At 43.2% G+C, this 288,358-nt stretch overlaps 6 protein-coding genes and 1 long non-coding RNA gene across 10 annotated transcripts; 4 read left to right on the top strand and 3 right to left on the bottom strand.

Annotated features, from left to right (window-relative positions):
• Window positions 1–1,763: 1,763 nt before the first annotated feature.
• On the bottom strand, window positions 1,764–69,015 carry UROC1 (urocanate hydratase 1). 3 transcript variants are annotated; one of them, XM_043551491.1, is made up of 21 exons: window positions 68,998–69,015; window positions 68,043–68,170; window positions 59,860–59,990; window positions 53,998–54,091; window positions 52,104–52,163; window positions 48,741–48,869; window positions 47,968–48,029; window positions 46,482–46,548; window positions 44,302–44,445; window positions 38,829–38,917; window positions 38,033–38,095; window positions 37,287–37,466; window positions 34,683–34,780; window positions 31,913–31,985; window positions 29,789–29,910; window positions 19,513–19,583; window positions 18,442–18,540; window positions 15,336–15,435; window positions 12,103–12,184; window positions 4,417–4,516; window positions 1,764–2,014 (listed from the first exon to the last, which is right to left on the bottom strand). In XM_043551491.1, the coding sequence occupies exons 2-21, from the start codon at window positions 68,166–68,168 to the stop codon at window positions 1,874–1,876; spliced, it is 2,031 nt and encodes a 676-aa protein (XP_043407426.1). In that variant the 5' UTR covers window positions 68,169–68,170; window positions 68,998–69,015; the 3' UTR covers window positions 1,764–1,873. The 3 variants fall into 3 exon arrangements, with proteins under 3 accessions (XP_043407426.1, XP_043407428.1, XP_043407427.1); XM_043551493.1 differs by lacking the exon at window positions 68,998–69,015 and adding an exon at window positions 68,293–68,312; XM_043551492.1 differs by lacking the exon at window positions 68,998–69,015 and adding an exon at window positions 68,274–68,295.
• A 2,473-nt stretch (window positions 69,016–71,488) lies between these two features.
• LOC102939649 (netrin-4) lies at window positions 71,489–138,421 on the top strand. The gene is made up of 10 exons (XM_007059957.4): window positions 71,489–72,824; window positions 81,850–82,391; window positions 95,581–95,844; window positions 109,232–109,358; window positions 111,442–111,630; window positions 120,687–120,900; window positions 121,793–121,926; window positions 123,546–123,614; window positions 125,623–125,793; window positions 131,214–138,421. Exons 1-10 carry the CDS (start codon window positions 72,758–72,760, stop codon window positions 131,348–131,350), a joined length of 1,914 nt encoding a protein of 637 aa, XP_007060019.1. The 5' UTR covers window positions 71,489–72,757; the 3' UTR covers window positions 131,351–138,421.
• Window positions 138,422–148,597: 10,176 nt separating this feature from the next.
• Window positions 148,598–167,827, bottom strand: CHCHD4 (coiled-coil-helix-coiled-coil-helix domain containing 4). The gene is made up of 3 exons (XM_007059956.4): window positions 167,688–167,827; window positions 161,676–161,774; window positions 148,598–149,781 (listed from the first exon to the last, which is right to left on the bottom strand). Exons 1-3 carry the CDS (start codon window positions 167,707–167,709, stop codon window positions 149,489–149,491), a joined length of 414 nt encoding a protein of 137 aa, XP_007060018.1. The 5' UTR covers window positions 167,710–167,827; the 3' UTR covers window positions 148,598–149,488.
• Window positions 167,828–168,171: 344 nt separating this feature from the next.
• On the top strand, window positions 168,172–185,981 carry TMEM43 (transmembrane protein 43). Its single transcript, XM_007059955.4, has 12 exons — window positions 168,172–168,431; window positions 169,387–169,536; window positions 171,283–171,417; window positions 172,362–172,456; window positions 175,399–175,448; window positions 176,849–176,918; window positions 178,994–179,064; window positions 179,282–179,403; window positions 180,296–180,370; window positions 180,463–180,564; window positions 182,362–182,479; window positions 183,685–185,981. The coding sequence occupies exons 1-12, from the start codon at window positions 168,420–168,422 to the stop codon at window positions 183,885–183,887; spliced, it is 1,203 nt and encodes a 400-aa protein (XP_007060017.2). The 5' UTR covers window positions 168,172–168,419; the 3' UTR covers window positions 183,888–185,981.
• A 582-nt stretch (window positions 185,982–186,563) lies between these two features.
• On the bottom strand, window positions 186,564–208,273 carry XPC (XPC complex subunit, DNA damage recognition and repair factor). 2 transcript variants are annotated; one of them, XM_037904812.2, is made up of 16 exons: window positions 207,377–208,273; window positions 203,910–204,102; window positions 202,744–202,862; window positions 201,034–201,157; window positions 200,003–200,087; window positions 198,342–198,499; window positions 197,977–198,094; window positions 196,203–196,292; window positions 194,464–195,363; window positions 193,772–193,932; window positions 193,555–193,636; window positions 192,882–193,016; window positions 192,028–192,197; window positions 191,538–191,631; window positions 190,510–190,599; window positions 186,564–189,005 (listed from the first exon to the last, which is right to left on the bottom strand). In XM_037904812.2, the coding sequence occupies exons 1-16, from the start codon at window positions 207,489–207,491 to the stop codon at window positions 188,793–188,795; spliced, it is 2,847 nt and encodes a 948-aa protein (XP_037760740.1). In that variant the 5' UTR covers window positions 207,492–208,273; the 3' UTR covers window positions 186,564–188,792. The 2 variants fall into 2 exon arrangements, with proteins under 2 accessions (XP_037760740.1, XP_027678248.2); XM_027822447.3 differs by lacking the exon at window positions 196,203–196,292 and having other exon boundaries at window positions 207,377–207,748.
• Window positions 208,274–208,373: 100 nt separating this feature from the next.
• Window positions 208,374–213,969, top strand: LSM3 (LSM3 homolog, U6 small nuclear RNA and mRNA degradation associated). The gene is made up of 4 exons (XM_007059954.4): window positions 208,374–208,717; window positions 211,221–211,331; window positions 213,096–213,191; window positions 213,548–213,969. Exons 1-4 carry the CDS (start codon window positions 208,697–208,699, stop codon window positions 213,626–213,628), a joined length of 309 nt encoding a protein of 102 aa, XP_007060016.1. The 5' UTR covers window positions 208,374–208,696; the 3' UTR covers window positions 213,629–213,969.
• A 14,615-nt stretch (window positions 213,970–228,584) lies between these two features.
• Window positions 228,585–265,088, top strand: LOC122466709. The gene is made up of 5 exons (XR_006292438.1): window positions 228,585–230,969; window positions 247,200–247,202; window positions 261,940–262,068; window positions 264,180–264,275; window positions 264,531–265,088. It is a non-coding gene; the product is annotated as an uncharacterized LOC122466709 (long non-coding RNA).
• Window positions 265,089–288,358: the final 23,270 nt, after the last annotated feature.

Genomic DNA, 288,358 nt, shown 5'->3' with positions numbered 1-288,358 from the left:
CTGGGGCTGGTAATATCTAACAGTAAAAATAATTGGGAAATACCATGTACTAATACAATACTATACTCTGAGCAGTTCACCTGTGCGTGTGAAGTGTGTGTGTGTATTACAGCTGGTCTAAAAATAGGAGGGGGGGATATGCATGTTTTCCCCATTTTTTCATTGAATTAGAAAATTTGTCACAATACCCCTCCCCCAGCAAAAAAAAAAGTTGGCCAGCACTAAAAACACTGTGGATTCAGGAACTATTATTTAAAATCTTGGCCTTAACTGTTAAACATATTGGTCTTGATCCCGATATGACTTTAATCAGGCCTTTGTGGTTAAACCATATTAAAAGCAAGATAGTAATAGGTTTCATCTCTTACCAAAAGCTATTGCTAGGACACAGTTTCACAAAATATCTCTTATGCTTTTAGCAAAATGGCTGCCATCTACACAAGGATCAGAAATGCCAGCTGCAATTATGGATATGTCAATTTACTCTCAGTACAAAGTCATTCTTCCCTTTGAATTTTCAGTCTGTGAGGCTGAAGGGAATGGACAGGAATTGCTTTGGAACAACATACCATGTGTTTGGTACATTCAGATTGTAGGCGATGACACTTGCAAACAAAGGTCTAAGGATTTGGGTGCAGAGTAGCAACAGGAATGACAAAGGCTGACAATATGTCTTCAACATGGAGAAATGAAGCTACATAACAGTAGAGGACACAATTTAAATATAAAAATTAACCAATTAGTAGCTGCAGATATTTTATGCCAGGACAAAAGCAGGGTTAGTCAGATTCTTTTCCCCTCACTGTGAGCCAAAGAAGGGCAGTATCCATGTTTCTGCAAGGTGTACACCTTCCCCCTGCCTTGCAGCTCCTGGACAATCATACAGAGTATGTAGATAGTGCGCTTCCTTTCCAAAGCATTGTGAAAACATTCATTCATTCTCAAATGTCCTAGGAGGTGAGTGTTTTTATCCCCATTTTACATGTGGAGAAATTGAGGCACAGAATACCATATCCAGCCTTGCCATAAAGAGACACAAGTCCAGCCAAAGCCAATGGGAGATGAACTTGCTTATAACGGCAGAATTTACCTCACAAAGATGTGAAGTGATTTGCCTAAGGCAGTGGAATGAGACAGTGGCAGAACAAGGTAGAACTGAGAACTCCTGATCCCTAACTCCATACTCAACCCACTAGACCAGTGATACTCAGACTGAGGCTCCTGAGCCGCAAGTGGCACTTTAATGTGTCTCCTGCAACTCTTTGCAGCACAATATTAAAACACTGCGTGACTTAATTATTAACCAATCTAAGTTATTAACCAATCAGGATGCCTTTACTATGTTATTAACCAATTGTAATTGATAAAACAACAACACTTGGTCAGTCATTTTGCTGTGACAATAATATATACATATACAAATAGCCAATGAAACAATGAATTCACACGACTGGCTCTTTAGGGCAATGTTGATCACTCATTTGGCTACTGAACCACTGAGGTCTGTGTATCCCTGCACTAGACTAAAGGACCTCTCAGATTTCTGAACAGTCAGACAGGAATGGATATTTTTTATGTAGCTTAATTTGTTAGGCCCCGATTCCAATACCCTTATTCACACTGAATAGTATCTTCCTCCAGGAGTAGTCTTAATGAAGACAATGGAAAAACTCCCAATTATTTCAATGGAGTTTAGATCAGATTCTAAATGTAGGGAGCTTCCGCAGTACCCTGCTAATGATGAAGGAAAAGAACTGCTCACATGGGAGAGACACTTGCAATGCATTTATTATCTTATCAGAGAGTGAGGTTGGGTAACAAGAAATCAACTTCAAAGTGTGTCTGAAAGGAGGACGATGAATTCAGAATGCAATTAAAGATGCAGGGCTTGCTCCAAAATGCTTTCGTCTACCACCTTGTGTGGGAGAGTCACCTTTAATTTACCAGTCTCCTCCATCGCTTGGCAGATTGTTTCATAGGCATTGCTGTTGCCCGACCAACAGCGTCTAGCTACCTGTCAGATCACAAACATGGTGAAAGTAAATAAATGTAAAAATGCAACTGTATCTCCCCACATCTCACCTCTCCCCATACACACGCACACAATTTAATTATAACAAATCTACCAAACTCATGGTAGTTCCCGGTTTCTTTACCAATGTAAGAAATCATTTGCTCTTTCACCCTAAGCATTTTTTTTTTAAAAAGTTTTTGGATGGTCTTGATGCATTTTAGTCCAGTTAAAAATTAGGGGCTGATAGCCCTGGCTAGAGCAAGGCACACTGTAAAAAGAAAGATGCTTTGCAAATGTCCCTCACAAGGAAAAATTAATGCATCTCAATCCAGATCTGCAAAACTAGCTGCTGTTTCAGACCGAAGTCTGTCTTAACCAATCACTGATTTTATCATGGGACAAAGAGTTACATGGAAGGACGCTGAGATCACTGCACGTATTTTCAAATTGAACCCGAGGTAAGATTTGAAACCAAGGGGCCAAACTCTCTTCTAGCTCCTCTAAAGTAAATGGAGTAGTAGCCATTTACACCAGCAGAATTCAGCCCATAGTCTCTAGAACTGGAAGGCTCAGAATGTCTATGGCAAAGTTATGCCCAAACCACGGACCAGATCAAACCCCTCCTAAAACTTTACAAGAAATGCTAAGATTCAGATTCAGATTTATTTGTAAAATAGGTCTGAAGAAGGACAGATCCAAACCTCCTTGAACTTTGGAGAAGGTCAGACATAGATCTGAACTTGCTGGTTTAGCCTCATCACGAGTGTATTGGTGCTATATAACTATTCTCAAGTATTAATTTATTATATCATGTATCCATTATGTCATTTAACACAAACATCATGGCCAAATCCTGAGCTCCTTACTCAGTCTTTACACAGGCACAATCCAAGGTGCAATGGGCCTAGAAATATTATTTTGTTATGCATTACAAATCAGTGTTTGAAGTATTTGGTCAGACTCAAAGCTGTTAAAATAGGCAAATGCTTCAGATCCCAGTTCAGCAAAGTACTTAAGCACGTGATCAATTTAGAACTAATACATTTTGAGGATTATAAAAATAAAAGAACTACTAGTCAATGTCCCCTGCATATAAAGGATTATTCCTGGCAGTGTATTTTCTAGTGTACTGTCCAATTTCTTTCCATTTTTGGATGTAGGAATATAGGCAATATTCTAAGATTGTCTTTTTTAAACAGTGCACTGAGAAGTTGTACTATTGCATGCAATAAATCACATTGCAAGTAAATCTTCTACCAGACTCTTGTTTTATAGGCTGTCTCTGATAAATTATGCTTGTTAAGCAGCGGCCTCCATTACTCAAATCTAGAGATTAATTTAATCTTCTTCCTTCTTCCTCAATGATTTATCTATTCTATCAGATCTCGTACAGGGAGTGCATGTGGATTGTTCCTCCTACTGTTTTTTGTACCACGTTCTCTGGAGAGAACCCGTTTTCAGATCTAATGCAAGGAAGGAAACCGTCTTCACCAAATTCTTTTGAGAAATAAAACAAAAACAGACCACACCAGAATTGGCAAGCAATCACCTCAGTTGGTCTGAGACACATCAAGTAATTATGAATAGGCAAAGTCTTCCTAAAACGCAACAAATTTTGTCCTTTATAATTTTGCTGTATGTGATTATGCCACTGTGGGGAGTTGTCTACCGAAATTGAACCCAGGACCTCTGGATCTAAAAAGCATGAGCTACTCCTGCTTGATCTAAATTACCACCTCTAGTAGCCCAAGCATGAGAATAGAGTCATAAACCCATATTGGTCTAGGTACTAACGGAGGACAAACACTCTGTGTTAGTATGTGTTACACTCTCCCTCAGGCCAAGGAAACTCAACCCAAGCTCATAGTCCATTGCAGTTCAAATAAATAAACTGATTTGTGTTTGCACATAACTAGCACTTAGTACTAAACTCTGGACTGAGGGACACGTGGCATGTACCCAGGAATAAAAGTGGCCACAGGTGCCTAATGTAAAGGTATCTTGAGGTTGCTCCTTTTCCCACTGACAATATTGGAAAAACTCTCATTGATACAAATTGGAGATAAACAGGCCTTTTATGCATTGGGAATTCAGGGGGGGTTGAGGGTGCTCTGGACCTCCCAGGATACGGTCCCAAAGCCCTACATTTATTGGGTCTCTTTTTTAGGGTCTGACCCCAAAGCCCACTGAAGTTGACTAAAGTTGATAGAAAGACTCCCGCTGACTTCAATGGGGTTTGGATCAGGCCCACAAATTGTACATATCAGAGAATAGTTAGCAGAGTTAGTTACTCTGCCTATTTCATGGTACAGCTTGCATATTCCTGGGACACCAAGCATTTTTTATGTTTTGAAGAAGAAAAGCAATATTTCAAGTCAAAACAGAAGGCAGATTTTGCTTACTCCATTGGAAACATCCCAGCTGAGCATCATCTTAGCTTGTTTCTCAGCCTCTGCTGATCCATCCAGAACAAGGCCAAATCCTCCATTTATCACTTCGCCCCTTTAAAATACAAGTATTTACATTAAAAAAAATTTTTTTTTTAAAATGATACAAACCAATCCTATAAGGTATCCCTCCAATCAGATGCACCAGGGGAAAGAGAAAATCTAAATTAGGCCTGGATAGTATTGCTGAAATTGGATACAGGACGCCATCAGTGAGTCTTTGTACTTAAAAGATGGAAAGCTAGCAGTACAAGAATCCAAAGTCCTAGTGTAGAAAAGGGTAGGAAGCCCATTCTGTACTTTCCCACACTATCAGCCAGCAAACCCATTCCTGACCCAAGTGGCAGTGCCAGAAGCTAAGCCTGCTGTAAGTCTCCTGAGAACAGTATGTTCCACATAGAACTAGCTTTATTTAAAAAAACAAAACAAATACAGAAATGCCAGCATTCCTGATGATTAAAGAGCTAAAGTCACAGGGCTTCTTAAAGGTTAAGCCTTTCACGTTTGCTACATTCAGGTCTAGCATTCAGATAGTATGGTGATGGGGGTTCTGTTGGTATCTAGATGAGGGATCTCAAACACGTGGCCCCCGGGGTTAATTCCTGCAGCCCGCCAGACTCCCCTCCCCACAGCACGTCACATCCCTCTGCCTACCTGCAGGCGCTTCCCACCACCAAACAGCTGTTTGGCGGCACTTAGCACTTTCCAGGAGGGAGGGGGGAGGAGGTGGAGAAGAGGTGGGGTGGGGCGGGGCCTCATGGAAGGGGTGGAGTGGGGGCGGGGCTAGGGGCAGCACGGGCGGGGGCGGGGGTCAGTGATGCGGCCCTTGGGCCAATGTACTTGTCCTCATGTGGCCCTTGTGGTGATTCAAGTTTGAGATCCCTGATCTAGACAGACAGACCAACCGACCTATTCATACTCCCATAATCAGAGTGTCACAGCTAAATACAAGGTGGAACAGTTTGTTTAGCATAAGGCGTTAAAATATATTTCAAGGGTCCATTCAAGGTGAAGTGGCCTGTGAACACCTGTCCAGTCATATGGAGGAAAGGACTGAATAAAGGCACTGGATTTATGGCCTCCTACAATAATCGATAACTAAGGCAGCAACTTTGTCATGGAGGTCATGAAAGTCACAGATTCCGGGACTTTCCAGGACCTCCATGACTTCTGCACTGGTCGGTGCAGCTGGCCAGGGGGCCACCTGAGCAGCTCGGGCAACTCCTGGGCCAGCTGCACCAGCCGCTGCTGGGGCAGTCTCAGGCCAGCCCCACCCCCAGCAGCAGCAGGAGTTTGGGTGCATGTGGGAGTGGGCTCAGGGCTGAGGGTTGAGGTGTGGGAGGGGGTGAGGGCTCTGGTCAGTGCTTACCTTGGGGGACTCCCCAGAAGCAGCAACATGTCCCTCCCTCAGCTCCTAGCTCTGTGCGCTGCCTCCACCCGCAGGCACCACCCCCACAGCTCCCATTGGCCATGGTTCCCAGCCAATGGGAGCTGCGGAGCTGGCGCTTGGGGCAGGGGCAGGGTACGGAGCTAAGAGAGGGACACGTCGATGCTTCTGGGGAGCTACAAGGAGCTGGGGAGGGAGCCTGCCAGCCCGCCCCCCCCCCCCCGAGCAACCGCAGCACCCCCGGATCGCCCACCCCAAGCACCCACAGCACCCCCTGGGCTGCCCCCCCACGAGCATCCGTGGCACCCCTGGGCTGCTCCCTCCCCAAGATTTAGTCAGGGGTATACAGTACAAGTCATGGACAGGTTATGGGCCATGAATTTTTGTTTACTGCCCATGACCTGTTCATGGCTTTTACTAAAAATACCCATGACTAAAACGTAGCCTTATGTATAACCCCACAGCTGCTTCCTTCACTCTCCCCCTTTTCTCTCTGGTCTTTTCCTCCCTATGACTGGAGGGGTGTTAACAGGCCACTTCACCTTGAATGGTCCCTTGAAATGTGTGTTAACTACTTATGCTAAATGACAGGTTTCAGAGCAGCAGCCGTGTTAGTCTGTATTCGCAAAAAGAAAAGGAGTACTAGTGGCACCTTAGAGACTAACCAATTTATTTGAGCATAAGCTTTCGTGAGCTACAGCTCACTTCATCTTCCACCTTACATTTAGCTGTGACACTCTGAGAACGTTTCCCAGACCAGAAGAAGAGCTCTGTGTAAGCTTGAAAGCTTCTCTCTCACCAACAGAAGTTGGTCCAATAAAAGACATTACCTCACCCACCTTGTCTTTGGTCCACTGAGTGTGACTGATAACCTAGCCAAAATTCCAAATTCTGCTCTCAAGTACACCCATGTAAACCCAGTGTAACTCCTGTTAATTTCTATGCAGTTACTCCAGTATAAATGAGATCAGGACCTGGTTTAATATCTCAGATCATCCCACTACTAATATAGAACAGTAAGAAAATTAGATCTCTAGTTTTTTTGTTCTGTTTTGTTTTGTAAAATAGTCTCTTTGGCAAAACACTTGCAGAAATGTTTTTTAATGGCAAAAGATCTCCTCTGAGCCCAACATCTCAAAGACGATTCTTTGAAGCGTGGAGGTTAAGCGCTAGATTCCTGATCTCAATAATATTCAAGTAAATCCAAAGCAACTTCACTGATTTCAATGGAATTACACCAATGTACATCCAGAATAGCCGGTTAGAATCTGGCCTACCATCTAAAAAGACACCCATAAATTAAACCCCAAACAAGTCATGTTTGTTAGGATGGCTTTGCCAACAAAACCTCTCACTTTTAAAGGAGAGTACTCTGCCTTCATTAGCATTGGGTAATATTTTCAAGTAATTAAAGAAACATGTGGCATTTTGACCTAAGCTACCTCCTATAATTTCCAGATGCCTCCTCGTAAGGTGATCAAAGAAAACCAGGCCCCTCTCACAATCAAGATGTCACACTGTCAACTGTGTAGTTCAATGTTTAAATTACCTCTGCTTTTTTGTCACTACAGTTACACAGACCTCATGCTAATATATATTCTAGTGCAAATGAACAGGCCTCGAGAAATCAATGACATTCAGTTGCTATAATTATGGCCAAGCCTGAGTTATTCTGTACCCACATCAACAGTGCATGTGATGCAGATCCAGCTAAATAAATACAAATCCTGTTTTTTGCTTGTGTTACAAGGTTATAACTTAGTGAATCAAAATGGAAGAAAAACATTTCTTGAGCCGTATAAGGAAGAAGCATCAGATTTGTCAACAATGCTGGTGAAAACAAAACATCTACTGCGAAGGCTGGCTGCCAAATAAACTGTGATCCTCTTTTCTGAATTCTCTAAACAGCAACATTCCAATGTCAAGTTGATTTCTTCCTAACATACGTATATACATACACTCCTTTATCAGTTATCAGGGAAATGAAAGAGGAAAAATAAATCACACAGATGAAAAGCCTACATCGACTGAGATCAAGGAGATGAGGTGGCTAATTTTCACCATGCACAAGGAGATTTGTGTATTGCAGGGCCAGCTGACTTCTCATGTCCCCAGCAGTCTTTACAATGCAACACAGGTTCTCAGTTGCTGAAGTGCAACATTGCTGGATGAAAATGGAGGACCAAAGAGCATCTGGCTCTGTAGGGCAAGGAAATCAAATATATTTGTAATGGCTGGGGACTGTATCTTTTTTTAGGAAAAACTTCCTATTATCCCTCCCTTTCTCCCAAGAAGCAAATGCAAGGAGGATGCAGCTCCAACTAGACTGGGTGGTATACAGGTAAACAGAACAGAACCACTGCAGTGCTAAGGCTTTTAGAAAGCTCTCCGACTGCAGCATCTAATAACATGACATTGTTACGACATCTGAGTCTCAGCATAGTGGCTTATTAAGGCTTGTGCAAGGACAGGCCCAATTTTCAACTCCAACGTTCTTTGTGGAAGCCAAACCCTTTCATCACAGAGGGCCAAGTCTACCCCCATGAGTAAAGTGAGCAACAATGAGCCCGTCAGGTACTGTACCAAATACCCAACCCCAAATCATCCATGGCAGTTGGTAGGCTGGGTTACCAGTACCTGCCTTTCCATGAATATTTGGATTCCAGTAAACTTCCATTTGCTAATTTTCTGATTCATTTTGCAAGCACCCCCTTTGTATTACATTCTGACACACATTCTACTCACTGGTGTAAATCCACTTAAGTCAGTGGAGTTACTCCAAATTTACATTAGTGTAACTGAGATCCCAATCTGGCCCATGCGCTCTTCAAGCAAAAGAAGTAGGACTAGATTCCCAAAATGGGGTCCACCATGGGTTATACAGGGGTCTGTCCCTTGAGCCAGGGTCAGGACTGTGTTCTGGCACTTTTGCTGCATGGAGGGTGCCATTTTGTTCTCAAAATGGCATCCTCCAAACAGCGTGAGAGGTCGCACTGGTGGAGGTATTCCCAGGCTGGCAGGGGCATTCCAATAGTACCATTCAGGACCACACGCTCCCTGTGAGGGTTTTTTAGAAATACTTTTTTTGCCACAGATGTCAAGACTCATCATGTCACTTCTACAAGACAGGAAAGTAATACCCCCATTTAGGAGAAACAGAAATACAGATAAAATGAAGTGTAAAGGCCAACATGAAACTGACGTATAAAAAACGAAAGGGGTCCAGGGCGTTTAGACAGGTGCCAAAGGGGTCATTTGCAGAAAAAAAAATTGGGAACTACTGGACTAGATAGTCTTTTCTATCACTTGAAGTTTGAACAGTCACAATCAATGCATAGAATAAACAATTCCTAAAGACAAATACAAATACATTCATGGACATAGTGATCTTTCGGCAGATTTTCCAGCAGCTGACTAAAAAGGCTAAATTCAGCACAGAAATGACTCATTATGAATTATTCACTCAGGATCTAGTTGTTTTCCATCTCTACAGCCTACGGTTGAGATCATCAGAGCAGTTTTGAGGATTTAGAGACATATCCTCCATTATAATTAACGGACATTATGGATGAAATCCTGGCCCCACTGAAGTCAATGGCAAAACTCTAATTGACTTCAACAGGGCCACGATTTCACCCTGTGTGTCTGACTTTCTCAAGACTATGGCCCCGATTCTGATCTCACTCAGGTGTAAGTCAGTAATAACTCCATTGAAATCACTAGAGTTAGAATAATACAGACAGAATGATCTGACCAACCAGAATGGGAGATTGCTTTAGCTCTAATTAACAAGGCCACATAATAGTCAGTGCCTCTGTGGATAACATCTGTTGCAAGCTCTTTAATTCTGGTTCTCTGTACAGTTGTTCTGTAACATGTTGGAAGGAGAGTGGGTTCTTTACAGCATTTAACAGCAAAAGCTGTGCCCCTCTCAGCAACATGCTGTTCCACTGGACAATAGCCTAGAGACACTGCAACCAGCCGAAGCACCAGTAACTTCATGCCCCTCACACTACATTTTTAGCTGTAGTTTCCAGACTTGCTAGCATATGTTAGACTTGCAGTTTTGGTGACCAGCATTCCCCATGACAATAGACTTTCCTGCTCTTAAAGTCATGGGCCTGGCTGAGATTTCATCGAAACTAGCAGCCTACTGCAGTGGCCTCGGGGGGAAAGGGACATCTAGTGAAATGTCAGACACTGTCCTACAGAGCTTGGGAAAAATAAATGACAGCAAAGCAGTATTATCATTTTTCTTTCACAGATTTGAAATCCTTGATCAGACACCCCTATGCTACAGGCAACCACCTTAAACTTGCGAACTAGAGGGTCAATCAGAAAACGCTGTCACATTTAACGCCCTACAGCTCCTCACCTGACTCACCCAAGCAATACCATGGGACTGCTTGGGTGGGTAAGGCAAGCCAAACTTAATGGTATGAGTGATGATGTAATTTTATTTGTTTTATTAATAATCAGTAATAAACCCAGTAGATTTATGTAACAACTGTACACCCAGAATACTCAAGTGCACAAGTCTTGAATAAGTCGTTTGCAGATGGCCCCAGTTGGCCCTAAATACCGCCCTCTACCTGTGTTTGCTGGAAGCTCATGCCATGAACATGGAGATTCATGGAAAGAGGACAGTTTTTTTGCTATATTTTGAAGAAAACTATTCTTAAACACTTTTAAAAGCTAAATTTTCTGCTTCTTATAAATGAGCCAAAGGATGCCTAAAGAAACAGCCAAGGCTTAAATTCTGCTTGAAGCTACACCAGTGTGAACCTGACATTGCAGTTGGTGGAGTGATTCCAGATTTACACTGGTGTAACTGAAAACAGAATGCAGCCCTCAACAATAATAGAAAAGCTGTAACAAATTGCTATATCATACCGTAACAATCTGTCTCTCTACTGCAACATTTACAGAGCACCCATCATCACAGTACATAGAGTCCCATCCAGCAAAGCACTTAAGCACGTGCTTAACTTTAAGCGCTTGAGTAATCCCATTGAAGTCATTGGGATTTCTCATATGTTAAAGTGCTTTGCTGGATCAAGGCCTAGGTTAAAGAGCCATGATTTAGTTTAGTATATTTTTTTCTGGCATTGTTTAACATGAGAAGGCACAAAGCTCTAACAACACACTCACGTGTGCACAGGTAGGGGGAAGTACTTTTTTCCAGATTGTAAGTGGTGATCATCCTATGCCCTGAAACAGGAAGCCTGATCGTCATTAGTTTGTTCTTCCAACTTCTCTGTCTTTTATTAACGGAAATCTGCTAGAAATGAGTCATCTGAACCATCCTTGAGTAGTTTGAACAATCATACAAAACAAAGCAAAAACGCACTTAATATTTTATTAGCCATGCTTCCACCTAGCTAGGCATTTCTATCCATGGTGCTTAGATTACATGATGAAAGTCATCTTAGGCAGCTACTATATTCTCATCTGAGATAAGTGCCAGTCCAGAGTAAGTTGTTAGTGGAGTTACTGTGGATTTACACTGGTGTAACCAAGATCAGAATGTGACCTCTGAGAATTCTCTTGAAAATATACATCCCCATCTCTCTCTATGGCAATCATCTTGTTCTGCTTCTCACTTTAGAAATCCCTGCAGGTTCAGCGTGTAATGCGACAAGGGGGCTGTTGTTCAAACCAGTCCTTGCATTGCTGCTGCCTTTTATCCTGCCAGGCCTGAGCAAGGGAAGAGGAGCGAAGAACTGAATGAAGAAGGACGGAAAAAAGTTTGCTGGCACCTGAGCTGTTTTGTATCAATAACCCTTTGTTGCACTTTAGCACATGGGCATGTTATATTGGGGTCCTAAGGTCACAGATTTAAATGCAGCTTAAGGGGAAACCTAAACACAATCCATCCACTAACACTCTGGCTCTTCATGTGTGAAGACAATGTTGGAAGTGGGGTCTGTTCAAAAAGACTAAGCCAGTCTGTCCTTGTTTGGCAAATTAAGTTTCCCAAATAGTGCTATGGCCAATGTCTAAAACACTTTTTCTTGACATATGGACATTAATTAAAAAAGCGTCATATAACACCACTCTTCGACCTATAATATACACTTTGAGCTTCCCTTCCCTAAACCTCCATTTTTCCCATGAACATGGCCTTTTGCTGCCGCAGTAGCAAATGTTGACTCTTCTCTCTCTTTCTCACACATGCATGCGCGCGCGCACACACACACATGTCAACTGGATGGAACTGCTCTTCCCTTCAAACAAAATCAAGTTCTCCTTACCAGCCAACTCCACCACCATTGTGTAAGGCAACCCAAGTGGCTCCTCTAACTGCATCTCCTACAAAATTCTGTACACCCATATCTAGGAAGAAAGGAAATGAGTTATTGCAGCACCAGAATGCTTCATTTATTTCATGTAATGCTTGTTGTTACTTCATTGCTTTTTCTCACTCTTGGGGAGGGCAAAGGGAAGAGACTATTTTTTCCATCCTCTTTCTTTCCACACAGGAGGAAACACATGTCGGTATCACAGAATGCTCTGTTCGCTCAGGATTGTAGTGCTCTTTATACACTGATAACATGGAGATCTAAAATGAGAGGTCTATGCAAGAGGAACTGTAGAAAACTAGAAAATAAGTAAATAAGGGTATGTCGGCATTTCAATCGCTACAGCAGCACAGCCAACGGGAGGGGTTCTCCTGTTGGCATAGGTAATCCACCTCCCCAAGAGGCAGTAGCTAGGTTGACGGTATAATTCTCCTGTTGACCTAGAGCTGTCTATACTGGAGATTAGGTCTGCTTAACTATGTTGCTTAGGGGTGTGGATTTTTCACACCCCTCAAAGACATAGCTAGGCTGATGTAAGTTTCCAGTTCTAAAACTTCACTGGAATAGATAAGACTTTGCAGAGATGTGGCACTTTTCATAGTAGAAACATTATTTAATTATAACCCTCAGTTATAAGTCAGAATTGGGTGGGTATTGTCATTTCCATTCACCAACAGAGAAACTGAGGCATGGAAGTTAAGGCCCCAATTTTTAAAAAAAGTGTAATAATTCTGGATGCCTCAGTTATGGGGTCTCACCTGGGCACCTTTCAGCACGGGCATCCAAAATTAGTCGATGCTTTTGAAACCCTAGACACAAAGTGGAAGAGCCAAGGACAAGAAATCAGGAGTTGCCGATTACCAAGCCCGTGCTCAGACCACAGCTCCCTGTTATGCGCAGAGAACAAGCTAAAAGGCCTGTGCATCAATGAAGACTGAGATTTTCCATGGGACTTAAGTAGTGTGAAGGCTTTGCCCCGCACCTCTGTACAAGAGTGAGTTTAACCCTTAATGATTCGAAGTTGCAGAAGTTACCTAGAATATTTCTTTCTTTAAAAATCACACTTAAAAAAGCAAAAAAATAAATTAGAGGCCTGATTTTCAGGGCACGGCTTCCTCTGAAGTGCACATAAACACACTATATACACTAGCCCATGCAATAGCGGGCACTAACACTTGCAAATCCAATTCTAAAATTTCAGCTTTGCATGTACATTTTAGTACATCAAGGTACACACAGAAGTGTGCATATGTGGAAGAAATTGCGCACACCAGAAGATGACGGGCTAGATCCCAGTGAAAACAAGACCCTAGGATTTTTGATTCAGGAACAACAGAGCAAGTGCTTTGATTTTATGAGTTCAAAATCAACCCAAAGAAACAAACACACACACCCCTAGAATCACATTTGCAATGGTGTATGTACTACACATTCAGTGTAAGAACTAGCTAATGTATCCACTGATCCATATTAAAACCCTGTCCAAAAGCTTTCATTATGGCATCATCTTGTCTGGCATAATGTCACTTTAATAACCCAGTTAACATAATTATTACTTTGTCAGATGGCACTGGGGACAAGAGGGATAAGAGTGTACACTCAACATGTAAAAACTTCCATTCCCTCCTCAGGCAAACAGCTGAGCAGAGTCAAGATTAGGAGGGAAGCATGGCAAGCAGATTAATGATGCAATAATTTGCAAGCCCTCTGCTTTGGAAAAGGTCACTAATTGAGTGAACGACAGCACGGAAAGACACTTTCTTCAACAGAATCTGCCTGGGCTGAGGTGACCCTGATTGTCAGGCTGCAGTGCTTAATGCAAAACCAAAACAGATCGGCCAAAGTTACAGAAAATCCCTATGTTCAGTAATGAGAGGACTTCAGATGGGCCAGTTCAGATAAACTACCAGATATTGCAGTGTTGAGGGGGGAAAAAAGAGAAATGAAGAGACCTAAAATATTCCCCCACTCTCTCTGAGAGCTCGTCCTTAGGAGCTTGGAGAGCTAGGGACTGATCTACAGATCACTGAAAACTATAGAAAGATTCCCATTGATTCCAATGGGCTTTGGAGGAGATCTTTCAAGAGAACAATTTTATTAAGCAAATTTCACTCTTAAAAAAATGAGTCTCCATTACAAACTGGAATCCTCAGCTAGCCAACAAATTAGTCAAATTTTGCAACTCTGGAAACCTGCTAAGAATACTTTGTCCTTATAGCTTTGTAGCACCTTGCATCCAAGGACCTCCAAGCACTTCACCATCAGCAATTCAAGACACCTTGCAACACCCCGAGGCACACAAATTATTATTATTATTATTCCCATTTTATGGTTGGAAAATTGAGGCAGAGAGAGAGATTTACGCCAACATTTTTGAAAGTGTGCACTGATTTGAGTGCCTCCATTTTTGGATGCCAAATCTGAAATACTTTGGGCTTGTTTTTCAGAAGTGCTGAGCACCTTCATTTTCCCTTGGTGCTCAGCACTCTACAAATCAGGTTCTAGGGCTCCCAAAATTACAGGCCCCTTTTGAAAAAAGGAACCTGAATGACTTAGCCAAGGTCATTCTGCAGCTTGGTGGCAAAGCTTGGAATCTAATCCAGAACTCCTGATTCTCACTGCTGTGTATCAACCATCGGCCCATTTTCCCCGATGACAAGGGCTGTCTCATAGAATCTGAACTGTATTTTCTCGTTAATGCACTGAGTAAAATGAACAGGGCTGTGTCAGTATCAATTCTGTACACAACATTTTTGTACACACAGGGTCTGATTCTGATCTTGCTTATACTGTACCAGGTTAATACTGCTGTAACTCCATGGAGAGTTCCTTTGATTTACACAGGTGCAAGATCAAAATCAGGTATAATGTTCCACCAGCTGGGGCAGATTCTACTCTTTAATTACACCAGTGTAAATCTAGAATAATGCCAGTGACTTTTGTAGCATTAGTCTAGATCTGCATTGGTGTTACCAAGGGCCCTTCTACTTTAACTAGTTCCATGCTAATTTCTGAAACATAATTATATCCCATAAAGCCGCCATGTCAAGACAACAGGAAATCCGATTAATTGGGATCGAAGGGTTAAACAAAACCCATTTAAATTGTTCTATAAAAACTAATTTCTTGTTTTAAGCCATTTCTTTTGTTTGCCTAGACAGACTTGTCTCAGCTGCTCTGCTGACCTGCACAAAAGGCTGATCCATCATAAATGTCTGAGGTCTCTCTGTAAGGACTGTCGGTGCCACTCACATCATGGTGATCTCGACTCAGGACAACCGGTGCCTGCAAGAAACCAAGGATAAGGAAGTGGAATCCTACAGACTGTCAACTCTGTCATTCACAGACTGTTTTTTGCAGATTTCACTCTCCACCTTATTGATTTACCATCTCATTTCATATCTCATCTAAAAAGAACTCGTCACTCCCTACCCTAATCCTCTTAATTTGCTTCGCCCTCTGTCACTAATTTTTTATTATAACTGGTAAATAAATGCTGACTTTTTGTGTGTGAAATCTGGTGGAGAAAATCACCATCATTTCACACCCATAGATGAAGGGACCTTTTTTTTATTTGAGAGCTCTGCGTAAAAATTATATTTTCACACTAAAAAAAAAAGCAAAATGTGGCAAGTAATTGATCTGAATTGACTGCTATCTGAAATTTTAAAGACTTTGTGGTATTGACTAATCCTCATGCGAAATAGAACAACAAAAAACAGGGCAAAGTCATATTTCTTTATGAATTTGCAACATTTTTGAAAATGTGAAATTAAGTATCATATCTGAGGCTATGAGAGATTACATAGATACTTTTAAAAAGCTCCACATTTCATTTTATAATTTAATTCTAACTTTATCATTTAGTACAATTATATTTGTAACTCTACAGCATTTAAGGAAACTGTTTGTTTTTATGAAAGATGCTATCCAAAATGAGAGACCAGTCCCGTGAACCTTACTCACAGAGAATTCTTTATTCATAGAATATTATTGACTGCTGTGGTACTGCCTGTGTGATCAAAGCTTTGTGAGATCAGGCCTTTAGCTTATCTTGTATTGTTTTCATTGATTCTTAACCACAAATTGCAACACATATGTGTAACTTAAACATCACTATAGATTGTGAGCTCTTTGGGGTGTTTGTACAGCACCTCGCACAATAGGGTCTGGGTCCATGTCGGGGTTCCTAAGTGCTACTGCAATATAAATAATAGAGCTGGGTAGAAACTGGAATTCCCATTCCACAGTAAATTCCAAAACAATTAAAGTTGTTGAGAGGTAGAACAAGAAATGAAATTTGGAAATTTCTCTTAGAACAAGAATTCCAAAATTTCATTGAGAAAAAATGAGATTTCATTCTGACCTTTTGGAAATGTTTCTGAGGCTTCCTGAGCTGCCCACAGCTCTGGCAGCCCACCAGATGGGGAGCCCAGCAGCTCAGAGGACTTGAAAACCCTGGGCACCCCGGCTCTGCCTGACAAGCTGCCTTGGACCCAGTAGCATGGAGGCCCCAGGAGCCTGGGCTGCTGAGGAGCAGGGAGCCTGGGCAGGCTGGCAGGAAACCAGACAGGATTCTGCTGGAAATCTGCCTGGTTTCCAACGGAAATTTGTCGAAATAGACACATTCCCCTGGAACGTTTCAATGTTGTCAAATGGGCATTTTCCAGTGGAAACTGTTCTACCAGAAAATTTCCAATCAGTGCTAATAAATAATAAACTAAAAATAAGGGAACACTGAAAACTAACAGCTTCCTACAGCTCAGATAAATCTTTCTTGGCCGGCGGATATCTAGCCCATTTGATCGGGCCTGATTCTCCTCTCACTTATGCCAGTTTTACACCACTGTAACTCCATGGACTTGGCACGATCTGGAATCAGTTTGCTCACTCTGCTCTGTTCTGCCAGTGAATTATGAAGTAACTTCAAGGGCATCTCTATGGCCAGCTTATGAGAATGGCTGAGAAGGGGAATGGAGATTCTGAAAAGATGAAAAAGATACAGAACAAAATCCAAAAGGCATGGAAGTCTGCCCTTGACATTCATAGCTCCGAGGGCTTGGTTTGTCTGGCCAAGTTTAGTTTTTAAGACTAGCTTGCAATGACATTCATTTTGAATCCTGACAAGATGAACGGTATTTGAAATATGTTAAACATTTTCTGAGTAACAAAAACCAGATATTGCTCCAATGACATTCATTGTAAGCATTACATGAATTTGCTTCTTTAAAAATGATGATAATTGAGCTCTGACACTGGAAAGACGGAGACGCGTGATTTAACATCTTCGGGCCTGACTCCAAGTGCACTTAAACAAGTGTGAATCTGGAGCAACTCCAATGGAGTTACACTGTTATAAAACCTGTCTGAGAGGAGAATTGGGCCCTTAGATTTTGTGAGCAACAAAAATAGTAAAGATGGGTTTGAATCTCTGGATCTGACCGGCTGTCTGATTTGGGGGGTTGGAGATCAGACTGGGCTCAGAACCCTCTCTAAAACAAACACACATGCTGATTATGTTATTCTGTTGAACAGAAAAACATGCATGCCAGGCCCCATTATACTAAAATACAGGGAGCAAAATGCCACTACCGCATGCATCACTTAAACATCTTTCATGAGAATAAAAGCAAGAATTCAATTCTGTTCACCAGAGGTTTGTATACCACATAGTTTTGCTGTAGTGTAAAAGCCTTTATTATGCATGTACCAACCGAACCCAACCATGAGCCCCAGATTCTTTGCAATAATAAGTGTGTATTATCTACAGCAGTGCTAAGGATCTAGGTCCCACAGTGCTACGTTGCTGTACAATCATATACAAAGCCCCAGAGACCTTAGAAAATCCCAATATGTACAAATTCCTGCACACGTACTACATTTCAACAGGGTAGATTCTGCCTCCATTACTCACACTGACAAGTATCTTACTCCTGCAGTAAGGTACCTGCCAGCGTGCACAAAGCTGGCAGTATCAAACACTGTGTTAGTTTCTCTTAATTTTTCACTAGCATATGAAGTGTGAGTGAATGTCGACTGTATGATGCCCATACACAACACCAGGCAGATTTCTGACCTGGGGATTAAATGTGGTATCTATGAAGACATTCTCTCGGTCAGACTCTCCTCTCACTGAATATGTTCCAGTGTAACAGGGAGGAGAATTTGGTTCTACATTTTCTAATATACCTTTTTATTACCATTGGTTGAACCATTCTACTTCTCCCATCCCACCCTGATCTCAGATACTAAACACAATTACCACGCTGCATTGAGTGGGAAAAGCCATACCTTAATCCTTTTCTCAGCAATGGCTCGATTAATAGCCACCGCAATAGACACACGACCCTTCCGATCAGAGTACAAGATTCTAGCTTGGGAGCCAACTACCTGGAAAATGAAAATGCCAGAGTGATAACGTTCTGTCTGCAACTGGCTTATCTCCAGGCCCCAGCGGCAGACTCTGCCCCCTCCGCTGGAGAAAGCATGGAGTATTAATTTGGAAATAATCAGCTTCCAGAAATAAGAAATTAACCCCCTCCCACCCCATTGAACTGAGTTTTATCTACACTCGCACAATGAGACTTATTTTTCTAATTAGCTACTACAGTCCAGTAAATCCCACTTTTTAAATCAACCTCATTGTCAGGCCCACAATCCCCTATCAACAATCCCCTTATCAACAGCTGAGAAGCAGAGATTGGAACCGGTGGTGGTGGCAGTGGGCTGGAAGGGCAGAGAAATCTGGAGACAAAGAACATTGAACATCTGTCTCACATAGCTATGCTCCCATCCATCCCTTACTTTGTGGTCTTTAGTCTGACTTCCAGCTGGGGGATGGCATGCTTGAATCCTGAAGTGCCCAGTGTTAACTGGCTGTGGTGCTTAACTGTGCTTTAAAAAGAGAGAGTCCGTCTAATACACAATGCCATAGGAGGAAATAGCCCTTTCCCCCCTTCTCCTGTAAAAAGCGTTACAGGACTAGAACAGCAGTCCTGAGGGGGAGAACCCAGGACAGGACAGCTCCTTCAAGGTCAGATTTCAGCAGTGGAGCTCAGGGGAAGCTAGTTATGAATAAAGTGTATTGTGAGCCTATGTTGCCTTGTTGAAAAATAGAGGTGGACTCGAGCCACAAAAGTTGGCTCTAGACCCAGTTTTTGAATATCTCCAAGCTGAGAGGGTGAGGTGTTAGTTTGGTTCATTATGAAGATGGGGCCATTCACAACGTGTGGATCTGGAGCTAGGATCAGATTTCAAACACCCCTGGGTGGAAAGGGCAGTGTTTGGAGTCAGAGTTTTCACGAGGGCCCTCTTTCCTGCTTTTTGGTATGGCCGCATGCGAGAAAGCGGCTGTGCATTTACCAAGCTGTGCCTCCCGGCTTGCCGAATCCAGTGGATATTGTCGTGGTATTGCTGCTTCACAGATGCACTGACTGCAAGAGAAACCAAGAAACCAAAAGGTTTAGAAAAATAAAGGCAACATGCTCTAAATGCTACGGAATTCATAAAACTTCTCCAGGGTTCAAACCATACCCTCAAGATAGGCGCAACAGAGGAATATAGGAACGGCCATACTGCATCAGACCAGCAGCCCATCTAGTGGCCAGCTCCAGTTACTTTAGAAGAAGGTACAAGAAATCCTGCAGCAGGCAAGTGTAGGACGATTGAAGCGCTCTTCCAAATCCATAACGGATTGATTTAACCCAGACACAAGAGGTTTCCAATACTTTTGTTCACATTAACTATAACAGCTCTGGATATTCTTGTTGTGCCTATAAATGTCCCATCTCTCTTTGAATCTTGCTAAATTATTGGCCTGAGCAACATCCAGTGGCAGTTAGTTCCAAAGTCTAATTCCACACTGGGTGAAAAAGTATTTCCTTCTAGTAATTTGAACTTCCAGCAATGGAACTTCAAAGGGAGTTGCTTATGTGCATCTGAAAGCATAATCTGGTACAATGGTTGTAATCACTGGGCCAAATTCTCTCATTTACAGCTACGTAACTCCATTTAAGTCACTGGGTCAAACTGAGCAGCAACAGAAATGGAAGGGTGAGTTACATGTGGAGTGTAAGGTCAGAAAATGAGTGTAAGTGGCAAAGAAGTGTAGCATGTATCAGTCTGGCATGGGTGGGGGGTGTTATAATACAAATCTAACATGTTGATGAGACTGAAGGTAACTGTAGCAGGTAAGTGACTAACAAGATAGAGGGAAGGTGTAAAATAAAGTAGGGGCTGCTTTATTTTGCACCTTCCTTTTAGGTGTTTTTGCTGTTCTACCTTTCCTTCTGCCCCTTGGTGAGTACAGTACAATAATTTGCACACCCACTGAATGCCAAATCAGTACATGTTACACTATACAGCTCACACCCATTTCCTCACCAACTTACAATGAGCATGTAACTTATACCAATATTTCCCTCAACACTGAATTTGGCCCAGAGACTCTCATGAGGTCTGAAACTGACTCCAGAGGGGGCTTCATGGGGGTAAGTGAGGAGTACTGAGACTATTGTCTTTTCACAAGGCGTACATTCAGGCAAATATGAACAGCCAAACTAGAAACTGAGGAAAGAGCCCGATATTGAAGATCAGGTTTAATATATTGCTGAAGAGAAATGTAAAATATGTTAATTTCTGCATAGGAAAGATACATTACAGCAGGCCTGCACTAGCAGTGAGATAGACGCGAGATTGTTTTAATGATTCTGTAAGGAAGTTTCAGTGCTTTATGGGTTGGTTATGAGTGCCTCTAAATTATGCAGCAGGGATTAATATGTCAGCTCTTATAATCAGAAGGAGTAAAGGCTGAAACATCTGCTTGCACCATCCTTTCCTAGAAGACTTGCACTGAACTTTAAAACTGTTACGGAAACATCCTGTAGAATTTAATAGATATGACAACCTTAGGGTACTATTAAAGTTTTACAAGGGTTTATAAAAATTGTTCTACAGAATTTAATAGAGAATGAGATCCTTTCGATAGTTTTAAAACAATATCCTATAGAGTATAATTATCTATTCAATCCAAGGGTTCACACAAACCTATAGAAAGGACCTCACTCTCTACTGAATTCTATAGGTCTTTTCCTTAAGAGGAGCTAGTTGAGAAAACTGCTGTCATTCAGCTAAGACTATGGGGACATACGACAACTAAATAAATCTGACCCTTCTACAGAGCCCGACACATTATCAGGCTCTCTTTTCTAAACGTTGGTGTGTTCCGTGTTGAATTTCCTGTTAGTTCTGTGGGGGTGGGGGATAGCGTCCTTTCATTAAATCTGACCTGCTGGGATTGAAAGTATTGACGCTCCTTCTTGAGCTGCTGTGGCTCAACCTTGGACTAACTCCATGCCTCTCTCATTTGTTAAACTGTTGCCGTCTCTCTCAAGAATATGTTCCTAAATCAGACAGGCTACTGTGTTGCTTCTGGTATTTCACAGATACTGGTCTTTATTTAGGCTTTAAAGCACATTCTGATCTTACAAAAATAATCCTCATCAGCAAGGAAGTTGATTCTTTGTTTGTTTGTTTTAATTTATTTTTTGCTGTCCAACCCTGTCAAACTCTGACTAGGGTGGTGAGCAAATTCCTCATTTAAATTAGTTATTACTATCTCACTGCCATTTGGGCCTTGATCCAGAGAAGTCAAGTTTCCCAGCAAGTGCCACAAGTGTTTTACAGGTCAAGCGTGGAAATATACACAATAATATGCAAAGTCCCTAGAGGGTTTAAACCATTCTCCTCCCTTTTATTACCATTGGTTGAACTGTTCTACTTCTCCCATCCCACCCTGATCTCAGATACTAAACACAATTACCACGCTGCATGGAAATATACACAGTAATGTACCATTCTCCTCCTCTGTTGTGGGTTCACAGATTTTAAACAGAATATGCATGTCACAAGTGTTTTACAGGTCAAGCGTGGAAATATACACAATAATACACAGTAACACGCATCACTAAAATTGGAGAGGAGTCCAGACTGAAAGTCCTGATCTGAATTTGAAATTCCCCAAAATACAGGATGTTGGGCTCCCGTCTTTTGGTTCAACCTTTTACATTCTGTAAAATTCAAATTTGGGTTTAGCTTTTGAATACCACTGATGTTAGGGGATGGCCAGATGCAGGATTTTGGTTTAGGCCATGTATATATTTACAATGGCTAAACAGCAAATAGAATAGTCAAGACCATGGGAGGTCAAACTGGAATCCATGAAAGGCTGTGTTTATTAAGTGCGTTTTCCATCCAAGTTCAGTTTTAAATTCTCTCTGAATTCCTCTCTCCATTGTGCTGCCAAGCACAACAGAAAATCCAATAACAGAGTTGCCCCCAAGTCTGCTCCCATCTGCTGGGTTTTAAAGTACCATTTTTATATCAATGTAAAAATACAAATAGCATTCCAATACCTTTACTGCCTGTAAGAGGTGCTTTCTCATATCCTTTCCATGAATTTCTCTGTATATATATATATATATATATATATATATATATATATATATATATATATACACACACACACACACACACACCACTCATACGCATGTACTTACACAATATTCAATTAATTTTGTATATACACAGTGTGAAACATTCAAATGTCATGTGTTGGCTCATTCTGGGATGGAAAAAAATGACTGGAGAATGAATCACATGCCAGATAAGTTGTTGTGTATTTATGCTGCCCTGGTACACAATACAGCACCACGGTTGCCAACTTTCACGCAGTAAATAAGTATCCCGACTTTCACAATAAGCCAAAAATCAAGCCAATCCCTAAGAACCCCAACACTCTATGTGACTAGATCCTCCCGGCGTGCAGTCTGGGACCGTGGTGGGCCCGCTGTGCACCCTGACTCTCTCCCCCCTTGCCCCTACTTGCCGGGAGCAGATTAAAAAAAAGAAGCAACAAGCTACAAGCCAAAAACTAGTCAACAAGCAACTCATAAGCTCATTAAGCCAAAAACAAGCCCAATTTCTACATTTTTTTCATGGGTTTGGTACGTCTGTCCCCCGCTGCCCGGTGATCCAGGGTCCCCCCGCCACCTGCAGCGGCTCGGAGCTCTGGGGTCCCCCTGCCGCCCACAACAGCTCAGAGCTCTGGGGTAGCCCCACCCGTGGCAGAGGGACCCTACAGCTCCCGCTGCTGCGGGCTGAAGTCACGGAGGTCACTGGAAGTCCCAGATTCCATGATTTCCACGCCCTCCGTGAAAAAATCGGGGCCTTATTCATCAGTGGTTAGGTTACTAGCCTGAGACGTGTGTTCAAGTCCCTGCTCTGCCACAGACTTACCTTGGACAAGCCATTTAGCCCTGGGCTACACTACGAGTTTAGGTCGAATTTAGCAGCGTTAGGTCGATTTAACCCTGCACCCTTCCACACAACCAAACCTGTTTTGTCAACTTAAAGGGCTCTTAAAATCGATTTCTGTACTCCTCCCCGGTGAGGGGTTTAGCGCTAAAATCAACCTCGCTGGGTCGAATTTGGGGTAGTTTGGACGCAATTCGACAGTATTGGCTTCCGGGAGCTATCTCAGAGTGCTCCATTGTGACCGCTCTGGACAGCGCTCTCAACTCAGATGCACTGGCCAGGTAGACAGGAAAAGCCTCGAGAACTTTTGAATTTCATTTCCTGTTTGGCCAGTGTAGCAAGCTGATCAGCACAGGTGACCATGCAGAGCTCATCAGCAGAGGTGACCATGGAGTCCCAGAATCGCAAAAGAACTCCAGCATGGGCCGAACGGGAGGTACAGGATCTGATCGCTGTATGGGGAGAAGAATCCATGCAGGCAGAACTCCATTCCAAAAGACGAAATGCCAATATATATGCCAAAATCTCCAAGGGCATGATGGACAGAGGTTACAACAGGGACACACAGCAGTGCTGCCTGAAAATTAAGGAGCTCAGGCAAGCCTATCAAAAAACAAAGGAGGCAAAGGGTCACTCCAGGTCAGAGCCCCATACATGCCACTTCTATGATGAGCTGCATGCAATTCTAGGGGCGGGCCCTACCACTACCCCACCACTGTCCGTGGACACCTGCAAGGGGGGAGTCTCACGCAACACGGAGGAGGATTTTGTGGATGAGGAAGATGAGGAGAAGGAGGAGGAGGTTGAGGATAGCGCACAGCAGGCAAGCGGAGAATCCCTTCTCCCCAGCAGCCAGGAACTGTTCATCACCCTGGAGCCAATACCCTCCCAACCCTCCCAAGGCGGGCTTCTGGACCACGAAGCTGGAGAAGGCACCTCTGGTGAGTGTACCTTTGTAAATATAATACAGGGTTTAAAAGCAAGTGTGTTTAATGATTAATTTGCCCTGAAGACTTGGGATGCATTCGCGGCCAGTACAGCTATTGGAAAAGTCTGTTAACGTGTCTGGGGATGGAGCGTAAATCCTCCAGGGACATCTCCATGAAGCTTTCCTGGAGCTAAAAGCCTTTGCAGAAGGTTTCTGGGGAGGGCAGCCTTATTCCGTCCTCCATGGTAGGACACTTTACCAGGCCAAGCCAGTAGCAAGTAGTCTGGAATCATTGCAGAACAAAGCATTGCAGTGAATGGGCCCAGCTTTGGTGGCATTCAAGTGACATCCGTTCTTTATCCCTTTGTGTTAGCCTCAGGAGAGTGATATAATTCATGGTCACCTGGTTGAAATACGGGAAATTTGCTTAAGCGGACATTCAGAGGTGCCCATTCCTGCTGGGCTGTTTGCCTTTGGCTGAAAAGAAATCATCCCCACTGTTAGCCACGTGGTGCGGGGAGGCCCGTTCATGCTGAGCTGTTCACGTTTGGCTGACAGGGATCTTCCCTGATACTAGCCACGCAGAGTGTGTGTGTGTGTGTGTGAAGCGATCATCCCAGAGAATTGGGGTGGGGGTTGTGCTGAACATTCACCCTAAAACTGCAGCCCCTCCTTTTAAATGGCCAACCCAACGGGCTTTGCTTGGTATGGGAAAGGAGGACGATGCTGTTTGAAACCATTCCCACGTGTTATGAAGGTTGAAGAAGCCGAAACCCTTTGCCTTACCATGGCTGCCTGCAAGCCAAATTCTGTTGCCCAGCTGAGCATGTGTGATGTCTCACACCAAACCAGCAGGCACTCAATATAAGAGGCAAAATGCAACCTTGTACAAAAGCACATGTGCTATGTAATGTGAATTGCTTGAATCAGTGTGAAATAGTCTTCCCTTTGTTCTCTAAAATGTATCTTTTTAAATACTACTCTCCCTTTTTTTCCTCCTGCAGCTTCAAATATTTCTACGCTCCCCCTATCATCTCCGTCCCAGAGGCTAGCGCAGATTAGAAGGTGAAAAAACCGCACTCGTGATGACATGTTCTCAGAGCTCATGCAGTCCTCCAGCACTGAAAGAGCTCAGCAGAATGTGTGGAGGCAAACAATGGCAGAGTCCAGGAAAGCGTTAAATGAACGCGATGAGAGGAGGGAGGAGCACGCTGAGAGGAGGCAGGATGCAATGCTGAGGCTAATGGGGGAGCAAACTGACATGCTCAGGCGTCTGGTGGGGCTGCATGAAAGGCAGCAGGAGCACAGACTGTCGCTGTAGCCCCTGTATAACTGCCTGCCCTCCTCCCCAAGTTCCATATCCTTCTCACCCAGATGCCCAAGAACGCAGGGGGGTGGAGGGAGGCTAAGGGCACCCAGCCACTCCACCCCAGAGGATTGCCCAAGCAACAGAAGGCTGGCATTCAATAAGTTTTTAACTATAGTGTGGCCTTGTCCTTCCCTCCTCCCCTCATCCACCACCCCATCCGGTGCTTCCCTCCTCACCCACCCCTCCCAGGCTACCTTGCGAGTTTTCCCCCTATTTGTGTGGTGAAAGAATGCATGATTTTGAAACAATAATGACTTTATTGCCTCTGAAAGTGGTGATTGAAGGTGGGAGGTTGGTTGGCTGGCTTACAGGGAAGCAGAGTCAACGAAGGGGGAGGGTTTTCATCAAGGAGAAACAAACAGAACTGTCACACTGTAACCTGGCCAGTCATGAAACTGGTTTTCAAAGCTTCTTTGATGCTTTGCTGTGCTCTTCTAATTGCCCTGGTGTCTGGCTGCGCGTAATCGGCCACCAGGTAATTTGCCTCAACCTCCCACCCCGCCATAAGTGTCTCCCCCTTACTCTCACAGATATTGTGGAGCACACAACAAGCAGCAATTACAATTGGAATATTAGTTGTGCTGAGACCTAACTGAGTCAGTAAACTGCGCCAGCGAGCTTTTAAACGTCCAAATGCACATTCTACCACCATTCTGCACTTGCTCAGCCTATAGTTGAACTGCTCCTTATTACTGTCCAGGATGCCTGCGTATGGCTTCATGAGCCATGATATTAAGGGGTAGGCTGGGTCCCCAAGGATAAGTATAGACATTTCAACATCCCCAACGGTAATTTTCTGGTCTGGGAAGTAAGTTCCTTCCTGCAGCTGTTCAAACAGACCAGAGTTTCTGAAGATGTGAGCGTCATGCACCTTTCCCGGCCATCCCACACTGATGTCGATGAAATGTCCCTTGTGATCCATCAGTGCTTGCAGCACCATTGAAAAGTACCCCTTGCATTTTACGTACTGGCTGCGAAGGTGGGCCAGTCCCAGGATAGGGATATGCGTTCTGTCTATCGCCCCACCACAGTTAGGGAACCCCATTGCAGCAAAGCCATCCACTATGACCTGCACATTTCCCAGAGTCACTACCCTTGATAGCAGCAGCTCAGTGATTGCGTTGGCTACTTGGATCACAGCAGCTCCGACAATAGATTTACCCACTCCAAATTGATTCCTGACTGACTGGTAGCTGTCTGGTGTTGCAAGCTTCCAGAGGGCTATCGTCACTCGCTTCTCAACTGTGAGGGCTGCTCTCATCTTGGTATTCTTGCACTTCAGGGCAGGGGAAAGCAAGTCAAAGTTCCATGAAAGTGCCCTTATGCATGCAAAAGCTTCGCAGCCACTGGGAATCATCCCAGACCTGCAACACTATGTGGTCCCACCAGTCTGTGCTTGTTTCCCGGGCCCAGAATCGGCGTTCCACAGCAGGAACCTGCCCCATTACCACCATGATGTCCAAATTGCCGGGGCCCGTGCTTTGAGAGAAGTCTGTGTCCATGTCCTCATCACTATCGTGATCGCGCTGTTGTCGCCTCCTCGCCTGCTTTTGCAGGTTCTGCACATGCTGCAGGATAATGCGCGAGGTGTTTGCAATGCTCACAACAGCAGCGGTGAGCTGAGTGGGCTCCATGCTTGCCGTGGTATGGCGTCTGCAGGAGAGCAGGGTTGCAGCGGAAGCAGCGGATGACGACGGATGCCAGGAGAATAGATATTTATACAGAACAACGAGAGGACCTGCGAGGTGGATTCATGGCACCATGAGAGCAGAGTTGCAGCGGAAGCAGTGGATGACGATGGTTAGCAGTCCTACTGCACCGTCTGCTGACAGCAGCACCCAGGACACAACAGCAGTGGTGACGGTGAGCTGAGCTGAGCGGGCTCAATGCTTACTGTGGTATGGGGTCTGCGCGGAAAAAAGGCGCAAAACGATTGTCTGCCGTTGCTTTCACAGAGGGAGGGGCGACTGACGACATGTACCCAAAACCACGCACAGCAATGTTTTTGGCCCATCAGGCATTGGGAGCTTAACCCAGAATTCCGATGGGCGGCGGAGACTGCGGGAACTGTGGGATAGCTACCCACAGTGCACCACTCTGTAAGTCGATGCAAGCCATGGTAGTGAGGACGCACACCTCCGACTTAATGGGTTAGTGGAGACATGCGCAATCGACTGTATAAAATCGATTTCTAAAAATTGACCTCTATAAAATCAACCTAATTTCGTAGTGTAGAAATTAGTCTCTCTGTAGTTCAGTTCCTCATCTGTAAATAGGGAACAATAGTACTGCCCCATGTCTCGGGTGTTGTAAGGGTAAACTCATTCATAGATTGTGATGTGCTCAGATACTACAGTGCGGAGGGACCAAATAAGTACCATAGATAGATAGACTGATTGTATAAAAGTGAGAGTAGAATCAGGCCCGATATTTTCAAAAATAGCTGCCAATTGTACAGGCATGTATGGGAGAATGATGGGAAAAAATTATTTGCCATCAAAACTGCAACCACAGATAAGGTAGTGAGGATTCAAAATGGGTGGAAGGGCAGGTGCAGATATTTGAGGCCACATTTAATTCTCAGCACAAAGTGGCACCCACAAAACTGGAGATCAGCTGGAGGCCCAGACAGAAATTAAACTACTGGCTTAAATGCATTTTTTGTTTTTCTGCAATAAACACATCCCAGTGAGGACTTATCTTGACCATTTTCTTTAGTGCATTTAATGCTCATGAAAGGTGCCAGGTGGACAGCTTTAGACAACAATGTTTTGAGCATTTATCCTAATAACAAGTATGGTATAGCTAGCAGATGTACAGGGCTCCCTAAAACTGTCCCACCTGGGGGCCTCACATACAACCTGGTGGAACCACCCAGGGGTAAAGCAGTACATCAGCATCCCTGGCCTCTATTTCAGTTCATAAAACCCCAAAGGTGCCCATCCCCTAAAGCTGTGGATGCCATGACACAAATGACATCACACAATATCATTCAGGGTCCATGCAAGGAACTACCCTTCAGCACAAAGCAATAGCACTCCCCTACTTCAGTCCAGTTCACAAATGCCTCAAAGCCACTCCTGCAGGAGAACACAGGAGCCTTGCGGCAAGCCCAGAAGATTAACATATCTGGGGATAGGCAGAGCAAGGAGGGAAGTGAATTCTAGAGTCGAAGGGCCCTCATAGTGAGTGCCCTGCCAGCAGCTCCCTCTCAGTTTAATTGAGGGAACTGCCTCCAGCTTGAGCACCTTTGATGGCTTTAACTGCATCATCACATATGCTGGGTGAGAGGTAGTATTTTAAGCCGACTATTCTCAAGCTATTTCCGGCTTTAAGATCATCCTCCTGAATTCTACAGACAGCCAGTGCAGCTCCCAGAGCACTGGTGTCATGTACTCTTGACATGAAAGTCTACTTAATAAGCAGGCTACTTCATTCTACCCCAGCTTTAGCCTCCAGTTCTCAAGGCCTAGCCCCAGGTCGAGTGTATTACTGGGCTATTGGCTAGAGCACTAGACACAGGAGACCTGCATCTTATTTCTGGCTCTGCCACTGGCCTGCTGGGTGACCATTAGCAAGCCACGTCACCGCACTGTGCCTCAGTTTCCCCATCTGTAAAATGGGGATAATACTACTGACCTCCTTTGTGAAGCATTTTGAGCTCTACTGATCAAAAACTCTAAATAAGAACTAGGTATTACTACTATTATTATTAGCTGAGTCTCAAGCTGACAAAGGCATGGATAGATGCAGCAAAATCCATACCATGTACAGATGGGAAATAGTGCTCTTAGTCACAGCTGCAGTTTACGCATCTAATAGCAGCCCTGGGCTCCATAAACCCCCTAAATAGTGCTTGTAAGTCATAAATATTGGCTGCACTCCTTGCTGACTTTAATACCTATGTGGAGCAGACAAGAGCTTGGTTTTTCAGGTCTCGTTTGAAAGACACACTAAACTCCTTTGATTGCACCCCATTCTTCAAGAAATTTGCACCTTTTATGATAGAAAAAGAGTTGACATCCTACCTCCCTGATGTATAGCATCTTCAAGCACTGACGTGGCGATTAAGTCAGTGGTAGCCAAATCCTGTGGGTCACCTGACGTACAAACCCAGCGGAATGGTCCAAATCCCAGGGAAAAAATGTCTCTGGGAAGAGAACATGTTTCATTAAGAGATAGTTGAAATTCCTGTCTGATTTATCCTGGCAGTTAGCAATGCTTTTCTTTCATTAACTGAAGATGGAAGAATTCTAAATATTTCAAACAAACTAATCTAAACAGAAAGCACTTGGGATCATTATTCCAGAATTTAAACAATGCTGTCTCACCAAGACATCAGCGGGTGTGGGGAAAATTGCAACCACACTTGCAGTGCTCACAGCCTTTGATAGAAAACTCAAGGCTGTTAATCAAACAAGGGTGTTCCCCAGTTGACTGCAGGTCCTTTCATAAAATAAGATGTTGGAGGCCCGGTTCTCTCCTTCCTTACACCAGGGTAGCTGATTTACACCAGTGCAAGAGGAGCACCCAGCTCCTCGTTTTAATGTCCACAGATGAACCTGTAATCATTTACAGAGTGAGGGCTTGATTGAGCCTCTCTTTTGCACCCTTGTCTAGTCATTTACAGCTATGGAAAGTGAATGCAAAGTGGGTGTAAATGTACCCATCCACAGAAGAGAGTGGACAAGTCTGAGCTGGTAGCATTCTACCTTACACTGCACTTACCGGGCCAGAGAATCTGGCCCTTTCTGCTCCCATTGTGCTGAGGCTGGCCCCTCATCCGGTATTAAACCGGACAGTCCTGCTTTTCTAGGGTTTGTCCCCTATCCAGAACTCAGACAAAACTGGATGTGGTTTTACCAGATGGGGATGCCCTTTTGAAGCGTGTGCTGCTTAGTCCCCGCTGGCTTGACCTGGCAAGTGAGTGGAGGGGGAGTGGTGTGCTCTTAAAAATGGCTCCCCCTGAGTGGTGTGACCTCACACGCACCATGCGTCTCAGGTCATGCTGCACAGGGGCAGAGTGGTGCGTTCTTAAACATGGCTCCCCCTCAGTGGTGTGACCTCGCATGCAACATGCATCCAAGGTCATATCACTAGTGGTGGAGTGGCACGCCCTTAAAAATGGCAACCTCCATGCACTGTGCATCTGTGGTCACACCAGTGGGGGCGAAGCAGCACACTCTTAAAAATGGTACTGGACAAAACCACATCCAGTTTTGTCTGAGTACTGGATAGGGGACAAACCCTAGAAAAGCAGGACTGATATGATACCGGACGAGGGGCCAGCCTGAGCACAATGGGAGCAGAAAGGGCCAGATTCTCTGGCCTGGTAAGTGCAATGTAAGGTAGAATGCTACCGGATCAGACTTCTCCACTCTCTTCTGTGGATGGGTACAGAAAGGGCCAGATTTGGATGTGTGGCCAAGGTCACGCCAGTGGGGAAAGGTTTATGCCAGCAAGAGCAGGCTCATGCCGTTCCCGGAAGTACTGATATGTCTAGTATTCTGGGAATGCATGAATGGCCACCCTAATTGTGCCACTAATCCAAAAGGAGTCAGTCTCGCCCCAGGGTAGTGAGAGGTGGCAAATCTATGTATACAGCCACAAACCAACAGGGCACCACTGCAATGCCAACTCTGCTTTCTGCATATATATAAATGTCTTCCAGAATTACTGAGCTGTTAAGGGTCAAGTCCTGCTTGCCTTAGTGCATATGAGATGTCCCCGTAGGCCTGATTCTGATATTACACTGATGTTTATCAGGAATAACCACAGTGAAGTCAACAGTGTCCACAGGCCAGACTCTTGGCCTTGTTCCAATTGTTTTACATACACACATTCTTCTTAGCCATGCTGGGCACTGCTCCCGTGCAAATGAGCACGTGGCCCACACAAGGGTAATACTAGTGCAAGTGACATAGAACCAAGACATGATAGGATGTCTTAGATAATTCATTGCTGAAGCCCCCTTCCCATCACCATCATTTTACTCTGCAATGGGACTAGGCAGGATTTGGCCCTGTAAGTGGGGTCTCCGAGTTAACATATATTTTGGATATTCTCATAAAAAGCAGTCCAGTTTGTAGTTCTACTTCTCCAGTAAATGGAAATAGCTCATTGCCCCAAGTTATCTATTCCTTCCAACATACCCCATAATGTGCTGAACATAGGAAGGGTATCGGAATTCTGTTTTATTGGCTCCTCTTTTCTCGACATCAGCACCTGCAAAAGGATTTTAAATGCAGATTAGTTGATGAGAAGAACAGCTACAAACTTGGGCCCGATTGTACCCTGAGTTCACGCCCGACTGCATCCCTGCCTGCTCAGCTCTTCCCCTGCCACACCGAAAAAGGGGGTCAGACCTCTGCTTGATGGCACTTTCCTTCTCCGGGATCCCTCTCACAGGTGCTGTGTGAAAGGAGGGGTGGGGACTGGGTGGATATGGGGAGGTCAGTGGGCAGCAGAGGATCTTCTTTTAAGGGAATGATGGAGGCAGCTGTGGTTAGGGCAGTCCTCCATTGGAGCTGCTCTGCCAGAGAGCTGGATGGGTAGAGGGAACAGGATCCCAGAATCAGCTTTCAGAAAAAAAGGCTTCTGTATGGAAGGCCATGGCCTCTTGTATATACCAGGGGTTGTGGAAAGTCACACAGCTCATACCATGGGGATGAGCAACCCCCTCCCTAAATTGAAAAAGGCAGGAAAAATCTATAGGAAGACCTCTGTGATTTCTTCCCTCTTCCTCCTTTCTATGGGATTTCCCACAAGGGGAGCAATACAGGCTGCTATAAATTAAACCAGCGCAGAGAAGCAAACTGACACACAGCCGGCCCACCTCGGCATCTCCCCGGCTTAGAAACGCTATACTCTCCTGGGCCTTAACATTTCAGGCTCCAAGAGAAATTCTCTTAAAATCACTCACCATTTCTTCTATTTGTTTTAAATGTTCTTGTTAGAAGAAAGAAAACAGGGAATAAATGAGTGGCAACGGCAGCTGAATGCAACCAAACAAATTAATGATATTCAAGAGGTCCTATATTTTGCAGAAGCCACCTCCCAAGACATCCTCAAAGCCGACCCTACTGCTTTCTTTTCCTTATTTTTTTTAAATGGCTCATTTTTTATTTTCATTTTCTAGTTTTAAAATGTCAGCTTGTAAAAGAAAAGAAAAGAAAATACCCTTGCCAAATCCTGCAGCACCAACAGGGCAGGCTTAAAAAGTGACCCGAAGCCCTTGGGGTGAGATTTTGTGCTGCGCCACAAAACGCATAGCCCATGGGGAAAGAGGGAAGGCACTTTTGTGCCCTTCCAATTCTAGGCTGCTCCATGGGCAGAACCTGCCCCAGCCAGGCTTGTATCTCAGGAAGGCAGGTGCAAAGGTGGGCTAGCCATGTGCCCACCACCAGCTCTGTAACACAGAGCAGCTTAGAATGTTTGTCCCACACTTAGCCCTGCCTCCTAAACCGGGGGACCTCATAGATCAGCATGTGGCTGGTCAGTACAGTGCCTGAACCAGAGAAATTTTTCCTGGCTGGCCAAGGGACTTTTACAACCATTGTACATTGTGAAGGGGCCATAGTTGAAGAGGGAATCCCTCCCCAAACATTTTAAGGGGTCAAAACATGTTCCTTGTTCATATATTTTATGAACAACCACTCTGCCTGGAGATGTCTTGGCAGCTTTTTCATTTTGATGCTTTAACGATGCAATGGAGTAAAAATAGAAATCCTGAAGCTGCCTCCTTAGACATTTTCTGTTACAAAATGATTAAGGGTGAAAATCACTAGTGCTTTCAATGTTGATGCCCTACCAGTCACAGAACCTAGCCTGAAGATCAGGTTTGGTGAAGGAAATATATTGGGCCAGATGCTCAGCGGGTGTAATCTGGCATAGCTCCACTGACTTCAATGGAGCCAGACTGATTTACACCAGTTAAGGATCTGGAGCAATATATTCTACCCCTAACAAAGGCAGATGTCTGCTACATTTTCTTTGTACTTTCATTTTGTCTGATCTGCATCCTGACAAGCCGCAAGGGTCTGTTTGCAATGCTAAGAAGGCTTTAGAAGATTCCCTTGTAAATCTCTGGTGGGCTTGAGTTTAAGGGCAGCGGGGCCATCTGGAACTGTAACATTTGCCACCCCCTCCTGTCCAGGATAGAGAGGGACATTAAATAAAAAATAAGCATTGTGAGGAGCGGGACAGAGAGGGGAATTATAATCCTAGGCCCTGGTCCTGAAAATGCCTCCACACAGGCAGACCCCTGCACCTGTGGGGCTCTGCATAGGAATCCACTCACACCGAGGCAGCTGCAGGATTAGGGCCTTATTTTGCAAATTTCAGACTGGGATGCTGTTACCTTGTGTAGAATGGAGGTATGAGTGTCCAGACTGGAGCCCACAGTTCAACTGCCGGCACAAGTTGTGCCCACAGAATGGAGGTTTGTCTTTAGAAAGCTTGGCCACTGGAGTCCATCATCTGTGCCCAACATTGGGTGCAAAGTTGTGGATGTGCCATTAGAGGACACTTCAGAAATGTGTATTTTATTTTTCTCCTTTGAGGAAAGACAGACTTTGCTTCCCATCGAACCCCCACCCCCCAAAAAAGTCAGTGCTGTTACTTTAAGAACAACGGGCCAGCTTTTCAGTGGTGCTGAGCACCTGTTTCTCCCACTGACTTCACTTGGAGCTGTGGGGGCTCAGCACCTCTGAAAATCAGAAACAAACACTACGGAACAAAGCCCAATACCACTAGTCTTCATGAGAAAAAGAATGGCACCGATTTAACGTCCAGGCAGGACTGACTCCTACTGATACACTCCATTTGGAAGACCTGCTCTAACAAAGGTAATGAACTATACGTTACCTGCCAGAAAGGAGAGAAGTGCCCTGGTTACATCTAGGAAAGCCAGCACCTACTCACCGGCTCTCTGAGCTTCCAAGAGAAAAGCATTGCCATAGTCCCAAAACACCATGCCCTTATCAGAGAGCCTGTTTATAGCAGCCACTTGTCTCCTCAGACTGAAAATAAAAAGGCAGAAAGTTAGCTCTGAGATTCATTCACTTATATAAAAGGTTAATGTCACAAACACCCTAGCATTGCTGCCCTGGGCTGTGAAAACGTGGGGAGAGTTAGATAGATGACTTTGACAGACTCAAGATCAATCCATGTTCTAAGCCCACCAGACACCAAATAAAAATACTTTCCACTTCCGTAGCACCTGTTATCCCAAGCTCTCCAAATGCTTTACAAATATTAAGTGAACCTCACAACACCACTGTGAGGTAGGGTAAGTAACACACAGGAGTCACCTATTCCAGCTCAGAAATGCAGCCAGCTCTGGGTTGGAACACAACAGCTGTTTAACAGCACACAGCAATACTGCCCATCAGCTCAGAAGAGGCAGTGAAGAACAGTATCTTAACTAGCTGAAACTACAGAGATGAATTCAGAGAAGCAGAATGTGGTTATTGTACCTGAACAGGAATTTGGCTAACACAGCCCGGTTATCACCCATCCATTATGAAAACTGCCATTGGATCTTTAATGACCACAAGTGATCAGGAGCTTGGTTTTATGGGTTATCCAGAAGAGACCTCCTGTATCAGCACCATACCTGCTAGCAAGAAGCTGCAACACAGGCTAAGTACTGAGCCAGGGTGAAGAGTGCCACCTGCTAAATTAACAACAGTATTTCCCAAAGGTCTGCCACCCAGTTAAAAAGCCAACACCGCTCCTGAGATCTAACAGAAAAAATTGCAGAAGGTGGTACTGCCAGAGACTGCCTCCTAGCACAGAGCTGGCAGTTTCCAGTGATAAGGTAAACCTACCAAAGGCCAAGTAACTTCAGATCATTATATAATGTGAGCAACTCCCATCACTGTCTCCTCCCTCCTCCCTATTTCTGGAACAGAGATCTAAAAACTTCAGGCAGCAAGAGAATTTCACAGCCACTGCTAATCTTTGTAACCTCATTCTTTAATTCCTAGTGCCGGTGGTTATGGTCTGAAACCCCCCAGCAACTGGCAAAGGCTCAAAAGCAATACAGCTGGGGCTCTTAAATTTGTAATGGTCTCAAAAATAAAGTCCACTTCCAGCAAAGTCATTTGCTAACTTGGTTTTAGATCAAAAATCAGGAAGTTAATGAAACTGCTTCAGCCCTCTCTGACCCCTTCTTTGGAGATTTTTGCAATTCTCTGCTTCTTTTCCTTTTGCTAGCCCTTAAAAGCACGCACAAGGTCTGGGCTATTTTGAACTGGCTGCAGTTTCCACCTGTTTCTTGGACTACAATAGAATCACAAAAAACAGAAATTAAAAAGATCCCAGTAGATTATTTAGTCCATCCCTTGGCCAATACAGGGGCCTAATTTTCCTCTTGCTTTCACTGGTATAAATCATGAGTGAAGGCAATGGAATTAAATTGCTAATTAAGAAGAGAATCAGGCCCTAGGCCTATTCTCGAGAGTACCCTTTTCACTGCTTGTTTTCACAGCTCCCAGTTCTAATCTCACTTGCAATGGTGTAAATCAGAAATCAACAGAATTACACCAAAGCATAACCAATGAGATCAGGGTCCCTAAATTATTCTGCATCTTACGAAAAGGTCCTGCTGGAAATTAGCTTTGCTGTTACACACAGCATCGCCCTCAGAACAGCATCTAAAATGAAGACCTGGGAGACTGAAATCATCATTTTAGGCCCCTGGGCCAAAGCCAAACAGATGACAAACACAAATTCTAGCCTCTGATGGTAAAAACCTCTTCAGCAGGAGTGTTTCCAAGAGGAAGGAGAACAGCAGGAGTGAAGAGTAATAGCACTCAGAGCCAAAGAACCTCTGTAACTGCAAGCACCTGCTGGGTTTTAGTGAAGAACAGTAGCACTGTTCCCTGCTCCTACCCAATTAGTGAAGCTACTAGCAACCTGGAAATGATACAAAATAAGGATGTTGTTTATTTTCTGCTCTCTACGTTTAATAACAACTAACTCACATGCTAGGTACCTTACATAGGCTACAAAGCCCAATATATGGTTGAAATAGATCCAAGCAGATATTTTCAGACTTTAATTCTTATACAAGAGGGAATGACCCTGCAATGGCAGGTAGAGGGACTAAGCAATCTGATAGACCGTTTCCCTCTCTAGAATCTGTGGGGTCGATTCTATGTCAGTTACATCTGTGTGAAAGCAGTCACGCCACAGGAGCTAAAAGAGTTACACCAGTGTAACTTCAATGGCATTACTCCAGATTTACACTGAGAGAACCTAGAGCAGAATCTGACCGACTGATTCTATGAGTCTTATTGTGGGGAAGATAAGAATCTGGTCACTGGAGAAGCAAAATAAACACTGAGCCTAGAAATGTTGAGCAACCAAACCTGCATAATCAAGGCTGGAAGTTTTTCTAACAGATCTGCTCTAGGAATTATTTTGGGGACGTTCTATGGTCTGTGTTACGCAGGAGGTCAGACGAGATGATCACAATGGCCCTTTCTAGCCTTGGAATCTATGAATCAGGTAATTGTTTACCTTTCTTGCACCAGGGTACGGAACCTCCCTGGATTAGTAGACATGAGCTGGTTTGCCTCCTCAAAGCTGAGCTGCACGGGGTAGTATCCTCCACTGAACGGATTGTGACAGGAGGTTTGGTCGGATCCAAGATCAACTAGCTGTTCTCCTGTTGTATCAAGTTCATAGACAAGCCTCTCCCTATGGAGAGGAAAGATAATATATAGACTGCTTGTCTGGTGGCTGCCATTACCGGCATCACCTCGTAGTTATATTTCTTGTGAGCATCAGCAGCACCAATTAGGAGTCCTCAGAAATATCCCTAGAGATTTTTTTATAATATTACAAGGATATCCTGGATTGGCAATGTCTGTTGGTGGATGCCTGATAGAAGTATAAATAATGCTTGTCATTGATTTCAGTGGGCTTTGGATCAAGCCACTAAAGCAGCAAATTTCTATTCTCAATATTCTGATGACCAAGGGGTTGTCTTTCATTAAGACACCATTCTCCAGTTTCTGACTACCAATGAATTATCTTATTAAGACCCCACTTTGGTTTCCAAAGCCAAAGTTATCCATTTGTGCCTAAAAGGGGTACTTTGGTCGGCAAAATGTAATTCCCCCATTTGGAATTTGGACACCAGATTTACCTCCGAGAGTCAAGATGTAGCTTCAATGGTTGGTTTGAAGGACAATTCCCTTTGTCTACAAGCTTGGACATTGTTCCAGGCTAACTAACAAGGAAAAGTGCCATCTGGTACTTACCAAAGATCTACCACATTCCCATGGTAGCCCAAACTAAGGGTAATTTTATTCTCTCTTGCATCTCTATAATAGAGCAAAAATAGAAATGGTTGAAGAAAATTCATCATCTGGATAGTTGCAGTTTACAAACTACACATAAACAACCAAAGCAGTCACTCAAAAGAGCAGAGAAAAGCCTATGTGGGTTCAAACAGCAAGACAGGAGTGATGAGCACTATCAGCCTAAACTGACAAGAGGATCCTTATGCTGCGTGGGATTCCTTGAGTAGACTGGGAGTTCTAGGTGCATAAGCAATACAAGATTAGGCACTGTACCAGGAACTGGACAATGCACTGAAGAGTCAGTGTTCTTATTCAGACAGACTTTCTGTCTGAAAGAGTTTCAGAGCAAACAGAGCTCAGACTGTGCTGTTAATAGTGAACAGGTTACGGTGCCGGACAAGCCAAATACCATTCCTTTCACTTAAAAACCTCAACAATATTCTTTAAATCCACATCCTCAATATGGAGATTTTATACTTTCACCTAGCTCATCCTTTTCAAACCAGAGTGATTCTGTAAGGGGGCTATGGAGTAATAATAACAAGACAGGGAATTCATGAGTTGAATTTCTAATACATGGGCCTGATTCTCTTCTCATTTACCTCATTTAATAGCAGAGGTGATATGAGGATAGAGATCCTGTAATCCCTCCCCTGCACACCCATGTGGGGGATTGCAAGGGCTGCTGTGGTTACTTCAGCCCTTGAGCAGGATTTAGCACATAGGGACAAACACAGCACTTCATGAGCCATACCTAAGCCGAGCAATGCAGTGGTCCAGGCTATCAGTGATTTCCATCAGCCAACCTTGCCTGTAACGTTTCAAAAGTGCAGCTTCATCAACCTGGGACAAATTGCATAATTATTTCAGGACTGTCATCTCACCTACCGAAGAACTTCTCCAATCCATCTTTAACTTTAAAACGATCCTGGATGAAACACTAACAAATGTACATAAGACCACACTCCTGCATTGGCTTCAAGGTGATGGGCTGGGTGAGCTAATCGTTGTTTTTTATTTCTAGCTTCTAATATTCCATCAGTTCTGGTTTCTGTTGTTTCAAACCAGGAATGGAACAAGAGCTGAATATTTTCTCCAACCACCTCCCAACTCCAACCTTTGTGGTTTTAATAAAATGGGAGCCAGATCACTGCTTAATTTGTAATGAAAGAGGTGCTGGGGCTCAAGCAAATTTTTTACTTTCATAAACAACATGGCAAGCCCAGAGGTGCCAGGGATATGAACTGCCAAGCCCAGAGGTGCCAGGGCTCAGCCCTGGCAAGCCCCAGCACAAATTAAGCACTGAGCCAGATCCAAACCAACCTGGCTTTAGAAAAACAAAATCCTAATGAGAGCTGGTTAGGAAACATTTTTCCCCCCCAAAAAAATTTAACAACAATTTTTTTATTTCTCTTGGAATTGTTCATGTTTTAACTGAAAAACTGAAAACAAAAAGTGTTTCCGCTTTCAGACTTTCAATGACCTCCCCCACAATTTTACAATAACCCATTTAAACTGCCATGCATTCCCACAGCCCACCCCCTGCATTTTCTTTCCATCATTTCCAGCCACCAAACCATTGATATGTAAACAAAAAATGTTATATATTTGGGGCTTGATCTAATGCCCATCAAAGTTGATGGAAAGCCTCCTCTTGCCAAGTTATTTCGGTGTGTGAAATGTTCCTTCAATTCCCATGTCACTGATTAGGCATATCATTAAAAAACCCTGGTTTGGGGCAACACCAGGGGAGCAGCAGACTAAGAAGTCAGTTACACAGAGGAGACTGCTTCTCTTGGTATGCTGTTTTAGTACCAGGCAAAACATCCGTGATGGAAAAAAGAATGCAGAATGGTACATGACAAATAAATGGGTTCTGATACTACAGTTCAAAAAGTCTGAGTGCAGCGCTGATTGGACTATCTAAATCCTCTGTGTTATAGTATCCTATATACTGTATTTCTGACCTACCTTGATAGGGTCTTGGATCTCATTTCATAGACCTCACCAACACACCCAAAGAAATTAACTTCCTTTTCATCAGATTCTAGAAAATCTTTTATGCTCTTTGATCAGCGAGTCAACAGTTTTTAAAATGACATCAACCACATGGGTTCACATAACACCTGGAGTAACTCCATGGGATTAGTGGAGTTACACTAGGGATTCTCTTCAACCCTATACCCCTGCATAATAGCTTAAACAGGCCCCAGCAGGTAGTTTATGCCCCAAAGTGAAGATATGAAAAAACCCCCGCTTTTGTTTTGATTCCAACATACCTATGCAGGGTTTGCAACCCAAACATTACAGCATTTTGCTAACATAATAATAGTTGTCAGGGAACCTGACCTTAAAAAATGAGAAAGAGGGCCAAGGGATTTGGAGGGCAGGAGGGGCATCAGGGCTGGGGCAGGGGGCTGGGGCACGGAAGGGGGTCAGGGTGCAGGCTCCCAGCAGCACTTACCTCAAGCAGCTCCCAGAAGCAGCGGCATGTCCCCCCTTCAACTCCTATGCAGAGGTGCAGTCAGACAGCTCTGCGCACTGCCCTGTCTGCAGGCGCCGCCACTGCAGCTCCGATTGGCTGTGGTTTTTGGCCAATGGGAGCTGCGGGGACGGCACTTGGGGCAGAGACAGCGTGCGGAGCCTCCTGGCTGCTCCTATGCATATGAGCTGGAGAGGGGACATGCCACTGCTTCCAGGAGCCATGCCGAGCTACGTGCCGTCAACTGGACTTTTAACGGCCCAGTCAGCTGTGCTGATCAGAGCTGCCAGGGTCCCTTTTTGACCCGGCATTCCCTGGCAACCCTACCCAGCACTCACCCCACAGTGGCAGCTCCTGCAGCTCCTATGCTGTGGGGCTGGCTGGGCTTGGCTTTCTGCTCTGAGCATTACAATCTTCGGGGTTGCAATGCCACTCAGCTTTGGCCCCAGCCCCTGACTAGACCAAATTTGTGTGAGTGGAGTTGTGACCTGGCTCATGGGGTTGCAGGCCACTCACTCAGATTTGGCCTATCTGGACTCCTGTCATCGTGACAGCTGGGCCAAACTTGAGTGGCACTGGGATCCCAGAGGTTGCATTGCCTGGAGCAGGGAGGTGAGCCCAGCCAGCCCCATGGGACAGGAGCTGCCATGTGACCCTCTGAAACATTGTGGTGACCTAATTTGGGGTCCTGACCCACAGGTTGAGAAACCCTGCCATAGTTCAATATGTTTCTTGCCTTTAAACATCTATAACTCCTTCTATTAATGTCAAAAACCACCTATCCACCCTCCCACCAAGCCAATGCCTCATTGGGCTGGCACAGGTAAGGCACACCAGTTTCATAGCCAATGGTACAAAAAGGAGTGAATCAGGAACCTATTTTGCAACTGGGTGAACTGGAGGTGCCCTTTCAGTGTCAGATCAAATGAGACTCGAACCCATGACCTTCTACTGATGTGCTTATAGCTATCTATACTATTCATGTCTGTAACATACTTATAACCTCGATTCATCATTTATTAACTCTTCTGAAATAGTTTATAAATGTAACTTTACTATAAAGTGTGAAATGTGACTGATATTTCCCTCCAAGTAAGAAGGACAGGATGAGGTTCTTTAGAGTTGAAAAGTTCATTAAAAAATTAAAAGGGAAATAAACTGATCTTTCAGCTCCATTCAGTGGAGCAGAATTGTATTTATATTCTTTAGAAAAAGAATAAATGATTATATAATGAAACAGCCCCATTATTCCTAGTCTATGCCTGATCTCTGTTTATTACATTTTGGAGTATAGAAAATTATTCTGATCAATTCTGGTTAGAAACCAAAGAAAACTTTAGAAGAACAGACTCATTATAAGGAGCATCAGAACTTAAAAACAACTGAAAAATGCAGGCACTAAGAGACTTTATTGTTTTTCTTTATTTATATTTCAAATCTGGGTGGATTTTATTTTGGTCTTATGGATACTTACATTTATCAACATTAGAATTCTAGTGTTTGGCTTTTAGATGTGTTGCTTATCCATCATTTTATAAACCTAATGGGCTCATAACATCCAGTGTGCTGATTGCTAATGCATTAGTGGTCTTTAACTTACAGATAAAAGGTAGCTAATATTAGCAAAATATCATTAAAAATTGATCTTACTCTAGGTGGGAATAAGAGAAGAGGTTGTGTTGCTACTTGCCCTCATTTTTTTAAAAAAACTGTCAGACAACTTTCCTCTAGGCCAGCGGTTCTCAACTCTGGTCCACTGCTTGTTCAGGGAAAGCCCCTGGCGCACTGGGCTGGTTTGTTTACCTGCCGCGTCTGCAGATTCGGCTGATCGCAGCTCCCATTGGCCTCGGTTCACCGCTCCAGACCAGTGGGGGCTGCGGGAAGGGCGGCCAGCACGTCCCTCGGCCCACGCCGCTTTCTACAGCTCCCATTGGCCTGGAGTGGCGAACCGCGGACAGTGGGAGCCGCGATCGGCCGAACCTGCGGACGTGGCAGGTAAACAAACCAGCCTGGCATGCCAGGGGCTTTCCCTGAACAAGCGGTGGACCGAAGTTGAGAACTACTGCTCTAGGGGATCAAATAGATGAGCCATTGTGGCAATCTTTGCACAGGCAATGCTCCCATTGGGCCAAATGATAAATTCCACCTCCCCCAGGCTGAGGCTGCACATCAGTGGTGTGCTGTGGTGGAAGAGGAAAAGGCACTCTGGCAATGCCCCAGACAAAGTACTTGCCTCTAAGAGTCCTTTATAAATTGGTATAATTTAGAACAGCTCTGAGGCTGCTCTAAATTATGCTGGGGGCAGAGGGGTGGGGGGAGGAGGGGAACGAGCCCCTGGCTGCCCACTCCCTACAGCATTTGGGAAGGTGCACCCGGGGACTGAGACAATGGACTTCAGTGCAGGTTCAGGATGTTCAAAGTCCAACTGCAGAAGCACAGAATGAAGCAGCCCCAAGTTTTGTGTACCAAAATGGAACATTTGAAAGAGAAATTGTATTGACCTTTCATATCTGGTCACTATAATGAGATCAGGACTTGCTGGGATAAAGGCTTGAGACATGTGCTGCCCCAGTGGTCTTTAGCTGATCAATAAATGCCCTGTGATGGGCCTTGTTGCTTAAGGGTGGGATTTTCAAAAGCACTTGGTATTAATTTAAATCTGCTCCCATTGAAGTCAATGGTAAAACTCCCAGTGACCTCGATGGGAGCAGAGTAAGGCCAACGCTGAGCACTTTTGAAAATCCCACTAAAATAACTAGTACATTCCAAGATTTTGATGTGAAACGCCCATGTGAAGTTAAGCACATGGACCAATGGTGAGTTATTGACATGGGATCCTCTTTTTGCTGCTGGTGGTTAATCTCTTACTCTTAATGCAGACAGGATTCATTTAAGATTTGAACTTGATAACAATGGATAACATAGCTACAGAAAATGTTATTTTCATTTTTGCCTTATTCTGAGTTGAATTAAAGGGACATCTTTGTGTTCACTGAAAGTGATAGGTAGGGGACAGGTGACAGCAAGGAGCTATTGCTCCATTGGACCACAGGGAATAGTCCACAGAACTGTGGTAAGAGATCTGGGAAGGGTCCGTACATTTGGGGAGAGTCTACCATTAGGCTCTCTTATAACTCTTGATGAGGCTGCCAGATGCATTAACACTATTATACTCACCCCTGTTTTAATACCTTGGGCCAGACTGAGTCCTGGCATAAAAGGGCATAATTCCCACTCAAGTTCATTGAAGTTAGGCCTACTTATACTAGGGCCGAATTTATCCCCAACATTCAAAACTGGCTCACTTAGAGAATGATTGTTTATTACTTAAATAGCACTAGGCATGTACCTGGCACTTTGCAAAAGGCAAGGTCCATACTCTGAGGAGCTTATAATCAAATACAGTGAACTGAAAACAAACTATAGAGGGTGGAGGACTTTAGGGAAGGGAGAGGAGCTTATAATAAGCAATGGGAAGGGTACACAGCTGTTGGGGGAGAATATTTTTTTTAATGAGGATCACATAAATTGCATGTTTGACACAATTCTTGCCAGTTACACATTGGTGGGGTAAAGAGTTTTATAACTGAGCAGGCGTAGATGCTACCAGAATGGAGTTTAGCACAGGAAGGCAAACTGAAAGGAATGAGGAACGAGCCCCAAGAGAGTAGAGAGATCTGAGACAGTGTATAAAGGAACCCTGCAAAGGGAATACAGAATGAAAACAAATAGGTGTTGGTCTTACCTCAGCAATGATCCCCACACATCCAGCAATGACTGCGGCTTTAGCTTGAGCACCACTCATCCCTCCAAGACCAGAGGTGACAAACACCCTCCCAGCCAGGTCCTCCTTGCCTAAGTAGCGACGACCTGCATTCAGCACTGTTAGCTAACACGCAGTGCAGAACAAAGCAATCATTGGTAACCCCTTTCTCTAAAATCCTGAAAATTTAAAGATATTTAACATGTTTGTATCTCTATTGTACTTTTGCATTGATTAGGTATTTGTTAAGCCTACATTTGTTTACAGGTAGAATTGGTTAAGATACTCTAAGACACTGGTGTTTTTAGGAGGGTCAAGTGCTCTTCCCAGCCTTTTGCAAAAATGTAACGCTTGAAACACAACGGAACTGGTTTAAGGGATCATTTACATTCAATATCGGGAGAAGCTATTTGAATGGTTAAAGAATAGAACAAGCTGCTAAGCAAGGTTGTAGACTCATCATGCCTGATCCTGAACATATTCAAGAGACATCCAAATCTCATGGATGGTTTAGGGATGCCAGAATCAATCCCGCCATGAGGCCAGGGAATGGAATACATATTATTTAAAGGTTCCTTTCAATCCAAAGGAATCTGTGGATATACTCATGGGTTACAGAATCTGTGCACACAAATCTTTAGACAGGATTTTGAGACACTATGCAGGAAGAATTTGGCAGACAACAAAATACTGTATTTCAATACTAAATAAAATGAGGGATCAAGAACAAGTTACATTCAATGTACTAGGCAGTGGTGAGCTGGAACCGGTTGTTAAATTTAGAAGCCCTTTTACAACTGGTTGTCCCGCAAGGGACAACCGGTTCTAAAAGGGCTCCTAAATTTAACAACTGGCCAAAAGTGGTGCCTTAGGTTCCACCTCTCTGGGTGCTCCGGGGCTGGAGCACCGACGGGGAAAATTTGGTGGGTGCAGAGCACCCGCCAGCAGCTCCTCGCCCCAGCTCACCTCCGCTCTGCCTCCGCCTCCTCCTCCTCCCCTGAACGCGCCGCCCCGCTCTGCTTCTCCGCCCCCTCCAGTTTCCCCACGAATCAGCTGTTCGCGCGGGAAGCCTGGGAGGGCTGAGAAGCAGGCGGCGGCTTCGTGCTCAGGCCCAAGGAGGCGGAGGCGGAGGCGGAGGCGGACGGGAGGTGAGCTGGGGCTGGGGGGGGAGTGTAAGGATGGCCGTCCGCTCCGCAGCAGGTAACCCGGGGGGCGCTCAGGGGAACTGCTTCCCGCCCCAGCTCACCTCCGCCTCCACCTCCCTGGGCCTGAGCGCGAAGCCGCCGCTTGCTTCTCAGCCCTCCCAGGCTTCCCGCACGAACAGCTGATTCGCAGGAAACCGGGGTGGGGTGGGGCAGAGAAACAGAGCGGGGTGGTGCGTTCAGGGGAGGAGGCGGAGGCGGAGACGGAGCAGAGGTGAGCTGGGGCCGGGCGTGGGGCAGGGAGCTGCTGGCGGGTGCTCTGCACCCACAAAATTTTCCCTGTGGGTGCTCCAGCCCCAGAGCACCCAGGGAGTCGGTGCCTAAGGTGCCACTTTTGATGTGATCGGTGGGGGGGAGAGGCTGCTCCCTCTGCTCCCCCTCAGCTACGCTCCCCGGCCCCTAGGAGCCAGAGGGACCTGCCGGATACTTCCTGGGAGCTGCCCCAGGTAAGCACCTCTGGGACTCTCCACCTCGCCCCCCGGCAGCTCCCTCTGGTTCTTAGGGGCAGGGCGCGGTGGTCACCCACTACAGTGGCCCACGAGACCCTCCTGCCCGGTTCTGGGGGCAGTCAGGGGACAGGGGAAGGGGGTGGATGGGGCAGGGGTCCCGGGGGGCGGAGGCGGCCCACGACCCCCTCGTGGGGTGAGGAGGGAACCGGTTGTTAAGATTTTGGCAGCTCATCACTGGTACTAGGTACTAGGACAATGCATGTTCAGCCAGTTCACCTGTTGTAACTAGAGATGAGCCCAGATTAAAACCCTGGATCCAGACACTCTCAAATTATGGCTCTGGATCATGATTCCATCTCTGATTTGAAGAGTTTGGGAGGAGCTAAAGTTCTGTTAATGAGGTGGCAAAACTCATTTCCTTTAGTAGTCAGGAGCATCCTGATACAACAGTCAACTCAGCACCTACCACCTGTCTCGCAGACAATGTATAGACCCTCCCCAAATCTCTTACCACAGTTCCATGAACAATTCCCTGTGGTCCAATGTAGCAATAGCTCCCTGCTGTCATCTGTCCATACCTATCAGTTCAAGTGAACACAATGATGTCCATTTTATTCAATTCAGAATAAGGTTAAAATGAAAACAATATTGTCTGTGGCTATGTTCTCTGTTGTTAGAAAACCTGATATTATCAAGTTTACAATCTAGCTGAATCCTGTCTGCATTATGAGTACGTGATTATCCACCACCATCAAAAAGAGGAAACCATGGCAATATCTCACCATTCTTCCATGTGCTGAACTTCAATGGCAGTGTCACCTCAGAAGCCCAAAGCTGGTTATTTATTGTAAGAAGGTCAAATATGGGTATAAAAGGAGCTTTGGGAGTGCACAGCTGCAGCACAGACAAGTAAAATGGAAACATGGCTTTATGTGGCTAAGCACTCTGGCTGTGACTCCCAATGTGGATGAAGTGATGTAGACACTGGATCCCCATTGAAAGTCAGTGAAAACAGAGGATAAATTTTTCAAAAGCACCTAGGTGATTTAGGAGACGTCTACACTGCAAAAAAAAAAACCCTCACTGCGGTGAGTGTCAGAGCCCAGATCAACTGACTTGGGCTGCTGGGCTTGTGTTATGGAGCTACAAGAGAGCAGTGTAGACATTCCCACTTGGGCTGGAGCCGACTCTCTGACACCAGGTCGGGGAGAGGGTCTCAGAGGCAGTGCTCCAATCCGAGCAGGAACGTCTACATGGCTATGTCTAGCCTTGCAACACAAGCCCTGCAATCCTAAGTCAGTTGACTTGGGCTTTGAGACTCGCTGCAGAGAGTTGTTTTGGTTTTGGTTTTGCAGTGTACATGTGACTTGACTTTCAGTGGAACTTAGTACTTAAATCACTTAGGTACTTTTGAAAATTTTACCCTAGATTCCTAACTCGCCTAGGTTCCTCTGAGAATGCTAACCTCCATATTCATGCTCCATATTAACCCCTTTCATATGTGCTCCTTATTTATGTGCACCTACTTCCCCATGACTTTCACAGCACTGTGACTGTTAATTCTCACCATGACATGCAAACTCTTGTATAATTGAGTGAACAATCCCCCTGCTCCATAAACTGGATGAGCAATGAAAAAATAAAATGCAATCAAATTATTTATTCCCAAAATATCAAAAATATCATGTCTTGGTCATGACTGAGGCTTTAGACCTTGATTCAGCTGAGTCCTTATACATGTGTTTAACCTTAAGTTCCAATGGGACTTAAGTATGTGCTTAAATTGTTTGCTGAGCACAGATGGGATCACTCATGCTTAAAATTAAGCATGTGTTTAAGTGCTGTGCTGAATCAGGAGCTTACTTTAGTGATGGAACACAGTTAAAGTCCATCTATATTAGAAATTTTAATCAAAAGGTAACTGGTCGCTGACTCAGGTTTAGTTAATATAAGACTGCAAACCTTTGAAACAGGAGTAATAATGAAGCATATCTTACATTGTAACTCCCATTGCAAACATTTTCTCATATTCATCTCTGGAGGAATAGTTGGGAATAACCTAAAAAGACAAAAATAAAGCTTTGGAACATAGCAATGGTTCTATTCCACAGGCCAAATTCTGCTAGACTTACTCATGCCAGTAGTAAATCAATGAACAACAATGGGACTAATCCCAAGGGTAAGGAAGGGGGCTTTGGCTCCATATGTTCTAATATTATGGAAAAAGTGACTCATCAGTCATGCAGCTTACCTGCTTTCAAATCTTACAGAGGTAATTACCTGTCCACGTGAATAACAGATGAAGAAATGGGTTTCAGAGTGGTAGCCGTATTAGTCTGTATCAGCAAAAACAACGAGGAGTCCTTGTGGCACCTTAGAGACTAACAAATTTATTTGGGCATAAGCTTTCATGGGCTAAAACCCACTTCATCGGATGCACGGAGTGGAACATACAGTAGGGAGATATGAAGAGATGAGGACTGAATGGCTTAGAAGACTGACAATGGAACACAGAAACCACCTCTAGGTCACTCATTCAAATCTGCCCTAGGCTAACTCTGACAGAAAAACATGGCCATCTGATGAAGGCAGAATTCTGCCCTTAATTATCCCAATGTAACCCCACTGACGTAGAGAGGGTTGCACTGGAATAAATGAGGCAGAATTTGGACTTACGCGTTTTCTTTTATTCATGTAATGATAATCTAATAAGGAATAAGTTTAAAAACAGCCTAAGATGAGGTGAACAGAATGAGATGATAATACCCACCATGCCATTGGTGATGATTAATCGAGGTGCATACCGATGGCTGGGGAAGAGGCCCAAAGGATGTCCACTGTACATCACTAAAGTTTGCTCTTCTGTCATCTCAGACAAATAGTGCATCACCAACCAGAACTGAAAATTAAAGCAAAGGAAAACTAGTGAATCTGTTTCAATCTTGCAATGATCTGTCTTCCAAGAGCTCTTAAGTTTCTAGTATAATAACAGCTGTGTGGCTAACATAGATTATTTATATATAGAAAATCAACCAGAACTCTTGCTACATTCTTGCTTTTAATAAGGTCTATTAGAAGGACATTGCTCAACAGCAAACACATAAATTACTAGTGAGAACATTCTGAATGAGCTCCAGAAAGAACAGCAAAAAAATCAGTATTTTTCTCCAGTACAAAACTCAGAAATGACTTGCTAGCACTTAATGGATCATTTTTTGAATTGTCCTGATTTTAACCTGAAATCAGCCATTTGGTTCTGGCACTTTTCTGAAAATCTTCCCAAGACCAAATGCTAAAAATTTCTCTTTAAAATAACAGCTACGAAAACACACACAAACCTCATTAATCTCAAGATTGCAAGGTCTCCTACGGCTTCTCGCCTTTGAAATAAATCTGGATTACAATTGGCACTAGAAGGTGAAAGAAGTTTTCATCCTAAACAACAATCAACTCTTTTCATCATGTTGATAAAAGAAAATACAGTCCTTGATACAGATTCAGATATATAAAAAAAAAATTCCCAACATCGTCTGCAAAATTACTCTGGAAGTACACTAGAGAACAAAATTTGTCCCTTAGTCTATAAACTGGCTGCAGAGTTAACACAAGTCCATTATTTTCCCACAGAACGTTCATATTATTTCAAGTGAATTTTCAAAATGTGATTATGGACTGAAAACACACAAAATAGTCACATTTTGCTGTATTTTATGTACAACCACCATCTTTCTGGCTGATTAGCAAGCAGCAATGACTGTCTCTAAAGCAAGACCCATCCTGGCCTTCTTGGCGGAAAAGAATAGCTCAGGTCACAATTTTAAGTCTTGAGGCTGGGGGGGCTAAAGTGAGGGAAATTTGGAACCAGAAATGGATTTTTCTTTAGTAATCTACTTGGAAGAAAGCAAGGGGCTGTGCAGATGATGTCAGCACTTTCAGGATAAAATTTGCAATGGCAAAAAAAAAAAAAAAAAGCACTCTGATTTCATGACATGAACACAGAGAACAAAGTGTCCCCATTACAACCCAATCATTCATCCGATTGCTACTCTAAGTAACCAGGAACAAAAAAGCATTGTTTGTTCTGCAGTGAAACTCCTGCAGTTCACAGCTCTATCTAATTTGGACAAGACAGCTGGAAATAGAGAAAGGACAGAGTGTTATCAAATTTTGTGTTGCTTGCACCTTATAGTCTCACATTTGCCCTGAGGCATACCAGCCTCTGAGACATATGCATGCATCTAATTTAACTGGAGGTGCTGTTCACACTAAAACAGGAACAGGGTCTCACAAGTAATTTATAATGAATTTACCCTCAAAAAGCCCCTGGTGGGGGTAAGGACTACAATCCACATTTTATCAGCTCGGAAATTGAGGCACAAGTGACTTGCCCAAGGTCACACATGGAGTTTGTTACAGAACTGGGAATAAAACCCAGGTTTCTCATCTCCCAGACCTGTGCCATAACCACAAGATCATTCACATTCCCCTACCTGTAAATTAATGACAGGTTTCAGAGTAGCAGCCATGTTAGTCTGTATCCATAAAAAGAAAAGGAGTACTTGTGGCACCTTAGAGACTAACAAATTTGAAGTGAGCTGTAGCTCACAAAAGCTTATGCTCTAATAAATTTGTTAGTCTCTAAGGTGCCACAAGTACTCCTGTAAGTTAATGTGTTTTTTGAAAAACAAACAAGGGACCAAAGTCAGAGATACATCTGACCCAATGCATTTCTGTCTTAAGGGTATTTTTGTTTGTGAGAGGTACAGGAAGCCTTAGAATAACATGCACCATCTTCAGGTGAGGTCTGGGAGGACTTTAGAACTAGAATTCCAACTAGATCTTCCAGTCTGCAGGTGGAGGTGCATGCCTGATGCTACATCCTTTCCAGGGGATGCAGCATATTCCTGTCTGCACACCTGTCCAGCTCTACCAGCAGCAAGAAAGCCCCACCTCCTCCTTTCACTTCTCTGCCCCCCTTTGTAGTACCCTTGTGCCTCAGAGGATTCATGGAGGGGGCAGTTTCTGTGCTCACAGCAATTGCATTTGTGCCCTGCTGTCCATAGGGGCACATGAGAGCTGCTCATTGAATGTTCTTCCACTTCCTCCCTGTTGAGCAACTGTACCCAATCTGGTTCTGAATTGCCCTTGTATAAGATGTAACCGAGTACCCATGTTATTGATGTCAGTGATTTCCTTGAAATGTTTTTTCATGTGCAAATTTCAGTGTTTGCAAAGTGTTTGTGTTAGACAACTACACTGTACTGCATGCCATTACTGGGAAGAATGGGGACAACATATAGTATGCAGAGGCTTGTTCTATGAGTAGAATAATACCTAATGCTTCTGAAATCTTCTCATCTAGTTGGGAAAGCAAACTCCCACAGACAATGACCTGAGCAGAGTATCTGTACATTAGTGGAGAATTGACATTATGTCTCAGGATTATTGAGCTTTTGGGCAATGTGCGTGTCTTCCTCTGTGTTTTGCAAACCTGGCCTTGACCCTAGGTCTCAGATTTGGACTTTAGGATCCATTATACATTCCAGCCCCAGAATTTAGACTCAAGCCTTGACCACACCTCTTTATCAAAGGAGACATAATTCAATGTTACCAAAACTGAAGCTAAACTGGACAAAGAAATGGTCAGCTAGTAATTATGAAATGTCTTCAGCTGTTCTTTGATATTGTTGGAAACAGACTCAAGATTGTGCTTTTTAAGTCATTATTAGTAAGTTGCATGTTATGCAAACTAGTGTGAAATTAGTAGAAACAAACAAATATTCCTTATTACATATTAAGATTCAATTTGCCTCTAAAATTATGTGAACAAACCAGAGCCGCATGCAAATGTACGATAGAAAGAAAAGAAATTATCTTAAAATACTCAATTGTCGTCACAACATTCCTATTTGGCAGCATGTCCTCTCCTCACTAAATAAAGCTCTGTACATCTCTACAGTTCGTAACTCAGGATTCATCTACTCAGACAGGATGTTTTGGAATATTACGAGACAATGACTGCCAAGAATTTATCACAAACTCTGCCTAAGCAGAATGGAGTTCCGATGGGTGAAATATGAATCTGATCTACTTTTTCACAAGCTCTCTGGTTGCAAATGTATCAATGTCATACCTGAGCCCAACTGCTGAAGACTTGTCCGTTTCCTCCGTAAGTTACAAGCTCCTGGGGAAACTAAAAAAGGCACATTTTCATTATATTAAAACTAGTGCTTTCCTGCAACATTTCTGCATGATTCCTTTAACAATCCCAGAGATTAATTTAATATTAAATTCAACTCGTTATATTTTTTGCATCAACATTCTCTTGACTTTTGAAACCAGAAAGTATCATAGTAAAAGTGACAATTTAAGCAAATCAGTGGATTGTAATCTCTCCTGTAGAATAAGGGCTATTAATTATTGCAAAAATGTGGTTACCTATATGCCAAATTACAAAAATTAATCCTTGGCTGCTATTCTTTTAACTAGGCAGGCAATGCAAAAAGCTTCCTTAAAGTCAGTGTGAGCGATCTTGCTTCTGAGATGCATGCTGCACTTTCAAAGATGCAGAAAGGGTTAACATCTACTTTTTGATATATATTGAGGACATAAGATATTGAGTGTTTAACCCTACTCTCATTAAAGTCAATGACTTCAATGGGAGCAGGATTGAGCCCTGATTAATTTGTTGTGCCTGGCAGCCCCAATCAGAGTCTGGCCCCGCTGCGCTAGTCGCTCTGTAAATATATAGTGAGAGATGGTCCTTTCCCCAAGGAGCTTCCAGTCTAAATAGACAAGGCACAACAAGTGTGTGTAGCAATGAATCGAAAAGAACAAGGAAAGGAAGACAAGTGAAATCAAAAACATTATTGCTTTACGTGGAAGTGGGCGTGGCAGCTGCAGGAGCACCCATCCAATAGCAGTATGGCTGCAGGAGGAACCATACCGCTAGGTGGAATGAGAGCCAGCCCTGCCACTCAAAGGGTGGCCATCTATGTGTATGGCTCCTGCCCACATTGATTGGAATGGCGGGGGTGGGGTGTCTCTTGCCTGCAGATTCCCCGTATCCATGGGGAAAGGAAGCATCACCCTCCAAGTTCCACAGCCCCCCAGCTCCCCACAAGAGGGGAGCTATAACCTCCATGAGATCATCTTACTGTGCTTTCTTGACTCATTGGCTTCCACTGTGGGCTTCTTTGAGGGAGGAGACAATACTTTTACCATATTTACTGACATACAGAGGCCTGTTAATTTGAACAACCAAAATCCCTTCCCCTCCCCACAGCCAAACTGAACACCTTGGGTCTCCAGATGCCAGCCAGTACTCCAGACTCCCATGACATCAGAGCCTAATTAATAAAAACGGTCAAATAGTTAAAGGGACTCCAGTAATCACCATCTCAACCTCAGAGTGATCCAACAGGAGTTGAAAACTCTGAGGAATATTGTGGTCGGTGATAAGGTCTTTATAAAAATCATAGCTTTACCATCTAAAAACCCTGCATGCCTCTTGCATGCATAATTCCCATTGAAGTCATTAGGATTACAGCATATGGGACTGGCAGGCCTAAGCCCTACACAGATCCCTATCCTGAGAAACACAGTGCGCTTTCGGGCCCAACTGAAGCCAAAGGGAGTGGCTGGCCCTCAGTCCCCCCAGGAGATGCTCAGGAACCCTTGGAGGATCAGTCCCACAGAAAGTATCATTTTGGCATGCCACGCTGTACATACACTCTCTTGCAGACACTGAAAATGGCCTGTTTAACTAACACACATAGAAGCCAGCTCTACAGATGTTATGGAGGAAATTCACCCTTGTGTAGAGGACCAGCACAAGATCTATGCAGCACTACTTCACTCCCATTTAATCCTTATACTGAGGGTTTAAATGGGAATAAGTGGTGCATAAACCTTGCACAGGTCCTAAAATACTCCATTTATATGCGAGCATATCTGGAGGGAATTACTTATAGATTTGCTCCTGTTCTGTGAATAATTTCTATCCCTTTATTTCCATGTTACATTACCTGGGCCACGGAGGGATCCAGATTATTCATGATCATGTGCATTATTGCAGCAGCTGATTTGGTTTTGCAAGGATATTCCTCTATGGGGTAAGCTCTGAAACAAACACACACAGACATTAGGGAGGATTTTGCTTAAGCACATGTAAAGAGAAGGAAAAAAACTGCAGTGAAATATTTAACTGCCACCAAACTTCCTGGAGTTGCAGATATTGATTAATAAGGAAAGAAAAAATAAAACAAAACACAGCCCATGCCTGAAAAGACTTCTGTAAATTGAGTTAACATATTTGAGATTGATCAGAGCTAATCCAAGAATATTTGCAAATAGTTTTATTCAGCACTTTTCTACCATTAATTGTTGAATCAATTAATCACAAGTGGGATCTAACTTGATTGACATAAGCAAGTTCATATTACTCCTGAGAGCCCTGAAGAACCAGCACAAAGACAGCTGGATATTTCTGGTGCCCCATCACCTGAATTGTTTACTCCGCCAATTACAGGGCCACTCAGTTATATCTGTGCAACTCCGCACAAGACAATGGGGCTTGAAAGGTTTCACTGGTGGCACAGTTTGGCCTGCACCCCCTCTATTATTTCTGCTCATGCTTGAGAAGAAAAGACTCCAGCTTCATTCTCCATTCCTAGGTTGAGTTTGCAAGGCTGGCAGCTAGGGGAAAAAACACCCACATTTTCTTTTGATCCAGAAATCATTGAGGCATAATGTACATAGAATCCCACACTGGTATTTCTACAGAGCCACTTTTCAGAGCAAGGTCATTCTTCAAGGCTAACTACTGTAATTGTCTAATTGCTACCCTATGCGCTCCTTCCCACCAATTTGTTCTAAGACATCTAAATGTCTCCTCAGAGTGTAAGCTTTCCCGGGCAAGGACTGTTTTTTCTTATATGCTTGTACAGGGCACAGTACAACAGGTCTGGGGCCTCTAGGGGCTAACCCAAATCAAATAATATTAGAAAATGTAACCATTATAAAAAGGTTTCACTGTTTTACTTCCTCCTGTTCCACAAGCAGAAAAGTTGTTACGGCCATTGGAAGGTCATTCTGGCAGGAAAGATAACGTGACATGTTTTACATGTCTAAACCATCTTTCTTCTATTTGCACACAGACCCTTGATGGCTGGGCTTTTGCTTCATATAGAAAGATGTTTAATCTGGAAAGGTTCGGATGAAACCTGCCAGTTACATTGATCAGACGTTGGCTGACCAACTTCTGACCCAAGATTGAAAATGTGTATTGTGTAGATTTAGCAGCTGTTCTCATCCCTTGGGTGTATTTCCTTTTGTTTACCTGTATTCTGCAGGATAAAGAGGAAAATGTCTTGTAGTCACAGCCAAACTAGAAGGAAAGTCATTTTTAAAAAATGCACGGGGTTTCGTTTGTTTGTGGGAATAACATAGCAAGTACTGGGTAACTTTAAAATAATTTATTACAACATAAGATTACTGGATACATATATCAAAGTTGTATACACTTTGCACTGAGATAGAGGTGATATCACAGATGTGGTCAATTACCCAGACATCTGTTATGGAAATAATTCAGCAAGGCACAGATTATTTAACAAGTTCTTGGAATGCATTGGAGACAACTTTTCACTGCAGAAGGTGGAGAAAGCGACTAGGGGAGAATCTGTTCGGGACTGGATTCTGACAAATAGCAAGGAACAGGTTAGGTGGAAGGCAGCTTGGGTGAAAGTGATCATGAAATGATAGAGTTCAGGATTCTAAGAAATGGTAGGAGGGAAAACAGCAGAATAAAGACAATGGACTTTAAGAAGGCAGACTTTAGCAAACTGGGAGAATTGGTAGGTATGATCCCATGGGAAGCAAGTCTACAGAAAAAAGGAGTTCAGGAGAATTATCAGTTTTTTAAAGAGACATTATTAAGGGGACAAGAGCAAACTATTCCAATTTGTAGGAAAGATCGGAAGTATGGTAAGAGGCCACGCTGACTTAACCAGGTGATCTTCAATGATCTGAAACTCAAAAGAGTCATATAAAAAGTGGAAACTAGGTCAATACTGAAGAGTGAATAAAAGAACAATACAAGCATGTAGGGAGAAAAATAGAAAGGCCAAGGGACAAAACAAGATTAAACTAGTTAGGGACATAAAGGGTAACAAGAAAAGATTTTACCAAGACATTAGAAGCAAGAGGAAGACCAAGGACAAGGTAGTCCCATTACTCTATGAGGAGGGAAAGACAATAACAGAAAATGCAGCAATGGCCGTAGCGTTAAATGCCTTCTTTGTTTCAGTTTTCGCCAAAAAGATTAGCAGTGTGAATGGGATAGGATCTGTGTCTAAAATAGGGAAACAACAAGTTAAGAATTACTTAGACAAGTTAGATGTCTGACAAAATACATGCTAGAATATTTAAGGAAGTGGCTGAAGAGATCTCTGAGCCATTTGCCATTATCTTTGAGAACTCATGGAGGATGGGAAAGATCCCAGAGGGCTGGAAAAGGGCAAATATAGTGCCTACCTATAAAAATGGGAATAAGGACAAGCCAGGACATTATAGACCAGTCATCTTAACTTCAATATCCAAAAAGAGAATGGAGCAAATAATCAAACAATCAATTTGTAAGCACCTAGAGCAGTGGTTCTCAACCCTGGTCCACTGCTTGTTCAGGGAAAGTCCCTGGCGCTCCAGGCCGGTTTGTTTACCTGCCACGTCCACAAGTTCAGCTGATCGCAGCTCCCACTGGCCGCGGTTCGCCGCTCCAGGCCAATGGGGGCTGCGGGAAGAGCGGCCAGCACGTCCCTTGGCCCACGCCACTTTCTGCAGCCCCCATTGGCCTGGAGCAGTGAACCGTGGCCAGTGGGAGCCACGATTGGCCGAACCTGTGGACGCGGCAGGTAAACAAACTGGCCCGGTGCGCCAGGGGCTTTCCCTGAACAAGCGGTGGACCAGAGTTGAGAACCACTGACCTAGAGGATAATAAGGTGATAAGTAACAGTCAACATATATTTGTCAGGAACAAATCATACTAAACCAATGAAATATGCTTCTTTGACAGGGTAACAAGCTTTGAGGATAAGGGCGGAAGCAGTAGATGTGATATATCTTGTCTTTAGTAAGATTTTTGGTACTGTAAGCAACCTAGGGAAATATAGTCTAGATGAACCTACTATAAGGTGGGTACACAACTGGTTGGAAAACCATACTCAGAGAGTAGTTACCAATGGTTCACAGTCAAGCTGGAAGGGCATATCAAGTGGGGTCCCTTAGGGATCTGTTCTGGGTCTGGTTCTATTCAATATCTTCAACAGTGTTTTGGACAATGGCATAGAGAGTACACTTATAAAGTCTGCAACAATACCAAGCTGGGAGAGATTGTAAGTACTTTGGAGGACAGGAATAGAATTCAAATGATCTGGACAAACTGGGGAAATGGTCTGAAGTAAACAGGATGAAATTCAATAAAGACAAATGCAAAGTATTCCACGTAGGGAGGAACAATCAACTGCATAAATACCAAATGGAAAGTGACTGCCTAGGAAGGAGGACTGCAGAAAGGATCCAGGATTATAATGGATCACAAACTAAATATGAGTCAACAGTGTAACACTGTTTTCAGAAAAAGCGAACATCATGCTGGGATGTATTAGCAGGAGTGTTGTAAGCAAGACACAAGAAGTAATTCTTCCACTCTGCTCAGCACTAATAAGGCCTGAACTAGAGTGCTGTGTCCAGTTCTGGGCAGCACACTTCAGGAAAGATGTGAACAAATTGGAGAAAGTCCAGAAGAGAGCAACAAAAACGATTAAAGGTCTAGAAAACGTGACCTATGAGGAAAAAATTGAAAAAAAAATGGGTTTGTTTAGTCTGGAGAAGAGAAGACTGAGGGGGGACATGAAGTATGTAAAAGGTTGTTATAAATAGGAAAGTGATAAATTGTTCTCCTTATCCACTGAGGACAGGACAAGAAGCAATGGGCTTAAATTGCGGCAAGGGAGATTTAGGTTAGGCATTAGGAAAAATTTCCTAACTGTCATGGTAGTTAAGCACTGGAACAAATTACTTAGGGAGGTTGTGGAATCTCTGTTATTAGAGGTTTTTAAGAACAGTTTACACAAACACCTGTCAGGGATGGTCTAGATAACACTTAGTCCTGCCTCAGTGCAGGGGACTGGTTTCATAAGCAACCATACAATCCCTAGTCTTTGATATCTGCTAACACAAAGAATGTTGCTATGTGAACAAGGATATTAATGAAACAGAAGCACGCTGAACCACATTCCATAGGAAACACAAATAAACAAACGAAAACAAAGTGTGCCAGGTGGAAAAGAACAGACTTTTTATTTTTGAGATTCAAAGAAACTGTTATAAAAATGGAAAATGAAAAATAAACACACTATAAAAAGTATCTGATGCAATCAAAGAATTATTGACATTAGAGATGGAAATGATCTGGTGGGCCATCTAATCCAATCCCAGTCAGGGCAAGTTCGTCCCCAGCTTTTTAGTGTTCAGTGCTTTGTGCTGCCTAGAGTCCAATCCTGCAGTCCTATTCAGACAAAACTCCCGTTGTCTTTAGCGTGCAGTTTGTCTTCGTTTAGGTCTGCAGAATTTGTCCCCAGTCTCATGCTGAGAGCTTGGAGACACAGTTGTCTGCACAAATCTGAGTGCTTTATAATTACTTGTTTTATTTATTTAGATTTCTGTTAAGATATTAAACATGACCTTGTCTGACACAAATTAGAACACAATTAATCAGACTAGAAACAACAGCTAACCCACCAGCAGGCCCTCAACAAAACTGCTCCGCTCCACAAACCTTTGCCCCTCTCTGAAAGCTTGAGTAAATGTATTGCCCCTTACAGCACTCTCCAAATGTTAACAGGTCTAGTATATTTCAGATCAGGCTCAGGCAGCAGGTTCCAAAACTGAAGGCCCCTCATGGAGAATGCTCTACCTCTTTTAAATCAAGGGGGATCCAGCTCTGAAGCCTCTCCTATGTGGCATGAGGAGAGAGCCTGTCTCTCAAATAGGTGGATCCAAAGCCACTCAGGGCATTTGACCTCTCCCTCTGATTCACCAGTTGTTGGCTTCAACATTCCAGCAGTCTCTGGATTGAAATCTACAGTCTATCAATAATAACCGAGGAGTTTTGCCAGCCAACCGAATTCAGCTTCAGCACAAGCTGCAGTGCATATAAGACTTATTCAGAGCTCGTACAGTTGGGACTCTACTTCGGATGCTTGTGAAACACTACAAGGACCTCTGAATGTGGCCATGTGTCAGACGTCAGTGGTGCATAGGCCTTGTGCAGTCTCTGCACAGAGATGAATTTCACCCCAAGTGTTTTACAACCATTCCAGGAGCTTGAACTGACGATGTAAGAGCCCAAAGTAAATGTCTCCAGAGTAGACCTGCTTTTAAATAAGGAGCACAGTATAATGAGAGATAGAGAGGGAGGGCCTAGTTCGTGGCCACCCACAAGGGTGCCCAATATTTCCCTGGTTGGACAGTGGAATGCTCACTAATGCCAAGGGGAATTTCGTGGAGCTAGAGAGCAATATAGAGCCCGGAGTATGAAGAACCTCGGTTATGCAGCTTATGGGGTAGCATTCCAAAACTATGACTGAGGCTCAATATGAACAAAGCTACTGATTTCTAATTACATACAAGGCACAATATTTATTCGTTTGATTGATTCAGGTCATTAATATGTCTTGACACTGTTTCGAGATGGGCGTAAGCAGGGCCTCACTGGGGCATAGGCTTTGGGCTAGCCCTAGGCACAGAAGTGAATTTCATATCTAGAGTACAACAAGCATGGCAGTGGCAACTGATTGCAATTCTGAAAAGTGCCCTCCCAGCCTTACCTCATCTCAATTTCTGGACAGAATCGGTACATGTATATGTGGCCATAGAGCTTGAGCTCTTCTGCAAATTCCAGCGCCAGCTCTTTGTGGACTTCGGGTGGGAAATAACGCAAAGCATTTTGCAAAGCCAGCTGTCAAAGAAAAGGGCAAGGGTAAAATGAAGTTGACGAGGTGGGTGGTTATCATAACAACATGAGCTTTTATGAGATATGATGGGAAACCTGCCCAGATCATAAGAGTATTCAAGGTTACTGCCCTTAAAAGAATAAGGACCCAAGAAGTGAGAAAGCTGAGCATTTCCGATGATATTTCTTCATCCTAATCCTTGCACAAACAGAAAAATACTCTGGATCAGATTCTCTGCTACACCCAGTCTCCATCAACCACAGCAGTAGAGGGAGAGGAGGACAGCAAAGGAGCCAGCTGAAGATAACCGGGCAGTAGGGTTCTGGCCACTCCTTTCCTGTCCCCAGCATCCCACTACACTCGGCCAGGAAGGCAGTCGTATAGGAAACAGCTCTGCTATCTCTAAACAAGTTGAGGGCTCCCAGAGGCCAGGGGAAGCCTTAACTGTGGGGATACAGCCAGTTTATGGCCCCTTTGCACCTCCGGAGTGGCACAAAGAGACTAGATTGGGCTAGACAATCTGAGCCTCTAAGATGTTTATTAAACAAACCCAACAACAGGGAGTAGAACAAGCTTCAGCTCAACTCGAAGGCAGCAACCATGTCTTCAGACTTTTGGTAAAGTTTCATACATATGGTGCTACGCACAGATGTTCAATAAATAACCATAACACTATGATGTGCAGTATTCCATTCGCAGTCTGGTGCAATTTCTGGTCTTTTTTTTATCTTTTCAATGTGCATATGTAATTCCCATTAATTTTAACGCAAGTATGGTATGTAAATTAAGTAAAGATTAGCCATAAATACTTGTGTACCTAGTTATTTCTAAAGATGTTTGCCCATCATTTCTAACCCTTTACAGAAGAAAATGTTCACATTTTCTTTATCTTTGTTCTTTGCTTCTGTAAGTCAAGTTATGATGGTGGAATTTTTAGGAACAATCCCACAGAGGGAGTAAAAATCCAGTAGACATGAGGCAGTTTCAATTTGTTATGCGCAAAATTATGTGCAGAAGCCTTGCTCAAAATAGGACTTTAATGGGATTTAAGTGATGCATAGGTCTTGTTCTGGCTCTCTGCATAAAGATAAATTTCACTCAGAGTATACTCATAGCAGGATACCTACACTTGATAGTGGATTCTTGTAGGATCTCTCCCATTAAAAGTAACCACTAGATGTTTGTGAAATCCTCATAATGAAATGTAAATTCAAGGTTTTTCACACTCCTTACAAACTGGAAAATGTACTAATTTTCACAGAAAGCCTCGCTAAGGTATGCATATTATTTAGGCAAAACCAGGACCAATTTCAATTAAAAATGGACCAGTTTTTGAACAAAAATGTGAAAAAATAAGACTATTTTTCAGGAAAGGAAAACATATAAAATGTGTAAAACATGCAGCATTTTGAAATTACTGGAAAATTAATTGTTGGAATGAATAAAGCCATTTCGTCCAACATTTGAATAAACCTAAATGTACGTGAGTGAGAGAAATCATACAAAATTTTATATATTTTATGTGAAATTTTAAACTTCAGAATAATCACAGGTGGGTGGCATTTTAGGCAAATCACACATATACTCTTCTTGATACTTATCAGATATTTATTACTGTTCCATCAGTGAGAAAATCAAATTATGAATTGCTAAGGTTATTTAAAGTTATATTTTGGTGGAGTTATTTTATTTTACAGTTGTTCAGCACATCTAGCCTGAAACAACAGGAATTGCAGGAAGTGGCTTTGGACATAAGTAGTATCCTTTCCTGTAAATCAGTACTGAACCAATCTCCATTGTTGTGCTAGGGGGCGCTGTGCTGCCAAAGGAGCTATTGTTCAGAAATGACAACAATGAGGTCCTGGGCTCTGGTGGTCATTGAAGATCGCATGGCACGTTCCATAAGAGTAGGGTTTTCTCCCCTGTGTCGGGGCAAATTCACATTACATGCTGCTTGCCTAAGAGTCTTCCTGCCTAAGTTCCAGTTGGATAAGTATTCTCATCACTTTTCGTCCCAAGCTATTGCAGAGTGTGTTGCTATGCATTATTATGCATTTGCTACAATTTTCTACAGTGGTGGGTGTATTTTCATATTAAACTGATTCTTGCACATGGAATCAAACTCTGGAAGCTGTGCTAAGGCACTGTATTCCCTCTGCCTGCAGAGATGTTGCCCATAGTTTGCAAAGCACATTGGTATCCTTTGAGATGAAAGATGATATGCATATGCTATTATCTTTATGTAACATTTTGTTAAATCATGTAGCCAATATGTATTCCACATTCTGGTCTATTAGAGCCATAATGAGGCCAAAGATTTTACAACCTTTAAAAGGCTAATTGCACACAAAGGTCACGAAAAAGATTTTCCACTTGCATTATAAATGGCAGCACTATCCAAGCTGCTTTCCGCTAAAGATAGTCTCAAACCATATTTAACTTAATAGCTTCATTTGGGTGATTTGTAGGGAGTGGAGATATAGTTTGCTTTAAGATCTGATGAGATCACAACATCTCACCATGGGGGAGACTCTTGTTTTGGAGTGGGGAGAATACAGCACATATACCCTGCACTTGCAGCACCCTCTAGTGGCTGCATGAGGGAGTCATGGATGCAGATAATTTATAGAGAATGCGAACTGGAGTAGTGCAATATGGGAATAATGGCGCTTAGAACAGAGAACGGTGAAAACCCACAGACTCAACCTAATTATTCTCAGCATAGTAATTGTTCTGGGGAGCCAAGACACTTTGGCAAAAGCCCTTAAAAGCCATACAAAACCCAAGCCTTGGCCCAGTCGCAAATCTAGTTGACTTCAATGGGCCATGGTTTGCTCTTTATGGTTTAGAGTTCTCCAGCTAGCTCACCACTTGAGCCTGCAAGCCTTCCACACACAAAACTCCCTCAGGCTTCAGTGAGAACTAGCATCCACAAGGGCTGCCAGAAAAGACAAGATGATGACTATGTAAGAAAATGTTCCTGGCATAGGTATGCTTGCTTTTGAGCACATAGGGTCAGATCCTCTTTGAGGTCAACAGAGCTATGACCATTTACACCAGCTAAGAATGTGGCCAATAAAATCCAGAGGCTGGAATTTGCCATTTTATCGACAGTAAGAAAAGAGAAAAAAATTCCATTCACTGGATGTAGAAAATGCAAATTATTTTTTCAAATTTAACTACCCCTCCAGCACCGAGATAAGCAGTTGTTTTTCAAGAGCATGTTACTAGCTAACACAAAAATCCCAGCTATAATTAATATATGGTATGGTTGGGTGTTTTTGTTAGTTGACATATCAGCTGCAATCAGCCATAACTACAACGATTTAGCTCTGGAGAATTTCAAATAAGAGGATAAATTATGCCACACACACTCTTAAAAATAAAATACAATTATCTGGGATAAAATTCTATGTGTGTGTGTGTGTGGCCGGGGGGGAAACGTGTAACAGGAAAAGGGAAAATATTGCAACATTTGGAATTATGGCTGTGTTCTATGTTGACTATCAAGTGCTGGAGGAACGAAAATGTTATTTTTCTAACCTGGCTAGAGTTATTCAATAAATATCCTGCATTATTTGTAGTCTAATAGGATTGCTAGGGATATTTTTACCTAATCTACAAATACAGCTTGGCAAATTCAAACAGTTTACTAGGTAAGTAAATACTAGAGCTGGGCAAATGCTTTGTTCTGTGTATTCATAGAATCTCAGGGTTGGAAGGGACCTCAGGAGGTCATCTAGTCCAACCCCCTGCTCAAAGCAGGACCAATCCCCAATTTCTGCCCCAGATCCCTAAATAACCCCCTTAAGGATTGAACTCACAACCCTGGGTTTAGCAGGCCAATGCTCAAACCACTGAGCTATCCCTCCGGTGTGAAAACATTTTTGTGACTATCTGCTTGGCTTTTTTTGGCTGACTTTATGCCCTATTTGTGTTCCCTTTCCAAAAGCATCCAAGTGATTGAGTTTTGTAATACAAACATTCATGCAAATGAATTCCAAAGTTGCATGTGCTTGTATTTGCAGAAACCAAAGTGAATTCTCAGATGAAAGTATCGACACCAAAAGCGCTTGTATGTGTGTCCAATCAGGGAAGATAAGCAATACCATGTGGCTTATGTGACCAATCACAACTAAGCAGCATATCTTGAATTCTGTATGTTCCTGCCCTCTACATCACTTAAATCCCACTATGTCATCAAAATATGGAGCCTTGTGCTGGACCTTAGCACATGAGTGAATTTCATCTATAATAAATGCATTTCTGGAAATCAAAATTTCCCTGTGATTATTCTGCAAGCAGAGAAAGAGATGAAGAGGATGATTTTCAGAGATGCTTGGTACTTACGACTCCTATTGACTTCATCTCATGCTGCAAGTGCTCAACACCTGTGAAAATCAGACTTTGACCTCACTGAAAGTGTACATGAAAGTCAATAGGACTTACGCTCCTAAGTCACTTAGACTTTTTTTGAAAACCCCACCTTGAACTAATTATTTGTTGAGAGTATTTCAAGCTGGTCACCTAAGTACAATATAAGAACTTGACAAATGGTTTCCTTCTTAGACATGCATGGTGGATCATGACTAATATTTTGCTCTCATTTTGAAGCACTCCACTAGCAGGTTGTTTTTCTTGCCTTACAACCTCCTTGGGAGGTAGGTCACTATCACATTTTACTGATGGGAAACTGAAGCCCAGAGAAGTGACACCCAAAGTCACATTGATTTCTTGGATCCTTGTTCTGTTCTTTAACAATGAGATTAACTTTTTTTCCCCTCCCATTTATCTTCTTGGATTTGGTGTTTATTAGGCATTTATAGAGGGATTATTCTCTGAAAAGTGATTGTAAAAATGAGATTGTGGGTTTCATGTGTTATTCTCTCTCAATAGCATCCAATACAGATGACCTCAGTTTAGAAGTAAAAGTGGATCTTTCTGATTGGCCATTGTTGTTAACTCCACATGGGCTCTGAAAGTCCAGCTGTGTTCTTTATGGCTAAGATTTTCAAAAGCAGAAGCCTAGAGTTAGACTCCTCCTTCCATATGTGGATTTCTAACTCAGTGGCCTGATTTTCAGAAATGCTAATCAACCAGAAGTTCCCACTGAGGTCAAATGTCCTCCCACTTCTCCACAAAGGTCAAAGGGAGCTGCTGGGAGGCTCAGCAATTTCGCAAAAGAGGCCACTTCAAGCTCCTATTTTTGAAATTCTTGACCCATGCCTATTACATTATAACTACTAGCAAAGATACTCCAATCAAAGCTTCCTGTTTGCAGAATGTTTAGCTTGACAGATGGAAGCTGAAGAGCAGAAAGTTTGAGCTTTCTGAGACGGGGAGGGAAAGACAGAGGATAAGGCTGTTTCAAGCGCTCGGCCATGAAAGTGGAAGCAAGTGAGCTCAGGAAACTTATAAACAAAATAGGTCCTCAGAAATGGTTTGGTTTATTGAAGGAGATTAAATATTGTAGGGTAGGGAGAATTGTATATCTCGTCAGCAAGCCCCAAGGCACATGGCTTTTTCTAAATCTCACTTAAAGGCTTTATATTATTACCAGAAACAGAGGCACACGAAAACAAACATTGCAATGGCTTAGAATTATTATTGCAAATACAGAAAAACTTAGCCCGAAGGGATATAAACATCCTCAGCAAGTGTAAGTCAGCATAGCTCCATTGACTCCATACCAGCTGAGTCGCTGGACTACTTTTTTCCTTTGCTCATTAGCTATTTTTATTAGAAAATAAATGTATCATTGCACACAAAGAAAAATCTCCAGATAGTCCCAGCATTACACATCACTGATAAAGGCTGAAATCCTGTCTCAAGGTTTTGAAACCACCTTGTAGAAAGACTATATTTGTTAAGCATGGAAGGGATTTGGGCTTTCAGGTATCAAATAAATACCAGCTGAGACTCTAAACCTGTTAGGAGTTTAAAGGTGGAGGATTAAAAGCCAAATAAATCAGAAAGGAAGCTTTTAAATCTTTAACAGGCCAATAAAAGATTCACAACCAGCCTGACCTTTTATTAACTATCAGAGGGGTAGCCGTGTTAGTCTGGATCTACAAAAGTGGCAAAGAGTCCTGTGGCACCTTATAGACTAACAGACGTATTGGAGCATAAGGTTTCGTGGGTGAATATCCACTTCGCCGGATGCATGTCGTGGAAATTTCCAGAGGCAGGTATAAATATGCAAGCAAGAATCAGGCTAGGGATAACGAGGTTAGTTCAATCGCTAGAAGAGGGCCTCATCCTCCCTGATTGAACTAACCTCGTTATCCCTAGCCTGACTCTTGCTTGCATATTTATCCCTGCCTCTGGAAATTTCCACAACATGCATCTGACGAAGTGGGTATTCACCCACAAAAGCTTATGCTCCAATACGTCTGTTAGTCTATAAGGTGCCACAGGACTCTTTGCCTCTTTTATTAACTGTTATTGATAAGGAGGAGAGAGAATAGGGTAGGATGCTGGAAACCAGATTGGGACTAAACCAATTTCCACGAGGGTTTGTTCCCAGAAAATACTTGACCTGAGGAAATAATGTGGAGCCCATGATCCATATTATCCTCCTTGTGAGGTTATGGCAGGCAGAAAACTGTACTAGTTTCCATTCATAGAGTTCCTGCCTCATAGGAGAACAAGGGTGAGGATCTCTCCATGATGGGAGGTGGTGGGGAGGGGTTGGCCTGCTAAAAGGTGAATATCTGTCCATAGAGATCTCGGAACATCTATGGAGACCATATGCTTCTTCACAGCAGCTCCACTGATCTCCCCTCCTCCTGGCAGCATGGCTCCTTCAAGAGCCACGGAGCCATTAATTCCCCCACCTACATCCCATGGCTGTGCTGTAATAGCCAAGGAGAGCATTCCTCAGTAACTAATGTTGCTCAAAGCAGCATTAATTCCTAATTGGATCTCTCATGGCTGTTCTCTTCTTGTTCCAAATACCTCTGGTGTCTCAATCCTTAGAAGTGGGGCTTCCATAGAGTCCCAAGGACCTAGGGAGAGATCTGAGATCTGTGTCTCCCCAGATACACACCTCCACCCTAGCTGGTTTTTAACTATTTTGGTTCCTCCTTGCTTGTGGAAATGGACAGAAAGAATCTGACCTCAAGTGCGAATTCACCACTCACATAAGCAGGTTGTAACACCAAAGAAGTCTATGGAGTTGTGCCTACTTTCACCAGTTGTGAATGTGTCCCTGTGTGTCTAGCATGGGGGGGGGGGAGAGTACAATGTTATATTATTATTGCTATTATTATCTGACGAAAGGTGGCCTTTCAGACCATTAAGGAACCCACTTGCTGCCCTTGAACACGCAAAACTCCTGTTGACTTTTGTTTTAATGTAACCTTTTAACTGTTAAAATTTTAAAAATCTCTAATAAGGATTGAGCCTAACGATTACCTAACAGTGCAAGCTACCTAGTCAAACAAACAAAAAAAAGAGATAGAATTGCACAACCAAGAACAAATCATTAACCCAAACCTGAGAAGTCTGTGCCTCAGCAGAGAACACCAAGACGTTTCTGATTAGGCTTTTAAATATATTTCTCCCTGTAACATCTTAAAATGCAAAACCAAAATGGAATGCATGTGGATGGTTAGTAAACAGGTGTTGAGCTTCCATACTTTGTGTTGATCAGTTTTGTGGGCTAAGCCTTGGACACATACACGAGGGATTTTTTTTTTAAAGGGGATGCTCATAAAATGTCCGGTGAAAAGTGCTAGATTGACAGCTACAGAGCCTAAAGTCCCGTTTACCCCCAGAAAGCACCAAAAAGTGCTGTGCAAGCTTCTCCCACACTGCCCCACTGACGTGTCTCAAGCTTTTCTTTGGGGAGACGCAATGAGGTGAAAGCAGACAAGTCCCCACGGCGTTGTCCGTTAGCTGACAGCTCCGTGATATTAAAGCCACAAGGAAACTTATTTAGTGGCCTTGTACTTTGGCCGCCAAACCCCGCGGAGCATTTGAGGCAGAAGCCCTGCTGCTTTGGATGGCTGGTATCTGGTGGGAAGGGAGGCTTGGTCTCGCAAACCCCATGTTACCTTTTCTTCCTGAGCGGTGAGGTTGGGGGTTCTCACAGGCGCATGAGGTACTCCTTTCTTTCGCCCTCTGTTTTCTGGCAGGGGATGTAGTGGAAGTCCCCCACAAATGTCCTCCAGGCTAGACATGTCTGCTGGGGAAATAGGAGATGAAGAAAAGGCTGGTTCAAGGGGAATGAGAAGTGGAGAGGGAGGTGTGTAAGCACCTGGGATGTGCAGTAGCTATGAGATCACCTCAGAGAGAACAGCCTACCCTGTGGCTTTTGCAAACATGTCTCCCAAGTTCTGAGGACAGACACCCCAGGCGACACACCTACTCACACTGTGAAGTCCCATTGGTTCTTCCCTCCTTCCCTGAATAATGAATCATTTACCATTTTGCTGTTTATTCTCTGAATTTTTTTTTTTTTGGCAGCTGCTCTGCTAACATTTTGAGATACCTTTGGTCCAGTCCTATATTCTTTGCACACACCAAAGTCACATTGCCTTCCATGCAAAGTAAGGCTGCTGGACTTCAAAAGGAGATTTGTCTGAGTAGCAATTCCATGATTTGTGCCTTGACCTGTCTATAATCTCATAACTGAATATTGGGAGCTTTCTCTTTCGTACCTCTGGATAGTACTGTACCTCACTCCTGACCAGTTTCTCTTTCTGTTAACAGCTGTTATCCATAATAGCAATAAGGATGCCACCCCACATAGGTTCCTGTTATTATATGTTCCTGAATTTTAACAGATTTAAACAGAAAATATATCAGTCTATTCAATATTGCTACTGATTTTGCTGTGCTACATAATAACAGCAGGGAGAAAATAAGGTTTCTCTTCTACCTGGCTTTTATACACCATGATCAACAACAACCAGAGTGGCTAAGGCTCTTCCCACTCAAACATCACAAACAAACAAATATGCTTCCTGTGACTTTCCTCTTAACACAAAACATGAACTTTAATCTCACCTTTGAACCTTTGTTTAAATTGTGCAGCAGCTTTTTGGCCCTTGTTGCATTCGCAGAGCCACAGCCTGTGTCTGTGCTGACATCCACTGGGAGAATTGCCTGAGTAAGGACTCCAGGATTGAGCCCATAATCTGGAAAAAAAAGAGAGAGAAAAAAAATATTAAAAGAATGAACAGGTGTGAAATGGGAACATCTCAGACGTAAGGTTCATTGTTCTATGAGGTGTAAAAGGGTGAAATCAGTAGGGTTCTTAAGAAATTAAATAATGTTTTATAGAAATTATTCTGAAAACCTATAGCATTTAAAAGAGAATGATGCCCTCTCTTACAGGTTTCCTTGAACAATCCTATAGAATCCTACAACCGGGATATTATTGTCTATTAAATTTGACAGAAGGGTTGAAAAATGTATAGAAAGGTTATTATTTTTTGCTATTAAATTCTACTGGACTTTTCCATAAGTGCAGCAATAAACAAAATGGCAGGTGAAATTTAATGCTGATAAATGCAAAGTAATGCACATTGGGAGGCATAATCCCAACCATACATATAAAATGATTGGGTCTAAATTAGTTGTTACCACTCAAGAAAGAGATCTTGGAGTCATTGTGGATAGTTCTCTGAAAACATCCACTCAATGTGCAGCAGCAGCCAAAAAAGCAAACACAATGTTGGGAATCATTAAGACAGGGATAGATAATAGGACAGAAAATATCATATTGCCTCTATATAAATCCATGATACACCCATATCTTGAATACTGTGTGCAGATGTGATCGCCCCATCTCAAAAAATATATATTGCAATTGGAAAAGGTTCAGAAAAGGGCAACAAAAATTATTAGGGGTATGGAACGGCTTCCATATGAGGAGAGATTAATAAGGCTGGGACTTTTCAGCTTGGAAAAGAGATGGCTAAGGGGAGATCTGATTGAGGTCTATAAAATCATGACTGTTGTAGAGAAAATAGTAAAGGAAGTGTTGTTTACTACTTCTCATAACACAAGAACTAGGGTTCACCAAATGAAATTAACAGGCAGCAGGTTTAAAACAAATAAAAGGAAGTATTTCTTCACACAACGCACAGTCAACCTGTGGAACTCCTTGCCAGAGGATGTTGTGAAGGTCAAGACCATAACAAGGTTCATAAAAGAATTAGATAAATTCATGGAGGACAGGTCCATCAATGGCTATTAGCCAGGGTGGGCAGGAATGGTGTCCCTAGCCTCTGTTTTCCAGAAGCTGGGAATGAGTGACAGGAGATGGATCACTTGATGATTGCCTGTTCTATTCATTCCCTCTGGAGCACCTGGCACTGGCCACTGTTGGAAAACAGGATACTGGGCTAGATGGACCTTTGGTCTGACCCAGTAGGGCCATTCCTATGTTCTTATGTTAAACACTGATAACAGTGCATTGTGAAGAAAGGCTTTCCATTAACGTTATATGGAGCTGGATCCCGTGAGGTGTTGCACATCCTCGGCTCCCACTGAACCCTGCTGGTCTGAGCCCAAGGACAGTATTCACATGGTTTATAATAGGTGGCTGGAGTATTTTGCATAATTATTATGCAACATTCTAGCAGTTTTAAAAGAAGAGGGGAAAATACACAAAAATATACAAATAACCTTCTCTCCCCCCCCCCCCCCCATTACTCCCTTCCCTAGGTTTCCCACTGTAACAAACATTCTTTATTTCTGATTTTAAGATCTGATCCTGCAAACACTCAGGCAGGTGAGTTGCCTTTCTCCTGTTTAGATTCCCATTGGGCCTGCTTCTGTCTGAGGAGTGCAGTTTAACTCAGGAATAACTCCCCAGAAGCCCAGGGAGTGACACCGGCACAAGGTAGGTTTAAGAAAGACAAGAGTCAGGCCCGCACTAGTCACCTGAAAAAAAGTCAGACAGGGCTGTGTTTTCAAGATTGGGCCCTTAAGCAATGAGTTCTGTGCTCTGAACAACTTACACCCTCTGCCAGCCCCCATGAAGACAAACGAGCTCTAAAGCTGGGACCAGGCACTGCTTGTGTGGCTCTGTTGTCTGCTTGCAAGCTCAGGGCCGTAGACTGTATGTTCTTTGGGGCAGGGACTGTCTCATTTTGTGCCTTGTACAAAGCAGGGCTCACACACCTAACACATCTTGCCTGGCAGGTTGGCCTAGCAGATCAGTTGCAATTGGTTTTGAAATCCCTTCCTACCCTCTGAGCTCATTGCTCCCTCCTTGCTTTGGATGCTATTTGCTCCCCGCTCTCTCTGTCTGGTTAGTAACCTGCAGCAGGCAGGTGTCGTTTGCCCGGCTGCCTGATAGAGGGCGCTGCAGAGGCGACAGCCGAGCAGCTGGTGGGAGGAGCCCCCGGTCTCACATGCTGGGTATTTAATTTAAAGGCACAGGAGCAAAGTTGGGGCGCGCCTGAGTTGAAAGTGACAAGCCTGCTCTAACCTCTCCCCCCACCCAGCCTGGCTCCTGGAGGAGGCAGAGGCGGCTGGCAAACAAATAAGACGTGCATCTGAAGCAAGGATCGGCCACAAGCCCAGCCGAGGGTGTGTGGAAACGACACCCCCCCCCCCCACCCGCCGCCTCTAAAAAACGTATAAAGAACAGGAAGAAGATCACATGTTATAATAATCCCCTTTGCAGCCAGACAGGACCGGAGGGCAGAGCTGGCCAGTTAGGACGGAGAGATGTGCTAGCTGCTGAAGGGAGGCAGAGAGAAAACTTGAAGATTACTAAATAGCACTACGAGGGGGCGAAACCCCTGTCCAGATAGGAAAAGGGAGGCTTTCTCGCCCCCTTTTTTCTGGAAGGCATATGGGAGGGAGGAATAGTTCCTCCAACCCCCTCCTCTCACACCCGAACCCCCAGCTCCCCTAAACCAAATGCTCCCCCTAAACCCCCTCCCCACCAAGAACCTAATCTGTCATAATTTCCAGGAACAAATCAAGTCCCAGGAGGCAGAGAAGAACAGCAAAAGGGGGCAATCGATTCTGTGTGCATTGACACCAGTGGTGACTTCATTATTACCCTTTGACGACCAGTCTGTGAAGCTAGCCCCTTGGTGGAGAAGTGAGAGCAGGGACAGCAAGAGAGAGAGAGAGAGAGAGAGAGGAATAATTGTCCGATCATCTCTCAGAAAGAAAAGCAAACTTGGTTCTTCCTATGACCCTCTGCCTCAGGGAGCAAAAGGGAAGAGCGCACTGTCTAGGACAAAATTCATAACAAAGCAAGGGTGCATAGCCCCTAATTGCACCCCCATTAGCAGCGGGGGGGGGGGGCGTAGGGAGGGGATAAGGGGGGCGGAGGACCCAAGAAGCAAGGACCGCAAATGAAAGTGAAAGATTAAAAGAGCAAGTAAAATAACTGCATATTATCAGATCTGACCGGAGACCTGAGCTTTGCTTTGCTTCCTCAGTGATGGTTTGTCTCAGGGCTCTGTCAGAGATGTGAATTTCACCTACTTTCTGGATGCAAAGGGGTAACATCTATCCATTCATTTATTTATTTGGAAGCAATGTGGGTCACACATATAGAAGCCATCTGAGACCTGGAAAGCTGTCTGGATTCTAAATAAAACAAGAAGAATGAGACACCAGCCAGGACCCCTGCCCTGAGAGGAAGGTGAAGAAAGAAAGAAAGAAAGAAAGAAAGAAAGAAAGAAAGAAAGAAAGAAAGAAAGAAAGAAAGAAAGAAAATATGCAGACACCAAACCTGTAGATTTATGAAATTCTTTTTGCTCCACTAAGGACAGATATTTTCCCCCTTACAGACATGCAGCATAAAGGCATCATGCTGATTGTGTTCTTGGAATACATTGTTTCTGGTCACGGTGAGGCAGGTAAGCAAAAATCAGTCAGTATTGTCAGCCATGGGACAGTTAAACGTAACTTTAAAAAAAATAAAAAGAGCAGGGGATGGAAGAAGGGAAAGTAGATATTTAAAGTCTCTTAGTAAGGGTCTTTCTTTCTTTCTTTCTTTCTTTCTTTCTTCAAGGAATCTGGGCCAACCAATATACATATTTTTCCTTCCTCCTATATACCCCATTCTCCTTTCCTATGAATTAAAATAGGATGTGCAATTTATCAGCTCATTTTATTACAAGAAAATCACATATTGTCTTTATTTATTGAAAGAAAGAAAGAAAGAAAGAAAGAAAGAAAGAAAGAAAGAAAGAAAGAAAGAAAGAATTGGGTGGATGGGTGGGGAAGAATTGAGATATTCCAATAATTTATTTTGATAGGGGATACTATCTTCTTAGATAGGACAAGAGTCAGACGCCAGTTTCTTTGGATGGCACTGCTGAAAAGATCTGAACTATGTTACGGTTAGTTTTATTACAAAAATAATTAAAAGACAGAGCCATTCTATCTAGGAAATATTATTCGTACTGTATAAGGTAGACCATTCACTCAAGTTTCTTCTTACTTTGATCAGGATTTGATGGGCAAGGTTAAATTAAAATGGTTAATGTTTGAAAGTCAGTAGGACTAGGACCAATGCATAGCAGCTGGACATTTTTCATATTTGATTAAACTGCACTGGTATTTACATAGGATTCTAAAAATATCTCGATTATGATAAAGAATGGCTCCCCAGAGGGCATGGAAACTGGACATTGGAGTGGAAGAACAGCTTTTCCTGACATGGTTTAATACATCTTTAAGGTTGAAAGAATAATAAAAAACAGGTTGAACTATGACGAACTAAGGTGATCAGATCAGAAAAATATGAAAACAGTATTGATAAAACAGGAGAGGAGCCAGTGGGTTGGTTCATGTGTCTTTTTCATCAGGGAATTGACTTAGGATCTCTCTTTCTCTCTTTAGAGAAGGCTACAGACTGGTTTAAATTTCACTTGCGTGTCCAGAGTATTGCGCTGATAACATCATTTTCCACACAGCGTCTTGAAGGATAATTACATTTTCTGCTTTCTGCCTCTCTCTGTTAAAATCAGATGCAGACAAGATTGCTTCAGCACAGGTTATTCCTTGACTAGACTATATTCTATGACATGATTAGACATTAGATTTCCATAACTGCAAATTTTTTTTAAGGCAAAAAGAACTGAAATCACAGTAACCAGAGAAATATTCTCCTACATCATACAGAGGTTTATCTTCAATCAGATCAGAGTCTGGCTATCCCAGCATTATAGGGAAAGGTTATAGGGAAGTGCATAGTATCTCCCATCATGTATTTACACCTCCGGCCCCTTAGTCTCTCATCCGAGGCAACAGCTAGTTTCCCTGCTTGAGACTATCCCAGCAGCACACAAGTGGGGATGTGTACAGAAATGTCATTTGTCGAGCTATTGGTACTATCTGGGGAACACATAGTTAAAAATGAATTTAGGGGAAAATCTATCGTAAATGCAGCTGAAATTTGCCTTGTGTAAGATTTGCAAAGCCAGAGTGAATTTTTAATGAGCTGCAGCATGAAGCAGATTGCTCAGAAAGTCTGGAATGGTTTGTTTTTTTCTGTATTGTCTTACAGACACACAGAGCATAAGGGTGTGGGACCTAGCGGTTAAAGACAAAACAGGTCTAGTGCTGCTCTGAAGGTTGAAGATTGGGCAATCTAGCTGAAGAGTCATGACATTTTAAAGGACTCACATGCTGTTTATTCAGATAGTTGGCCAAAATACTGTACAATAAACTCCCCTCCCTGCCTTGGGAGTTGGTCCTTCCTGGCCAGAATTGAAGCACCCTGATGGAGGATGGTATGTATGTGGGATGCATGCCCTCTGCCAGTGCACAGTCCCTTAGACCATTAAAGGTAACATAGTGAGGGTGAAATTGAGGGTGTCAGCGATTTTGAAACTCATGCTCTCTCTTGCCTTAGTTCAGTTAGACTCAGGGCCTTATTCCCTTTGCCATTGCCGAGCTCTGAAAAGTGTCCTGAGTGGGGGGTCAGCTTGAAAGGCTGACAGCAGTTCACGCTCTTACGGTCTGATCTGCCAGCATTCTGCCCTCCCTCCAGAGAGTGGGCGGTTCTTCATGGCTGTGTTCCTAATGGCAGCTCTCCAAAAGGGGGCGTGGGTTGGCCAAAAATGGCCATTTGTAGCACAAAGCTTAAAATCAGATGTGTGTTCTTTTTGAAACAAAATTGACCTTGGATAATTACCTGTCAGACTTTCACTAAGTAATGCCAAGTAGCACAGATTTTTGCTTATTCTGCTTTTGCCAATGGGCACTAGTGGGCTAACTTAGCAGAGTGGCTTGGCTTCCTTGGGATCTGTGAGTCCCCAACACCTCTGAAAATCAGGCCAGCCGTGCTCAATATAATTGAGACTGTAGGAGGGATTTAGACAAGCAGAATGGAATTGGTCGAGCTGGGATTTGGCCAGGACATTGGGTCTAAGACTCTTATACTCTGTCATATTCTGTGTGATCTTTAATCTCCTGCTGGTGTGGCACAACCCTCATGTGGAATGGGACTACCCATAGGAGTGGAGACAGTCTAGTCACCACGGCTCATTCAATCTTTGGCCTCTTAGGTAGCAAAGGGGGACTGTTAGTGCCAGTTGTGAGAGAGGTTTTTGTGACGTGAATATCTAGCCACTGGTAAATGGACTGAGACCCACCGAACTCATTTCACAGGGGCCATTGACCAGCCAACAAATGCTAAAATGTTTTGGCTGCTATCAAAGTCTATAGCTCATTACTAAACCCTAGAGACATCAGTCTCCCGACCACAGCTAGCTTTAAAAATGCATACTTACAATTTTTAGCTGTTCAGAAGACAGGTAAACAGAGTAAAACAAGTGAAATCTGCACACACACACCCCCAGTGTGAAACTGGCTTATCGTAAACGCAGCTGTAGTGAATCCACCAACACTAGAGATAGGCTAGGGACAACCGCAGATTTTTAGGGTGTCCAAAATATGGATCAGAACTTTGTGATTTGAACAACTGAAGACATTTAAAACACTGTTTCGTGGTCCTCTATGTTGACAAGAAATAAAGGACCTGATCCAAATCCCACTGGAGTCAATGGGCATCTTTTTATTCCCTGCAATGGGCTTTAGATCAGCCCCCAAATGAGTGGCCTGGTGCCATTTCTTCTGTTTAGGCCTCTAGAGAGGGTGAAAAATGCACTTTTTAATATTTAATATGGCTTCAGTTAACATTTGTCAGGCTCTGATGCCTAATGGGGATTTGAAGTTAGCCACTGCTGCCTGAACAGTTGTCCAGTACGTCCTTTCAGCCATGTGAGCCATCTCCAATTGAATGGCTCAATAATCATCAGAGACTGTCATTTGCCAGCCGCCCTCCACAAAGCTGCTGCCTCACTGCACAGCATTTAGGGAAGCAACAAATAAATAAATAAATACACGACCTCATTTATTGGGCCAAGCCATCCAACGCGGGAGCCAGAGTTAATCAGCCTCAGTAATAGGCAGCACCCGTGCGCTGGTCTGATGGTTTAGCCTCTTATAAATTATTCAGTGAGCCCCTCCTGGCATTCGGGGGAGGTTGCTGGCTTCCTGGCTGCTGTTTCCCTTCTTCAGCAGTGCCCTCACCGTTCTGACTCCACATTTCAGGTCATAGCCATGAAACAATTGAGCGATCTGTTATCAGGAGGCCGAGCAAGCTCCTGCAGATTGATTTCTTTAAATGCAAGGCTCCCAATCGACTGCAGAACGTTTCCCCTCTCTCTCCTTCCCTCAAACACCCCTTCGCTAATTTGCAGTTTGTGCTCTCCTTTTTCCTAATGACACAGCACTTCAGACAGGAACTGCATATTGCTGTTGCTGCATTAGCAGGCAGAACAGATAAACTTCCATGTCATTGCTGATCAGAAGGGCAACTGCGTTCTTTCTCACTTTCCATATGCCATTAAATACAGTTAGAACATTCAGTAGCAGACTGATAGCCCACCAACAGGAACTAAAAGAAACAGCAGTTTCCTGTCCTTACTTTCTCCCATTCTTGGCTCCATGATTTCTTCCATGCTGTTTCTTATACTTAGAATTCCCGCATTCCCTTTCCTTGGGTACCAAATGATTTGTGTCTTCCTTCAAATCTTTGCTGCTGTATACTCTGTGAAGGCTTTCCACGATGATCCACCAAAGAGAGACAGTTGTCCACACAACTTTATAGATTGACCTTCCTCTAGCCATATGGTATATTACATGTCTCAATGGCATTTTTAACTCAAGGCCTGATCCTGAGAAGCACTAAAGGCTCTTAAATCTAGTTATGGCCAATACAAACTGAAGGCTTTCAGCATGAAGTAGGTAGGACCAGTCCAACGTCAGCTCTTTGGAACCAGAGGCAATGTCTTCTGCTCTGGTTTGTACAGCACTGACCACATTGAGGTGATAATATCTGATCCATTTTAAACACAGAAACTTAATACAGGAACAACCGTATTTTCCATTTCTACAATGCCTTTCACCCAAGGGTCTCAGAGCTCATTAATGAAACCTCACAGGACAGAGACCAGACATTAACAAGCTAGGCTAGGTAAAATAAGGAAATTCAGATACCAAAATGCCATGAAAAGATATCCTCAGAGCACTGCAGTCTGAGAGCCTTAAAATTCTACCTCATCTGCCAGAAGCGAGGTGTTTTTTTAAAAAAGGAACTCAGTGTTATTCAATGGAACTCACCCTGCAGAGCAGATGGAATTGTAAGGCTTCAGGACTGCAGCAACAAGGCCGAAACCAGGAAGCGCTAGACACCTTGTCCAGGTGTCTGACCTCAGAAGATCTCTAAGCCCTTTCCCAGAAAAAGAGAAGTTCAGATAAACTACAGACAAACTTTCAGATTAAGCTTCTGAACCTTCTGACGTTCTCCCATAACCATGCAATGCGTAGATGCAGTTCAAAGTGACAACTGATAACCTGAGAGCAAATATATCAAAACTGTGGCAGGCCAGTCAGAGCAGTTGTTGGCCAACCAAGGACTCTACTCACCAATGGGGTTATACTGTACTAATGGGGAAAAAAGTGTGTGTTGCAAACTTCAAAATGTATACAAAATTGTGGTCTGCGCAAAGTAAGCCAATTAAAATAAAAATTGTGGTGGAAACCTAATATTGCAGGATCTTCAATTTCCGCAATATCGCAAATTAAGTAGGACCTTACTTACAGGATGAGTCAGTGCAGCTGAGTTGCTGCAGCATGCCTGAATGATGAGTCCCTGCTGGCTCTGTTCGAGGGGTGAGTCATGGGACCAATTGAGGTTCCGGGGGTGTGCCCAGGGTGAGTCATGGGAACTGAGAGAGCAGCTCTGGTCTGGCTGCGGGTCTGATTCACAGGCAGTGCTCTGGCCAGTAATCCTTGGCCCCAGGAACTTGTAAGCTGTATTCAGGGAGTAACAAGCACAGCCTGAGCCAGAGACCCCCAGCCAAGTAGCACTAGGCAGAGCTAGTCACCCAGTCAGGAGCTAGCAGCCTGGCTGAAGCACCTCCAGCTGATGGCAGGAAGTAGCCAGATCACCCTCCCAACACAGGGCAAGCAGCAGCCAGCACCAGGGGTTAGCAACCCAACCACAGTACTATACCCAATTTGGGACAAGGAGCAGAGAGGGCCAGAGCCTGAGGGCACCACCAGCGTTATCTGGACACCAACCCAGCGAGATACCATAGCCAGTCAGGATTGTAGTCCTAATGTTCTTAAAACTCATCCCATGCTGGAGCCTTCTCATGCTTAAATTTTGATCATCCGGACATTTGCTGTCATTCATGTAAATAAAATAATTCATAAAGTATGCAACGTAGGTTACATAATTTCAAAAAACCTCCAGATTTCTGGACCTCCAACCTTAAAAGGCACGACATCTAAAAATGAAAATTGATACCAAAATGAAATGGGCCATGATCACTCTCTCTGTTCTGCGAAGAGAGGCAAGTGCAGGGCAGGGCATAAAGGACAGATTACAAGGGGAATGTACTGTGTAGAAACCCTAGATACAGAGATATTGATAAATCAATACAAGTCTTCCCCTTAAGCCTCTCTTGATTTGGGGTGTTGAACAGGAAAATGTTCATTTCCCTTAGTCTGCAATATTGTGCTGTGGTAGAAAATCCATCAGGAGAGCTAGGCAAAATGTTTTGGATGAATAGGTTATTCACTGGAAAATGCAGTTTTGACTGAGAAAAAAGAAAAGAAAATTAGAAAAGTCAAAATGATTTGTTTCAACATTTTCAAAACAAAACCTTTTGACTTTTTGTTGTGAAACGGTGTTTTATTTAGAAATTTAGCTAGATTTAGCTACCCCTTCCCCCCGCCCCCCAAAAAAGGGTTAAAAAAATCTGGAAATGAAACATTTTGTTTGCTCTGAAACATTTTTTTCAGTCTTTCATTTCAGCAAGAAAAACTGAAATATTTCTAGCTCTACCTATCAGCACGTACTGACTTGTACTTAGCTGGACTACTGGCCTCATTTGGCATCACACAGAACTGCTACTTAGGTTCACAAAAGATGAGATGCAATCAGAAAAGGGGTCGGAACAAAATGGTTATTGAGCCCATATTGCACAGTACACTTGGCTCAGACACTAAGCGAGGTTAGTGTGTTCATCAGGGTAAACTGAATGTCTTGAAATCGCTTCAAAGGCTGACAAGTACTACGGATTTTGAAGAATGCATGATATTAAGGGAAAATCTTGGGAAAAAGATCTGCATTTTGGACTCCAAGAGATTATGGTTTGTGCCTGATTTCTGGTTCTCATTACAGTACATTTACAGTATTAGTCTGTAGAACTATTATTATCAGCAGGCCTTGGAGCTCCATTGATACACATATTTTTTAAAATCTTCTTAATTTTTCAGTTAATTTACTGCGTCTTTAAGATGCCAGATTGATAGTTTGGTCCCTCCGACTCCTACATTTTAGCCTGTGGTACACAAATACGGGACAAAGGTGCAAAGGGCAAGATCATTACAGGCCCTTGCTCAACAATGCAGTGTTGGAGGCCTGTGCAAGAAGGCTCCGACAATCAGGGCTCCAGCAGGCTTGAGGGACTGCTTGTTCCTGTTTCTCCACCCTGCAAGGAGAAGGTTGCTGGGGCACGGCTGGCCTTTGGCTCTGCCCCCTCTTTGCACTAGTCTGCATAGTACGGCCAGCACTTTGTGGGGGGCATGGAAACGTATTACACATGTTCACAAGGCAGCCCCAAAGACATAGGTGCTGGAACTGAGGGTGCGCAGTCTTGAAGTGGTTTCCATTCTATACAGAGTTTACAGTTTGGGTCAATGGCTCTCAGCACCCCCACTATAAAAATTGTTCCAGCACCCCTGCCTAAAGACTTTGCACCTGCCTGTACGTCTGAGACACAATCTGTGTCCAGAGCTTCTCTTGGACCAGTGGAGATCCTCACCACTCACTCCTGAGATCTGCAGCATAAATGCCACCATCTACCTCAAAATGAAGGACAGAAGAGAAACAAGGAACAAAGCCACATGAGCTGGGCTCATTTTTTTCTCCATAAATTGGACTTTATGGTTCAATGCTTATGATTTCCATATTTTTATAGGGCTAAATCCTCACATCTTTTCCCAGGCCTAACTTTAAAGGGTATTTTGCCTGAGTAAGGACAGAATAAAAAATGAATAGGGATTTCAGGATTTGGCCTATAATTTGCTAAATCTTGAATTAACAGTTGATCTTTGAACTTCTCCTAGACTACTAAGCATTTAAGGCCATTCCAAGTTTCTCTGAAATGGTTATTTCCTGTAGGACTTGTACAGAGTCCTAGGATTTGACTTGTGACCCCCTCTCAGATTAGATTTATGACCTTGTAAGGTCAGACTTTAACTCCTTCTGGACCATTAAGAAATGAAGATTGTGTCGTATGTCATTAAAAAGATGATTCTCCTTAGACTGATAATAAGGTCTTGGGAGAGACCTATAACTTCAATGTCACAAGGTATTAATGATTTCCATATAGGAACTAGAGAGATGAACAAATGTAAATATTAGGATTTTTTTAGTTTTTTTTAAAATTTTCTTAGTTTCTAAAGAAATAAGTATATAAATAGTAGAACTTTTGTAAAGAAAAAAAAATGTATAATCAGTAGAACTTGGTTTCTAAACATTTTGCCCAGCATTTGCAAACCTGGTTGCCTGAACTTCATCACTTGACAATATATTTAGGTACTTAAATGAGGGAACTGATACTTCAGAGCTGCTAAAACCCCACAGTTCCAGGTGATGTTAATGCTCAACACATCTGAAAATCAGGCCACTTAGGTGGAGCCGAAATATGGATGTAGGTACCTAACCTTAGGCACCCATATGTGAAAATACTGGCCTTAATTTTGGGGGCAGGAACCATCTTTCTGTTATATGTTTGTACAAAGCCCAGCACAATGGGGCTTCAATCCCTGATTGGAGCCTGTAGGCACTTTTGCAAAACAAATAATATAGAATACATGGAGTATACCTGTTCTGTAGGTGCATAGCTTCACTAGGGTACAATAAAAGTCAGATAACACAAAAGTGAGATGACATTAAAGAGATATATAGATGTGTAATACTGGACAAGACTCATTTTCAGAAGAGATCAAGGCCAGATTTTTAAGTGCTCAGTGTTGACAATTGGGGCCAGGTTTTCAGAAGAGTTCAGTTCCCAGTTAGGCACCTAAAATAAGGCTAGATTCACCCAGAAACTAACACTGTGACAATTAGGTCAAATTTTCTGAAGAGACCAGCACCCACCACGCGGAGTTCTTTCAAAAAATCTGTCCTCAGTTGTAGTGCTGAATGTTCTGACAATTCTTTAGTGGTATAGATGGACAAGTGTCTCCATGATGGTTTAGACTGTCAGAATTTTGTATCTCTTTCCCTATATTTAATAATGAGAGCGGCCTGAGAAATTCTGTTTAGTTTTGTTTCTTACTACTGTATTTCAGATCCAGTAAAGCTACGAACCTTCCGCTGTGATGGCCACTCCTGCAATCCTCCTGTAGGGAATCTAGCAACAGGCAGGACTCCAGTGTCTCTTACCACATGTGGGCAGAACAGCACAGAACTTTACTGCTTCTATCCAGACCAGAACCTCCTTCACTGGGCCTCCGAAGGCTGTGGGCAGCCCCGATGCACTAAATGCAATGCCAATCAGCCTGATAACTCCCACCTTCCCTCTGATATGACAGATAATTTCTTCCTAAACCCTGGCTCCTGGTGGCAGTCTGCACAAGGGGTACACAGGGAAGAAATCAGGCTGGACTTGGAAACAGCATTCTACCTGACTCATGTCATAGTTGTGTTCAAGTCACCTCGCCCAGCTGCTATGGTATTGGAGAGGTCTCAGGACAATGGACAGACCTGGAGGCCCTACAGATATTTTTCTGTCAACTGTACAGCAACGTTTGGGCTTCAAGATGATCTTATTGAAGAGGGCTCTCTGTGCACTTCCAGGTATTCAGATGCGGTGCCTTGCACGCGAGGTGAGGTAAGTGATAACTGACATTTGGACCATATTTAGAGGGTCAGTTAAAAACTGGCTAAAATTCAGGGACAACGTGTTGAAAGGGACACTGTCCAAATCAGTAAATAAAGGTAGGCAAAACATTTAGGTTTTACATTAAGAAAATAAAAGAAGAGGTGAAGGGAAAACAAAGAGGAAGTTTCAGTAAAAGAAAGGGAATACAAATGCTTTCATGGGTTTTTTTAGGTCAGTCAAATCGTCTTAAATGTAAACAGTCACTTTCAGTGTTGCCACATACAATATTTTGCTAATGCCTGAGGATTAGGAAGTGAAACTGTTTAAAAACAGGAAGTGAAACTGACCCGCCTAGTTTCATTGTCCAAGTTGAGTGAAGTTAGGGGAAAAATGGGAATCTAGCATAAATATTGAACAGTAAATTAGATTTGTAAAACTCGTTCTGTGTTAATCCTCTAAGGTGCCATTAGATAGAAAAGGAGATTATTTTAAAGAAATATATGTTTATACTGATAATGTCTCTTTAAAGAGGAGTTATTAATTATTTACTAATAAAATAGCTACTTCATATACAGGTATAGCACTTTTTGTCCATAGATCTCAAAGCACTTCAGGTGGCAAGGCGGGTAAGTATCATTATTCACATTTTACAGATGGGGAGCTAAGGCACAGAGAAGAGAAGTGACTTTCCTAAGATCACACAGCAGGTTGATGAGTAAGCCGTGCTTAGAATCTAAGTCTCTTGACTCCAACCAAGTCCAATGCCTTCTCCATTAGACTATATTGCCTTTCTTATGTTATGTGAACAAATCAGAAGAAAAAGAGAACAGTTATACAAGAATGGCCAGACATCTCCTGGGTTCACTTGGCTATAATCAGAGATATTCATATTTGAATAAGTGCCTCCGAGAGCCTTACTACTACATCTTCTCCAAGATCCTTTAATGAGGTCACAGTCCTATTTATGGCATCACAATACGTAGTCACAGAAGTGATCATGCTGTCACGGGTTTGGCATTGGGACTTCACTGCAAAATAAGCGAGGATGTGCGAGGTGATGCCCTGGTTTGCTTAAAATGAAATTATAGGAATTCCAGTGGTGCTTATAACTTCACAACAGCCTGAAGGGTTAAGGAATTATTATCCTTATTTTCAGGCTGGGAAGCTGAGGCATAGAGGGGTGAAGGGTGAAATTCATCCCTGTGCATTGGCAGCATACGACCTATGTATATGGATGGTGCATGTATAGGAAATGTGTGGCAGCTGATCTGACTCCCAGACCATCCTGTTGTTTGAGTTGTAGCTCTGCTAATTAGTGAATATGATTTTTTTAAAACATGAAATAAGGAGAGTGGAGTTGCATTTAAGACAACTGTACTTGTATGTTTTCCGTTTCGTTATTTCTTTTGCACCCATCAACATACTCTCTGAACACCTAATACCATTTTGCATTGTTATAGCACCTTCTGATCAAGGCTCTTAGTACTTTATAAAATCTAAAGCATCACACCTCAGAACACACATAAATGGCATTATCGCCATTTTACAGATGGAGAAACTGAGGCGTGGAAAGGCGAAGTGATTTGCCCATGATCGCACAGGAGGCTTCTTGTAAAGTTAGGAGTAGAATCCAGGTGTCCTGAGTCACAGGCCTTAATCACAAACAATACTTCCTTCCCCTGCCTCTGTAACAAAAGCCCCTGTCTCTGTAACACTTTGGTTTGTGCTCACATTTTTATTTAACCTTGGAGAATATCATTAAGGCCACGTGTTGCTGCTAAATTAAATCGGAGACGTGAAGGGCAGAAAATCAAACAGTAAAAGCTTCATCCAACACAAGCCTCTGCAATGACAAATCTCAGTTGGTGTAGCAAAAAAGGTTCCATGTATCATCTAGCCAATATATATATGTGCTGGAAATGTAGATTATTATTATTAATAATATATTTACATCGACCTTACAACCTTGAAGATCCCAAATAGTTCTACAAGCTGATGAATGAACTAAAAAACAGACAGGGTCACTTCACCCACCACTGAAGTCCAGCCACCTCTGCAATGAAATGTTGCAGGTGTAGAGCAGCGCAGAGCAACACGATCCAACATCCTCCCAGAGAACGAGAAGAAGATTACTGATGTGCAGCAATGCAGTTCATAATCTTACATTTATATAGCACCCATAATCCCAAAGGATCCTGAAGTTATGGACAGACTTTATGAGGGCCACTTAATTCACCATCATCACTGCAATGTGGGTATATCTGGGGTACAAAGGCATTAGCCATTCTGAGCCAGGACCATGACACACCAGACTTTTATTCGAATGAAACAGATGGAGGGAGGAAGGGAGGTGGAATGTAGTTACCGAAAGTGATCAGAACCATTGAGCTAACAGACTTACTCTCACAAAAAGTGCCATGGGATTTTTAATCACATGTGGTCAGTTTTTACATCTTAGTCGAAAGACATCACCTATATCTGCACAGTGCCCCTGGGACACTGATTCAATACTAAAAAGAAAAGGAGGACTTGTGGCACCATAGAGACTAACAAATTTATTTGAGCATAAGCATTCGTTGTTAGTCTCTAAGGTGCCACAAGTGCTCCTTTTCTTTTTGCGGATACAGACTAACACGGCTGCTACTCTGAAACCTGATTCAATACTGACTCAGAAGGAAGAGTGCCACCTAAGGAATCCCCAATGCTATTTCCTGCTGCATTTCTGTTTTCTTTGGAGTTCCCCCATCCAGTTGCTGAAGAGCCTTCCCCAGGAAAGGGGGTGTAGGGCATGAGAGCTGGTGAACTCAGAGCACAAGCTGGTAACTTCTGAGAAATTATCTAACTTGTTCCCAACTGAAGTTACCAATTAATGTTAAGATGATTAAGATGCTAGTGTTACCCCTTTTGACCTGAGCTGATAGCCAATATTCAAGGTCTTGCAGGTTGTTTTTGTTAGGAGGAGAAATTGATAATAACGTCAGGGATTTCTTTGATGCAAACCTGCTTATTTACAAAGAATGTAAACAAAGTTCTGTTTCCCTGAACACAGTAAGAATCAAACAAGAGGAGACTATTTCCTTGCTCATTATTCCAAGCCTCTTTTTCCAGCCAGCACTGTATCCCAAAAGCTCTCTTTTACCTTTTTCTTGATCACATTGCAAATTCTTCTCTAGCTATTCTTGGCTTTCTGCTGCCTTCTCTGTCTATGTCTGTGATGTTTCTGGCTGCATCTGCTCACATATAAACACAGGCCTCCACCAAAGCAGTATTCTGCCATCTGTGTTCGCATTCAACCCCCAGTGAAACCTCTCCATCCACATAGCTCTGCTCCTGACCAGCCTTGAATGTGGCATATGTTTTGGGCAGTGGCTCCTATTGGCTTCAGCTATTTTACTCCAAAAGGAGCTTAGTTGCTTCTTACATTTAGCCTGAATGAAAGATGGCTGTTATGCCCACCAGCTTCACCCAAACCCCAGCATAAAACTATGGAATAACATTTTTTAGAAGATTTGTTCACCTCCAGTAAAACATCTGTCTACAGTAATGCTTCTGTGTGGCATTATGCATCAGTAGATGGAACTTTTTACTACTTGTCTATATGTCTACATTTCTAATGCACCACTCACTATTGTATGTAGGTACCAACACTAATATTATCGTTAGGGACAGATAATTTAAATGAAGATGTGGCCAAGGCAAAAGGTTAAATTAATTCAACATTGCAGTCAGACTTTGGTGTGCTCAGAAGCCTGGGAGTTCAGATCCCATCTGGTGGAGATAAGGATGGGGATGCTTGAACCTGCATATTGACAGCATGCGCATTCAAGGATGTGGGACATTGGGAGCACATTTTTAAATAAACTAGAGCATCCGGAAATGAAAACAAATGTTCTTCTCTGTAGAAGAATATGTTTGTGTAAAAGGAAAACATTAACATGCAGGGTCTGTATCACAGTGTCCCACTTACAGCCTCAGGAGCTGATGATCAGAAATAAGACCTTACGCTATTGGGTCTGAAGAGTATAAGTGAGTTTTAAATCAAAGGCCCATCCATTTATGTGCGTGTCTGTGTGACAGATGACACCAATGAAGTGTGATATAATAAGCTCATTACTGGAATTCACTGGGGGGGAGAGGAATTGTGTATGCCTGAATAAGGTAACTGGTTCCTAGGCAACATGTGAAATGTGCCTTGCTTGGAAGACCTGTACACTCTTCATTGTCTAAACAATTGTGACCCCTTTGGATATGGAAGTACCCCGTGCTGCCTGTTTGTCAAAGATGTCACTTTTAAGCTAACAGATTTTTAATTATTCCTATTTTAAAAAACACAGTGAGGGTCAAATTCAGACCTGGTGTAAGGGGGTGCAGCTCTCTGCTTCACAAGCACCAATTTGCTCAAACATGGGGCAGAGCCATCACCATGGAGGCCCCAGGTCTCTGCCCCCTCTCTGACTGCCATGGAGCAACACTGCTAGAAACTCTCTGGGTAGCTGCTAGCCCAGAGAAGGCTCTTCATCACACTGGGGGAACCCTCTCAAAAGTCAGTGCTCCTTCATAGGGACCAATGCGGGGGACAGGGTTATGTGTGCATAGCATACCTGGACATACAGATCCCTGACCCACAGAGGGTCCTGTTCTGAGTCCAGAAAGAGGAGGACAGTGCTGCAAAGGGGTGGGAAGAGGGATATCCATGCACAATATTTGCTCAGTCCTTTCTCAGGCAAAACTCTTATTGACTACAATGATAATTTTTCCTGATTAGGGACAGAGAGGTCAGGGCTGCAAGATTTAGACCCATTGCTTATTCCTCCCACTTGACACCATACTCTACTTGTGGCATCACAACGATTAGAGAACTGACAATGTTAAGGCCTCCGCAAAGGGATAAGCAGCAGGACCAGGTGATCTCTTAAGCAGGGCCGGCCTTAGGGAATATGGCACCCTGGGCGAACTTGCATTTTGGTGCCCCTTTAAGCAGGGGAAACTATTTTCAGGCAAATGCCCTTAAATAAAAGATGGAAGAGCCCTCTCTTTACCTGCAATATGTGGATACGTTAATAATTTACAAGGTTTTCAATGAGGCATCAGCAGCTATTTAAGGGTCTGATTCAACAAAGCATTGAAGTCAATGACAAATGGGATTGCTCATCTTTCTGCAAGATCAAGCCCCCTAATAGCTGAGGTGCAAGGGACAGAGTTGAATGCTCTAGTGAAATGTCCAGGAGATCTGCAGCAGGCATAGCAAACAGAGCTCAGCGTGATCCATGGGTTCTTCCAACTTCCAGCTGGAAAGGATTTGATGAGGGATTAGTCACTCTTGAAGGCAAGTGCCCGAATGTTATGACTAGGGCTGTCTGTTCAGCGTTTAGTTTAACTTGAGCTGTAGAGGAGAGAAAATGCAGAGGCATATTGGCGGGAAGTAGTTAACACCAGCAGAATAAACAAGGGGATAACACTGCCAGGCCTCACTTCTCTGGAGGACAAGCTTAAAGAGACACAGCGGATTGTGTCTGAAGGTGACTTGACCCTAGAAGAAACAAATGGGGCTGAGAGAGGACAGGTCTGGGGGCCTGCCTCCCTGTTATATGAACTGCAGAGAGCCAGGGGCAACCCATTCTGACCAGGTTTATAATGAGCCATGTCAGGGATATTTGTTTGGCACCTTGAAAACCAGCCAGAAAAACACACTGTTTTTCTAGCATTATTTCTGCGAGTCCTGGCATGCCGGGCAGCAGATACCAAATAGATTTCTCATCCTCACGCTGTTATGTAAAAGCTTGGAGAAGCTCCCACTTCTTTTTTCAAGTCTCAATTGAGAAAAATCTCTTTGTATGAGAAGTTATTAGCCTGGTGGATAATTTACATGGTTTTTGTTTTTAACTCCATGCAGAAGATAATTTATTAATTGCTCCGTGGTTTTCTATATATTACTATGATCACCAAGACAGTGGCAGCTTAGATTTCTGTTAGATCTCTGTTCTGCAGGTTGGTTCTTTGGAAATCTTTCAGACAAGCTTTGCATAGGAAAGGTAGAGAAGAAATGGCATTGGTGATGGGCAGTGGTGCCTTTCCCATCAGAATCCAGCCTAGGTCATCCATTCAGGGAGTTGATTGGCATTTCAGTACTGTCCATCTCTAACCTTCATAGAATCATAGAAGATTAGGGTTGGAAGAGACCTCAGGAGGTCATCTAGTCCAACCTCCTGCTCAAAGCAGGACCAACCCAACTAAATCATCTCAACCAGGGCTTTGTCAAGCCAGGCCTTAAAAACCTCTAAGGATGGAGATTCCACCACCTCCCTTGGTAACCCATTCCAGTGCTTCACCACTCTCCTAGTGAAATAGTTTTTCCTTCATCACACAGGATCCTTTCCCATTGTCTTCTGACCTCTAAGCAATGAATCATTCCTCTAAGACTATGCATTACTCTACCACCAACAAGCAACAGCAACCATCAGCAGCAGAAAGCTGCTCTGACATACTGTTTGGATTGCCCTGCATAGGTATGATCCTTAGACTCCTGGCAAATTGCTATTGTGGCCCAAAATTTGGATACTCCTTCCATAGTGCTTTATAATTCTTACCAAATGGAATGTAACACTTTGTAGAATGGGGATAGTAGCTTGTGGTACTCAAAAATATTCTTGTGAAGTGAATTTAGGAGAAATGTTTTGGATATTCTGAATCCAAAATGGAGCCACCATACTGATGACAAGGCTAGATGTTGAATGGAAGATTTGCTCACTGAGATAGCCCAAAGCAAATGCAAGTTGAAGAGGTATCAGCCCCCTCACTGTGTTGGAAAGCATAGAATTAACCCAAGATGTCACTTTGTAGCTGGGTTTAACTGGATCATAGGTGCAAAACAAAAATTAAATGCATAGATATTTCTTTAATAAACTGCCATATTCTGTTTTTTAATTGCTCCATAGTTTTACTGTCCATAGTGGGAGGATGGAAATGCCGTGGATTTGGAGCAAACCTGTTCTGCGAATCAATGAGACGCTCAAATGGCTAAAAAGAAAACTGGAATTTCTTTGTGTTTCTAATGATGTGTTTTTCTAATGATGTTCTGAAACAGGACAAAGATCACTCTTGCATTGCAGGATGGAATAATGCATTTAGCACTGTAGTTCCATTAAATTGATCATATAACATCTGTTAAAGGGTAGGAAAATTTGAGAGGTGAAAATGCTTACTACACCCTTAAGAACTAAATCAACTTGCAAGCAACCTACTACTGAAGAACATTTTGAATTGATGGAAGTTTTTATTATGGCTTCTTTCTGATGGGCATGCTTTGAGTGCAGGGACATTATTGTCCTCATTAAGCCAACGTGATCAGCATATCTTAGCGATGATTTGCAATATCCATTTTTTGTTCTGCACAAGGATCTTCTTTTGTAGGAGGGCATGCATAGGAACTTCCCTGCATGCGTGACTCATATTCCTTGACCTGAGGCTATGAGGGAAGCTTTTGTTGTGTCCACATCTTTTCTGACTACTGCAGGCTGGGAGATCATGTTAAAAAAACAGAATTAGCGGCCTCAAGAGTGGAGAAGCAAAACGTGGATTCAGTGAATGGCAAGAAATCAAGAATCTGAGACATTGTCTCTGGAATGAAGATGACCCTCTTGACTGGAGATAAAATATCATCCACTATGATGCTGTGGTAGCTGGTGAACAGAAAAACACATCCCCTAAAGATGGCTGTCTTGATTAGTTTTGAACTGGATTCTGCTAACTTCCTGGCTGTTAGGATGGTCAGGGCAGACCAGGATAATTAGGGTGACCAGACAGCAAGTGTGAAAAATCGGGACGGGGATGGGGGAGTAATAAGCACCTATATAAGACAAAGCCCCAAATATCAGGACTGTCCCTATAAAATTAGGACATCTGGTCACCCTAAGGATAATATCCATCTTTATGAATCATGGCTGAATGACTGATGAAAATTAGAAGTGTGAGCGGGAGGGGGAACTAAGGTGACGAATGAGCACTCGATAGCAGATCTGCACTTAAGCACGAAAATCCTTACTAAGCTTTCAGCTACAATTTCAGTTTCTGGTAATAAGGGTAACTCAAGACTTACGATCTATTTCCATAAGATGTTGAGAGCCTCTAAGGAGATGCTGAGAGCCCGCAACTCCAATCAAATTCAGTGGAAAATGGGAGTTGCTCAGCATTTATCAGGGTGGGATCTGTAATGAAAATTGAGAAGACTCTGTCCTTTAGGTATGCATAGACAACTCTCACTAAACCTACACACTAATGTTGGGGAAAGGTACTCAAAACTTTAGGGCAGAAAGCGTGATAGCAGAAAGACTCAGATACCACAGTGATGGATTTAAATGGAATAGAATATCCTTATGATGAATGTCACATACTGGGAAGCCATCTTTGAATCAAGAGTTGGCATCAGAATAATAGGAACGACACAATTGTTTATTACATTCTCCTGACCTTTTTCCAGGAACATAGTCGGGATGCCAAACTTGCAACTGACCCAGGGAAAGCTAATAAACAAATCAATTTTTCCGTAAGGTAAACAAAATGTAAAAGTCAAATGTCTATTTGTATGCCAAGAATCTGCCTCGCACAATTCAGAATGCACAACCCAGCCCTGTAAACTAATGATAAGGTCAGATCTCAGAGCATCAGATAATTGATAGAGAGCTTTCAGTGTAGACTGTCTCTTTCCATGGCCCATGGCATTATAAGTTTATTAAGCTATAGATCCACTTCTAATCTAGTGATCTTTCAAACCACCAGCACAGACATTATTTAGATGGCCACCTTTTAAAAAATATTGATAATAGTTAAAATTAATATTTTTCACTTTATCTTCCATCTGGGAATCTCAAAGCACTTTACATACATTAATGAATCAATCCCCTCACCTCCTGTAAAGGAGCGAAGTGTTCTTATCCCCATTTTACCAATGGACAAACTGAGGCACGCAGTGATTGAGGTCATTGATGTCACTGGGAAAGTTCCCATGGATTTAAACAGGAGCAGGCTCTAAGCGACTTGCCTAAGGCCATGCAGGATGTCTACGGCAGGGCTTTGAATAAAACCCAAAAGTCTGAGGAGATCTCTTTAGCCACAAGAACACCTTGCCTCTTTTTTTGTACTTCCTCATACAATATAAAATGAGTAACTAATTGAAATGACTTTAGTGTCTTCCTAAGTCACAAAAAAAATCTATATACAGCACACAAGTGATATATACAATCATTGGATATATTTGGCTTCTAACTAGGGCTTCATTCCTTCCGATGGAATGAAAACAAACAAATAACATTTTATCATCTCTTTTTTTAGCAAAAACATTTTTAGTAGATGGTTGTATTTATTAATAAATTATTCCTGGAAACATATATCAGATGGGATGTCAGATCCCACCTGATAAATACCGGTATTTTAAATTATGCCTACTGGCCTTCACCGTAACATATATAAAAAACAATTGATCAACTAATGACAAAACAATAATAAAATGTAAGCAGGGTCAGAAAAAATAATAATAGCCAACAAAGAAACAGTAACTACACAATCATTCATGTCTAGCAGATTTTGTCTTCAGTGTTTCAAGGACCAGGGTTCTCCTCCAGGGAGTGTGATGGATTGAAGAATCTGAAACTCAGGCTCTGTGTACACCAGAGAAATTTGCACTGGTGTAGCTAAACGGAATCAAACGCTAAAGGTGTGCTCCACCAGTGCAAAATGGGGCATGCATTCAGGTGACTCACTCCAGACACCTGTGCAAACCCTTAATGACGCACTGCACCAGTGTAAAGCAAGATTTGCTCTTCTTTGACATACTGCAGAGTTAAGTCACACCAGTTCAAACTCCACTTTGGATCAGTGCAACATGTCTACGTTAGCTACTCCGGTGCAAATTTCCCTAGTGTGGACAGACCTTCAGTTTCTGTGATTCTTGTAATAGTCAAGGCTAGCAAGGAGCCAGTGATTGCTGAGCCCAGGAAGAACATATACATGAGTTCACTTTTGTTATGTCACTGGAATTAGGTTTTAATGTTGTAAAAATCTTTCTTTGGGAGAGACTGGGATAAACAACTCTAATCTCACCATTGAACTTATTCTAAAAAAGCAGAAGTACATCATGAATAAATCAGGTAAGCAAATTCTTGTGTCTCAGATGGAACGGAATATTGCTGTTCCATAAATGGAGGCCATGATCCCTATGGGACTTCCAAAGCTATTAACATCTCTGCTGATGGGTAGATACTCAGAGCTCTAAAAGGATTTGGAAATGTCAAAGCAACTCCCCTGAAGAGATGCAAAGCCTGAAATGAAAATATTTGCAAAACAATCAATTCACAAGGAGCCCGAGTATTTTCTGAGCTGGCAGGTTAAGAAAGGAAATGCAAAACACCTTCATGACAGCAGGCAGAGCAGTAGTGAGAGCTTAGCACCCTGTAGCCGTTCTTTCAGCCTAAAGAACTCATTGCTACATAGAATACCTATTAATATCTGGAGAGGATGGGCAATTAACTGGATACCCAAATCACTAATCACTACCTGAAAAATGTGGCTTACACTAATATATACGAGGTTTCTAATATTACACTATACAGGGCAAAATGTATTGCTAGCATATGCCAATGCACTTCTATTTCCCTCAGATTTAAATATGATTCAGGATATGTAATTATAGTAAAAATACTTCTTTGAACCTTCTATAGCACTTTTCTATTGAAAATCCTAAATCTTTGCACATACATTAATGAATTAAATCTCACAATCTAGCCCAGGGATTGGCAACCTTTGGCACACAGCCCATCAGGGAAAGCCGTTCCAGGAGCTGCGATCGGCCAAACCTGTGGACACTGCAGGTAGACAAACCGTCCCGGCCTGCCAGCGGCTTTCCCTGATGGGCCATGTGCCAAAGGTTGCCAATCCCTGATCTAGCCTGTGACGTAGATCAGTATTATGATCCTCCATTTTACAGATAGGGAATCTGAGGTACAGAGAGGTTAACTTATTTGCCTATGGTTATACAGGAGGGCTGTGGTAGAGCTGGGACTAGAACCCAGATCTCCCAGCTCTTACCCCATGCCAGTCACCATTCCTCAGCTGACATGTCGCAGTGCAATATGCCACTAAAATATTTTTTTTCTCAAACTTGTGGTCTCTCAAGTGTCCTAGTGGCTTGGTAGTACATATGAAGAATGGAGCTTGTACAGGGATGACGAGAACACAGATTAAACAGACTGATCAACTTTTTTGGGCCTCAGCTCCCTTGTGCCAGTATAAGAGACCTTCAGAGGGTTGTTTCAGGGCTTAATATGTTATTATTTATAACTTGCTTTGAGACACTTAATGTTGGAAGGCTCTAGAGAAGTGTCAGGTATTAGGTTTGCACATGGTATAATTAAGAACTAGGAGTGACTACACCAATCTATTCCCACATGGCTCTATCAGTCCAAAAATGTTGATCTTTGGATCGATCAGACTGGGTCATTTGCCCATGACTCCATTGATAAGCAAATGAAGGATCCTGTTCTAAAGAGATTTGGTCATTGACCTATGGTTCCATTGATCAGGGGAATGTTGGGCCCATGGACTAAACAGAATGGACCATTTGCTTATGGTTCCATTGATCAGGGGGAATGTGCACATCTGGGCAGAAAGGACTAGGCTATTTTATCATGGCTCCATTGATCAGGGGAATGTAAGCACCTGGGTTGCACAGGCTGGGCAATCTGCCCATATCTCCATTGAACAAGGGAATGTGGACATCTCTGGTCTGAACAGACAGGGTCATTTGCAACTTTGTGGATGGCTCTGCAGAATAAAAGAAGAGAATAAAAAAAAGGGAAAATTATAAAATAGAAAATGCTGTGGAAAGGCATGAAATGTGCTGTTGACACTGTGGCATAACTCTGTCAGGTGTCGGTCTGCTACTGAGTCAGGCAGCTGACTCTGTTATTTTAAGGGGGTTTATCTCCCATGTGCCATCGACACCCAACAGAGTTATCTGTTAGGCACAAACCACCAGTTCTTTTCTGGCCCCTGCAAACAAAAAGGAACAGAAGAAATATTTTACACACAGCAGGTATTTAAACTTGTCTGTCCACAAAAAAAGAAAATCCAGAGAGAGAGGGAGAGAGAAAGAGGGAGAGGGAATCCCTATGGAAACAAAGCTTTCACTCCACTAATACGGTTAGTCAGACAGAGACTGTCACTACTCATAAAGCAGGGCCAAAGAACCCTGAGGGCAAGTACCTCTGCTATGATGGCAAAACTCAGCCAGAGGAGAAAATAGCTCTCAAATCAGAGACAGCACATCGAAAAGGGAATCTAAGCCTGGGAACTAATGCGACCAGCTCTCTAGTTCACTGTCACCCCTCTATCTCCACCACTCACCATCACAATATAAAAAAAAAAAGACCTTGAAGAGAGGAAGAGTCAAAGTGAAATCCAAGCTAAAACAGGACATATTCCTGCAGCCTTTGTTAAACACAAAATCAGAGCCTTGATACCAAGAAAAAAACTATTACTCCGTTGGGATTCTGTAATATGAATAGCCTTTCTCAGCAACATGGAAACTCCAAACAAACAATAACCTTGCCTCTTATGTCCAGCTGCAATAGGATGCCTTTATTTGTGGATTTTAACTGTTTGAATACTGCAGATTCTCTCTCTCTCTCTAGCCCCTCCTAATTAATAATTTGGCTCAGCCTTTAAAATGATCTGCTTATCCTAATGTTTAACAGTGGTGTGACAGGCTGTGTTTGCTGGTTGTTAGTTTCGGGGACTGACTCATGACTCCTGGATTCTATTTTCAGCTTTATCACAGACCAGTTGTGTGGCTTTGAGCAGATTACCTCACCTCCCTGTGCCTCAGTTTATACTGCTCTAGAATGGTGAGACTATCTACCTCACAGAGGTATTGGGAGGCTGAAGGTATTTTCTTAAAATGCTTTGAAATGCTCAGGGGAAAGTGGTGTAGAAAAGTGGACAGTGTTGCATTTACAACCCTGGTATTCCTCTGAGTTGTCACAATCCGTCACTACCTGGTGCCTCATACATGTCAACCATGACTAAGGCTGTGAGAAGCCTCCCAAATGGCAACTATTATTCTTTCCTGAGCATCCCGTTTGTCTGGACTGCACATATACAGGGGTGCTGCATCTCCTCAGGGATGTGTTTTCTGTTTGCCTCCTAGGTGATCTATCGTGCCTTAACTCCAACCAACAAGATTGAAGACCCATATGGTCCTGAGGCCCAAGACCTCCTGAAACTCACCAACCTGCGCCTCCTTTTGTTAAAAAGGCAGGAGTGTCCCTGCCAAGGCTTGGGATTGCTGGAGAAACCCCAGAGGTTTGCCCACTATGCTATCTATGATCTGATTGTCCGGGGAAGTTGCTTCTGTAATGGGCATGCAGAAGAATGCCAGCTTGCCAATCGGACAGGGAACAGAGAGAATGTGGTGAGTTCTTGAAATTCACTAGTTTACTTCAATTTGTATTTGTTTGTGCTTCCTGAGACAAACAGAGGCTTCTCTATAAGACCCTGTCCATCTTCCCCATAACAGTTTAAAATAGGGTACCACTGATAATCCACATCAATGAAACCTAAACCTGCTTCTTAGTATGGAAGGGGCTATATAACACTAAAAGCTGTTCCAAACATGATCTGTGTTAGAGATAGGCCTGAACCAAAACCCTGGATCTGAACATACCCACACTTTGTGGAGAGGTTTGACATCTGAACTGGGATCCAGATCCAAATATAGTGGCTGATATACCTCTTCTCGTATCTCAGCAGGGAGATAAACCAAAACCTTGGACCCAAACATTGCCCGTGAAATTCTGGAATTTCAAAATCTGTTCTAAAAAAGGAGTACTTGTGGCACCTTAGAGACTAACAAATTTATTTGAGCGTAGCTCACAAAAGCTCATGCTCAAATAAATTTGTTAGTCTCTAAGGTGCCACAAGTACTCCTTTTCTTTTTGCGGATACAGACTAACCATGGCTGCTACTCTAAAATCTGTTCTAGTTATCTGTCTTAAATCACATAAGGAAATCTCTCTTTAAACAATGCAAAGAATCTCATTGACCGCAAGCTAGGACATTAAAAGTATTGCTTGAAATTCCATTTTTACTTTGCACTGTATTAGAGTGCAAATGACAGCGGAGATCCCCACCACTGGAGACCCTTGAATTTGCAAGGCACAAGTAGTTGTGTTATGGTTATGACTTCAGCTTTTGCCTCTGAACTTCCTGGGTTTTGTTGGTTCAGCCAGATGCTAAGCATTATTGGTGGGAGAAGAAGATTGTGTGAGTGGTTTAATTATAGAGTCCTACAGCCAAATTCATAATTGTGGAATACTTCAATTATTTTCAATGAAAATTTTGCTTGATTAGGCACTGCAGAGTTTGACTCTAGATACCAGGGCCAGAAGAAAGAGGCATGATTGGTCTTGTTGTTCCTTCTCTTGAATCACAGCAGATTAGTCAATGTTCTACTGGTTTTTTTGAAAGGTCTTAGCTTGACCCATGCAATCTAATCTTTGTCTTGATATACAATGGACTTCTGTACAAATAATTTGTTACTCATTTGTGACTCTAACAGAAAATATTCTCGATAAAAGGGAACATAAAAAGGGTAAAAAGAAGAAAAGAAAAAGAAAACGAACGTTTTACCAGTGCAGTTATTTATGTGCATGTATGTTTTCGGGGCACAATTGTGGGACTAGTGGTTCAAAATGTGGCCGAGAACATATTTGCTTGTAATAAACTCCAATCACTTTTTAATTTTAATATCTACCTGGCTGTTCTTTTAGGCACTTGCACCAACAATTTGCTCTAGTGCTGACACTACGTCCCAAGTTTCAATCTGGAGGGATTTCTTCTCCTTTTGCGCACCCATGTGCACTCAAGTGTATAAACTATTGGGCTTGATTATCAGAGGGGCTGAGCATTTAAATCTCCAACTGAAGTCAATGGGATCTGTGGGTGTTTAGTGACTGAAAAATCAGGCAGGACATCCCTTTTATTTTCTGGATAACGGACTAGAGAGGAAGTGAAAGTCTCAACAGAAACGCAGGTGGTCTCGAGCCCAGCCTCGTCTCTACCTCTGGAGAAAAGCCAGGTTTGCAAGGAGCTTGGGAATTATTTTTTGTGACACATTTGGATCAGCTTGTGATAAGATTCATAACCAAACTTAAAAAAAAAAAAAAAGACAGAATGAGTGCAAATTTACCAAGTTTCTGGTAAGATTTTTTTGTTACTTACTTAACCTTCTTGTAGCACAAGGTTCAGAATGTAAAGGTGATTCTCTTTCCCCCTCCACTGAGCTTAAAACAGGTTAGGATAAAAAGGATCTGTCATACATACCACAAGTTCACTCTTGAATGCTGCTAAGCCTCAATTCGCTTCAAAGGTTCCGTGCGCCCTTTACCTGACACCACCTTAGTTCACAGTAGCCCTTTACATTTTATGAGGAGACCAGATACAAACTCCTAACCTTTTCACTGCTATTATACATGCCAGGTACAGGTAGCTGGATGCACCTCCAGTCCAAATAGAGCAATTACGATACCGTGTGCTATAGTTTTCAGTAGAATGTTAATTGGCTGAACAGTGAAGAGATTAATAATTAATGTAATCTTCAACAGTCACTTTGGAATAAAATTCGAGGCCTTGATCTAGGAAAGCCCATATTTACACTGTGGTATGTGCTTTAGTGCTTTCCTGAATAAGGATGTGTTCTTGAATCAAAGCCTTAAAGCTGGGCAGGGTGTTCGAATGCTGCTATTCAGACTTCACTACCAATAATGCCCCCATTACTGTCTAAATACTGATTCCGCTGTACATATTGTATGGAGTAACCATAATAACAGTCATGGGAGAATTATGTTAACCAAATATAGTGTGTTATCCAAGGACATCAAAAAAGATACATTCCAGGCCAAGAATTCAAGCCATTTAACCAGGAGCAGCAACACAAGTCAACAGCTCTGTGGTTTTCCATAAGGCTTTCTGTCTCTATAATGGGATCTGAAAATAAAAGCAGCCATACATACTTTATTCGTGATGCACTCTGACATTATAGACGCAAGAAATCCATTCCACAAATAATTTCATGTCCATATAGGTATATGGTGCTTGTGTTATTCTGGTTTTTTTCTTCTGGAATGGATATTCCTAGGTGTCTTTTAAGTTTTCTATTTTTAGAGTTAGATATTGTACAATTAATAAAGATCATATGAATTTCACAATATTTAAAAGATTTTTTCTGAATCATTACTAGCCATGGTATAAATCTAGCATCTTATGTATGCTAGCATTGGGTGATGTTATCCACCCACTGTAAATGTGGACCCATTTAAGATATAACTGTAGAAAAAACACTGTTTAAAGAACAAATTCTCTACTGCAAACTGTTTAATATACAAATGGTGAAATAGAATAGATGAGTTACTCATTAAATGAATACAGCTGGTAGAAGAATAAACACTACCCGTCAAAAGGGAAAACACAATATTGTGCAGGCTGTTGGCACAGTCATTGTAAACTATGACTGGATGTCTCTTTTTTTATTTTTTCCATTAGTCTCAATGGAACAGGGGTTTTGTGCCATCAAATGACTTCATGGGGCAGAAGGTGAAATAGTTTTGATGAAATAGATTTCATGACTGACTCATACCCCAGGAGACAACAAGAAGTATGTATCTTAGTACTTACACTGAGAGACAAGGGTGAGTGGTTTGCCTGGGTAGGATTCAATGAGAACTGAGGATGGGCTTCAGGATCCCTGTACCAATTTCCCTGAAGGTGCAGTGCCCATCGTGTGGCGGAAGATGTTTTATTGAACATATTAATAAAGAAAATCAATGGGCATCTTGAGATTTAAGATTGTTAAGCCTTTTTAAATCTTTTGATTATTTAATATATGGTACTTATAGGAAATGCAGAGCATACGAGCATTTTAAATAAACTATTCCTCTCAATGCTGGGTTTTGCTTTTTATGGATTATTTCACTGGAAGCATCTGATATTTCCTAGGTTAAATTTAGCATAATCTCTTTAACTACGCTCATATTTCTCTGTACATAGTTCCTGTAAATTCCTTCCTTAGTCAAATAGGTGGGACACAAGACTAGGCGAAAAGCCTGGATCCAGCTCTTTTGCGCATTCTTCCATTTCAGTGCAGAAAGTAAAAAGGAGAAGAAGTGATGGCCAAGAAATCTATGGGCAAACATCCCAAATTTGGCGGTTTTTTGCAGCAGCAATTACCCTTTTTCTTGTTTTCCCTTTCTCCTCTCTTACCCCCAAGTCATTTGGCAGATGCTGCAAAGATATGAAACATGATTTATGCATCATCTTGTAGTATCCTTAGGTTTACACTCAAAGGGCAGAATTCTTCTCTCGGTTCTGCATGGGCTACAACATTTGGTTCTCCCTACATTATGGTGACATGACAGCGAGTGTGAAAAATCAGGACAGAGGGTGGGAGGTAATATGCACCTATATAAGACAAAGCCCCAAATATCGGGACTGTCCCTATAAAACTGGGACATCTGGTCACCCTACCCTACATGAGTGGATCTTTCATGGATGTCAGTGAAGGAGAACTACTGATTGAAGCTGGGTGATGCCATGAAAGTTACAGAGAAGCATTTTTGTTGTAAGTGCAGGACATTGGCATCAGTTTAGAAAGGAATGAATGCCCTGACCAGGCACATCTGTGTGCCTCCTTGCCAGAGGATGTTGTGAAGGCCAAGACTATAACAGGGTTCAAAAAAGAATTAGATAAGTTCTTGGAGGATAGGTCCATCAATGGCTATTAGCCAAGATGGACCTGGATGGTGTCCCTAGCCTCTGTTTGCCAGAAGCTGGGAATGGGAGACGGAGGATGGATTACATGATCATTACCTGTTCTGTTCATTCTCTCTCTCATTGGCCACTGCCAGAAGACAGGATACTGGGCTAGATGGACCTTTCTTATGTTTTCTGTGTTTTTTTCATTGCTGGACATAGTGGAAAGTAGCCCTCCCCCCTCTCTCGCCAAATACTGTTTCTGTAGGAGGTGCAAAGATAGCTGTTGTGATGTGCTGAGAGCCTTGCTGTAGGACACTGTAGGGCACAAGGAACAGTGGTCACGTTTAGGTTGCAGTTAGCTAACAGATGGTAGCTAAGACCAACCTTTCCCCTAGCGTACATCTAGAACATACAAAGGAGCTTAGAGTGCAGACAGAGAGCGCAGACAGTGAATGGCTTCTACACAAGCTTCCAGTCCATTTGCCAAATATTTCCCAGTTCTTTTTTTAGTGCAAATGAAACAATAATAAAGATGGGACAAAGGAAGGTCATTGTGTATCCAAAAAAATGATTTATAAAACACAGTGCAGAACCACTGGCTGTTGACAAGTGTTGGGGGTGTTTTATTTGTTTTTGGTGCCCTCATTGTCAGGAAATTCACATGAATTGCCTCAGACATCAGTTCCTCTTCTTTATTATCTTGTGTACAGAGGGGAATTGTACTTTTTTCTGGGCCTGATCCTACACAATTTCAGCCAAAGGAAATTTTCCCATTGATTTAAATGGGAAAAGGATCTGGCCCTATCTGCAGTTTCTTGTTTGGGGTAAGAAGGAGTTGAAACAAGGGTTACATACGGTAAAACTTGTTTTTCTACAGCACTTTGCTTGGTGACTTGGCTGTCATCCCCCTTACAAATATTATCTCCTGACAAAATACCTTGTGCTGTTCCACTGATAATCTTCCAACTAAGTTTCCACAGTCTCTGATGGATCCAAGTTGTGCCAGACTATGTGACTTCCAAGACTCAGTGCTGCCAGGAGCTGCTCTCTGTTGAAGACGGCAAGTCAAAGAGCAGTTTTTGCTAGGGGAAAAATTAGCCTCAGTTAGGTGACTATCATCAGAAATGTTAATGTATTGTAGTCTACCTCAGAATGAGTTCTAGGGTCTCCCTACTGTTTTGCCTGAATAACGACTGAATTAGGACTCCAGGGTCTGGTGCACCCCATTTGAAAGAACAGGAAGAGATAACACAGACTATGTAACAATAAGTAGTTTGTTTAAGTTTCATGGACCACACGTAAAGAACATTATATCCCTGGCATGTTTGCTAGCCATGTTAGATACAATGTTTTTCCAGGACTCCCTGCTGGAGCGTTGGATGAAGAAAGATGGCTAAGTTTCAGATATTGTCTGAGAGAGAAGCTGCCATAGCTAGCATCACAGATAGGTTCACTTGGATTTTCTTAGGAGCAGCTGTGGTGGAGCAGAGGGCTCCATGCAGTATGGTGCCCTGTGAGCCACAGATGAGAACCGACTTCAAAACTGCGGCTTTGAGGGTATGTTTACACTGCAGTTAAACACCCATGGCTGGCCTGTGTCAGCTGACTCGGGTTCGCAGGGCCCAAATCCAAATGTCTACACCACAGTTAAATAGCACAGTAATCCCAGCCCCGTGAGCCTGAATCAGCTGACACAGGCCAGCAGTGGGTGTTTAATTGCAATGTAGATATACCCTGAGTGACAGTCAAGTTCCCCAAAATGATCTAATCTAAGGCCAGAGATGAATGTTCAGGCCCATCTAAAAGGCCAAATCCAGAATTTCTTAGGCAAAACTCCCACTGAAGTCAATGGATATATTGCCTAAGTAGTGACTGAATAAAATCTGAGTAAGGGCTTCTGGACTTGGCTCAAGTTGCTGTTATCTCATGTAGACTGTGAGGAACATTCCTACGTTAAGCTAAATCTCTGTTGTTGCCTGGCACTAGAAACAGGGCCCAAACCAAAATGCAGCATCACTAAACTTTGGAATTGTTTGAGATTCGGACCAGAATGTTCTAAACAGTCTCGCCTTTATTATGGGAAAACCTAAACCCCTGATTCAAATACCCTCCAACTTTGGGACTGACACCATCCCAGTCTGGAAAATGCATTTGTCCTGGTATGAATTTCTTGTGGACTATTCCCTGCTAGTACATCTAGCAGCACTAAACGGGTCAGGTTTTTTTCTTTTTTTCTTTCAGATAGAGGACGTAGCAGATATTAAACTGATAAAGGCCATGGTAGGCAGATCTCTCAGTTTCAGAGGTTCATTTCAGAAGTTCATTTCAGTTAAAATAAGGACCCAGTAGTTTGAGTTCCTCTGCAAAGTATTTCTGAAGTTTCTGAGTTCCTTGAGTCTCCAAAACTGAGCTCAAAGTCTCAAAGAGCAGGCACCCTCAGAGGATTTCTGCTACTTCCTACTCCCAGATGGGCTAGAATACCTTGAGAAAAGCCTACCCAGTGGTATTTTGACACTTTAACTTCCAGCTACAATTGCAGGGGCACTTAAAAATGAAAAGTAATGAATAAAGTAGTTAATCAAACTTTTTAGAATCACCAGTGTTTGGGTTTGCGTTTTGGGTGAGGGTTCAGGTCAGATTGATTCACAGCGCCCTCATTTTTGGAACGTACCCACTCTACTGTTGAGCGCTGAATGAAATTCGGCTGTTGGCCCCGTTCCTCCTTACAAAGAAGGCTAATTTGCTGAGCCCATACTGATATTATTGACTGTACCCTGTAAATATACTGTAATGCATGGCATCTTTCTGTGTCCACTGCCCTTTGCTGGTTAGAATCAGAACTTCTCAACCTAGGGTCATGAATCCTGTAGCTAACATCTAATGGAGATTTGAGCAGGGGGTTGGACTAGATGACCTCCTGAGGTCCCTTCCAACCCTGATAGTCTATGATTCTATGATTCTCCGTTGGCTGAAATAAGGATCTGTGCTTTTGAAGCAAGAGGATCTGAGTTCCGTCCATGCTGTCAGTGTGAAGTTTTGAGTGGCTGTGGTGTACAGCGTAGCAACAAACATGATAAAGCCCTTGGTGACCAGGTTATCATACAATGAGCATGTAGTCTAGGATTATAAATTCAAGTAAAATATACTTTCCCACATCCCTCTGCCAAGAACCACATGTAGTGCTGTATTACTCTTATTAATGTCTTGGAAATCTCTTTTATTAATGATTAAGGCTCTGAATCAGGAAACTTACCTATTCAGGAAGGCTGTTTAAGTGCTTTCCTAAATCAAGGCCTGAAAGAGCATTCTCTGTTACTTACTTACACACACACACCCCCCACAAACACACCCCCACACACACGCCAGGGAGCAGCCTCTCTCTCTCTCTCTCTCTCTCTCTCTCACACACACACACACACACACACACCATCTTTGTAGGAAGCAACACTTCTACTCCACTTCTTTGACTTTAAACTATTTTGTGTGATGGGGTTACAAACTAACTCCCTATCTGAGACTGTATTAACTTTTAAACACAGCCTTTTATTAAATGTAATGGTTAAGAATGAAATGTAAGCCATTCAAAAGTACGGTAGTTTATTGCTTAACTGGTTAATTACTGGTAGGTTGGGGCTTTTTTGGTTATTTTAATCACTTAATTGCTGCTTTCATCTTCTGTGAAAGAACCACACTACTCCTGCCAGTAGAGACCTTTGATTGGAAGCACTTGTAAATACACTTAGGGCTGGTAAAATGGTTTAATGTTCCTTATATTGCCTTCAGGGGGTTGTTTTTCTTTTTAAAGATGGGGGAGGGGAAGAAATAATCAGCTCTGTTTAAAACTATCAAAGACCATTTGAGACCAACATCTCTCCAAAGAGTCAAGTACAGCAAATTTCAGAGGGTGTTTGTTTGGTTTCCATTCGATACAAGCTGTCCAAAATTAGACTTGATTCAAGCCACACTGATACTCTAGCAAATCCCAGGGTCATGGCAGTTGTTTTGTACAGGTGAATATCCACAGTAACAATGTAAGTATACCAGCTGCTGAGCTCCCTGCACTCTGCTACATGAGCCTCACACGCCAACTAAAAATAACAATATCACCCAGAATGTACTTTACTGTTTATCAGTATCAGTAGTTAATATTAACTGAGTACTGTAAAATGAGATAAAGGAAGGAATTTATAGCCACAAACATTGGTTTGACCACTGCAAATCCCAAGTAATTCCATTACAGTCAGTGGAGTTGCATCAGATTTACACACTAGTATAAGTGACAGGAGAATTTGGCCCACTGGTGTGAACAGATGGTGTTCAAGTTTCTCCATTACACAGCCATGGCAGTGCTCCCTGGTGCTAACCTGTTATGTCTGCGCTGGGAATCCAAAGATCTCTGATAATGTACTTTAGGTATGACAAAAAACACTTCTCTTCTCTCTTGAAACCCAGTTCCGGGTCTCTCCCCAGCAGAGCTGGCCACTCCTGCTAACGTGTTTTGTGCTTTTGTGATGTGGACCAAAAGAATCTAGGATGTGACCACCAAACTCATTTTCACCATTTGATCTGAGAAGATTTGAACTGTGGCAAAAGTTCAGGTTAATGCATTGACCCAGTAATATACTGAGCCTCCTCTCTCTTCCTCACTTGAAATAGCCAGTCTCCATTCAATGGGGCAATCACTGGAACCAGGTGACCTACTGCATCTCAGAACTACTGTAATTGTAATGTCCTATGTTCCTCAGGCTTTATGTCAACATAGCAGCTATTATTTGCATGCTATTTGATAGGCACTGACAATATGCTCATCGCTATACAAGACAGAAGAGGGCAGCCCTGCCCAAAGACACAGAAAAGTCAAGCCTGCACTGAGACAGAAAATGTTAAGAAACCAGATTGAGATGTTGGCTGGGGTGGAGTCATGCATGAACTTGAAGGTGCAGACAAGAAGTTGATGCTTGATGGATTAGGCAACAGAGAAACACAGGTAGCTCTCAAATATCCCCCAGCAGGCCTGACTTGCAGACACAGGAGATTGGGTACCAGACAAAGGCCAGATTGGCGACTTGAAACCCTCAAAGGCCCAGCTCACTCTATGACATCCCTTTGTTGTAATGTATAAATTTTGTCTCTTTGTGAGATCACGCATAGCATTCCCTACATTATGCCTTTGTCACTGTTCAGAAAGTGACTTGGTCTGGCCAGCCTGTGGATTCACCTAACTCATACAAGCCACCTTACTGACTTTCTTCATTGTTGTTCTCTAGTGAATTTGGGGAATGCTGATTCATTAGCAGTCTGGGAGACTGAAGCCCTCTGTTTATCCACAGAACAGGTGCCACACTGCCAACTTCCTAGCTCACCTTCCCCTGCCAGGATCTCTCAATCCTGTTTTACAGAAGCTCTTTGGGATGTATGGACATTCTCCTTGGAGGATGCCTACAAGGGTAACAGTCATGATGACAGGGGTAATACAGACATGAACTTAGACCAACCTACTCATATCACATAGACCAACAACACATGATGTGAATGGGTAATAGCCTTCAGTCACTCCTAACCTTGTCAGGATTTGAACTGGTGACCTAAATGCGGAAAGCACTGCAATTCATCACTAATTCCCTCTGCCATTTGGTCCCCTAGGGCTTTGCATGCTTGAAAAAGTTGAAATAGTTTTTTCATTTGACCACACAAAATGATTGAACAGATTCATGAATTTCCCTCAAAGGCTCAAATATTGATGATATTATCAGAAATCACAGACATCTGATATAGCCAAAAATCCCTTTGTGGAACCAGAGAGCATGCATGCACCTCTCAATTTGGGGAGGTCATAAGGACAACGGGGATTAGTTTGAGGCAGAACGGGCAGGTGAATGTTTCACTGTTTCTCATGAGACCCCAACAACTACCCACAAATGGTGCCCTTCCTAAAAGCCTGTAAATGACTTGCTGCTGACATGGTTGCAAACTGCTATGTCCAAAACTGTTCTGGCGACACTACAAAGTGAATACACAGCCCGAAGACAAACATTTTCTCTGAATCAGCAACAGTTGCTCAGTTCTGGATGGCTTCCAAACTTAACCTTCATTCAGTAGCAAAATAATGAAATACACTGACAGCAGCCAAGGAGCAGCAGCAAAAACAACAACAACAATTACTAAAAAGATAAAAGAGCCCAACCAGACAGAGGGAAAATCAAAAGAGTGAGGTATGATGTAGAACTGAATGGAAATACTATGCATATTCTGCTTTACATAAGGGTTCCAGCCACTTAGAATTCTCTCTTTTCAAGTGTGGTTTGCATGCTCTTTATTAATCATTTTATGTCTGTTAACATCAGATATGAATGGTTAGGGTTCAGGAATTAAAGAATCAGAGAAATTAAAGATGGAAAAGACCTATTTGATAAATCTCTCTCTCTCAACTGCTCATGACAATGATATGTGCGGTGATACTTGATATTGGGCAGTCAAAGTATGAAAGAGTCTCTAATGATCACTTGGGGTCCTTCAGTCAAGACTCTGTGTCTTTCTCATAGATATGCTATGATTCAACTGTAAGTTACTGGGCTCAGTTCAGGAATCACGGGATGTAATTTTGTGACCTTTGTCATGCAGGAGGTCAAACTAAATGATCATAATAGACCCTTTTGTAATCAGATTTAGGGGTTTGACATGGTTGACCGTCTTGCATCCTGGTCTGGAGAGACACCACATAATGCGCTCAATATCGCATCTCCCTGAGGATTACTGGTGTTGAGTTCTGAGAGAGAAATGCATACCCTGAAGTCTGTGTTCATTCTTCCGTGAGGAGGCAGCCAACCGCTCTGTGAGGCGGTCAGTCTGCCAGCTGGCTGTAGAGGAGCAGTGGCATCAGCTGCAGCCTGTCCCCTCTGCTAGCTACATGAAATATCTGGTCTGAGAGGATTAGAAACTGGAGGAATAGGGAGCAAATTGCTGCAGGGAGCTGGGGTTGGAATAGGAGAGAATGCTAAGGTAACTATTATTTTTAACATTCTTCTCATCATCTCAAATTACCTACAATGATGAGGGTGGGGAATGGAGGAGACTAGAAGTTCAAATATAAAATCTGACTTTCAGGAAAGGCTATGGAAAATCATAACTCACATTAGCAGTGAGATTAAAGGATAAAATTAGATTCACGCTCCAGTCAAAAATGAAATCTCAGTCTTCACTTTTTGTGTCACGTGCACTGGGCCAGAGTTGTGACCATGTGGCTATAGGGCTTAGTCACCAGTGTGCAAGAAGGGAGGGGAATCTTAAGTTCTTGACTTCTTGACATTACCTGCCCTGCTGTTAAGACCATTTCCCGTGATGTACATGTCAATGATGGATAGCCACTAGCCTGACAGGTGGAAAAGCAGAATTGTCACTTGTGAGTTTACCGTTTCCATCTCCTGCCTCCTAGGCCAAATATCAGGCACTTCCTGAAGGAGATTCGTTCTTCTGAAAGTAATTCTCTTCCTTCCTTTGCAAGACCCTGCAAGCAGAGAACTTGGATCTCCCTTTTTAAAAGACCCTCTTGTGTCACAAAAGTTCTCAAGAAACTAGATTTGTAGAGTCCTGTGTGCTCAGGTGTTACCAGTTCTTGGATGCACTCAGACACTGTGCATTAAACAACCACCGCTAATGGGAGCCAGGGAGCTTCTTGTCTTCTTTGCCTGCTTATCTGGTATTCCACTGTACTACTGTCCTGTTAAATAGTGGAGGGCAAAGTCTTCCCTCTATGCATTTGCCACAATCTGATTCTGTACTGTGAGATTACTTGGAACACTTACACTAGCATCTCTTATTCTGAGGGAAGCTCTTCTCTTCTGCTCACTGCTCCCGAAGTGAATATATGGTTTTGCTATTCACATGTTAGCCTTGTAATGACTTTGCTAACTGGGTACCCAGAAGGAGAGCTTTGTTGCCATCTGTCACAGGTTCGCTTGAACTAGCAGAGCAACTTGCAAAGCAGAGCTCCCTTTAATTTTACAGCACTCAACTGATATCCAACTCAGGGCTTTAAATTCAACCCTTTAAAACAAAACAATATTTTCCTGGCTACACTAAAAGATGCAGTCAAAGTTAGGCCCCTGACCAAGCTGGGCATTTGGATTAAGACAATGGAGAACCTTCCTTCCCCACATTCCCATCCCAACTTCACCCAGAATTCCCTTACCTAGAGGAAGCAGCCAGTCCTTTTTACCTTGCCTGCTTGGCTCTGATTGGCTTCTGCCTGCTTCCACCCCTTCTAGCTGCTGCTGGACCAATTATTGTTGGTTCCACCAGCAGCTGATCCTGGGTGGCCTCTCTAGGAGCTCTTGGAGGTCTAAACTCACTGGTCTTTTCACCCAAAAGGTGGGCAGGGTGTGCCAAGGCAGCAGGACTTCAATCATTCACTGGTTCAATCAAAATAAGCAGTCAGAGTTAGGCCTCTGACCAGGCTGTGCTTTTGGATTAAGACAGGGGAGATCCTTCCTCCCCTGTCCCTGCTTCATGCAGGACTGCCCTCCTGGAGGAAGCATCACACCCTTTTTTACCTTACCTCCTACACCCTGAGCAGTGTGACCTAGTGGCTAGTGCACTGCACTGGGATCCAGGAGACCTGGGTTCTGTTCTTGGTTCTGCTGGTGGTCTTGGGCAAGTCACCAACCTACTATGTGCCTCGGTTTCCCCATTGGTAAAATGAGGATAATAATACTGACTGACCTCCTTTGTAAAGCACTTGGAGATCTATGGTGAAAAGCTCCATATAAGAGCCAGGTATTATTATTCCAGCAGGGGGCATCAAATGCCTGGCACACCTCATCACCCATTCAGAATCTGACCCCAGAGTTACGGGAGGGCAGAGAATGAACCCACATTATTAGAGACTTCATGAGGCAATAAAGTTGCATGTATAGAAATTCTAGATGGACGGTGTTGGCGTTGTGAGAGTGCTGGGGAACTGTGCAGGAGAAATCCTCCTCGCTCAGAGGCTGTGCTGTGCTCTGTCCTGTTAATTCTTTCAGCTGCTTGAATGTATTCTCCTTCCCTGACAGGTCCATGGGACATGTGTGTGCAGACACAACACAGCAGGGAACCACTGTGAGAGGTGTGCACCATTATACAATGACCAGCCTTGGAAGCCAGGAGATGGAAAAACTGGGGCACCAAATGAATGCAAAAGTAAGTGGCGGGGGGCCTTAATGTGTCAGGGCAATAAATCACCGTCCAAGTAGGCAAGGCTCTATAATAGACAATTCACCCAGTTTGGATTTATGGTGCTCTTGCAGCAGATGGGGAATGAATTGCTAGGTAACTGCTAGAAAATCCTTTCAATCAATGTATTTTTTTAATGTGGCTGGTCTATTTGATCTATTGCAATATAGAACATACAAGGCAGAACTCTGCTCTTCAAAGAGAAACATTCCCTCATTCATTTCACCATTCCCAAGCATGAGTCTCTACAGAGCTGCAGTAGGCTAAGAAAGCTTAAGGGAATAAGTTTAATGGGGGGACAAGAAATGTTCAGTGATCTCTGTCCTTGGCATGTGCATGGGAACAAGGTTTCAGGAATGTTTTGATTTGAGTTGGTTCCAAGTCTATATTTAATATGAGATATAATTACATTATGTATTTATTAATAACTAGAAATGGATTTCAACCAACCTCCAGCCCCTCCCCTTCCCCAGCCCAAACAAACTAGGGCATTTGTGTGGTGAGAATCAGAATCCAAACTTGGATCTGGATCTAAATTTGTTTATACAGTGGTCTGAAACAACACCCCAGTTCTGAGCACTCCGAGACTTAGGGAGGTTTGATGTCTATATGGTGGACTCATCCAAAACCCTGGATCCAAACACCCCAGAACCTTGGAGTGAAGTCCAATTCTGGATCAAATCTGTCCATCTCTATTTTTTCCTATTCTAGCACTAAAGGTGTGCATACTTTACAAAACACAAAGTATAGCATTGCTGCCCCAAACAGTTTACAGTCTAAACTGGATGGGAAAAAAGCCAACAGTGTTTTAATGTGGGAGATTCTAACTGGAGCAGAACAGACAGAGTCGTAGCTGATCAATCTCGGAAAATAAAGTGGACTTTCAAGTTTATTAATGAGGGCTACAGGTTTACTATAACATATATTAATTTTAGTACAATCAGCTTGCATGCTTCAAGCTAGAATTGCAGGACATTGAAACAATCCTGAAAAGTCTTTATCTTTTTATTATATTTGCGTTGCAAAAGCAAAATTATGAGTGGCTAGAGCTGGTTGGAACACAGGGGAGGTTCTGCGGAAAATTTTGACAATATGGCGAAAAATCAAAATCTGAAATCTTTCAGTCAAAAACTGAAATATTTTGGCCAAAAAACAAAATGTTTCAACCAAATATTGAAATATTCTTATTCCAAAATGCTGTCACAGTGCCTCATGTGAGCTGTCGTTCAGTTGTCTCATGTTCCCTTTCTTCTCTACAGGAGGGCTGCCTGGTTGGACTGCCTCTCCATGGTGCCTCATGGTTTCCCCTCTTGTTGAGGAGAAGTGGTGTATCCTGGGAGTCGTACGGCTATGGTGCATCATGGAAGATGAAGTCCAGCTGAGGAACCCAGCCACAGAGAATGGGGAGATGAGCCAACTGAACTACAAATTTCATAAGGCACTGCGGCAGCATATCTGAATCTGAATTCTGGGCGTTGGGCCAAAATATTTCTGTTTTCAGGCATTTGGTTTTTTGACAAAAACAGACACTTTAAAAATAATTTAGTTGAAAACCCAATTTTCTGTCCAAAACCAGTTTTGACAGGAATTTTTCAACTCGCCATAGTAGTGATAGATCTGTTATGGCCCAAAGGGCTCAGTTCTACAGGTGGAAATAAACAGGACAACACGAAAAGAAGAGATGGTCCAAGACGCATAGTTTAGATCTAGATTTGGATCTTAGCTTTCCCAAAGTTAGGCAGTGTTCAGACGTGGGGTTTTGGTCCAGGCCCACCTGTAATTAAATTTAGATACTTAGATAAGGTATACAGTTCGTGACAATTGGCTTTTTCACCTGACTGTCAGTCTTTCTTGGGATTTACTAGGAGTTTCATTCTGCTTTGACATTTCTGTTTTTAATGTAAACCCAGGAAGGCAGGCAAAAGAAAAATGTTTGGCATAAATTAATTTGGTCCTAAGTTCATTTCAATTAAACTGTCACATAAGTGATACTGTAGGCTCTGTGCTTTATAAACATGAGTGAGAAATGCATTTCCCTGCTCCCTAACAGAGTGCCGCTGTCACAACCATGCTGATAGCTGTCACTTCAACCTGAGTGTTTGGCTGGCATCTGGGAAACACAGCGGTGGAGTATGTGACAACTGCAAACACAACACGGAGGGACATCGATGTCAAAGGTGCAAACCAGGATTTTACAGAGATAGGGGAAAACCTATGTCTTCCCCAGAGGTCTGCAAACGTAAGTCCAATATACTACAGTACAAATGAATGGTGAAAGTTGTTTAGGTCTACACGTTACAGAGTGAGCTAAGACTTGCAGCCCATTAAAAGTATCTACAGGTATCTGTGGAAATACATCATAAATACATTATCCTTTCCTCCGACCCTTGTTTGCGAGCTCTGGTTTCCTGGTCAAGGACACTTTCCTCCTGACCCTGGCACCAAAGTCTGATTTCGGTGTGGGATCGTGGAATGGTCTGATATAAAAAAAAAAAAAATTATTATCTGAAGCCATTCTATTTTTAGGGAAAGTTTTATTCTGGTTGCGTTTGCATTTAAAATGCTCCTATGCTAGCGAGGCACACATTTTATTTAGTTGGGTTTATCTGTATCTCACCCAAAAGGGGCCTACAGCGTCCATGGGTGTATGTTCTAACTGCTGTGAGGCTCCAAGGAGCCACAGGTTGATTTTGCATTCTCTCCACAGACAAACATGAATAATATTGGCTGCAGGGGATGGGTAGGGAGTTTGAGCCTCTGAGCTCCCTCCCACATCTGACACCTTTGATCCCACCTAGTATTCCCCAGGAAGGTTTCTGTTTGTAACAATCCGTCATTTCATTCATCTCTCCCTCCCCTTGGATACTTCCCTTTCTCTGCCTCTGGATGAAGCTTGTTCTCTCCCCTATGCAATCATGATTCCTCCCCCAGCCCTGTCCACACAGTCGTCAACACAGAAGAACTGCCTCCTTTGTCACCTATGTTCGTTCCCATTGTCAGCCATTGCGTCTGAAGTTCTCCTGCTCTTTTGGCAGCCCTGATCAAGGTTTCTCTAGACACTTGGGTTACACATGCGCTTCTTGCTGGGACCAGCTGGCCTGCGATAGCGCTTGATCGTTCCGGGCACAACATGCCCTATGTTTCTGATCCTTTGTATTCACCTTTCATTGGATCTTAGAGCCAGCTCTGTCTCCCCCCAGTTCTTTCTTTTTGATTTCTTAACCTTGTGACAAAGCTCATTGATCAGGGGAGGAGGCAGGGCTTCCTTGGCTGTCTTCCCAATTGTGTTTGATGATGCCCAGATTTCTAGGGATTTTTCTGCTGGTTTGTTTCTGCTCTGAGAGGACTTGCCGTATGCAAAGATTTGTAATGAGAATAAATTCTTGTTCCAGTAGATTAGATTTCAAGTCTTATGGCACCTGAAAGAATCAATGTACAAGCTCTTTTATTTGACAGCAAGGTGACAGTGTAGTAACCAGCACTGTGTGTAATATGAGATAATCATTAAGGCTAGGAACATTAAAGAGTAGCAGAGAAGAGAAAACATTATTTAAAAATACAGCCTATCTGTGAGGAAACCCTAGAACAGGCTGCCTGGGTGAAATCAGACCCTGAGCCTACCTACAACTCTTTTGTCCGGTCTGGGTACCACCTTCTCAGCACATCTTGCCAATGTTCTGCAAAATGAACAGGAAAACATTTCGGAAGGATGCAGTCACACAAGCAGAAATATACCCTGTTCAAACAGAGCTAGTCCTGTGGTGGCAGCATTTTAAGTAATAGCGTTTTTCCCAGCAAGATGGTTAATGCCAATAGAAGGCTCCCTGCAACTGTTCCCATCATGTATAACTTCTGCATTAAGACTCCAATTCTGCATAGCACTTATGCACATATGCATGACTTTAAGCATGTGGGACTGAAGTCAAAGGGACCACTCACACACTTAAAGTCACACACAGTGCTTAACTGTTTGCTGGCTCCTGACCTAAGGAACAGGTAGGCACTTTCCTCTCTAGAGAACCCCCCTAGTTTTCATGGCTGATTTGTGAACTGTGGTTGTATTTGTGTGGAGCAGGGAGAAACATTCAGTCTTCAGAGCCTGTTCAGAGAGACATATTTTCACTGGGTATTAGTCTATGCCCTTTTCTATCTTATTTAAAGGTGAAGGGGAGAATTCCTACAAAGACATTCAGTTGGTTACCTAAATGGGCAGCTTTTTGAAGTTAAGAGCTAAGCTCCACAAATTTCCCAGTGAGGGGTGTGGGTCGGTGCGGGTGTAAAATGCTGCATCTACACAGGTAATTTTCAGGAAATCTCCCACTCTTCTGCTATCACTGTTTAGCTCGACCAGTGACACCACCTATAAAGGCACTAATGGAGATAGAGCCCCCATACTCCGCCGATGCAACAGTTGTGGGGAGGAGAAGCATTGCACTGGGTGGAGCAACGGTAGGTTTGGTGGGGGGAAAGATTCATCCCACGGGGTCCCCCCTGATGCAAGTGCATTTACGGAAGCTTGGCACAGGGTTGAAGATTTATCCCATAGTGAACTTTAACCCATGGAGGTGCATTTCTCTCACACCTCAGCCTGCTGATCACGACCTGAAGAACTACCAAGTCTGGGTGAATAGCTTTGTGAAGGATTGGGCATGCCACCTCCTACACATCCACTCACGTTGGCTGAGAAAACCCTCCAAATAGTACCAGAGTCACAACATTAAATAACTAAATGTTTTCGGGAAATGATGAAGAGAGCCATAATGAATTGGTCACGGCAGACTGCACGGATGCTTTTGGGGTGAGCAACGTGGTTCTTGGCTTCACATTGGTGTGGAAGGGAGAAGAAATACAGGGGATTAAAACTCACCCAGTATTTACAGTAGACACTGAACTGGGAACTAACAGATGATGAAAAAGATGAATGAAACGCTGTGTTAAGCCTTTTGAGAAATCATGCTTTAAGAGAGTGCTCTTCCATCCAGAGCAAAGTCTCGGTTAAGCTACGACAGCCCCCAAAAAGTTAGCAGGACTCTGCTAAGGCCCAGAAGGAATCTTTAGGCATTAGTCATAATAATCGGCAGCATTCTTTCTTAATCACTGCTAGGGGGGGAAAGGGGTTGTATAACAACTGGCTGCACTGGTGCTATCCAGATCCCCCTTCCCTGACTTCTCCATTTACAAGACTGAAAAGACATTTGCTTTAAAAAAAAAAAATCCCAGCTGAGATTTAACATGTAAATATGATTCTGCCATTCCTTTTCATCTGGAGAGATCGCCTGTCTCTGACCTCTTTGCTTCTGCTGTTCCTGGCAGCTGGGGATGAATGGGAGCCAGGTCATGCACAGAGCCTTGTTTTGACACTGCTTAGATTAAAAAAAAAAAAGCAAGAAAGAAAAGGACATGAAAAGAGACACAGAGCCCAGCACACACCTGCTTGTTATTGCGGGTGACAACACAGGATTAAACAGTTTGGATATAGGCTTGTATGGGAGCTTTGAGTCAGAAGCCTCGTGAAGCCGAATCGTTTCCTAGCCAGTGGTCAGAAAAGCTGCTGTATCCTTGGCTCTTTCCTGTGGCTTATTTGGAGGCTTAAAGGATACTTCTGAACTGACACCATCTTTTGTATTCACCCTTTGCTTATCCAAGGGGGGAAAAAAAGCAAGTATGTAGGACCGTCAGGCCAAAGTCTTCAGGGAAATGGGCTTTTTACTCTAGCAATCAGCTTGAAAATTAAAATGTGTACATGCACACACACCCTATCAATAAACCTGTCCCTTCCCTTCCCTTCTTTCCCCTCTAGACAGATCTGTGAACCTTCCAGTTGTAATATTTGGGATTAATCACATCTTTGTTAGAGTCAATATCTCAGTCGGCCACACAGATGGTGATCACACCCGCACAGACTGTAGTGTATCCAATTTCCTTGATTTACGGGACATTGTTGAGTGGTTTTGGCCCCACATTTGACCTGCTTTAAAAATTGTTCGAATTTGGTTGGGATTATATTCCAGATTCCAAAGATTTTGTTTTGAAATTTGGAAAAGATTGAATCTGCTGTTAACTGTGTTTTGCACCGTAGTTTTGACAGAAATGAAAGGTTAGTTATCTCTGTCAGCATGTCTACACTGCAACCAGAAACCTGCAGCTGGCCCGTGCCAGCTGACTCAGGCTCACAGGGCTCAGGCTAAGGGGCTGTTTAACTGTGGTGTAGATGATCCAGCTCAGGCTGCAGCTCAAGCCCTGGGACCCTCCCACCTTGCAGAGTCTTAGAGCCCGGGTTCAAGCTTAAGCATCTAGCACTGCAATTAAGCATTCCCTTATAGCCCACGCTCCACGAACCCAAGTCAGCTGGCATGGGCCAACCATGGGTTTTTAATAGCAGTGTCGACATACCCTGAGAGTCTCTTACGTATGAATTCATTGGAGTACTACATGCCTGCTATATTCATGTTGGTTGGAACCACATTGTTGCAACTAATATTATAGTTTACATCTGTATCTAATTAAGATACAGCTGGAGACATCTGTGCTGAGAGCAGACAAATATTTATCTGCTTTATGACTGCTTTCATTCCTTGGTTCCCTCTCTGTCAACAGCATCCTGGCAAAAATCTTATAACTGCAGCTGCCAATAAAAATCCAAGTGGACATGTGGGATACTTCAGTGACCAACAACAGCCACCTCTAAGATACAACCATGTAATATTTTGTAGTGTAAATATTTTGCTGCTGTAAAGGGGAGAACCCAAATAAACAGGGCCCTACCAAATTCATGGTCCATTTTGGTCAATTTCATGGTCATAGGATTTTAAAAATCAGAAAGTTCATGGTTTCAGCTATTTAAATCTCAGATTTCACAGTGTTGTAATTGCAGGGAGATTTTGACCCAAAAAGGAGTTATGGGGGGGGGGTCACAAGGTTATTGTGGGGAGGGGGGGTTGCTGTACCGATACCCCTACTTCTGTGCTGCTGCTGGCCGGGAGCCCAGCTCTGAAGGCAGAACCATCGCCAGCAGCAGCGCAGAAGTAAGGAGGGCACGGTACGGTATTGCCACCCTTACTTCTGTGCTGCTGCCTGCAGAGTTGGGCCCTCAGGCAGCATCCGCCACTCTCCAGCCACCCAGCTCTGAAGGCAGTGGTGCAGAAGTAAGGGTGGTGTGGCATGGCCTTGCCACCCTTTAGTTCTGCGCTGCTGCTGGCACAGTGCTACCTTCAGAGCTGGATGCCTGGCCAACAGCTGCTGCTCTTCGGTCACCCAGCTCTGAAAGCGCAGAAGTAAGGGTGGCAATACCGTGACCCCCCCCCCTAAAATAACCTAGAAACCTCCCTGCAACTCCCTTTTGGGTCAGGATCCCCAATTTGAGAAACGGTCTCCCTTGTCAAATCTGTATAGCATAGGGTTAAAGCATAGAAAAGACCAGATTACACGGTCTGTGATGCGTTTTTCAAGGCTGTGTATTTGGTAGGGCCCTGCAAATAAACTAGCCAGCTCTGTGCCAGAATTGTCTGTCCACTGTCCCTAACATCCTTTGACAAAAAGGAGGTAAACCATCCATTGTCATGTTGGTTTGTGTTTCATTAGAAAGAGGTGGATGGAGAGAAAACTCAGGTTTGCCAAAGGGAAAAGAGCAAAAATCAGCAGAGAAAGACATTTTAGTTACAAACACTGGGAAATACAAAAAACTCAGTTTGTAAGAACTTACTTATGACTCTTTAATTGTGAGGTTTATCATCAAACCTGTTATGTTATTTGACAGATAAAACCTGGTCATCAACAGCTGCCCTTCAGCATGTGACATTCAGATTCATATTTTGGGAGTTACCTTAGCCTCAAAATTGTGAGTTTGGTCATAATACTCTAGAAGCCAGACAATGCACACACCCGAGTTGATACGCTAAATAAACACAGACTGAGGGAAGCATTTGTGAGCCACTTGTGTAACTCATCTGAAAGTGTCATGCATTTATTTGTTCAGTTTTGCTTTATGACCCGTCAAGAGCTGCCAAAGCTTCTAACTGGAAGCAATGCCTGCTTTTCATTTTTGGACCATCAACTTTCCTTAGTTATATCCCTGAACTAAATACATGCAGTTTTTTCTCTACCTCCCTCCTTGGCCTCTGCTATAAATCACAGCTCACTGGAGCACTTTCCCTTTGGCTGGGATGGTGAAATTCACATTCTCCACCTATCTGACATCCTGTCCTCAGCTAAAGTAAGCTAGCATAGCTTCACTGGAGTGACACTGATTTACACCAGCTGAGGATCTGGCTCCAGATACGGAAACTTGGAAAGACAAGAGAGAGACCGAACAATCTGTAAAGAACAGAGATAGATCCAAACTAAAACTCCTGATCCAAATACCAGTGAACTTTGGGAAAGCTGGATCCTAATGACATAATAGGGGAAATCAAGAACAAGGATTCAGACAAACTCAGACTGTGGCAAAGTTTGGATTTTTTTTTGTCTCAGATCTATCTCTAATGAGGAAAGCACCCATTTCCCATGTCCAAAGACCAAGGACAACATTTTCAAAAATGTCAACTAATATTAGATACCTCCATTTTTGGAGTGGTGTTCAGCACTTCTGAAAATCTGGGCCACAGTGTCTCAAGCTGAGCACCAAAAATCAGAAGCAACTTTTGAAACAGTGGTGCAAATGTGCCCTGTGATGTTACACCTGATTTTCAAATCCTGGTGAACAACAACCCTCAGATTGCTCTCAGGCTCAAGACTCCTGGGGGTGGGATAGCTCAGTGGTTTGAGCATTGGCCTGCTAAAACTAGGGTCGTAAGCTCAATCCTTGAGGGGGCCATTTAGGGATCTGGGGCAAAAATTGGGGATTGGTCCTACTTTGAGCAGGGGGTTGGACTAGATGACCTCCTGAGGTCCCTTCCAACCCTGATATTCTATGATTCTGTGATTACTTCTGTGTGACGGCAGCAGTAGAGCCTGATGCTACCGTGCCACTAGCCAACAAGCTCATCGTGTGGAATACATTGCTCATTATAGTATGCTTATTTTCTGTCTTTAGGCTATTGTGCTAAAGTTCCCTTGAAAACAACTGAATAGGATCCTTCTGCGGCACAGTATAATAATATTATTAAAAATATTGGCGTGAAGAACACAGCTAGGACAGGGTGAAAATATAATATCTAATGGAAGATCACAAGAAAAATGCCCATTACACAAACTGCTGGGCACTGCTTTTTCTCTTATTAGTATTCCCAAAAGAGATTTTTCCTTTCTAAAGAACAAACATGATGATGCGCATGAAAGTAAATCCATCATCACTGCCATTATCCTTCTTCATAGAGCTCCCTTCTTGGACAGGGATGTGTGGAACCAGTGTGTTCATTTGGTCTCTTATCTGTGAGCTCAGGAAGAAAAGTTGTTTGATCAGCAGTAGTGATAGGCAAACTTCAAAAGCACTGGAGTAAAGATAATCATCCAAAAGGCTGGCCCCTAAGCCAAACATCTTGGGTGTCCAACATCTGACTGGAAATCCCTGCTAGGGCAGGTCTTATCCCCAAGATTTTTGTTTCTTCCTTCTTGCAGGTGGATGAAATTGTGACATCTTGGCACTTCAGGCTTTGGTGCCAGCAGAAATCAAGAGGTATCACAATGTTCAAAAATGAGAGGGAGCTAAAATATGAGCTGGACCTGAGTTTGGGGTGAAGATTCAGCTCACGTCTCCATTTGTCCAAACCTATTCAAACATCAGATGTCAGTGGGCCAGATCCTCTCTTGTGATCCAGCCTGGTAGAGCTGCCCTGACAGCACAAAGGGGCTGGCCGTCTGCCAGATCTCCCCAGTTGAGAGTTCCCCTGGTGGAGAGGTGTCCCAGCTAATGCACAGTCAGCTCTGGCCTCACCCACTCCCCAAAGCCCCTGGCATGGAGACTTTGTTAGGGGCATGGCCAGAACACCACTGAGCTCCAAACTGTCTTAGCTGGCGTAGTAGCCCCTGGAGGCCATAGCCAGCTGCTCTACTTTACAGCAGCCTCCAGACTATTCTGATGTATGCCAGGGCTGGTGTTGAAATGGCACCAGAATCAGAGAGCCGCACCTGGCTCTTCTGTCCCCTCTCTCGCTGCACTCAGCAGTTAATGGTCATAACTGAAGTATACACAATGGGTTTGGAGATCTCTCTCTCTCCCCCTCCCTCTTGTAACGTATCCGTTGATGTGTGCATGCAAACTTCAAGTTCACATTGGGAAGAGAACCTACGGCCCTACAGCTCTCACTAAAGCAGAATCATGGACTCCTCAAATCTGGAGCTGGAAAAGGCCTATCCGGTTGTCTGGTCTGTCTCCCTTGGCCAGTGCAGAATTGCTTTTCATGTTGTACTTTTACTAGTGTTTTGTCCAGTTTAGTTTAAAATATACCTAGCAGTAGGAATTCCAACACTAGCCTGGGGAGCCTGTTTATTCTGATCTTCAGCCTAAATTATTTCCTCCTTGTTTTTATCTCCTTGCTTGGCACATCCTCTCACATATCACACTAGCAAATCCTCTCTCTCTTGTGAAAATTCTCCCTCTCGCTCTCTAAATGTTTGGGCACTATTATACGGCCGCCCACTGTTGTAAACATATCCCTCACGCTGCAATCAAGTGCCCTTAGCGCTAAACAGCCTGGCTTCTGACCCTTATGGTGCAAGTGTGCAGCACAGCGGGCACCTGAGAGGTCTTTGTGCGTACACAGAAGACTATGACTGATTTATATTATTTTATTGTATAGACCCACACTGGGCAAATCCTTCCCACCCACAGCCTACAGCCACATACCATCCAAAAGGCAAGTTCACAGATGGGCATAATGGGAAGCCCACTCTGGCGACGTATGCACCTTGGGGCCCCAGACATGGTAGCACAGTCAGGTGTTTTACAGATTCACTTGCCTGCCCCTCCCACCTCCTTGCAGAGTGAATCCACACCAGTAACACAGGCTACTGCATATCTGCATAACACTCTTTATTCGAGATTGGTGTAGGGGGATGGATTTGGGCCACAGGAAATGGTGCTGGCACATGAATCGGTCTCAGGTGAGCATTTAGCAGTTCGGGTTTTATTTTGAATCCATTGTTATGCTGAATGAGACAACACCCCACCAATACTTAAAAATTACATTTCCATTTTGAACCAAGGCTGCCTGAGAATACAATGCTTCTCAGTGCTGATGTAAGAAGACTGGCTTTGGGGAATGAGTGGGACCCATGGAGGTTATCAGCCTTGCAGAAACATCACCTAAACTGCTGACTCTTGGGATATCATCTCAATCACTTCTTATGTCTTGTTAGCTTGCTCCTGTCAACCTATGGGATCGGCCAATGCAACCTTCAGCAGAAGCTGGCGGTGCCACCCAAAGACGGGGTTCTGTTACTGCAAGCCAGGCGTGGCAGGCCCGAACTGTGACAGATGCCTTATGGGATACTGGGGCCTTGGAGAAAATGGCTGTCATCCTTGTGACTGTGCCAGAGACTGCGACCCCCACACTGGAAACTGTTTCAATGGGTAAACAAGGCCCCTTTTATGGGGAGATAATCCTTTGGCTCACTTTTGGGCCTTTAATATGAAACTCAGATTAACACTTGGAATCCTGCACAGATGGCATACATTCAAGGAAGTGGGGGGAGGTAATAGAGGAAACAAGACAGTTCTCTGCATCCACCTGAATTTGAATGGATTGCAGCACTGGGTCATTCAGATGCCATTTGACTGCTTCCATGTAAGTACATCCATAATACTCTTTAAAGGCAGTTCTGAAGCAAAGGTCTTTTCTAGTTATGATAGGTAACTCCATGACCCTGCTGGTGTCCGTGAAACTACTGTTTGCTTTAGAAAAAGTAAATGAAAGCATCTGAAGAGCTTGCTGTGCTCTGTGGCCTAGGTGAAACAAGTTGGAGAGTCTCACTCCAATTCCTAGTGTGCAAATATTCTCATCACATAAAACACAGACACACATGTGACTAATTGGTGACAGATTCAGCAAAGGCCAAGCCTGAATGGCCCACAGAGACTGAAGTACTCTTCCATCCATAGTGGTAGTCCTTTTAGATCACTGATGGTGTGAGGAAGCCTGCACAGATGCTACCAGAGCTCGTCATTTTCAACAGATAACTGCAGGAACTCAGTCCCAAGGACCATTAGTGAAGTGTTTCACAGTGTGAGTCAGTGAAGTTGAAGTATAAGCCCAGATACTGTAGTCTCTCTATAGGGCAGTGAGCTACGGTTTTGCTCTTATTTGCATTCAAGACTAGATGTGTGATTAAGTTTGCTCATCATGGCCTCTGAGGCCATGTTCCTTTCTGGCCCTGAATGCTGCTGGCATGTGGTAGTAGCTTCCTCCCTGCTAAACATCAGAAATCCTAACATGAGATTTTTCTTCTATGTCTGTCTCCTCCAGTTATGAAAATGAGCCATTTTTCAACATCCCCATGGGTGGGCGAATCCCTGACCTCCTACAAATGCCAGCCAATGAAAGCGATGAGTGGAAATGGAATGATCATGAGCAGGGATTTTCTGCATTGAGACATCCAGGTATGATTTAGCATTATAAAATCCATCGCTCAGTGTTTATTAAATAAATAAATAATTCTTATAGAGTGCTAGAAATAGGCACGGCTTTTGAACAAATGCATATATTTATTTTATTTATGATTTGTTTCTTCACATTTCTAAAATGAAGGTGTCCATCTAGTGTTCTGGGTGTCTATCCCATAAATTAAAAATCACAACATAAACAAAGGACTGCCTATAAAATATAAGTCTTCCCTCCTCTTTAACTACTTGAGTGAAGAGAGTAAAAAGATAGCTAAGATAAGTTCTCTGTCCCAGAGAGTTTACAGTCTAACACAAGACAATACACAGGACAGCAGCTCAGGAGAGGGTGAAGGAAGGGAAGAACGAGGCTGCTGCATCAGCCTGTGCTTCCCAGAGTCCACTGCTGTGCAGCCCTACGGCACCCTTCAGAAACTTAAAGCCACAATATAGCTGGCCCACATATAGCTGTCCAGTCTGATCCTTTGCATCTTTGTAGAACTATTCCCTGCACCATTTCCTCTCATATCCTATCAAAACTGCTTCTGCATATTGGAGATGTAAAAGTATGATGGTGGCATCCTAAGTTATTCAAATGTGGAGGCAAATGTGAGCATCCCATGAATGGGTCTGAGACTTCTTTGCCCCCAGCTCTGATTATTTGTCAGGACACTCCAGGATGAGTTCAAGGAGAGATCTGAACTGTGCTGGTTATCTGTATTTTCCAGTGCAGGTTGAACTATCCAACTTTGGCTTTGCGGTCAAGAAATGAAAAAGTCATAATTTAAATCAAATCTCAGTGAAAAATACGCTTCCCATTTGTATTATTCATTGATTTACATAGCGCCCTTTGGAAGCTTTCAATTGCTTTGTAGAACTACAGATGCTATATGTAGAAGGATCATTTGATCCATGGCTGAAATGCAGCCACCTGTGGGATGGAATGTAGGTGCTTTTAAGAACACCTTATGGCCACACTAAGCAACAATTCAAGACAGGCAGTAAAGAAGTATATTGTATTCAGCTAAAGTAAGAGGGAAATTAGTCCAACAGAATATAGTGGAACCTTTAATGCCTAAAAGTGGTCAAGACCTCAGTTTTACATAGCATATGACAGACAGCACCAGTTAGTTCATCGCTGGTTCTATACTGACTCAGAGGAAAACGTGCCTCCTGTTGAATCCCCAACATGTCCTGAAGCACCAGGGATTTTCCTTAGAGGACTTCCATCTAAGTACTGACAAAGCTTAATATTGCTTATCATATGACATCTAACAAGAGCATTATTTATATTACATTATTCACACCTGGATCTGATTCTGATTTATCTTTTGTTAGCATCGGTTTATGTGTAATGGACCCGATGCAGACCGCTTTTTGCTTCACAATGCGGACCAGATTTCAGAACCATTTTTGTATTGTTTAACAAGAACCAGCTTTGCAAATAACTGAGCTCACTCTGAAATCTTCTTTAACCATCTGTGTTTATTCAGATAATTGGAGCAACTTTTATACATAGATGTGTGTGTGTGTATATGAATGAACATCATTTGCTTTGCTTTTCTCTTTCATGTTCTGGCCCTTCTTCAACCCCTTGTGGTCTCCGGTTCCTACACTAGAAAAGTGTGTGTGCAAAGAGAAAGAGCTCGGAAGTGTCACTGATTTCTGCCAGATGAAATACGCATATGGTAAGTGACTGATGTGCCTTCATGGTATGATCATTCCAGTGTTTTCTTAGCTGGTACCTGTGAAATCATAGATCGGTTTCCTTCCTTCTTTTTTGTCTAGTGATATCTCCCAGTCCTGGGAAGAGCTGATCAGAGGACAGCATACTTCCTGTAATGATGATTTCTTCAATGCCAAACAAATCAACATGGCCTTCATGAACTCAGGCACATCTTACACCTATATGTGTATGTGCTGTAGACCAGCAGACCATGTCAGGACTCCTTTTTTCCTCTGGTGCTCCTCTTCTGTCTACACAGCACCTCCCTCCCATTTAGCAATAGAGGAAGGGCAGGGTGGTCAGGATCCCCTGACACCTGCCTGCTACTCCCATCACCCTGAGGTTCAGAACCCATTCTATAGGTCTTGCAGTAGGATTGCCACCCTTTTGCAGTTTGCCCTGCAGGATAAACTTGCTGTGTCTGTTTCTCAACACCGTATTTATCACCCTGGCAAATAACCAATTATGTCCTGTCATCACTCTGTGAAGGGTCATGGCCACCAAAAGACACCACATTTTGACTCAACATAATCACATCGTGATCAAACAAAGCCTATTTGTGGGATTAGCCTGTTGAAAGTTGGATGATCTTGCAAAATCAGGAGGAGTGGCAACCCTGTTAGGTCACAAATCAAAGTAGCTTTTTCCAGCTTATCATTATCATCTTAGAATTCGAGTCATGTGGCATTCCTGCACTCCAGTAGGAAATTTCCTGCCCTACAGGGTGAATTCCATTGCTTAACACTGAATTATTGTACAGCGGGCAGGAGGAATTTTAAAGGTTCAGGATTGTAGCTATGTAAATCTATTGCAAGCCTTCCAATGTCCAAACAAAAATCTGCCCAGGCTCTGAGTCAGTTTGCTTAAGATCATACTGTTGGCTGCTGGACTTTCTTTGTTTTTTATGGCATTCCTATTATCACGGGTTCCACTCACCACAGTGGCGCCTTCTGCTGGCCACCCTGGGGATTAGCTCTGCCAGTTGGTGCGCCCTCTTCCGGAGGTACCTCTCCTGTCATCGTCTCTGCCTGCAGATCTGCATCACTCCAGGAACCAGAGAGTCCTCTTCATGACTCAGCCCTTCGACTGGGTCACCATCAGTGTTTCCCCCTTCTGGGATGTATCAAAGTTCAATATTTAGGCCACTTCCCCAGTGGCTGATGGGGGGAAACCCAGGCCCTCCCACTACTCCTGGTCCTGACCCAGGGACCCTGAAGATAGCAACCTCCTGCTGTGACTCTTTAACTTCTCCCAATGCTGCTACATTTCCCTAGGCCACTTCCTCACAGCCCCAACACCTTCTTCGCCCTCACCTCAGGGCATTCAGTCCCAGCAGCCAGCCAGGAGCTCCCTCTTGCTCCCCCGGTCCCTGCCAGCAGCTGCTCTGTCCAAGGTGCTACAGTTCCCTCAGCCTGCTAGGGACACAGTCCTCACTCCTTGAGCTCCCAGCAGCCATTAACCTATTCTACCTTGCAGATCCTCTTATATGGCCTTGTTGGGCCTGGATTGGTTGTTCCCTGAAGCTTTTCTCTGATTAGGCTGCTTGGAGGACTCACCTCCATTGCTCCACTCTGGGGCAGGGCATGCTAGGACCATGAAGCCTCCACTAACCCCTTCCACTCCTGTGTGGGGTGGACACCCCATCACACTATACATACCCTAGAGGTTTCCTATGACTTTTGAGCTGTTGGCAGAAACCCATTGGAGATGAGCTGATAAAATTGGGAAGGGATTACTTAACTGTCTAAATTGAAAAAATCCAGCATTCCTTCCCCAGATTCATTTAAATGGGTGCTGTGATTGAACCAGAATGCTCATGTGCCCCTGACCAAGAGCCAGTACCCTGACATGACTGTTTGTGCCTCATCCAACAGTCCCTAACATTCTACCCTCTAGCCATATAAGGAAAATACCACTGCTTACTTTGAAATGAATTATTGGTTTGTGCCCATGTGTGTATTTTCTGGCAGTGATAAAGGCAAGAATCCTATCGGCTCATGACAAAGGAACCCATGCGGAAGTTGTAGTGAAGGTAAAGAAGGTCCTGAAATCAGGCAAAGTGAAAATTGCCCGGAGTAACAGAAGTATCTATCCGGAGTCCTGGACCAACAGGGGATGTACATGTCCCATTCTCAATCCTGGTAAGTATTAAATGCTTATGGCATGGATTCTGTGGGGAAAAGACTATGTCAGTTGTTAAGGTATTAATGTTCCCAATTCTTATTTCACTTTCACTAGTGTAAATCAGCTATTGAAGCTAATGAAATTGTATTGGTATGGCACCTATGTGAGAACAACACTAGTTGATCATACTGCTGGAATAATCCATTGAGGAAAAGCTGGTCCGGTTAACATAAAGCGAATGAACAGATTAGCAGGGTAAACCTGGTACTCTTATTGGAGTATTAAAGAGAGAAACATAACTGAGAAATCCTTTATTCAAATAGTTAGGGCTGAACTATGCCTCCCTGTGGTGGGTTTGCTACAGGGGAGTGGGCACAGAGACCCATTCTCCCTTCACTGCCCAAGCATCTGCACAGTGACCAGGCATAATCTGTTTCCCAGAGCTGGGGAGTGCAGGGCTGGGGGGCAGTTAGTCCTGCCAGCAGCTCTAGCAGGTTCAAACTGGTTCAGTGATGCCTTTCTGAGTTTGAAGACAGCCTGAAACAACAGCTGTGAGGTGTGAACTGCCCCAGGCATCTTAATGTATTGTTACTTCGAAACTTAAAGCTCACAATTTGCAGCATGTGGGAAACTCAAAATATGGGGCTAACATACAATAAATGAATTTAATGCCACAATAAATGAGACAGGGGCTTCGGTGCTGATTGGATTATTCATCTTTAGATTTAATTCAGTAAAAACATCCCTTTTAAACATTTATCTGTAGCCACCGCAGAATTCCCACAAGAGTGCCATAGAATCTAGGGCAAAACTGCCGTTGCATCCATGCCTTGCATCATATACAGTATGCATAGAGAAAAGGAAATGCAATCTCAATGTTAACCATAATGCAATCCTAGAATGTAAATAAATCCAGATCTCACATTTCAGTTCATTACTACATTAGATTTACGCTTCTGAATATACAGGTTTGAAAGAAAAAGAGAGAGAGTTAGAGAGGGAGGCATTGTCTAGTGGTTTACACACAGACTTTTGGTCCAGGAATTCCTTGAATCCCATCTCACGATGACTCCCTCTGTGGGCACGAGAAACCCTCTGCCACAATTGCTTCATGTGTTAAGTGGAGCTAATGTTTATCAGAACTTATCTACTTCACAGGGGACTTGGAGGATTAATTAGTTAGGGCTCAACTGGGAGCCTTGCTGTGCACCTGCACAGGGGAGGGGCTTGTATGAACTAGTGACAACACCAGAACGAGCAGCTATTCCCCCTCCCTCTCAGGTAGGCAGGGAGGGAGTAGAGCCACCCCATACCTCTGAATACCACACCCAAGATGGCACAGAAGGGGAAGTAACCTGTGCCAGCAAAAGGGCTGGTACGTATTACTTCCCTGCAGGACAAGGGGGAAATAGGAACCAAATGATGTCTTGGAGGCACAGGAGCAGCACTGCACAGCTTAATCTTTCCAATGCCCCTAGAAATTGAAAAGCACATCGGCGCTGATTTTTATTTTTCCCAGTGGGTGCGCTACCCCTACTCTGCCCAGAGGCCCTGCCCCCACTCCGCCCCTTCCCCCAAGACCCGGCCCTTGCTGCCTCTTCCCGCCCCTGAGCGCCCCCGGAGTCAGTGCCTATGCCAGAGAGGTGCTAAGCAATATTATTAGTAGCTGAATGGATGGATTTTTCAGCAGAGCCCTCACTACTGCCTTCTTTCCCATCAAGCAATTTAGTGGACTGGAGACAGAAATATTTGTATTGCCCCAGCTGAAATCCCATGTGGATAATTATGGGGAGATGAGCTAGAGAGCCCACGTAAGTGCCTTTAACTGTCCTAATTGGAGTCTGGAAATGTCTTTTGGACCCTGCTTTCTTTTTTTCATCCAAGTAGGCAGCAAAGGGCTTGATCCCAAGAGGTGATGAGCACCCACAGCTCCCACTCACTTCAGCAAAGGCTGCAGGTGCTCAGCACCATTTAGGATCAGGCCCTGAATGAGACAGGTAACTTGGTTTTCTTTTGGATGAGCTAAACAGTGTCTCCAAGGATCATGTTTCACTACTGTGCCTTACACCATGGAGAGTGGGGACTTATCCACATTCTAAAACAAAAACTTGTTAGATAAGTTACTCTACATTTTTTCCTCTGAACAGATTAAACACACTTTCATGCTGAGTGAAAGAATTCCTTGTATTTGGTCTGAAATCCAAGGCTTACCCTGAGCTCTAAGGCAAATTCTCATCTGAAATCAGACACATACAAAAGAGCCAATTGTTCTGGGATTGGCTGAGTCCAATCAAATCCAGTGTGAATTCTTCCAATCAGTCCAAAATGATTTGTGCCCTCTCAAAAATGATTTGGGTCTTCCATTATCTGTACCACCAGGTGAGGAATTGGGTTTGAATTTGCAGGGATGCACTATATGGTCTCTGAGAGCTGTACTTCAGCAATGTAACTCAGACTTGGTCAAATACATTTTACTGACTGTGGTGCAAATGGTTAAGGTATTCTCTTACACTTCCTGTCCTAAACTCTTTTATGGTATAGCTGTGGACCGTTAAACAGCTGCCGGGCTCCCTGCCCAGCAGTGGGAGCTGTAGGTCAGGGTTGGTGAAGTACGTGTTTAATATAGGGTTAGACTGTGTTTGACCCTTCACAGAAGCTCAAGGAGGGGAGAGGGCATAAGGAGTCCAGCCCCCTTGTTTCTCTTTAGCTGTTAGGAGTATGGGGCCCATGAAACACTATTGTACAGTTCTGATGCTAGCCAGTGTACCTGCAGTGGTGCACCTGCACACTAGCCAGTTCTTCACAATACAATAAGTTTATAAACTAGATTCTCATCACAAAATTATGCACTCGATTCACAAGTGGTGTAAATGAGCATAATTCTATTGACTTCAGGTTTCTATGCCGATTTCTACCCACTGAGAATTTCACTGTACATGCTCACTCATGTTGAGATTCCCTGCTTTTATTCGGCTCATGATTTTTACACACCCCTTTTCCCTTACTCCTGCATGCATATTAGCTTTTCATTCCCATCACTTTACTTCCAGCAAGGAGGGAGCGGGGTGGCGGTGGGAGGGGTAAAACGTAAGCAGCAGCCACCAATGCCAGTCCAAACTGCCACTGTCGTCAGCAGAGCTTTCTGCTGTGCAGGGTGATCTGGCTTCCTGCCCAACCGTCTCTGCAGCATTGTGTTGTATGTTCTTCCCTGGCTGATGACAGGAAGTCCATATTTAATCTCACAGCCTTTAGAGTTTAATCATAAAACTTTACTTATGAAGCTACCAATGGATTTGCTGTATGGATACTAAAGAAAGACCTTCTGCTTTCCACATTAGTAACTCCCAGCAGAATAAACTATTGAGCTGCCCTCTGCTTTGCACATGAATGAGCATTTCTTAAAAAAAAGCATAGGAAACCTAAGGATTTTTAAAGGCTGAAGTAGTATAATTTGGGGATAAATACTGCCCTCTCTCTCCCCTTCCAGGGCTGTGGAGTGCTCTGTCTGCAGTGAAATTGGTGTGCTTTCACTGTGCAAGGGGTTGCACAGCAGGATTTGGGGGAAGGGAGGAGTGAGCCAAGGCCAGTGACCCCATCACTATCAGCCTCAGTCCTTCTTAGGGAGTGGGGTTGCAACAGCAGCCTCTACTGAAATTGCAGGGCTGCTGAGTAGGGAACATAGGGAATGTATAATCCCTCAGAATCCCCTTTCACCACTACACATACTTGGGGGTATCAGGGGATTCGGCCCTGTGTTTTTAATAAACTTTATAGTATAATAGTGGGGTTTGTCCGCTTGAGTAATAAATCATTAGCAGTATCTGTGTCTTGCTAATGACCTGATCACAGTTGGGTGTCTCACCTCTGTGGTTATGCCTCTAATCCTATGGGGATGTGGTGGTTACATTTCCTGGAGTTGCCTGAGCTGCTGTTAAAGATCCTTATTGTGTCAGGAGAATGTGCATTGTTGTACGAGAAGAATACCGAGCTGGCAGTTGTCATGTCAAACAGCCATTTCAGCTAATCTGTGTGGCGCACACAGATTAATCTAGCCCTTTAGACTGCTCACCATCCAATCGGAACACTGCCTCGGCTCAGGCACTTTAATAATTGTGTTTATTTTGTTCCTCACCAGAAAACACTGACTGACAATGCGGTCTTTCTGTTGCTGCAGATTTCAGCTATGATGGGGGAGGGAAGGCAAGATCTGTACCTTCCCCCTCCCCCCTTGCCTATCATCCAGAAATTTTGTTCCACACATTGAACCCGAAGTAATAAAACTTTGGATATTAACAGGTTGGATATAAAAAGGCTGCCAATCCCCCCCCGCCCTCTCCCGCGGATGGATGTCCAAGCTTCATTTCAATTAAAAATCAAGTAATCACATACACATGACATAAATACACAAGCAACCAGATACCATACAACAGCCATATGCAATAAGGCACAAACAAGAAAGAAAAACACAGACACAGCAGACAAACGGATACACAATAACAGACGCACACACACCAGGCGTATGGATAGGAACACACACACGTTGCTGAAAATAAGACAGTGTAAATTGCGAGCCAAAATCTAGCCATCCTTTTCAGTTGGTGAATGTTTCTTTGTTGTGTTTTAATGACTAGGGAATTTTCACCTTCCACTTGTGTTTTGTGCTTTTAAACCAACAAAATCAAGATAACTTCAGAGGGACACAGCTCCCTCCATAACCTGCTCCAAGGTGCTTTAGCTGTTACAAGGGCCTCTGAACAGTAAGGGAATTTTACATATCATACCGGATACAATACACAACAAAAAAACACCTCTGTGTTTAATGCAAAACATCGTGATTTTCAGTGGTGCCTCAGTCTGGCCTTTCCTTGAAGGTGTACAATTTTGTACGAACTAGCACATTTTCTGTACACTAGCAGTTGCGTGTGCAGATGATAATCTAACAGGGATGCTTTACAATTCTCACATTCAAAACCAGCCCACACCTGGCAAGACCTGATTCTGCTGTCACTTGTACCTGTGCAAACAAGGAGTAGTTGCACTGAAACCTATGGAGTTAAATTGGTGTAAAAACCAAATCAAACCCCAAACGCCACAACAACAAAAAACCAGTGACAGGGAGATCAGAATCAAACCCAATCGCTTGCTGGTGCAGATGTTAAGATTTTGAAAGGTCTTAAACCCCTTGGAACAAATAAGGTTTGTGTGTGAAGGTTCTAATATGTGCACACGCACGTTAGAATGTATTGCTGGTGTACAGAGGAATTAGTGCAAAGAAAGTGTATGCACATAAAACTGTATGCGCACAACCTGGAATACTCATTTTAAAAAAAAAAGGTTGAAGCTAGCTAAGGTGCAAGATCCTGATTCCCCGGGGAGTGGAGATATTAAGTATGTACTCCTCTGTTTTATTTATTTAAGTAATTATTTTTTTAACCAGGAACAGATTACCTGATAGCAGGCCAGGAGGACTCAAGGACCAGCAAACTCCTCGTGAATATGAACAGTCTGGTGAAACCCTGGAAGGCATATTTGGGAAAACAAGTAGCAGACATTCTTCGAACTGGGTGCAAATAATTTCTTCTTCAGAAGTTAAAGTCATAAACTTTATATTTTAATAACACTGTGGTGAAAGGTGTAGCTAGTTCATATATTACCATGCAACACCTTCCTAGCTAAGGGGACAAAAGTGGACTTACCCTCCTTTCCCTCATTATGTGTTTAAACCAGGAATCCTTGGACATAACTTTTCTTCCATAATTACACACTGTCTTATATGAAATTAACCAACACATCACATATAGGTTACAAATCACAGTTCTTAGCTTGAAGCCATTTTCACAGCTCCCAGAGATTCACTCTCAGGGGAGAAGCAGAAGCTATGGTTTATGTGTTTCCACTCTTCAGGAATGAATCTGGTATCGATACTTATAAACCGCTTGCATAGTGCAGTCATTACTCCGGTGTCATTTCTTTATTTAAGTGGCCATTAATGGGCAAAAAAATTTCAGCTTTGCACGTGGCAAAATATTAAACAGTCAGCATGTCAAATGACACTTGATTTGTTTGAAAAGAGCTGAGTTATTTTATTTTACCAAGCAAACTGCAGTTAGATCAATATAAGACACGTTGCTTTCTCGAGTGAAAATATCACATTGCTGCACAGAGACTAATGCTGGAACTTTATCTGGTGAGGGCCTCTACAGATGGGAGTTGTCAAAGTCAATGCCTAATGTGAAAGCACTTCTGGTTCAGTGTGGAATCCTGACGCCGCACTCATCTATTCTATCAAAGGTCTCCTCGTTCTTTGCTATTTGTACTGTCACACAACAGGTTTCAGAATGACTGCTGCTAAAAAGCCTTGTGCCAGTACAGTAGTGTCAAGCTGCAGCTCCAGACCCATAGGAGAAGGTGATGGAAGCTGGCCCAGATCTGAGTTTGTGAAGCTACAGTAGATAGAGGTGTGAAGGGGCAGCAGGCTGTGCCAATTTGAGGATTAAGCAAGGTGTTGATGTCTCATAGGGCAGCTACCTTGTTATTTTGATCAATGCCCTTGAGGCCATGCTCATTATTTAATTGTCGCTACCGTTTTCACTCTGCTGTTACTCTTGCCCCCTTTGTGTGTTGTACTGTAATAGTCAAGTGATGTTACCTTTCAGTTGTGCTTGAAGTTTGTTTAGCGTGAGAAGCAGGGGTGGTAGCATCTCCACTCTAAGTAAAGTCCTGCTGTTCTGCAGAAGGAGTCCCCAGTAGATTTATTTTAGTCTGTTCCACAGTTAGTAAGAAGCCAGTCCGTGGAAATGTGAGTTCCTCAGAGTACAGTGGGGAGGGGGAAGGGAACGATCTCCTCCCGGTCTCTGCCCAAGTGACAGGAAACTCATGACCAAACTGAGAGGGTAAAGGAGTATGTTCCTTTGATAAGTGAAGCATCAATCAGAACTCTGTTCAAAGATATCCTTTTTTTTGTTTGTTCATATATGCAGCTTTTGCACATCTTTGTCTATGCTTACAGGAAGAGGAGATGGGGTTTGATCTGCATGCCACTCAGTCACTGTGACATGAAGGAATCTAGGACAGCCCAATAGCCATGAAAAGAAAGTGGTGGGTCTGGGTTATGAAGTATCTGATGAGAAAGAGATAAATTATCGGCATGTTCAACTAATGCAGTTGGGTGACAAGTATCTGAAGACCAGGGATCCTGGAATGCCAGATCTACTTTTTTATGACCATTGTTTGCTACCCCTGCTTTTATGTAGGGCCTGATGCACATCAGAACAGCAAAAGGACACATTTCAGATCATTTGTAAAGAGAAGACCAGCAGAAATTTCTTGGAATATTCTTCCAGCTTAGGTGAAATTCTGGATGGGCATCACCTTGAAGTGACGCAATGTGTGTTTACATAAACAACCTTTCCCTCCTCCCTTCACCCAGCCCCCTCAATCTATGGATGCATTATATATTGTCTCAGGCCAACATGACATCATCCTATGTTTGGCTGTGAATTCAAAGGAGGTTCAGTCAGTTAGCTAGCTGGACTGATGAAATATTCCTAAACCCATTATTGCTCCTACAATGGCCCTGTTAAAAGCAACTTTCCATTTTGTGCCTGCAGTTTTGTAAATGCAAGTGCAATCAATATCACTTAGATGTCAAACTGTTTGGTTGCAAATAACATTGATGATACCTTCAAATTTGCAGGCACAAAATGGGGAGCTGAATAGAAGCTCCTTTCAAAATCAGGTCTATACAGTATATTGCCTCACGCACAAGTGGATCTAACTGCCCTTGGATAATGTCACTTAACTATAGGCTTGTTCCAGTTTTAAAGCTATCCTGTGGGAAAGGAAGCTCCACATAGTTATTTCAGTAGTTAGTTGTTTTAGATTTCTGTGCTTTTAAGTAAATATACATAGTACCTTGGGGGATTCCTTTATTTGTATTTAGTTCAATTTTCAAAGGAGCCCAGGCCACTCAGTTCCCATAGAAATGAAGTGGGACATCGGAGCCTAATTTCCTTAGGCACCTTTGCAGATCCCATCCTAGAAGTATGTCCTGTTCACATTGAAACTAGCACAGAACTTGTCATCTCCACTTCATAGTTAACTAGACGTATTCATGGGACATATTATGATATGGATAGAGGTTCCCATCTGATCGTATACATTGACCCCACTCCCTCCCCAAAATTTGTTTTCTCCTAAGGAGCACAAATGCTGTGTTTTCTTTTTCCTGTCATGGCAGGAGGAAAAAAGTCACTATTATCCATTTGTTGCTACCTAAAGCAGTAACCAAGAATTTGGCATCTCTGATTAGACATTTAATTAATGTAATAAAACACTATGCACCACTAAAGTGGCTTTATTTAAAATGTCAGCCCATTAAGTTAGAGTAGCAATCAAGTGATATTGTTTTCATTCCTGTGTCCAGAAACAGACTGACTACAAGGATTAGCTAGTCATCTTCTTTTAAAGACCATTAAAAATAATGATGTGTTTAGATGACTTTACAGTCCATTCTCAAAGGGCCTATTAGGAAGAGTTTCAATAAAGTAAAGCCTAGGGTGAGAGAATGTGTTTGAGAGCATTTAACAAATGCATTTATATTTACCACTGTGTGTGCTTCTTATCTGCTGAAGGTCATATTCTGTTCTCATTTACCCATGTGCTATCCCATTGAGCTAAATGGCATTGCAGAGGGTGTAAATCACAGGACTAGAAGGTTCTCCCTCCACAGCTATTTTAATTTCCAGGGGTGAAACTTACCCTTTTTGTGGGAACCTGAGAAGGGAACCCCTTGCAGTGACCGTTTCAGGTTATGGACTGGGATAGTGACCAGTGCCTTTGTTCTTTTCAGCATGCAGGCTGCTGAATCCACATAGTCCGGTCAAGCCCTTCCTCTGATCTGCCACCAATACACTCCTCCATGCCAGTTTATTTGGCATCAGTAGGAGCCCACTATGCAGCATCCACTCAGTCTGCCTGCCTACTCCATGTAGGGCTACTGCAGGAAGTGGGGAATCACCAGCTCAGAGGGCCTTGTACTAGCCTTTCAAGGGGATATGAATTCCACGCTTACAGAGCTTCTATGTGCCTAATCTTATATGTAAGGGAGGAGGTTATGTGTAGCTTTGTAATGGGGTTCACTCACCGTTAGGGTGCCTCCTCCTGGCTATTCAGGTGATTAGCTCCATCCACATCTGATGCCCTATTGTTTGCTCTCACCGTGGCCCCTCCCACCCTCTGGGACTCAGCATGCTCCCTCTCCATAACTTGGCCCTTGGACCAGGTCACTATACATGTTTCCCCTTCCAGAATACCAAAGTCTCTCCAAATCAACTGTCCAGTTGCCTTCCCAAGCCATCCTCTAATTCAAGACTATGCCACTTTCCTCAGTGGAGGGGTATGGGACCCAAGCCTGCCCATTACTCCAGATTCCAGCATAGGGACTCTGTTCAGCAACCATGGTCCACTGACCCCCAGACCTCAATGCTATTTCCCTGCTCTTCTTCCTATTTTTCTCCCCTAGCTCTACCCCGCCACCTCAGGTTACCAGTAGAGCTCCCTCTGCTATTCCACCCTTTTCAGTTTCTTGCCAATTTATATTCCAAACACACTTTCCTCCTCCCAGGGAGTGACTGTAGACTACTTCTCCTACAACCCCTTCTGTTTTCAGCTTGCTGGTTTTGTATGAGACCAGCCTACACCTGCTCAGCTGAAATTCATCTTCTATTAGGGCTTGCCTGGCCAGCCTAATTCTCTGCCAGGCGCAGTTTTTACTGGGTTAATTAGCCCCTTCCCAGCTATCTTAACCCTCCCAGGTGATGTGTGGAATGAATACTTCATCACAAGCTTATACATAAAGCTTTGCAATGTACCTTAACGCCAACTTTCAACTGGGTGATTCCCTACCATATTCATCCATTTGTGCCAGACTGTGGTGGCTTTGTGGTATATGCAAATGCCCACTGCAAACCAGAGTGGGCATGGCCCCACTAAGTCGCAGGACCTCCTGGTCAACCTCCTCCTGGCCCTGGCTAAAGTGGCCATCTATAAAACCAGGGTGAGGAGGTTGGCCGACGGAGTCTCCTGCGACTGCGGGGCCTATTTCCGATCCTCTGTCCGTTCACGCCTCCGGGCAGAGTTCCTCTGGGCGGCATCCACTGACTCCCTTGACGCCTTTGAGGAGCGGTGGGCGCTGTCTGGGGTTCTCTGCTCGGTGTCCCCATCCGGTTCCCTTCGTTTGACTCTTTGACCGCTCTCCCGTCCCTGTTGTTCATTAGTTGTCCCCCGTAATTATTTGGTTTCCCAGGTCCTCTGGATCCCCAGCTTAGGCTGCGGGGGGGGGATCCTTTAGCAGGGGGTGAGCTTCGCCCGCCCACTTCCTGAATCCCAATAAGGCAAACCAGAGTGGGACCAACACATTTACATCACTAATGGTCAAGCTACTATGTTCTTGAATCTATTGCAGCCATTTCTTATAACCAGGGATCTGTCTCATCATGAAAAATATTCATTAATATCATTCCCAAGTGTTCTATCAATATTAGATGGGAGATTTGAAACAAAGGTACTTTCATAATCTCTATCACTTCCCTTGGGATCCATTGTAACAAAAACAATCAGGCTAACAATTTTTTTTTGCATTCAGATACATTCTCCATTGTGTAGCCAAACGTTTCCAAAAGTGAATCAGCTGACATACAATAATGTGTGAGGAGTGCGGAACAACTGAGGGCAAACGTGAAAAAATATGCATAGGTTTTTTTCCCCCTTCCTCTCTTTCATCCTATTTGATGGTGGCTGGAGAGCTGAGTCTACTTCCTATTCTACAATCTCCATTACTTAGAAATACTACACATTCCATTTTGACTGTCAGGCTAACTGCTGTCTGATGGCTTCTGCTTTGCAATCATTCAGGGTAAGCAGATACCCCACCAGCGTGTGACACTGGTGAGCCTACAGGTTGAAGGTACAGAATAGAAGCCAGTTATGGTCAGCCTAAGAGCAAGTTGACTTTGCTATTATTCCCAGCTGTTCATGAGATCTCTGGTTAACTAGCCCAAGAAGAAAGTCAAAGAATGGGGAACAAAACTGAAAATTATGCAGAACTATAGTGTCCAGCCAAACGATAGTACCAGCATGCTCTGCAGTGCTATAAAGCATGTAGCCTGCCTGAAAATAAACGTCCGAAGTACAAATGAACTCCACAGATTTGAGTGAGAACAGAGTTCACTATTTGCAATGGAATTAAGACTGTATAAAGGGATGGTTATCTTGGGTATGGGGAAAAAAAAACTTTCATATACTGTGATGGCTCAGAAGAAGATTATTGTGAGACAACGTGACACTATCAATACTTCCCAGAAGTAATTGCTACGTATTTCCTGAGACCAGAACAAACAAGGCCCTACAGAACTAACAAGAGGATCTGCCAAAGAAGATGCACCTATTGAAATGGGAAAAGAAATCTGTTGGTCTTGTCCAGGGGTTGCTGAATACAGCTCTCCAGTACTTTCTACCAGATTGTCCTATCATCAGCTTTGCCAAAAAGCAGCAAAGACAGGGCAGCTGTGTTACACTCTGATGCACCCCAAACACCAGGAAATCAAAACAAGACACACAGGTAGGTGGTCAATCAAAAACATGTAATAACTCTAAACCAGTTAAGTCAGCAACAGTCCAAATGGCAGGTACGTAGCAGAAGGATCAGTGTAACTGCACACACCCAACACTGTGTGTACATACACACATGTGCACACCCACCCACACACAGAAGAACAGGAAATGGAACACTGAATTCAGGGAGCAGGAACCAGGAAACAAACAGAAACAAGGAGCAGGAAGCAATAAGCAGGAAGTCAACACAGACCAGTCATCAGCATCAATACTGAAAATGGTCATACGAACAATCCAACCCAAACCATAGTAGACAGGTTGCCCTATCGCTAGCTGTTATCACATGCCAAGAAGTAGCAAAGACAGCAGGTAGGCCCTGCCTAATGATGAAATAATAGCGTTTACCCCCAAGAAAAGTATGGAAAGCACTGGAGGAGTTACACTGGGGCAGGGAAGGGAACAGGCTGAACGCAGCAGCATATGTGGAGAGGAGGCAGCAGCACCATTAGGACAGTTTCAAGTCAGAGCAACTATCTGTGAGAGTTGTGCAGCTCACGTATCAAATAAAATGTGGCCACATCTATCCTAGTCTTGGTAGGGAACTTTAAAGGATCAAAATAGTTCACTGGGTAGTTCTTTGTGAGTGCTGAGCTCAATATGCAAGGTTGCTATGTTGTATTTAATCATGCTTCTGCATCTCCTGCTTTTGTACACTGGTACAGCAAGCAGATAGGCGGAAGGAGGCAGAAGGAAGGCAAACAGACCTACATACAATATTGTATTACTTTGGCAAGAGTGGCTCATTCTTCTAACTGCTATACAGAGCAAGGTTTCTCTGTAGTGTTCTCCATCTGTGTATCTCAGATTGTTTCAGTGCTGCCTGATGTAAGCTTTCCTTGAATTTATCTAATTCACATGGTGTTCTCTCCAGGGTTCCTCAAACCTGGAAAAGTGATTGTGTTATTTGTAACGTGTTGTGCACATTTTCTGTTTTGTACTTAAACTTTGATTAAAAATACTGATAGAAATGTATATTGATCTTGAGTTTGGGTTTTTATGTTTTAAACTATGTGATTTTCAGGCCAAATTACACTAGTTCTGTTGAAGTTAATAAACCTGAAACATTCCAGACATCAAACTCTTGGTTCAATAGTCTTGCACAGAGTAAAAGAAACAGGAGGAAAGAATTTAGTTAAGGAAATTGTACCAATTTTCCTAGCAAGCTAATTCTCACTATTAAAAACTAATATGTATATTTTGTGTGTATAATAAACACACAAAAGAAAGTGTCAAAAATAGATGCTGATGACTTGTATCAACAGCATATTAATTCAGAATTTCAGCCCAGGTCCTTCAAAACCTTATATGGGTATTTAACTTTAGTAATATGAGTAGCACTTAGGAGCATAACATTACACATGTATAAATGCTTGCAAGTTTGGGACCTTAAAGCTCATCACTACATTCCAAAATCACTCCATGGAGCCTAATTATTGCCCACACCAGGCATCAGGCACAACAAAATACAAGTTCAAGGTGGGTGGAGAAGCCTTGACTCTGGTCTGCCCAAAACTTATGTAGGCTTAAAACTACTACTTTTTTTGGGTTCATAATTACTTTTGCTTTTAATACACAAAAATAAATGCATCACAGAGATTTGGCAGTGTGACTTTGGCATTGATTTTGTGCTAGCTCTTTGGTACATATTATGAGTTCAGGATCCTTGCAGGTCTTCCTACTGAGATGTCTGCACCTCCATTCTCAGCAGGCCTTACTCTGCATGCAGATGATTAACACAACGAACAACACTGAGGCTTCAATCCATGTCTTATTGACATGATATAACATAATATGTCAATAAGAAGGTGACCTTTTGAACTGTGGGGCAACATTCACTGTTGGCATAAACTGCAGGGGATTTATTACAATAAAATCAATTCTGCCTAGACAGGTGTAACTCCCATTAAAGCTAATGGTAGCTGATTTACCAAGGCAGAATTTAGCAATGGGAATTGTGCCTATGTATCTGAAAGCAGTACTATATGTAGTGTAGTTGTAGCCAGGTTGGTCCCAGGAGATCAGAGAGACAAGGGGGGTGAGGTAATATCTTTTACTGGACCAACTTCTGTTGGTCAGAGACACCAGCTTTCGAGCTCTGTGTGGCTTGAAAGCTTGTCTCTCTATCACCAACAGAAGGGGTTCCAATAGTACTGTAAAGTATATACTCCCTTAAGTACAGTACAGTATATACCCCTTTAACTAAAGTAGTTCCATGTGTTACAGCTGTACAAGTACATGACTCTCAGTTTGTTAACTGAATTTAAATTACAGGAACAACGTGGTGCCTAACAACACAAACAGCTTCAGTATCTAGAAAACAAGTGGCTCAGTACTCAGTCTCTGAACACTGCTGAATTTCAGGGAAGCTCAGATCTGGGTCTGTGCTTTGTGGCTCAAACCCATATCTAATTAATGCATTTGTAATGACTTTTTTAAAAGAGAGCAAAGATCATAGGCATTGAGGACTTTTCCATTTTTAACTGAGGAGATACAATGCCTGTTTATTACTGTAGCGGGCATGGCTACAAAAGTTATGTCATGGAGCCGCTTCAGGATGTAAACTGGTCACTTGGATGTTTGTTCTTGTTCCCCCTTCCACGTACACTAGTAAACAAGTGGGTAAGTGTATTATGAGTGGGGGGTTTTCCTGCAAAGTATCAGGTTTTTGTAACTTCCGGAGATAAGACACCAAACCCGCTGGACCAATAATCTGATTTGGTACAGCAAATCCTACTCTCACTTTCCCCCTTCACCTCACTGCTATGGGATCCGAGCTAGTCGTCAATGAGCAATCACTACAAATCTTCCAATGCTCTTTGTGTTGGCTGCCATGGAGCCTTCATGAGCTGTCTGCTCACTGATATATCGACGCTAATCTGTAACACGCTTTTCTTTTTTTGTGCATTTACTCTTGTTTTAGAGACTGCCTCTCCTTTTGGTCTCTTTATGTTCGGCCTCTGAGTGCGGTTTATGCTAAGGATATGGAATTCGAGCTGGGAGAGAGAGAAAAATAAAAATAAAGGCCAACGATCCTAGCAGAAAATAAAGTTAATAAGAGAAAGGAGAAGCTGACAGTTCACTATTAGGAAGCCTCTATCACACATTACCCCTTGACACCAGTGGTGGAAAACTGCCAACTCCAAAGTCTATTTTCCTTGAATTGCAAAAGTGTTTTTTTTTTTTTAAAGCAACAACACTGCACTCACCCCAACAAGTAGGACAAAAGGCCCATTATTAATTATTTCAATTAAATCAGCAAATGACAGGAAATAAAGCAACATTCCAAGCATTTTAATGCGCTACGCAGGCTCCTCCAGTGGATCAAAACGTATGAAAAAAATTGCTCTGGCTTAAACCGTTGGTGGCGGCGGGTACAAAGCAAATTGCAACCTTTTACTGATACTATTAACATGTTAATAGCAGCCTGAGCTTTTAAAAGTTCACGAGTAAAAATAACCATGCATTGCAGTTGCTTACTTTCTACTGCTCAAAACCAGGCACGTGTTAAATTGATGAGCCTCTCTTCCCCAACCCCTTCCCCACTTTGCTGTTCTAAGAAAGAAGGGCTACTGAGCAGGGGCTGGCACGGGTCGATGACCTAGCGCCTCCCTCCCGTCTGCGGAAACTGGACTTTTGGTGTTCGATCGGTACATCTGACCGGACACTGCCAGGTGCCCTTTTTGACCAGACTCTCTGGTTGAAAATCTAACACCTGGCAACCCTAATGGGGGCAGGCGACAAAAGCCCGCAGATAAGTCCAAAACATGGAAACGTGGGTGAAGAGTCAGAATCTGGGGAGAACGTGGGTAATCATAGCAGGGACAAAGGAGACAAGAGGGAATATAGAGGGGAAATCTAATGAACATTTTAGATAGCTGTACACTAATGCAAGAAGTATGGGAAATAAATGGGAAGAATTAGAAATACTAGCGAATAATCACAATTATGATACAATTGGCATCACAGAGACATCTTAGGATAATTCACATGATTCGAATATTGGTATAAAAGGTTACAGCTTGCTCAGGAAGAACGGACAGGGAAAAAAGGGATGAGGTATTATGTTGTATATCAAAGATATATGCACTTGCACTGAGGTTGAGATAGAAGTGGGAGGTAGACCTGTTGAAAGTCTCTGGGGTAATAAACAAGGATGATGTCATGGTAGGGGTTTAGTATAGGCCGCCTACATAGGAAGAAGAGGTGGATGAGCCTTTTTAAAAAAAACAAAAACCAACTAACAAAATCATCCAAAGCACAGGATTTGGTGGTGATGGAGGACTTCAACTCTCCAGATATCTATTGGGAAAATAATACAGCAGGGCACAGATTATTCAACAAGTTCCTGGAATGCATTGGAGATCACCTTTTAGTGCAAATGGTTGAGAAAGCAACTGTGGGAGGCTGTTCTAGATTGGATTCTGACAAATAGAGGTGAACTTGTTGAGAATTTGAACACGGAAGGCAGCTTGAGTAAAAGTGATCATGAAATGATAGAGTTCAGGATTCTAAGGAATGGTAGGAGGGAAAACAACAGATTAAAGACAATGGAGTTCAAGAAGGCAGACTTTAGCAAACTCAGAGAACTGGTAGGAAAGATCCTTTGGGAAGAAAATCGAGGGGGAAAAAAAAAAAAAACTTCGGAAGAGCTCGCAGTTTTTTTTAAAAGAGACATTATTAAGGGGACAAAATCAACCTATCCTAATGCGTAGGAAAGATCGGAAGTATGGTAAGAGACCGCCCTAGTTTAACCAGGAGATCTTCAATGACTTGAAACTCAAAAAAAAAGTCATACAAAAAGTGGAAACTAGGTCAAATTAGAATTATGAATATAAAAAAATAACACTAGCATCTAGGGACAAAATTAGAAAGGCCAAGACACAAAACAAGATTAAACAAGCTAGGGACATAAAGGGTAACAAGAAAACATTTTACAAAGACATTAGAAGCAAGAGGAAGACCAAGAACAGGGTAGTCCCATTACTCAATGAGGAAGGAAAGACAATAACAGAAAACACAACAATCAGCAAAGTATTAAATGCCTTTTTTGTTTCGGGTTTCACCAAAAAAGTTAGCAGTGATTGGACGATGAACATAGAGAACATCAAGGTAAGTAGGGTAGGATCTGAGGCTAAAACAGGGAAAGAACAAGTTAAGAATTAATTAGATAAGTTAGATGTCTTCACTTTGGAAGGGCCTGATTAAATATATGCTAGAATAATTAGGGCACTGGCTGAAGAGATCTCTGAGCCATTTGCCATTATCTTTGAGAACTGATGGAGAATGGAGAGATCCCAGAAGACTGGAAAAGGGAAACTATAATACCTATCTATAAAAAGGGGAATAAGGACAAGCCAGGGAATTATAGACCAGTCATCTTAACTTCAGTGCCCGGAAAGATAATGGAGCAAATAATCAATCAATTTGTAAGCACCTAAAAATAATGTGATAAGCAACAGTCAATGTCAAAACACAGGGTAGCAAGCCTTGTGGCTAAGGAGAAAGCCATATATTTGATATATCTAGGCTTTTGATAGTCTTCATTCCTTGCAAACACCACTCATGTTCTAGCTAATCTGTTGTAAAGATGCGAAGTGTGTTAGATATTTTAAAAAGGAATACCTATGTACAGCGTTATAAAAAAGATATGATTAAATAAACCTCAAAAGTCCCATTGTAACCCCCAAGGAGCTTACTTGGTTCCTGGCTGTCTGTGCTTGTAACTCAGGGAGAGGCATGCTGTCCCTGGGAGGAAGGGGGGCCAAGGGCAGACTAGGCAGTCTGCTAGGCAACCAAGAGGGAGAGAGGAGAGAGACTATTTGGGGCGCCCACTGGGTAGGGGGAGGATAGCAGGGTGCCTGTATAGCCACCAGTATGCCTGCTAAGAGGAGGAGCAGTGACTGAGAAAAAGGAGGGAGGTAGAGTCAAATGACTGAGGAAAAAAAAGCCTGGTAAGAAGAGCTACCTTGATCAATAGGAAGTGAGATATCCTACCGTGGGAGCACTGGAGAGGGGAGAAGCCATTTTGGAGGAGTCAGGAGCCAGCCACTGCAAAAGCAGGATTTGCTATGTGGTGAGAGGTCCTGAGTCCCAGGCCTGCATGCAGGGGGCCCGAGAATTGGCCTCTGGATACCTGGCAGCAAGTCTTAAGCTTGGTCCTTTCCCCATTCAAGGTGACTCCCCAATGTATATAATTTTGTCGGGAAAACTCCCTACCCAGCCAGGTGAGTTAGCCCTCCAGCACCCTAGATCCACTCAGTTACCATGTGGCAAATACTGCTCTTGCTGCTAGTTTGGGCTGCCCACTTGCTGTGAGTGTATGTGAGCACTATGGTAGGAGGTTGGAGTTCAGATTTTACTAGAGCAACTACATCCCTTTGTGGTGACGGGAAATCTTAGGAACAGAAACAGCTTGATTCCTGCATGAAGAAGATGCCTACCAACTAGTTGCTGAGGAGTCGAGAATGATTCATCTCTGAACCAGAGGATCGTTTGTGGGGTTGTGAGTACACCATCTTTTAGTCAGTCAGGGAAACTGTTTGACTAAGCGGGGGACTCTCAAACAGTTTCCCTGACTAAGCGGGGTACTATCAATCAGGGAAATTGTTTGATAGTCCCCCTGCATTGTGTCCTCAAGCCAGGGGGCAAAGGTTTGGGGATTTTATTATCTGTGGCCTACTAAACTTGGGGAGGGACTTACCATCTTATACCCATGTGAGAGTTATGTGGACTGTACTGAACCAAGTCAGCCAAGTTGCTTTGCTGCTACAGATGATCTTGTTCTCACAGGTCATCAAGAGCCCCCGCAAAGTACACGTAGCAATGGGACACTAAATTTTACTCTTGTTCTGAGGTCATGTGACTGGGGAAATTCATCAGTATTATCATGGCACCGCTGACTCAGAGTAGGTTTTACCCTGTCATTTATTTTATGTTTAAAAGAATTACTCTGTTGAATATATTGCATGTGTTTGGGTTACTTCTTGGGAGTCTCCAACTATCTGGAAGTAAGGGGGGGTTATCCTGTGGTTAGAATTTTCCTGCCAAGCTGCCCTGGTGATCTTGCTAATGAGGCATGATGGGGGTGGAGGCACCGCCAAATATATTCATATGGGAAGAAAAAAAGGAAGTTACACCCTGCTGAGATGAAGGCAGAACCCTGACCTCTCAATCAAAACCTGTAAGGAGATTGGTGTTAAAAGGAGGTAACTGGGTGGAGAGGGATGTTACCTACTATTAAACAAACAAAAAGTCCTTCAAAGACTTTTTGACCTAGATTTTGTCTGGTTAAGACTGCATAAAACGGATGCAACTGTTGGCAACCCTTTAACAGACAATTCATTCCAAACATTTAGGTGTATTGTTATGTCTCTCAAAAAGATTTTTTTTTTTAAAAAAAAGGTTAATTGAATCAGTAATTGTTTATTATATTTAAAAGGAATTGTTCAGGAAAGACACTAGGGTCACGTCTTCACTAGCAATGCTTTAGCGTTGCTAGTGTAGTCACGGCAGAGCGCTGGGAGAGAACTCGCCCAGCGATCGAAAAAACCCATCTCTGCAAGGGGTACTGCACCCAGCGCTGGGGCACTGTCTACACTGGTGCGTTACAGCGCTGAAACCTGCTGAGCTCAGGGGGGTGTTTTTTCACACCCCTGAGCAAGAAAGTTGCAGCGCTGTAAAGTGCCAGTGTAGACAAGGCCTGAGGAAATGGGTCATACCTAAAACCCTAAGTCAGATGTCAGCAGTCCAGGTAGACAACCATAAATCTTTATTCATGTGTAGGTTAGGTCAGCAACTTCACTTTGTCTTCTTTACTGTCTGACTCATAAGCTCTTTATTAACAAATTAAAGATAAATGTGATGCAATAAATTTACATAGAACTTGTCCACAATTCCTTTAGGGCCCTGCAAAACAAGCTCAGGAATATCCCAGATCAGACACTGAAGATCTGCCACTTTAAAAAAAATAAGGTATGTTTGTGGCAGAGATCCAGTACATATTGTTAAAAGTAGTAAACAAAAGAAATTGAAAAAGCAGCAATATTTGCCACATGCAGGTCTATATTCTATCTCCAGCAACTAATAAAAGTGACCCCTTGTCTACAATTTCACCAGCCTACCACATAATGTTGAGAAGCATTTTATCATCTGTTACTTCTTAAAACAGCCTTGACTGATTACAGGTTTAAATTGGAGCGTGCATGTATAAAAGAGAAACAGCACCAATAAAAGGTAGTACTGGTGAAGGTGTAGTATGATGGAGTTGTACCAGCCTTGCACAAATACCCATATTAACATATAAAGTAAAGGAAAGGTTATAGCAACGATCTGCAGCCCAGTAACACTCAGCTGTTTCTTTTATCTGTCCCTCTCTCCTCATAAGAGCGGCCATACTAGCTCAGACCAAAGGTCCGTCTAGCCCAGTATCCTGTCTTCCAATAGTGACCCAATGCCAGGTGCTTCAGAGGCAATGAACAGAACAGATAATCATCAAGTGGTAATCATCCATTTAAAACTAGGAAGTTTCCTTCCTATCCTGAGTAGGCAGGCTCTTCATACAATTTTTCTAATATTTCTAAGGACATGGATATTAATCAGAAGAGAGAACTCTTCTGGAGACTGATTCTAGTTGCAATTACCAGTGACAACAAGACTACGCGTAAGTCAGCTAGCCTCTCTGTGCCTCAATTGTTTCAGCTGTAAAATAGTAATATTTAAGCATCTGCTCTGTTAGTGAGCCCCCATACCACCTTTTATATAAGTGCAAAATACATTATATGACTAATGGATTTTAAATCCCAAAAGCAAGGGTTTTTTACACTGTTTTACTACTGTTAACACAGCAGAGTACTGTGCCCACATACCATGACGAGGAAAGCAGTGCAAGAACCTACACAGAATGAACTGCATACTATATTTTGGCTTGTGCATCACTCTCCACTAAATAAGCCTTTAGCAGACTTTTAGGTCTCAAGTGCAGTTTGTAGAGCTGGCAGTTAGAAATGGTCAAAAAAAGAAAATTTTGGAAATTGAGCAGAATTGATCTGCAAGTCACTGAAAAATAAAAGTGTAATTATTCCATTTTTAGAGCCACTTTTCAAAGTGTAATTGCATTTTAAGGGACAGCATGAAGAATGAGTGGTGGCTCAATTATTTTAGCCACTAACTTCTAGATTTTTGGTTAAGAAAGAAACTTCTATTGAGTTCTCTTTAAAAGGTAAACCATCATCGCCTGCAATTCCAGAATTCCCTTTTATGAAATACTCAGGAGCTTTTAAAAGTGGTTGGCTATCTACACATCTTGTGTACATATAGAAACTTTTGTAATTTTTACTTAGATTGTTTGATGCAGGGACCATCCTTTTCTTCTGTTTAATACAACACCTAGCACAATGGGGTGCTGGTCCATGACTGGGACTCCTAGGCACTATCTCACTACAGATAATTTAGGCCAAAAGAAACCCTAAAGTACGTTAAGCTATATGCTGTAAATACAACAATCCTTTCATCATCCAGTGTAATGCACTGGGGTAGAACACAGTAACTTTTCGACAGCGCACAGAGTCTGGAACAAGAAATTACGAACAATAGAAATGGCATTAGAATGCCATTAGAAATGGCAGGAGGCAACTTAGTTTTAATTTATGACAAGTTACCCAATCTACTCTTAATTGTAAAATTGTATACTGAAAGTTGACATTGTTTTAGTTAGGAAATTAAAACTGTAAGCTCTCTGAGGAAAGGACTATATGCTCCTTCCTGTTTGTACAGCATACAGAAGGTACAACTAGGAACAAATACATAATGATTTTTGACAGTATGGGACAGGCTGACAAGGGACTGAAGTATGGATTGAGATGCAACACAAATACAAGGCTAGAACTCATCCATTCTGTATTCAGTACACAGATGCTTCAAATACTCAGTTACAGATAATAAATCCTAAAGCAGCAAGGTGACAAGGCAGCGTGGGAAAGAAAAGCACACCATAGAAGCACAACAGGCAAGCAATTCTGAGAACAGAGCACTCCTTCACACTCTGGTATTCCTTTAACAAATCACAAGCTGGGTTTCCTTTTGAAAAACAAAGGTTCAGATACACGTGATTCGTTATCAGTGCTCAGTATTTTTCTGTTTGTCTGAAATTTCATTTCTTCATGACCCAAATGCCTAGTCATCAAGGTTTATCACTGTCACTTTTGTGCCCACTTTCTCAGGTTGTTAACTTGGCATCTGTTTTGTTTACTGTTTCATGCACAGACAAACTTTTGCACACTTTGCTTCTTTTAAATGCAAAGTCTGCCCAGAGTACTTGCTATCCAGCCCCCCAGGACTGAGTTATTACCAACTACCTAATCCTGAATGAAGATTCAACTACTACTGAAATTCAAAGAGGGCAGACAGTGCTTTAGAGGCTAGCAGAAGAGAATAAATAGGTCCATTTACACTGAAATAACTTAATAAGAAAAGGAGTATTTGTGGCACCTTAGAGACTAACAAATCTATTTGAGCATAAGCTTTTGTGAGCTACAGCTCACAAAATCGGATGCTCACGAAAGCTTATGCTCAAATAAATCTGTTAGTCTCTAAGGTGCCACAAGTACTCCTTTTCTTTTTGTGAATAAAGACTAACATGGCTGCTACTCTGAAACCTGTCATTAATAAAAAAGTAACACTAAACCAAAGTATTGATATAGGGCATATCAACAGTGTTGAGTGATGAAGCCAAGGGAGGCAAGTATCTAAACATTATCACACCTGCTGGAGCGAATTAGTGCTATTGTAAAATGTACTTTGCTATATTTTGGTAACAACCGATTAATGAGCGTGAAGGCAAGTTACACATGGTACTTTCATATTATGAAAGGGATCTTACCCAAGGCTTCAGTATCACATTGACTATCATGGTCTTCTCTTTGCTAGTGGAGAGAGTGGTAAATGTATTATCCCTTTGACCTGCAAGTTGTAATCCAATGTAATTTTTATAATATACTGTCCATATACAAGTCTAAAGGAAATCATCATATCTTTCATGTTACATATACTTAACTTCACATGATTCATGGATTATGGCAAGAGGTTCTTGTTGCTTCATAGCCACTATGGACTTCTGGGAGGTGAGTAAGAACAATGAGACACGCTTCTAAGCAAGGTAAAAAGATTTTGCTTTTTTAATATCTGCTCAAGTCACAATATCTGCTCTGAGGGTGTTACTCCGGGTAACATTTCAATTTTATTGTCAATGGCATATTGTAAGAACATGTCTATACAGAAGGAACAGGCACTAACAGAGGGACCCCAAAAGCTGGGCTTTCAGAACAAAGGAACACAGTGATCAGCATTCTTCCCATTCACTTGATAGTTTTATCAAAAACTGCTCAGCACACCACCATTTTCAAAAGGCAAGAGCCATATTCAATTCATAACATTAAAAAAGCCACACATTTTAACTTTAGTTTTCAGGAAGTCTTTACCTGGAATCAGTAGTATATGCAGCCAATACCTTTTAGTGCCATTTGAAATTATGGCGTTTGCAACTTTTAAGCTTAGCTCCTTTCCAACTTTAAGGGCTACTCCCCGGCAGAGAAGCTTTAAGAAATTCCACAAAATGCTTTTCCTATCAACAGCACAGAACACATTGAAAAGGAACAACTACTGATCAGAATGAACTGAAATGGATATAGACCTGACACACTGGCTAATGGAAATTTTTGGTTGACAAAAGTATGTTTTATACTTTTACAGACATTATTCAACCCAATCTGCAAACTGAGAACTGGAGAAAATTTTTTTTTAAAGCAGTGGCTGTACCCACTAACAGTTTACACAGTACATACATATAGACTTGCTCTTTCTGCAGTGTTTACTTTTAAGACCACAGGGCTGAGGTCTCTGCTCCTGTAATAAGTTATTTCATACAATACAGTGTATAGAACATTAAAGGTGAAACACTTCTTGAAGACTCAAAAGAAGACACTTTTCAAAATGTCCATGTGTCTGATTTTAAGGAGTGGAGACAAGAGCCTCCATGCATCTTCATTAGCTAGATCCCTTCTCCTCTTTGGCTACCGCAGCCTCTGTAGGAGTAGTTTCCAAATCTTTGCTCTGATTTTCTCTCTCTTCATCATCTTCTTGGGGGTAAAGGTCTGGATACTTCTGCATGCACTCCTGCATAGCCCGGAACTGGTCCACACAGTCCGATCCCTTTATTTCTTCTGTGCTATAGTGGAAACAGGAAAAGGCCGATTTGAATTGTTCCCCACAGGGACCACTAGCCATTCCACCAAGGCACGGGCAATTCCAATTGATATCTCCATTCGGCAATATCAATCCTGAACAAAAAGACAAAAGACAGAATAAAAATTAGGTGTCCTATAGGTTTTCTTCTTTGTTTTTAGGTGAATTTTGTTCTATGAAATGTACTGGGCGACAGCACTGAAGTCTGAGGTTCTTTATTATATCCACAAAACCAGTACAGAATCAACAGTGGCAGTGCAAGCCACCCTTTATTGCCCAGCCTCTGTGCCTCAACTCTGATCTGTATGACTCACTGCTGAGAAAGGGAAAGAGGAGAGGTTAGCTCACGTCCCAGTTCAGTCTCTGGGAGAATAAAGAAATCATAGGGAAGGAAACAGAGAAGACAATGTACAGAAGAGAGGACACAATGACATCATCACAGGAAAAAGATATCAAGATCTATTCTAGGAATGAAAACACAAAACGTGAAGGCAAGAAGTTAAACAGCTTAACAATATCAAGAAAAGTAAGTTTGTAAAAAAAATAAAATAAAGTAAATTGGTAATGTTATTATCGGTTGTGCTACTAGCCTTCATCCCCCAAGAAAACGATAACTTAAGGTCGCCTGATACTTACCACTATAAGTCCCTGTTTTCAGTCACTTACTATGTTGCCAAACTTTTAACTGTTTGAACTGAAGTTTTCCTTGATGAGTGTCTGCCTCAGTCGAATTTATTTTTTGAAAATTTAAGCCATAAAGCTTCAGCCATTGCTGAGAACAAGGCTAGGAAAAGATGTTTTGCCCATGTTAAAAAAATTTGGGTGACTTTTTCTTTGAAAAGCTTTAGTGACTCCATGTTTGTAACAGGGACTTGAAATTTGGAAGGGCAGTGGCCTTTGTATCAGGGATGTGTCTTTTGCGGTCCCTGTGGAAATCTGCCCAGATTTGGCTAAGTTATATGCTTTCTTTATTTATTTGAAGTTTGCACATGCTCAGGAGAGACTTCTTAGAGTTTAAGATTCTCTCTGAAGATTCTATCTGCACAGGGCCTACAGGTTATGTTACCCCAAGTGCTCGAGGGCCACAATTCATGTTTTATTTTTAAAAACAAAAATGAACAAAGAAGGAAAAAAATAGCTAAGCACTCACTGTCGTATACACACTTAAAACGTTTACTATTTTTTGCTCAAGAATCTTGTGAGTCTCTGGAGTTCACTTCCATTCAACCAGATCAGGCCAGGAGAAAACAGCATTTACAACTGAAGCAAAGTGGGTTTGGTTCAGCACCCCAGAAGGCACTGAATTCAGACTATCTGCTTTACACCAAGCCTAGTAGTAAACTGCACAGTCCCCATTATACCATTTCTGTGCTGGAAGTGCTATTTACTACCCAAAGACTGGAATATCGTCATGCATAGGTCTTTTGGACATGCTCACAGAATTGTCACTTATCCTGCTGGAAAAAATTCACTCTCTTTCATGGACAAGATGTAGCTAGTACAGTACATCATGGCATCTTTGGCAAACTATAGCTGGGGGTTCGGGGGGAGAGAAAGCAGGAGGTCATAAAAAAAGGTGGACAGCCTGTTGAAGACTCTCTATTGCTAGGGATGATATAAAGTAGAAAGAATGTAAGTTGATCTTGCAGTGTAAAATAAATATGGTTTTGCTTTGTAAATAGACCAAACTAGAATTTGAAGTCACTGAGGGAAATTACGGAATATCAACTGTTAAAATACCTGGCTGTGTCTCAAATGCTTTAAGAACATAGAAAAAGTTTTCTGAAAATAACCTGATCAGGGCATTGCAGTAATAAAATTCCTTGTCATATAATCCTCCAATCTGAAACAGAAATTATTAGTTTTGAAACTCAAGACTGCATGGTGATATAGAAAATTCAATTGTAAATTATGACTTTCCACACATGAATCTTTGGCACTTACTCCTGGATATTTTAAGAGTAGAAAAATAGGTATAACTCCACTAATCTCATCATTAAAAAGACACAAGCTTCTAATACCAACTGCACAGAAACCACATTTTAAAAGAAAGCTGAACAAGAGTAAGAGCTTTGTTCCCAGTGGACCAGAGGCACAGAGGAGTCTCCCTACACTAAAAGTGATATAGTATATTAGCTAGAATTCTACCCAGACACCTCTAGGGGCACATAGGACATCCTTTTACATGAAGCAAGTGGAAAGGATTTTTTTTTTTTTTAATGTAATCTCTGAACTAATAGAAAGTTGCACTTTTTCTTCTGGAGGTAGTCTGCAGCACATTGATCCTCTAATCCAGACCTACTGTTAAATACTAGTTGAGGCTACGCTCAAAAACCACTCAATTGGCATCATAACAGATCCAGGGCTTAGGCTGGCAATTCGTTGCAGAGCTCACCCAACCTAAACCCTCTTAGATAATGGAAATTGATATCACAGCCACAAATAAAAATGTCTGCACTTATGGTAATACATGTTTTGTCCTCTCTAACCTACTTAAGTGCCTATAATTAGGTTGTATCAGAGATGCAGAGATCTGCATTAGGATTCCCTTTAACATTATAAATTCATTCTTGGAATATTGACTTTTGTTGCAGTTGGCTTGTAATGTGAGCTTGTATATCTATTATCTATTGCACCTCTAAAGTCTTTCCTTTATTAATGCTTTTAAGTGGCGTTCTGCTGGGCATCATTTTTTTAAAATCATCCAATGGCGTTATAAGAACATAAGAATGGCCATATGGGGTCAGGCCAAAGGTCCATCTAGCCCAGTATCCTGTCTTCCGACAGTGGCCAATGCCAGGTGCCCCAGTGGGAATGAACAGAACAGGTAATCATCAAGTGATCCATCCCCTGTCGCCCATTTCCAGCTTCTGGCAAACAGAGGTTAGGGACACCATCCCTGCCCATCCTGGCTAATAGCCATTGATGGACCTATCCTCCACGAATTTATCTAGTTCTTTTTTGAACCCTGTTATAGCCTTGGCCTTCATAACATCCTTTGGCAAAGAGTTCCACGGGTTGATTGTGCGTTGTGTGAAAAAATACTTCCTTTTGTTTGTTTTAAACCTGCTGCCTATAAATTTTATTTGGTGGCCTCTAGTTCTTGTGTTATGAGAAGGAGTAACTAACACTTATGTACTTTCTCCACACCAGTCATGATTTTATAGACCTCTATCATATTTCCCCTTAGTCATCTCTTTTCCAAGCTGAAAAGTCCCAGTCTTATTAATGTCTCCTCACAGCAGTCATTCTATACCTCTGATCATTTTTGTTGCCCTTTTCTGAACCTTTTCCAAGTCCCAATATATCTTTTTTGAGATAGGGCGACCTCATCTGCACGGAGTATTCAAGATGTGGGCGTACCATGAATTTATATAAAGGCAATATGATATTTTCTGTCTCATTCTTTCCTAATGATTCCCAACATTCTGTTAGCTTTTTTAAGGCATTTGACTTGGTATTGCATGACATTTTGATTAAGAAACATGAATCATATAAAACGAACTTGGCACCCATTAAATGAATTAAAAACTGGCTAACTGAGAGGTCTCAAACTGCAAACCGGGAACCATTATCCAGCAGATGTGTTTCTAGTGGGGTCCCGCAAAGATTGGTTGTTGGCTATTGAACATTTTTATCAGTGACCTGGAAGAAATCATAAAATCATCACTGACAAACTTTGCAGATGACACAATAATCGGGGGAATGGTATATGCTGAAGAGGACAGGTCACTGATACAGACCAAGTGCGATCACCTGGTAATCTGGACGTCAGCAAACAATATGCGTCTTAATACACCTAAGTATATATCTAGGAACAAAGAATGTAGGCCACACTTACACGATGGGGGACTCTATCCTGGGATGCAGTGACTCTGAAAAAGATTTGGGGGTTGTGATAGAGTCACTGCACATGCGCTTCCAGTGCGATTCTATGGCCAAGAGGGCTAATGCGATTCTTGGATGCATAAACAGGGGAATTTTGAGTAGAAAAAGAGTTATTTTACCTCCGTTTTTGGCACTGGTGTGACCTCTGCTGGAATACTTTGTTCAATTTTGGTGTCAATAATTCAAGAAGGGTGTTGATAAATTGGAAAGGGTTCAGAGAAGAGCCATGAGAATGATTAAAGAATTAGAAAACACACCTTATAGTGACAGACTAAAGGAACTCAATTTATTTAGCTTAACATAGAGAAGGTTATAGGGTGACCTGATCATAGTTTATAACTACTACATGGGGAACAAATATTTGATAATGGGTAATTCAATCTTGCAAATGTATAACATGAGCCAATGGCCAGAAGCTGAAGCTAGACAAAACCTCAGACTGGAAAGACATAAATTTTTAACAGAGAATATAATTAACCTTGGAACAATTTGCCAAGGGTCATGGTTGATTCTCCATCACTGGCAATTTTTAAATTAAGATTATATCTTTTAGAAAAACATCTACTCAAGAATTATATTGAGGAAGTTCTATGGCCTGTGTTACACAGAGGTGAGCCTGTATGAACACAATGGTCCCTTCTGGCATTGGAATCTACAAATTTAAAATGCCCAGAATGCAAGAAGTGAATATGAGTTTGGCATATCTTGTATATTTTATAAGGGCACTTAACATTTATGTTTTGTACACCTTTAAAACACAGGAATATAAATTGCAAAAGGTGCAATGATAAGGAGTTAACATTCTTAGGAGAACGTTTGTTTTAACTTCCTTACTTTTGAATATTTTAAATTCAAAATATTAACATTTTAGTTTCTCAATCCTCTTCAGACATGCTCCCCATTAAAAAAACCTCAGGAAAACCCCAAAACAATTAGCCTTGAGGAACTTGTAGGCTCTTCAAAATTAAGTTATTGAAGACTGGGAGCTTAAAAAGCTCTTCTGGTTTCTTTAGCAAGACTGGAAAGCCACACAACTCTCTCTTGCAGTGCAAAGAGGAAGTCAAGTCATAAATTTATCCTCAAAACTCACTTCTACTGTCTCACCTATGAAAAGTTTAAAAAACCCACAAAAGCACTGAAGTTAATGGAACTGTCAAGACATGTACCCAACTTGATCTTGTAGCATCCTTTCCTTCCGCTGAATTTTTTTTTTTTTTTTTTGGTCTGTTTATGATCCTCGTTTGTTGTGTAATGGGAAATTTCAGGGAAGGACCTGTGCCTTCACCAGCAGTTTTGGGAACCACTCCTGCCACTAGACAATTATTTCAATACAGAACTGCTTTTACACTGAAATCTATTTATTGAGAATCTTTTGTGATTAACTCTTTCTACGTAAGACATTAGTTATGCTAACAGTCCTGTAACATTCACAAAAGTCACCTGGCATGCACAAACTATTTAAAAACAATTATAACAGGTTTCTCAATTTTAAATTATATAGATTTTGCAAGTGATAGGAACAGGTCCTCAGTTAGGAACAGTCACCCTGAAAAATTCGACACCTGTAATGTTCATCTGTTTGCACTGTGGAAGCAAAAAGCAAAGTCTTAGATTGGGAAAAATATTTTTTCATCTTTCTGTAATTCAAATGCTGATGAAGAGATTCTTAGGCAATTTGCCCTGCCCACCCCTGCGAAGAAAGGATGTTATAATGAGAGACACAATGTAACTTTAGGTACAGCTTTTATGTTCTAAAAGCTATAATTAAAATCTCTCACACACTTTGCCATCCCACTTAGTTGGGAATCATCTGCAGCTTTGCCCATTGTACTTTTAATACTTCTAGCTTAGAAAGTGGGCTCCGGACATTTTAATAATTGTAACTGAATCCTCATAACTGACAGTGTAGAAGGGGAGAAGAATAATACACCTATATCTTACCCAAGAGAAACAGCATATAATTAGGATTTTCCTATGCAAACTATTGATCAGAAACTTAATAAAGATAATCTTTGATTTAAAAGAGGAATTTAACAACTAGAGCTACAACAACAATTATGTTTTGCATTGTAATACCATGTGTTAGGAAGGCTGCAAAATAATGATCACATTCTCCATAAATGTAAAGGTTTACATTATATTAGGACTCAGTGCAGATTAAGGCATTTATATAATAATCATATTCCTCCTTAAATGTGATTATTCTGTGTATAGTACAGTAAAAAAAGATCAAAAGGGCCATTACTGTGAATTATGCCACAGAAGTTGAACACTGGAAATCATATCTCCTGTTCAAAGTATAAGCTAAATTTAAAAAACCTGCATGTTACTTTATGATCGGCTAAAGACTTTTCCAATTTTCTTTTAAATAAAAACCACACAATAAATAAAAACCACACATTGTAGAGCTCCTGCCCTACAATGCTTCAAAATGTTTTGCCCATGTCTTTCCTCTCCATAGATTTCACTCCACTCAGATATAACTGCAATCTGTGATATGTGAATTGTTTATTTTTTTTATTTGATTGTTTTATTGTTGTAGCTTTGGAGAACTGAAGTGAGAAACTTTGAGAAAACCCTTAAATTTTGGCAGCAACTCACGGCATATTCAAAAAAGCATACTACAGTATTTAATGCAAAAACCACTTTCATGTTGGATCATATGTATTTCTAATGGAAAGGACAGGGATAAGATATCCTTTTCATTGCAAGATTTCCCCAACACAACTAGCTTCTGGCCTTTTCTCTCTCCTCCCCCACCCATAATAGGCCTGGATAGGCCAAATTGGGAATATAAATCCAGAGTACAGCTAGCAGGCGGTCTAAAGTGCTGGAATTACTGCTTTGTGAGAGGATACATATCTCCCTCCCACCAAAGCCCCTCCACATCCAACATAAACATGGCAATTTCACTGGCCCTTCCAGATGAGTTGTCTTGGCCACCTTAAAATTCTGCCCAGGCTGTCCAACTGGGAAAGGATCTAGATTCTATGACATACTAACTTCATTTGTGCAACCACTGCCATGAAAGAACAACACAGAAACTTGTCCTTACATGTCCCAAGAGAACAACTATGCTCAGAGTTCATGTTCGAATCACTTGCATGGCTGTTCTGCATCACACCAACGCCAAGAGATCCTTTTCTTCCCTCTTTTGATCTGGCACTGACAATACAGCAAACCTCACTGGCTTGCTGGACCATAACTCAAAATATCATGAACTGTTACGGCTCAGTTCCAGTAAGGCAAGTTTAAATTCACACACCCCATTACTAGAGAAGCCCTGGTTGTTGAAGACATGACTTCTAGTGCAGAAGAAGTGTCACTTAAAAAAATTCCAACACACTGTCTTTACAATGATAACGGGAGATATTCGAAGACTTGAAGCAGCTTCCTATATCCCAAGACTGCATGAATGTAAGAATTTGCCAATATAAGCAGCAGTCTTTTTTGTTCAGTTGTACACCACGTAAGGTGACTTATCAGTCTATGAACTGTTAATATGCATTATAACATCTCCAAGAGCTTATATGTTCTCCAGATGTGAGATTGTGGTGGGATCTTTATTTTTGGCAGTCTAGTTTTGCAGAAGAGAGACAGGCCAGGCAGAAGGGAGTTGGGATCTTACCACCACTATATTGATCAATGAAAAAGATCACAGGCTATTAACACTATACTTTAAGAGAAAACGGCTTTTTCTAAAATTTTGAGACAGCATTTAAATACATTTCCTCATTGTTTTTTCCACAGAGTACAATAACTGGCTGATCAGATAAATTTCTCTCAGAACATGCTCTTCATATAAGGGTCAACTGTATTACAGAACTGACTATTTGTAGATACTGTGGGCTCTATTCTCCTCTCCATAATCAGGGAGTTGTATATACAGACATAAATTGAGAAGAAAAACAGATGCAAATAGTTTGGATTTCATGGCCAGATTCTACCTGAAATCTTTAGAAGCTGATGCACTGCTTTCATAGAGGAGATGCTGACAAATCTTATTGTGCAGATTGGTGAAAACAAATCTGCTGTTTGAGCATTGGCTCTTAGCCAGTAACACATCCCGCCTGAAAATATGAGGGGTAAAGGAACTCCTGACAGACACTAAACTTTAGCTTCAACACATCTTTCAGAAAAAAGACACACACACTGGAAAGTTTAAGGGGGAAACCAGCTATTTTTTTTCATCTCAGAAAGGGTGTAAGGTTAACCTCAATCACACCAAGCCTGCCAGTCCCATATATTGAGAAAGCCAATTAAACTTATTTTGAGCACCATATCTGAGGTACATCATCAAGTACTGTGTAAGAATGTCTGTTTCTACTTACCTGTTACTGTGAAGTTATGTTTAATCATCTTTTATTACTAGCTTTCACAAGAAGTTCCACATGGGCTGTTCTCTCAACCTACCACCTAAACATAACATTGTCTTAAATTCACAGATACTGGGCTAATACTAAATGTCTTGGGTTAAACAACTGCACACACCAGGGTTAAATGTTCTAACATACATATGCTATCACATCCTTACTGAGCAATACCTCAGAATATCGCCCCACTTCATAGATTCTAGCAGCCTTCTGAGTGGGTGAAGTGACTGATGGCCGAGAGATTGGGGTACAGAGCATCTCTCACCGTACTGTCCTAAACTTCAAGAGAAACTTTTGACTTTGAATCAAGAATGCTATGGGAAGGAGTCTGGTAAGTTACTGTTCTATCTGAAAGAAGTCTGTTCACCTGACATACATGTAGCATCTAAAGTCAAAAGATTTCTCTATTCCCTTGTCCCAATTTTCATTTAGATCATTACAAAAGTCAAAGGATCCATGGTGAGGATGTGTTCAGATACAACTGTTCACTCTGAATACTGCTGTAAACAGGTTCAGAATCTGTGCAGGTATGTAATGCATGCTCATTTTAGCACAAATCTATGTATGAAAACAAAAAAGTTTAATTATACAGGAAAAGATGGTTCAAATTAGACTGTGTACTGTATGTTTGTTTGTACCACCAATATCCTTTTCTGAGTGCTAAATGATGTGTGAATACTGCCCCCTGGAGATTAAAATGCTAGGGGCAGAGTTTCTGCTAACTACTGTATGTTTAGCAGATTTTCAGCTGGGAAAAGAAACAACTTAGCTCAACTTCAGTCAAAGTTGGAGGCAACAAGACTTCATACTTAGTATACCTCAATTCATGCAAACTGAAGTAGACATTACAGCCAAATTTCAAACTGGAGTACCTGAACTTATGCACGCAAATAAAAGCGACCAATTTTCAGAATTGCTTGAGTGTCCACAGTTCCAAATGATTTCAACAGGAGCTGTGAATAGTAATAGCACCTCTAAAAATGAGATTGTTTCCATTCAGGTCCCAACTTCTGGCACTCATATTTCAAACAGTTGCCTTTTGTGCCTGGTGAACATAAAAGCAATCCAATAAATCCCAAATCCAGTCTTAAATTTTCACGGACATTTATTAGCCTGGGTCAAAATATATCCACTCAGCTTTTACCATGACTATAAACTAAGATATTTTACTCACCGATTTTAAGAAAAAAAGATTACTTGCCCAAGGCAACCATGATTTTACAAGGCTTAATCCCATGTTATTGTGTCTCACAAAAAGCAGAATAAATAGCAATAGTAAAAGCAGAGAGTTCTTAAATTTGTTCACTTGCAGATGTGAACGGTTTAGCACCAGTACTGGTTTATCTTGCATGATATTTTGGCAAACTTCAGTTCCAAACTGCAAATGTTAAATTACTTGCCTCTTAAGGCATTAGTGACAACTGGATCCCTTTAGAGTGGTCATTATGTGACAGGAGGAGAAAAACAGTTTTAGTACTTGTTGAAATGGGTTACTGGGTGTAGAACATGACAAAGTCATGGGTGTAAGTCACTTTCACACTAATTGGGATTTCTGAAGAATCTCAGACCACTACTGCAACAAACTGCATGTGTGATAGTCTGCAGAACTAAACATTTTGAAGGACTGGAGAGGGACTGAAGTAGTTGAGGCTGAAGGTGGGACCATTAGAAAACATGCAGAATAAAGAAGTTAGAGAAACACTAAGCTACTGTATGGAATTAAACTGTGTTAACTCCTCCTCTTAGACCTGTTCAAGACATGATTAACTGTCTTTGGAGGAGAGTACTGTAACGCCCATATTCCTCATTTTCATATAATTGTGATCTCACATATAAAGCATGCCTTGTAAGGTATCAGGGGAAAGGTTATGCTCTGCTGAAAGTCATTTCTCTATCCATATATGTGTATCATTAATGCATATGAAGTTATGAGAAGTGTGTTGTATGGTGGTCACTAAAACATGCTGTAAGTTGGGGAATCAGCCAGATATTAGCTCCCCAGAGGCAAAAGCAAGGAAAGTAACCAACGCCCAGGCTGGGCGTCAAACAACCCATCAACAGCCATTGTCCAGCAAAGGAGCTACAATGCAATGACTCACCTGCATGAGGCCACACCAGGGGAATTGCTCAACCTTGCGTGGAGAGACTCAACAATGCCCCCCAGACATGCCTGGACTTGTACTCCCCAAGCACATGGACTGAGGGTATAAAACAGACAGAGTGGACACGTACTGGGCCCTTCTCCTGTCCCCACCTTCACTGCAAGCAACTAAGGGCTTGGCTACACTTGCGAGTTACAGCGCAATAAAGGAGTCCCGGGCGCACTAGCTCACTACCTGTCCACACTGGCAAGGCACATAGAGTGCTCTGACTCCGCGGCTACAGCGCTGCTGGTATTCCACCTTGGCGAGTGGAATAATGTTTGCTGCGCCCCCGCTGGAGCGCTGCGGAGCCAGTGTGAACAAGGTGTTGCTTTACTGCGCTCTGATCAGCCTCTGGAAACGTCCCATAATCCCCGAAAGTCAAGTGGCCACTCTTGTCATTATTGTGAAATCGGCTGCAGGAATGCGGAAATGCCCTTTCAAAGCTCCATTCTGGAGAAGCCAGCTGCTTATCAGCTCTGAGAAAAAGCAAACATTTACTGTTTGCTTTGAGTGAGGGGGGGGTCTAAACTTACAAGACAGCATGCTGACACACTCTCCCCACCACATACACACAACACACTCCACCCCACCCCACCCATTTGAAAAGCACGCTGCAGTCAGTTGCATGCTGGGATAGTTGCCCATAATGCACCGCTCCCAATGCTGCTGCAAGTGCCACAAATGTGGCCACGCCAGTGCGCTTGCAGCTGTTGGTTTGGACAGACTGCAGTGCTTTCCCTACTGCGCTCTCTGAAGGCGGGTTTAACTCCCAGAGCTCTACTTCTGCAAGTGCAGCCATGCCCTAAGACACTGAGAAGAGAACAAGACTCCAACAGAGGAGACTGGCCTGTATATTAAGGAACAAGCCTGTATATTAAGGACTGCAATATCCAGTGGGGTGTTGCCCAGTCTAATAGGGTTGAGAGTTTAGACTGCGTGCTTTTATTTTATTTTGGTAACCACTCTGACTTTTTGCCTATCACTTAAAATCTACCTTTGTAGTTAATAAATTTGTTTGTTTATTCTACCTGAAGCAGTGTGTTTGATTTGAAGCGTGTCAGAGACTCCCCCTGGGATAACAAGCCTGGTGCATATCAATTTCTTTGTTAAACTGACAAACTCATAAAAGCTTGCAGTGTCCAGCGGGCATAACTGGACACTGCAAGACGGAGGTTCCTAGGGTTGTGTCTGGGACCTGAAATATTGGCTAGTGTCATTCGGTTGCACAATCCAAGGAGCAACTCACATGCTAGAGGCTGTGCGTGAACAGCCCAGGAATGGGGGTTTTCACAGCAAAGCAGGGTGAGGCTGGCTCCCAGAGTCAAGGATTGGAGTGACCGAGTAGATCACTGGTCCAGATAACATGAGAGGGGAACACACACAGACAAGGATTATGTCTCCATTTAAAAGTAAAAAGTAAATTAAAGTTAAAGAGTAAGTTTAATGGTACTGCATTAGGAAAAAGAATGACCTAGCTTTTAGAGATTCTCTGGGGACTTACTCCACTAATTTAAATGGGAGCCACAAAAATATATTAGATTGTTAAATATATGTCTTACCATCCTCTTACCAAATGTTACTGACCTTGGTCTTCATAAGGGTCATTGGGGTCATCTGCTACCAGTTCTGCACTGCTTGGTGTCTCATGGTCCTCTTTGGTCACGAATATAATTCTGTCTTTTCCTAACATTTTAAGGAAAGACAAAAAGCAAGAGTTCAGAAAAAGGATTAAGCTGAGACAAAACAAGCCATTTACAAAGCCGCTGCACGGTACGAGCTTTTGAACTGTTGTGCATGTAAACAGATGCATTCATTTTAAGAGCTAATGAGTCTGCTCTACTTGACCCTGGTTAGTCTTCAATTGGAGCAGTGTTTGGTTTTGGGCATCACATTTTAAAAACGACAAATTGGAGAGTGTTCAGAGGAGAGCCGCTAAAAAATGACAAAAAGATTTGGAAAATAAGACCTACAAGGAAAGGTTAAGAGAATCAGGCTACGTTCAATCTAGAAAAAAAAGATGACTGAGGCGAGACAGGATAACTGTCTACAAATACATAAAAGATGGTATGAAGAGGACAGGAATCAATTATTCTGATTAATCAACGAGGACAGAGCAAGACATAATGAGCTTAAGATACAGCAGGGTAATTTAGGAAAAATATTCACATCTTTATAAGAGCAGTTAGGCAATAGAACTTGATGCCAGGGGAGATGTACAGGGGTCCCCATTGAAGGGATTCAAGGCTACCATAGGTGTCCATCTATCAGAGATTCTGAGTCAACTGTTAGGATTAATGGACTTGGGGTTAGAAATTACTCCAGGACCCACTATTATTTGTATTTCAGTGACACCTAGGAATGACACTAAAAAAAATTAGGGACCCTTTATGTGAAAAGACCTTTCAGAATTAAAGTTATAAAAGAATATAACAATGGCCATACTGGGTCAGACCAATAATCCATCTAGCCCAGTATCCTGTCCTCCAACAGTGGCCAGTGCTAGGGGCTTCAGAGGGAATGAACAGAACAGATAATCATCAAGTGATCCATCCCGTCACCCATTCCCAGCTTCTGGCAAGCAGAGGCTAGGGACACTTCAGAACACAGTTTTGCATCCCTGCTCATCCTGGCTAATAGCCATTGATGGACCTATCCTTCATGGACTTATCTAGTTCTTTTTGAACCCTGTTATAGCCTTGGCCTTCACAACATCCTCTGGCAAAGAGTTCCACGGGTTGATTGTGCATTGTGTGAAGAAATACTTCCTTTTGTTTGTTTTAAACCTGCTGCCTATTAATTTTATTTGGTGACCAGTAGTTCTTGTGTTATGAGGAGTAAACAGCGCTTGCCTATTTATTTTCTCCATACCAGTCATGATTTTATAGACATCATATCATATCCGCTTTAGTCATCTCTTTTCCAAGCTGAAGAGTCCCAGTCTTATTAATCTCTCTTCACATGAAAGCTGTTCCATACCCCTAATCATTTTTGTTTCTCTTTGTGGTACCTTTTCTGAGATGGGGCGACCACGTCTGCACGCAGTATTCAAGATGTGAGCGTACCATGGATTTCTAGAGGCAATATGATATTTTCTGTTTTATTATCTATCCCTTTCTTAATGATTCCCAACATTGTCAGCTTTTTTGACTGCCGCTGCACATTGAGTGTATGTTTTCAGAGAACTATCCACAATGACTCCAAGATCTCTTTCTTGAGTTGTAATAGCTAATTTAGACCCCATCATTTTATATGTGTAGTTGGGATTATGTTTTCCAAGGTGCATTACTTTGCATTTTTTAACACTGAATTTCATCTGCCATTTTGTTGCCCAGTCATCCAGTTTCGTGAGATCCCTTTGTAACTCTTCACAGTTTGCCTGGGTCTTAACTATCTTGAGTAGTTTTGTATCATCCGCAAATTTTTCCACCTCACTGTGTACACTCTTTTCCAGATCATTTATATGTTGAACAGTACTGGTCCCAGTATAGACCCCTGGGGGACACCATTATTTACCTCTCTCCATTCTGAAAACTGACCATTTATTCTTACCCTTTGTTTCCTATATTTTAACCAGTTATTGCTCCATGAGAGGACCTTCCCTCTTATCCCATGACAGCTTACTTTGACAAGGTCCCTCACCAAAGGTTCTTAAGCAAAAGCTTTCTGAAAATCTAAGTACACTATATCCAATGGATCACCCTTTTCCACATGCTTGTTGACCCCCTCAAGAATTCTAGCAGATTGGTGAGGCATGATTTCCCTTTACAAAAAACATGTTGATTCTTCCTCCAACAAATCATGTTCATCTATGTGTCTGATAATTCTGTTCTTTACTACAGTTTCAATGAATCTGACTGGTACTAAAGTTAGGTTTATTGGCCTGTAATTGCTGGGATCACCTCTGGAGCCTTTTTTAAAAATTGGCATCACATTAGCTATCCTCCTCATCTGGTACAGAAGCTGATTTAAATGATAGGTTACATACCACAGTTAGTAGTTCTGCAATTTCACATTTGAGTTCCTTCAGAACTCTTGGGTGAATACCACATGGTCCTGGTGACTTATTACTGTTCAGTTTATCAATTTGTTCCAAAACCTCCTTTAATGACACCTCAATCTGGGACAGTTCCTCGGATTTGTCACCTAAAAAGAATGGCTCAGGTTTGGGAATCTCCCTCACATCCTCAGCCATGAAGACTGATGCAAAGAATTCATTTTGTTTCTCTGCATTGAACTTTAGTGTCCCATTAGACAGTAAAGACAGGACCCAAACCATATTCTCTTGAGGCATATAGGCAGGATTTCCGCTAGGATATACTAAGGCAGCTAAAAACAGCAAATGTAGTGGCTAATTTCAGGTGAGCTTTAAAGGTCAGAGCTATAAGGCACCACTGGCTTGCTAAGAACACCTGCAAACCCCCTATCGCACTCGCCACATTTGAAGATGCAACATAACTTAAAAGCAAAGTAACTAGCTTCCTACTGATCTTTCCCAGATGTCAAACACCAGATAACCTTTTTTTTTTTAATAGTTAAAATATTAACTAGCTAGCACTGGTTAAAGTTTAGCATAGAAAAAACAATGACCATCAGTCAATTACTAAGAAACTATGTACCACATTACACCATTTATTCATGTAGTCCAATATTCCTCCTCCAACAGAGAAAGCTAGAAAACCCCATAATATATCTAATCAGCTGTAGCCAGATTTTATTAGGGTGCACATCACTGGAGTAGAGTTCCACAATGCTGTACATTTGGAGCTGGGAGATGATGTGGGGCAGACACCACAGGGTTTAGGGAGGAGTTTATCTTATGCCCTGAAGCATTCTAAGTGATTAGTCTTATCTTGGCAAGCATGGCTACCGTCAAGGTGACCTTAAGAATTACTGCTCTTTGTGGAGAAGTTTCTTTCTAATATGCATGTAAGGTAATTTGCTACAGAGCAGGTAGTACTTTTAGGCAGTCTTGACTGTGACTTGTCAAAAATTTATTGATTTTTGCAACTGAGTTACCATAAGAACTAAAACTCAGGTGCACCTCTGTATATATCCTGTTTACAATCTAGTTAAACAAGAAACTGGCAGCTCTTAATTTGTAACCCAAGGTCACAGCTCATTTCACTGAAGATCAGGGACATTGAAAAGTTACAGGTTTCAGAGTAGCAACCGTGTTAGTCTGTATTCACAAAAAGAACAGGAGTACTTGTGGCACCTTAGAGACTAACCAATTTAAGGATGGCAATACCACAACTTCCCTACAGTAGCCAGTAAAACGAAAGCTTATGCTCAAATAAATTTGTTAGTCTCTAAGGTGCCACAAGTACTCCTGTTCTTTTTACTCTGAAACTAGAGTAATGGAAAGTTTAGGGGAAATTTAGGATGATTCTCAGGGTAAATTTTTCTAACTGAAGTCTATGAGACTGCAGAACAGTCTCCCAAAAGGAAGTGTTGGAAACTTCATTGGGAAATAATCCTTCATTTGGGAGGGAAGAGAAAGGGTGATATACAATAGCCTTCCTCTATGTCACATTTCCTTGAAGCTACCACAGTGAATCAACAGGGAGGGTAGGATTAGAAATTAAGGCTTTCCTAGCTCTCGGTAACATGACTGCCATTAGTGGACACATACAAATTACAAGATGTATAAACGTTTGGTGAAATATTTACTAATCTTCATTTCGATGTGTCTGAAATATACCAGTTAGATGTGTGAAGTGTCTTTGTGGCAATTGCTATTTCAAACACTGTAGAGTGCATGACTGCAAACACTCCACCCTGTCAAGCAAATTTTGCAGCCATGAATAATACTGGAACAAATTATTAATCCATATGTAAGCACCTAGAGGATAACAGGGTTATAAGGAATAGCCAGCATGGATTTTTCAAGAAAAAATCATGCCAAAACAACCTAATGTCCTTCCTCGACAGGGTTACTGGCCTAGTGAATAGCGGTGAAGCAGTAGGTATGATATATAGGGTCCTACCAAATTCCTGGCCATGAACAACATGTCACAGACTGTGAAATCTGGCTACTGTAGGAAAGTTGTGGTATTGCCATCCTTATTTCTGTGCTGCCTTCAGAGCTGGGTGGCCAGCAGCAGGTCCGGCACCTAGGCCGGGGGGGGGGGGGGAGGAGGGGGGAGAGAGGGAGAGTGCGCATGGGGCTCCATGCGCTGTCCCCCACCCCAAGCACCGGCTCTGCACTCCCATTGGTCGGTTCCCGGCCAATGGGAGCTGGGGATGGTGGTGCCTGTGGGTGAGACCCACACAGAGCCGCTTTCGAGCCTCCGCCAAGGAGCTGGACCTGCTGCTGGCCGCTTCTGGGATGCGGCGCAGTCCTTGGTGCCAGGACAGGCAGGAAGCCTACCTTAGTACCCCCGGCTGCACTCCTGACCAGGAGCTATCCGAGGTAAGCCTGCGCCCGAACCCCGAGACCCCCGGCCAACCCGGAGCACCCTTCTGCACCCCAAACCCATCATCCCTAGCCCCACCCTCGAGCCCGCACCCAGTAGTGCCATACTAGGATATCAATGTGGAGCCAAACTGGCATGCTCCCGGTATGTCTTACACACCATCCTGTGCAGCTTTGGGGTTTTCCTTGTTCTCCCATCTGAGTACTGACCCAGCTCAGATAGTGAGAGCTAGCACAACCACAGTGCAATCTGGCATAGAAATTACAGTGCCAGATTGAATGAGTGGTCCATATAACCCAGTATTGCATCTCCAGCACAGACAGCACCAGCCCTTCACAGGAAGGTACAAGGTAAACAGATAGTGGACAATTAAGTCTCATCTACACAGTGTGGCAACGTGCACTAGAGGGGTATGAATCCTGCAATGCTTAGGGCAGAACGTTGGCATGTTTTAGAATTCACCCTGAGGCACCACGTAGACTAGCCCTGAGAGTAGGTTCTTATTTAACGCTTGCTATAAAATGGCTTATGCTGCAAAGTGCAAGGGTTTTATTTTTTACATTGTAGCATAACTGGGTATTTTTACCATGCGTGCATATGCCTAAGCCTTATTTGATGCCTACTAAACCTCTGGCCTCAGAGACATCTTGTGCCAGTGAGCGATCAACTCTCATTATTTTATCACAAATCTCATGATAGGCGATGTATTTCTTAACACCGCAATTGCTGGAATGAAGAGACTCAACTGTATTTTTTTTTAATAAAAGAAGCCCCTAGCGGCCATGATTGAGAAGGGGGGAAAAAAATGAAAATGGGACACGAGCAAACCCTAAAGGCTCAGAAAACCGAACGCAAACACGGGGGAAGGGCTGCTGGTTTTACAACCCCCGAGGCTAGCCAGCCGCACTGCACCCGTGAATTATGGCCCTCGAAGGAGTACTGCCCGTGACGGCTGCGCAGGGCGCCGCCTGCCCCCACGTGCGGGCAGGAAGGCGGCTCCGCGTGCCCTCCACCCCACGCGGGGTCACCGTGGCTGCCCTCCGCCTCACGCGCTCTCTTTCCCCAGCCCGCAGCCCCCAAGCCGCGCCCCGCCCCTGAGAGCGGGCCCTTCACACAACGTCCCCGCAGGCCCTTCCCCCCCAGCACTGAGGGGAGGGCCGGCCCTCCCGCCGCCACGCACCTTCTTGCCTACAGTAGGACATGGTGAGGGATGGGGTGGTCTCTCCGCAGCTCCGGCCCGCGGCGACTGACTGACCCAGCCAGCGACCCGTCCGTCCCCGCCAGCGCCTGAACCAGCGGCGGCCGGCGCGCCACGCTACGACCTCTCACTCCGCTCCCAGAAGGACCCCGGGCTGCCCGACTCCGCGCCTGATTGAGAGCCTGAGAGCGACCTCAATCGGTCGCAGCTCAACGGAGGAGCCGTTAGGGAAGCCGGGGCCGCAGGCAGGACCCGGAGCTTTGCCGGCCACCCTTCCGCCTATCCCGGCGTGCTTTGCGTTTTGCCGCGCTTCTTACAGTTCTTACAGGACTGCGTTTCCCATGGGGCCCTGTGACAGCGAGCTGTCCCGGCTCGGATTCGCCCGAAGCACCCTTCTCGCGCGCGTGGACTGCATTTCCCAGCAGGCCCTACGGTGACACAGCTTGAAACTACATTTCCCAGCATGCCCTACGCCAACTCTCAGTTTGGAACCACACTTCCCAGCATGCCGTGCTCTGGGGCGTAGCTGCCGAGCTAAAGTTCTGTAGGCAACATTGTGTCCTAGGGCGGCGAGTTTCTCGCTGCGCGCGGAGTCTGCGCCTCGGAGCCTCTGGGGCGGGGCGGGGTTTGGAGCCTGGCGGGGCGAGCTCAGCGCGGGTGTCCCGTCTGTGCTGCGTTAGCCCGGGCTTCAGCCGCGCCCGGCTGAGGCTGAAGATGTCCGGGCATGTAAGTGTGTGAGTCCGGGTCGGGAGCCTTTGTCCGGGAATAACTCACGTTCCCGCCCCGTAACCCCGCTGCCAGGGTTGCCCCGCTGCTGACTCGCCCCTGCCCGCTGGCTGCTTCTCCCTCCGGGGCGCGGTGGCACCTCGGAGTCTCCCCGCCCCTCTCCCGTGTTGTGTTTTAACTGGGTGGCTTCATGGTGCTGCGGGAAGTGTGTGTGTGTGTGGTTGTAAGAGTCAGTCTGCATGTAGGATATAAAAATTGCGTTCTAGCCAATGCTCAGATCGGAACAAAAAGTGGTGGGATGGTCACTCCCTTCCTGAGCATTTTCTAAAAAACATCCCCAAACTTGCAAATCTTATTTAGATACCTAAAGCAATTATCAAACTGTTTCTAGCTATTCCTCACCACCCATATAAATACCGAGTGCCTCCACTCCAATATCACCTTGCTTTTAATCTGAAGACAATAGAATAATATGTGTTTAGATCAAATCAGCTGTCTCCATTTATTGCCCTAGATGCTTCATAAGAGGGAGAGAGGTCTTTACTTTTGAAAAACACTCAGTTATTCCATAGTAATGTAAAATATTATGTGTTAGTCTCAGCTCCACTTTTATATGGCAGGGACGCCAGGAATATAATTGAACCCAAAGGCCCAAATATGTGATATTGACACAAAATGAGAAACCTAACAAAATGTATCTCAGGCAGCTTTAAAGAATACACTGGGCTATTATTGTGTAAATTACCTTATTCAATAAACCTCCGTTTATTTACAGTTTTTTCTGGTATAAATAACTAAAAGTAATAAAAGTGAGATGAGACAAATGTTTAACTGGGACAGAGATCAGGTTTGCTCTAAATCAGGAGATGCGCCTTTTAAACAAGGGACCCTGTGAGTGGCAAAGCAATTTCTGCCTTAGCTAAGAAGTTATTTAGTGTTTGTTTTTCTTTATCAGTTCTCTGACACAAGCAGCAAGAAAGAACATGTTAAAATCACAAGTGAGCCCAAGCCAGGGTTTCTGGAGCGACTCAGTGACACTGCTGGAGGGATGCTAATTGGACTTGCAGCATTTTCTCTCTCTTTCTACCTTCTTTTCACCAATGAGGTAAGTGAAACAATATTGACTTTTGAATTTCTTTTGAAGTCCTTGTTCACCTCTATGCCCAAAGTCCAGTGCTGTTCAAGACAAAGCTCTTCTTGCTAAAATATTTGTAACACTAGGTTGCTGAACAGTTCAGATTGTCTTCAGGATTCATTATTAATTTACGCTTGAGAGAGTGGCATGCATGTGGAAGAGCCTGAATTGTAGCCTGATCTTTGGTCCTGTAACACTAAAGAAGGTGGGGGTGTTACAGGGGGATATGAAATGGGATGGTAGAGCTGTATATGGAGATTTTATCTGGAACTGAGTGTGGAGAATAGAGATGGGATATGACTGAGTAAAATAAGATCCATTGGCAGAGGAGTGGATTGATTGGGAAGTGGGGAGAAAGGTGGGTCAACAGCACATGACAAGTGTGATTGGAAGAGTTTGTTTGGACTTGCATGTGTCTGCTATGTGCTAGTGTACCTCATTTGTGTATGTAACTTCTGCTTCGTGCTGTACAGCTGAGGGGCAGTTGTAGTGAGGAGGGACTTGATGTGCTGCAGGAGCACAGAATGAATCACTATTGAATATGGGAATTGGAGGTTATCTAGCTGACTTGTTTCACCACTCTCAGAAAATTACGTACCATCAGTGAGCAGGGGTGATCATTTTTATCCAGCCTGGTTTTTACTCTCTCATTGCTTCCTCATTCTCTTGGTATATTGCAAGGCTAAATTTTCAGCTAGCTTCATTGTACTTACATGAAAGGAACTTAATGCACCTAGCCAAACTGGGCAGATCTATTTTGATTAATTCCTAGGATGATCTTGGGCCCTGTCTTCTGCAAACATGCATGTTCTCAACTTTAGTACCATGAGAAGTGCCATTGAAATCAACAGAACTACTCATGGTTGTAAAGTTAATTGCATGCATAAGAGTTTGTGGGATTGAGGCCATAATCTGTTATCCTGAAGGTATTTATAGTTAGAGCTGGTTGGAAACTTTGGGGTGGGAGCAGAATTTTGTGAAATTTTATTTCAGATTTTCATCAACATTTTCTAACCATCACTATATAAATGAAGGAAGGGAACTGTTCACAGGTTTAGGAGTTTGTAGGACAAGGAACAATAATCTGAAAATAAGGGAAGAAAAAATTGCTAGATCATAAATCAGAACAATTGGACAGTGGAACAGACTCACGATGGTACCACCATTGCAGTTATTCAAAAACAACAGGTAAGGTAAAAGGTGAGGAATAATTTCAGGGTCCTAGCCTGCAACTTGTATGTGCCTGCAATGTCCATCAAAGTAATTGTGAGTGTTACATGCATAAGGATTGCTGGGTTCATCGCTCATGCTAGTGTAAATCAGGAGCAGTTCTGTTTTCTTCAGTAGAGCTACATGTATGGGTAGTGGGTTGTTGTTCTTGTTGTTGTTGTTGTTTTTTTTAAGGGTGCCACCTGTTATTGCTAGTCTGATTATCCCACAAACTCTTACTCATGGGAGTAATTCCTGTGCACATGAGTAGTTCCAGTAATCTCAGTGAGGTTAGTTTCACAAATAAGTACTACTCTCTTAAGTAAGTATCAGACATAAGATTGCGACAGCTGGGAAGTGCAGATGTGTTCCTTGGTTACATGCATGGAGGATGAACCTATTAGCACTTAATGGAAGCTGTGGCTCCAACTCCTACTCAACTAACACAAAGTGGCAGTGTGTGACTGTACCTCCATATGTTTTTTTCTCTTTTTTAATTGACTACAGGGACGAGCCTTGAAGACAGCCACTTCCCTTGATGAGGGGCTTTCTCTTGTGGTCCCTCTTGACAATATTCACAGTGTGTCCCAACAGAACGAGGGAAAACTAGTGCACTTGTCAGGTGCCCTTAGAACATCAAAGGTAGGTAAACAATAGTTGGTTTGAAAATAATGCATGAACTAAAAGGAAGAAAAACTCTTTACCGCCAGATTAAACCCATGCATGCTTGATATGAAATACTACTGTGGGCTGTAAACCTCCCATCTGAAAATGTTCCTCCCCATTCCTGTGCTGTGTGTTTGGGAGCCAGCTGTGCATTCCTGAAGACACAAAGTCCTGAGGATCTTACATTGCAGAGGCTGTGCATCTTCTGGTTATTCCAGAGATAGTGATGTTGTTTGTCAGCTCTTTTTGCAAGAGAGAATGTGGTGGAAAAGCAGCCAGCAGAAAAGAATAAAAGTTTCTCTTCAAGTGGGTTCATGCATGGTTTACTGGTTAGAAGTGTGAACCAGGATTCCTGGTTCTATTTCCTTGCTGTGCCAATGACTTGCTGTCTCAGTTTCTTCAGGTCAAATTCACCAGTGGTATAAGCAGATAGGGTGTAGTGCTCCCTTTTAAAAAAAGATTTGCACAGCCTGTCCATCACTGAGATATCTCTGTGGCTTCATGGAATTTCACATACTTTTGACAGTGATAAATGTGGTGTCTCATCCACAAAATGGATCTTATCACGTGATTTTGGGAAGCTTAGTTAATGTTTGTAAAATTCTTCAAGATCCTCATATGAAAGAAGCTACAGCATAGAAATGCAAAGAAATAACTGTTCCTGATGCGTTGTTATACTTTTATTCCATCGTCTGTCTTGCTGCATGTCACCAAGGCCTTTTTCTTTTAATTTTTATTTCAGAGTGTTTTTGAAAGAAAAATTTTACATGACACCCCCTTTACTTTTTCATCACAATAAACTGAGATTTCTCCAAGATAAATTTACAGGTATCTGCTCTGCTGGAATCAATAATGAAAAGTTGGAGTTATCTGAAATACAGCTTTTTAGACTGACTTGTATTTTATTTATATCCTAATAGCCTTTGTTTGATCCCAGCTATGGGCTCTCCATCCACGCTGTCAAACTGAAACGTCAGGTGGAAATGTATCAGTGGGTAGAATATGAAGACTCCAAGTAAGTCGTAGGCTCATTATTTTTACTTCTTTCCAGAATCCAATTACAATTTAAGGAAAAGGTGCTGGCTAATTAACGTTTTTTGTGTGTGGTTTTTTTTGGAGGGGGTTGTAACGTGATGACCCAAGAGCCCTTGAGTTTTCACAGTTTCCTTTAATTTTCCCTACATTTAATTTTGGTTTAGTGATTCTGGCCCCAATCCTGTAATGAGCTCTATGCGGGTGGACCCCATTGCAGGAGCAGAGTCTAAGAGAATCCCAACAACCTCCAGCAGTAGGTGAAATGTTTTCCCACCCCCTAACCTCATATAGTACTATATCAGACCTCTTGCAATCTAAGATACAGCTGTGGCTTTTACCTTCTATTTTCTGATACAATTCCATAGGCTTCTGGAATATTAATTTGTTGTAGGCAATGTCAGTAGAATCTATACATGCATAATTTATTATAATTTACAAAAACAGTTGAATACACTTTTCTAAAAAGTATAGAAATCAATTTTTTTTAAGTGGCACTAAGGATTGTACAGACTGATCAAAGTGGATGTGCCCCCGCGGAACCCTGCTGACTCCCATGGGTCTTTGTGGCTCAGTATTGCCTAGGACAGGGGTGGCCAACCTGAGCCTGAGAAGGAGCCAGAATTTACCAATGTACATTGCCAAAGAGCCAAAGTAATACGACAGTAACCCCTCATCAGTCCCCCCGCCCCCACTTCCAGTGCCTCCCACCCACCGGCAGCCCCGCCGATCAGCACCTCCCCCTCCCTCTCGATCTGCTGTTTTGTGGCATGCAGAAGGCTGGGGGAGGGGCGGAGGAGCGAGGGCACAGCAGGCTTGGGGAGGGGGCAGGAAGGGATGGAGTAGGGGCAGAGTCTGTGGCAGAGCCAGGGGTTGAGCAGTGAGCACCCCCGGGCACATTGGAAAGTCAGCGACTGTAGCTCCAGCACCGGGGTAGGTGCCTAGACAAGGATCCGCATATTAACTTCTGAAGAGCCACATGTGGCTCCGGAGCCACAGGTTGGCCACCCCGGCCTGGGACTTCTCCCTGCATTCATCATTTTGCAGCCCATAATCTCGAAGCATTTGCTCCTGATATCTTAAGTTTTTTAAGCGCAAAGTCTAGCTGCAGAGTATAGAACACTTTCTGGTATCACCCAGCTGAACTCTCCCCACTGTTGAACTCTCAAACTCCAGAATGGAGGCACAAGCTCATTTTTGACCTCCTTCGCCAAAAAGTAAATGCATTTTAAATGGCTTCTGCTGGATCTGGAAACCTCTCCATGTTAAACATAGATTCTTCCTTTCTTCCCCTCAAGCTCAATAATGATGAACTTTCTTAGAACAAATAAAACCCACAATTTAAAATGTGAATTCTGTGGTAAATTACAGCCCTTGATCATTGGCTGGAATGCAATGAACGGGTAACTAGGTGAAACGTAAACAGATTAGATGATCTAAGGGTCCCTTCTGGCCTTAAACTCTATGGAAGTGTCTAGTCAATACCATGCTCTTAACATAACCTAAAATGTTTTAAAATATATTTAGTATGATATACTGGTTAGAACAGAGGCCTGGGAATCCAGATTCATGGGTTATATTCTCAGCCCTGCCAACAGCCAGTAACTCAGTATGTGGCCTTGGGCAAATCACTTAATTCCCTCTGTCTGAATTTGCCCATCTATAAAATGGCTACACAGGAAGAACCGTGTCTGAATTTGGGATTATCCAAACTTCTTCTACCCCTCCCCCCTGCAATTTCAACAGTCATATAAAAACCAAAAATAATTTCTGTAAATTCCAGTTTCTTGAATGTCTCAGGGTCATCCAAAACTTTCAGTTCATTGGAGTTTGTCTGTAATAATTTTAGTGGTACCTTCCTCCCAGTGGGCTGTGCAGCTTTCAAGAGTGAATGTAGGAAAGGTCTTTTAGCTGCTTTGCTGACAGGTGCAATAGAAGAGCAAAGCATTATTATTATTATTATTATTATTATTTTATTATTATTATTTATTTTATTATTTTACTGACATGAAACAACAACACATAATTTGTTATAATAAAAACCTCGTTATGGATGTCTGTAGCTTTGGGTGTGGAATCAGGACTCACTGTTTGGAAAACTGTTATCATAACACACAGAAAACAATCATCTAGAAAATTTTGAAGATGCAGAAAACAAGAGGTCCCCAGTTTAGAGAGAGTCTGCATTTACGGCACTGTGTAAAGTACAGGCACCACACATGTAGCTACGCACTGCAGTGAAAGGCACTTGTCACTGCAGTATGTAGCATGCCACAGTGCAGGGCTTCAGCTGCGGGGAAAGGCTCTGGTAGCTCCCCTCTGCCACAGCCTTTCCCCGCTGCCGGAGCCTTTCACTACAGGAGGGAAAGGCTCTGGCAGCAGGGAGGCAGCAGTGTAGACCTGGGAGGCACTGGTTGGGTGTGGTATAGAGCTGTGTAGGGTATATCCCTGAACCCTACCGTGTGTAGGAATCTCTGCCCTACTCGCCATAGTTGTGCCTCACTGTCTACTCCGCTATTTATACCTGTGCTAGCTGGGTACTGTCTCTACTCTAGAGTAGGTATCTGTACTCTACACCCGGCCATAAGAGTAACTACCTATAATGTGCATATGATGCTAATGCCAGTAAGAGTCCTTGGTTTAGGGCAGTGGTTCACTCCTTCCCATGTTGGGCTCCCCGCCACTAATCTAGTGGACGTCTCCCTTCCAGTTAGCTATAGGGGAAGGGCAGGGTGTGTGCCACTTCATGATGCCTGTCTGCAGGATCCCCCCGACCTTGCTGTTCAGAATCTATTATTTAGGGAAACGTTTACTTCATTCTAAAGATAAGTTTGGCTTGTGCTTCGTTTCTCATGAGCTTCCTGTATGTTTCACTTGTGCGGTGGGCCCTGTCCTGACCTTCATGCTGTGTGTTTTCTTCTGCAGAGAATATGAGGAGAATGGTGAAGTTAAGAAAGAAACAAGATATTCATATAGTAAGTTCATCAGTGCACAGTACAAAAGCACTTCTCCCCCTTTGAATTCAAAATGGGGTTTGCATGCTGGTTTAAAAATAAGTCCTATAGTACCCTGCTAGGATGAGAAGAAAGGGGTTTGGAGGAACAGGGAAAGATTCATTCCATGCTCCCTTAGCAAATGGCAGAGACTTTGTTCCATGAGGTAATTGAGATGGGGACCAACTGGGACGCTGCTCATGAATAACCTAGAAATCCCAAAATGTCTTCAGGCTTGGATAGTCCGAGTGGGTGACTGGGAGGAATGGCATGTGTATTTCATACTCTATGTTCAACGTATTGAGAGACTGCTCAGGCACTGGTATCAGCCAGTGGAAACGCCCAGTATCTTGAGTGCCTCCGCCTTTTGACAAGCATTTGGCAAAAACTATAATGCCCATCTGGCAGAAGCTGTAGAGAGGATTATTTCCCTCCAATTCTGAGCTACCCGATGGCAGAAAACAAATACTGAGTCATCACATCTCAGGAGATTAGTCTCTGAGCCTCATTTGTCCCTGATTCAAGCACGTGGGCATGTAATGTGGATATGTAACAAGCCATGTGCATGATTATAAAAAATACCATCAGCCTGTTGGAATACAGAGCTCCTTGCTATGGAGATATATCAGGACCAGAACTGATGGCTGTGAGCTAAAGGAGCTGCTCTACATTAGAAGGGAACTAATATAGACTGGTGTATTCCATCCAATAGTTGTCAGTAGGTCACACATGAGAGCATTCCATGCAAGCACCCTCACTTCACCCTTTAATGAGGATCCCTTGCTTTGTCTTTGTCCCTGCATGGAAATATGGAGTTTTCCTTATTGAGCAGATGAGCTACAGAAAGAAGGGGGAAGAGATGATAATGCTGCAGGAGTAAGAAGGAAGCTGCCAGAGCCAGTGCTGAAAATCTCAAGAAGCTGCTTTGTGTTTCTTAGCGGTGAAGACAGTAGCACAACATTGTGTCCTACTGGGGCTTCTTCCCCTCTCTGTCTGCTGTATCACCACACTGAAGCAGCTTATTCCAGCGGAACAGTTATTCCTTTCTCAGCCAGCCAGAAATCGTCCAGTGATGGGAACCAGGGGTGGAATCCTGGCTCCACTAAAGTCAGTCTGAGAACTCCCATTGACTTTAGTGGAGTCAGGATTTCACACCAGGTAGCCTTTCCCTAAATCCTTCCATTCCTTTATACATATGTCATGAGATGCAGGTGTATATATGGTACCTTTTTTAAATATATACCTTGGTGTAAAGAATGTTACTGCAAGTATAAGGCACGTTGCCTAAAACTTGTCAGTCCTTCTGTAGCATTTAAGCGGAACATTCTTGATTTTAGTGTTTTTAACTCTTCTCTTCCCAACTTCTATCCCATTTTCCATAGACACTGAATGGAAATCAGAAGTTGTGAACAGCAGAAACTTTGATCGAGAGATTGGCCATAAAAACCCCAGGTAATTCTGACTTCTGTAAGATAATATTTTTGAATTTGATACCCATGCTAACTGACTAGTCCTTACAGCACTCTGTGAGGTAGGTGAGAATTATCGCTATTTTATAGGTGGGGAAACTGAGGTGCAGACAGGGCGGGGGAGGGGATTTGCCCAAGGGTACCACAGTGAATCAACAGTGGAGCCAAGATTAAGTTATTTATATTATAGCTAATAATTAATAGGCAAGGGTCTGCCTGACTTCCAACTGTATTCTTGTGGCTCTGGAGTGTGCTGCCTCCAGGTAGGAAAACTAGAAAGGATTCCTTTCTGACTTTCATAATCCATCAATGAAGCATGGAGCTATTTAAAAATACGAAAATAGAATGACATCCCATGTGATTGTCATGCCAGATGCAATAGTGCCTGCATCTTTTGACAGAGCATATGCAAGATCACAGACTTGTTTGTGTCAATCACTCAAGGCATAATTTATTTTTAATTACTCCCTGCTGCCACATTTTGACTTATTGACTTATTAACTTTTGAGTTGTTCTTGTAAGATCCTTGGGGCTGGGACCTTCTTTTTGTCCTGTGTTTGTACAGTGCCTAGCACAGTGGGGTTCTGATTTACAAACTCCTAAGCACTATGGTAATACAAATAATATTCCGTACAGGTTCTGATACCACCCTCATCATGGTAGTATCTGAGCATTTTCCAGTGGTGCGATGTGGCAAAGAATGTCTATAAGGATAGGTGGGAAAACTGGCATTTGGGGTTTTGAAAAATCTCTGCCTCTTTGCTTTGGAGATTTGGACTTTCACAAATGTCCCATAAACTGAAGCATTTTTATGCAAGTGGAATTTTGTTTCCAATATATTCAATGTATTTTTAACAAATTGGCACCCTGAGCTATGCAAATAACTTAGAGCTGGTCAGAAAACAGGGTGGAGGGACTGTTATGTGTTAGTTTTCCTTTATTTTTTATTGACATTTTCCAACCAGATCTACCATTAAGATTATTATTTGAAATCAAATCACATTCTGCTTCTAGGGCTGCCACAGGAATAACAATAAAATACGTAGCAGCCCAGAGTCAAATGGTGCAAACCATAAAAGCTGTGAATGCCATTGTAAATGAGTTACATGCCTGACTCAAACCCACCGATTTGAACACTAAAATTTACAGTTCATGCCTTTCTGATGAGAACCTATATCTTTCAAGTCAGTTCTAAATGTAACAAAGTGCATTATCCCCTCATTAGCTATTACAAGTGTAAGAGACTCAAATTCTAAGAAACAGTTTGTAGGGAAAAGATGTGGCCTTTGAATTTATTCTTTCTTTTGTAGGGTGGCGCTCTATCTGTATGTATCTTGGGCTTTGATCCTTCAAACACTTATACATGTTGTTTGCTTTACAGCCATGAGTTATCAATGGAACTACTTATGGTAGTAAAATTAAGCACGTGTAGGTGCTTCCAAAATTACTGGGGCTTCAGCTACTACTATGACTTGATCATGGTTTTTAAGTACCAACTTGAGGAGAAGATTTCTGATAGAGGGCTCTTTAATTTACCAGACACAAAGGCATAGCAAGATCCAGTGGCTGGAAGCTAAAGCTAGGAAAACTCAGACTTAGAAATAAGATTAATTTTTTAAACCATGATGGTAATTAACCCTTGGACCAAGTTACTTAGGGATGTGATGGATTCTTCATCATGTGAAGTCTTAAATAGCTTTCTAAAAGAGATGATCTAGCTCAACTAGAAGTTATGGGCTAGATGTGAAAAATCACCTGGTATAATTCTCTGACCTGTGTTATGCAGGAATCAGACCAGATGATCATAATTGCCCCTTCTGACCTTAGTAACTATTAATGGTCCTATTACTGTAGTATCTGAGCACCTAACAATCTTCTAATGTATTTATCTTTACATCATGGCAGTTATTTAACTCACTGGTACACTCTCACACTCACAGGTTTTTGTCTGTCTGTCAGCATGGGTCAGTATTTTGTGCTTCAGCGTATTCTGTGTTGTTGGTCAAGAGTGTGCTCATAATACTAGAATTTATACAGAGATTATTTCTTTTCCCCAAGTGCCATGGCTGTGGAATCTTTCACTGCAATTGCTCCTGATGTCCAGGTGGGCAGTTTCTTTCTTTCAAAAGGTAAGGAATGTTTTTTACTTATTATAACAGATACACACTGGGTCAAGTTCATCACTGGGGTAACACCATTAAGCTCATTGGAATTGCACTGCAGATGGCTTTTGGTTCATTATCTTTTGGGATGGCAGACTTTTAAATGGCTGTCTAGGGCTAACACAATGGATCCTGAAGTCAATGCGCCACTTGAGACCTACATTTGGCTCTTTATTCTGCTCAGGTCTTATTGAGAAAATTGACAGTTTTAAGCAGATGAGCCTGTCGAAACTGGAGGATCCGCATGCTGACATCACTCGAAGAGAAGATTACTTTTATCACAGCGAGAATCCCAGGCGTCCAGAAGTAAGATGAAAGGGCTTTGCAGAGATCATCAAGGCAGCAACTAAAATCTATTCATTGAAGAAAACGTAGGGTTTTATCCTGCAAGCTGCACACCACTCTCATCTCCCATTGAAATCAATGCAAGTCATAGTGCTGAGCAGCTTGCCCACTTAGCTCTGACTGCAGAGCTAATGGAAGAGTGATTAATTTCGGTATATCAAACAAGCTTCTTATCCTGCCCTTACCCTCCTCTTTCTCTTCTTGAGTGTCTTCTTCCTGTATGTTAGACTGACAGGCTAAGAAGATGCTTTTAAATGGAAAGAAACAGGAGCAGGGCTACTCCTATTCTCACATAGGTGGGTTTCATTAGTGTCTAACTGGTCTGTCTGAGTTAGGTCTGCTCAGTGCAAGTGAACTGAACGCAGTAATGAGTGAGCCAGGTCACTACTGGCTGGCGCTGCCTGCCTGCGGCTGAGGATAGCTAGCTGTAACTCTCTTTGGGAGCCCGTCCTTGCCACTCCTAAATCAGACAGGGGAAAGTGGCATAAACCTTGCTCTCCTCTGGGACTTGAGTTGTGCTGTCTCTGCAGCCCTCACCTTCTGCCAACCCAGCCTGGAAAAATCACAACCCAGGAATCCTACCTGGCTGTCTCATATGCTGGTGCAAAGCCTTATGGCACAGCATCCTCCCTTAGAAGTTTTTTTAAGGTCAGGCTTGACAAAGCCCTGGCTGGGATGATTTAATTGGGGATTGGTCCTGCTTTGAGCAGGGGGTTGGACTAGATGACCTCCTGAGGTCCCTTCCAACCCTGATATTCTATGATTCTTCCATGACGTTCCCGTGCAGAGTGGCTTCACTGGGAACCTTTTGTTGAAGTAAATTTTTATTAACTTGTGATTTCCGTATTTCCAGGTGGGAGACCTTCGTGTTTCATTCTTCTATGCGGGTCTGAGCGGAGACAAGTCCCACCTGGGCCCAGCAGATGTGGTAAATCTTCAGGTTCTCCAGTGATTTGTTCCCTAAGGCCCCAGTGCTGTAACGAGTAAAGCTCTTTGATTGGTTCCTCTGCCTCTTGTAAGGTGTCCGTGATTGCTCGTCAGCGAGGGGACCAGTTGGTTTCATACCAAACCAAGTCTGGAGATGTCCTGCAGATTCTTTATCCTGGTGAGCTCTCTGCTGAGGTGAGTTATCCCACAGCATGAGTAAACTATTGGAGACAGCTAGCATTGAAACTGGAGGAGGTAGCAAGAAGCAGGGAATGGGACAGTGAGTTTCCTCCCTCTTCACATTTCATTTGCAGGGGAAAGATTGGGTGGTAAGTTACCAGTCTGATGCTGGACAGAGGAAATCTGGTCTGAGTATTGCCTCTCCTGCCTCTAATCTCACTGCTGGAGGACAAGACAGTTGTGAGCCTGTGTCCACCTCCCTCATCCCCCCACCCTGGTCTTTGTGTGTGCCTAACCTTGACTTTGCCTCAGAAGAATGCAAATGCTGTGTACTCTTACCCTATCAGCAGTAGCCAGTTAGGCTGTTTCATTCCTGCTCATTAAAGTGTGATTTGTGGCAAAAGTTACCACACAAAATAACTTCCTTCTGGTACTGCTTACTTCTGCTGTAAATGAGAGAGCGACTGTGGGTACAGTAATATCTGTTGTTGGACCGAAGATATTACCTCACCCACCTTGCCTCTCTCATGTCCTGAGACCAACTCAGCTACAACAACTCTGTTGTAAATGGCATTCTTTGTCTCCCCCCGCCCCCACATTGTTTGCCATCTGTTTGTTTCATGATCACCCAAATACTTTCTAAAGGTGATATTTTAAAATAAGTTAGTTTTTTAATTAAAGCCTGTAATTCCATCCTCACCCCTTCCAAAATCCATCCCTTTTAAGGGACCTCAAGGTTTGAAATACAATTATTGTTAGTACAGTTGGGTGGGAACCCTCAGGCAATTAACTGGGTTGCAATAAACCCTGCATGTCCCAGCAGTTTGATGATTCACTTACTCCCCTGACAAGTTGGCTTCCATTAGTGATTGTTTTGTGCCCTGCTGCAAAGATCCTTGATGCCAAGTATTTGAGTTCCCAAAAGCTGGTGAACTGGCTCTTGCTTCAGGCTGGTCTTGAAAGAGATAAGAAATAGTAACAACTTTTGTTGTAATATGTGACCCTTAATATATTTTTACTTCAGCAGAAACTGAGACACCACCAATGTAGAGATTGGTCCAAATAGGATACAAGTAGTTTCCAGGAGGTGTCTTCCTACTATAAAATCTTTATAAGCAGCTGCAGAGCATCTCAAAGCATGTATGAACTTAATTCATTAATGTTGTACATGTGGTTCTGAAAATCTCCTTTACTAAAACTGTTTGCTAGGCAGTGTCTTGTTTTTGAAACATGCCCAAATTTCTAGTCAGCAAAACACATGTATCTCTTCTGAATAAAAACAACACAATTAATTAATATGCAGATCTTCTACAATTTTCCCTGGTCCCAGTGGAGGTTGCTGATTTTAGTGCATGTGTTTGGATAAGGAGAGAGAGAAGGCAGCAATCTTTACAGAGGCGTAAACAACCATTTAATAAAAAACTAGTGTATCTGATTCTTCCTTGCTGATGCTGATGCTCTTTATTTGAGTTCATCAGCAACAACACTTGTGCACTTTTCAGGTGTGTCCTCACCTTTAGTCACAAGGTGTGACAGAAAATGTTGTGGACCAAGTTAGGACTCCACAAAGATGGCCTTGGCCTTGCCCTTTGGCCACTGTTGTAACATGTTGGGCTGCTGAGGGAGGGGAAAAAAGCTACACTTTTAGTAGCCAAGATAGTATTGCAAATGGCCCTGTATCTCTTGGGAAGCATTAATATTTACAAGCATGATCCCCTGTGATGTATTTATTCATAAGGTTCAGGAAGCAGCAGGATTTGGGGCTTGAAGGAACCCAGAAATGGGCCATGTATAACAGTGTTTGGGTTTCAGGAGGTGTTTCAAAAAGAGCATGAAAGTAACACCATGAAGACCTGGGGTCTCCGTGCAGCTGGCTGGCTGGCAATGTTTGTAGGCATAAACCTGATGACCAGAATCCTTCACACTTTGGGTAGGTCTGTTACTAGAAACAAAGCTCAGTTTAGAGACGGGACCTGACTCAAAACGCTGGATCCTAGTGACAAAATGACCAAAACACAAAAATTAATTTTTTGACGGGTGCAGAATTTGAATCTGGATCTGAACTTTGTAATTGGCCTCTAAATCAATAAAGATCAGAACAAAAATGCCAGATCCAAACATCTGCTTTGTGGATGTATGAAATCTGGATCAGAACTTTGAGACTTGAACCCATGTAATTTGAAATGTGGATTAGGTCACAATTCATAGTCTCGTCTCTCAGTCTAGTCCCCAGCGGATGCTTACCCTGTGCTTACCAGTCAGAGACTGATAACACAAGCTGGGCAGGTTCTTTAAAGACTTTCCCCATGCAGCTCTATCAGACCTGCTGTTGTTTCCAAATACAGAACTGCTATGTACCTGAAGTCTGAATTGTTGTGATTTGTATTGCAGTAATGCCTTGAGTCCCAGGCCACCACTGTGCTAGGCGCTGTACAGACACTGAACTAAAAAATGGTCCTTGAATTATTTGTATTTTAGTTTAAGGCAAATCTTACAAGAATAAACTTGGCAAAAGAGCATTTTTTACATTAAACTTGTTTAAATTGAATTCCAGAGCTACCTCTTGCTCTGAAATAGCATCTATCCCATATTTTGAGAGAAACATTCATGATGCTTGAGACTCTTCAGAGAAGTTTATGCAATTTCCAGTTCTCAGTGAAATGTGACCAGTTATACCTAGTCTTTCCTCTTGTGACTTTCACACACCTCTATCCTAGGTATTTTATACATAAGCAGAAGGATGGCCTTGTAGCTTTGGCACAGGCTTGGCCATTAGGAGGCTTTGAATTCTATTCCTAGCTCTGCCATACATTACTGTTGTATCTTGGAACTGGTATTTAACTACTTTCCCTGACTTTCCCCTATCTGAAGAGAAGGGGAATGACACTTAACTGCCTCCCAGAGATGTTGAGGCTTTGCTTGTCAGTGTTTGTAAAGTGATCTGCGATCCTCTGATTGAAAGGACTGTGGAAAGACCTTATCCATTGTTCATTGAAATGGATGGGAGTCTTTTCGTGGATTTCACTGGCAACTGGATGTGGACTCTAACCACAAATTTTTAGCAGTATAAAATCTTACAGCTGTTCACACTGTCAAATATTTCATTTTCTGTTTAATTCTTCTTCCCACCCACAGTGGATTGGCTTCCTGTTGTTCGAGATCTGGTTAATATTGGACTTAAAGCTTTTGCTTTTTGTACAGCCACCTCGCTCTCCCTGCTAACTATTTCTGTGGGGTGGCTCTTCTACCGCCCACTCTGGGCTCTACTGATTGGGTTGCTGTCTGCCGTTCCTATTGTGATTGCAAAATCCCGGGTTCCACCGAAGAAGCATCAGTAACGATGGAAGAATTCCTTTTTTTTTCTCTCCCCTTGCACTTGAACCCTGTTTTTTTACCCCTTTGAATCCTAGTGCATTTATCATGTTTCAAGCTATTATGACATGCTTAAGGCACATTACAGTTCAGAATCTTGATTCCCTGCACCAGAAAGTCCAGTAGGAGACAAAGGTGCAATTTTTTGTATGCTTATTACACATCCATGGGAAAATGTAACTGTAGAAGCTGCAGTTTGAAGTGGGTGATATTCTGTGTATTTAGAGGAAGTAGCATTTGTTACTTAACTGCTATTTGCCAATCTTTACTTATTAAAAGAGCAATGCTGTGTGCTATCCACAGGGGAACAGGGACAGATTTAATTATGCGATCCATGATGTGCAGTCTCTACCAGATTTTGTGTGCCTGCCTCTCATTTAATTATTCCCTCTTATTTTCTTATGTACACGGAGAAATATACTTATGTTGACAGTGTTTTGAAGTGCATGTTCATAGACAAAATGCTGCTTGCACATGAGTGAAAGCTGTGTTACGCATTTAATTTTTCAGTAGTTAGAAAACCAGGTATAAGGTGTAAGGTTTTTCAAAAGTAACTAGGGATTTTGGCTGTTCAATTTACCTTTTAAAGGGACCTGATTTTCAAAAAGGGATGAGCCTTCACTGAATCAGAACCCTGGAAGCGGTCTCATTTGGGCACCTAAAATTGCTAGCATGTCTACCTTGTTTTGTAAAACTTTAAAACTGATTTAAAATTCTATCTGCTTAAAGGGATAGTCTAAGGTCAAAAAACATAACAGGCTGAAACTAAGAACTGATGTAACCTGTAAAACTAATGTAAACTCCTGTACTTAAAAACTGATATTTCCCCCTTTATTTTGTTCATTTCACTTAGTTTGGCTAATGAAAGATGCATGAGAAACAAACTGAGTACTTATATAAGCTGTAGTGTCTGGATTTAAACGCTCTCCGTCAGGGTTTGCAATGGCCTCATACTTAAAAACCTTAATTGAAATTAACCAAATTTTTAATGATTAATGTTTTGTAAACCTATATGTTAAGCTTTGTCATGTTAGGGGAAGAAGCAACTCTACATCTAACCTCTCACTGATTCATGTTTGTTTTTCTGCTAACACCAATACTTATGTTTTTGGAACCCCTTTTGTATTATTTTTAAAAGTGTATTTGCTCCTAACAACTTAGGGCTGTCTTTCAGCCTACTTTTTCCTGTGCTTCCACTTTTGTAAGCACAACTGATGTTTAAGAAGAATACCTAATTCCATGCACAAAGGAGGAATGTGGTAGCTCATTGACCTCAACCTTGATTTTCAAAATCTTATCCCTTAAAGTCCAGTTAAGAACTGCAAGAAAGGTTCCTTCCCCTTGCTACATTATTTATTTTACTTGAATATAAGAAGGGGCTTTTGTTTGCTCAGGATCTTAAACAGGAGAAACTAAACCAAAGCTAAGGAATGTGGAAGGTATAGTCCTTAAATCCACTTAACACATAGTCAACATGTTTAAGGAATCAGACCATGTAATTTTAAAATCAGTTACTATAGTTACCAAGGTTATTAGCATTAGTAACTTATCTAACAGCCCAAGGACTATTTAAAAGTTGACTACAAGATGAGAATCCAAGTCTTTAGTGATGGGGCAATTTTTGAATTTTTTTTGCACAAAACTATTAAAAAGAATGGCTTGTAAAATATAACTTTGGACAGTTGCTACTTGAATGAACAATAATCATTAGGTAATGCCCTTTTATTCCTGTTGGTATCCAGCCATTGTCAGTTCAGTTTCAAGGCTCTAGGGCCCTAATCTGCCCCCAATGAAGTCAGTGGGAATAGGCTCTTGGGCAGGTTGCCTGGATATACAAATAGTCAATTAATAAACTTATGCAGTGTTTGTCTGCTACTTAATCATTGCAGTATATCTTCCAGTACCTCAAATGGTGTTCTTTTGGGGAACACTGTGTTGAACTGATACTTTCCAAACTTAAACCCCAACCAGCATTCAGCTACTGTACAATGGAGACTCTTGAAATAGTTTTCTATGGAAGTGCTGAACTTTTGTATGTTTTATTAAAAAAAAGTTTCTCAGATGGTGTGTGTTTGGGTTTTGTAACTGGGCTTTGATGCTAAAGGTGCTGTAACCACAGCTGGTCTGAACTCTTCTAGAGACTATTAAATACAGTGAGACATACAGCTTTTAGCTCCTAGACAAACCAGCTCATTACTAAAACTACACTGAGAAAAAGGCAACTGTTTAGTTGTAGATTTGCATTCAAATATTTCACTCTCAGGAGGCATGTTCCTATTACCTGAATTACTAGTATCCATGGTAAGGTACTTTATATATAAAAGACAGCACAGTGGAGTGGTTTAAGAAGAGCACTAGAACTTGAAGACAGGTTCTGGTTCTTAGTTTGCCACAGACTTGATGTGAGCAAGTTGCTTAAACCTTGACATACATTTCCTTATTTAACTGCAGCAACATTCCTACCTCCACAACCCTTTGAAAGGCATTATACAATGGAACTGGAACTATTATAATGGTTCTAGTTCCATTGGATTAAATATTTAAGAGCTTTAGGCTTAATTATACAATCAGAACAATTTTAAGTATGCATCCACAGTAGCTTACTTTACACACACACAAATAATGTGAAGCAAAACTCCATGTTACCAGAGGTGCATTTTCTTTCTAAGCAACATAGCCAGAATTGGTGCTTTTATTGCATATATACAAAGGTTTCTATAGTAACAACTGCAGCAATAAAATTTCTCTTATGCTGGCTGTACAGGATAGGAACCTCCACCAGTGATACAGTCCAAAATTCAATTTATGTGAAGCTCTGTTAGATCTCCTAGGATATTGGTTGACCATGCAATGGATTCCATCGTCATCTTCCATTTATGCCTAGCTGTTACTTAATTTCAGACCCATTTATATTAATGGAAAGACTCACAAATTTCAGTGAGTTGGATTCTGGTCCTTACCCTGAACTATTTTCAGTATATGAGCATGTCATGTATTTGCACAGCATATAGCACAAGAGGACCCAGACCCCAAAGGGACCCTCTGGTAATTACTGCAGTATTGTCAAATCTTGCAATACCTAGAGTTTTTCTTGAAGCCTCATCTGCAGTCAAGTACTTACCTGAGAATCTCAGCTTTCATTAAAAGAATTTCTAGTCTTTGTTTTAAAAAAAACTTAACATGAACCTTAAACGCTCAAAGAACAGAATGTAAAGAAACCCAAATTTACATGTTTTGAACACTTAGGACTGGTGATACTGCTGCTGTAATACAAAAATGACAACTAAGCTGTCTGAGGTCACTGCTTTTTCCTTTAATAATTGTTCATTGGGAATACAGATAAATGCACTAAAGAATGACCCATAGAAATAACAGGGACCATGCAAAGGATTGATCTTTGCAAACACTTTTTTTCCAAAAATTCAGTATAAAAATATTTTTCTAAATATACATAAGTACTAAAGCTTTTTTTCTTGCATTTTTAACCTCTCCACTGGGGTTATGAGTTTGAGCCCATGGCATAAGGCAAGGAAGCAGCAGGCTCTTAACATTACTGTATTCCCTCCATAACCAGTTTTCTTAAAGAGAAATTTAGGTCTGTTTAGGCCCAACTATAGGTTTTCTAAAAATAATTAGAGTCTAGATCAAGTACTATTTCATTAAAAAAATCCCATAAACAGTTTGCATGGATTTAAACATTCTTTTACAGTGTTTAGAATACAAACCCAGAACTGTGCTAAAGAGAGTGAAACTTGCTATAGACAATAGGTAACAGTTTCAAAAGTGCTTAAGTCCCACTGACTTTTACTTCTGGCAATGGCGCTCTTGCAAATTTTGCCCCAAACTGAAAGTTCTTTGTCTGCTTTTGTTGTCCAAGCTATGCCATATGCAGACAGTAAATAAACATTAAGGGTGAAAAGTTATTTTAGTTTAATGATAAAGGTGGTGATGATAAAAAAAAATCTTTAAAAAATGCAACAAGACAGCGTCCCAAATTATCTCAAGACTTTTCTCTCTTGCTCTCTCTCAAAAGGATTATGGAGGCAGGGAAAAGATCAAGGACTGAAAAGTAAAATAAGTCAAAACTACACTTAAGAAATTTCTGTCCTTTGCAAAACATGTAAATGTTAGCGATCTGCCAGGCTTTGAGGTGCTATTGATTCTTTACATTTCCACCCTTGTGATGATGGACTACAAATGGGAATAAAAATTTATTGCACTGCTGATTTGAAACAATATGGGTTAACTACCAATAGCGATAATAGGCCACTAATAGAGTGCAGGAGGGACTCCTGAATAGCAGCTACACATGCTTCTGTTTGTTGGTAAACAAGACTTGTGGGAAGGAGATTGTGAAAGTGATGCAGCAATAGGTGTACTGCAGGGGTGACAATACTTGTCAAAGGGGAAGAACAGCTGCAATGGGTCACTCTTGTGAGAAGGATATGATATCTACAAATCTGTCCCTCAAAGCTCCACAGATAAAAAGGTTACCCATGACTCCAAAAGAAATGATAAAATAAATCCAGTTTCACCTTTATAGAACTCTCAATGCTAGATCAGAGAGAAGGGCTTGACATTACACTGTGGAGAGAGTCCACCTTTGACCAACAGAAATACATATATACAAGAGAGCTGAAAGCACACACTGGTTGGTATGCTCCTGTTGTGATGTATTTTTATCTACCTCCACATCTGCTCTTTGCTCTATTTATATAATTTTGACTCATTCAGTATCAAGCAGGCAACTGGTAGAAAACATCAAACATTTTCTAGCTCTGAAATTATTTACAAGATAGTTTTAAAGAAACGAACCACCTTCATCCTTGCATCGGGAAATTGAACATAAAGAGTTTAGCCCTGGGTTCTGGTCATAACTTCTCAAAGGGGAACAAGTGTGCTACTTCTCCCTTCTTTTCCCACTTGCTCTTTCTGCCTTTTTTCTCTTTTCTTTGTTCCTCCACTTGCCGATTCAGAGGCCAAGAAACCACCACATCTTCAGCTGGAGTCTTTGAACTTGGCTCCCCTTCTTCATCAGAAGAAAATCCAGCTCCTTTCTCCATCATGGATCCGGATGCCTCACTCTGGAAAAAATAAGCATGAATGTTAGAGGCAAACTTGCCAAACCCACAAAAAAAACCGCAGAAATTGGGCTTGTTTTTGGCTTAATTGATTTGTGAGTTGCTTGTTGGCTAGTTTTTGGCTTGTAGCTTGTTTGGCTTTTAGCTTGTTGCTACTTTTTTTTTTTTTTTGATCGGCTCCCGGCAAGCAAGATAGTCAGGGAGGCACAGCAGGCCCACCACAGTCCCACACTGCATGCTGGGGGGGATCTAGTCACATACAGTGTTGGGGTTCTTAGGGATTAGCTTGTTTTGGCCTTGTTTTGAAATGGGATTAGCTTGATTTTTGCCTTATTGTGAAAGCCTGGGTGCTTATTTACCACGTGAAAGTTGGCAACTGTGGTTAGGGGGTGTTTTTTAAGAGTCCTTTTTTGTCATAACAGTCTCATCACCATGGAAGATGCGGCTCTAGTTAGCAGGAGTGATCTATAACAGACAAGCGGTACATTTTATGTAATTCTCTACACAAAGCAGTATCAGTCCATGTCTCGTATGTGCAGCATTAATTCAAGTTCAGAAAGAATATTCACTAGTCAAGAGAGTGTAAGAATAAACCGGCTTTAAAATCTGACTTATCACCGAGCATGATGAAAAACATATTTAAGGACAGAATCATTTCACTTCATAACCCAAACCAACACAGGTCATTTTATGCCTCTGAAAACTACATTTGTGGTTTGGACTAAGAAATCCAAAATATGAAGTGGATATGTCAGAACAATAGAGCCATAATATAAAACCATGTTGCCTGGTTGCAGAGTGCTCATGTTATGTTAAACAGGGATGAGATTTCAGCTGACATGATTGAGCTAAATTCTTGTTCAAAACCCAGTATGAGCTCCTATTCAAAGTTAGTGTGAGAAGAGGGGAAGAGAACTTTGCGTGAAGAGATTTTGGAAGTTCTCTGATGTACCAATTGAAAATTTAAGATTTTGGATATAAAGCATAACAGCGTCAAACACTGCTGAAGGTTACGTCTCATCCATCAAATGGCTAAGCATGTAGTGATCTTGAACACCACCAACAGCTGTGTTGAAAGAGATGTAATTAGGTTGCATTAATAGAGAGGACAGCAATGGTGGTCAGTTAGCTTCATCTGCTAAGCCAAGACCAGAAGTATTTTCACAAACTGCAATTAACATATGGAAAGGCCAAAGGGAGCACTAGACAAGTTACAATGTTAGATATATTCTAAAATAAACTGAGGAAGCACTTCGTTGGGCTTCTTTCCCCCCCCCCCCACCCCTTTGACATTCAGAAGGGTCAAATCCTGCTCACATTAATCATTTGAGCTGTTCCATGAGCAAGAAGAGACTAAGAATTGAGGGGAAAAAATAGACTCAAGAATCCAGTGCAAATTCCACTGCTACCATTTTCCTGACAGGTCTTAGCACTACCTGGCAGGCAAATTCTGCCTTGGAAAACTCCTTAGTCCTTACAAGCAGCAGATATACACACAGATTCTTACCTTTCTGCAGTAGCGTTGCTTCAGTCTCTCTCTTATGAGAAGTCCTTTTGTCAGCAATTTCCAGTTCCCCAGTGCTCTCTTCTCTCTTTTCTATGTGGAATTGTTATTTCAAAAAAAGAAATCCTTAAAGTCAGGAATTCTGATATATTCAGAACCATACAAACAGTCTTTGGTGTTTAAACAAAACGGAGAAATTCTGTATATTAATTTAAATGTATTGCTTCACTCCTGAGCATTCAGTAGGCTTATTAACCAAACATCATTATATTTTAAGAGGTATCTGTTTGTACAGGAATCATTGTATTTATTCCATCATATAACTTTATTCCATTTTACTCATTATCAGCAGCCAGCATGGCTTTTTGCTGTCACATCTCACAAACTAAGCAGTGTCTTATATAAGTATAAGTACTTATATAGGAGGCCCCAAAACAACATCAGTAGATGCTGCAGGATATGGGGCATTCGTCTCTGAGTCAATACTGAATTGGGCACTTTTCTCAAAGTCAGTACTGAATCAATGCCCCACTATCCAGGGCTGCTGGAGGGGCCATCATTTGGATTAAATGTAACACCGATGTCATGGCCATTTATAATTATTTGTGAATGAGCAGGGATGCTGACCCTCATTCCCTGGCAAATTCCAACTTGGGTAATTATATTGTGCCTAAAATTTAGCTCAGGGTATAGATACTTCGCTTTCTGTTTTGAGCAACTGTGTAATGTTGCTGTGTGCTGTTAAACAGCTGCTGTGGTCCACCCCAGAGATGGCTGCATTATTATAATGGATCACGTGCATCCCTGCAGTTTGGATATTAGACAGAGTAAAGTGCTTTAGGAATCCATCTGGACAAGTGGTTCTACTGAAATGTAAGATTGTGACCACTACACATTTACATTGGCTCAGCTCTGTGTTTAATGCTTGCATAGCCCCCCCCACCCCGTTTGACTGTTATTTTACATAACTGTAAGTGAAGGTGACTTATTGTTCAATATAAAAATAAGGACCCTGTGAAAACAATTCTCACCTCCTTTTCCTTCTTTTCTATCTCTGCCTGTTCATTCTCCCAGGCTGCGACGAGCACCTCTTTGTATTCTTCACAGACTATGTAGCCATCAGTACTGGAAAGGAGAATACATTCACCTATCAGTTTATGCACCCGCAAAACAGGCCAAGTGCTAGAGGAAGAAAGGAAGCAGGCCAATACGTATCGATGCATCATAGACCGAAGACTACTGAGTATTGACAGAGAAAGCAGAGTATCTCACATGATGCATTTGCAAGGGTGGTTTCCCTACTCTTCCAGAGCAAGAGCAGGCTGCTAATGGAAATGAAAGGACACGTGTTGAGCTGAATTCTGTGATGTCATGTGCCACAGCTTGCTCTGAGGTGTCCTGCCTCTACAGCAGCTGACAGAGAAAATGGCATGGAATATACCCTTAGCATGGAGCACCCACCATGCAATATACAAAAATCCTCACAGGTGAAACAAAATAGAAAGCAGGCACATCACGTACACTGGGTGTGAGTAGCCACCGTGAAAATCAAATCCAGTGATGGCTTGAACACAGTCAATGTCCAGTTTCCGTGCCACTCTATGCAGATTGGGAAGTTTTAGCTGCACACAGCCTATTGGTAACATACAGGGCAGGAAGAGATACACGTTTCCATATTCATTCCGGGGAACCTGTTATTGAAAAATGAAAATAAAAAGTGAAGCCTCATGCTCAGTCAGGAGATGAATGGAAATTCCTGCTCTTATTCAGAAATAGATACATTACAAGTGTCTGCTTAGTTATCCTTATTCTGAGTGTCTGATTAGCGACACTGGCAACAATTCTTTAATATTCAGGACACAAGCCATATATTCAGACATTGGCCACACTTTGCAACTACATTTTAGCTACATAGACAACCCTGATTTATGGTTACCATCTGTGCTTTGTAACTATGGGCTTGAAAATTAAAAATGAAAATTAATCCAGAATAAGGTAGGATGGGAATTTCAAGCAGATTAACGATTTCCAATTTTCTCCATAGGTGGATGCTCTTACACCGGAACAGAGTGCCTTATTCCGAATTAACTTAATTCACTTACAAAGTTAATCAAGAATAACTCCGCATGTTTGCAAGCCCTGAATTGCAGGCACAGAACTCCATAATTATTTCCAATCATAAAAATGGAGGCCTACTTAAGGTGGGACTAAAATTTGGGCAGTTAACCAATATAATCTACAAATCCCAGAACTTTGGGATCCAGAAGCTGATCTACCTCTAACACACAAAGATGCTCTAGGAAAATAAAGCCTGTGTCCTCGTTCCAGATTTTTGCATTCACCACACACACCGCCCTCTCTTCCCTCTTGCCTACCCTTCCATCCACTGCCACAGGAGGCTGGTACTCCTCCGTCTGCCACAGGCCAAACAGCCCCAAATCGTCTTTCTCCCTGTTCGAAGGCTCTGCCAGTCGTGCTTTCCTTGCCTGGTTGGAATATCCTTTCACCATCTGTGCAAACACAATGGCTGCATTTGTCACACTTTAGAAACAAACAGACACTAATCTGAGATCTCAGATTTTATTTGGGAGACTGAAAGAGAAGGGTCTGGGAGGAAAGGGGTGCTCATTCCATAGCTTTGACATCTGTAACTTATGCTCGATGCACCTAGGCATGTTGTGAGCAAATTGGGGCCAAATCCTCCAATTCAAAGAAGGGTCCTGGAAGGCTCTGAACAGAATCAAACGAGTGCAGTTCTGCTAGGCAGGAAGCCTCCAAACAGGGATGGTCCCTGAGAGTGTGAACACCACATAGTGGAGTTCTGGGTAGAGCTGGTGCACGGCTGGCTGATGGATCCACAGCAGCAGGGCAGCTCCCTGCAGCGCTGGAGGGAAAGAATTCCATCTCTCTGCCTCCTCCCACTCCCCTCACCGCCCTGGTCACAGAGTCCGCTGTGCAAATCTTGTCTGTGCAAAAGGTATAAAAGCAATGACTATTTATCCAGAGAGCACAGTCACATTGCACTGACATGATTCCAAGCTCCCTTACCTTATAGGGCACTTCCCCAATCCTCACCACGCGAGCTTGCTTCAGCCAGGTGTCCCGGGAGTGCAGTGTGTGCACACAGTCTCTAAAGAGGCCAGAACAAAGCAACTGTCTACACTCTTTCAATGGACTGCAAAAATACACAGAACTGTCTTGCTGACATTCAATCAATTTAGCTACTTGTATAATTTTTACAATATGACAAGCAGGTAGGTCTCACCTGGAATATACCGCCTCTCCTCTGCAGTATCCTAGGATAGCAGCAGTCTCAGGGTAGATGGCCTCATATTTCAGGATATGCCTCTTCAATGCATAAAGAGGGTGATTTTTATACTCTCCAATGGCTGTCGGCAGAGGTTGGTCTTGAAGCTTAACTAGAAACTGTGTGACCCATGCAAATAATAGTGAATTCAATGGTCTTTTGCATTTTACAAAAATTTACCAGCATTTTACAAAACGACGACAGATTGTATTATAAACTTGATCGGGGGGGGGGGGGGGGGGGGGGGGGATATCAGAAACCCATACAAAAGCAGGTAATCCAAATGACCAAAGGCATCCCTGATGTATCTCCTTTGGTGATGATGGAATTACACCACAGATTAACTTGGTTCAAAGTGTTTCATGACAAGGGCAATGCTATTCTATGCAACAAATTACAAATGGGGTTGTCCTCTGGATTTGTTCTCTCCAGATTCTCTCCTAAACAGCTTCCATTTTATTTTATTTCTTGTAACATACATATATATGTTCCCAGATTTAAAACACCCACATATGAATACAGCAAATATTCTGGCACCAAATCCCAGCATCCCTTCTCAGGGAAAATCTCCCAGGGAGCTTTGCCAGACTCAGGATGTCAGAATTTGGCTCTCAGTATGAAATGACACCGAATGTCTGGTGTCCATTTACCTCCCTTTCTTCCTTCTTCTCTCTTTCCACAAAGGGGCTTCTATATGGTTCCAGCGTGTCTTCCCACCACTGAGGATCCACACGACATTTCCTTGTCGAAGTCATCCAGGCTGGGTCGTACCTTTGCGTTACGTCCTTTACATGCCCATTGCTGTCAATTCCCACAATATAGGAAACTGGCTTGGTGGCATATTTAAAACACAGAGAGGGCTGGCCAACGATGCCACGAACACAGTCCACACACACCCACCTGTCTTCCCGCTCAACAAAGATTTCCAACCACTGATCTGTGCCTGTCACTTTCACCACCTCCTGCTCCCCATCATCGTCACTAGAGATTATTTTGTTCCTCTTCCTGGGTGTATTAGAAGAGCCTGGAGAAGCTGCTTTTGCCAGCAATTGCTCATTTCCACCTGAATTCTTGGGCCCTTTTGGTTCGGAAGACCTGGCTTTCCTGCTATTTTCAACTACTACCCTTGCTTTATGGGGCCCCGATGTTCTCTTCTGCCTCTTAGAGACAGTTTCAAAATCCTCATCAGAGAAATGACTGTCTTCCTCCTCCGAAGCCTCAAACTCAGAAACACTGCCCTCGTCACTTCCACTCTCCTCTTTGTAAGACACTTTCAAGGTCACTCTTCGTCGGCATTTGTTTCTGGGCCTGCGTGCTCCTTCCTCTTCCCCCTCCCCCAGGTTGCTTTCATCATCACTGGATTCCTTTTGTTCCTGGCAATCCTTGATCACCTTTGACTTACTTTTCCTTTTGGACCCAGAGGTGTTTGGTTCCTTGTCAGCTCCTTCACTCCCTGACAGAGTTTCCTGTTGCTTGGCTCCTTTGCAGGAGCTTTTTCTTGATGGAGCCTTAGGTTTTTTGGCAGAGTGCTTCTTGCAGGAGCTCTTGCCCTCAAAACAAAAAAGAGGCGATTTTGATTTTTCTAGAGTAAATAATGTTTGTCTAACAAACTCCAACTTCCACTAACTGGGCTAGGTGGAAGCAGAACAAACCTTTGTGAGTACAGTAGTCCTGTTAATATGCAAGTTTTAGGGAACCATAAACCTAAAGTCAAACAGCTGGGTAGCGCCATTTGGTGGGCTTCAAGAGGCTGTGTTCTGTGTTCCCAACCCAGTGAAGAGAACACTGCCTAGATACACAGGTTGGCTGTCTTTAAAGGATCTGAGCTTCTTAATTAGTCTCCATCACAAATGTCAGAGATGGAAAAGACCTATTGGATCATTCAGTCCAACTCTAGTTTCATCCAGCCTAGTTTTAAAAGTCCCAAGCAACTTGCTCTCCAAAGAAAAGTGGTGGAAGACATTCTACAGCTTAAATCCTTGTCTCAGTCGCACCAGTTCAACTTGAGGTGTGGCTTTAAACTGATTCAATTTATATTGGTGCAAAGGCTGTGTGGACACTCTTATTTCAGTTTAAACCTGGCTTATTTCTATTCATCTTAATTTGAAAAGAAACATGTATAAGCTAAACTGAAATAAGACATTCAAACCAAAATAAGAGTGTCCACACAGCCTTTACTGTTAGCTAAATCAGTTTAACATCACACCTTATGTTAAACCCTGGCAACTCCGCCCTAATACAGCTCATTGTCAGGAAGATTTTTCTGATATTCAGCCTATTTTTTCCCTCTTCATTAACATCACGTGACTCCTAATGATCACCCTCTGGGCCAGAGTGTGGACTTCTAAAATAGTCAATTCCTTTATTTCACAATCCCAATTAACCCTACCTTTCCCGCTGGCTCTTTCAGGGGAATGGGTCGCAAAGACAGCACAAGCCGGCAGAGCAACTGTAATGCTCGTAGAATAAGTAAAAATATCTGTTTAAGAAAAAAGAAAAGACTTGAGGGTTGGGGGTTTTTTTGGGGGGGGAAGGGGGGAGGAGGGGGGCGGGGGTAGTTAAGTATGAACAACTAGCTTAAAACCACATTGGAGCCAGAGTTCAACCCAAAAGTCAAGTTTCATCCAGATCTTTCACCTGGTGCAATGTGTGCTGATAAAGATTCATTTCAATTATTTCTGGTACTTACATTGCACCCATTACTACAGTGTCTGAATGTCTCACAATACATGTATTTATCCTCACAACATCCCCATGTTATAGATGGGAAACAGAGGCATAAAGAAGTTAAATGACTCCCAAATATTACAAAGGAAGTCTGTGGTGGAACAGGGCCTTGCACCCTGTTCTCCCAAGTCCTAGTCTACTGCCCCAACACTGGACCGTTTTTCCTCTCAGTTCCTCATTCCTGAGGTAAACAGAGCTAAAGGAGACAAAGTGGCACCTCTTTCAAGGATGGATTGAATAAATTATGTATGCTAACAAGATGTTACTATATAGAAACATCTGCCATTCATATACACACTGCAATGGTAGTTTAGCGACTGTAACCTAGTATCAGTGGTGACCTGCTGACTGTTTTGTTATGTGGGAGTTCAGCAGAAATGGGCAAGAATAGATAAATTCAAACCAGAAGCGTTCAAACTCAGGCACGGTTCACTTTGTCTGTGCTCCTCTCCCGCCAGTGTATGTAAGCGTAATTCCTCAGTTCCTAGCTAGAGGTATTTTTACATCTCCAGCCACAGCAAAGACATTCTACAACTAGACCAAGGCTGCAATTTCCCAGGTTTCCAAGGAGCATGACGGAGTTGTGGGCAGAATGCCTGCAAAATGGCAGTTCACATGCTGCTCTCCCTAAGGATGGGAAGCTTTCCCTCAATGTTCGGTTTTCCGCTCATGAATTATTTTTCTTTAACCAGCAACCCCTATAAGAACTGGAAAGACATGACTAGTTTGCCCCTACTCCAGTTCCAAAGTCACAGGCTGACTTATTGCCAGATGCCTTAAAAAGTAGTGGTCAGTTAAAGCCTTCAGGCTACTCTAAATAACATCTGGCTGCCCTTGGCCTCAAAGGGTCATTCTGACTGCTGAGGATTGCCTCAATGCAGTAACACCTTCATCACAACTCTTTTTTCCAGGTAAACCCCCTAAACCGGGAACCACGAAGGGGCTGTGACCCCCTAGGAATTTCTTCACAAAAGAGGAATAGGGAGCTGGTTAATCTGGCTTTGTAGTTGCTTTGCACTGCCAGAGCAGACTCAGGGGTAATGATTTTGAACAATGCACATACTTATCTGTGAAGCCACCAGCATCAGGACCAATTACACATTAACGCAAGTGGATATTGCCTAGAACAGAGGGCCAAAATCATCAGGCCTTCAGTTGGGTACAGCTTAGAATCAGGGGCTAACCACAGCAGGATCCCAGTGGGTGCTTCTTCAGGTTATAAGGCACATATGTCATTCAAAGCACCAGGGCTACGTTCAAAACAGGAAAAAATAAAGAAAAAGCTGAGGCCCAGAGATGATCTATCAGTTTTCTTCAAATCCAGCCCCACTCCTTAAGCCTAACCTGCAACCTCTACAGCAGCAATTCTACCCCAGTGATCTGGCATCCAACCCCAGCAAGCAACCTTGGGAGCTTCCAGACTTCAAGTCACTCACATGGACCAACTCTTCATCATCTCTTGCAGCATAGATGGCGAAGCGCCTCTCTAAAGTGGACTGCAGGCCCTCTCGATCAACAGAGAGTTCAGTGTTGATAGTGAAGGTTGCAACAAACCTTGAAGAATGACAAATTCACCTTAGTGTCTAGTTTCCTGAATAACTTCATCGTTCACTCCTCTTTAAAAAAAAAAAAAAAAAAAAAAAAGTGTGTGTGTGGCGGGATTTTCCCCACACTAGTATTTAACAAGATAAATCACTTGAGCCTGGATGACTACACTCATTCAGCTTGATCTCTCTCCTTGTGCTGCATCAAAAATTCAATAGTTAACATGAGAGAGCTAGATTACAAGGGAGGTTCTTACCATTTCACCAAGTTGGAAAGGTAGAGAAGGTCTATACGAGCTGCAGGCACTTTAGTGAAGTGGGTGGGGATGATGGAAAAGCCAATAGCCTGAAGATCTGGCTGGCTGCAGACCCTGTTCCTATGGAAACCATTTGCTAACAAACATAGTAGGTGAACCTGGAGGAGATAGAAAATAGGTTTTAAGATTGTACCAAACACACTGGCTGTTTCAATGAATGACTTTACTCCTCCATCAACAGCCAGGGATAGGGCAAATACAAAGGCTCTTCAGCTAATACAACAAGCCATATTAATTCAGGTGCAACTCCATTACAGTTAACATACCAGTGTGAATCTGACCCAATAGCTATACGAGGAAGGAGATACCAAGATTCTCAAAGGAATTGTGGCCATGTAAGCCAGAGGAGAATGTGGCCTTTTGTGACTACAATTTCTGTGGCCTCCGTTGGAATTCTGTCTTCAAATTGTCAGTTCTAAGATCTTTGTTTCAATTCCCTCTCCATGGCACAATTATTAGGGACGTGAAATAAAGATAGCTAAAAAAGGAGGAGCAGATTTTAAACTATACCTGAAATTAATGCAAAATGAAATGCCAGTTAAGTTCCCTTTTTGACAGCCATGCGTCCATCTACCATCTGGAAACACTGATGAGCTTTGATTTAAACACTTCACATCGTTTGTTTTCTAGGACTAGGCACAAAACAGATACAAAACCAACTTTGTGTCTTGTACATTTGAAACAACTGTCATTGCTTCACCTGAGAACAGAAGCAATATTCATCTCCAAAGACAATTTCGAAGTCAAAAGCTAGTCCTTATTTTAAGTACTTTTCATTGTACTGGATTTCCCACCCTTTTCCCATAGCCAGTACAAAAACTGGTAGAGAAGCTGGAAGGAGATCTGCCAATAACAAAACAATGGTAAAATTATGTACTTATGCCTTCCTAATTTAACTCAATGTATCTAGGTACTTATCTGGCCGCTTTCATCGTATCTGTGCACTACACAATAATGGGTTTATTCTTGCAATACTCTTGTGAAGTAGGAAAGTCATATCCTTGGATCTAGCAATAGGAAACTGAGGCACAGAGGAAATCTGTGTCAAAACAGAAATTGAACCCAGATCTCCTGAGCTCCAGTGCTTTGAACACAAGGCCATCTTACCCTTCAGTGCTCCAGAGGAAGGTGATAAAGGCCCTGATCCTCAAAGGTATGTAAGTACTTAATTCCCATTGATGTAAATGAGAGTTAGGTGCCTACATACCTTTGAGGATCCGGATCAAAATCCCTTTCGTGCTCATCAGTATCACCAGCCTCAAATGTGATGAATAGTTTAACTCCATGAATATGAGTGGGAATCACTCCAGTTCAGTAACTAATCCTATATACACCACTGACATCTATTTTGTTCCTGAATTCCAGAAATGCAGATTCTCCAAGCGGCAGGGGATTCCAAATGATGATCAGAGAGAAACCTGTATGTGAATTTGATTGGAACTTTGCTTTCCTTTTTCCCTTTAGTTTCTAGGCATGTCCATGAATCATACAGATTAGAATTGGCTCTAAATGTCATTGTGCCTTTTCAATCACATACCACAGCTGTTCTGAAGTCTTCATGATCTTTACCCTCTCTGCCATGTTGCTTCTGTGACCCTCACCTTATGCGTATCTTCATGAACCTCCTTGTTGAAGCGTTTCATCATTCTCCGGAGATAGGTCTCAAACTCAGCTTTCCTTTTCTCTCTGCAGTGTTATAAAAAAAATGAATGCTGTAATACCCTGTGGACCTACCATTCCAGATTCCTGACCAGGACTCGGAATAATCAAAAAAGAGAATGCGTCAGAGAATCAATTCCAGGTTTTATGCTAAGATCTGTGCATGCTTTGGGAGAATTCAGTCAATTCTATGCAAATAGTCATGAGGTGCAGATGTGATTAAAAAACTGTGAGCACTATATACCTTACTATTGAGACTAAGTGCCTTGATTTAAAGAGCTGCCAGCGTAAGCAGGTACAACAAACAATAAAAAATACTTAGTACTTATTTAGCACTTTTCATGAACTACCTACCTACTCAACCCTCCCAAATACCCATGTGAATTAGGAAAGAAAAATTCAGCATACAGGTAACACGATTCCACCTATAACTAGTATTCATATATCTATAAGATCAGATGTAAATTCCTAGCCTCACTACCCAAACTTGCGACAGGATCTAAGAGGGCTGCTGCTAACTGAATTTACTGAAGGGGTACTACTATATTAAAAAGGGAAAAGACAAAGAAGATATATACAGTCATAGTACTGTATAATTACATTACAACAGCCCCAGATCTCAAACCACTTTACAAAAGTAAGTATCCCTATTTTATACATGGGGACACAAAAAGGCATAGTGAAGTTAAAGGCTTGATTTTCTAAGGTGCTGTGCACCCTGAGTTCTCACTGACTTCAATTCAAGGTTTTGGATGCTCAGCACATCTAAAGATCAGGGGACAGATCCTCAGCTGGTCTAAATAGTCATAACTCCAGTGACTTCAAGTCAATGGCGCTATGACCATTTACCCCAGCTGATAAAGTCATACAGCCAGACAGTGACCAGAGTTGGAACCTGAGAGGTCTCCCAACTCCTGGCCCCCCCCGCTCTACCCACTGGCCTATGCTGCCTACCCTGTATAACTGATCTTACCTTCTCTCTCTTTTCTTTGCCTGCTCTGGAGTTTCAATCTCTATCTCAACTGGTTTGCTGGGCAACACTAGCGCAGGAAGGGCAGCAGCTGTTCCTGATTTATCCAGGACAGGATCTTCGAGTTCTGGAAATGTAAAATTAAAATTAATACCCATGGAATCAATGGCCCTGGGAAGTCTCCTCTCTGGTTCACCTGTTCAAACATAGCCAAAGTTGGACTGCCAAAAGTCACTGCCCTTTGGTGTCTCTTCAGTAACCTGTGTTAAATGAGCAGATATTCAGTATCTAAGGTATTCATGGAATGCCAGTCGCTTTAGTATCAAGGTATTGACACTGTTCAGCTTCTAGCAGACAGGTCTCCCTTTCACAATACTACCATCACAATCAACCCCCTTTAGCAGAAAGTCCAAAGAACAAATCATTACTTCAGAAGTGGGTTGAGGAACACTGGTGGAGCAGCATAAGGGAAGCTTTGCATCGCTATGGGCCATGCTGTGTTTGTTGTGGGGACACAGCACTTGGGTTTCAGAGTTGTCTCGATGGCACCTTACAGGAACAATACATTTAGACAGTTATTTGTAAAATAATCTTCATTAGTATTTTTTTGAACTGGGTGCTCCACGTTAGGTAGGAGCTGAGAATGCAGCCTTCTCTACAGCACTGCTGCCCTATTTAAAGTAACATGTTCTGGGACTCTACCATGTGTTCTGTGGTAGAGGGATATTATTACGTACGGTAACAATGTCAAAATTCTACCATAACTTTGGTATTCTTGACTTTACCATATGGCTGTTGGAGCTCCTCTTCCGCTGGCGCCTTATTCCTACATTGAGGCTAAATCTTTCTCTATCAGTTCAAAAGCACTGACAAGACTCAGGAGTGTTTTTAAGTAGCGAGTTCACTTTAGTAGGCATGCATTTACAGCTAAAATACAATACAATACAATTCTGGTCTTCATAACCTGGTTTGATGGTCAACTAACTGGTATCTGACTGAATGACTTAACTTGCCCAGTCTCCATCTCGAGTAAATCACAGTCTGATTCTTCTGTTGGACTCACTGTAAGCTTCTCTCGGCATAAGGTGATATTTCACATTTACAAATAGCTCAGGGAGTGCCACATGTTGGGTAGCAGCATTGCTACACGTTAATAGGTATCAGGCACATAAAGATGCAGAGCTGTTCTGCTCACAAACACTGGCAGCGAAACTAGGTGGGTCTTAGTAACACCAACTACCATACATAGAAGGGTCCCTAGTGTCTTTCTGAGGCAGACTGAATGAGGGGCAGGATAGAGAGGTTCTGCAGGGAGCAATCCTAAAAACTTAGGGGCAAATTCTGCTAGGAACCTTATGTTATTTACGTAAGCAGTAAAGGAAATTCTAAAAAAGGGGCAAGGCTGCCCCTTTATCCACTGTTTGTGGATGAATAATATGAGGCTAAAATGCCACCTGCTGGTAAGTATATTGATTTTAGTTTGGATCCATCTTTAAACACCCATGAACACTGGAATGTTCAAAATCTTGATCCGTATATAATATTTATAGAAGAGATTCAATTAAAAAAATCTATAGCTGTAATACTGAGTATAGAAACTATCTGAATTCAAGAGAGAGGTTGCACCAGAGTCAAATAAATCATCACTGAGAACAACAGTATATGACAATATTTAGAGCATAATAGTTGATAAGGCCACTGTAAAAGACTTACCTTCCACATCCTCCCACTCATCCTCACTTCCATCTCCATCATCATCTTCATCCATTTCTTTTTTAATAGTTGATTTTCTCTTCAAAGTCGTCTCCTTCTGAGAGGGGCTCGGTAAAGCACTATAAAGATTACAAAAGACAACAAAAAAAGGCTTTAAGAGTTAGTGTAGTTTGTTTGCTAGTTTGTTTAAAAATTGGAGGAAAACAACATTAAAATAATAGAAAAACAAATACAATATATCTGTATTAAAAATAACAGCTGCAAAGCCTTAAAATATTTGACAAGCAAACTACAAATGCAAACAATGCATCTGTACTTGTAAAGTAAAACATCCTGCCATAAATAGAGGCAGAACAGTAAATATAGGGAAATATTCTTCCCAGTGCAGTGTGTAATGTTAGGTCCCCATTCTGTAAGGATCTCCAGGGAGATGGATACCTGCACCCTCAAAAGATCCCAAATCAACAGGGCTCTACATAGATGCAGAGGTTCTGTCTCCATATAACATTTTGCAGGATCAGGGCCTTAAAGAATTCAAGAACTGTTAATCTTGCTGAAGCATCATCAGTATAAAAAGAACAGGAATTAGAACTGTCTGTTTTACTATTTTAGTAAATTTTGTTCAGGTTGGCCAGTGAAACAAGACTGATCAGTTTCACTTCCACACAAAAGCTTCTCTGACATTTTTAAATACAAATGTCATAGAATCATAGAAGCGTAGGACTGAAAGGGACCTCAATAGGTCGTCTAGTCCAGTCCCCTGCACACAAGGCAGGATTATTACTTCCTTTGTTGCAATTTAAGCCCATTTCTTCTTGTCCTAGGTTACATTCCTCCTCCCTACCCTCATTTAAAGACAAACAAACCTGAATTTTTGGCCTAAATTACTTGGCAACTTCCATATAAAATTTAAATTATTTGCACTACATAAAACTCGAAAACGTCTCAAATATTAGCTTTCCACCCAGAATGAATTCCAACAGCCTGATCCTGCAAACAACCATACACCTGAATAATTATGCTCAAGTGCATAGTGGAACTATGAGGTTACTAGTGTGAGTAAAGGAACCTGTGTGTATTTGCAAGATCAGGCTCTAACTAAACACATTTAACAGTGAATACAATATTGTCCCAGACTATTATGCTGATGCTGTAGATTAACTTACCGGCACGTTTCCCCTTTGTTTTTTACAGTTATGTTATTTTCCTCCTTCGCTACTGATTTTGCTCCTTTTTGCCTTGAAGATCTACCTGGTAGGCTATGAACTTCAGTGTCACAATCTCCTTTCTTCTTCTTATTTCCACCAGGAACTTTTGAGAGCTTCTTTTTCATACTGGGCCTTTCCTCTTCAAAATCATCTGCAATGGATCAGAGGGGGAAAAATACATGTCAAAGAGCGAAATCCTAGCCCCACAGAACTCAGTCAATAATAAAACTCCCAACAACTTCAATGGAGCCAGCACATCACTCACAGGCTGCAGGGGAAAATGCAGGCTTAAAATGAACACACTGCCTATGAGAATATTTTCATAACAAATGTGAAGTGTTTACCAAAAAGTGCATTTGAAGCAAAACTATCAGGGAAATTTAGCAGCCCAAAATACACAAGATGGACAATACCTGCCCTTACATATGATGGTGGATGAAAAACACATATTGTTCTCACCTATCTCAAAAGAGTTACTTTTCCCAGTCAAGTGGAATTTTGCAAGATGGATTTAAAGCACTTCTGAAGATTCTCCTGTAACAATAGCAAGACGCTTTCCTCATCACAGTGACACCACTGTGATGGGTGCACTATGCACATATGAGATTGGATTGATGGGCACAATCCCATCATGCAATGTGCCAGGTTTTCCTCCTTTTTTGGCTCCACAGAATTTATTTTATTTGGTATCCAGTATATAGGAATAGCTATTTTATATCTATAAGAGGTTTCCAAAGCCACTCTATGTAAGGAAAAAAATGCCAGTTATCTAATCCCTTATGGGTTATTACATATTCCAGGGAGACTGCTGGTGTCCAAGCTGACATACACATTGTTCCTGAAAACACTCACATATACAAGTTACTCTAATCACGCATGTAGTCCCTCTGAAGTCAATGCATGAGTAAAAAGGGCTATTTGAAGTCACTTATGTGCTTAACTGTGTGCAGGATCAGGCCTACAGATCAATGCATTCTGGGTCAGTATAGCAGAGAAACACCAGCCAATGTACGGTAATTTTGAAGGAGCTGATTTTTTTTTCCAACGCTACATTTACAGTACTTTACTAGCTGAATATTCCTCTGCCTGTGACTGTCTGACATTCACCTCATTAGTTTGTAATGATCCCACTTTGGAGAAAGTATTGAAGGTCACTTTTAAGATCCTCTGCATGTATAGAGCTAGCTAGGATTAGGACCTAGTTTTTTATTTCCTAATAAAGTAGAGATTATCTGTTATAAAATTACATCTTCTGGAAGTCTGAGAGAAGCAAGAAAACTGGAGAGATCTCTGTTGACTCTGTTTATCAATTTTACTGAAACAAGCTTTCTTATTTCAAGTCAATTCACATAGGACCAAGCAATTGCAAACCAGTGCAATTGTAAACACATATCAGAAGCAGAGTTGCCAACCCTTATGATTTTATTGCAAGTCTTGCATCTGCTGTTCAAGGCACAGCAGAACTCACAACCCCGGGGGGAAATGGGGCGGTCTAAGGTGCCACCTTTGCACCCTCTTCATACTGGACTGCTATGGAAGCTAGAACGACCCCCAGCGTAACACAGGCAGCCAAGCAAAACTTGAAAATGTGACCCAAATGTACGATAAATAATAAGTAACAACAACACTCCAGAAGGCAAACAAGACGACCTTCTTATGTTTTTACAGTCTCATGATTTTTAAGCCAATCCCATGCATTCTGGGGGCCTGAGTCATGGTTTTGAACATCTGGGGTTGGCAATACTGCATGAGTTGGTGGGCATCCACAACGGACCCTATTCTGAGACCAGTAAAATTGGTTCAAATTCAATGAAATTTTTAAAAAGCAACCTTGTAGAGAAAATTTACTGAGGAGAGAGGCTTTTGTACTTTAAACATTCCATTTAAAAAAAAAAAAAAAAACACAAAGGTCCCAATCCTGTGAACTGCTCCGGGACACCACACTCCTGAGCCCACAAAGTAGCCTCCTGTCTTTAATAGGGTTTTACATAGACACCAGGGTCCAATAACTTTGTATCAAGACCTACACAGATTCCAAAACCATTATTTCTTAAATGGTGTGTTTATGAGAGGCCTGATTTTCTGAGGCTCTTCGGTATCCTCAACTCTCACTGAACAGGAGTTAAAGGTGCTGAGCACTTTGTAGGACCAAATCCAATATACTGGACAGAGCAGTCACAAAAAAGCAGGACACTATGTGAAAATTTAGGGTCTCTCTCACAAGTTAAGGAATGATACAGATTGCTTGGAACTCTCACCACATCATCTTCTACACCTATGTGAAATTCAGAGAGAAATTATGCGCACGGAAGATGTGGTGAAGGAATAGAAGATACCATAGCATAATATTAATTATGAGCCTGAGTGTTGGTTGCACAAGAAATATAGAATCAGGCCTTAATATTTTATAGAGTTTCTTTCAGTTAGCCTTTTCCACAAGCAGATGTACAATCAATCAAACTCTACAATCATTTGAATTAAGAATGGCCTGAATTCCATGCTTATATTTTACACAGAGGATAATGCCCTAAAGATCTGTTGAAATGACATACATTTACTAAAAGCCACCAGCAACAATCCACCCTAGAACTTTCATTCTTCTTAGCTGCACCTGTCAGACCAAATCATTTGATCCTGCCTTCTTTCATTGTGACAAAGGAAAGGTTTAGAAACCTTGGATTGTCTACTAACAGCAGTAAGCACTTCTCTAAGTTCTAGAGAGGAAACTATCTTGCTTAGGTAACATCTGTATAATTTAAATGAGGCGGACAAAAAAAAGCTAAATCAGTCATGATCTCATGACTACATACTGTATAACAGACAACAGATCAGCAGATGGAGTTAAACACAAACACTACACTATTTAGTGGATATGAAAACAGATTGTGTTTTTAAAGGGGGTATATCTGCTCTTTAAAATATTTCAAAGGCTCTATTCAGCTCTAAACAGACAAATAAAGACAAAAACAACTCTAAATAAACTTTTACTTTTTTTTTTTTAAACTCCTACAAAAACCCTACAGGGAAACGGATGTCACAGAATGAATACAGCTAGAAATAAACACTAAGGGGGAAATTTGGTTTGTTCTTCACAATCTAATTAGAAATGCACTTTGGACAGCAGGCCAGAGGCTTGCAAAAACGGTAACATTTAGATGAGGGGAAAGTCCAAAAAAATCAAGTGAGATTTTAAATGTCCTACAGAAATATGGTACAAAAAATCCTTCATCAGCATAGAGGGATCATTTTAAAGTCATTTTTAAAGTAATAACAAAGGAGCACGTTGGGGGAAAGTGGCAATCTCCCTCCCCCAATCTGCAATCTGGTGCCAGGTGCTGCTTCGCCTTCATTTTATATTCTCCATGATGCTTATGCAACAGCTTGTAACAGGCTCTGGCCAAGAGAGAGTCTATTTCTACACTCACCCTCTGGTTCTTGCCTGGGAGTTTGGGGGGCCCTGGTGGCTGCTGCAGCAGGCTCTCCCTTTAATTTCTTGCTGGCAGTCTCTTGCCGCAGGGAACCTTTGCGCTTCTTTCCCATGCTGTTTCCTCTTCAAAGCTGCGTCTTTCAAGGGGTGCAACCAGAGACCGGCGGGGGACACAAAGCAAACACGGCGGAGGTGAAGGCAGCCCGCCCCTCCTTTGGCGAGGCCTTTGCACGCTTTCCCCACCTCCGAAGAGCATGTGCCCCCTGAAGCCTCCCGTAGCCGCAGGAAGGCCCTGGGAAGGTTGGGCTGGCACAGCGGCTCCACTACCTCTGCTCTCGCCTCCCCTTCTGCCTGACGTCTCTTCCGGCCCGGCCGGCTGGGCTGCAGCCCGCAAGGGCGGGAGACAGCGCCCGTCACATCCCACTTGCGCAGCGCTGCCTCGGGCAGGATGGCGGGGCGGCCGTTGTTGTGTGCGGGGCGCTGCAGGGGCCCGTTGGACGGTGCTCACTCGTGGCCCCTTCTTGGCAGAGGTTGTTCCCATTGTGTCCGCTCCGCCCCCAGTCCCACGAACGCGGGCTCCAGGCTGGGCGAGCGCCGTGTCCCCATTACCTGCCCCCCAGGAGTGACTGCGGGCAGGGGCTAGCGAGCTACCCCGGTCACACGTGCCGGTGGCCCGGCTGAACAGCCCCGAGGCGGCCTCGCACTAACACGTCCCCCGTGCGCCTGCCGGAGGGCAACGCTGCTGAAGCACTTGGCACGGCCACTGCGGGGCAGACAGGCCTTGGGCTGACCCGCGCTGGCCGCTCCTGCACCTACTGAGGCAGTTATAAAGTAATTCCAAAGGAGCCTCAGTTTGCCCATCTGTAACATGGGTCTACCAGTATTTGCTTCCCTTCGCCACGCCCTTTGGGAGCCAGCGCTACACCCTGCCTATCCCCCTGCGGCGGTCAGGGGAGCGGGGAAACTGAGGCCCAGTGACCGGCCCTGTTCGCGTAGAGCGTCTAGGGCAGAACAACGGGGCGATGGGGAACCATTGAGAACAAGCCTGGGCGCCCCCTGGCTTGTCTCTCCCTCGCCCTGCCTGTGGGGCGGGCCCAGACAGCGCCTGCCCCGCCCCTCCCGCCAGGCCCCGCCTCTGCCAGCCTGGGCCGACGAACGGCGCAACTGCCCCTCCCTCCCCTCGCCCGGAGCCCGCGCCACGCCTCCTCCCGGACGCAAAGCGTGGAACCCCCCCCTCCGTTCCTACGCGCCGACTCGCCGGCACCTCCCTGAGGGGTGACAGAGTCTCGCGAGAGGAGGCGGGGCTGGCGTTTGAAAGATGGCGGACGAAGTAGACCAGGTGAGCGACTCGCTCCTTTCTCACTGTTTGGCGGGAGCCACGTTTGGGGCTGCCCCCTTCCCAGCCTGGGCCCTTGCGTGGGGTCGAGCGAGGCTCTCCCCTTCCTCCAGAGGCTGGGTCCCCTCTCCTGGGGATTCCCCCCCTCAGCGGGGTCGCCCTCCCGCCTGGTCGCTGTCGCTACAAGCCCCCTCTCTTACTCAGCTTCTCCCCTGCTCAGACAGTGCCGGGGCGGTTAATGGATGAGGCTCACCCCGGGGGGGGGGTCCCCTCACTGTTTGCTCTCCCCAGTGTCCCCTGTCTCAGCCCGCCCCAGCTTGCCTCAGACGCTCACTGTCTAGCTGAGCTGCGGCCCTCCAGCAAAGAAACGCTGGATACAGCTCCCTCCAGAGCAGTGGCCTCCAACCTTTTTATGCCCCAAATCACTTTCTGAATGTAAGGGATCTGCCTCCCTCCCCCTTTCCCAAAGCCCTGCCCTGCTCACTCCATCCCGCCGTTTCTCCCTCGCTGCTTTCCCCTACCCTCACTCGCTTTCACCAGGCTGGGGTAGAGGGTTGGGAGGGGGTGTGGGCTCTGGGCTGAGGGGTTTGCAGTGTTGGAGGGGGCTCTGGGGTGGGGCAGGGAGCGGGAGTGCAGAACGGGGTGTGGGGTCTCAGAGGGAGTTTGGGTGCAGGAGGGGGCTCTGGGCTGGGGCAGAGAGTTGGGGTGCAGGCTTGGAGAGGGAGTCAGAGCTGGGGTAGAGGGTTGGGGTGCAGGAGGGGGTGTGGTGTACTGGCTTTGGGAGGGGGCTGGGAGTTGGGGCACGGCCTCCCACCAGGCAGCACTTACTTTGGACAGCTCCCAGTCGGCAGTGCAGTGAGGCTAAGGCAGGCTCCCTGACCCCATGCCACTCCTAGAAGTGGCCAGTGTGCCCCTGCGGCCCCTGGGGGAGGGGAGGGCATGTTGCTCTGTGCACTGTCCCTCTCTGCAAGCATCACCCCAGCCGCTCCCATTGGCCATAGCTCCCTGCTACTGGTCAATGGGAGCTTCAGAGGTGGTGCTTGCAGGCAGGAGCGGTGTGGGGAGGGAGACACCCCCCATCCGTGGGGCCCGCTGCAGCCGGAGATTGCAATCGACTGGGAGATTCTCTAGGATTGGTGACCACTGCTTCAGAGCATGCCTCCACCACTCTTCAGTCCTTGCTCAACCAGAGGGACTTGCTCAAGAGTGACATGAGATGCTTCCTTTTTCCTGGATTAGTAAGATAAGGCAGAACAGAAAAAGGATAGTTGCCTTCAACTACCTGAAGTGGGGGTTCCAAAGAGGATGGAGCTAGGCTATTCTCAGTGGTGGCAGATGACAGAACAAGGAGCAATGGTCTCAAGTTGCAGTGTGGGAAGTCTAGGTTGGATATTAGGAAGAACGATTTCACTAGGAGGGTGGTGAAGCACTGGAATGGGTTACCTAGGGATGTGGTGGAATCTCCATCCTTAGAGGTTTTTAAGGCCTGGGTTGACAAAGCCCTGGCTGGGATGATTTGGTTGGGATTGGTCCTGCTTTGAGCAGAGGGTTGGACTAGATGACCTCCGGAGGTTTCTTCTAGCCCTAATCTTCTATGATTCTATGTCAGAGTGGAGGCGTGACATAAAGAAATAGCAGAAAGCTGCAGCCTTTGACGTGAGGCAGACTGCATGTTCCCTATGGAGCAGCAAATCTTTAACCTCTCACTACTGCCTTTTATATCAGAATTTTTTCCTTTGTTTCAGTCTTTACTATGATCTTTACTTTATTAAAAAATAAAAATCTAACTTGCATTGTTCTTTGTGGTCTTAGTGCCATTTCAGTGCTGTTTTATGTCTCCTGGAACCTCAGTATTGGCAGTGCTATTATCAAGCTTAAGAAATACATGGCTTTGTTTCCTACTTTTATTGCAGTTTGTTTTGTTGAAAATGAAGCTGAAGGAATAATTGTGAAGGAATATAAAATACAGGACACTTACCCCGGAGACCCCAATGTATTATCTCTTTGGGGCAAGGACCACCATTTTGTTCTGTTTGCACAATGCTTAGGACAGAGGGGTCCTGGTTCATGACTAGAGCTGCTACGTGCTACAATAATACAAATAATAATTATCCACCAATGAGAACAGCATAGTCAGTGACAGTGTAAGCTTCTCTATATCCCCTGCCAAAGTATCTCAGACCTGACCGTGCAAGCTCAACTTTGAGGGTGAAAGGCATATTTGGTTCCCTTTCTGTTCAGGTTTCTGGCCTGTCACTAAGACTGCCAGTAAATGGTACCAATTGTGATGGTAGTGCCTGTCCACTAGGAAGTGGACTGAAATTCATGTCACTTCATACCGGCCACCAAATGCTCATCTTATGGTAATGATTTTTGATTGTTACCAGCTTGGGTTGGATCAAATGACTGAGATGAAGGTGAAGGGTACTTTATCCTATCCCAGAGAGAGAGAGAGACTGCTTTTGAACATAAAAGTTATTGTGAAAACTGCTTTCTGTTTTTTTAGCAACAAACAACAAATACTGTAGAGGAGCCACTGGATCTGATCAGACTCAGTCTAGATGAACGAATCTATGTGAAAATGAGGAATGACCGAGAACTTCGAGGTAGATTACATGTAAGTGAAACACTGTGGAAAGATTTAACACTGGTGTACTTTTAACTATGAAACAGTAGATATAAAAGTCAAGGCAACTTACACTCATAAAGGTTGGTTGCTTTGTGGCATTCCATTCAAGTTCATTTTTACGATCTATTTAAAGTGTGTAGAAGTTTCTTTTGTGCCTGACACATTTTCTGAGCATTTCTTGGTATCTGAGTATGGGTACCTTTAAAAGGTATAAATCCTTGTCTTTTATTTTGTTATCTTAGAATGACAAGGTGCTGGATTTTCTTTCCTGCCATTACCAGTTGTCTTTACAACATGATGGTTTAGGAAAAATCTAGTTTAAACTACCTTAGAGCAGTGTCGCTTAGTGGATAGAACCCAGGACTGGAACTCAGCACACACCTGGGTTTGTTTCTTGCCTCTGCCACTGACCTCCTGAGTGACCTTGGGCAAGTCACTTCAGCTCTATATACTGCAGTTTCCCATCTGTAAAATAGGGATAATGATACCAACCTTTTTATAAAGCACTTTGAAATCTACCGATGAAAAGAGCTTTATAAAAAGTAGGTATTGAAACATTCTCTAAAAATAATGGTATTTGGGCTCAGGCTGATATCCTACAGAAATCTAGTCTGTATTCAAGCAACTTTCAGTGATAATGACATGTCCCTTACTCTCACAAGTTGATATCTGGCTTTTTGTCAGTCAAAGCATCCCTCCTGAACACTGCAATGTGGTATAGTCCTCATCTTCAGAGTCCCAAATGGGCTATCCTTGAAATGGCTTCAGCACCAGTGTGGTTTATGGCATGTTGGTGTAATGTGTTGAGAATGGTCATCTCTGATTAGGCCTTCTGAGTGCTATGCTGGGTTGGCCCCAGGTAGATCCAGTTTCAGTGGGCATACTGGAGTTTAGGGATGTAAAAGGTTAACCGGTAAGCATAGTCTTACCAGTTAACTGCTAACTTCAGCTGGCCTGAGCGGGGCTAGCTGTGCTGCCCGCAGCAGTCCGAGCCATGTTGGCCAGATGGGCCCCAGCTGCTTAAAACGGTTAACCGTTTAAATGACATTTTTAAATCATGTAAATGGTTAACTTTTTAAACTGTATTCACACCCCTAGTGGAGATGATTGTGTGGATTTTTACTGTTCATACATGACTAAATTAAGAGAGCCACTTTAAGGCCTTTGACTAGGTTCTTTTATGACATCTTGAAAGCTTCAAATCTTCAAAGCACAGAAGTAAGGGTGGCAATACCACAACCTCCTATAATAGCCTTGCAACCCCACAACCCCATTTTGGTTTGAGACCCCCACGGTTACAACACCCTGAAATTTCAGTTTTAAATATCTAAAACCAATAAATTTATGATTTTAAAAATCATATTACCATGAAATTCACCAGAATGGAACCTGAATTTGGTAGGGCCCTACCTATAGTACTTTAGTAATCTTAAACCTGTGCAACTATAATTTGGTAAAAGTATGTGACAGCTGAAACAACTATTTGAAAGAAAATTAATTTGTAAAAAGAAAACAGTTGTACTGTGTTCACTAGTGCAGGTGAAATTAACACTAATGTTAAAATACTGGTATATTTGACAGTCAAAGCAATTGATTATTCATGAGTCCAAGTTGAAATACACTAAGAAAAGGTACTTTCATTTTAGTTAGTTTGTATTTGAACTGCTTTGATCTACAAAGATTTAAACACTTTTTTGTTGTATGTGGTACAGATTATAAAGAAAATAATTTAAACTGGTCTCATTCCCATAGGCTTATGATCAGCACTTAAATATGATTTTGGGTGATGTTGAAGAGACTGTGACAACGATAGAGATTGATGAGGAAACCTATGAAGAGATTTATAAAGTAAGGGTTTAAATGTACTTGTGGTTGAGAAAAAAAAAACTGAAAGTACTTTCTAAATTAAATGTTTTATCTAATTAAACTTAAAATTGACAGATGAAAATTGATTTTTGCTAGCTAGATTTGAGCAGGACTTGATTTAAAGCAACTTCAGGCAAATTGTTATCAAAGTAAAATCTACAGCAAACCTGCCTGCTAACTGTATTGCTCTTTTCAGTGTGTGGGTAAGACTCTAAGTTGTATTTCCTCAAAACCTTTTTTATGAACCTTTGATATCTCTTTCTTTGAACATGAATTTAAAGCTGGTTACATTTCTCAGATGCGTTGTGTAAATTACGCTTTCCTTTCCTTCCACTTAGTCTACCAAGAGGAATATTCCAATGCTTTTTGTCAGAGGTGACGGCGTTGTGCTTGTAGCTCCCCCACTGAGGGTTGGCTGAAACTACAAAGGATTTGCCCTGGTTGGAAGCTGATCGCTTTGAGATAAGGCTCCTGTTCAGCTCACACTTCTGTGTAAAACTCTGCATATTTTTATATGATATTGTTGTTTGTGTTTTGTTTTTGTTTTTTTGTACCTCCTTGGCATGTGGATCTTTGAAAATAACCCTAAAAAATGACGAAAGACAATGGTGTGAGACAGTTTACTTTTCGAAGAGTAAATTTAAATGCTATAATACAGCTGTCCGTCAAATCAGTAAATTAATCTATTCAGTTTTGCAATCTTGAAAATTGCTGAGTTCTGTTTTTTTTTTTTTTAAATAAATATGGTTTATCTTTTGGATTATTGATTTGTCATCAATTTTTGGTATATAAAAATAACCTTCAACATGCATCATATTTACAAGTTACAACTTATTGTGGAATTAAATGCACTTATAGTTATTTTATGGAAGAGGTTAATTTTTTTTATGTTGCATTGCATCTTTGTTTCCTTTAATTTGCAAGGGTTGCAGGTTGTACTGACTCTTTATACAGGGCACTGTTGTATCAGTCATACAGAGGTGTCTGTTTTGTGCTCAGTTTCTTAACATGTATCCTTGTGTATGCACATACCATTCATGATTTCTAAAGCATGGAGTCTTCTGCTTTACACTGGGACAGTCCTAGTAATTATTATCCAAAATCAGTTTTGAAAGGATTTGTTGTCTGAATATCAACCATTTGTGTTGACTAATTTGTATAAGTAGTCACCAGTGTCTTGCAGTCTAATTGGAAGGTGTGATCCTGGTAGATGAAGGGAACCTGCTTTCTTTAGACTCGTAAACTAGCAAGCACTGACGCATGGGAGTCGTAGCATCTGTGTCTGAAATTGTGGCTTTGTTTAAGCCACAGTGCATAGCAGTTTCTGCAAGACCATTAATCCCCATCTGTAAAATGGGAATCATGATACCAACCAAATTTGTAAAGCGCTTTGAGATCTACTATTGAAAAGGACTGTATGAGAGCTAGGTATCTATGCAATTTATGAGTTATAAAAGGCCAGCTACCCAATTGGGGTATATTTCCCATTTCAATAAATTTCTCTGGGCTAGATTGAGGATGCTCGTTCTGTACTGGGCCTGTTTCTCAAATAGTGCATGTTTAGCATTTTAGTTTATAATATTTGCCAGTACAAGCTGCTGTCCTGAATAGCTTTCTCCTAGAAGTGAACATCCTTTCTGATCTACAGTACCCCTAGTTTATGTGGCCAGAGTAATAAGAGTGCCGGATGCGTTAGACTCTACTTCTGGGTTTGTATTTTAAAAAGAGAAAATGCTGCCTTTCGTGCCAAGGATTGTCAAGAACCTCCAGGTTGCATCTGATCTGTATGTTTCTGCTCCCCTCATTTCAAGAGAACCTGGGTAGAAAGCCAGTTGTGGTTTCAGTGGAATATCTCAACTTAGCTTTTCTGTATTTTTCATAATATGAGGAGCTCTGCTATGATTTTCCTACATTTACAGTGAGAGGTGTATCTTCAAGTATGTGAAATGGAAACAATAGCTGAAACGAAGTTCAAATTACTGCAGGTAACTACAGTGCATTAATTATGCCATTTAAAAAATGTAGTCTTCTGTTGACAGCCATAGAACTTTTAGAATGTGGTGCAAAGAACATGCTAGGTAGGCAAATTGTTCCAGTCCTCTCCATATGCAAGAATAGATAATCTAAGAATAATGCTTTTGTGTTTAGGCACCTCATGTAGCCTTATATGCTCTCTTCTACTGAAGGGAAAGGGAGCAGAACAAGGTTGGTGGAGAAGGGAACCAGTGACTTTCTAGCAAGCTTCCCTCTCTATGCTGTGTTTGATTATTGCCTTGGAAGCTCTGCTGCTCTAAGTCAACTCTGTTGTGAGGTAAGGAGAGCAGCTGCACTCCATGACCTACATTCATATCCATGCATGAGTTAATGCTGTTCAAGTTGCACTGATCCCCATTCGCTACCTGTATTGCCTTTGATGAGGTGTAGGATGCCCTGCTCCCATGTGCAGTTGTGAAGAGCTCCTCTTATGAAAGAGGCTGCAGCTTCCTTTTACTACTGATCTACAGTGGAGGCAATATGCCCCATTTCCACTGTGGTTTTCAAACCTTTCCTGCAGGTGAACCTCATTCAGCACAGCAGACTAGGAAATGCTCATAACATGTAAACATCTAACCTTCCTCACTTAATGGCTTCTTCTGGTGCAGTGCAACTCTGTCTTATTACTGTCTGCTGCTGGTATTTAATGTGGTGTTTCAAAACAGGTGCAGCACTTCCTGCCAATTGGCCCCAAAAGGCCTCTTCATAGGATGGGTGTTCAGTTTACAACTGCTTCTTCCCCCATGACTGTTTGTCTGTGATTTTTCTGTGTAGATTAATTTGAAGCTGATCTTTGAATTTTAACTCACCCAAAACACTAGATGGTGCTCTGTTCCCTCAGGTTTAAGCTTGATTCACCTTGCCTGATTTTATCAGTGATGTATATTTGAGCTGTGCCTATATTTCTCAAATTAGTCATTTGTTTTTAATTTAAAACTGCCATCAAATGTGATTCTAATTACTTATGCTGAGCAGGAGAGTTAGACATCCAAATATGTCTTGATATTTACATAGGCACAAATGACTTCAGGGGCAGAGTAAGTATAAAACAGTTTAGTACATGTGCCCTGCATTCATAGGCATAGTTTGACTTCTGTATTTGGGGGGACAGCTCCAGTCAGGCCAGTGGGACCGTGCTTGGGGGGCAAATTCCATGGCTGCCCACGGTTTGCAGTTTGGGGCAGGGGGCAACGTCCCCTTCCGCCCCCTCCTTCCACCCCATGCCTGCATTATGACTGATTCAAACTCCTGAAATCCTGACTGGCTACTTTGCTAATAGCACCAGTGAAACAAGTACACCATTTAAAAAACCATTGTGGTTAACAGCTTAGCTTGAAGAACGGCGGCACAGAAAGCATGCATGTGCCAGTTGTGCCTATCATCACCATTGACTTCAGTGTTCTGTAGAGAACCAGCCTTGGTGTGATTAAAGCTCAGCATTAGAAACAGGTTAAGCTTCTGAGTGTACATATATCAAATTCTGTTTAAAACATGACAAACACTTGTTATTTCCAGTTACTGTCAACATATTGTTCTTTATTTTCTTTCTGAGCCGATGGAAATGGCTTGGATCAAATCTGGCTTTTTGAAGGAGGAAGGACCAGCATTAAACATTCAGCTGGTAACTCTTACCTACAGACAGATTGTATAGGCTATGTTTTGGTTCACCAGAGTTTCTCATTCTGTATCTAAGGTAGGCTCTACTTCCACACTATACTGTCAGAAATATAATTAAGGTGGGGAGGGGCTATGGGTAGGGTAACTGTATGGTAGCCTTCATCTTTTAAATATCCTTTCTCAAATCTGGGTTAGATTACATGTGAGTTTGGGTGGGCTAAGTCTGTTACCTCATTATCATTATGGCAGGATTGGTACTCCCTGCAAAGGAGAGATTTGGCTTGAATAGTAAGGGTACATAGTACAGGTGGGTTAATGTGTTGCAATGGCAGAGCTATGCAGGGGCTCAGGCATAGAATAGCAAAGGAGAAATGTGCATGTCATCCACAACAGGGAAGTTTGCAAAGCACTTGGCTGCACAATGCTGTGCTCCAGGTTTCTAAAGAGGATGTTCTTTTTATATACTAAACAAAAAGAATGGGAAAGGCAAATAGAAAGTTCAAATGAAAAATGATAATATATAAGCCAAATTTTTATGCAGGATGAAGGGGGGAAACAAAGATGGGTGAAAGGAAGGGACTAGATGATGTGGCCTGGAGAGGGAAACAAACTATTGAAGGAAAGAGGTGCAGTTACCTGCTTCTGAGGTAAATTTTGCATTGCTACCTAAATATGTTTGAACGAGAGAACGGCCCACTTTCAAAATTTGGATCACCTGGCCTTTTGGGAAAATGACTAACTGCCTCTGGGGGCAGAATAAGGTATTTCAGAAAATTCTGCCTAATCCTATGAAAAGATTTGGTGGGAATCACTTATTCGAATGAGCACTGTCTTTGGGGCAAAATTCTCTTCTACTATCCACAGGACTTCTCTTGACTGCACCACGCATAGAGGATAATAGAATAGTGGAATCTAAACCTACTGTGTGAATCAGAAGGGCGAATTTGACCCTTAGTGCATAGAATGCTTTATAGTCAATAATACACATTTGTATTGCAATTACTAAAATAGTTTAAACTTTAGAAAGAAAGCATTAACATTTTTGGACCTCTAATGATAGTTTATTTCTGGAGATATATGAAATATTTTGCAGTGGGCAAGATCCTCAGCTGTAGTAAATTGGCATAGCACCACTGACTTCAATGAAGCTTTATCTGACTTTTGCAAGCTAAGGGTCTGGCCTTATAACTTTTATGTAGATATGCTATTGTATATTTTAGATTGTGAACTGTTTGGGGGCACAGAGCTCGTCTTTGTCTAATACCGGGTACAGCCCTAATGCTATTATATAAATAATAATTCTGCATCTCTAGTTTCTTCTTAAATTTTAAAACTAATTGTTCATTATTATTATACTTTATTCATCTGACACCTTAGCAACAGAGTGCTTACAAGCATAACTTCCTCCAGTCATAGCCAGTTGAATCATGTAATCCAACCCCCTGCCAATACAGGATTGTTCTTTACAATATATTCTCTAATAATTGCCTAGTCCACTTTTAAATGACTCAACCATTGGGGATATTATTTATGGACTGATTGTAGTCACAGACTTAGCCAGTGGCAGCACATGGCTCCTCATTTAAAGGGACTCTATGGCAGCCCTGGTCTGTCCTGATCTCCCAGTAGCAAGCCATTTCTCTCCAGCTGGTGCACCTTTGTCGTAACACCCCACTGCTCAACTGAAGGGGTGGAGGAGGTGTTCTCTCGGTGGAGGATCTCTAATTTGGGATTGGGTGGGTGCAAAATCCTATGGCTGTCAAGGGTGCTGATGCATTAAGGGATCCTCCATCATTCACTGTCTAACAGACCTCACAACTGAGGCACTTTCCTTGCAATTTTAAATTTTCCTTTGCTCTAATTTCATTTTATGAACTTCTTTGGGCAACAAAATCCCCACAAATGCCACACAAGTCATTACGCCAAATGTGTTTGTGAGTGTATCGCTCAACACAAAATGCTTGTCTAAAATTTTGTCATGAATCACTTACTGGCTTCCCCAATGCACTCTATGTAAATCACAGAGAATCTTGATAAACAGTTGTTTGTTTGAAACTGAGATTCTCTCCTTTATAAACTTTCTTAATTTAAAAGACTCATAATTCTGAGCATCAGCCTAACTGTAGCTGTGTACCCAGTCTTCCTCTAGACCTTCAAATTATGATTGTAGGGAAGAAACTTGAACCAGGGAAAGGGTGTACTTTAATTCATCTCTGCATCAGATGACTCTGACTTCGTCATGTTCATCCTTAACAATTAATTGCTATAATCATGTTTCTTCCTAACATCATAAAAGTGACTGTTTGTTTTTCTTCTCTTTACATAGCAGTGACACAGGTTAGGCACAATTAAAGGAACATGGTTTAATTTTTTTGCCTCAAATAATTCCTGTGGCTTCCATCTCAGGCTGTGGCCCTTGCCGTCAGAAAGTCTGTGAAATGATTTGCTATGTTCTAGATTGTCCACTTCCAGGACTTTAAAGTAAAATTGCTACCTCTTCCAGGTGTATAGATGTTGTATGCTTCTGATTAGCAGAAATCTGGGGAAGAACTGAAGTGTTAACAAGTATGGAAGCTAATCTGATTTGTCTTAAATTAGGTATGTTTATGATACATTCCTCCAGGCTAAATTTTAGTTGCCTGCTTAATTAAGGCAAGAGAGGAAGTTCCCGTGCAAACCAACAGAAGACACTATATTAAAATTAAACAGTTCTTAACAGGGTCCTTATAATATACTAGTTAGAGTAGCCATAGATCACTATTGCCCTCTGCTGGTGCAATTCAAACCTGCTCAAGTGTTATGTTGCTTTCTAATGGCTGCTCTACATATATGCTAAATGACTTAATACTGGTAAATGGAAATTCTCCTTATCGTCAAATGGAAAGATTTGTAGCAATTACTTGCCCTGGCTTCAGTCCCCAAACCACATCTGTAAGCTTAAATGAAAACCATTGTGTCCTTTTCTTTCATGTGTGATAATGTTGGTGAGGTAATATTTTATTGGATCAGCTGCTGCTGGTGAGAGACAAACTTTCGAGCTTATATATTTCAAGGGACCATTCAAGGTGAAGTAGTCCGCAAACACCTCTCCAGTTGTAGGGGGGGGAAGTGTGGGGGGGAGGAGGAGGTTGGGAGGGCAGGGGTAAGTGGATTATAGATTGTTGTAATAAGACATAAATCCTGTGACTTCATTCAGTCCATGATTTTTAGTATCCAGTGTGGCAAGGCACCGCCTCAGCAGGCTCAGTGCTTCCCCCTCTGGCAGTGAGGGCCTGGGGTAAGTCAGCCTCCACTCTGGACAGTGTTTACTCTCCCACTTGGCAGTTTATTTCCCGGTATTCTCCAGAGAAGCCTGCGGTGGGCTTGAGGGAATGCCCCCTGCCAAAAAAAAACACACACAAAAACAAAAAGAAACCAATTCCAACTGAAGACAAGGGAAAATACCTTTTCTTCCCCTCACTCTGAGGGTGGATGGCCTTGTTATTGGCTCTGGGGTGCCAGCCCTTCCCCATGGCAGACAGTCTGTTTTGTAGCTTCCCCTGTAAGGAAGAGAGCAGCCCTGCATCCTGGAGCAGCCTTTCTTCCTTATTGCTACTAGCCCCGCAGTAGCTTGTCTCACTATTCCCTTCTCTCACCTGAGGAAGAGTTTTTAAAGGTCTCAGGCAGCCCTTAATTGGACTCAGGAGTCCTGAATTGGCCTGAGGTAACCCCTTCTCAGCTTATGGGGAAAAAGGCCTTTATCATTCTGGTGCTAATATATATGCCTTCCACCACCCTCTTATAGCTGCCCAGGCTGACTTTGTCATACTAGCATCTAGCCAAGTTATGAGTTTAAGCTTCCAAGCTCATCTTTTGAAGATGTTGTGTAGGTCTCCTTTGAGGATGGGAATGAGAGCTCAGATAGCGAGTGATCGCTGTATGAAAAGCATACACCTACAGGTGATATGGTGGTTATGTCTTCTATAATTTTCTGTGCGAGTTCATTCGAGAGGATAGTGATTGTCTCGTTTCTCCCACATAGTAGTTGTTCTCTTTCTACAGCTGGTTAACTGCAGCACAAAGAGATGAAGTGACTTGCCATAGGTCAGAGTCAATGTAGAAAGCAAAGATCTGCTGATTCCTGATCCAGTGCTTTATCCACTGGACCATGCTGCTGTGTCCTTTATTATAAGGCAGCATCTTGTAATCTCTAATTCCTATTTGAAAAGGAGGCAAATCCTTCACCTTATTCAATACTATTGATTCTTTTGTCTGATTAACACAGAAGAACTTTTAAGAAAGTAAACAAAAACATTGAACTAATCTCTCTGGCTCTTTCTGTTGTAGCCAAAGGCTAGTAAGAGTGTTGTCAGCTGCAGCATACTCTGATTGCAGATGATATAGTCATTCATTTGTGCTTCTCACTCTTCTGACTCATAAGCAGCCAAGGAGGGAGAGCAATCATAAGCATCAGTAAGCACTTGACAAACATCTGCATATTGATAAAGTTTCTATGGACGCTGCACTGATTTCAAAGAAGTGATGTCTGATGGAGTGGGCATCATGGGCAGCCTAGATCTATCACATTAAGCAAATCTCTGAAGCTCTATATAAACTATATACATAAGAGACAGCTGCTTTCTCAATCTGAACATAATGCTTACGCACCGAAATGCGATGCATGAGGCTGGTGTGACGTTCATGGGGCCCCAAGCAAAAGCAGGGCTCCAGTCTCCCACAGTGGGGAAGGGAAGGAATTATGTAACAAGCTGCCTTCTTCTTGGATCCTGTTGCTAAAGAAGAGATCAGCCAGTAGATTGCCTCCCCAGTCCTTTTCTGATACTGAAAGAGAAGATGAGGGAGTGAGAGGTGTCAACTTTCTTTTAGCTCTGCTCCAAAGGGAGATGTGACAAGCTCCTGAGTTGCAGAACATGCACTGAACCAGTTCTCAGATTGCTTGGCTTGTGCTTAAAGTAGCCCTTCATAGGAATGGCCCTACTGGGTCAGACCAAAGGTCCATCTAGCCCAGTATCTTGTCTTCCAACAGTGGCCAGTGCCAGGTGCCCCAGAGGGAATGAACAGAACAGGTAATCATCAAGCGATCCATCCCCTGTCACTCATTCCCAGCTTCTGGCAATCAGAGGCTAGGGACACCATCCCTGCCTATCCTGGCTAATAGTCATTGATGGACCTATCATCCATGAATTTATCAAGTTCTTTTTTGAACCTTCTTATGGTCTTGGGCATCACAACATCCTCTGGCAAGGAGTTCCACAGGTTGACTATACTGTTCCACAGGTTCTCTGTGGAAGCAACCGTCATATCTCGTTAACACTTTAGCCTTTGAACACTTTTTTTTTTTCTGGTTACAGTTAATGATAGCTGAACCTCTGACGCTGTGACATTTCAGTTCCAAAGAATATCCAGATTTTTGGAAGCCTCTCTGAGCCTCCAGCTTGGAAATCTGCCTTCCTTGTGAGAGCCATTGATACTACAGAAATAGCTTTCTTACTGCTTCTGCTTCTAGTTAGAGATGAGGCCAACCCTCCCTCCCACCCACACACTTACCTGATCAGAGAGATCCTGCATTTTGGGGAAATTTGAAATCAAACCCAATTTTGCCACTTGAAACCATGATATTGGGGGCACATGATTTTTTAAAAATGCAGAAATCACCAAATGTGTATGAGCTTTAAAAGTAAATCATTCAAATTAAGTGTGGGGTGAAGGTTCACGCAGGGTATTTTATTTATTTCATCCAAGCCTATTCACCCATCTCTAGTCGCAACAGAAATGTGAAAATCTTGCAGCAAGATATTACAAACAGAGCATGAAAATACATGATGTAAATGGCCAATTTGCCTTGAGCACTTTTTCTCTTCCATAAGGCCTTGTTGCATAACTGTTCCCTTCAGTGTCTCTCTTGTGTTTATGAGCTGGATATTTGTGAGGAAATAATCAGAACATTTTCCACTTTAAGGGACCAGTAGGCCCTTGGGAATTTTGAGAGGTTTGAGGCAATAGCAGGCAGATTAGCAGGGGCTGGTCTCCATTGGGTCACTAGCCTAAGTTTCCTACAAATAAAGATTTGTTTTGCCAGTTTGCGTAAGGGTGGGATATACTCTGTGTTTTGCTGTGCTGAAAGCCTGATGCTGTCTGGCTCAGGGCAAGGGGCAGCAAGATTGTCTCACCTCTTGCTTTGGTATTAAATCATCCTACGGATAGACAATTCCTGACCATCACCTTGTACCTTGGAGGGGTTTCTTCTCAGTTTTAGATTGCTCAGAAAAATGCTAGAGTAGAGTAGCAGCCAGTTTACAGAGATGAAGAGCCCTCACGTGAATAATAATACTAAGGACTTATGCACACTTCATCCATAAACATGAAAGCATTTTACAAAGGTAACCATCATTATGTCAGTTTTTGTACATAGGGTAAATGAGGCACACAGATTAAAGGACTTGCCCAAAATCACATAGTGAGTCAGTGGCAGAGCTGGGAGTAGAACCCAGATCCAGTGTCCGTAATTGGCACCCCTGCCTTCCTCAAGAGAAGTCCTACTGAGTCTTACATGTAAGGGCTGCATTATTAGGTGCTATGTGATTCATTGTGGAATTTAAAAGTTTAAAGGACCTGGAGCTACACTCCTTACAAATTACAGAAGCCACAGTTTTGTATTAGAGCTTCAGTTGGCACCCAGATACCATGGTACTGGGGCCAAGGTTGTTCAAGAGCTAGCCCTGCCTATTTTTCAGATCTCTTTTAGGGTAACTGAGCTGTTTTGGAATCAGAACTCTGAGCCTCAATTTTCAAGAGTTAATTTGTCTATCAAAAGTCAGTTAGTGGTGGAACTTGTCATGCAAATAAAACAGCGGAAAATTCTGTCTTCCAGCTACATCTGTGTTGATTGTGCTGGGCAACCCTTTCTCCTCCTCTTCTATACATCTTCTCTAACTAGCCCCATGCAAAGGAAAGAATGGTAAGAGATCATCAATATGGCTGCGTCAAGAGCTCTTTACAGGTCTGAAAATAAATTTTAAAAAAGTGGAAACAATGACAATTGCTAAGAATGGGTATAAATGAATAGCACAAGCAGGTAAGGACAAAATCAGAAAGGCTAAAGGCAAAAAAATGACTTACAACTAGCAAGGAAAAGAATAGGTTCTATAAATACATTAGGACTAAGAGAATAATGGGGAAAAGTGTAGGCCCCTTACTTAATGAGGGAAGGAGAGCTAATAACAGATCATATGGAAGATGCTGAAGTGAAGTGCTCAGCTTTGCTAAAAAAAAAAAAAAAGTTAATGGTGACCATATGCTTAGCACAATTAATATTAACAAGGGAGAAGGATCTCACATCAAAACAAGGAAAGAACAAATTAAAGAATACTTAGATAAGTCAGATGTTCTTAAGCTGGCAGGGCCTAATGAAATTCACCCTAGAGTATACAATAAACTAGCTGAAGCACTCTGAGTCGTTAGCGATTATTTTTGATAACTCATATAACTCATGAAAGGCAGACATGGTCCTAAACAGGGTCATCCAAAAGGGGAGAAAGAACACCTTGGGAGTTACAGACCACTCAGCCTAAGATGGAAAGATACTGGAACAAATTATTAAACAGTCAATTGTTCAAACCTGGAAGATAAGTAATAGCTAACATGGATTTGTCAATATAATTTCCTTCTTTTACGGAGTAACCACAATAGTGGATGGAGGAAGCAGTAGATGTGATACAACTGAACTTTATTAAGGTTTTTGACATGGTCACACAAGACATTCTCCTAAGGGACACATGACATTCCCTAAACTAGGGAAATATGGTCTAGATGAAATTACTATGAGGTGGATATGCAACTGCTTGAAAGACCCTACTCAAAAAGTAGTTACCAATGGTTCACTGTCAAGCTGAAAGGACATATCAAGTGGGGACCTGCAGGGGTTTGTCTTGGGCCTGGTACTGTTCCATATTTTCAATAATGGCTTGGTTGATGGAGAGGAGAGTATGCTTATAAAATCTGTGGATAACACCAGGCTGGGAGAGGTTGCAAGCACTTTAGAGGACAGGATTAGAATTCAAGATGATCTTGATATATTGGAGAATTGGTCCAAAATCAATATGATAAAATTCAATGAAGACAAGTGCCAAGTGCTACATGTAGGAAGGAAAATTAAAATGCACAAATACAAAATGGTAAATAACTAGCTAGGCGGCAGTACTGCAGAAAAAGATCTGGGGGTTGTAGTGCATCACAAATTGGATGTCAACTGTGCAATGCTGCTCAGAAAAAGACAAATGTCATTCTGTTCGGTATTAGCAGGAGTGTTGTATGTAAGATATGGCAGGTAATTTTCCACTCTACTCAGCACTGGTGAGGCCTCAATTGGAGTACTATGTTCAGTTTTAGCCACGAAACTTTAAGAAAGAAACGAAGCAATTGGAGAGAGACCAAGGAAAAGCAACAAAAATGATAAGAGGTTTAGACAACATGACCTATGAAGAAAGGTTGAAAGACCTGGACCTGTTTAGTCAAAACAAGAGATGGCTGAGGTGGAACATAAGTCTTCAAATATGTAAAAGGTTGGTGGTGATCAATTGTTGCTAAGTCCACTGAGGGTAGGAGAAGAGAATCAGCTTAGTTTGCAGCAAAGGAGATTTAAGTTTGATATTAGGAAAAACTTTCTAACTATAAGCATAGTTAGGCTTGGTAGGATTTGATTTGTACCGTTAATCATCTTTAAACATCAATTTCACACACACAATTAGATGAATCAATGAAAAAAAATCCTTCAGTAGTAATCAAACAGGGTCTCCGCTTTCCTGGAGGGCGCAGCCTCCCCTGTACCGAGCGTCTGCAGGGGTATGGTAAACTGGGCCTCTCAGCTGCACAGGGAGCCCCCTGAAAACCCCACTTTCACTGGCCCCACAGCTGCACCAGCATCCCCCTTTTGCCCCTCCTGTGAAACCATGAATATTTAAATTGTTTAAAAATAAAAATAAATATTGATATCTGTTGAAATTACCAAAAAAAAATAAATCAAACTCTGCCAAGCCTAAGGATGGTTAAGCACTGGAACAGGTGACCTAAGGAGGTTTGTAATCCCTGTCATTTGAGGTTTTTAATAAAAGATTAGACAAACACCTGTCAGGGATAGTCTAGATATACTTTGTCCTACCTCAGCACAGAGGGATGGACTAGATGGCCTCCTCCCTTCCAGCCCTGCATTTCTATGATTCTGTGATAGTGGTGAAAAACACTTCTTCTGCAGCACAGGAATTGTCTAACTGCTTATCCCTTTTGACATAATGTCAGGTATTTTCTACACAGATAGGCCAAAACTGAGAATCTGGACCATCTCCAAACACTGAGGAAATTTACATCTAGATCCAAATTTTGCAGCGTGGGGGTCATTTCTAGTATCTTCCAAGCTACCTCTGAAATAATATTTAATTTACAGTACCAGATGAAATTTTCTGATCTCTAGTAATCTCTGGGCTATATCTGTTTACATACCTTTACGGTAGGGCTCATACTTTGGATTCCACAACAACCCAAATAAAGCTGAATAAATCTGCATTTGTGTTTATAATTTTCATGGGTATTTTAATGTCTCAAGGAACCAGTTATAAGGACAATATAACACACCATTTTTTTCTTCCCACACTACTTCCACCATCCAGGAACTAAAATACTGTAAGACTACAACTCACATTTTTTATTCCCATACATTTAATGAAAATTACAATATGTAATATTTTAGACCCTACAAAATTACCATCTTGTATCCATCCCTTTTGGTTCTACAGTGGCAATAAACTCACAAATACTACGTGAACATCTGTACCGATATCCTGGATGAAGCTGGTGCACCAACAAAGAGGTTCTGGCATGGCAAGGCTTTATAAATATGCAGCACATAAGAAGAATCAGTGGGCTGAAGCGTGAAAATGTATACTACAGGGTAGCAAATTTAGTGCAACTAAGAGCCCTCTGAGTAACTTGCTAGCTATCTGCGGTTCACACCTAGGGATCAGTCCTGCTCCGACTGAAATCAATGGCAATACTTGGTTGTCTGAGTGCAATAAGATGTAGTAGATTACAAGTGTACTCATTAACTGCAGGGCCCATCATGCAATGCCCTGTTTCTGCTCAGAGCAAGATGGAACACTGCATGCTCAGATCTATAACCTCTGTGGGTTTCTCCTCTGTACTGAAGATTAAAACTGCCACATTGTGGAACTCTGTGTGGGCTGTATTTGGCCCACAAGCTGCACGCTGCCATCCCTCATATGCACTGGAATGTAAAACTTTCCAGCCTAAGACAGATTTTGTTTTGTTTTTAATTCTTTAACAAAATAGAACTTGAAATGAGATGGATTTAAGTGGGAGTTTTACAATGCATGAGCCAAGGCTAAAGGAATTTTCATTTCACTCAGGGCTTACATTAATCCCTGAACTTCTCTTCAGTGTTGAGAAAACCACCAGCTTAACTGCATGATGAACAGACCACTAGCCTGGTCACATGATAAACTAGATGAGACAAATCGGTGGAGAATATGCTATGGAGAGCAATCCTACATTGCTTGAGGGTGGATGGACTAGGTGAGCCAACAATGAGTCTTTTCCATAACTTCTATGATTCTCTGATCAACAGACCATTCTTACAGCCATGTGATGGGATGATGAAAATGATCCTGGCTTTTTAGAAACTTCTCAGATGTCAAGATTTATAAAGTTCTGGGACTTTTGCCACTGTATTCAGTGGAGCCAAGATTTATTTCAGCCCTTGGCTTATAACTAGGTTAAACAAATAAAAACAATAGATCTCTTGAAAAAAAGTGTAGGAACTTTATTTTAAAATGTTATGAAGACGCAAAGATGCCCTGTGTATTTTATTCAGGAACTTGAAAATATGAACCAAGAATGGTGAAGCTAATGTTGAAAGTACCAGGGAAAAGTACTTTCAACATTAAAGTAAAGTTGAAAGTACCAGGGAAGATTTAATTATATAATTTATTGCTAAGCATGTATGACATATACAGCAATTCCCAGATCAAAGGGTCTGGTCCTGCTGTCTTTAGTTAGGTGAGTAGTCCCATTGATGCCTGATCTTGTCGTATGTCAGATCTATAATCCTGCTGTATCAGATGACTAAAGAAATTTCAGTTAGACAATGTGGATTAGTTATGTTCATCACCTCTCCAAATCTTTTTTGGTGTCTAATAAAGTGCAGTTAAAAGATATTTGTTTGGCTTGTAGCAAAACTCACATTTTTCTTCAGATTTAATTCTTAACTGCAGTCCCAGCTAACATTATGGGCAGGTCTACACTACGGGATTAAGTCGACCTAAGTTACACAACTCCAGCTATGTTAGTAATGTAGCTGGAGTCGACATAGCTTAGGTCAACTTATTGTGGTATCTACACCATGCTGGGTCGACGGAAGAAACTCTCACGTCAACTTACCTTATGCTTCTCATTTGGGTGGAGTTTGGGAGAGTGATCAGCGGTCAATTTAGCGAGTCTTTGCTAGACCCGCTAAATGGACCACCGGTGGATCGATTGCCGCAGCATCAATCCATGGTAAATGTAGACAGGCCCTAAAGACTATTCCCATGATAGCAGCAGCTTATTTCTGAAAGAAGAAAAGTCCATTGTCTTGTATATGTTTCAGACCCTACATGTTTGATCTCCAATAGACCCAATTTACTTATTTATAACCCTTCCCTGATTGATCAGTATAAAAAGTTTCACTTCCAAAGACAGGCCCTACCTAAACAGCGAAATACCCTTTGAGTGTGATGTGCAATGCAGATGCTGACATAAGCATTTGCATTAATTTTTGCTTTTCTTCATTTCTTCCCAGGAAATTGTGCACTCTCCTAAAACTATCACAAAAAAGCAGTACACTCAGGTTTTCTTACCCTTCATCTGAAGTGGCTGTTGTTAATTCACTAGGCTGCTGTAGGCGGCAACAGTAGCTAACACAGACTGTGCCATAGTCATTTCACTTTGCTTGACTTGTTTCTTTGGCAGAATAAGAGAACTGTTGTGAGTGGGAAGAGAGGAGATTGTGCGCTGAGAGGGAAGGAAGTTTTATGTTTGCATCCATCTGTGCAAGTATTTCAACATAGCTTTTTGCAGCATGCTGTCCCCTTACAGCAGGGGTTCTCAAACTGGGGATTGGGACCCTTCAGGGGATCGCAAAGTTATTACATGGGGGGTTGCGAGCTGTCAACCTCCACCCCAAAACCCCCTTTGCATCCAGCATTTATAATGGTGTTAAATATATTTAGAAGTGTTTTTAATTTATAAGGGGGGGTTTCACTCAGAGGCTACCTATGTGAAAGGGGTCACCAGTACAAAAGTTTGAGAACCACTGCCTTACAGTAAATGCAACGACATGCAGAATGTAGGATGCCATGGCTAGACATGGGTGATGCTCAAAATGCCTTGAAGTTCCAGAGTGATAATCAAGATTTGGGTTCTTATCTGGGCATCTTCAGTCTTGACATAGGGCAGGGAATATCGTCTGAAGAGGTGTTTTTGAGTGATTCCCAACATTTCCTAGTCTTGAGGATAACTCTTCTTTCAAAAATCCACTTAATTATGTATAAGACCAAATGTATTCTCAAAATTACTCTAGCTGTTATTTAAAATTATTATTTAATGAAGTATTGAACACTTAAATGGCAGTGTCCAGTGTTGTGTCCCAGACTACTGGGAATTCCTAATTTTAAAATTTGATCGCATTGGTTTGTAGTTAGGAGTATTGTTAATCCTATTTGTATGGCATTGGTCTCCATCAGTGCTTCCTGAACTCCCAAAGTCCTGTCCCAGCATGCACTGGAGCAAGTGTAAACCAGGATGGGTATTCAGGAGGGACACTCTCTAGTTGTTACAAAGTCCTGAGGTAGCATCTTGACCTCTCTAAAGTCAATGAGGCTAAGATTTCACCCCAGTCAGGAATCCCCAGATGATTACATTTTACATCTTCAAAGCACCTTGCAAACATTGACTAACCCTCACAAGCTCTTTTCAAATAGACAGGAATTCCCAGAACCAGTCCTAGATATTTTGGCAACAGGCAGATTAGAGGTACAGAAATGAAATGCAGAGGTTAAGTGATTTACCCAAGGCCACAACTGGAGGAACTATATGAACCAGGATTAGGATTAGCCAGACATTCATTGTATTCAGTTCTATTCTCAGACCACTGAACCATGCATTTTTCTGTTATTGTTATTATTTGTATTCTGGTAGCACCTGGAAGCCCCAGTTGAGATCAGGATCCGATTGTGCTAGACTCTATGTTAATACCTAGTAGGAAGCAATCCCAGTGTTTCTGTTTCTAGTCCATTCTGAATTCAGGAAGTAAATGGAGATGTGTAATAGGTTCCTTATAACATCCCATTATAATAGGTGCTCTGGAAACAACTGACTGCTTGGGGATCTAAGGGGCAAAGGCTCAGAGGTGCCAGTACACTGGGGGCTTGTTTGTGTCCTACAAAAAAATGCCAACAGTCACATCTCTGTGCATAACTTTTAAATAACTGCACTTCTGCCTCTCTTTCTAACTTGAAGGGGGCAGAGATCAGGACATGTGGCTTTGCTGCTTACATCCCTGCCTGTCAAGAGAAGCAGGCAAGGAAGAAAATAACTTTCCCCGCTTGAAATCCTTTTCATGTGATGTTTATAAGATCTCTATAAGTGAAAATCTTTGCCATAAAGGAGAGGCATCCAATACTGGCTAGTGCTAGAGGCAGGATGTCAGACTAAATCAGCCTCTCCTCTCCTATTTTTACTATGGTGGTGGTAGCGATGATAATGGAAAAGGGAAATAATGATATTCACATATTGTCCAGCATAACCCGTATATGCCCTAGGCAAGAGGGTGAATACAATTCTTTAGGATTAAATTAGACTGGACAGTGGTCTGACCTGAGATGGAAAATCCTATGATTATTTAAAAAAATTCTCCCATCTCTGACTCCGTAAGAAGCGTTATTCTCTAATCTTGTGTAGGGGGCCAGAAGCTTCAAGGTGACCTTGCTGAACAAAGACCGCCAGCTGAAAGAATAACACCCATTTACCTGCAGTGTTGAACTAGACTCTTCAGAGAGAGAGGTGAGCACATCAGCCTACTCCAAAATAATATAGGATGTACATGATAATAGACAACTTTTTTTCCCTTATGGCTATCAGGCAGGGTGCCCACTAAATTCTAATGTTATTACCATCTGATAAAGTGACCTGCTTGCAAAAGGGTTGCAGTCCACTTAATCGATTCATAGATTATAAACCGAGAAGGGACTATTGTAATCATCATGCATAATATGAGCCAGAAGACTTTCCTGTATTAATTCCTGTTTGAAATAGGGCATATTTTTAGGAAAATATCCAATTTTGATTTAAAAATTTCTAGTAATGAAGAATCCACCACAACATTTGGTATCTTGTTCCAATGGTTAATCACCCTCACTGTTAAAAATCTTCACCTTAGTTCTAGTCTGAATTCTCTAATTTTGACTGGTAGCCACCACTACATCTTATTATACCTTTGTCTGCCAGATTGAAAAGCCCTTTATTATCAAATTTCTGTTCCCATGTAGGTACTTACAGCCATGGTGTAGCTAGGAGTGGACATTTGGGTGGGCCCCCATTTATGGTGGCTAGGCCATGACCAAAGGTCTGATGTCACAGAAAGCACATGAGCCAGGAGGGCCCTAAATCACTGCTCCACCAGGCTCCCCCCCAGCAGTGTGCCAGCACCGCGGTCCCTTCGTGGCTCTCCATCCACCATGGGTTATTCACACCAAGACCCACAGATCCATGCAGGAGCCACCCCACTCTATGGCCCCCTTACCTGGTACAGGCTAGTAGGGGAAGGAAGGAACTGCTGGTTTGAGGGTCCCAGGATTGGAACCTGGTTTAGCGGGCAGGCCTGGGATCCCCTATGAACTACTGCACGAGTAGTGCAGTCAGCACCATGGATATAGAGACTGCCTGAGACTTTGAGGAAGAAGATTTTGATAAGACCCCGGAAGGGGAGAATGATAGTGATTTGGCCGGAGGGCTGAGCCATGAAGAAGAGGCACTGCAGCCAGGGCCGTCCTTACCCATACACAAACTACACGGCTGTGTAGGGCACCAGGAAATTTGGTGCCTCAAATTTCCTGGTGCTCTACGCAGCTGCATGCTGCTCCAGCAGCCAGCCCGATCCCCCGGTCACCTCAGCTGGCCAGGAAAGCTGCCCCCGCTCCTGCCCCTACTCCACCCCTTCCCCAAAGCCCTGGCCCCTGCTCCGCCCCTGCTCTGCCTCTTCCCACCCTTGCTCCGCCCCAGCCCCACCCTTACTCCACCCCTTCCCCAAAGTCCCGGCCCCTGCTCCGTCCCCACCCCGCCTCTTCCCATCCCTGCTGCACCCCAGCCTCGCCCCCACTCCATCCCTTCCCCTGAGCTATGTCCTGGGGGACTGCAGCAGGAGTTGGGCGCAGCCTGCGCTCACGGAGCGGCAGGAAGTGGAGCGACCCGGCCCCAGCCCGCACCACACCGCCAGTGAGTGCTGGGGGGCAGTTCTCCCCTACCCCCCAAGTCTGAGAGCCAGGGGAGCCGAGTGGAGCAGGCCGGGGCCGGGTCACTCCACTTCCCATCACCCCGTGAGTGCGACCCGGCCCCAACCCGCTTCACTCCACCGGCTCGTGCTGGGGGGCAGTTTCCCCTTACCCCCCAAGCCTGCTGATGCCCCCAATAGACCTTGGGTGCAGCTTCCCACTCCCCTCAGAGGCCTGGGGACACGCTCCCTGCCTCCGCCCACAGGGGGGTGCTGCATAGGGCACCAAAATGTCTAGGGACGGCCCTGACTGCAGCTCGTATCCAGAGAGAGAGGGGCCACAGAGTGAATGACTGAGGCAATGGGCTGAGTGACTGCAGGAGAGGACATGGACAGTGGCAAGCTAATTCCCCAGATGACCAAGAGGAGGTGCTGTTGAGCAATGAGTAGCATGCACCCCATGACAACCCCCTTGTATTGGAGTGCAAGAACTGGCTCCCTCCCCCCAAAACACTGGGTGCTCCCTTATAACAGTGCCCAGCCACACCACCAGTGTGGACCCAGAAGCCGCACATAGACACTTCTTCTTTGCCCCAATGGAGTAACTGCTTCCTGCTGGCTGTACCATGCTTTGCAGACCCAGAGAGAACCTCAGTCAGTGTACAACCTAGCACATTGGCTGGCAGATCAAAGCGGACACCAGGGTCCAATCCTGCTAGCCCATCCCTTGGAGATGTCATGTTATTGCCACGACTGTGCTGGGCCCAAGAAATGCAGACCATGGCTTTCCAGCCCCTTGGGGGGAGTCATGATCCCAGGCTGGTTTGACTTTTAACTCCATCAGCTGATGTGGGCGTGTGGGGGGCATAGGCCGCAAGGGAGAGCAAGCCCCAGATTCCCTTCCATTGACAGGCAGGAAGGGCATGGCACTGCACTCGGTCACCAGTATGCTGTGGTCCTGCGTCATGAGCCAGATTGTCAGGGCTAGACAGGGTTCGATTACAGAGCACCCCAGTCTCAGCACCCCAACAACCTACCCCTTGCACTGGATGGGGGTGCACGGTCACAGCCCCATGAGAGCTTGAGATGTCTTGGGCTGTCTCCTTCCACACCCACAGCAGCCTCAGTGACACCAGGGGAAATTGAGGCCAAGAGAAAGGAGGTGGCCCAGCCCCAGCACATGCAGCCAGCCAGCAACAGAGGAGGGAATGGAACCCAAGAGTCCTAACGACCTTGCTATCTCTCCAAGAAGGGCAGAGAATCCTTTACTTGGACCCAGAACTGGCACATACAGCAGCTGGGCTGCTGGCATGAACCTCCCTAAGATAGGCATCCCCCGACTTGTGTGTCCTGACGACAAGGAGCGCTCACATGCCTTGGAGGGTGTGTCATCAGCATGGCAGGAGCCCTCAGCCCCAAGGGAGGGAGCTTCTGTCAGTACAGGGAATAGAGTGATGGAGTCTGCACTAGTGAGGCCAGCCACAAGCCCCAGTGCTGAACTGGGCATGGGGCAAGGCCCTGACAGCACTGGGGGCATCTGGATCCTGGTCCAATGCCCCCAGTCCTGGGCTCATTACACCCCTCTGCCTCCAGAGAAGCTGGATCCCATTCCAAAAAAGCCACTGAGCTGGGCTGGGAGCTAGTGGGAAAGGTGAGGCCCACAGGGCTGTGACTCACTCCAGGCATGCAGCCAGACCACGGCAAGGCCAGGAACACAGCCCAGAAGCCCCATAGCCCAACCCCTAACCACAGGCTGTTGGGAAGCATCACTGGCCAGACAAGGCCTGCTCCCGTAGGATCAAGGCCAGTAGAGCCCAGGGACGAGGGTATGCACAGCGCTCTGTCCAAGGGGACTTGCCTGGAAGGGCCAGCAGGACCCAGCACTAGTGGGGCCAAGGAAGGGTTGGCTCCCCTGCTGGATGGCACTTTCTCAGCTGGCATTCATACAGGTTCAGGTGTTGGTGGGCTAATTGGTTAGGCCCTGGCCATGCCCCTGACTTATAGACTCTGCTCAAGTCACCCGTTAACTTCCTCTTTGATAAGCTGAATAGATTGAACTCCTTGATTCTCTCACTATAAAGTACGTTTTCAAATCCTTCAATCATTCTCGTGGCAATTTTTCAACATCCTTCTTGAATTGTGGGCACCTGAACTGGACACAGTATTCCAGTAGTGATCGTACCAGTGCCAAATACAGAGGTTATTTAACCTCTCTACTCCTCCTCAGTGTTCCTTTGTTTATCCATCCATAGGTTGCATTAGGCTTTTTAGCCACAGCATCTCACTGGGAGCTGCTCTTGTTCAACTGTCTAGCCATCATGACTCCCCAAGTCTTTTTCTGGAGTCATTGCTTCCCAAGGTTGAGTCCCGCTCCTGTAAATATGGCCTGCATTCTTAGCATTTCCCCTTTGGGGATCTGAGTTTGTTTTGTACTAGTTGCCATGCCCTTGTGAATTTCCCAGTTGCTGTTTATTTTCTGCCAGTCTCCGTGCTTGTCAATCCCTGGTGGCTGGTATTGTGGGTAATGTTCACAACCATGAGGCATGGGCTATTTTGTTTTGGGTGTTATCTCAACCAGCTGAAATATGTCAGAATAGCACTCAGCCCTTCACATACACACACCACCCACTCTCCCCGTCGGAAAAACATAGTGGACGACCTCAGAACAGAGGCCAAGGAATAAAAGAGTCACTCAGGCCTACTTGTGCTCTCTCCAGGTATGGTGGAGGTATACGAATGGGGCAGTGTGCATAGGCAACTGCTGCCTCTGTCTGTGTCTGCTTGGTGAATAAACAAAGGACTTTAGGGTGTAGCACTGCCACTACCATGAGGAATGCTTATGGGTGCTAGGTTTGTATAATTTGTGGTGGTGCCCAGAACGGGTCCAAGCAGAACGGACTGGGCTGGGAGCTAGCGCCCCGGTCCCCGTTCTTTGTGGGGGGAGGTGCCATGCTTCAGGGGGATGCGGGATCCAGGGCAGCCTGGGGATTTAGCAGGGGTCCTGGTGCTGGCAGCAGTGAGTGACTCAGCCCCAACCCTCCCCACTCCGCTCTGCTCCACCCTGCCGGCTCCCTGTGTTTCTCGGGGAAGGGTGCGGGAACGGGAAAGCGGCGGGGCAGAGGCTTGAGGGAAGGGGTAGAATGGGGATGGGGTGGGGGTGTAGCAGGGACAGGAAGATGCAGGGCGGAGCTGCTTTTGTGGCCAAGCCCCCCACTAACCTCTCAGACCACCCTGGACTCCGCGTCCCCTTGAAACACCGGGCCCCCCAAAGCACGGGGCCCGGGGCGGTTGCCCCAGTCCATCCTATGGACGGGATGGCTCTGAAAATATAAGCCCCAACATTGGTGGAGCTGGGCCCATGTTCCTGAATATTGGTGGAGCACGGGCACCATGGGCCCAGATAACTCGCCGCCTACGTGAATGCTTTATAAATGCTGATGGATGGACTGGTGAAGGGATAGGAAGATAAATGGTCTGGTGCCTCTCCCCAGCACCAAATTCATGTACAGATTGAAAAATGAAAAGTAATTACCACTCAGATCAAATTCTTTCAAAAGTCAAACCTGGCTAGCCCAACAGCGGATATTTGTTTTTAGGGTTGGTCTTTGTGGTTTTTATTAGCAATGCATTGTTCCCCAGGGTCAGGAGCAGGAAGGGAGGAAGAAAGGAAGAACAGCAGATCTTCTTGAGCTTCCACTGTTAAAACAAACTATGTAAAACCTACACTTAATTCCGAGAACATGAACATTGTCAGCACGGTGTCTTCAATAAGTTCCTCCTTGCTTTGAAGAATGCATTAGCCACTGGTTTTAATTATTTATTAGCCTGCTGGGCCACCCTACTGTAATAAAGCTATGGCATTAGGATGTGATGTGATATGTTTAGGTAGAGAGTGCTTTATGTCTCCGGTGACGGATATGATGATGCTGAGTTTGTTCCTCTTTCAGAGTTTGAGGCAAACAAGTTTCAGAGGGGTAGCCGTATTAGTCTGTATCAGCAAAAACAATGAGGAGTCCTTGTGGCACCTTAGAAACTAACCAATTTATTTGGCCATAAGCTTCCGTGGGCTATAACCCACTTCATCAGATACATCTGAGGCAAACAAGTTGAGTTAATCTTGGGCAGGTGGTGACTGTTTTTATTTGTAATCGTGAAGTTTACACACTGAGGTTTATGGGCCCAATCCATCCGAGGTATCACTCAATTAACAAACACAGTGGAGAGGGCAGGATTTGGGCAATAATTATTTGGGCAATAATATTTGCACTAACAGCATCCCTGGACTTTGGTAGGCTTTTTTATCAGCCATTCCCCAGGTACTCATTTGGGGTGTCTCTGTTTGGGTCTGTCTCCTTCAGACAGAGCGTAACTGCCGCAACTGTCTCTAGTTGGAGTTGTGAGACCTCAGCACCTCAGGTTTCTCAAGCTGGGCACCCAAAATCAGAGTTTTAAAGAAATTGGGCCTTGTTATCTTGTAGAAGGCCATACAACAAACGAGCGGGAGAGCCAGGAGTAGGACCCAGAAGTCTCAGTTTCACTACCTGTAAAGTGGCACCAATACTTCCCGAGCTCCCCCTGAGGTTGGGAGCCTGGCTTAATGTTTGCAAAACACCTCGAGGTCCTCACCTGAAATGCCACGACACAAAAGCGGACTTATTATTACTTGTATTATTATATCTAAGCCCCATTGATCTATATAGCCATAATTTAGTCACCATCCAACCAATTACAAATATGGTGTACATAACACCCACCAAAAAGCCTTGGTCATGGTGGTTTGAAAACCCCTTTGTGGGACAGTAAGTGTTTAAATGTTTAGAATATTTTGGTTCTGAGCTGTTGCTCTGAAGAGTCCTGCGCGGGCTTGGCTTTATGGATGGATGAGAATAATAGAGGATGAATGGCAGGGAATTCCTGCTTGATATGAAATGCAAGCTGTAAATAAGAAGCAAAGGCATATTCAGTTGCAGGTGGGTGGCTGGTCTTCCCACTCCATCCTACCTACATAGCACAATGTGCATGGAAGAATGTATTGAGAAAGCATGGCCTGGGTTTCCAATACTTCATTCACTAGATGGCAATGTTGCACAAAGTTCGAAAGTGAGGTCTAAATTGTGCTCCCACTGATATCAGTGAGTTTTGCTACTGATTTTAATAGGAGCAGAAGAGAGCCCCTTATGTATATCTGCCTCTCTGAACTGAATGGGGCAGCCATCAGGTAAAGACTGGGGCTATGTCAGCTGTGTAATGTTCAACTACAGCCACGGGACTGGCTTATTCTTGATGCCATGGCATATGGGTGAATATTCCTACAGGAGGCAGTTAGAGAGGATAGGGTTTAAACAGTACCCTGACAACTGCTGCGGCAACTTGTGATACACTGTACCATAATGGCTTGTGTAATGTTCCGTGGCCTCCCACACACAGGCACAGCTGGAATTCATGATCTGCAGTTCCAAAAACACAAACTGTTACTCTGTGAGTGGGAAATGATGAATACTTCCACAGGTATAACATTCCAGGGTATGAGAGAAGAGTGGTGCATACACAATGGGTGTCAGATGGCCAGAATTAGAACATAGAAGTTCCTGACACCCAATCCAATATTGAGACAAAAAGACTGATGAATTTTGCCTTTTCCCCCTGTCGTCTCAACTCCCTTCCCCTTTAGTTCAATGCATCCACCTCTTCTGGACATGGGAATGGGCGACAGGGGATGGATCACTTGGTGATTTCCCGTTCTGTTCATTGTCTCTGAAGCACCTGGCATTGGCCACTGTTGGAAGACAGGATACTGGGCTAGATGGACCTTTGGTCTCACCCATTATGGCTGTTTTTATGACAGAATTTGAAGATTTTCTATGGTAATGAATATTATAGAGAAGGCATATTAGGATCTTCTATTTTTCCTGTCCCATGCTGCAAGAACAAAGGGACATTCAATTAAATTGCAAGGTGGCAAATTCAAAACAGCTAAAAGAAAATACATGTCATCCAGCACATAATAAATTGTCATCTTAATTAGTGGGGGGTTTTAAATAAAGTTCTCAGTTACACTATAAAGAAAATGTTATATAACTTTGTAAAGAAGCAGAACTGGGTAAAGATTTCAGTACTTTAATCTGAGGGCCCTTTTCAAACCTGTTTTGGATATTTTAAAAAATTCTGAAATATGAAAAGATTTAAAAAATATATACACTGAATGACTGCAATTGCACGTACCAGTTGGGTAATCACTCGCATCCATGGCAATTGCCCATGCAGATTACACATTCACTTGCATTGCATGCACATTTTTGTGCTTGCAGTTTTAAAAGTGTGAGCCTCAAAAGCAAAACAAGACAGCCTCATCTGCATGCCGATATATATTTTTTTCTATCCATGACTAGTTTAGGTTGTTCATTATAATGGGATGGGTGCATGATCTGGAAAGCCACTGTGGCCGATGTAGTACCTTTTTAAGTGAGAGGACAGAGTGTCAAGGTGGCTTTGTAGAATGAATAGGGAGCAGTAGTCTCCTACCCATGTTGATTCCTCTAATATCCATGTTAATGAGGCTTGTGTAAGGCAGGGCTGCTGCATGTGGGGGTGATTTCCACTTGCAGATGCAGACTTTCCAAGTGTCATGGGGTATGTCTATACTGCAGCGTCCCAGCACAGGCAGACAGACTCAAGCTAGGACACTACAAATAGCAACATGTACGTTGCAGCTTGGGTTAGAGCTCAGGCTTTCAAGCCTGGAGATTCAGATGGGCCACAACATCCATACTGCTATCCTTAGCATGCTAGCTTGAGTCCCATTAATGCCAGTGTTAACCGGGCTTGGAGGCTCACTGCCAGCTGCAGTGTAGACATGCCCATAGGTTCGTGTTCCTTCTCTTGTCCCTTTCCTTTTTTGGCCCTGTGCTCTGCCCCTTCCAGAACACCAGCTATGCAGTGATGTATTGCTCTGGGGAAAACACTAGTTCAGTGTCAACTGAACTACTGCTAGTTTGGCACATTTCTTCTTCTTTTACAAATAAGAATTTGAGTAGTTGCTGTCTGGTTTGATGGGTTGGGCAGATCAGGGCCCTTCTGTCCTCACATCCTTCCCTGTGACCCATCCATTCTTCATGTCTTTCCCTGTGTCCCCACCTCTTCCTGCCACATTTCTTTGGATTCCTTTTCATCATTGTCTTGTTTCCCTGTGCCCCCCTGCTTGTTCCCACCCATTTCCACTTCTAACAGGCTGGAGTCCTGTGGAAAAAATAGTAAGTTATTATATAATTAAAGACTGTATTGTCATGCTGTCACATTCTGGGGAGCAATCCAGACCAGTGAGGGGTTGTCAGATCCTGCTACATTAGGTGCCATGCAGTACAATTGATTTCAGGATCAGCGGAAAAGCCAGGAGAGAGGACAGGAAGAAGATAGGAGCAGAAAGGAGCGCATAAGGGAGGGGAAGATAGAGTACAATCTCACATGTATCTAGCGTGACCAGACAGCAAATGTGAAAAATTGCGAAAGGGGTGGGGAGTAATAGGAGCCCATATAAGAAAAAGACCCAAAAATCGGGACATCTGGTCATCCTACATGTACCAGGTTTGAGTCCTTACTGGTGCAGCAATGATGGTCAAGTGTGCTCAATGGAATTTCAAGATCTGGTGTCATGGCAACAATCCTTCCAGTGCAGCTGCAGTGATGGTAAAATAAGGGTTCTTCTTTTATTGTCCCCCAAAGTCTCTTTTTAAGGGTCCCAAACAGGCAATGGGTGGGATAATTCATTCCCTCATTTCATCCACCAATTAGGCTTAATTTCTAACACACCAATATTGGTTCATTAATTTCCAATCCTCTATTCCTCTTGTTTACCACTCATAATCTTAACACAGTCCTTGAATGATATCAGTAAACCCTTTCTGTTTAAATGAATTCCGTCTTTCTGTCTCCTTCTCACATGTTTTCTTAAACAGTTTTATATAACAAATCATGTGAAAATTTGTGAACCTTAACCACTTTCCATCAATTAAATTAGACCTGCTATGCCCCAATTATTACAACAGGCCCCAGTATGTGGATGTTTATTAGACTGCCCCACTGTAAATATACACTTGTCTCATGTACCAGCTCTCCATCATCTTTATTTTCTCTCTTTTTTTTCAACATCTTTCTTAAGCCCCACCTAGTGTTTACCAACTCCTGGTCTATTTGGTTAATTAGAAGCAATAATATGGTTCCTGCTAGCTGCTGATATACAGGACTGTATTTATAAACCAGTTTCCATATTAGTTTGACATCAGGAAAACTTTGCTGTTTAATATTTAAACAAAACCTTTCATGCAGAAGCATGGGGATGGGCTAGATAATCTAACAGATCTCTCACCTTCAATTTCTATAATGCATTAACAGTAAAATTCTTTTCAGAGCAGCAGCCGTGTTAGTCTGTATTCACAAAAAGAAAAGGAGTACTTGTGGCACCTTAGAGACTAACAAATTTATTTGAGCATAAGCTTTCGTGAGCTGTAGCTCACGAAGCTGTAGCTCACGAAAGCTTATGCTCAAATAAATTTGTTAGTCTCTAAGGTGCCACAAGTACTCCTTTTCTTTTTAGTAAAATTCTTATTATTAAGCCACCTTTAAAGTGGGACAGAAAATGATTTTCAAGCTCTTAACAGGCACAGACTCACAGATGTTGCCCATCTCCTCTGTCTGATGGACTCAGCTTTCATCCGCCAGGTGCCACAGATGTTACAGGCTCAGATGCTCCAGTTCTAAAGGCAGATAATCAGCTTCTTGTTTTCTTTTATGAAAAAGATTGTTTATTATCTAGAGTCAGGCCTAGAATCCACCCTGTGCGACATTTTGTATCTTCCCTTTGTTCCATGACCACAAACAACCCTGAAATTGTGATTCACGCTCAACATATTGCTTGTCACATTGATGTTTTCCGACAGCATCCCAGAGCCATCGCCTACAGAAGCTGGAATTAGTCACTGATCCTGTGCTGTAATGCATCAAGTTCTATTCACTTCTGTTTTTACTTGATCCTTGTGTGTTCACAATGTCATGTGTTGTCCAGGATTAAAGGAACATGCTACCAGCTAGAGTTTGGGCCCAAGGTTTAGTCTCTTTAACAAAAGTGTTTTACAAAACCTACTATGAAAAGAAAAGCATTTGTGAATGTTTTTAAAATGTCAAGGATAAAACGGAGGGGCAGTTTTAGGGGGCAGTGAGGTGGTGTGAAACCAAATCAAAGATTTGTGCTATTGCATGAAAACCAGGAAGTGAAACTGACTCTGGAGGCCTACATTTTCCAATAAGTGCGTACCTGGTTAAAGTGCACTAATCAGGTTGTAAATACATGTACATCTGGGATATCCACATCTCAGTTAGACATGTGCAAAAGTATGCATGGTGCCCTTATGTATTTGTCTCTGAGAATTTGGACCAAACTTTCTATAAATATAAGTGAAACTTAACCAGTCTAGGTTGATAGTCTCAGCCTAATGAAATAAGGGAACCACCAGCATATTAATACTTTAGATTTTGAAAATTCAGTGTGAATAGTCTATACTGTTATGAGTTTTTTGTTGATAGTGCCCATTTAAGTATCCCCCAAGTTAAAATGTAGCTTGAATCTGGGGTTTCTAAATGCTCGGCATGCAGGGACATTGAGAGATTTCTTTTCTCATGCTCTGCTTCTCCTGTTAATTCTAATTACCAAGGGATCTTCATAGAATAACTTAAGAGATCATTAGCTAATATGTGCATAATTTAATCTTTAATATTTTCTCCCCATTAAGTATGTGATCAGTATGAATTCTTTGGGAGGTCGTTATCACAGCTTTGATCTTAATGAAGTGACTGGCTATTCATGTGTACATTTAGATTAAAGAACACAGTTGTAATTCCATGGAACATAAGAACTGCCTAAAGTACACTTTGTGCTAAAGGACAGATTGAGTGCGTGCAAAAATGATGGGCCAGATCCTGGGGAGCATCTGATACACACAGCACAGGCTGCGTGTGCAGTGATGGCTTAAAACTCTGTTATTAGATTTGGAGAATTTTGGAATTATTCTTAAGAATGCCTCTCCCTGCAAATATACTACCTCATTTGCCTTGATAGTAGAACTTGAACCAAGCTTCAATCTTATCAAAGTCCAGCCTCAAGACCCACTTCTGCTGCGATGCCCACAAGAAATCAGCTGACGAAAGATGGCTAGGTAGAGCAGCAGTTATGGATAGCTGACATTATTCAGAATCATTAAACTGTACAATAGCTAACTTGTGTAACTACCTGATCTTATCGTTACTGGAGCTGGCTGCAGACTTTTTGATGAAACATTTTTTCAATGGAAAATGCCAGTTTGTTGGGAGAGCTTTTTTCAGGTGCAGGATGGAATTTCTGGTAAAGAGATGGCCCTACCCCAAGATAGCCTGGTGGCTAGAGACTAGGTGGGGCTGTGCGGGACCCAAGTTCAAGTCCCCGCTGGGCCTGACTCAGATCAGGGACTTAGAGCTGACCATGGGCCCTAATCACTGGCCTGTTGGCTATTCTGGGGTGGGTTTCTCTCTCTCTGTGACCAGATAGTCTCTCCAAGACCTGCCCAACCAAAGTTTTGTTAAAGAAGTGCTTTGCCTGATTTGGAGCAGGGATTTGAATGTGGGTCCTCCCCATGCCAGGTGAGTGCCCTAGTCCCCAGGTCATTGGATATTCTCTTGCTTTCTCTTTTTTTCATGAACATTGTCAAAAAGTCTTGGTTTTATTCCACATTGGAACCAGAATGAATGTTGAAACCTTTATAGAATCGTAGGACTGGAAGGGACCTTGTGAGATCATCTAGTCCAGTGGTTTTCAAAGTTTTTTTCTGGTGACCCAGTTGAAGAAAATTGTTGATGCCCACAACCCAGCGGAGCTGGGGATGGGGGGCTTGGGGTGTCGGAGGGGCTCAGGGCTGGGGCAGAGGGTTGGGGGGCGGGGGTGAGGGCCGAGGGGTGGGGCCAGGAATGAGCGGTTCAGGATGTGGGAGGGGACTCTGGGCTGGGGCAGGGGGTTGGGGTGCAGGAGGGGGTGAGGGCTCTGGCCTGGGGGTGCAGGCTCTGGGCTGGGGCCGGGAATGAGAAATTTGGGGTGCAGAAGGGGGCTTCGGGTTTGGGGGGCCTCAGGTCTGGGGCAGGGGGTTGAGGTGCAGGAGGGGGTCAGGGCTCTGGGCTGGGGATGAGGGGTTTGGGGGCCAGGAAGGGGCTGTGGGTTGGGGGGGCTCAGGGCTGGGGCAGGGGTTTTGGGGCATGGGGTTGGGGTGCAGGCTTACCTCGCACGGCTCCCAGTCGGGCTTCCTGCCTGTCCTGGTACCGAGGACCATGCTGCACCCCAGAAGTGGTCAGCAGCAGAGGCACACAAGTGGCTTCACGCGGCTCTCACTCACAGGCACGCCCCCCCCCCCCAGCTCCCATTGGCTGGGAACTGGCCAATGGGAGTGCAGAGACGGTGTTTGGGGTGGGGGCAGTGCATGGAGCCCCATGGCCTCCCCACGTAGAAGCCAAACCTGCTGCTGGCTACTTCCAGGGCGCAGCACAGTGTTAGAAGAGTTAGGGACTAGCCTTCCTTAGCCGGGCAGCATCGCCGACGGGACTTTTAACAGCCTGGTCGGCAGTGCTAATCAGAGCAGCCGCAACCCAGTGCCTGACATTCCGTGACCCAGTATTGGGTCACGACCCACAGTTTGAAAACCACTGATCTAGTCCACTGACTCTCAACCTTTCCAGACTACTGTACCCTTTTCAGGAGTCTGATTTGTCTTGTGTATCTCAAGTTTCACCTCACTTCAAAACTACTTGCTTACAAAATCAGACATAAAAATACAAACGTGTCACTGCACGCTTTCTGAAAAAATTGTTTACTTTCTCATATTTACCATATAATTATAAAATAAATCGATTGGAATGTAAATGTACTTACATTTCAGTGTATAGTACGTAGAGCAGTATAAACAAGTCATTGTCTGTATGAAATTTTAGTTTGTACTGACTTAGCTAGTGCTTTTTATGTAGCCTGTTGTAAAACTAGGCAAATATCTAGATGAGTTGATGTACCCGCAGGGATACATGTACCCACTGTTCCCTCTAAGCTGTGTGCATTTGCGCGCACACAGATCCTAAACCCTGCACACACAGCGAAACACCGTGCGCACAAAAATTTGCACAGAAGCACAGCAATTTGCACAGAAGAAATTTTTTGCGCACACAGACGGTCAAAAATTAGAGGGAACATTGCATGTACCCCGGTTGAGAACCTCTGATCTAGTCCAGTCCCCTGCACTCATGGCAGGACTAATTATTATCTAGACCATCCCTGACAGGTGTTTGTCTAACCTGCTCTTAAAAATCTCCAGTGATGGAGATTCCACAACCTCCCTGGGCAATTTATTTCCAGTGCTCAACCATCCTGACAAGAAGTTTTTCATGAAACAGAATTATTGTTTTCCAGCCAGCCCTAACCATTACCCTCTTCCTTCTCCTATTGTTTGTAATCGTTGTTTGTTGCATCTTCAGTGTGATAAGTCTGATAAAACCTGCATTTCCTCCCTACAATCAGCACTCAGCACCTCTGTGTCAAGGTGGATAAAACATCTGACTATATTACCCAGAACATATTTTGTCATGATACAATGGCCTTTGCCTTACTAAGTGCTTATACAGTGCTCAGCACGAGACCGTGCTTCTGAGCGGAGTGCTTTGGCTACTATTGTAACATCTGGGAAAATTATGTGTCACTGCCCTTCCTTATTGCTAGTCCTCTAATGGATAACAGCCTACTATTGTTACTGGCTAACAGAGTTACTCCTGTAGTTTTAAGTGGCAGAGGTCTGCAATGTGGATCTTATCGTCTTAGGTTAGAATCCTGCTGATGACCCATGCTGATGGTCATTATAACACAAATAATAATACAGTTACTAACTATAACCCCAAACAAGAACCTCACTGGAATTTGGGAATGTTCAAATACAGATCCAAACTTCACCTCTTGGACCTCTCACTATAATGGATTGAAAAAAACCCTGGATCCAAAATCTTGATCTGCCTCTGAGCTTTGTGGCTTTGGTCCCTTGTATGCTTCATGTAGTACAAAATGTATTAGCAGCTACCAGCTGCAATGGGCCTCAGCAGGAACCTTTCCCCCTACAACTCTCTGAGGAAAAGGCCATTGTATCATGACAAAATATGTTCTGGGTGATATAGTCAGATGTTTTATTCACCTTGACACAGGGGTGCTGAGTGCTGATTGTAGGGAGGAAATGCAGGTTTTATCAGACTTATCACACTGACTAAAGGTTACCCAGCTTTCCAGCCACAGACAAGCCCATTCCATTGTTCCCCCCCTCACGTTATTTGGGGCTACATTCTGTGGGAAGCACAAGTGAATTCTATAGTTCTATAGCGTCTCTGAAGAGAGGTGGCAAACGAAGAGCTAGCAAAATCCTCTTGAGGTTCATGGGGAGGAAATGAGAGAAAGCTATCCAGCACTTGCATTTTGTTCATTTAGAAGAGTTGAGATGAGGCGACACAACAGGGAATGAGGAGGAGGGGCAATCTGAATGACAGTTATCGTTTCAGTCTGGTCAGTTCTTGCACTTTTACTATGAGTCTCATGATATTTGGTGTCTTTCTTAAAGCCCCAGCTCCTGGAATCATGTTATTTTGTAAGAATCTCAGCTTTCATTTAAGAAAAGTTTCTAACCCTTTGATTGCAGAGAAAAGCTAGAAAACATTACTCCTCAATGGCTTAAAACCCAGAAGAACTCAAATATTGTTTGTTTTTATTTACAGTTTCATGATTTTTAAACCAATTTCACGAATTTTTGAGGTCTGACTCTAGAATTTTGGCCGCTTGGGGTTGGTTGCACTGTCGTTTAGCCTGCTAACCTCAACTTTTCTTTTGGAGGGCAAGAAGCAACATGGGAAAATGAACTGGTAGATGCTGTATTAAGCCTTTAGAATAGCATTTTAGTAGCTGAGTGTAGAACAAGAAATTACTGAGGAAGAGAGGCTTTGAAGAAACAGAGAGAACAAAGACTGTGCAGAGAGAGGGAGAACACATGTCAGAGTAGGGGAGAGAAGGAGAGAGACCAGAAGTGGGTGGAAATCAGAGTGGTAAAGATGAGAACATAAAGATGAGAGATACTGCCTGACACCTCTGCATTGTTAGTGGAGCTGTTGCAGCCATGCTGCTTTAGCGAAGGTTTATAACAAGTGGGGCTTGGCACTATTTTCGGAGGGTCAGTATTTTGACTATTGGTGCTTGTCATAAATGACACAGTCTCTTACCATGCCTGGGACTTTCGATGCACTAAAAAAATGTGTAAATTGCCTCTGACATTTATACAGCAGCAACAACAAAAATGTCCCCTATGTAGTGTCATTATAATGGGAAAGCTATTTTAATGCAAGTCTGCGGGGACCTGCAATGATGCTATATTTGAGTGTGAAATTATATGGGAAAACCATTTCAATGCTAGTCTGTAAAGACAATGGCATTAAAAAGTAAGATTGCACATGGGGAAACTGTTCCTGTGCAATCTGTGGGCACCAATGGCATTAATATGTGAGATATAGAGAAATTATTTCAGTGCAAACCTTCCGGGCCAAGTAACAATGGGATTGTAATGTCAGTTTACATGGAAAAATGATTTCAATGCAAGTCCACAGAGACCTGCAACAATACAATTTGGGTGTGAGATTCCATGGGAAAACCATTTCTCTACCAATGAACTGAGGTTGAATAAGGTCATTAGATAGTGATGAGAAAATTATTTGAGGCAGAGAAGGTTCATACAATAGACATAGAACAGATCCTCAGCTGCACTGAGTTTTCACTCTGCACAGCTCAAGAGAGCCAGTGAGGAGGTTGGCTGTAAGACACCTTTCCAGTTCCCCTAAGGGCTGCTTTAGTTCTAGTGGGTGATTGCAGTGATCTCCTAGAGACTGCTCTGCTGGCTGAGGAACAGGCAGAGTGCAATGCATTCTGTCCTGCCTGCCACTCCTACCTTAACTTGCCCCCTTCCCAACCCTCTGCTTGTGTGGAGGAGGTGGGGAATGCATGGCTCTCTCCAGGAAGTTCTCAGCTGTTGCTTTATAGCGGTTATTTGGGTGCTTTACTCTTTACAGCACAAAGCTACCAGAGCTGGGTTGAGGATTAAGTGCATAATTAGGGGAATTACTTTTTTTTATGCAATTTCCCTGGGTATGATAAGAGATGACCCAAAATGGAACTTTGGGTCCATCCCCACCCCCACACTTTGTGGAGATTTATATCCAGGCTTCATGATTCAAGGATATTGCTCCAGTGGGCCAAACCATAACTCTGGATTCAAACATATCCAATCTCTGGGAAAGTTTGGCCTCAGATCTAATAATCCTGGCTAAGTACTAACTCTGAAATGGGCCCAAACAAACACAAGTCCCTAGGGTAGCTGAGATTTGGATTCAGATCTGGATTTCAGAACCCACAATTCAGTTATTCAATTATATGATCTTGAAATAAGCTCTAGACTATTTATTTTAATAATTCATAACCAATGTCTTCTCTAATGTGACCTATAAGAGGCTATTAAAGTCTGTAGATGCATCTAGTACCTGTTTCATTAGTACAAAGATGGCAATTATCAGTGGCACTACAGTTTAAAGCAGTGGCTTTTCAACTGTGGTCTGTGGACCCCTGGGAGCCCTCAGACAGTCTAATATTTCCAAAGGGTTCTGCATCTCCATTCGAAATTTTTTAGGGGTCTGCAAATGAAAAAAGGTTGAAAACCACTGATTTAAAGCATTATTGGCTTATTTACCACCATAGTTCAATTAAAGTACCACCACCCCACCTAAACTGATAGCACATCGTAATCCTGCTTTGCTCAGCACGTCACTCTTAGCCCCTGCAAGACTGAAGCTTGCTAAGAAATCTGTTCACAGAGATCCATTCGTCTGCCCTAATGAACACTGTCTCCCCCCATTGCAGAGATGGGCCTGAGCTACAAAACCTACTTCTCAGCTGTTTTACATTTCAGGGGATGACGCTCATTTTAGTCACAAAGTTACTGCCTTCCAGGCAAATCTGATGTGCTCTCCTATTTATTGCTGAGTATTTACATCAAAAATAAGACTCACTGTGCTGATGTTGTAGAAGGAACTCTTTACTGAAGAGGAAGGAATCCCACAGCATTTTATGATTCCTGCATGAATAATTCTTTTTTGTCCCTCATTTTGGGACTTTGTTGTATATTGTCCCACATTGCAGCATGCCACTCCACCTACGATGGCCAGAAAGTTCAGAGCCGGGTTCAAATTTCAGGGATCTTCAGATCCCAGGTTCTATCTCTGCTTTCCAGTAGCTATTGATATTAAATCTGGGGACAGCAGTGTCAGCTAGTTTGCGTCTTGCTATAAAGAATAGCAGCAACAGGAAATGATGTCATGAGGCCAGTAGTCATGTCAACTGATTGCATTTTTTCTAGAGATTAAAACAAATTCGAATCTCTCTGCTTTACATTTCATCTGATTGATTTAAGACATGGCAGTATTCTCTTTCTGGCTTCAGGATCAGTGTGGAAATAGATTGGCAATGGAAACTGATGAACACTGGCAATAGGAGTCCAGATTCTGATCTCAATTGTGTCTGAAGTTGGGTTGATGCAGACTTGTTAGCTGTCCACATACCCAAATTTATTAAAGTCCTATTTCAGTGGGATTTTAAATTATTTTTTAAAAAAGTCATCTGCATATCATCACACTTGATTCTTTTGAGGGAATGAACATCCTGAGGCCTAATATCTAACAAATATCCCCTCTATGCTGCAGAACCCTCCCCCACTCTTGTATGGGGCAGCAAACAGCTGGGGGGAATCATATCACAGGGTTCCACCAGAACCATTCTGGCAAGGAAACTAGGGACCACCAGTGGGGACTAAGAGGCACCATAGAAGAGGCACCACTAAGAGGCCCCTTATTATGGATAGTCTTGGTCTTGGCCAGATTCCCCAAGATCTTGGAGGTTGAACACATTCTGGGGGCTGATGCCCTTGCTTCTTACCTTGTGGGAGAGGGAGCAAACCTGCTGTCCCAAAGGAAGACATTGGAAGAAACTGTATGTGGGGAACTGCAAAGAGTCCTTTCCACGAGATCTGAGCCATTGGGCCTCATTTTCATTTCCACCAAGACCAAATCTACACACAGGAATTGCACTGATTTAATGAACTCATTTCTCTAAGTTGATTTAATTATATTGATGCAACGCCCTTTTGTGGACTTGCTTAAATAGGTTTCAGAGTGCCCTGCATTGACTTAGAGAATTAAACTAACAAACAAGTCACAGCTAATGATGACTAAGCAAAGGCTTGTTGAATGAGTAACTTCCTGACATAAGGCTCTGTTACTCTGTACCACAGCCAGGGATATAATCCAGATCTACCAGCTGCCATGCCTTCACTATAAATCCACCCATTTGTTGAAGCCAATGGAGTTACTCCAGATTTACACAGCAGTGATTGAGAGCAGAATTTGGCACCTTCCCTTTAGAATTTCCTGATTCATTGGTGTTTGATTTCCCAACCTTTACAGAGCATTAATATTAATATTTTACTCAAATTAAATAATTTAATTAATAAAATAAATATTAATCTTTTAATTAAATCTTGATTTATTACCTAGTTAGTCCATTATTTTGCAAGTTGGAAAACAGTATATAAAACCTTCTATTATTGCTGAAAAGAGCAAACGAATTGTGGGATCTATTATACTTGTTAGCCTATTAGGAGAGAACAAGACAAAATCAGCTTAAACTGTAGCAAGGTAATATGGGTTAAATGTTAAACCTTTCTGTTAGGACAATTAGACTATGGAGCAAGCTGCCAAGGGTGATTGTGGAATCTGTGTAATTGGAGATCAAAGATAGACTAGACACCTATATAGTAGAGAGGACTGTGGAATAAAGAAATCACTCCTGCTGTGCATGAAGCAGGGGTATAGACTAGATGACCCGCTTTGTTGTTATTATTTATTTGTATTACTGTGGCATCTAGAACTCCGAGTCATAGACCAGATGCTATACAAACACAGTACAAAAACCAGACATTCTTTTCAACCCAAATTATTCTATATCCATTCCTATTTAAAATAAAATATCTTTGGGTTTCATAAAAAAGGAATTGCTGCCAACTTTCCCTCAAAATCCATGAATCTGATAGGTTTTCAGGATGCTGAATGGTTTATGCTTTGGTGCTAATGCACCACCATACAGTCTCCAGCAGTGTTTCTCAACCTTTTTGATACCAGAGACCGGCTTGTTGCTGCCCTAAAGCATGTCAGGAAAATGTCAGGAACTGGTGCCGGTCCACAGACTGGTTGTTGAGAAACACTGGTCTACAGCACACACACAAATTCTGCAGTCCTTTGTGCTTTTCAGACTTGGATTCCTTCTAATTTTCCAACTATGCAGCAAAGAATTTGGCTGGATGATCTGAGACTAATCAGAATGGTCTCTTCAGATTAGGCTTCTGATATTTACTGAATACCCCCACACTGGCCATCACATAGAAGTCAGACAGGCCCAATCTTTCTTTTAAAAAATGTATCTTTTTTCAAAGCTAGCATTGTGACAGAGCTTTAGGCTAATTGACGAGTGAAAATGTGTCCACAGCTATGGACAAAACACCACACAGGCAATTTTCAGTGCAAAAGAAACAAAATTCTGCATCCATCAGACACTGCTGCCTCTCATGAGGCTATGTTCATGGAGAATATACAAAACCACCACCTTAGCTGGGGTTTGTTTGTAGGAGAAAGTCTTCAGGGGTTTTTGGTTTTTTTTGGGAAGATAATATAACAAGCTAGACCCAAAAGCATACAATGCTTGAACATCATGCTGAGCTTCCACAAAGTAAAATTAATGCCACCTTCTTAAAGCCATGCACATCTTCTCTAACTCCCTTCATGACAGCTGATTGGCACCAATATCCCATCTACAGTTTACAATACCATTTTATAAACCTGACAAGGGTCACAGCTCCAGTGTGTCAGCTCATGAGGTATCTGATCTTTGCTGTCCTGAGGGTCTCCTGACTGGTCCCAGACCCCTCACACTGGCAAGTTACAAATTCTCCAACTTTGTCTATGCAGGGTCTCATGGAAAATGACATTTTTGGGGGATCATCTGGTGATAGTTTCAACATGAGAAGAGCATTGATGGGTTCTTTTAGAGAGTAAACAAGGTTACATTCAAGGCAGTGGTTCCCTGTCTTGTTTTGATTAGATCTCCTTTTGATTAGCAAAGGCCAGCCCCCAGAGTCGCTTTATGCCATGCCTGGCAGTTGCTACCATTTCTGTTCTGAGTCTCCCTCCCATCCTTGTGTATATGCTCTTTGAGTCCCTTCTTGTATAATTTTTTTCTTTTCCTATGTATTTTTATCTACCTTTTTCTTCTTCTTTGTCTTTACCCTTATTCTTTGATGACCCTCTCCCTGTTCCTTTACTCATCATAAAGCTATGTGCTGCTTGGCTTGGGGAAGGTCATCTGGTGGCGGCTGCATGGGGCCGGATTGATTGAACTCTCCTGGCTGATGTGATTACAGTGGGAGCAGAGACTCTTGAGGCCCCATGGTATTCCCTGACCATGCAGCTCTGTACCTTTGAACGGCTCCTGCTGCCAACTGCAGTGCTCATGGGAGCAGGGAGGATGGTAGGTAGCTTTCAAGGAACCCAGTACAGCTTAACTCACAGGAGTATGTTTACCCTAAGGGCTAGGAAGGATCTAGGGTCATGCAGCTGTCTCTCTACCCCATTTATGCCCCATGTGACATCACCTCCTCCAGTAAGGTGACCAAATAGCAAGTGTGGAAAATTGGGACACTTTTTTTTTCCAGGGGATGGGGGGGTGACGTTGTCTTTTATAGGCAACTAAGCCTCTAATATCGGGACGGTCACAATAATATCAGAACTTCCAGTCACCTTATCCACCACCAAACACAGACAAAGTCCCTCTTTGTGGGACAACAAAAGGGATGGGGGAGAGTGAAGAGAATTGCCTGGGGGGAGGCAGGGAGCTCCAAGTTCAGCATCTGAGACTGAGAAGCTCTGTTGTTGCTTCTGCATGTGATGTTGTCCAGTTATTAGAGCCAAGGACTGGCCGTCAGGAGTGCTGGGCTCTATTCTCTGCTCTGACAATGACTCATGAGCCCTTAGCTTGAATCACTTCACCTCTACGTGCCTTCATTTCCCCTTCTCTAAAAACAAAGATATTAATAATGAATTCCATGATTGTGAAGCATTTTGATGGCATTGGATGAAAGGTGCAATATTAGCATAAAGTGTTCTGATCATTATTATCCACTCAGTGAACACATTCAGCGGAGGCCTAAAAATGTTTATTTAAACCAGCAACACTTCGCCTGATTATTTAATCAGCCACGAATAAACCCACTTGACGCTAGAACAAAAATACTTGGGCCTGGTGCCCGAGTCATTAAAGGTCACAGCAAGGACAGATGGAGCCTCTCTCTCCAGCGGGGTCAAAGCTAGCATATAAATCTGATTAATCCCTCTGACAGCCAGGTGGCAGACCTACATAAGAAACCCAGATGCTAGCACATCACAGCTTTTCGAAACCCTAAAAGACAGGTCAAATTGTCATAGGCAGTAGGGAAGGGTCTATAAGCTAGTCCAGAAATGGCTCAAACACTGGACAATACAGGGGGCTGCATTCAGCTGAGTCTGTAGGTTCAAAGTACGTTCCCTAGCTCTTTCATAATCTGAACAATCTTGTAAGAGAGAGACCTTCCCATAGACCCATAGATATCTGCACCCAAACACACCGGCTCCCCCAGGTTGGGTTCACCCCAGGCCAGGCTGTGAGGATGACTGATGGTTTGAGAACCACTGGGCTAAATTATGCCACATAAGAGGCAGAGCTGGGCTGGTCGGGAGTTGGAGTTTGCTGTCGGAGCAGCAGTACCTGTGCGAAGCCTTCTAGGTGCTGGGGAAAGTGAAGTAATTCTTACCGCACTTACAGTGCTGGTCAGTGCTCAGGATGCTGGGGTCTAGCTATGCCCAGCCACATGCAGACACTCCCCCTTGGGTTTGGTCAGCTCTAGCTGTCTTTCCACTCTCCTCATTCACTGGAGCTCTGGGGGCTAAATTATAGCTGCCTTATGTGTACAATAATTGCACAAGCTCTGAGAGTTATACTCATTCATGATGACATCTCATGCAGTGGGCAACAGCCCAGAATGTTTGAAGGTTTGAAGGCCAAATTTGAGGGTAGGGTGGAGAGATGCAGCCGCTGCTCCGTAGACCCATGCCAGGTTCAGCCTGAACTCCCTGTCTTGAGCTAGTAACCTTCTGTTTCCTGGCTTTCTCTGAAGGGAAAGGTCTGCCTTTCCAATCCTTGCATACCAGTCCAGCTGCTCCCAGCAGGAGCTTGTTACATACCAATACACTGTCAAAAGGTTCTCTCAGGCAGATTAAATTGTCTGTTTGGAGCAAAAGGAAAAAAGAAATGAGAACTTGCAAGCACAGAAGAACTGCAGTCAGGAATCACAAGGTGCAATTAGCATTTGGAATGAGTATTCTTCCTTCCCCTCCTGCTGCTACAAGAGACCTACAGTACGTTCCCAGTGGGCGCCCAGCCTGCAGCCCTGACTCATATAAAAGTGGCCCCACTTGGGTGAATTAAGCCTGGAGGAACAGTCCCTAAATGCATGTAGAGAAAAGACAGCTACTGTAAGCTTCACAAAACAAGCTGAATGAACTGTGAGCCCTGGAAATTCTAAATTATTCAGTGAAGGTGCTAATGAAATGTATGTGTGTGTACGTGTGTGCGCGGGCATATGAGTGTTATGTGAATGTATGTGCATGTAGGGGGTGCAGATTGTTGATCCAATCATGCACACCACAAATCCCCTTTGAAGCGAATGGGAGTTTCATGGTTCACAAGGAATGTAGGATCTGGCCATCGCTGAGATCCATGAGGGAATCACAGGAGATTGGCATTTTCATGGAGATGTACAGCATCTGCAGGAATTGTGTAACCTGCAAAGTCTCATGGAAAATGACACTCTGAAAATGATGCAACTTTTGAGCCTAAATTCTCTAGCACAGACTTCAGAATACTGGGCATAAATATACCCTTAGAAACACGGGTATAACTCAGGAGCCCAGTTCTACCCTCAGATAAAAAGGTGCAGCTTTCATTGGTTTCAATAAGGATTAAAACCAGGTATCTGACGACAAAATTAGGTCCCTTGTGTTGGACATTTGTCAGCATTAATACCAGAGTGCTCCTGCAGGACAATTACTATTTGTCTGCACTCTGTGTTTACGGCTTTTGATTTAAATTCACAACCTCACAGGGAGATCTGTGTTCTTGTGGGATCCTGTACCTTCAGGCAGGACACAAATGACTGCTTCTGTAAATGTGCTTCTGTGTGAGTGTACCTGTGTGGATGGTACCTATAAAGGTCTGGGGAAAAGGCTGTCATCCCCTTTGATGAGCAGAATGCAGATGGGGTAAGGATGAAAGGAAATGGAGTTGGATATTAACCCACTTATGGCCACCAGAGGTGGGTTTTGCCCTGTGCATTGAACACCAGTGTTGGACTGATTAATCGCATGATTTCCTCCTTACTGTGGTTGAGAAATAGCACATACCAAGCAATGCAGAAGGAAAAGTTGCAAGTGAGCTTTTGTTTCGCTATGCACTAATTCTCTTCTCCATTCCCCTTGCAGTGAACTCCAACTATATAGAGTGTTTTCTGTGTTATCTACTGTATGTGCTGGGAGACTGGAAGCAAAACAAACATTTTGTGTCAAGGGCTAAGGAGGCTAGGAGTATTTTCTATTCCAGCAAAGAATCCTGTGATTTAATCAAGCCCAGAACAGGACCTTGCAACACTGTGCAGCAAAATATTCACATTATGCACAGACTTTTCAGGCATGTGAGGAAAAGGAGACTAACTTCCCTTCCTCCCCCTCATCCTCCTGCCCCCAGATTCAGTGAGTTATGGGTAATTAATGGGTAATCAATATTAACCACAAGGGGTAAGGAATGCAAGTCAAAATAGGGACAGAACAGATTAAAGAATATTTAGATAAATTAGATGTATTCAAGTCAGCAGGGCCTGTGAAATTCATCCTAAGGTACTTAAGGAACTAGCTGAAGCAATCTTGTAACCATTAGCAATTATCTTCAGGAACTTGTGGAGGCTGACTGAGGTCCCAGAGGACTGGAGAAGGGCAAACATAATATCTATCTTTAAAAACAGGAACAAAGAGGACCTGGGAAATTATAGACCAGTCACCCTAACTTTAATACCTGGAAAGATGCTGGAACAAATTAAACAATCAGTTTGTAAGCATCTGGAGGATAACAGGGTTATAATGAATAGGCAGCGTGGATTTGTCAAGAATAATTCATGCCAAACCAACCTAATTTCCTTCTTTGACATGGTTACTGGCGTAATGGATAAGGGGAAAGCTGCAGATGTGATATATCTTGATTTTTAAGGCTTTTAACAGAGTCCTACATAACGGTATCATAAACAAACAAGGAAAATGTGGTCTAGATAGAATTACTATAAGGTGCATGCACAACTGGTTGAAAGAGAGTAGTTATCAATGGTTCACTGTTGAACTGAGAGGGAGTATCTAGTGACGTACCACAGGGGTCAGTCCTGAGTCTGGCACTATTCAATATTTTCATTTATGACTTGGATAATGGAGTGGAGAGAATGCTTATAAAATTTTCAGATGACACTCTTACATTTTGGGGTGCTAGCCAAACCAGTGAGGGGTTTTGTCACTGCCTGCCCTGCAACCTTGGGTGCTTTGCAATGCTTTGCTTTGGTAGCTCCCAACCAGCCTACCAGCATGCAGGTCACACCCTGAGTGTCTGTGTGCTGTGCAGCCAGCCCTGGTTTAGCAGCTCTGACCCCAAGAGCCCCACTCTGGCTTCTACCAGCCTTGGTTACAACCAGCAGGGTCACCCCCAACACACCCCAGTCCCACACTTTCCCCAAACCACGTGCTCTGCAATCTCGAGCTCTTTACTGGACAGTTCAGAGAAACAATATGGTTTGTTTGCTCCTCTAAAGAGACAAAACACATCACAGCTTAATAACTTAACTGGGGGTAAATACACCCTTCCCTTTAAACACAGCACTGAGTTGGTTTAAGGTAAAAATGAAATAAATTTCTTAACAAAATATACATAGGGTTAAGAGAGTTAAAGTGTAAGGAATGGATGTAGAAAGAGATACAAGTAAAATAAAACCAAATATGCATCTAAAAGTCTAAAACTTAATCTAGCAAGATACAGGCTTTGTTCAAGATGGCTTCTCTCCTCAGTCATGCTTCTTCTCAGCCATGGCTATCTTTCCCTCAGCCAGGACCTTCCACAAAAATACAAGATGCTGGCTTCTCTTGTCTTCTTTGCCTAAGGAGGTTTCTCTCCTATATTCTGTTCCAGAGACTTCAAACTGCCCCCCACCTTGGTTGTAGGAGCCATCTTTCTCAGTTTTCAAGAGCTCTGTTCCCTGGTGTCTGTCTCATGATGGATGCCAAAGGTGGCTTCTGTCCTTGCTTATATGTTCCAATGTTCAATGAACTTGTTTCAAAAAGCAGGATCAACTCATGTTGTTCTTCCCTTCCTGTGGGCTTCCCCATCCCCTGGTAGGATTTCTATGTAAATGGGGCTTCCATTGTTTCTGATTTCACCATGATTAATTTACACAGAAGACAGGTAGATAGCTGTGACCTTCCCTTCTGTTGGGGTAGACTGTACAGCCCAATAGGAATGAGATTCCATAAATCCTTATGCAGTGTACTATATACCTTTCACAATGATTTTAATCACCAGTCTGTCATTAGCTTTCAGAAAAGACCTTACTCTATACACTTTTATAATACAGTAATATTGTATACAATCAGTTGATTCAATTGCTCATCACTTGATATTGAGGTCTCCTGTCTTTATAGACCAGTGAACCTTTGACATGGTTACCCCTCAAAGTAAAGTGTATTCAAGCAGGGAGGAAGCATGGATTCTGGTGGTGAAGGAGGGTCCATACTCTTTTCCCCCCACCACTTATGTTTGCTAAAATGCAAATTGTTCTGTTCCCTGCCATCTACACCCCTGCTGTCTTGATGATCCTGTTTACTACTTACCTGTAAATTTGGACCTTCGTTGTCTTTGAGTGACTATCAGGCTGGTCAGAGAATCAAATATACATTCCTTTGTCTGTGGGCTGGTCTACACTAGGAAATTAGGTAGGTATAACTGTCACTCAGGGATGTGAAAAATCCACACTCCGAACGATGCAGTTAAATTAACCTAATCCTGGTGTAGACAGCGCTAGGTTGACAGGAGAATTCTCCCATCAACCTAGCTACTGTCTCTTGGTGAGGTGGATTACTGAGTAGTCCTGGGTTTTTCTTTGCTGTGTAGACATACCCTCAGTGTAGAAAAGCCTTCAGACAAAGCTGCCACTGAAATCAAAGGGAATATGACTGCCCAAAGACCATGTGATTTGATTTATTGACCTCAGTGATAGCTTTCCCCAGGGAAGGATTTGGCCCACAGAAAACAAAGGTCTAGAGGTTAAATACAAACTTATAAAGCAGCGATCCAGAAATAGCATCATGCGTCATAGTCCCCTCTGCTGATCGTGCAGCTACCCACACACCAGATGGACCCTGGGAGTTGAGAGATCAGCTGCTTGTGATGCATGTATTGTGTCCTTCTAAGAGGTTTGGGTTGTCTGGGCTGGCATTCAGTATAACAGTATGGACCGATGGGAGCATCTCTGCCTTCCGCTGTCCATGTTCTGCCAGAAAAAGAATTTGTGAGAATATGTTACACTGGCACTAGGAGTTTTCATATGGTCCAAGACAAGCAGATAGCAACTCCAGGACCTGCTGGAAATGGATGTCATAGAGCACCAAAATACTGAGCATGGGCTGGGGGGCTGAGTTCAGAGTGATCGTGTGTGTGTCTATGGCATGGGTAATGGAACTGGGACCTGGGCTTTGGATGCATATCAGAAGGATTAGTCATGAAGCATGAGGAGTTTATGCTGCCCTGGAAGAGTTTTCTGGTTTTTTTGGTCATATCTACTCCCAGAGGCAGAAGCTGCCGGGTAGACGAGGAGCAGACCAGTTGGTATAATGGTGGGGGGCGGGGGGTAAGGGAACGGACCCTGACAATGTCAAGCATCTATTTCTTAGGGACACAGTCTGTTGGCAAGAGGACTATGGGAACTTGGATCTGGCTGCACCTTTACTAAAGCTGAATGGTATTGACGGGGCAATGTCATGCCTCTTCAGTTTCATTAGGGTAGAGAATGGGAATTTCCTTTGCTCCTTCTAACTCCCTTAGCAACTGTTGACTGCTTGTCATTTCCCCATCTGCAGCCTCCTCCACTTGTATCATGAATGAAGTAGCAGGAGACAGAGCACCAGTCTCACCCACGCAGACACCTAATGCATTTGCCTCCTTATCTGACATCCATGGTCCCAAGAAGTGGGAATCCCAGGGGTTCTTCCCACACTCTGGTCCTGACCCAGACTTATGAGTGATGCTGCCAACTTTGCTAACTACAAATTTCTTTATTTTTTCTCCTTGGCAGTGATTTCCAAATGAGAAGGGGACCGTGGGAATCAAGTGGTTGGCTCAAGGGACTAGGAGTCAGGAGACCTGGATTCTATTTGCAGCTGAGCTACAGACTGTGTGAACCTGGGCAAGATCGGCTATGGCTACACTAGCATTTATGTCGGTAAAACTTTTGTTGGTCCGGGGTGTGAAAAAAACACTGCCCTGACAGACAAAAGTTTTACTGACAAAAGCGCTGGTGTGGACAGCGCTGTGCTGGTAGGAGACGCTCTCCTGCCGACATAGCTACTTCTGCTTGTTAGTTTAATTATCCTGCTGGCATAGAGCAACTACACAGGAGACCTTACAGCAGCACAGCTGCAACTGTGCAGCTGTGCCCCTGTAAGGTCTGTAGTGTAGACGTAGCCTTAACTTCTCCATATCTGCTTCCCCATCTTTGTAAAGTGATTTCAGATCCTTGGTGAAAGGAGACATATACCTTTTGGTGCTCTGTAAGCGCAAGATAGTCGTATTCATTTGGAGCCAAACTCTGAAGTCCCCACCCCTTACTTACTCGATCCTTACTTAGGCAAACAAGCCATTAACTTCCATTTGGAGTTTTGCCAGTGTAAGTACTGAGTAAAGGCTTCAGGGTTGTGCCCAGAGCTACTACTTAACTGTAATGTAGCCCTTTTCATCTTCAAAGCACTATACAAACATTAACAAATTAATGTATTCAGGAGGAGCCTCTGCTTCTGCTCAGCTAAGTTTGTGTTTCAGCTGAGTTGATTTCACCCTATGGATTTAAAACGGCCAAGGTTGACTGATATGGCTGATACCTAATAGCACATCAGGGTTGGAGGCGGAGGGAGTGTTCTGGGAAAGCTACAGTATCAGCTTTGCCTCTCTAAGAAGGTCTCAAGTGATCCTGAGCCTCACCCTGGAGTCCAATGTCCACTTCCCGACAAAACTGGGGATGTCTGTGTTGTTTAATTCAGATGCCACCGTCGCACCACTGAACTTTAATCCTTTTTGCCTTTGTCCCTTCTCCCTTCTTCTGGTTGGACTCTCGCCCACTGTTCTTCAAGGACAGGGCAGATTCCAAGGCTCTTGGAAATGCAAATGATATCATCTGGCCCTGTGGGTCCTGCAGCAAGTTACTATCCTTCCATGTGATACAGTTTCAGCCTTCCTGCTCTCATTGACAGTAAAGCTATATAGATGAACAGATGGGAGGGATACGATGGCAGGACTCTAAGCTGACAGCTGCTTTGCCATTATAAATCTGGAATGCGATTTGAGGGTTCTAAGATACTTAGTGGTAGGGCCTTAGTGTGGGGAAAATATACCAAGTAGGTCAGACCATGCACAAAAGACAGAATAAATGCAGGGGAGAGACTGCTGCATGCTGTGGTAGTTCTGTCATTTCATCACTAGGTTTGGGTTTTAATGTAATTCTTGTGCTATTTTGATCATTCATTTTTTAGCTCCTGCTTTTTCTGCCATTCGTCTCTTTGCTTCATTCTTTGTGTGAAGCTTATAAACCCGAGTGCTCATGACATGGTAATTCCCATTTCTGATCTACTTAGATACTTACCATATATGGCCCCTACTGCTGTAGTGTCGGACGACCTTACAAACTTAATGGATCTATCCTGGGAAGACTCCTGTGAGATAGGGGAGTGTTAATATCCCTTTTAATGGGTAGGGAACTGAGGCACAGAGAGATTCAGTGATTTGCCCAGGAAATCTGTGACAGAGCTGGGAATCAAATCCAGAGTTCCAGGCTAGTCCTTTTACCACAAGAACACCCTTCCTCCCTGGAAGTACCTGAAATTTAGAGTGAGGCTGAGTGTGGCCAGGCCCAGTGCCAGCTTCACTTCATCCACAGAACCAATCAGGGGCAGTGGGATGGGGAGGCTGAGGCGGGTTAGACAAAAAATTGAGGGGGTTGTGCCTCCCCTCACCACAAGGCCCTGCCCCTTTGCAGTGTGGGATGGCTGCTGCACTAGCTGATGCCATGGTGCGAGCAGCCACAGTCCTCCCCCATCTCCTTCTTCTGCTGCTGCTCAGGGCCCCGGGGCTGCAGTTGCTCCTGAGCTCCCCTCCACTCTTTGACTGTTTGCAGCTGGTAAGAAATGGCCTGGTGGGGGGACCCGGCTCTGGGGCCAGCGGTGCAACCAGGGAACGGTGATAGCAGGGGGCGGGGCCCAGGAGCCCAGGCCGAAGCAGGTCAGTCTGGGCCGCTGTGGGGAGTCTTGCACCTTCCACCTGCCCTGGGTGGCGCACTCAAGTGGGCGGGGACACAGGCTGGGGGGCTGCTCTCCCCCCACCCACCTGGGTTTATTCCTGCGCTGCTGCTGGTGGCATCGCTGCCTTTAGAGCTGGGCACCTAGCCAGCAGCCACAGCTGTCTCTGCTCTGCCTTCGGAGGTGGGTGGCCAGAGAGTGGCGGCTGCTATGGGATGACTATGGGAGGGCTAAGGCAAATTTTGGGGTGGCTATCAGTCCGCACAAGGCCCCCCCACACTGCCTCTGTAACCAATGCACCTCAACCCTGACTTGTAATACTCCTGCATAGTCCAGCTCTGTGGTCCCTTCTTCCATAGCTCTGCCAATGCAGCTCAACCTAGTCTCAGTGCCAGCTGCAAGTCTAACCCTGGAGTTCACACAACTCTACCCATGCACTTCAGTCTTGACCTGCACCACTCCCTGATATGCCAGTCCTACGCCTGTCCAGCACAGAGACTGCAGTTCTTGCCAAACTGCTGTGCTCATCATACGGAAGAAGGCAAGGACACATGGTATGGGTTTAAACCAGGGTGCAACTTTAGTGTTCAAATTATGCCCAAGGTTCCCATCAGGGAATAGCCCAGTGCAGTCACTCAGAGCTCATTGATCCTTTGCCAGTTCTCTGCTATGGGATTCCTTCTATAGACTGAAAAAATGAAGCAAATATGGTGCCAAAAGAATTGTAAATCGCACCCGGCAGGGTCTCAGAATGTCAACAATGGAAAGCTTTACTGGATATATGGGCTGCCAGTTCACATCAATAGAACTATTGGGGTGAGTGCTTTTCACAGGAGGATCACAGGTGCGTCTTGCAATATCTTCTTCATTTGCAAAGCTTTCTTTAACTTCAGTTCCTGTTTCATCATTTCTGATGCCAATTTCCAACTTCCATTGGTGGCAACAAACAGTGGGATAATGTCTGGTGGTGCATTTTGAACTGAAATGATGAGTTACGCAGGGTTCCCTCTAATTTTTCCCACGCATGTGCGGAATGAATTTTGTTATGTGCACCAATATGGAGGTGATGTGTGACACATCAGCTCCATATTGGTGCACATAACAAAATTCATGTGGTGGGGGTGGGGGTGGGGCTGAGGGTTTGGAGTGTGGGAAGAGGGCTCAGGCAGAAGATTAGGGTGTGGGGGGGAGTGAGGGCTCTGGGGTGGGGCTGGGGATGAGGGGCTCAGGGCTCCAGATGGGGGTGCGACTCTGGAGTGGGGCTGGGGATGAAGGGTTTGGGGTGCAGGCTGCCCAGGGGCTACGGTGGGGAGAGAGGACTCCCCCCAGCTCTCTCCCCCCACAGCAGCACATGGGCTTGGAGGAGGGAGGGAGAGGCACCTCTCCCCGCCGCAGCAGGTCCATGCTGTGGCAGAGGCATCTCTCCCTGCTGCAGCCTTGAGCCCCTGTGCGGGGCTTAATAGACAGCTGTGCAGCTTAGAGGGAACTTAGGTTACAGGCCTCATGCTTAGGCATGCCTGAGATAGGAGGATTTGTGAATTTCTGGTCATCTTCTCCCCTCATATCATGATGTATTTTTAACATCAAAACAATGATGATAATAAAAGGACCCAAATGATCTTTATTCTTGATCTTAGGAAATAGGAATTGCCATACTACATCAGCCCATTAACCCATGACATTCAATAAGGACAAATGCAAAGTACTCCACTTAGGAAGGAGCAATCAGTTGCACACATACAAAATGGGAAATGACTGCCCAGGAAGGAGTACTGCAGAAAGAGATCTGGGTGTCACAGTGGATCACAAGCTAAATATGAGTCAACATTGTGTTACAAAATGTCCAATGGTGGTGTGGTGGGTCCCACACTTTTCCTGGTGGGGGGCTAAGATGCCACCCCTTGTCCCTGCTCTTGGGGCCCTGCTAGTGGCTCAGGAAGGTGGTAGAGGAGGGAAGTAGGGGAGGGGTCTGGGTTTGCTCCTCACCCTGAGCCTCAGCCCCTCTGGGTTTCTTACCCTCTTCCCCCTTGGGTAGAGCTACCCTTGGGCCTTGACGCTGCAGGAGGGAGTCTCCCTTCCTTTGGTTCTGTGGTCTTTCAAGTCCCAGCAACACACCTCCAAACTCCAGTCCTCTCTCCTTCCTCACAAACCCTGACTGCCTGAAGCAGGCGGTTTTATTAGGTTCCTGACAGGGCCTTAATTCACACAGGTGCTCCAATGAACCTGTAGCAACCCTCCCTAGTCTACAAGGAACCACGCCTTAATTAGCTAAGGGCTTATATATTTCCCCTCTCTCACTGCTCCCTGGCCCTGCTGTATTACAAATGTAACACTGTTGCAAAAAAAATAGCAAACCTCATTCTGGGATGTATTAGCAGGAGTGTTGTAAACAAGACATGAGAAGTAATTCTTCTGCTCTACTCTGTGCTGCTAAGGCTTCAGCTGGAGTATTGTGTCCAGTTCTGGGCACCACATTTCAGGAAAGATGTGAACAAATTGGAGAAAGTCCAGAGAAGAGTAACAAAAATAATTAAAGGTCTAGAAAACATGACCTATGAGGGAAGATGGAAAAAATTGGGTTTGTTCAGTCTGGAGAAGGGAAGACTGAAAGGGGACAGTAATCTGCTGGCAGGCCGTGAGGCAGTTTGTTTTCATTGACCGTCCGCAGGCACGGCCACCTGCAGCTCCCAGTGGCCGTGGTTCGCTCAAGTCATCCAAAATGGACTTCAGTTAAAAATCCAGAGCATGTTTCAAGCTCTGAAAATGTCTGGAGTCATTTCCTGATGAGCATTACTCCTGCAAAACCAAGGAACGGCCACTGCAGTGTAAACATACAAATACAGCTGAGGCCTTTGCATGCCTCTTTGCATTAAAGAACAGCAGGTGGTGCCAAACCTTGCCACCCACCAATAAATAGGCTTTTTCAGATATTCAAGAGGTTCAAAGAACGCTTCACTGCAAATCTGCATCAAATGTACCTCAGTGGTGACACCTCCTTAAAAGGCTAATCCAGCTGACCAAATGTAAGTGTTCATCCTCATTACTCAGAAAAAAATCTAAAAGATGTTGTCAGCTGCTCTGAAAGTTTGGGTACAAATTCATAAGCAGTTAAACTAACTCTGAATTACAAATGTTTGGAATCCACAAAAACCAATCGCATGTCCCGGAGCAACCTCAGAGTGGAGATGATGTCGATATAACCAGAATAATTCCAGAACCTCTTCTAATTGCTTGAAATAGCATCCACTTATCCAGACTCTCCCTCTGCCTCCCATTAGGAAGAAGATATTTTACCATCACGCATCACGTGAAAGATCCATATCAAACTAGAACGGGTAAAGCCCTAGCAAATATACTAAAGGACACAATCCTGCACTGGCCAGGGAGATACAGAAGATTACCAAATTGGTCATTTCCACTTTCCATTTCTGAAGCACATGGGCCTGATTCTGCTCCCACTTACATGGGTATTACCTGTGTCATTCCACCGACATCCAGGGATTACTCCCAAATGACACCAAGGCGAGAGGAAGAATGGTCTTGTGGGAAAGGCTATAGTCTAGCATTTAGGAGGTGGAGGTTCAATTTCTCATTCTGCCACAGCTGTCCTGTGTGAACAAATCATTTATCCCTCTGAGCCTCAGTTCCCCATCTGTAAAATGAGGACCATAAACTCCCTTTCTCACGCCCTTTCTCTATTAGAGCATAAGCTCTTTGGGGGCAGGGACTGTCTCTTGCCCTGTGTTTGCATAATGCTTAGCACCCTGAAACGCTGCTCGTGGTTGGAGCTACTATGATACAAATAATAATTATCAGAATCAGGCCCCATGATTCCTTATCCACTTATGAAAAAATGATATGCTTCAATTTCCCTTTTGTGCCATCCTTGTAATTTCCCCTGTCCCTTCCACTAATTATCAAAGCTATTTTTGTCAAGATATGATTTGTTTTTTCTCTCTCTGAGACCATCTTCTTCTCCTGCTTGATCTTGCACTAAATTCAGAGGAACAAATTCTGCCTTCAGTTGAACCTGTGCAAATCTAGAATAGTGCCATTCACTTCAATGGATTCGCTCAGGGTTTGCATTGTTATAATTGAGAGGTGAATCTGGTCCAGAGTGCTGAACTGCAACTCCCTTGATAACAGACTGCACTATCAGAAGCACAATGCCATTAGGGAGAAATTGTTTACTGGTTAGAGGAGGGGATTGAGAATCAGGACTCCAGTGTTCTATTCTCTGCTATGGGATGGGAATGGGTCTGTGTTTACATCAGGAGGCTGGCAGTCAAGATTCCTAGGTTCTATTTCTGTCTCTACCACAGATTTCTTTGGAAAGTTCCCTTCCTGAGTCTTAGTTTTCCATCCATTAAAATGGATTTATTATTAAACCTTGTGAAGTGCTTTGAGATCCTCAGAGGAAAGGAGCTATAGAATTACAAAGTATCATTAATATACCTTTACATTAGGATCAGACAGAAGAAGCTGCATTGTTAAGAGGCAAATTCCTATACAAAAGCAGGTGTTTGCAATGGCAGCACAGAGAATGCAGAAAATTACATGGAAAGTAAATAAGAGCTTTTGTACAAATGTTCTGGTGTGTATCATTTTATTTCCATCGGTCCCAAAAGGTTCCGACACAGTTTACAGTCCCAGCTCAGAATCAGCCAATAAGTGACATAATTGGGCCTTGAAATCCTCTTCTTAAATTGGATAGAGCTGCGAGTATTAACCGGGTTCTCTGAATTCTTTTTTTAACACCAGGAAGGACGCAGTCAGGCCACAGCAGTATTAACAGCTGATGTCTTAAATTCATTATGGGAATGGCATAAAAAGCAGTTTATCAAGGGAGACTGAGTTCAGGTCACACCCATATGTGGTCTTTGGTCTGAGTCAAAATAAAAATGGAAGTACAAAGCAAAGAGTCAATTATCTTAATTTGTGTATTCACAAGAGAAGCAAATAGAATCTGTTAGTTACGTTGATCCCAGGAAGAGAACCCACACCTGTCTGTGCCCCAAGCATGCAAAACTGCCTCTGCTCTTCCAGATGTAGAAAAGAACTACTACTGTACTCTGTGCATGTGCTTTTACTGCTCTTTGGTTACAGCAAAGGGTTGTGTTAACAAAGAAGAACTAGGCAAACACCAGGGGAGACAGACAGAAAGTAACAATAGCTTCCACTGAGTCAGAGTGGCTTTTATAGAGTCCTAGATTTGAAGGCCTGAAAGGACCATTATGACCATCTAGTTTGACCTCCTATGTAACACAGGCCAAAGAACCTCACCCAGTAATTTTGGCTTTGGTTCTATTGACACTAGGGACACTTTCTCAATGTTAACACTGGTGGAGCTGAACTGATGATAGCAATGGAGGGAAATAGGTAGCAGATTTCCCTGATAAGAGGGTGATATTCTCATGCAGTCAATTTTTTTAACCTTTGAAAGAAAACATAATTCAAAAGCACAATATAAAAAGAAAAATTGGCAGTGTGTATCAGGAGTAGAGATTGGAGAGTAGAAAAAAGCCTTTTCATTCTACAGAAAGTAATTCAGAGGAATCTTTTTGGGCATCAGAATGAAAAACCATGATTACTGAGGGATACCTCTATCGAAACTCTTTCAAAGAGAAAATACTGGTAGTGTGGCTGGGCAAACGGACTGCTGCTGGTGATATTTGTCCTCTAAAAAGCAAAAACAACTCTTTAGGCTTGTTCCCCCACCCTACTGTGCTACATTGCAAAGGGGAGTGGATTACAGTCGACTTCCTCACAGTGGGCCAGACTCATTCCTGGTGTCAGCCCATCGACTTAAGCGAAATGCCCCTAGGGACTACTCAGTGTCTTCTAGGTTGTATGGTAATTCTATGTTCAGATACCGTGGGGACAGGATGGAGAGTGATCTGATGGGAGAGTCTAACCTTGCAGAGTAGCAGCTAAAGAAAGTAAGGTTAATGGAGCTAAATGTATACTGCCAGGCTCTAAAAGATGATTAAGAAGTGATTTGAAAACAGTCTACAAATATCTGAATGGCATCATCAGGAAAGAAGGGAAAGAAGGGAAGGGAAAGAATTGTTGTGGGAAGCAAAACTAGAAGTCAGAGATGATGCTGAGCAAATCAAAACCTAGGCTAGTCATTGGTAACATTATTTCCTATCCATAAAATCAGTTTAACGGTGGAATACAATAGTTTGCTAAGGGATTGGGTTTTCATCACTTTCCTCGAGTTCCTCTATAAGAGACAGGGCAAAAGAGCTTGGTCAGTTAACCTATCATCTTATAGTAATGAAGATACTGTAGGAAACGATCTGGAACTGATAAAAAAAAATAAACTAGATGACCCAGAAAGCCTTTTCAGTCTATGAGTCAATGGAATGGTCCATTCAGATCAAAACTGAAAACAAGATTCTAATTCATAGATTAATAGATTCCGAGGCCAGAAGGGATGATTGTGATCATCAAGTCTGACCTCCTCTATAACACAGGCTAAAGAACTTCCCCCAAATAATTCCGAGAGCAGATCTTTAGAAAAACATCTAATCTTGATTTAAAAATTGACAATGATGGAAAATCCATCACGACCCTTAGTAAATTTTTCCAATGGTTAATTACTCTTATTTCCAGTCTGAATTTGTCTTGCTTCAACTTCCAGCCATTGGATCATATTATACCTTTCTCAGCTATATTGAAGAGCCCATTATTAAAGATTTATACCCTGTGCAGGTACTTATAAACTGTAATCAAGACACTTAACCTTTTTGTTAAGCTAAATAGATTGAGTTCCATGGGTCTAGCGCTATAAGACAGGTTTTCTAATCCTTTAATCATTCTCTTGGCTCTTCTCTGGACCCTCTCCAAATTTTCAGTGAATGAATGAGTAAAATCCTAATGAGTTCTAACAAATTAGCTCAGTAAAGGGAGTGAGGTCTGCAGTGTCTGAAGGCGCAATGGACTTTACATTTCTACATCTGATTTGCAGTGGGACCTCACCATGGGCAAATGGGGTTTCCATGAGAATATTACATCAATGATGTGCAGATGTTAGAATCTTCTATCAGTGCATGCTGGTACAAAAGTGCCAGTATGTGCATGCAAAGGGTGTGTGTGTGAGAGAGAGAAATTGGACAAGCATTGTTGGAACCTGGGGACCAAAAATCAGGGCTTCTGTGTGCAAGTGAGAGGTCACCTTGATCACCTTGATCGATTGGTCCTTCGGTCCTCATATAGATCGCGCCGATCACAAGAAGTCTTTCATTCTTCTCTTATCCTGGCCTTCCTTCTCCATGTGCAGCCATGCTTTTTCACAGTAAAATCTTCCCATCTCTTTGCAGGTTGGCTGAGTGGTCGTTTCAGTTCTCGTGGGTACCACTTGGCAACATCTGCAGTCCATTGATTGTCCGTGAGCCTAGCCATATGCCTGGCCTATCGCATTTTACTCTGCCTGCTTTCAACGATATCCTGCACTCCACTCTGCTGTCTGATCACTTCACAGGGGACTCAGTCGTGGATTGAAATCCCCAGAATTCTTCTTTCCATCGCCCTCTCTGTGACAGACAGCTGTTGCTCCTCTATCCTTGCCGTGCAAGTAGTACTGCAGTACTGTTGAGTTCAAGAGCTTGGCGCATGTTGCCTTGTTGATTTTTCCTTGGAGGATGTCCTTGATAGAGTTGAATGTGCACCAACCAGCTTTCTTTTCTTCACGAGAGTTCACCTTTCCGATCATGGCGCATAGTGGCTGAAGAAGTGGCTAAAACAACAATGTGAGAGCTATGGGTACTAAACTGCAGTAAGCTTATTATTATTTGTTTAACATCAGCAATGTCCTTGGCACTGTGCAAGATCAAAAAAAAAATGCCCTGCCCAAAGAGCTATATCAAAGTGGTGAGCAGTATAAGCTGTTCCTTGCCCTTGTCTTGGTTACATTATCCTCCCAGGAAGATTAAACAGAGACAGGCATGATTCTCTCTAGCTGTCACTTCCAATCATTTAATTCCACTTTCTTGTGGATTTGTAGTGAGGAACTGCTCCAGCAAGTTCCCTTGTATGATTATGTGCCTGTCAGCTTCACACCCAGAGCCCAATGTCACCATTCTCCTGAGAAAAGCTCTTAGCAGTTTGCTTAAGATGGTTCCCATGCTGTCAGTCACGGAATGTAGATGGTTAGTGCCAGCAAAGAAACCTTTAAAAAATTCCATGCTCAGTCAAGATTTAAGCTTAGAAGCTTCTCCTAATCATTTATAATGACAGGTGTTATTTATTTTTAGATTTTGAAAGCATTCCCATCACATTTGGTCTCGGTAAATCCTGCCCCAATCTCCTCAGGTGAAGAAAACCCCAGACATGGTAGAACCACAGTGTAGGGGGAGGGAGTCAGCAAGCCAAGAGCCCCTGCAGGGAGAATGCCCTCCCTTACATACCACAGAAAATAACTCTGCAGAGGCTCGTGATGCCAGGATATAGGTGGGACTGGAGGATCCCTGACAAGGAGCATCTTTCCAAGGAAAGGATGAGGACGTGAACCATGAAGGCTGCTCCAGCCATTAGAGTACAGTAACAGTGAATGGAGTACGGCTCCACTGTCACTCTGAAGTCAGATTAATTATTCAGGTTTGGGGCAGGATTTAGGCCCAAGTACATGTAATTTTAAACCAAATGCACATGACTGTATCACCAGCTATTACATTAGGACAGTAATGAAGTCTAATTATAACTAGAAAAAAATCTCAGCAACATTTCTGCATCCCAATGACCATCCTGGCTTCGCAATAACAAATGTAAAAATACATCTGCGTATTTATAGCATGTCAGCTTTGTCTGCTCACACCACAGGGAAGGGCATGCCTCCTGTCATGCCCTTGTATATACTGCTGTGTTTGGCAGGTAGTAAATAATGACCAACATTTATGTAGTGCCTTTCATCCAAAGAGCCTAAACTGATTTGCAATATCTATCTATTTTATCAGTAGCAATCCCATAATCTTGTAGGATTCCACACAAACCAGTCCCAGTGACTTTTAGATTAGCTCCAGGGCCGCAGTGCTATGCCTATTTATGCCAGTTGAGGAGCTGGCCCCAAGAATTTTAGATGTTCTCTGAACTGAACTTGCAAACTTAAGATTCACTCATTACTGCCCAGGATCTAATTTTGGTGATTTCTGCTTTGTTTGTCCACTGCCTGGAGTTTACAAATGTGTATATGATATTCTTATTAGCCTCACTGAGCCTAATTTGTGCAAAATAATCAGGGATTATTGTCCTTCAGGATGTGCTGCCAGGCTTATCTTTTTGGCCAGGTGGTTGAAGAGGTTAGAACAGGGGTGGGCAAACTTTTTGGCCCGAGGGCCACATTGGGGTTCTGAAACTTTATGGAGGGCCGGGTAGGGAAGGCTGTGCCTCCCCAAACAGCCTGGCCCCCGCCCCATATCCACCCCCTCCCACTTCCCAGCCCCTGACTGCCCCCCTCAGAACCCGTGACCCATCACTGCCCCCCCGCTCCTTGTCCCCTGACCACCCCGACCCCTATCCACCCCCCTGCCTCCTGACAGGCCCCCCGGGACTCCCACGCCTATCCAACCGCCCTGTGCTCCCTGTCCCCTGACTGCCCCCCTGCCCCTTATCCAACCCCAACCCTGCTCCCTGCCCCCTTACCGTGCCGCTCAGAGCCACGCAGTCTAGTGCACCAGGGCAGGCCGGCGGCTCTCACAGCCACGCTGCCAGCCAGGAGCTTGCAGTCCCACCGCCCAGAGCATTGGCGGCGCGGCGTGCTGAGACTGCGGGGGAGGGGGAACAGCAGGGGAGGGACCAGGGGCTAGCTTCCCCAGCTGGGAGCTCAAGGGCCTGGCAGGACGGTCCCGCAGGCCGGATGTTTCCCGCGGGCCGTAGTTTGCCCACCTCTGGGTTAGAGCCTAATATAGGTTGATTGTTTATGGGGAACGAAGGTTTGGAAGGTAAAGTTCTGCCTACTGGGTTATACTGGGATAAAGTTTTGTTGGAATTTGTCTGGGTGAGCGGCTGCTGGTTTTTCTGTATTGGTGCTTCAAATAGTGTCATGCTGAAGAGCAGATGGACTCCTTTTTAGATGTTATGAATTGCAACGACTAAATAACATTCTACTTCCACTGAAGTCAATGGGAAATTTGCCATTGACTTCAATAGGATCCAGGAGTTGGCCCACTATGCTTAGTAGCAGATTAAAGCAAACCGCTGTGTTTTGGGCTAATCCCAAATGGTTAGTTACATTCTGCCTGCTTAAACTCCCCCTCTAGGTACCGTATCCTTCACCTTCTGTCCTGGACTGCTCTGTTGTGTTGCTGTATGCTTTGAAAGCGTACTATGTTCGAGTTTGGAGATGGCTACATTTTAGTAGAACAGGAAACCTAATGCTTTGTAGAAACAGAAGGCTGCATATGGACACTGGGTCAACCTCACTTCTGATCAGTAGCTGCTTGGTGTGGCAGTGCTTGTCAATCAGAGTTCTGAAGCACACTGGGGTGCTTGTTGGCTGTGTTTGCATGCTAGGATCCATCAGACTCAATGAGCTCAAAGGTAGTGAGGTTTGGTTTCTAAAGCACTGGAAACTCACTGAACAGTTTTGGCCTTCCTTGTAGTGTTCAAGCCAGAATGTACAAGACTGTCTCTGCGATTCTTGTCTGTAGAGATGTGCGGTGTTTGGATTTTCTTTGAATTAAAGGAAACATCTTGCATCAGCATTCATGTAACTGTTCATTGCCCATGACAACTGGATAAACACAATTTTTTTTTAAAGAAAATATAACTGACTCAAGGCCAGTTGAACTGGAAAGGTTTGTTTTCTGATTCTTTTTCAACTCCAAATTATTAAACTAGTTCCAGGAAAACAAAAAAACAATTTTACTTGTGTGCAACCTACATTGGGCCAAAAGATAAGTGCCTAACTTTGCTTTTATCAGTTCTTTCTCAGGCAAATTTGCCCTGTAGTCAATGGGCCAAATTCTCATCTCAGTTACGCTGGTTCAGATCAAGAGCAACTTCATTGAAGGCAATGGAGTTAGTCTGGATTTTCATTGGTTTAACAAAGATCCAAATCTGGCCCAATGACTATACAAGTCATTGGGAGTTATGTGTGAATAAGGACTTAGTAAAACTGATTAAGAACCTCAGGATTTGATACAATTATTTCAATGGGATTATTTGCTTGAACAAGGTTAATTGTGAGTCTTAGTTGCAAGTTGGGCTCAAAATCTCCCGCTGTCCCCTCTTTTACAGGTTTTGATTTTGAAGTCTTTAACCAGTGAGCTGAGTTATCAAAATGTGCATTTATTCCCAGCGTAGGAGAGAATTACAAGAGAAATAAATTGATTAGTCTCTAAGGTGCCACAAGTACTCCTTTTCTTTTTGCGAATACAGACTAACATGGCTGCTACTCTGAAAATAGTTATGATCATATCTTTTATGTGATCTAATAATAATAGAAAGCAATTTAACCATTAGGCTAATTTCTGGTTTCATTTGCTTCTGCTAATTAAGGAATGGAGATCAACATAATGCAGGCATCTGGTGTGAACACAAGTCCTGCTATTAGGGGGGCAGCATGCCTCTATTTATCTATAGAAGAAGAGCAGCCTGGGCAGAAGCAGGGAAAACTTCCCCCAAATTGCCTCGAAATGCTCCTGCAATATAAATATTAAATAATAACAATAAATGGCTTTCAAGCACTAGAGACATGGGGGTATCTGAAACCACAGTCCAGATGGGAAAAAATCTGTATCCTATGGATATGCAGTTCACCACTTTATGCAACTGAAAATAAATAGGAATCTTTTGTTTTTCTCCAATAGCAATCTGCTTAGCTCCATTCAATTTCATCCAGCATTCAGAATGAGCTGAGCTAGCCAAAAACTGTCCTGGAAGCAATCCTAACATACTCCTACCTGCCCAGTGGGTGAATTGTTGAAGGGGAGGAGAGGTTGCTGGTGCCCATGAATGTGAAAGTCAGGAACGCTTTCAATTTTAGTGCATTCTGTGTTTTCCATACAAGACATTCCCCAGATTTTAAGGGTAGAGGTTATGAAAAACTCACTGATAAAAGCTCTTCTGCTAAGCAATCAGGAGTCCTGCCAAATGGGAACAATTCTGGGAAACAACAATTTTCTCTTTGGTAACTAACATTCATTCAAAAACATTATAATTATTATTAATTTTTTGGGCTCAGGAACTTTGTGTGGCTGTTCTTGATTCTTTGATGTGGCGCATTTGTCTCCCTGTCCTGTGGAGTTGGCACTAAAAGAGAAATGTTTTTCAGGGAATGTTGTTTTTTCTCCTATGTGCACCTTAAGTCAGTGGCAAAATTAACCAAAGGATCTTACAGTGAGAAATCCTGAATCTTGTCAAGGGATTTAGAGGGATTTGGGAGCTTTAAAGATTTTTCATTGTCATGATTTGGAATGATTTTTTGGGGGGGTACATATTTCCCATATTACGCTCATGAAGAATATAAAATCCTATTAAGGGGATAGGTGGGGCTGAAACAGATGCTCCAGCTCATGCAGAATGCAGCCATCCACCTCCTCTGTGGGATGGGGTGCTAAAATCATATCATCTCTGGGCTCAGGGCTGGCCTTAGTGGTGGGCCACCCAGGTGATTGCCCTGGGGTGCCATGGTCAAGGGGGCGCCATGTGGCAGTCCAGAGGTGCGCACTGCCAGTGTAGAGTTAGAAACTGCTCCGGGCAGGCAGGGCAGTGCCGCATGGGGGGCACCCAGATGTGTCCCAGCTTCCTCCCGGCAGAGGAACATAGAGGGGAGGGGGGAGCGGTGACACATAGATATTGCCTGCACTCCCAACGTTCCTCTGTGTGTCCCCCTGCAAGGGGGGGAGTGAGGAGCAACACTAAGCGCTCCAAGCACCCAGGTCACTTTCCCCACCTGGGCCACTCCTCTCTTGTCCTCCCCTTACACAGCCCAGGTGGGGAAAGTGACCTGGATGCAGGGATCCCTAACATTTCTCCTTGCCGCCCCCCTCACAGCCCTCTAGGGGGATGCAGAGGAGCAATGTTGGAGGTGGGGAACGAGCAGCAATGCCAACTACTCCATGCATCCAGGTCAGTTTCCCCCTGTGGGTGCAGGAGGGGGATGCAGGGGTTAGGAGCACAGTAGGGGGGTCAGGTGTTAGGGGTGAAGGGGCACAGAAGAGGAGTTAGGGGTGCAGTATGGGGGGTGCTGAGGTTAAGGGCAAAGGGCATAGTGCAGGGGTTATGGGTGAAGGGGAGCTGAGGAACCTGGGGAGCCCATGGGGACCAAGGGCAATGGGGGGTACCCACGGGGGCCAGGGGCAATGGGTGGAGGTGCTGCACCGACAGGGGCCAGGGGCACCAAGATACAAATTTGCCCAGGGTGCCATTTTCCCTAAGGCCGGCCCTGCCAGCCTGGGCTTCCGTCTTTCCACAGGCTCCCAATCCCCTTTCTTTGCCGGCCCAAGACCCTTGTCCTGACTGTCAAAGCCATGAATGGGTCAGGATCCAGCTCCTGTATTTCCATCCATATCCCACCAACACAATTGCACTTGCCTGGAACAACACTGCTTACAAAGCCACAATGAAGCTACTAAAACTGGATATAAAGTGTTATTGGTTGAGGGAGTTCAGCGGCGGAAAGAGCTCCCAGAGGGGATTAGAGTGTTCTGAAGTCTGACTGCACCTAGGGCATGGCCCTCTTCTTGGAAAAATCTTCTCCATAATAACCGGAATGATTTTAAAAAAAATGTCTCGGTGTCTACTCCAAGCAGAATGTCCTATAACCAGGGCATGGAAAAAAGCAGAAGACTCCATGAAATCCACGCAGGACCTAATTTACCTGGGAAGTGCTAAGATAGTACAGACACAGGCACTACATTAAACCCTAAGGTAGAAAGAGTTTCACCTATGTTTAGGAGTGGGGTGTAGAGCAGTGGTTCTCAAACTAGGGTGGCTGCTTGTTCAGGGTAAGCCCCCTGGCGGGCTGGGCTGGTTTGTTTTCCTGCCGCATCCGCAGGTTTGGCCGATCGTGGCTCCCACTGGCCGCGGTTCTCTGTTCCAGGCTAATGAGGGCTGCAGGAAGGGGTGGCCAGCAAATCCCTAAGCCCGCGCCGCTTCCCGCAGCCCCCATTGGTCTGGAGCAGTGAACCGCGGACAGTGGGAGCCGCGGTTGGCCGAACCTGTGGACACGGCAGGTAAACAAACCTGCCCGGCCAGCCAGGGGCTTTTCTTGAACAAGCCTTGGAGGTTTAGCCCAAGTTAGAAAAAAGAGGCCTGGTTCCAAGTTCAGAGCTGGATCTGAATAGGGTGACCAGATGTCCCGATTTTATAGGGACAGTCCCGATTTTTGGGTCTGTTTCTTTTATAGGCTCCTATTACCTCCCACCCCCTGTCCCAGTTTTTCACACTTGCTGTCTGGTCACCCTAGATCTGAACTTCCGCAGTGCTCAGGAGATGTTTGGATTCAGGATTTTGGTTTGGGCCCATCTCTGATTAAGGGAAGAAGGTTATTGAAAGATTCTAGCCAGAGTTTCTTTCATCCACTAAAATAGACTCCATGGCTGTTAAACAGAATTGGTCTAGAAGAATATATATGTATTAAAATAGGCTGCCCAGTGTCAAACTTCCTACACACCTGAAATCAGTACTTGTTGTGCCTCTCGCTGCAGAGAACAAACAAGAGGCTGTTGTAATTAATATAAAGGGGTGGTTTAGGGAGGCTGCTGGCCACAGACCCTGTGATTCTCTCTTTCACCTCTGCTACCTAGGTTGACCACTCAGGGTCTCCTTAAGTCCTGGCCTGGATTCAGCTATCCTGGAGATCGCTGCTTAATAGGCTACTAGGTCCATCCATGGACCCTGTCACAACTGGTGCTTCCCAGTCAACATTTCCAGACAAATCCTGGCGATCACAAATGGGACTGGTAGCAGTTTGTGTATTGCTGCTAAACTGCAGGCTATGAGGACAGGCACCTTAGGAAGACTAGGATGGACTGGAGATAATGAGGGTCAGATCTGGCTGACAGTGAGCATTGGCTGCAATTGGCAGTTCTAGGGAGCATAGATCAAGATAATTATTATTCTTAATCATGAGATGGATTTTTGGCTGTCTGCCAAGTTGTGGCCAGGGCCAAAGTGGACCAGAGGGCAGTATCCAGTTAGCCCCAGTTCCCAGTGAAGGCGGCTTTAAGCTACCTTTCAGTTCCTCATATTCTTGGGGCTTCTGTGGGTCTGACTGGCCCCTGGAATAAGTTACTCTTGGGCTGCCCATGGTGTACGAGCAGCTGAGAATACACCACACAACAAAAACACAACAAAACCACTAACCCAAGAACCAATCCCTGCTACACACCCCATTGCCAGCACTGTCCACATATCTATTGAAGGGACACCATCATAGGACCTAACCACATCAGCCACACCACCAGGGGCTCGTTCACCTGCATATCTACCAATGTGATATATGCCATCATGTGCCAGCAATGCCCCTCTGCCATGTACATTGGCCAAACTGGACAGTCTCTATGCAAAAGAATAAATGGACACAAATCAGACATCAAGAATTATAACATTCAAAAACCAGTCAGAGAACACTTAATCTCCCTGAACGCTCAATAACAGACTTGAAAGTGGCAATTCTTCAACAAAAAAACTTCAGAACCAGACTCCAACGAGAAACTGCAGAACTGGAAGTAATTTGCAAACTGGACACCATCAAATGAGGCCTGAATAAAGACTGGAAGTGGATGGGTCATTACAAAAACTAATTTCCTCAAACTATTTCCCCCTACTGCTACTTACACCTTCTTGTCAACTGTTTGAAATGGGCCACCCTGATTACATTGGCCTCACTATCACTACAAAGTATTCTACTGTTGAGAATAGCCCACTTCCACCTTAATTGAATTGTCTCGTTAGTACTGACCCCCGACTTGGTAAGGCAACTCCCATCTTTTCATGTACTGTGAATTTATACATGCCTACTGTATTTTCCACTCCATGCATCTGATGAAGTGGGTTTTAGCCCACGAAAGCTTATGCCCAAATAAATTAGTTAGTCTCTAAGGTGCCATGAGGACTCCTCGCTGTTTTTGCTGATATAGACTAACAAGGCTACCGCTCTGAAACCTGAGAATATCTAGAAAGTGCTGTTCTGTGGCCACACCTCTTCCCCCAGAATGGCCCTCCCTGCCCCCCTCTAAGTCTTATACACAGGGATAGGAGGGGGACCATTCTGGCACCTGTGCTCTGGCCAGAGAATGGCCTTATGCCAGGTGTATTCCACTAGGTTGTTTCTGCCACTGTAAAAGGGCAATAGGACAAAAGAGAATTAGGCCCTATTGGTGCATGTTACCAGAACCAAACCTTCAGCTAGCACTGTCATGATCTATGGGGCAGCTTTATCAGATGAGCCCCAGGGATCCCTGCCCTGGCTGATCTGGCAGCGGGGGTGGCTGAGGTGATCTCAGCCGGAAGTTGTTCTGCACAGCCGACCATCCTTCTCCCAGTTAGGTGGTCCTTGAAAATGCTCTTTGTATATTTTAGAGGTTTAGATTTAGTGATGAATAAGAGCGTGTGTGTGTTTGTGAGCATATGTGTACAAAGATAAACGTCCGTGTGTGTGTGTGTTTGTGAACATTGGTTTGTGTGTACGTGGGTGTGAGCTTGCATGTGAATATATGAGGAAGTGTGAGTGTGTATACTTGTGAGGATGTGTCTGTGTGTGTGTGTGAACACATGTAGTCATAATGAGCATGTGTATGTTACCGTTAGCACGTGAGAACAGGATACTGGGTATGCACATGCGAGTGTGCAGATGTAGTTGCATGACTGCATGCGTATGGTGTGTGAGCACACCTGTGTATTTGTGGTTATGTGTGTGTGTGAATGTGAGCTTGTGTGCACTACATGTGAGAGTATTTGTGTGCAAGCAGGCATGGGCATATGTGCATGAATGTGCGTACGTACGTGATTGTGTATGTGAGTTTGTGTGTGTATATTTGTGAGAAGGAATGCTACATGGGAGCAGGTATCTGTGCGGGTGTGAATGTGTTTGCTTGAGTCTGAGCATGTGAGAATGCATGCAGTCTCCTTTATACAGGCGGGGGCACCATTTCAGAACAACTCATGGTGAGAGGGCAAAGCTGTGTCAGCATGTGTGATTAGATTATATCCTGCGAAGTCTGGGACGGAAGGTAAAAAGTGGAAGACATAATGAAGCATCTAGACCTATAAAAAGTATGGTGAGGGGGAAAACCAAGGTCTGGAGGGTGGGTAACTGCTCCCCTTCCCCCATAGCAAATGATGCTCCTGATGCAGGGCCGCTCCCCCAGAGCCTCATTCAGCAGCACTATAACAGCACTTCTATCACCTGAAACTTTTTGCTCTGAGTGGGTAGATTCATAGACTTTAAGGTCAGAAGGGACCATCATGATCATCTAGTTTGACCTCCTACAGACTACAGCCACATAACCTCTCCTACCCACCCCTGCAATAGGCCCATACTCTCTGGCTGTGTTACTGAAGTCCTCAAATCATGATTTAAAGGCTTCTAGTTCATACCAGCAAATGGCCCATGTCCCACGCTGCAGAGGAAGGCGAAGTCCCCCCGCCCCCTCCCAGCATCTCTGCCAATCTGACCTGGGGGAAAATTCCTTCCTGACCCCAAATATGGTGAACAGTTAGACCCTGAGCAAGTGGGTAAGACCCACCAGTGTACTGAGTGAGAAGTCTCCTACCCTACAGTCAAATAATCAGTGTTGAGCAAGTCCAATTTTATTTAACATCTTTATTGATCATCTGGAAGAGGTGGTGAGAAAGCAGACTAATTGGGAGGTGAGGCAGAGACGCTCCAACCAGGTCAGAGAAACAAACCTCAAGGAGCTAAACAAATGGACAGGAAATAAAATGTGATGAAACAAGGGGAAGTGGACAGGTCTAGTACATTGAGGAAAAAATATCCCATCATTTTAACAAGCTGGAAATACCAGGAAAGCAATTGGGCAGGAGCATGCAGTGTAATATTGAGGCAAACACATCTAAAAAGGCCAATGAAATTTTGGGTGGCACACAGAGCCATCATGAAATGAACCTGGGATGCAAGTCACCCTCTGTGCTGTATTCTACCGGCAAAATTACAACTATAGGTGAATGCTGTATTTGGGCACCTCAACGCTGGAAAGAAACGGATAGCATCCAGCCCAGATTACAGTGTAATGGAATCTAAACCCTTCATTTTCAGCTGGCTGTGCGATGGTGTTTGTAAATGAAAGGGACTGGCTCGGCGGGATGAGGGGGCTAGCCAGAAACCTCAGAGAGGTCCTGTCAAGAAAATATTTCCCCTGCAGAAGGATAATGGAAAAACTAAGCAGAAGATATGAGCAAGGAATTTGCTGTGGTTCAACAGAGAGACAGACAGACATGGAGGGCTCCGTCAGTCTGTCTGTCTCCCATGCCACTGACCGGCACTGGGTCTAATTCATTGTGTCAGCTAGGAGACCATCACTAACTGTACCTTCTTTCCTGGATTAGTTGCTGTTAATGATTGTTTATTTTTAGATGGCAAAACTCAATCTGTGTGTGCGGCTGTTGTTGTTTTTTTTAAATAGCCAGTTACAATTTAATGCTAAATGCTTTTGGCATCTGATAGACAAAAGTTTGTTTTTTAAAAAAAACAACCTACAAACAAAGTAGGAGATTACTTTCACATAAGTAGCAACAATCTCTTCCCCCGGGGGCTCCAAAGATTGGGTGGATCTCACTATTGCCCTCTCCTTAGCTGACTAAGGTTTTGAATGCCTACAGGCAGGGATGTGGGATTGCATAATAGGCAGTTCGTTTGGAGGCCCAAAGAATTTATTGACATTCTGGGCTTTTTAGGCAGCTGGCTAGAATTTGTCATTGTTTTCTTTTAATGATAACTCGGAAGACTGAGAGGATTAATGCAAGAAATGAAAAGAAGTAGCATTTCTCTGTGTTACATTTTATCACAGATAAAGAGCAAAACATGAAGGGCCGGATCCTCAACTGGTGTAAATCTGTATAGAGTCACTGAAGTCAATGGTTTCTTACTGATTTATACCAGCTGCCGATCTGGCCCATATATTTAAGTCAAAATTACTTTTAGAAAAAATGGGTTTGTGCCTTTTTAATTTTTTTTCTCATTTGTGGTGTGTGAATAAGGCCAAACCTATTTTGGTTTTGATGTTTTAAAGACTGTTTTTAATACATTAGGTCCTGTTTCAGGTCCTGTTTACCCTGGTTTTGACAAAGCCTCTATGGACAGATGGGAAACTGGTGGGGTTAGAACATCAGAGACACTAGGAAGTTAAACTTGATTAACTGAGAGAAGTGATTTTTATTCAGACAGTTAAAAATTCTGCCTTTTTTGTTTTTTATTAACATTTATTTAAATTAAACATCTTATAAGAAGTTGGATTAAAAGATTTTTTAGTTAAAGAGTCAACCATGCTTGCACCTTCATATGATGGTTGAGAGTGCTCACACATTTTGTGTGCTCTGATAAAAGCCAGACCAGACTTGAAATTCCTGATATATTTCTAAGATAAAACCCAGGCAGAAAAAATTGAAAGCAATATTTAAGCCTTCTTTATAGATTATAAAGAAGCAAATGAAGAGAAAAAGGGGATAGACAATTGACCAGGGAGAGGAACAAATCTTAATTTTATTCCCTTTCAAGTCATGATTACTTCTTTGGAAACCTGTATGTACAGGTATCCATGGGCGGTGGGTGAACCCCGGGCTTGAGGAGGCTAGCCCTTGGCCCAGCCTGCCCCTTCTCTCCGAGGCCCCACCCCTCCCGTCGAAGGCCAGAGCCCCCCTTCCCCAGCCCCGGAGCACTGGGTGGGAGGGTGGCACCCTCCCCCCGCAGCCCCAGAGCGCAGGCCAGCACTCATTAGCCCCAGCCTGGGGCCCCAGCCACAGAGGGAAGAGCCCCCCGCAGCACAGCACCGGGAAGCAGGAAGGGGCATGGAGGTGGAGCGTGGGCAGGGCCACACAAGGCTGTTTGGGGCATCAGTGTTTTTACTTTTACGTCTATTAAATCTCTATTTTGGTGGGATTTCTATGGCTCTAGAGTAACAAAGAAAGGAACGATTAAACAGACAAAGGAGCTAGACGGCAGATCCCCACTGTACCAAAAGGACACAAGCCTAGCAGCATTCCGTTATATATCGTGACAATGTGATGTCAAGAAGACTGCAGGAAGCCAATGTCATAGTGCCCCCGATATGTGAGCTCAGCCTCTTCAGAAATGCTTTCCTGCTAGCCATTTGTGTCTGATTCTACTAGGTAAGTGAAATCGAGAAGGGTTTATCTTGTTAGTCTGAACTGTAGCTGTTTGCCTGTGACCAAAGACCTTTTTAATCCACTGTGGTGAGCCCCTTTAATCCTAATCACTGAACGGCCACAGAAAAAAATTCACCTTTTCCAATCTGTCAAAGACTTTATCAGTGAAATGCACCCAGTCTAGGGTCTGAGGATCTAAGACATTGAGGTGACATTAACATAGATGTTAGAATAGGGGAGCTAGAGGAAGCTAGGACCAAAGGGAACGATTTGCATGGTTCGGCCACAAGTCCTCCTTTTCTTTTTGTGGATCCCTTTAGTAGTCTGACCAGTAGAGGGAGCTGTGCTGCATTGCTAATAGAGGGGTTTATAAACAGAGGGAGGCTGTAGGTAAAGTGCCTGGTAGTGGGACTGCGAGCCACTCACCATTTCCCCCACCAACCCACTTAGGCAAACGTGATAAGCAAACACTAGATGCTCGGATTGTTTTTGTTTGTTTGCTGTGTGCTTTGAATTATTTGAGTGGCAGCTCAGAGGCACTGCCCAGGGCACTGGAGACAGGCAACCTAATGAGGCCTCCGAGAATGTGGGTTCCCTTTGTTTGAGCAGAGGAACATTGTTTAGTGTTTGTGTAGTTAGAGGGCCCAATAATGCAGTCCCTTATTCATGAGACATCCTTGCTAGCATGAGTTGTTTCCCTGAAGTCACCATTCAAACAAGGAAGTGTTGCAAGATCAGGCTCCTAATCTTACGTCTAATGGATTGTCCATGTTGGAGAGAGCAACCCCAGCCTGTTATGTTTATATTCTGCCCAGAGTTATTTTTGATGTGCTGTTGTAAGAAAACAAAATTTACAATTTTTGTTACTTGTCGGAGGAACTTTTTGGGTAAGTAATGTTTGTAAAGTGCTGCAAAAGCCTCTGTTGAAAGATGTTCTAGAAGTGCAGAGTACCCATATTTATTGTTACAAAGAGGCTAACCAGCAGTTTATCTTGCCTGTGAAGACACCTCTCAGTAACAAAGCCATCTGAACCAACCGGAGTCCACTTCCTAACATGATTTCCAATTAAGGAAAGGGACACACTGCTTTCAAAGCCCCTGTAACCAATATTAAAGAGATTGATTTGATCTGTATGATTTAAACGCCTGATTCCAGGATCCTTTCCAGACATCAATTTATACTGTTGAGGCAAAATATTCCTGTAACATAACATAGGTCTCAACATACAGAGCTGAAAATGCATTGCCAGTAAGACATTCCATACGCTTAAATACTACGTGCTGAAGCCCCATTGGGCAGGCTTTGTCTACAGCCAGTGTGGGTGTGTTCATCATTCTTTGCTTTCTGACATCACAGTGGTTAAGCTGACATTCCTTATTCTGTGCTTGCTCTAGAAGTCACTATAATATTGCTATTAGCTGTTTCAGGTGAGATCAGAACATGGTCTATCCCTTGCCTGCCTCTTCAGACAAACGAAATGCTGGGGAATTTTAGCTGAAACAGGAACTGAAAATGGTCCTCCATTTAACCCGATGTCATCTCACACGTGACATTGTAGCTGTCACTCATATGCTCCACGTGGGAGGAAGACTGGTCTTGTGGATAGTTAACTATTTATACAAGGTGTGACCGCTCCGGCAGGAGAGATTGAGAGAGAGAGACAAAGAGCCTGATCATTGAGCTTGCTGGTGAGGGCACTCAGCTGGGATGTGAAACAGGCAGAACAGGGACCTGAGCCTAGCTCTCCCACATGAGTGCCCGACCCAGCAGGCTATTGGCTGTGTGGGGATTGGGGCCTCTGTCTTGTTTTTCATGAAAAATGTGCAGTTTTTGTGCTGATGCAAAATGAAAACAGTTTCTGAAACCGCCATTTGTCTCCAAGCAATAGAACTCTGGTTTTCTAGCCAGCCCGAAGAGTGATCTCTCAGGTGCAAACTGTTGGGTTCCCCCATTTCAAACCTAACCGTGTAAGTGAAGGCTCCCTTTGCTTTGTGGCGATAGTTCCCCTTTCCCCTCCCCAAAGAATTAGGAAGCAGTCTGCCTGGCAGGGGAAGTGACGTGGTTCATACCCCCACCCAAGTGTTAGGCAGGGAGGCTAGAGGAAGCAGCTGTTCTGGTTGTGGCCTTTCTATTAGTTCCCAACACTGGAAAAGTACCATTTGTGACTTCCTCTGGCTCCAGCCAAGCCTGTGAGTTTGCCTGACAAGTGCTGTGGACAAGTGAGTTCATGGAACATTTTCTCAGCTGTCCACTTTAACCCCAAGCAAGCCATAGCAAGGTGGTGAGAAGGGAGTGAAGTCCAGTGTCCCTTATATAACTCTGAAAGGCTGCCTCCAGCTCCCTGATCCAGCAAGGTCTTCACTTTGTTATTCTGGCTACATGGTGTGGCATGTTGATGGGGTCCTGCCGCTGTGTAGAGTGTCCCCTGGGTCCAGGGCCAAGGGAGTTCTATGCCTCCCCATCCCTGGAGCAAGTCAATTAATTAATTAATGTCCCCACTCACCTTCTTCTCAGACATTACCAGTTGTTCTGTGATCACTGGCACGGTCATTATTATGTGGTCGGTCACAAGGTGGGACATCTTGCTGCCTCTGTATCTTTTCAAGGCTCAGGATCTTTTCCAGGCCACCCCAAATAACTGACCTCTTATCACAGATCCTACTGAGCACCCACTAGGACTACCATGGGGGGAATCCAAGCCTCTGGGTTCTAGATGCCCAAGGTGTTTCCAACTCCTAGAGTCTGAACAGAGTCTAAGCACTGCCCCAATCTCGGAGTCCCTAGGCACATTCTCAGGGTGCAGACCTATCTCACATCCTCTACTGATAGCTGGAACCTGCTGTCCAGCAGCCTAGCCCCCCTGGGTGCAGCACTGGCCCTTGTCTCCCTTGTACTTCAACACACTCTTCTCCCAGAACTCCATCTCAAAGATGTGAAGCGTCTGGTTTCCAGTTTAACTCTCTCCAGGCCATGCAGTAACTGAAGCAGTCTGTCAGCGCATGTGCACGCGCACATACGCACACTCTGCCCAGCCTAAGAACTTTATGTTCTTTTATATTTAATCGTGGTAAATTATTTTATTGCTAAAGGTATCTGCAAGCAAACTAGCTCTTTGTTTCTTTGAGGGCTCCCCTGCATATTCCCAGCCCCTAATCACATCTTTCTGTTGGTGAAATCACAATCATCACTGTTATGTCAGAGAGGGCGGGGACTCCTGGTGGTGACAAGGGGCATAGGGGGTAAGCAGAAGAAACAGATGGCTGTAGGCTATGGTTTAAGTGCACAGAGTGGATGTACAGAAAGGCTGCTCATCTTTGCTCTCTCCTGATGTTGGTGCTGCTCTGTCCAGGGCCAATATGCCCCTGCACTGGATTAGAGCTGCCCCATGTCCATAGGTTCAAAAAAGCAAGTAAGGATTGGTGTAGCACAAGAGCATTCTGGTCACACCTTTCCTCCAGCCACAACCCCTGTTCCCTGCCGTGCTGCAGCGGGGAACACGAATGGTATAACAGCTACATTGACTCGATGTCACCAAAGAACCCCCCTTAAATTGAAGTGATTAACCCTGGACTAGTCACTCTATTGCTGGGGTCTGAATGCAAATATTTTCACACCTCTCCGCTTAATGCTACGTTGCCCCTAGATACAAGCCCACTTTTTCAATTGCTCACTAATTATAGCCAAGGTTTTCAAAAGTGGCTAGTGATAGTGGAGGCCCAACTTGGGACAGTGTAAAGGGGGTCTGATTTCTAATGGTGACTGCTCAATGGAAAATCAGGGCCCCTTTCAAGTGTCAGTCTGGGCACTCAGGTTGGAAGCACCAGAAATTATTTTGTGCTTTTGTAAATTTTGGTCACAATCTTTTACAAAAATATGCCACGTGCTTTTAGTGAATCCTTGAGGATGGTGCTAGAAAAAATTGGTCTTGCCAGTCATCCCACAAAGAGACAGCCTCTTCCAGTTGTGGGAGAGCCACTGGTGAATGAGCTTCATAAGCTATTGGCCTTTGAATCTCACTCTAAGTATTTCATTTGCAAGGTGATAATATAGCGTTGATTCCAGGGTAGGTCCTAACAGAGGAACAGCACTAAATACATTTATACAGACACATTTATAACTAATGGAGGGAGTGTTACCAAGTGGTTAGTGCACAGGACTTGGAGTCATAGCTCCTGGATTCTATTACCAGCTCTGACACTGACTCTCTGTTATCTCAGGCAAGTCACTTAACCTCTCTGCCTCACTTTATTATCACCATTTTTAGCTAAAACTGTGATCATACCTACCTCATATCGATGTTCTGGCCTTCATTGTAAAGAGCTTTGATGCAGATATTTAATGTCTTAAACATACTGTATATATTTAAGGGTGAGAGATCCTTGTATTTGTATTGATTTCTCTTGTGTTTATCATTCACTGGTGTTAACTAGGCTAAAACTAGACAAATTAACCAGAGTCAAGTGGTGACTCACCAAAGTGCTCTGTCCCATGAGGAAATACCAGGAACCCTGGGCTTGTTCAGACTGAAGGGACAGGGTAGTTGTTTACAAATATTGTACATGGTAGGACATGCTAAAGAGGATGCAGATCAAATATTTTCAGTAGCAAGAGGACAGAAAAAGCTGTTACGGGCTTAGGCGGCAGCAGGAAACAGTTAGGATCAATATCAGGGGAAAACTTTATAATTCCAAGAAGAGTCATATAGCAATTGGAACAAGCTGTCCAGTCGTGGATTCAGTTCCAACCTGCAGCCATGACTTCAGGATGAGGAAACCAATCCTGCTATATGGCATGAGTTGAGATGGCCTGTGTGATCCTCTCACAGCCCCTGAGATGGGTCTCTGAATAGAAGGGAATGCTTGTTTGCAGAAGTGGAAGCTTGTATAATACACTGATTGTTCTTCAGATTGTACATGGCCCTTCAGGGCAGGGTCCGTGTCTTCCTCTGTGTTTGGAAAGCACCCAGCGTGTTTTAGGCACCACTGCAATATAAACAATAATAATCCTCAGTCCCCAGTTGAATGGCAGGAGGAAATCGGAAAAAAACTAATGCTCTGGGTTTTGAACAGTGGAGCCAGACAGTAGCGCACTCCAGCTGAGCACAGTCACTTAACAGCTACCTTAAGGGCAAATTCCTATGGCTACAGCCCCAGACACACAAGGCTTGTGTCACTGCAGCTGTAGCTGCTCTCATTCCTCTTCCCCCTTCTCTTTCTTGAGTAATCGGCAGTTGTAAGAACTGAACTGCAGTATCTTGCACCGTGACCCCTTTGTAAGGTGCACTCCTGTTTCTTCTGGGGGAAAATGGGGGAATGGAGACACGATGGCCTTCTATCGTTACAAGAGCAATCCTGCCTGCGCTGGGCAGGGGGGCTCAGGCTGGACAGCTGCACCAGTGGCATGGACACAGTTGCTCCTGTGGATGACAGCACCTGTTTTAACTGGCTGGGGGACTGGTCATGTCCTGTGCTAGCAGATTCTCATTGCTGGGTAAGCACTTTGTGCAATTGTGGCCTTTTAAAACTCCCACTGGCTCTTCGGGGGATTTCCTGCTCTACAGGGTGCATTTTGTTGAGTTCCTCTAACTTCTCTCTTGCAGGGCTGCAGGATTATTAAAGGGCCAGGACTGTACTGTTATGTGAAGCAAGTGTAGCTCCTATAAAATTAAATGGGGGCAAAACTTCCAGCTGAGAACCTGCAAGGAATGCAAGTGCCCTGAGATTCCAGCTCTTCGGCAAGGCTCGTGAAACGGTAGGTGGAGCTATCAGTGTTATGCCATTGCCAAGGACTCTTTCTCCCAGAGTCAGCAGTCTCTGTTCAAACCACTTCCCCCTCCCCATTGAGGGGGAATGGGAAGTTGGTGGCTGGTATTTAGGGAGGGAGAGAAAAACCGAGATGCTGCTCCATGTGGGGCCCATAGGATTAAGTGCTATGTTCCCTGTTTGCTTGACTCTTGTGCAGAGATGTTTGACCAGGAAGAATAATCCATATCTGATTCCATCTAGGTCCTGTGAGGATGCAAGTCCCTCCTAAAGTTACCTAGTGGCACAACGTGGTGCTCAGCCTGCTACATCTGACACACTTTTGGTTTCCAATCCCACACAGTCCCTACAGGGCTGCCTTCAATCTCAATCACTTTAAATACCTAAGAATCTGCCCCTGGTTGTACACTGAGCCAAGTGTACACTTGCCACTTGGCCATGCTTTTGGCAGTATGGACCCAAGCAGTGCAGACATGCTCATAGCTACCTTCCTCAGTATGGAGGTGCAGATTCAATGCATGCCTAGCAACATGCACCCCCAGCAAGCGTGGATTCAATAAGCATAATCATAGGAACTCCACCATTCTGTATGGCTAATTCATCAACAACAACAAAAAAACCCTAGAAAGGCATAGCACGTTCCTAGCATTATGGTGCTGTAGAGCTGATAGAGGTCCTGTAGTCACAGTGTCACAAAGACAGTGTTAGGACCAGACAGAAAAAAAATGCCTCCTCGGACCTCACTGTTGCATGAAGCGTTCCAGCTACAGTGACAACCTACTGCTCCCTTCAGTGTTTACATCTGTCTTATCCTGTAGTCTTCCAACTCCAAACTAGAAACCATTCAAACCTGAGATCTCTCTCTCTCTCTCTCTCTCTTGCTCGCTCTGTGTTTTTGGCACATCACTCCTATAGCATCATGCCCATAGACTTTCTATGCTCTGTAAATAATATTGACTATAAGCCACACTTACGATATTGATGCCATGTAATTAATACTGGTTTCAAGGCACATAGAGAAATCCCAGAGATGTCAGTGGACTCTGTGCGTAGG

The sequence above is a fragment of the Chelonia mydas genome, chromosome 7 (assembly GCF_015237465.2).
Source record: "Chelonia mydas isolate rCheMyd1 chromosome 7, rCheMyd1.pri.v2, whole genome shotgun sequence".
NCBI classification, from domain to species: Eukaryota; Metazoa; Chordata; order Testudines; family Cheloniidae; genus Chelonia; species Chelonia mydas.
This window is presented reverse-complemented; position numbering and strand designations above follow the sequence as displayed.

What these genes read in the sequence shown, in the direction of transcription:
- TMEM43 (XM_007059955.4), top strand. An exon ending in CAGTTTCTTTCTTTCAAAAG is followed by an intron (nt 179,065 to 179,281) that starts GTAAGGAATGTT and finishes TATTCTGCTCAG; the next exon opens with GTCTTATTGAGAAAATTGAC. An exon ending in ACCTGGGCCCAGCAGATGTG is followed by an intron (nt 180,371 to 180,462) that starts GTAAATCTTCAG and finishes GCCTCTTGTAAG; the next exon opens with GTGTCCGTGATTGCTCGTCA.
- LSM3 (XM_007059954.4), top strand. Translation starts at nt 208,697, where the DNA reads ATGGCGGACGAAGTAGACCAG. An exon ending in TGGCGGACGAAGTAGACCAG is followed by an intron (nt 208,718 to 211,220) that starts GTGAGCGACTCG and finishes CTGTTTTTTTAG; the next exon opens with CAACAAACAACAAATACTGT. An exon ending in CCTATGAAGAGATTTATAAA is followed by an intron (nt 213,192 to 213,547) that starts GTAAGGGTTTAA and finishes CCTTCCACTTAG; the next exon opens with TCTACCAAGAGGAATATTCC.
- UROC1 (XM_043551491.1), bottom strand. Translation starts at nt 68,168, where the DNA reads ATGTCTAGCCTGGAGGACATTTGTGGGGGACTTCCACTACATCCCCTG. An exon ending in TGTCCAGAAATTGAGATGAG is followed by an intron (nt 54,092 to 59,859) that starts GTAAGGCTGGGA and finishes TGTTTGTTTCAG; the next exon opens with AGCTTACCCCATAGAGGAAT. An exon ending in GGGAATGTGGTAGATCTTTG is followed by an intron (nt 37,467 to 38,032) that starts GTAAGTACCAGA and finishes TCCTCTCCATAG; the next exon opens with GGAGAGGCTTGTCTATGAAC.
- LOC102939649 (XM_007059957.4), top strand. Translation starts at nt 72,758, where the DNA reads ATGCAGCATAAAGGCATCATGCTGATTGTGTTCTTGGAATACATTGTT. An exon ending in TTCTGGTCACGGTGAGGCAG is followed by an intron (nt 72,825 to 81,849) that starts GTAAGCAAAAAT and finishes ACTGTATTTCAG; the next exon opens with ATCCAGTAAAGCTACGAACC. An exon ending in CCAGATGAAATACGCATATG is followed by an intron (nt 123,615 to 125,622) that starts GTAAGTGACTGA and finishes ATTTTCTGGCAG; the next exon opens with TGATAAAGGCAAGAATCCTA.
- XPC (XM_037904812.2), bottom strand. Translation starts at nt 207,491, where the DNA reads ATGGGAAAGAAGCGCAAAGGTTCCCTGCGGCAAGAGACTGCCAGCAAG. An exon ending in GGAGAGGCGGTATATTCCAG is followed by an intron (nt 193,637 to 193,771) that starts GTGAGACCTACC and finishes TGGCCTCTTTAG; the next exon opens with AGACTGTGTGCACACACTGC. An exon ending in AGCAACGCTACTGCAGAAAG is followed by an intron (nt 189,006 to 190,509) that starts GTAAGAATCTGT and finishes TATTTTTTCCAG; the next exon opens with AGTGAGGCATCCGGATCCAT.
- CHCHD4 (XM_007059956.4), bottom strand. Translation starts at nt 167,709, where the DNA reads ATGTCCTACTGTAGGCAAGAAG. An exon ending in GTCCTACTGTAGGCAAGAAG is followed by an intron (nt 161,775 to 167,687) that starts GTGCGTGGCGGC and finishes TTAAAATGTTAG; the next exon opens with GAAAAGACAGAATTATATTC. An exon ending in TGACCCTTATGAAGACCAAG is followed by an intron (nt 149,782 to 161,675) that starts GTCAGTAACATT and finishes CTTTTTGTTCAG; the next exon opens with GATTGATATTGCCGAATGGA.